Source organism: Mustelus asterias, chromosome 18 (genome assembly GCF_964213995.1).
Source record: "Mustelus asterias chromosome 18, sMusAst1.hap1.1, whole genome shotgun sequence".
In the NCBI taxonomy this organism is placed as follows: Eukaryota; Metazoa; Chordata; class Chondrichthyes; order Carcharhiniformes; family Triakidae; genus Mustelus; species Mustelus asterias.
The window spans coordinates 23,175,367-23,463,724 of record NC_135818.1 but is presented as its reverse complement, the minus strand read 5'-3'; the positions used below and the strand labels follow the sequence as shown (position 1 = coordinate 23,463,724).

Here is a 288,358-nt window from a genome sequence, read left to right as displayed (position 1 = left end):
TTTGTGAACACAACTCCCACTCACCTGATGAAGGGGAGGTGCTCCGAAAGATTGTGCTGCCAAATAAACCTGTTGGACTTTAACCTGGTGTTGTGCGACTTCTTACAGTGCTTACCCCAGGCCAACGCCAGCATCTCCACATCATAACTAACAGGAAACAGGGAGTCGGTATAAAGGGTTATTTCCAGGTTGTTAAATTGTAACTATCAACCTGGAGATGGACATCCCTGGCTAGGCCAGCATTTATCGCCCATTCCTAATTGTTCCTGAGAAAGCAGTTGTGAGCCGCCTTCTTGAATCACAGCATTTCACGTGATGTAGGTGCAGCCAGAGTGCTGTTAGGTACCTAATGCATTGCTGCACAGGTCAGTGCTGGTGCCTCTACTATTTATGATCTATGTTAACGACTTGATGGATCAGCTGCATTGTAGCCAAATTTGTTGGTGATAGAAAGGAAAGCAAATTGTGAGGAGGATATAAAGAGACTTCAAAGCAATATAGATTATTTAATTGAGTGGATGGAAATTGGGCAGATGGAGTATAATGTGGGAGAATGTGAGGTTGTCCACTTGGCAGAAAGAATCGAAAAACAGTGTTTAAATGGAGAGAGACTGCTGAGTACTGCAGTACAGAGGGATCTAGGCATCCTTGTACATGAATCATAAAATGTCAGCATGCAGGTACAGCAAGTAATTTGGAAGGCAAATGGAATGTTGGCCTTTATTGTAAGGGAGCTTGTCTATAAAAGAACAAAATTTCACTGCAACTGTACAGGGCATTGGGAGACCACACCTAGAGTACTGTGTATAGTTTTGGTCACTTTACTTAATGAAGGAAATACTAACACTTGAAACAGTTCAGAGAATGTTCACTAAACTGATTCCTTGCATGATGGTTGGGGGTTATGAGGAAAGGTTCAGCACTTTGGGTCCACACTTGTAGTTTAGGGTTAGTAGTTTAGAAGAATTATAGTTCAGAAGAATGTGTGGTGATTGTATAGAAAAAGATATATAATTATATATAATAACAGATATATAATGAGAAGATTGACAGGGCAAATGCTGGGAGAATGTTTCCCTTTTATGGAGGAATCCAGAACTATGGGGTACAGTTTCAAAATAAGGGGGTCTTCCATTTCAGCCAGTGATGAGGAGGAATTTCTTGTCTCAGAGGTCAGTTAGCATTTGGAAATCTCGGCCGCGATTCTCCCAAAAGTGTTGAATTGGTGGGAAAACGGCTGTAAATCCTGACTGTTCTGTCAGTTCAGCTTCTCACCTGAATCTCCGCACGCTGTGCACTGAAGAAGTCCCAGTTGGGAATCTCATTAAAAACCCGGGGGGGCGGGGCCTATTCACGCCGGAGTTTGACAGTTCTGGAGCTCTGCATCCGTAGTGGCCCCAAATTATCAACTTCCATTTTGCTGGAATCACTGACCAGCCCAGGACCACTGCAGTGCTGCCCCTCCAGCGCCCCCCCCCCCCCCCCCAACGGCCCTATCGTGGCCCCGACAGCAATTCCCGGGCCAGCCCTGACCCTCACACCCATCCCGGAATGCCCAAACATACAGGCCCCACTCCCCCAGCAGTGGTGATCCCCCCAGCCCCTCTCACACCGACAGACCCCCCCCCCTCCCACTGAACCCCCCCCCCCCCGGCAGGGTCAGACCCCCCAGAGGCAGATCCCCCGGCAGAACAATCCCCCTAGCCAACCCCAATCATTGCCCTCCCTCCAACCCAGACCGGTCCTGTCTGCAGAGTGGCCGCAGGACCCCCCACCCCCACCGATCACCCTTGGGCCCTGCCCACAATAGGCCCCACCCCCTTGGCACTACCCAATGCCCAATGGGCAGTGCCAAGGTGCCCCCTGGGCATGTGCACTTTGCCCCTTGGGCAGTGTCAGGGGGCACAGGCTGGCACTGCCAGGGTAGCCATGCCCAGGGGGCACCACCCCCCTGCCACCTGACACCCTGGGGAGCCCCAAATGCCCCCCCTTCATTCCAATGGGGTCTCCCGCTAGTTCCCTAAACATGGGGAGCTAGTCTGAAACCTGCCAGAATGAAGTACTCCTGGCGGGGTGGGAGATTCGATCCCATAATTACTTAATATGCATATTTAAAACAGATTAAAAATAGATTTAAATGACTTCCCACTGGTTTTCATGTTCCATCCCAGGCAACAGCCTGGTGAAATTCCTCTGCATACATTCCAGTGCAATCACATCCTTCCGATAATGTGGTGACCAGAACTGCACATAGCACTCTAGCTGTAGCCTAACCAAAGTTCTATACAACTTCAACATGACTTCCCTGCTTTTGTAATCTATGCCTCGATTGATAATGGCAAGTGTCTCATATGCCCTTTTCACCACCCTACTGATGTGCCTTTCAATTTGCAGAGATCTGTGGACAAACACGCCACGGTCCCTTTGTTCCACAGAACTTCCTATCATTCATTGAGTACTTTATTGTCAAATTACTCCATCCAAAGGAGTAACTCACACTTTTCATGGTTAAATTCCATCTGCCACTTTTTTGCCCATTTATCCATTCCGTCTGTATCTTCTTGTAGCCCAAGACACTCCACTTCACTGTTAACCACCCGTCCAATCTTTGTGTCATCCGCAAACTTCCTAATCCTACCCCCCACCTAATTATCAATGTCCATTTATATAAATGATGAATAATAGGGGGCCCAACAGAGATCATTTTGGTATGCCACTGGACACTGGCTTCCAGTTACTAGACCAGCCTTCTGTCATCACCCACTGTCTCCTACTGAGCAAATGTTGAATCCACTTTATCAAATTACCTTGTATCCCATGTGAAGTTACCTTCTTCACAAGTGTCCCATGTGGGACCTTGTCAAAGGCTTTGGTGAAATCCATATAAACTACATGACTACACTGGTCACCTCCTCAAAAAATTCAATCAAATTTGTTAGGCATGACCTCCCTCTGACAAAGCCATGCTGGCTATCCCTGATGAAGCTTTGCCTGTCCAAGTGGAGATAGATGCTCTCCTTCAGAAATTTATCTAATAGTTTCCCTACCACTGATGTCATACTCACTGGTCTGTAGTCCCCTAGTTTATCTCTATAACCCTTCTTAAATAGTGGAACCACATTAGCTTTTCTCCAGGTCTGGCATTTCCCCTGCTCAGTAAGAAGTCTCACAACACCAGGTTAACCGAAAGCTTATGGTATTTGCTACCAAATAAACCTGTTGGGCTTTAACCTGGTGTTGTGAGACTTCTTACTGTGCTTACCCCAGTCCAACGCCGGCATCTCCACATCATTTCCCCTGCTGCCAGAGTGGAATTGAAAATTTGAGTCAGAATGTGTGCAATCTCTTCCTTTGCTGGCCACAGCAACCTAGGGCACAATTCATCTGGACCTGGATACTTATCCACTTTTAAGGCTTCCAAGACCTCCAATACCTTGTCCTTCCCTATGTTAATTTGCTCAAGAACCTCACAATCTCGCCCCCTGAATTTCATACCATCATCCTCATTCTCTTGGGTGAAGATGGATGAGAAGTATTCATTCAACACTCTACCAATGTCCTCTGGTTTCACCCACAGATTGCCCCCTTGGTCCCCAATGGACTTTAATCTTTCACTGGTTATCTTCTTTCCATTGATATATTTATAGAATATCTTGGGATTTTCCCTACTTTTACCAGTCAGAGCTTTCTTTGCATTCCTAGTTGCTTTCTTAAGCTCAATCTTGCACTTTCTATACCCCACTAACACCTCAACTGATTTGTTCCTCTTGTACTTTTTAAAAACTTTTCTTTTCCTTCTCATTGTATCCTGAATATCTCTGGTCACCTATGGTTCTATCCGCTTGTTATTCTCAGCTATCACCTTAGAGGGAACATGTTGGGCTTGCACCCTCCCCATTTCTTTTTTGAATGCCCCCCACTGCTCTTCTGCAGACTTTCTCAGTCTACCTTGACCAGATCCTGTCTTATTTTACTAAAAGCTGCTCTCCCCCAATCCAAAACTTTTTTTTTACAGCTTGCCTATTCCATTGTCAATAACAAGCTTAAATTATACCATGATGTGAATGTTATCAGTAAAATGCTCCCCACCACCACGTCAACCACCTGTCTGGCTTCATTCCCCAGAATCAGGTCCAGCATAACTCCCTTGTTGGACGCTCCACATGTTGATTTAAAAAGTTCTCCTGTACGCATTTCAAGAAATCCATTCCATCCAAGCCTTTAACACAATGTATATCCCAGTTAATGTTGGGAAAGTTGAAATAACCAAATATAATAACCATATTGTTATTGTTTTTACATAGCTCCACAAACTGAGCACGTATTGGCTGCTCAGAATCCCTTTGACTATCTGCGGGTCTATAAGGAACACTTAACAATGTAACTACTGATTTTGTATCCCTAAGTTCTATCCACAAAGCTTCATTTGATGCCCCCTTCAAGATATCATTTCTCCTTATTATAGGAACTAACTTCTTAACTAATAATGCAACGCCTCTTCCTCTTTTACCTCCTCCCCTGTTTCGCCTGAAGATTCTATATCCCGGAAAGTGGAGTAGCCAATCGTGTCCTTCTTTCAACCATGTCTCTGTGATGGCTGCTATATCACACTTCTACATGTCAATCATTGCCCTCAACTCATCTGTTTTACCTGCAACACTTCTGGCATTAAAGTATAGGGCATCCAGCCTGGCCTTATTCCCTTGAAACTTAATACAGCTGCACTCCCTCTGACCTGTTTGTTTTGCTGTATGATTCAGTGCCCTTATTCTGCTAACAGTATGTGTCCCCTCCCTCCTGCCAAATTAGTTTAAACTCCTCACAACAGCACGAGCAAAATATCCCGCAAAGATGTTAGTCCTATTCTGGTTCAGATGTAGACTGCCCCGTGTGTACAGGTCGCACCTTCCCCAGAAATGGTCCCAGTGATCCAAGAATCTAAAACCCTCCCTCCTGCATCAACTCTTAAGCAATACATTCATCTGCACTATCCTCCTATTTCTGTGCTTGCGAGTACGTGGCACTGGGAATAACCCCAAGATTACAACCTGAGAGGTCTTGTTCTTTAGTCTATTGCCTATCTCCTTGAATTCTTGATTCAAGACCTCATCCCTTTTTCTATCTATGTCATTGGTACCAACATATACCATGACCTCTGCCTTATCACCCTCCCCCTTCAAGAATGCCCTGCAGCCATTCAGTGGCATCCTGGACCCGAGCACCAGGGAGGCAACATACCATCCTGGAGTCACATTGACAACCACATTAGCGCCTATCTGTACCGCTGACTATAGAATCCCCTCTTAATATTGCCCTGCCTCTCTCCCCCATCCCGTCCCCCTTCTCCTGTACAGACATGCTACTTGTGCTGCCAGAAGCTTAGCTCCGTCTGCACTCCCGAGAGGACCCAGCGCCCTCATCAGCTTCCAAATTAGAATACCGATTTGTGAGTGAGACCCCAGGGAACTCCTGAACTACCTGCCAACATCTCTTATTCTGCCTGGTGGTCATCCTTTCCCTTCCATCTTCAAGTCCCTTCAGCTGCAATGTGACGACCTCCCTAAATGTGTTATACACAATGCTCTCAGACTTGGGATGCTCCACAGTGTCCCCAGCCACCATTCCAGCTCCGAAACCTGAGTTTCCAGTAGCTGCAGCTAGAAACACTTCCTGTACACATGCAGGCCCTGGGCACTGGAAAGGTGGCCGGCCTCCCACATGGTTCAAGAAGAGCAATCCACAGCTTTGAGCTTTCCTGCCATGACTCGACACTTTAAGTTTTAAAACTTTATAAAAAAAAGAAATAGAGAAAATAATTCCCCACCTTTGCCTAAACAATGAGTTTCAATTTAATATGGTTTGGAAATGCTGACCAGGACTTACTCAACAATCAGCTGCATCCATTGGTCTTACATCACTTTCTGACCTGTAATATCTGTGCCCTTTTTTTTGGTAACAGTTTTAACAACACCAGGTTAAAGTCCAACAGGTTTATTTGGTAGCAAATACCATTAGCTTTCGGAGCGCTGCTTCTTTGTCAGATGGAGTGGAAATCTGCTCTCAAACAGGGAACAGAGACACAAAATCAAGTTACAGAATACTGATTAGAATGCAAATCTCTACAGCCAACCAGGTCTTAAAGATACAGACAATGTGAGTGGAGGGAGCATTAAGCACAGGTTAAAGAGATGTGTATTGTCTCCAGACCAGACAGCCAGTGAGATTCTGCAAGTCCAGGAGGCAAGCTGTGGGGGTTACTGATAGTGTGACATAAACCCAACATCCCGGTGCGGAACTTGGCTATCAGTTTCTGCTCAGCGACTCTGCGCTGTCGTGTGTCATGAAGGCCACCTTGGAGAACGCTTACCCGAAGATCAGAGGCTGAATGCCTGTGACCGCTGAAGTGCTCCCCCACAGGAAGAGAACAGTCTTGCCTGGTGATTGTCGAGCGGTGTTCATTCATCTGTTGTCGTAGCGTCTGCATGGTCTCCCCAATGTACCATGCCTCGGGACATCCTTTCCTGCAGCGTATTTGGTAGACAACGTTGGCCGAGTTGCAAGAGTAGGTACCGTGTACCTGGTAGATGGTGTTCTCATGTGAGATGATCCGTGTCGATGATCCGGCATGTCTTGCAGAGGTTGCTGTGGCAGGGTTGTGTGGTGTCGTGGTCACTGTTCTCCTGAAGGCTGGGTAGTTTGCTGCGGACAATGGTCTGTTTGAGGTTGTGCGGTTGTTTGAAGGCAAGAAGTGAGGGTGTGGGGATGGCCTTGGTGAGATGTTCGTCTTCATCAATGACATGTTGAAGGCTCCAGAGGAGATGCCATAGCTTCTCCCGCTCTGGAGAAGTACTGGACGACGAAGGTGTCTGTTGCGATCCTCCTCATCCGAGCAGATCGTGTGTATACGGAGGGCTTGTCCGTAGTGGATGGCTTCTTTAACATGCTTAGGGTGGAAGCTGGAGAAGTGGAGCATCGTGAGGACATCCAGATGCTGAAAGATGCACTCAAAAGAACAGGATATGGCGCTCGACTCATCGATCGACAGTTCCGACGCGCCACAGCGAAAAACCGCAACGACCTCCTCAGAAGACAAACACAGGACACGGTGGACAGAGTACCTTTCGTCGTCCAGTACTTCCCCAGAGCGGAGAAGCTACGGCATCTCCTCCGGAGCCTTCAACATGTCATTGATAAAGACGAACATCTCGCCAAAGCCATCCCCACACCCCCACTTCATGCCTTCAAACAATCATGCAACCTCAAACAGACCATTGTCCGCAGCAAACTATCCGCCTTCAGGAGAATAGTGACTACGACACCACACAACCCTGCCACATCAACCTCTGCAAGACATGCCGGATCATCGACATGGATGCCATCATCTCACGTGAGAACACCATCCACCAGGTATACGGTACCTACTCTTGCAACTCGGCCAACGTTGTCTACCTGATACGTTGCAGGAAAGGATGTCCCGAGGCATGGTACATTAGGGAAACCATGCAGACACTACGACAACGGATGAATGAACACCGCTCGACAATCACCAGGCAAGACTGTTCTCTTCCTGTGGGGGAGCACTTCAGCGGTCACAGGCATTCAGCCTCTGATCTTCAGGTAAGCGTTCTCCAAGGCGGCCTTCACGACACACGACAGCGCAGAGTCGCTGAGCAGAAACTGATAGCCAAGTTCCGCACACATGAGGACGGCCTAAACTGGGATGTTGGGTTTATGTCACACTATCAGTAACCCCCACAGCTTGCCTCCTGGACTTGCAGAATCTCACTGGCTGTCCTGTCTGGAGACAATACACATCTCTTTAACCTGTGCTCAATGCTCCCTCCACTCACATTGACTGTATCTTTAAGACCTGGTTGGCTGTAGAGATTCGCATTCTAATCAGTATTCTGTAACTTGATTTTGTGTCTCTGTGCCCTGTTTGAGAGCAGATTTCCACTCCATCTGATGAAGGAGCAGCGCTCCGAAAGCTAATGGCATTTGCTACCAAATGAACCTGTTGGACTTTAACCTGGTGTTGTTAAAATTCTTACTGTGTTTACCCCAGTCCAACGCCGGCACCTCCACATCATGACTACCTCCTTTTTTTTGGTCAGAGGAGGAGGGAGGGAAACACTAATGTAGCGTTTCAGGCTTAACCGCTACTTGACACTGGTTCTTCCACTTCCCACTTTTCAATAGCTGTGACTGTTCTGACTTCTCCCAGAATTCTCCACAGTGAAATCTCTCTGTCACGTCTGCTGGATGCTCTTCATCCTGTTTATCAATGGAGAGTTCTTTCACTTCCTACTTTTCAGTAGATGTGACTGTGCTGACCTCTCCCAGAATGCTCCTCAGTCACTCTGCTGTTTCTGCTGGATCTTTTGATTGACAAGAGAATCAACCATTATGGAGGGCAGGCAGGAAAATGGATCAGCCAAGATCTTACTGAATAGCAGAGCAGGCTCGAGGATGAATGACCAACTCCTGCTCCTATTTCTTATGTTCCAATGTCTGTACCCCCCTATGCCACCACCTCTGGTGGGTCTGTTCCGCCAATGGGACAGTGCATACTCAGAGATGACAATAAAATGTCTGGATCATTAGATGCAAGCTCTAATTCATTGACTATGAGCATTTCAGGATATTGCTTGGGTAATCGCTGCAGCAGCTCTCTCAAAGTTGGCAAAAGTGCCCAGTTGAAAGTGAGGAGGAGTTTGCATGGTCGACCAGGCAACATATGCATTTATTGTTTCCAATGTCCAGACCAATGCCTGTTGGTTTCTCTTCTTCAATTTTTCTGTTATGGCTTGATGGAACTGAATGGCTTGGCTAGGTCATTTCACAAGGCAGTTAAGACTCAGTCACATTTTGGTTGGTCTGGTATCACATGTAGACCAGGCCATGTAATGATGACAGTGGAAGACATGCCCCTGTCGACATTAACAGGGATGAAGTGGAAATGGTTGAGAGCTTCAAGTTTCTAAGTGTGCAGATCACCAACAAACTGTCCTTGTCCCTCCACACCAATACCTCTACTTCCTCAGAAGGCTATGGATATTTGGCATGCCTGTTTTGACTCTCACCAACTTTTATAGATGCACCATAGAAAATATCTTTTCTGGATGTATCACAGCTTGGTATGGCTCATGCTCTAACCAAGACTGCAAGAAACTACAAGTTTTTTTTAAAGCATTGTGAACGTAGCTCAGGCCATCATGCAAACCAGCCTCCCATCCATTGACTCTGTCGACACTTCCTGCTGTCTCAGAAAGGCAACCAGCATAATCAAGGACCCACGCACCCTGAACACACTCTCTTCCACCTTCTTCAGTCACAGAGTCATAGAGCCAAGGAGGTTTACAGCATGCAAACAGGCCCTTTGGCCCAACTTGTCCATGCTGCCCTTTTTTTTAAACCCCTAAGCTAATCCCAATTGCCTGCATTTGACCCATAAGCCTCTATACCCATCTTACCCATGTAAATGTCTAAATGCTTTTTAAAAGACAAAATTGTACCTGCTTTACTACTACCTCTGGCAGCTTGTTCCAGACACTCATCATGCTCTGTGTGAAAAAAATTGCCCCTCTGGACACTTTTGTATTTCTCCCCCCTCACCTTAAACCTATGCCGTCTAGTTTTAGACTCTCCTACCTTTGGGAAAAGATATTGACTATCTAGCTGATCTGTGCCCCTCATTATTTTATGGACCTCTATAAGATCACCCCTCAGCCTTCTATGCTCCAGAGAAAAAAGTCCCAGTCTATCCAACCTCTCCTGATAACTCAAACCATCAAGTCCCGGTAGCATCCTAGCAAATCATTTCTGCACTCTTTCTAGTTTAATAACATCCTTTCTATAATAGGGTGACCAGAACTGTACACAGTTGACCAGAACTGTACACAATGAGGCAAAAATCTGGAAAAAAGTCAGGAAAAAGATACAAAAGTCTGACTCAACCGACTCAAGAACAGCTTCTTCCCTGCTGCCATCAAACGTTTGAATGGACCTACCTTATATTAAGTTGATCTTTCTCTACACCCTAGCTATGACTGCAACACTATATTTTGTACTCTCTCCTTTCCTTCTCCCCTGTGTACTCTATGAATGGTGTGTTTCATCTGTATAGCACACAAGAAACAATACTTTCCACTGTATACAATTACATGTGACAGTAATAAATCAAATCAAAACTAACTTACATGGATGTTGTAACTTAACTAATTTGATCAATGCTAATTTGAATTTACAGCCATACCACACTCTAGCAGTGGCACAGACTGCATGTGCTCCCACGCTTCTCCTGCACTGAGTGCTGGGTTACTAAATGAATGGAAGAACACACACTCCAAATGAATCATCTAACCTCCACATTTTAAAAAAATGGAAAAATACCCATGCGGTTTCCAGCAACAATTACTTGCACTTGTAGGCAGTGTAGGCAGCAAACTGTTTTTAGGTAAAAAGAAAAATTTATCTCACTTGAGGTTATCTCATCACATTTTTCTTTAGAAGAAACTGGTTACTTATTAGTGTTCGGAAGACTACGATGTTGGGAATATAACTGACCATCAATCTGATCATTCACAACACTTGGTGCAAGAGTATTCAGCAAGACCGAGGGACTCCTCCGAAATTCATCTCCAAATGCTGTGGCCTGGGCCTCGGCTCCTCCCTCTGTGATTGGATCTTGAACTTCCTAACCCACAGACCACAATCAGTAAAGATAGGCCACAACAACTCCTCCACGATCATCCTGAGCATCGGTGCCCCACAAAGGCTGTGCCCTCAGACTCCATTATACTCCTTATATACCTATTCCCCATCAATTCAATTTTTAAGTTTGCTGATGACACCACCTTAGTGGGTCGGATCTCAAACAATGACAAGACAGAGTACAGGAATGCGATAGAGAATCTGATAAACTGATACAATGACCATAATCTCTCCCTCAATGTCAACAAAATGAAGGAGATGGTCATCAACTTCAGCAAGCATAGTGTAGAACATGTCCCTGTCTACTTCAATGAGGACGAAGTAGAAATGATCGAGAGCTTCAAGCTTTTTGATGTCCAGTTCTCCAACAACCTGTCCTGGTCCCCCCATGCAGACACTATTGTTAAGAAAGCCCACCAGCGTCTCTACTTTCTCAGAAGACTAAGGAAATTTGGCATGTCAGCGACGACTCTCAACAACTTTTACAGATGCACCATAGAAAGCATTCTTTCTGGTTGTATCACAGCTTGGTATGACTCCTGCTCTGCCCAAGACCACAAAAAAACTATAAAGGGTCATGAATGTAGCCCAGTCCATCACACAAACCAGCGTCCCATCCATTGACTTTGTCTACACTTCCCGCTGCCTCGAAAAAACAGCCAGCATAATTAAGGGCCCCAAGCACCCTGGACATACTCTCTTCCACCTTCTTCCATCAGGAAAAAGATGCACAAGTCTGAGGTCACATACCGACCGACTCAAGAACAACTTCTTTTCTGCTGCCATCAGACTTTTGAGTGGACCTACCACGCACTAAGTTGATCTTTCTCCACACCTTAGCTATGACTGTAATGCTACACTCTGTATCTCCTCCTTTCCTTCTCTATAAATGGTATACTTTGTCTGTATAGCATGCAAGAATCAATACTTTTCATGGTATACTAATACACGTGACAATGATAAATCAAATCAAACCTTCAGCCTTGCAGAATTAACTTTTGAAAATTAATGGAGTAAAATGGTGCCAAGAATTTTTTGTCATCAGTCACACTCTCACACAAACGCTAGAAATGATCTAGTTCGCAGTTTGTTGTTATACATGATCCTCCCTCACTCCATCCTCCCACTGGATGCCACTCACTAGATTCCCACCTTTCACCCACACCACCATAAGATCACCCAGGAGTTTTCTGGTCGACCCCGAGGTACTTTTCTGTAGCCAGTAATTTTGTTACAAAAACAGAAACTGCTGGAAAATCTCAGCTGGTCTGACAGCATCTGAAAGGGGAAACTCTAATATGGTAGGAAGATTTTTAAAACATTACGCATTAAAACACTGACAGAACTCCAGCATTAAGTTAAACAGCTTTTAAAACAAATTTATGAGCTAACAAGAAAGCAGTTTGCACATATAAGATGCAGTATGAGATTTAAGCAAGTGATTATGATTTTAAAACACATGCTGATATTTTGAATGTATTAATGTATTGTTTAAGATATATTGTTCATTTTAGCCAACAACAACTTGCTGCAAAGCAGCATGGTAAAAAGGCATTAAGCTTCGTCATACTCCAAGAGAATATTTAGACTTGGGGATATGCAAGATTTAGCAGTAAAGTTTCGGATGGAAAGAACATCTAGAACACTTAATCACATTTCATGAATAGAGTTTATTCATTACCCAGACAAGATGGATTCATGCCCAGACATGGAGTCATGTGTTAATCTGGTTTGGCAGTGACATTTGAGGGAACCCATGAAAGTATTCATTTGAACTTTGGGCTGGCACCTGAGGTCACTAGGCAACATGGAAAATGGGGTCACCCAAGACAGGAGTTAGCTTCTGATTTCTATGTACTAATAAAATGCCATTATGTCAGAGAGTAAGATGCAGTTGGCTAAGATACATGACAGGAATTATTGTTGATTTGTGTATTTTGAAGATGATTGATTGTAAGCTAATGAAAGGTTGGAGTTATTGATAAGAAAACCTATAATTGATCCATTCTGAATTGTATGCATCAGATTTCATCAGAGAAGTTTGGCAGCTCTATCTCAGAACTATCCTGGTCCTTTGATGGTCTCCCGGCAGCTGCTGGTTAAATAAAGTTATGTCTTTAACACAGAGACACTGGCATCATTAGTTTTGTATTGTCTGAACTTTGGTCACCTCAGGTACCTCACCAACAGCATCTGTGGAGAGAGAATAGAGCCAAAGTTTTGAGTCTGGATGACCCTTCGTCAGACCTGATTACTACTGTGTCTGCCGTCAAGGCAATGCAGCCGTCTACACAGGCAGGCTGATCAACCAGCACCTGGGTTGTGTTCAGAAAAGAGAAACTGTCATTGGTGGATCAGTAAGAAGTTTAACAACACCAGGTTAAAGTCCAACAGGTTTATTTGGTAGCAAAAGCCACACAAGCTTTCGAGGCTCTGAGCCCCTTCTTCAGGTGAGTGGGAATTCTGTTCACAAACAGAACTTATAAGACACAGACTCAATTTACATGAATAATGGTTGGAATGCGAATACTTACAACTAATCCAGTCTTTAAGAAACAAAACAAGAGTTTCACTGGCTGTCTTGTCTGGAGACAATACACATCTTTTTAGCCTGTCTTGATGCTCTCTCCACTCCCATTGTTTTGTTTCTTAAAGACTGGATTAGTTGTAAGTATTCGCATTCCAACCATTATTCATGTAAATTGAGTCTGTGTCTTATAAGTTCTGTTTGTGAACAGAATTCCCACTCACCTGAAGAAGGGGCTCAGAGCCTCGAAAGCTTGTGTGGCTTTTGCTACCAAATAAACCTGTTGGACTTTAACCTGGTGTTGTTAAACTTCTTACTGTGTTTACCCCAGTCCAACGCCGGCATCTCCACATCATTGGTGGATCAGCCAGCCCAGAAGGGAGGGGAGTTTTGATTGGTGGATCAACCAGCACGGAGAAAGATTTTGATTGGTGGCATAGCCAGCACGAGAAAGGCTTTGATTGGTGAATCAGGCAGCAAGTAGATGAATGGGAAGTTTTGATTGGTGGATTCACCAGCACAGAGATGTTGAGATTATTTTCCTTGACAGTCGGGCAAAGTTTTAAAGTTAAAGGCAGAATACGGCGGATGCTGGAATCTGAAACAAAAACAGAAAATGCTGGAAAACCTCAGCAGGTCCGACAGCACTTCAGTAGAGAGGATGGAACCAACGTTCCGAGTCTGGATGACCCTTCGTCAGAGCTATTTTAAAGTTCATTTATTAGTGTCACAAGTAGGCTTACATTAACACTGTAATGATGTTACAATGAAAATCCCCCAGTCACCACACTCCAGCGCCTGTTTGGGTACACTGAAGGAAAATTTAGCATAGCCAATGCACTTAACCAGCATGTCTTTCTGACTGTGAGAGGAAACCGGAGCGCCCAGAAGAAACCCACGCAGACATAAGGAGAACTTGCAGTCTCTGCACAGACACTGACCCAAGCCAGAATCGAACACAGGTCTCTGGTGCTGTGCGGCAGCAGTGCTAACCACTGCACCACCATGCCATCCACTTTGCACTTTGTGCATTCAAATCATCATCAGCCAGCATTGAGGGTGGCCTGTTTTTATTTCTTCCTCGTTCCGAAGTGGGTCGGTCAGATAAGAGCTGCTTCAGAAGATTTCCCTGCTTTGGATTCATCAGTGGAAATGGGCACTCATGGAAAGTAGTTTATATCATTTTAAAGTTCTATGTCATTTCAGTTCTGTATTTTCTTTGCCTAGTTGTTGCACTGACCCTGACAGAAATCTGCATTTCATAGATTCACAGATCCATGATATACATAAGCAGGGAATTTCGCCCATCGAATCTATGTCTGCTCTCTGTAGACCAATCTTATCAGTCCCATTCCACCAATATATTGTTATAGCCCTGCAAATTTGTTTCCCTCAAGTGTCTATACACCACCCTTACATGCAAAGAGTTTCAGGTCATTATCACTTTGAGTGAAAAAAACATCTTCTTCCTCACTATCAGTCCTGCAAATCTCTTGCCAAGAGCTTTATAGCTGCATCCTGAATGATTGTACCATCAACTAATAAGAACAGCCTTTCTTTGTTAACCTTAGCTTTACCTGCGATAACTGTGTTCACTTTGACACGATCTTCTCTCAATATCCTTTGCTGCAAGAACTTCAGCATTCTCCAACCACAGCTTGTTGCTAAAATTCTCACTTCCATGAACCATTTTAGTAAACCCGCCTTTGCACTGTATCAATGACCTTCACATCCTTCTTAAAGTTTAGGAACCAGAACTGAACACAATATTATAGTGTTGCCTAACTCGAAATTTATAAAGGTTCAGCGCAACGTCCTTGATTTTGTACTGAATGTCTCTCTTTATGAAACTCAAGATTGTATTTGTTTTTCTAGTTCATCTCTCAGAATGTCCTGCTACCGTCAAAGAAGTGGGCACATGCATCTTCTGGTCCCTTCGGCCCTTTACTCTCTTTAGAATTGTGCTTTGAAGTCTACATTGCATATCTTTATTCGTTCTGCCAAATTGAATAATCTCACGGTTCCTTGTATTAAATTCCATTTGCCACTTTTCTACCCATTCTACTTGCCTATGTATGGCCTGTTGCAGTCAATTTGTATCACTCACATTGTTTTCCACAACTTCCTGTTTGATTTCATTGGCAAATTGTGAAATTTCACTCGCTATTCCAAGGTCCAAGTCTATTAAAGGAAGCAATGATCTGAGCGCTGACACTTGGGGAACACCATCATGTACCATCCAACAACTTGAAAGAAAGAAAACAATCATTTACTGGGAGTGGCTGTTTTCCATCCATACATTATTTTTTAATCCAAGCTGATAGTGACCCTCCGATTCCATGAGCCTCATGTTTATGCACCAGTCCTTTAAGTGGTTCTTTTTGATATGTTTTATTAAAATTCACAAAGACACCATTCATTGTTCTCACTTCATCACCCTTCCCTACTCCTTCATCAAAAATTTCGAGTGGATTAATCAAGAACAAATCTTTTTTCTGGGTATTGGCTACCTCAGATTATATTTTATTCTATAAGTGTAGCCATCATTTGTGTTAAACTGATCAGCCTGATTTGCTAAGAATATTCTTACAGCCTTTCCTGAATAAAGGTGCTGTATTTGCCGATGTCAAAACATCTGGCACCTCTCCCATGTCTTGTAAATATTGGAAGAGTAGAATCCTATAGTATAGAAGGAGGCCATTCGGCCCATCGAGCCTGCACTGACCACTATCCCACCCAGGCCCCATACCCCCATGCATTTGCCCTAGCTCGTCCCCCTGACACTAAGGGGCAATTTAGCATGACCAATCTACCTAACCTGCACATCTTTGGAGAGGAAACCGGAGCACCCGAAGGAAACACAGGGAGAATGTGCAAACTCCACACAGACAGTGACCCAAGCCAGGAATCAAACCCGGGTCCCTGGCGCTTTGAGGCAGCAGTGGTAACCACTGTGACATTGTACCACCTGAGTATGGCAAGCCCAACAATTATCTTCGCCATTCCAAACCCCCGCAAACTCCTCCCACCCCCCACAATTCACCCAACTCACTTTAGTAAGCTGGAATGAGTGCCAAGTAGACCAGGCAACCAATGCACTTAAAATAGAGTGAGGCTTTCCAGTACATCCTGCCTATCAATTTGCACCTCATCCATTACTTCTTCAGTCTCCCCTTCTACCGATATTATGTAAGTATCCTCTGCATTCAAGGCTTGCCCTGTGCCTCTAATGATATATCATCTTCTTTGTCCCTAAATGGTCCTAAACTACCTCTCCTACCCACTTACTAATTACATGCCACATACAGGAAGACCTGCTTTAAGCCATGCATTGATTTCCGATCTACCTATCTTTACTCTTGATAGTGTCGGGAATAATCCAGATATTATTGCCTTCAAGGCACTATGTTTTTCTCCCTGGCTGCTAGAATTCTGACCATCGGATCTCAACATCTGCTCTCTATATGTCTTTGGTAAGAAGTGCACCACACTCCTGGCTTACTTGCTTCCCCCAAAAAATATTCTGCAGCCTCTCAATAGTGTATTTTATCCAGACACCAAGCAAGGAAAACATCATGTGGGTTAGTGTGGAGGGAGCGTTCCTCAGTATCTAACGCATGCTGTACCTGCGCTGGGAATGTTTCATGGGGCCTAGAAAAATTGGTATGTCTGCTACGACTCTCACCATTTTTCAAAAATGCACAACAATAGAAAGCATCCTTTCTGGATGCATCACAGCTAGGTATGATTCCTGCTCTGTCCAAGACTGCAAGAAACTACAAAGGGTTGTGAAGGTAGCCCAGTCCATCACGCAAACCAGCTTCCCATCCATTGACTCCATCTACACTTTCTACAGCCTCGGAAAAGACGCCAACATTATCAAGGATTCTATGCACCCGGACATACTCTCTTCCACCTTCTTCCGTCGGGAAGAAGAGACAAAAGTCTCAGATCAGGTACCAACTGACTCAGAACAGGCTCTTCCCTGCTGCCATCAGACTTTTGAATAGACCTACCATACATTAAGCTGATCTTTCTCTACACCCTAGCTGTGACGTTAACACTATAATCTGCACTCTCTCCTTTCCTTCTCCCCTATGTACTCTATGAACAGTGTGCTTTGTCTGCATAGCGCAATAAAAATACTTTTCACTGTATCCCAATACATGTGACAATAATAAATCAAATCAAACAAAATCAAAAAAGGTTTCCTCAGGATCTATCCCATGTTGTACCTACCCTGGAAGTGCTTAATTGGACATTGCAAAGTGAGCTTTATTCTATACCTGACCCATGCTTGAACAGCCCTGACAGTGATAGAGCCATAGAGGTTTGCAGCATTGAAACAGGCCCTTCGACCCAACTTGCCATGGACGCCCTTTTTTTTCACCACTAAGCTAGTCCCAATTGCCCGCATTTGGCCCATATCCCTCTATACCCATCTTATCCATGTAATTGTCGAAATACTTCTTAAAAGACAAAATGGTACCTACCTCTACTACTACCTCTGGCAGTTTGTTCCAGATACTCACCACCCTCTATGTGAAAAAAATTGCCCCTCTCGACCATTTTGTATCTCTCCCCTCTCACCTTAAACCTATGCCCTCTAGTTTTAGACTCCCCTACCCTTGGGAAAAGATATTAACTATCTAGCTGATCTATGTCCCTCATTATTTTATAGACCTCTAAAAGTTCACCCCTAAGCCTCGTATGCTCCAGAGAAAAAAGTCATAGTCTATCCAGCCTCTCCTTCTAACTCAAACCATCAAGTCCTGATAGCATCCTAGTCAATCTTTTCTGCACTCTTTCTAGTTTAATAATATCCTTTCTATAATAGGGTGACCAGAACTGCACACAGTATTCCAAGTGTGGCCTTAACAATGTCTTGCACGACTTCAACAAGACGTCCCAACTCCTGTATTCAATGTCCTGACCAATGAAACCAAGCATGTCGAATGCCTTCTTCACTACCCTGTCCACCTGTAACTCCACTTTCAATGAGCTAAGAACATGTACCCCTAGATCACTTTGTTCTAAACTCTCCCCACCGCCCGACCATTAACTGAATAAGTCCGGCCTGCGTTCGATCTACCAAAATGCATCGCCTCGCATTTATCTAAATTAACGTCCATCTGCCATTAGTCAGCCCACAGGCCCAATTGATCACAATCCCGTTGCAATCCGAGATAACCTTCTTCACTGTCCACTATGCCACCAATCTTGGTGTCATCTGCAAACTTACTAACCACGCCTCCTAAATTCTCATCCAAATCATTAATATAAATGACAAATGCTGTGTGGACAGTGTAGTGTGGAGAATGATGCGTGAGCAGTAGGATACTGACATTGGGCAGTGAGGTGTGGGCAGCGGTATGTAAATAGTGAACTGAGGAGAGAGATGTGTGGACAGTGCAGTATGGACAGTGCGCTGCCAAAATTCGGATGCGGGGAGTGGGGTGTGAGCAGTGAGCCGTGGGCTGTGTGGTGAGTGCGGACTGTGTGTTCATAGAACATAGAACATAGAACATAGAACATAGAACATAGAAAGTCACAGCACAAACAGGCCCTTCGGCCCACAAGTTGCGCCGATCACATCCCCACCTCTAGGCCTATCTATAGCCCTCAATCCCATTAAATCCCATGTACTCATCCAGAAGTCTCTTAAAAGACCCCAACGAGTTTGCCTCCACCACCACCGACGTCAGCCGATTCCACTCACCCACCACCCTCTGAGTGAAAAACTTACCCCTGACATCCCCCCTGTACCTACCCCCCAGCACCTTAAACCTGTGTCCTCTCGTAGCAACCATTTCAGCCCTTGGAAATAGCCTCTGAGAGTCCACCCTATCCAGACCCCTCAACATCTTGTAAACCTCTATCAGGTCACCTCTCATCCTTCGTCTCTCCAGGGAGAAGAGACCAAGCTCCCTCAACCTATCCTCATAAGGCATGCCCCCCAATCCAGGCAACATCCTTGTAAATCTCCTCTGCACCCTTTCAATGGCTTCAACATCTTTCCTGTAATGAGGTGACCAGAACTGCGCGCAGTACTCCAAGTGGGGTCTAACCAGGGTCCTATAAAGCTGCAGCATTATCTCCCGACTCCTAAACTCAATCCCTCGATTAATGAAGGCTAGTACGCCATACGCCTTCTTGACCGCATCCTCCACCTGCGAGGCCGATTTAAGAGTCCTATGGACCCGGACCCCAAGGTCCTTCTGATCCTCTACACTGCTAAGAATGGTACCCTTCATTTTATACTGCTGCTCCATCCCATTGGATCTGCCAAAATGGATCACTACACACTTATCCGGGTTGAAGTCCATCTGCCACTTCTCCGCCCAGTCTTGCATTCTATCTATGTCTCGCTGCAACTTCTGACATCCCTCCAAACTATCCACAACACCACCTACCTTGGTGTCGTCAGCAAACTTACCAACCCATCCCTCCACTTCCTCATCCAGGTCATTTATGAAAATGACAAACAGCAAGGGTCCCAGAACAGATCCCTGGGGCACTCCACTGGTCACTGACCTCCATGCAGAGAAAGACCCCTCCACAGCCACTCTCTGCCTTCTGCAGGCAAGCCAGTTCTGGATCCACAAGGCAACAGCCCCTTGGATCCCATGCCCTCTCACTTTCTCAAGAAGTCTTGCATGGGGGACCTTATCGAACGCTTTGCTGAAGTCCATATAGACCACATCCACCGCTCTTCCTTCGTCAATGTGCTTGGTCACATTTTCAAAGAACTCAACCAGGCTCGTAAGGCACGACCTGCCCCTGACAAAGCCGTGCTGACTACTTTTGATCATACTAAACTTCTCTAGATGATCATAAATCCTGTCTCTCAGGATCCTCTCCATCAACTTACCAACCACTGAGGTTAGACTCACCGGTCGGTAATTTCCCGGGCTGTCCCTGTTCCCTTTCTTGAATATAGGGACCACATCCGCAATCCTCCAATCCTCCGGAACCTCTCCCGTCTCCATCGACGATGCAAAGATCATCGCCAAAGGCTCCGCAATCTCCTCCCTCGCCTCCCACAGTAACCTGGGGTACATCCCATCCGGTCCCGGCGACTTACCAACCTTGATGCCATTCAATAGTTCCAACACATCCTCTTTCTTTATGTCCACATGCTCGATCCTTTCTGTCCTCCGCAATCCAGCAGTACAACCACCCAGATCCCTTTCCACCGTGAATACCGAGGTAAAGTATTCATTAAGCAGCTCCGCCATTTCTAACGGTTCCGCACAAACTTTTCCCCCTTCACCTTTTAAGGGTCCTATGCCTTCACATCTCATCCTTTTACTCTTGACATATTTGTAGAAAGCCTTGGGATTCTCCTTAATCTTACCCGCCAAGGTCTTCTCATGACCCCTTCTCGCTCTCCTAATTTCCTTCTTAAGCTCCTTCCTACATCGCGTATACTCCTCTAAATCCTTAACACCTCCTAGCTCTCTGAACCTTCTGTACGCCTCTCTTTTCTTATTCACCAGGTTCATCACAACCTTCGTGCACCACGGTTCCCGTACCCTACCAACACCCCCCTGTCTCATCGGAACGTTGTCATGCAGAGCTCCAGACAAACATTCCTTGAAAATCCTCCACTTTCCTTCGGTACTTTTCCCCAAGAATGCCTCCTTCCAATTTACCCGTCTAATTTCCTCCCTGATGACACCGTATTTCCCTTTACTCCAGAGAAACACTTTCCTAGCCTGCCTGACCCTATCTCTTTCCAATGCTATCGTGAAGGAGATAGAATTATGATCGCTATCAGGACAGTGAGAGTGAATAATGAGCAGTTGAACAGTAAGGTGTGAGCAGTTGGATGTCAGCTGCAGTGTGGACGGCGAGTTGTGCCAGGAAGCAGTATAAAACGGAATGGTGATAGTAGGTTGTGCCAGTGTGCTGTGAAAATTTGTCTCTGGAGAATTAGAAAAAACGATTCAGATCAAAAGACCCAAAGCCCACTCAGAAACACGTCCAAACATGGCGTTGTCATGCAGTAGAATATTTGAAGAGTTATTCTCTGTTCTTAAAGTGAACACCAACGGGTCAGGACGCGGTTTACTCAATCACATATATTTCATTTATTTCAAACCACCCACGCATTCATTCGCCAATGAAATCGTCAAAAACAGAACAATAAAATGTGTTATCAGAATCACAGTGACATGGTATTGATTGGATGTAACACAACAGCACAAATTAATATGAACTGATCTGCGGGTGGTGTTACTACACTAAATGTTCTTGAATACTGGAGCGGTTAGCTGGTTTCAATCTCACATCGGATAATGTGGTTTGAGAAGTTAACATCTCATTCGCAAAAGCTCATGGGACGTGGTTGAATGGACGTTCGCTGGACCGCTGTATACAGGTCTCAGCAAGTAACGGCGCTTATTTCAATGCCGTTCAGCGTAACTCCGTGACAAGGCAGGGCAATGGCTATCGTTAAAACGTTTTAGCCACATGTATTAATTTTAACCCCAAAAAAGCAAATAGAATGCTTTGCGTACACCAGCACAATACAGAAAATGCGCTTCACGTGTGTATATTAAATGACCGGCAGGCGCCACACCACAATTCAGTGGTCAAGAATATCAAGCACTGGCAATTATCCAAAACAATCGCACTGTGCTATTTTATCAGATATTTGAATTATCTCAGTAATTTCATCTCTCCAATGCATCCCACACCTGCATTTAATGGAAGAAAGTTATGTTTAATCGTTAATAAACTGTCTGAAGTATTTAAGAGTCCAACATTCGTGGATGGTGAGACAAAGTGACACCATCACTTTGTTTGCTGTCCAGTATTCCACTCAGTTTTGAGTTTGGTACTTTGAAAATAAAGATAAAGTTGCCATAGTCCCGGATAGCCATTGGCTGAGTGGTGGCTATTTTAACCGGAGGATCACCACACTTCAGGCGGCGGTCAAAATTGAGAAGGAGAAGTTGAAGATGATGTTTCATTCATAACCTCAGCCGGTATGGGAATTGAACCCACGCTGTTGGCATCGCTCCAGCCAGCCAACCGAGCTAACCAAGGCACCCGCTTACCTTCCCTATCATTATTACATAAACAGGGCACATGCTTTATAAAATTGTAGCGGTTGCAAAATAAGCTTTAACGATAGGATGCAAACTACTTGAAAAAGTAAAAACAAATTGATGCGAACGCACAACAGAATTTGCAGCATCTGTGGAGACAGCAAGAAGTCTCACAACACCAGGTTAAAATCCAACGAGTTTATTTGGTAGCACGAGCTTTCGGAGCGCCGCTCCTTCATCCATAGAACCATAGAACCATAGAAAATTACAGCTCAGAAACAGGCCTTTTGGCCCTTCTTGTCTTTGCCGAACCATTTTTTGCCTAGTCCCACTGACCTGCACTTGGACCATATCCCTCCACACCCCTCTCATCCATGAACCCGTCCAAGTTTTTCATAAATGTTAAAAGTGACCCCGCATTTTCCACTTTATCCGGCAGCTCATTCCACACTCCCACCACTCTCTGCGTGAAGAAGCCCCCCCTAATATTCCCTTTAATCAGGTGAGTGGACGTTCCGAAAGCTCGTGCTGTCAAATAGCCCACTCACCTGATGAAGGACCTGCGCTCCAAAAGCTCGTGCTTCCAAATAAACCTGTTGGGCTTTAACCTGGTGTTGTGAGACTTCTTACTGTGCCTACCCCAGACCAACACCGGCATCTCCACATCATCTGTGGAGAGAGAAATATAGACAATTGTTCAGGTTATGACCTTTCATCAGAACCCTACGATAGAAGGCCACATCCTTAGAACAGATGCAATATAGACAGAGAAACTGGAAAAATACAGTGGAATCCTTATTAAGTGTAGGATGCGATTCAGTGTAAGAGGTAGCCGTGTCTATGGACTTCTAATGAATATTTATTAATAGCCTATACTCAAATTGAGACGGAGAAGCCAGGCAGGGAAGGGACGTTTCCGAGATGGACTTTGTGAACCTGAGTAGGGTGGAAATGAATACAAAGTTAATGGAGCTTTCCAATTCATGGTAAGAGCAGGAAACGGGATACAGTCATCAAGCCACCCAAAAACAGAGTTGAGAGATGATGCCTAGTTATGATTGGAAAATGAAGTGTTCCACATGTCACATAAATACAGGCATAACTCGAACCTAAAGTTAAAACAAGTTACTGTGGATGCTGAAATCAAAAACAGAAGATGTTGATATCGTCCAGCGTTTTCTGTTTTTATAACTGGAACCTATGTGGGTACCCAAAGCAACATATTTTACTTTGGAGGAAGTGAAAGTTGAAAGACAAGCTGTTCAGGCTCAACTTCAGCTAGTCGGAGAAGGGGAACTGTTCGGGCTTCCATTCAAGGGAGAAACTATACTTTTGGAGAATCGCAATTCATGACATCCATGGTGAAGAAGAAATGGAGAAGAAACTGTTCAAATGATAGAGAGTATCAGATGATGCGTGCATGTGATGAGGAAAGATTGCAAGAATGTCGACAACATAAATTCAAGATAGGAAAGAATCAGTTCAGTGGGGTGGGAGCAGACTGAAACAAAACGTTTACCAGGGAAGCCCTGTTTGTGCCTCTTGGGAAGGAGATAGGAGCAAGCCATTCAGGTTCAGTGTCAATGAGATGAGATGTCACGGAGGGAAGATCTTCAGAGGAGATTGGGGGGTAGTGTGTTAAAGTGGATTGGGGACTGGCTATCCGACAGGAAGCAAAGAGTCGGAATAAATGGGTGTTTTTCCGGTTGGAGGAAGGTAACTAGTGGCGTGCCGCAGGGATCGGTACTCGGGCCGCAACTATTTACCATTTATATAGATGATCTGGAGGAGGGGACGGAGTGTAGGGTAACGAAGTTTGCAGACGACACAAAGATAAGTGGAAAAGTGAATCGTGTGGAGGACGGAGAAGATCTGCAGAGAGATGTGGACAGGCTGAGTGAGTGGGCGAGGATATGGCAAATGGAGTATAACGTTGAGAAATGCGAGGTTATACACTTTGGAGGAAATAATAACAAATGAGATTACTATCTCAATGGAAACAAATTAAAACATGCTACCGTGCAAAGGGACCTGGGGGTCCTTGTGCATGAGACGCAAAAGCCCAGTCTGCAGGTACAACAGGTGATCAAGAAGGCAAATGGGATGTTGGCCTATATTGCGAGGGGGATAGAATATAAAAGCAGGGATGTCTTGATGCACCTGTACAGGGCATTGGTGAGGCCGCAGCTGGAATACTGTGTGCAGTATTGGTCCCCTTATATGAGGAAGGATATATTGGCATTGGAGGGAGTGCAGAGAAGGTTCACCAGGTTGATACCGGAGATGAGGGGTTTGGATTATGAGGAGAGGCTGAGGAGATTGGGTTTGTACTCGTTGGAGTTTAGAAGGATGAGGGGGGATCTTATGGAGACTTATAAGATAATGCGGGGGCTGGATAGGGTGGAGGCGGAGAGATTCTTTCCACTTAGTAAGGAAGTTAAAACTAGAGGACACAGCCTCAAAATAAAGGGGGGTCGGTTTAAGACAGAGTTGAGGAGGAACTTCTTCTCCCAGAGGGTGGTGAATCTCTGGAATTCTCTGCCCACTGAGGTGGTGGAGGCTACCTCGCTGAATATGTTTAAAGTGCGGATGGATGGATTCCTGATCGGTAAGGGAATTAAGGGTTATGGGGATCAGGCGGGTAAGTGGTACTGATCCACGTCAGATCAGCCATGATCTTATTGAATGGCGGGGCATGCTCGAGGGGCTAGATGGCCTACTCCTGCTCCTATTTCTTATGTTCTTATGTTCTTATGAAATGAGACAGTCCTGGAAGCAATTGTTTTATGTTCAGAGGTGGGTTCATGGTCTAGGTATAGGTGGAAGAGTGTGTCGGAGAGTTGGCGCTTAGAACCAGCTGGGCACAGGCCGGTTTGCCAGAGAACACCAGCACCATCTTTGTAACCTGAAGGAACAGAGTGCAGCACGTTCAAAGGGGGACATTGTAGAGTGCATGAGGGGAACAGATGAACCGTGACGGCAGATATCACACCAACAGTTCTCAATGAAAAGATCAGAAGATACCAGAGGGAGAGGTCCAGTGAAGGGAGAACACTGGAGATGGGTGAAAAAGTCTGTTGGGCGGGGGTGGGGAAGGACTCCTGGCCAGATGCTTGGGTGTAGGAATGAAGGCGACAGAAGTTTCACTCAGGTGGGGAGAGGGGAGCATATGGGGAGAAATCCTTTGCGAAGCACAGAGCATTCGGCCTCTGAAAGGGGGCGTTTGTGGGACTTGGTGAATTCTGGGCAAAAAGTGAGTTTAGAAGAAGGGATGGGATGAGAGGGAAGCGAAGAGGCAGAGTAGTCTGGAAGGACATTGGTACCTCTGCATTGCTCGAACTTGCTATAATTAACACCTGAAAGAAAGATGAACGATTTTTTTGTTAAAACCTTGGATGGGACAAAGGATGAAATGAAACTGCGGAGCAAAATAACGTTCTGCTGAAAGGTCACAGGCCTGGAAGGCCGAAACTTATTTCTCTCTTCACTGATTCCGCCAGAGCTGCTGAGTATGTTCAGCGTTTTCTGTTTTTATTTTCGTCAAACTACTTGGTCCGTTACTCCACGAATAGGAGACAGGTGAGAAAATATGCGATGGTTGTTATATATCGTCTTCATGTATGGTTTTTCTGACTTTTAAAGACCAAGGAACACTTCAAATTAATTGATCAAATGGTTTCAAATAAAGAGCTGACCCATTTAATAGCCCAATTGGTCAATGCAGCATCTAGTGCAATGCTCCCCAGGCAGATCGGGAAGGCGATGTGCTCAACATGTCGTTTTATTTTTGTAGAAGGAACCGAACCCAGCACCGAAGACCATGGAAATAACACAATGCTATTCACTTGTGAGATGTGGAGCAACTCAGGCTTTTCTGACACACTGAGTAGTATCCCCGGAATGCAAGGTCCAAACTAACGGTAAAGAGTCGCACACATTTGTACTGCTGGTGACCAGAAGAGGTTAAAGGTTAAGTGCGGATATGTTAAAATTCGAATATGTGACTGCACCTATCAGCTTTCATCAGTATTTTATTGGTTTGGTTTCAGCCCACCAATATCCAAACTGAAGTGAAACCCATAATGTGTCGTGCTGGAATATGAAGTGAAGACCCGTGAGCTGTTAACTTAATATCATTGCTTTCTGAGAACATAGTCATTAGATTTGCCAACCTGATAACCTTTACAGAGCAAAGACGCATTAGTCGATTGATCAGGAGGTATTCGGGAACCGGGAAGGAATGTCACAGAGTACAAAGGGACAAATCGGATTTGGGCATAAACTAAAACCGAGGATTGAATAATGATTGAAACTTTTGAAAAGCTGGTGATAGGGAGGTTCTTCCAGTCCCGGCATTGGGTTCATCGGCTGGCAGATTTCATTCTTTGCTTGGGAGAGGATCTTCCTCTGACGTTGTAGCAATTTTGGTCATTTTGTACACAACGACATCTTTGCCCTCTATCCTGTCAACCACCTGACAGTTAAAGTAGTGAGGTAAGAGATTGTTGTGGAAATCGGGCGAACCATTACTCTTTCGCAATTCAGAAGACAGATAAATTGTAGCCCCTTGGTCCGCGAGATAGCGCAATGTTTCTATGAGTGCCGGGTAGACCACTGAGCTGTACACAATGTCCGAACCTAATATGAAATCGTAGGCAGGATTAAAATTTGTGTGGTTTTCCCCCCACATCAGGGGACGAATGTTGACACGATGTCGGCAGACACTAGGGATGTTGATCGAGACATTGGTTTCAATTTGCTTCAGGACTTTCGGTTTATCTGTCATGGTAACATATCCTCCTGAAGAGAGAAAAAAGGAAACCCACTTACAATTTGGTTTATCTTCAACCGACGCCCCTCTTTTGTGATCCTGTGACTCCAAAACAAAGACAACTGTCACCAAGTAATGCCCACAGCTTGCCAGACAGTGTTGTGCCACATTATGTTGCTCCCCTGGCGGGATCAGTGGCAACAAGAATCACTTTGTGGCGATGCGGGTAGGTTACAGCAAAAGTTGAGACCTTGCTCAGGGGGATGTGTGCAACCTGGATAAGTGCATATGAATAGAAATCATGGGACAAGATGTAGGCCACATGGCCCCCATAGCCTCCTCCTCCATTCAATAAGATCATGGCTGAACCTCTACCTCAATTCCACCCTCCCACACAAATTTCTGTCGACCACATATTGTCAAGGAATTCCAAGCGTTCACAATCGTTTGAGTGAATGATTATTTCCACATCTCAGTCTGAAATGCTCTACACCTTATCCCGAGAAAATATCCTGAGCTGGACACACTCTACGGGGGGACACAATGGTATTTCAGCTGGCTGATGTGTGTACCGTTATTTCTACAATGTATGGATGTATGTCACTCGATACCACTTAACTCCTTAGAACTTAATTACAATTGCTAGTTGCTGACTGAAAACCAAAGCAACATTTGCTTTTATTTACGGTCAGATTCAGGGCTTTGCTCCTTTATTTGTTGTCCAATCGAATGGTAGAAAGAAATCATAGAAAGAAATCATGGTAGATTGCTGATTGGCTGGACTTAGAGTGGGCTTCGATGCCAGTAATTTCTCATTTATTTATTGCCAAATAGCACATTTTTCGTGTCCGATTCGCACATCATAAATTCAAACAAAGAAATACGGGATAAATGAATAGGTAATCTGTTTTGGATCGTATTGGCTGAGGGATTAATGTTGGCCGGGACACCAGGAGAAGTCCCCTGCTATTCTTCTAACAGCGTCATCAGATCATTGCCGGCCACCGGAGGGGACAGAATAGCATCTATATGGGAGAGACATGTCATTTGGAGAGATTATAGGACTAATGATGTATGTAAGAGGAGATAGCAGGGCATCTGGATAGAAATGGTTCGATCAATCAGACACAGCATGGATTCATGAGGGGAAAGTCGTGCTTGACGAACATGTTGGATTTTTATGAAGATGTGACTAGGGCGGTTGATGGAGGAGAACCGGTGGATGCGGTGTTTTTGGATTTCCAAAAGGCGTTTGATAAGGTGCCCCATAAAAGGCTGCTGAAGAAGATTAGGGCACACGGAGTTGGGGGTAGTGTGTTAAAGTGGATTGGGGACTGGCTATCTGACAGGAAGCAAAGAGTCGGAATAAATGGGTGTTTTTCCGGTTGGAGGAAGGTAACTAGTGGCGTGCCGCAGGGATCGGTACTCGAGCCGCAACTGTTTACCATTTATATAGATGATCTGGAGGAGGGGACGGAGTGTAGGGTAACGAAGTTTGCAGACGACACAAAGATAAGTGGAAAAGTGAATCGTGTGGAGGACGGAGAAGATCTGCAGAGAGATTTGGACAGGCTGAGTGAGTGGGCGAGGATATGGCAAATGGAGTATAACGTTGAGAAATGCGAGGTTATACACTTTGGAGGAAATAATAACAAATGGGATTACTATCTCAATGGAAACAAATTAAAACATGCTACCGTGCAAAGGGACCTGGGGGTCCTTGTGCATGAGATGCAAAAGCCCAGTCTGCAGGTACAACAGGTGATCAAGAAGGCAAATGGGATGTTGGCCTATATTGCGAGGGGGATAGAATATGAAAACAGGGATGTCTTGATGCACCTGTACAGGGCATTGGTGAGGCCGCAGCTGGAATACTGTGTGCAGTATTGGTCCCCTTATATGAGGAAGGATATATTGGCATTGGAGGGAGTGCAGAGAAGGTTCACCAGGTTGATACCGGAGATGAGGGGTTTGGATTATGAGGAGAGGCTGAGGAGATTGGGTTTGTACTCGTTGGAGTTTAGAAGGATGAGGGGGGATCTTATGGAGACTTATAAGATAATGCGGGGGCTGGACAGGGTGGAGGCGGAGAGATTCTTTCCACTTAGTAAGGAAGTTAAAACTAGAGGACACAGCCTCAAAATAAAGGGGGGTCGGTTTAAGACAGAGTTGAGGAGGAACTTCTTCTCCCAGAGGGTGGTGAATCTCTGGAATTCTCTGCCCACTGAGGTGGTGGAGGCTACCTCGCTGAATATGTTTAAAGCGCGGATGGATGGATTCCTGATCGGTAAGGGAATTAAGGGTTATGGGGATCAGGCGGGTAAGTGGTACTGATCCACGTCAGATCAGCCATGATCTTATTGAATGGCGGGGCAGGCTCGAGGGGCTAGATGGCCTACTCCTGCTCCTATTTCTTATGTTCTTATGTTCTTATTATGTTTTACGACGAAAATATAAAAAAAGAAATAGCCGGGAAGGAAGGCGGTGGCATAGTGGTATTGTTACTGGACTAGTAATCCAGAGACAAAACAGAAAATGCTGGAAAATCTCAGCAAGTCTGACAGCATCTGTGGAGAGAGAATAGAGCCAACGTTTCAAGTCTGGGTGACCCTACGTCAGAGTAGTCCAGAGACCCTGGGGACTTCTGGGGATCCACGTTCGAATCGGCAGATGGGGGAATTTACTATTCAATAAAAAATCTGAAACTAAGAGTATGATGATGGCCATGAAACCATTGTTGTCAAAACCCATTTGGTTCACTAATGTCCTGTAGGGAACGAAATCTATCATCCTTACTTGGTTTGGCCTGCACATGTGGTTGACTCTTAAATGTTCTCTGAAATGGCCTAGCAAGCCACACATTTCAAGAGCAATTGGGGATGGAAAATAAATGTTGGTGGCATTCCACGAAAGAATTTAAAAAATTTCATTCCAATGCATGCTTACAAATGGCAAGGAAGATTGATCAAGCTCATGTCTCATTCTTTCACTGGTAACCCTGTTATGCTGACGTTGACAAATGGTATCAGTGTCATAGAAACCCTATAGTACAGAAAGAGGCCATTCGGCCCATCGAGTCTGCACCAACCACAATCCCACCCAAGCCCCACATATTTTACCCGCTAATCCACGCATCCCAGGACACTAAGGGGCAATTTTAGCATGGCCAATCAACCTAACCCACACATCTTTGGACTGTGGGAGGAAACCTGAGCACCCGGAGGAAACCCGTGCAGACACGAGGAGAATGTGCAAACTCCACACAGTGACCCAAGCCGGGAATCGAACCCAGGTCCCTGGAGCTATGAAACAGCAGTGCTAACCACTGTGCGACTGTGCCGCCCTATTCCTGTGTTCTCCATATTCCTTTTTGGTATCAACAAAATAATGCGGTTAAGAATATTTACCTCACTTACCCAGTAAGGCTGCTAAAATCCCTACGATTCCCGTCCCGGATCCCAGCTCAATGACTTTCTTCCCAGTAAAATTGATCTTCTCTTTCTCAAAGTACCGGCAAAGAGCAACCCCCTAAAATATAGAGAGAAAAAAGAACTCATTCAGAGAGTGACCTTTGCGGCTGATCTCAGGGTGAAAAATTCCCCACAGAGATTGAATATGACAGCTGAGGGCTGCTGTCGGTCTGGAAAACTGACTGGCCTCCCTGGGGTTCTCCCTGACCGCAGTGCCTGCGAGTCGTACGAATTTCATTATCCAACTATTCGGAACGCAGTCACAGACGCACCTAAAGCTCCATAGGACGATGCATCAGTGGTGCTGGATGTCAAAGAAATGAAAAACTCCAATTTGCACTCCTGGCCTACACTGCGTTTAGCACCCTCGTGAATATCAGCCCAAGAACTTTACTTGAAGTAACCCAGTGTGCCTCTGTGGACGTTTCTCTTCATTCGGGTCAGGCAGGCTAAATGGGTTATGGCGCAGCACAAGTCAGCATCTTAAAAGCACCATAGAATTATACAGTGCAGAAGAGGTCCTTCGGCCCATCGAGTCTGCATCGACACATGTGAAACACCTGCCCTTTCACCTAATCCCATTTACCAGCACTTGGCCCATAGCCTTGAATGTTGTGATGTGCCAAGTGCTCATCCGGGTACTTTTTAAAGGATATAAGACATCCCGCCCCTTGCACCCTCCCAGGCAGCACATTCCAGTCTGTCACCACCCTCTGGGTAAAAAATGTTTTTCCTCACATCCCCTTAAACCTCTTACCCCTCACTTTGAACTTGAGTCCCCTCTTGACTGACCCTTCAACTAAAGGGAACACTGCTCCTCATCCACTCTGTCCATGCCCCTCATAATCTTGTACACCTCGATCAGGTCACCCATCAGTCTTCTCTGCTCCAACGAAAACAACCCAAGCCTATCCTCCAACCTCTCTACATAACTTATGTGTTCCATCCCAGGCAACATCCAGGTGAATCTCCTCTGCACCGCTCCAGAAGGGAAGGGAAATTGGAAGATGAAAGTATGAAACACCCTGTCGAGATCAATGAGTACAGCTTAATTATCTAGCTTCATGCAGCCTTCATCTCTTATTAAAAGCAAGGATTGAGAGCAGAAAATGCATCATTCCGTTTCAAGTGTGTGTGAGAAGTGCACGGTCCAATTAGATACATAACGAACTGTGAACAAAAAGTGCCAGGTCATTGATAGATTCCCGCAATCCAGATTCTTGTTTCAAAAGGAAAGGACATTTCAAACTCACTGTAACTAGAACAGAAACATTGTAAAAGAGGCTGCAATTCTTTTGGTAAACACAAACTGTGACAAACCATGTTTGCCTCTATTCCATTAATCCAATTGACTTACAGCGTCCCACACATGAGCAGAAAACCCCAGATTAGCATTGATGAATCGAGAGATTTTTAAATTGTATCTGCAGAATTCGTATTTATTCTCATGTATGATGATTTCGGGTCCCCTTCGGACATCTTCTTCGGAACTCTCCAGCACCCTGACTGTAGTCGTCATATTTAAGCTTCCTCTCGAATACTTCTGATGAATCCTTTGTGAGCGGCAGTGGGATTCACTCCAGCAGCAAGGGTGTAGCAAGGTGAAAATATCCAGAAAAAGTGGAATTTTCATTTATATAGCGCCGCTACAGACCTTGAAACTCCCCTAACATCCTCACAGCCAATGAAATTCAACTACTCAATGACGAATATTGCAAACAGCAAGTGTTCTCAAATGAGAATGGAATACGTGCTGGTTTTAGGGTGTTTGACTGGTATCAATTGACAGAAAAAAGAACGTTGGTTGAGACGCTTTACTATCTCTTATCCAAATAGTAGCATTAATTATTTTACATGCATCGAAACCATAGTGGAACTGATAAGAAAATCGTCAGTTTCAAACTCTCCTTGCCCAAGGTCAAGACATGGTTTACTTGTCAGGTCATAGAATCGTAGCATCATAGAATCCCTACAGTGCAGAAGGAGGCCATTCTGTCCATGGAGCCTGCACAGACCACAGTCCCACCCAGGCCTTATTCCCGTAACCCCACATATTATTTACCCTGCTAATGCCCCTGATGCTCGACTCAATTTAGCGTTACCAATCAACCTAACCCGCACATCTTTGGACTGTGGGAGGAAACCAGAGCACCTGGAGGAAACACACGCGGACACGGGGAGAATGTGGAAACTCCACACAGACAGTGACCCGAGACCGGAATTGAACCAGGGTCCCTGACACCGTGAGGCAGCAGTGCTAACCACTGTGCCACAGTGCCACCCTTCTTGATATCTTGATATCAAACGTTTGCACGTTGAGGTCCAGTGGGTATGTTTTCTGATATCAAGCGATGGCTAAAGGCACTGGATACTGCAGAGGCTACGTATGGGCCCTGACAACATTCCAACAATAGGACAGAAGACTAATGCTCCAGACTATGCTTTAGTATAATGACTTATACTAAAACAGCTTGGTCATGCCGCTAACCAAGCTGTTTTAGTATAACCGCAATACTGGAATGCACCCAGCAATGTGGAAAATTGCCCAGTTATCTCATGTACAGAAAAAGCAGAACAAATAACACACAGCCCCATCAGCCTGCTCCCCATCATCAGTAAAGTGATGGAAATGGTCATTAACAGTTGTATCAAGAGGCACTTCCTTAGTAATGTTCTGTTCACCGATGCTCAGATTGCATTCTACAGGGCCGCTGAGCTCCTTACTTATTACAGCCTTGATTCAAACATGAACAAAAATGATGAGCCCTAGAGGTAAGCTGAGAGTTACTGCCCTTCACTTCAAGGCAACGTTTGACCAAGTGTAGCATCAAGAAGCCAATGTTCATCACCATCGGGACTCCTCAGATACTGAAGCAGTGCATGTCCGAATGCATCAAGACTTGGACAATATTCAGCCTCGGGTTGACAAGTGGCAAGTAACATTCAACACAAGTGTCAGTCAAAGACCACCTCCAGCAAAAGATACTCTAACCGTCACCACTTGTCGTTCAATGGCACTACCATCGCTGAATTCCCACTATCAACATCCTGGGGGTTACGATTGACCAGAAACTGAACTGGAATAACTATATAAATACAATGCTGACAAGAGCAGATCCGAAGCCCAGAATCCTGCGGTGAGTAGCTCACTTTCTGACTCCCCAAAGTCTATCTACAATATTCCAAACCCAGGATCACGACTAACTAGAAGGACTAATACAGCAGTTACATGCCGACATTACCATCCGGAGGTTTCCCTCCAAATCACTAACCGTCCTGAATTCAAATATATCGCGGTTCCTTCACTGTAATTGAGGCAAAATCCTAGAACTCCCTCTCTAATAGCCCTATGGATGTACCTCCACCAGATTGGCGGCAGCGCTTCAAGAAGGCGGCTTTACACCAGCTTCTCATGGATAATTAAGCGAACAGGCCGAGCCAACGAGGCCCAAGTCCCGTGAAAGAACAACATAAAATCTCACTGCGGAGAACAATAATCGGAATGTCATGTAAATAAGTTAAAAGACAAGCAAAATTATTGGGAAGACCATGTGAGACAGCCGAATGCAGTCCAATTTCCAGGAAGCATTACGAATTGCAATGGGATTAATGTGTACTGTTCTCTCGCAAAGTTGGTAAATGTTTATTGTAGCTCCTAAATTGAGATCGGATCTTCAGATATGATTATTTTCTCCTCTTGAAGCTAGATATACTCAGGCCCTAATCATGAATCCGTGCTAGGTAGGAGACATGGTTATTCACGTGAGGCTGTGGGGAAGACGGGGAGTGGGACCTTGACTTGTGTCTTTGCGTCTGAAATGTCAGAGAGACACTTTGTCGCTTGATGCGGGTTGTAGCCATTGAAGTGTGAAGGCCAATAGCCGCAACAGTTTGCACTTCATGCCCTGTACGTTAAATCCATGACTAAATTGATAAAACATAAAACATTTTTGTGCTGCACTGTTCAGGATTTGACCGAAAAGATGGAAGACTAGTACCCTTGAAACCGGCGGAGGTTGGGGCTAGGGACTTGTCTGACATGTAATTAAAATCGTTTTTGTTGCATTTGTATTGATGCTGGCAAAGGAAAGTACAGAACACTGTGTCTTTAAATAAGCCATGACAATTCAATGCTAAATTTGGCCAGCCTTTCTGCTACAAGCGACAGGAAACGGAGAGTAGTAATAAACAATTGGTTTTCGGACGACATATTAGCATCGTAAAGTTGCCATGGTCCCGGATGACCATAGGCATGGCTGGTGGTGATTTAATCTGAGGATCACCACACCTCAGGCAAGGGACAAAATTGAGAAGGCAGGCCATCACAAATAGCCTCAGCCAGTATGGGAATTGAATCACTGCACCCCAAAACCAGCTTTCCAGCCAACTGAATGAACCACATTACTGTGAAACTGAAGTCACGTGTAGGCCGGACCAGGATGGCAGGTTTCCTTCCCTAAAGGACATTTGTGAAGGTGATAGGTTGATATGATAATCCACAATAGTTTCATGGTCGCGACTACCAAGACCAGCTTTTAATTCCCGATCTTACTACTTGATTTTGATTTGAATCCATACCCCAGAGCGTTACTCAGGCCCTCGGGATTGCTCGCGCACTATTACTACAACTACACTCAGAAACCGACAACGTGATTAAAAGTGTATTCCAGATCCAGGGCTTATAAATAGAGACATGAAGTACCAAGGAAATTATGTTATGATCAACCTTCATGAAACGACAATTCGACCTCAGCTGGAGTATTGTGTCCAGTTCTGGGAAGGACTTGAAGTCTTTAGAAAGGGTCTGAAACAGATCTTAGTTCCAAGGATGAAGTATTCCATTAAGTGATAGATTGGAGACGATGGGTTGTCCTCCTTACGGACGAGAGGTTGAGAGAAGATTTGATGGAGATGTTCAAAATCACCAGCAAATCAATACAAATCGTTCCTACTATCGGAAGGGTAGAGAACCAGTAGACAGCGCTAAAAGATAAATGAGAAAATACCAACAGCGACAGGAGGAAAATATTGTTCCTGCAGTCAGTGGTTAGGGTTTGGAGCACACTGCCTGAGAGTGTGGTGAGGCCTGTTGAATCGGGACTTTGAAAGGGTGAGGGTTGCTGAAACATCTGCAGAGTAAACAAATATAGGGCTCGCTAAGGGGGAACGGCCAATCAGAAAACTGGCATGGACACCATTAGACGAATAACCTCCATCTCTGCGGTAATAATGCTATGATTTTATCTGTGTTGATTATTCCTCACTTTACCACTCAGTTGATGAAACTAAAAATCGGGCACTGATCTCTTTACTGAGTGGATCACTGGTGTCCCGACTCTGATAAACTGCAGACTACACAACTCAATTGATAACAAATTATTGGTGTTCCTTCTGGCTGTACTTTCTACTTTCCATGTATTCCACCCCCTATTTTGTGACATTTCAGCAAGGCTTCTGTTGGCATAAAGGCCAAATAGAATATCCTCCTGCTGAGTACTGGATCCCACGCGACGACCCTCGTCTCCCACTGTTAAAAGTCGGCAGTATAAGAGATTCAGTTCTTTTGATGGCTATCGGAATTCTGTTGATGTGTGCGGTGAAAACATGAATTATCGATTCGATACATCTATCATATCGACGGCACTCACTGCTGACTCACAGCGCTAGGGACCCGGGTTCAATTCCAACCTCGGGTCATTGTCTGTGTGGAGTTTGCACATTCTCCCCGTGCCTGCCTGGGTTTCCTCCGGGTGCTCCGGTTTCCTCCCACAGTCCAAAGATGTGCGGGTTAGGTTGATTGGGCATGCTAAATTGACACTTAGTGTCAGGGGGCTTATCAGGGTAAATACATGGGGTTACAGGGATAGGACCTGGGTAGGATTGTCGTCGGTGCAGTCTCGATGGGCCGAATCGCTTCCTTCTGCACTGTAGGGATTCTATGATTCTATGACCCAACAGTCATCGAAACTGTCGACATAGGCTTAGGAAAAGCTTCTGCACAATAACCATTCCTCCCAAATTTCCTGAATCTCATGAAGCCAAATGTCAAGCGGCAAGAGAGATGTCCCAGTGATTTTGTCAATGAATATTTGAATAGCTATTGCAATGTTAGTTGGTTTAATTGAGGCACACAAGCCCCGGTGTAGCCAATAGAAACATTCGCTTTATTAAGATGACCTGCTCGTCACTCCTATTGTTGATGCCCTTGTTCACTTGTGTTGACAATTTACCCATATTACCTCGGTACCTCCCAATGGGCCAAAATACTTCATCGGCTGACAGTCTGGGAAAAGATAGAGAGTGACATTGGACGGATAGCAATGGCAAAAAGGCAAGTGAGGCACGCCGGCTTGTTTGGCAATTCATTTAGCAGCAGGACAATTCCAAAATTAAACTGAACTGCATCGGTGGCGCAATTTGAACCAATCCGTGATTAGCTGCCCCGGTCGCGAGAATGAGAGTGGATCTGCACCAACCTGAACCACTCAAGTTGCACCATGTTCAAGTTGTTAAGCATATGTTAACCATCAGGTCAGATTACCAAGCCCTGTGCTGCCGGGAGCGTGGAAGACGGGGAAGGTAAGCAACGCTACTGATGATCTTCTGCCATAACCACATTCTCCAATGGTCTCATGATGATGGCCACTCTGTTCAGATTCACAGACCTGCTAAGCTAACGAAGTCTTAAAGTACTGTTCTCCCCAATTCAGGGAAGGGTGTGGGGAGGTGGGGCAGACTGGGAAAGAAAAGCAACCTGCAATACAACTTGCGTTCTAGCTCTTGCCAGGTCAGCAGACCTGGCTGGTCATTAGTTACTATGGTCAAAGCATAAAGCAAATTCGAACTAAACAGGCAACTAATTACCAGACAACTCTCGATTTGTGGAACGTTAAACACTTCGAGAGAACAACATAAGGCCAGAAGGTAGAACAACTCTCATGGCAGAACTCTGGGCAGTTACAATATTGACAAACCCGCTCCAAGTGAAACAATCGAATATTGCCTTTGCCATTCAATCTGAATTGGCATGGAAGCTTGACTCACTTCTCAAGGGTATCAATGACAGACCCATGGCATTTCTAATAGACTAATAAGTATGCAACACCAATCAGGGCCTATGCACCAACAATTATGTACACAGAGGAGGTAAACAAAAGCATACTACGATTATCTCAGTTCGATCATCAGAGATGTATCACTCCAGGATGAACTCATGATCCTTGATCAGTCCAAAGGGAGAGGTCTTAGTATATGTAGAGGACTACTGTAATGCCAGAGCATTCCAAGGGTTGGCTTCTCCCTTCCTGGTACAACGAATCTGGCTTTACCACGACAAACACAATCTTCCAACTAACTAATAAGTTTGTTGGCACATGCTAGACTACATGACTATACTACTGCGAAACTCTGGATCGTGTTCTCTATCTACTGACTGAGCGGTGCTGAATGATGATCAGATCACCGGTTGGTCAGAATATCATGTCTTTGAAGATAACACCTAAACTTCTGAGCAGAGTCATTCCACGAATTGAGCTTAATAACCTAATTATCAAAAATATCTCAGTCGAGGCAGAAACTGGAACAAAAATGATTTGCAGAGCTTGCTGGTATCCCACACAAACATTGAAGATTCTTGGAGGAAACAAAGGAGATCATTGATAAGAAAATATCTGAGATATTTGGATTGATCAAACAAGCATCATAGAATTATAGAATCTCTACAGTGCAGAACAGAAGAAGGCCATTCGGCCCATCAAGTCTGAACTGACAACAATCCCACCCAGGACCTATCCCCGTTACCCCATGCATTTAAACTCTTAGTCCCCATGTCACTAAGGGCATTTTTACATGGCCAATTAGCCTATCCACATCTTTGGACTGTGGGAATGATGTGGGAAATTTCTAACCAGTTAATGAGTTTTTTAAACAGAATGAATTAGGACACTGACAGGACTACCAATAAAGAGTTAAATGATTCTTGAAACAGGTTAATAAGCTAATGAGAGAATAGTTTACACATATTTCATTTGATTTGATTCATTATTGTCACATCTATTAACATACAGTGAAAAGTATTGTTTCTTGCGCGCTATACAGACAAAACATACCGTTCACAAAGAAGGAAACGAGAGAGTGCAGAATGTAATGTTACAGTCACAGCTAGAATGTAGAGAAAGATCAACTTAATGCAAGGTAAGTCCATTCAAAAGTCTGACAGCAACAGGGAAGAAACTGTTCTTGAGTCGGTTGGTACTTGACCTCAGATTTTTGTATCTTTTTCCTGATGGAAGAAGATGGAAGAGAGAATGTCCGGGGTGCGTGGGTCCTTAATTATGCTGGCTGCTTTGCCAAGGCAGCGGGAAGTTTAAACAGAGTCAATGGATGGGAAGCTGGGTTTGCGTGATGGATTGGGCTACATTCACGACTTTTGTAGTTCCTTGCGGTCTTGGGCAGATCAGGAGCCATACCAAGCTGTGATACAACCAGAAAGAATGTTTTCTATGGTGCATCTGTAAAAGTTGGTGAGAGTCGTAGCTGACATGCCAAATTTCCTTAGTCTTCTGAGAAAGGAGAGACGTTGGAATGCAGTAAGAGAATTAATCAAGTAATTATGATTTTAAATCATATATACTTATATTTTATTTTAAATATTGTATGAATCATTGCTCACTTCAGCCGAAAGCAGATTACTGCAAGGGATGATGGTAAAGGCTAATAGTCCAGAGCCAAAGGCGTAGGACCTCTGTAGTTAGCGAAATTCAAACCAGAAGGTTTCTTATGCGAGGACACATATTGTAACATTAATGAATAAGTATGAACAGCGTGGTTTTGTTAGCGAGGTTTAGCTAGTGGGGTATGAACACTGTGGTACGGTTAGTGAAGTTTTGGCAGTGTGGTATGAACAGTGTGGCGTTGATAGTGATATATGTGTGATGTGGTTAGTGGAATATAGGCAGCGTGGTATTAACAGTTTGATGAGGTTAGAGAAGTTTGGGCAGTGTGGTATGAACAGTATGGCGTATGTGTGGCGCGGTTCGTGCAAGTTAGGCAGTGTGGTATGAACAGTATGATGTGCTTAGCGAAGTTTGGACAGTGAGATGTGGTTAGTAGAGTTTGGAAAGTGCAGTATGGATAATGGAGTTTGAGCAGTGGGGCATAAACAAAATTACCAGAATAATGTTGTGTGATTAATGGATTTCAGAGGCTGTGATCCGTAGAATCCCATTCACCCATGGGGTCTTCTCTGAAACCGGAGCACCTGGAGGAAACCCACGCAAACTCCACACACAGTCACCCAAGGCCGTAATTGAACCTGGATCCCTAGAACTGTGAGGCAACACTGCTAACGCTGCCCCATACAAAGACCAACATCTCAACCTCCTTAACATCATCTGCCTCAGTTCACCTGCTGCTGAAATCCTCATCCGTTGTTACTTCTCGACGTGACTGTTCTAATTTTCTCCTCACTGGCTTGCAATCATTCATCCTCCATAAATTTGAACTCGCCCAAAATGTTGCTGCCTGCGTTCTAACTTATAACTATTATCCCTGAACTCACTGACTTGCATTGACTCCTTGACGAGTAACGCTTTGATTTTAATATTCTTGTCCTCATTTTCAAAATGTGAAGATGCCGGCGTTGGACTGGGGTAAACACAGTAAAAAGTTTAACAACACCAGGTTAAAGTCCAACAGGTTCTCCATTCCACCTGACGAAGGGGCAGCGCTCCGAAAGCTAGTGGCATTTGCTACCAAATAAACCTGTTCGACTTTAACCTGGTGTTAAACTTCTTACTCATTTTCAAATCCCACCATGGCCTCGCCGTTCCCTGCCTTTGCAATCTCCTTCAGACCCACAGTCCTCCAAGATGATCCATTCCTCTGTCACCTTGAGCGCTTCACCCCCATCCCAGGGCATCTTCCCGTGCAATTCTAGGGCATGTAATTCCTGTGTTTAACCACCTCCCTCTTCACCATCTAAGGCCCCAAGCACTTCTTCCAGATGAAGCAGCAATTTCCTTGCACATCTTTCAATTTGATACATTGCATTCACTGCCCGCAATGTGGCCTCTTTCTGTATCGAGAAAACTAAATGCAGACTGGGTGCCCATTTTATGGAACACCTTCACTGGGTCCAGGAACATTACTCGGACCTTTCTGTTCACCATCTTGCTCTCATGCTCACATTTCTGTCCTTGGCCTGCTGCAATGTTCCAGTGAAGCCAAACACAAAGTGGAGGAAAAACACCGCATCTTCCGATTGGGCATTTTGCAGCCTTTTGGGCTTAACATTGAGGTCAACAACATCAGACCATGAATTCTGTCCTCTTTTTTGAATTACCCCATCTCCCTATGCCTGCCTGCATCTTCTTTCTCTGAGATTTGCTTTCAGAGAGCGTTACTCTTTTTCTGCTATCAACACGCTCTGTTACTTTCCTTTCAGACAACGCTGTCCTTTATTCTGCTATTAACACTTGTTTTGGATCAAAGATTGAGTTTTTAATAGCATCGGTACCATTGCCTTTGTTTTTTGTCCCATGATATATTTGTAATTCAATCTCTTCAGCTGTTCAATCCATCCCCAATCTTCTATTTTGCTCCATCTGCCCACACCCTCACTCATTCCCATTTTCATTCAACAGCATGAATTCCTCAGCATTCTTATCGCTGTATTTCCATGGAATATTGGACTTTATTGAAACATTAACTCTGTTTCTTTCCCCAGAGATTCTGCCAGACCTGTTGCGATTTGTCTGCTTTGTAACTTTAGTTGGTTCTAACAATGGTGTGGAAGTAGGCTGTCTTCGTGACGGTGCAGCGTCGGGAGGTGAATCCACATCACTTTACTTCGTCCTTAACTCAGCTCATCCGAGCCTTTGTTACTTCTAGCTTGGCTATAGAGTTCCTTCCGCCTCACTGCCTTTCTCTCTTCAATGACTACATCCATGCCCGGGTCACTTCAGAAGGAGCACGCAATTGTCCGCAGACACACGTGAGATATTCTATGACTAGTGGGTGCCAAAGGGATTGGATTGCTATATTACTCAAGGAATATAATTTTGCCTTGATTTCTTAGGTATCCTCTAAAGTTATATACTTTGTATTAGATTTTTAAAACCTTTAAGAAATTGATATTTATCACCTATTTCATTAATGAAGATATGTGACCAGTTAGAAATGAAATGGGCCTTATTATACCAATGCAACCTCTGTCCAGCCCCCTAGCTTTCACTGCCCATAAACTTCAGCGCACCCAAAACTCTGTTCCATATATATTAATTCAAAACAATAGCACACATGGTGGTCCATATAGTATAACATCAAGGAGAATAAAGCAGATTCATAACTTTTGATATTTTGACTATGCGCTTGAGACAGGTATCTCAGGGTGCCGGGCTTTGTCGCTTCCGGCGCTTTGTCATGCTTTATTGGGTCCTGGAGTAGCCACACGCACTGACTGAAATCGAGGGAAGCAAGAACTGCGGGGATGTACCTACGAGCAAAATGCAGCATTACAATAACATTTGCGACTTAAAAGCTTTCATCTATGTTCTCACTTTAATTGAAACATGTACTAGAGAAGACGCAGTTTACTCTGTTATATACAATTGCTTTATTTCATTCCATATCACCATTCATTTCAATATTACAACTTGTGGGGCCAGTCCAATGTAGTCAACATTTCACAATTGGTTTCATCAGCATATGCTGGACAGAGTTAGCGTTTGCAGTCAATGCTGTAACAATGTAATATTGTACTAATGTTTAATATTAGTAGAAGTCAGCGGGAGGTGGTTGATTGAACAATAAATAATCTGCTGTGCACAAGCCAATCACCATTGGAACATAAGGAACACAAGTTTTCTCTTCCGCTTAGCGAGGCTTTGCACTCTAGAAAAGGGTAACACTCAAAGTACGTTAAATGGTGACGGGACTGAGGTCCCCCCATTTGGATATATTATTTGAATTCAATAGCTTAGGGCGATAGATGAGGCATGCTTGTATTCAGTAAACATACCGCGAGGTTATTTGCCAGGAGATTATTATGATCCACAGAGTTTGGAATCATTTGTATACTCCTGAAGTGAGTGTAGAGTTACGGCACATCTTCAAAGTCGAGAAGCTCTGAACATCGTGAGGCTTCGTTGCATCACTATTGAATGGGCCACGCTTAATGATCCAGACGTTTAATTGGGTCGAGTTCGGATGTTCGTGCGCGAGGAAACGCCCAGCTTGAGCTCAGGGAGAGCTGCTCGTTGTCCGTAACAGTTTGCGTTCGGTAACAGATAGATATACAGAAGCAGCTAATGGAAATTTACAAGGGACGTAGCTCATTGAACACCTTGAGGCATTATTAAGATAGGTTGTTGTCCCACTTCAAATACTCTCGGTCATACAGTTCCGGGGGGCTGGAGTTCGGGAAGGGTAGGCAGTGATGAGTGGTTTGTGGTCAGTGGACATTGGTAAGTGACATTTGCGGTTTTCTAGTGAATTTGAGCAAAAAGATGTGAACAGTGAGCTATTGTCGATGGTGTGTGAACAATAGCGGGTGGATAGTGGCCTGTGCGGTGTTTGCAGTTCCATGCAGACGTGTAGCATGGACAGTGTGTTATGGATGCTACCGTGTAGTCAGTGGGTTGTGGAGAGTGACTTCCCAGTCCAGTCCACTAGGTGCGAAATTTGCGATGCCGAGAATGAAATGCAGTCAGCTGTAGTCATTGTGTTGTTGGCTGTAAAGCTTGGGAAATGCGGTGTGGAGCTTCAAATGTGGTCAACGGGGTATGCAAATTAATTAGTTAATTAATTAATTCATGAATTAATTCATGAATTAATTCATGAATTAATTCATTCATGGACATCGGACTGTGCGATGTTCATTGTCGATTGTGGCCAGTGGGGTTGGTCACTGTGGTGTGGACTGTTCGATGTACACAACGGGGTCAGGATATGAAGGTATAGTTAGTGTAGTTGTATTTGGGTCTCGGCAATATGATGTGAGGAATGGATTGTTGACAGTGGAGGCAGTGCGCTGTTTACAATGGGATGCACACATTGGGAAATATGCAATGGCATGAGGAACTAGGCGTGCGGGCATTTGTGCGGACAGTGCCAACTCGATCGTGGGGCGTATGTAACGGTCTCTGAAAGGTAACCATCATGGTCAAGAGATTGCAATGCGTTCTTCATAGCATTGTCTTCTTCACCAGGTTCATTGAAGGCCTTAACTTTCTGGTAGCATCTTGAATCCATATTTGGTTGTTCTTCACATTTCCCCACTTTAAAGACAGTTTTCATGACGTGTGTACAACAAAAGTGTAACTGTGGTACAGGGCCAACTTCTAAACCAAAGATAAATATTTTAATTACCAAAACTAATTTCTTAAAACGCGAGTCAATCTGTAACTCCTCGTCAATTAACTCCGTGCATATAATTGAAGCATGTTATATGCAACAGTGAATATAACTATATTAATAAATGGAACGAAGAGTTCATACATTCTTTGATGATAAGCGGAAATGCCACAATGTGTTTTTGCACACTGTATCAGGTCCAGTGTATTGGAAACATAGTAATTGCATGAAATATCAACATCGAATCCTTCTAGAGCGTATGGAGCAAGTGATCATTGATCTTGCCAATAGAACACCGGTATATAAATAGAGATCATAGATCACACAATCCCTACAGTGCAGAAGGAGGCCGTTTGGCCCATCGAGCCTGCAACGGCAATAATTCCATCCAGGCCCTATCCCCGTAATCCCACTTATTTACCCGAGTAATACCTCTGACATTAAGGGGCAATTTAGCAAGGCCAATCAACCTAACCCGCACATCTTTTGGACTGTGGAAGAAGTTCCTCCTCAACTCTGTCCTAAACTGACTCCCCCTTATTTTGAGGCTGTGTCCTCGAGTTCACCTGGTGAACCTTCTCCGTACTCCCTCCAAGGCCAATATATCCTTCCGCAAATAAGGGGACCAAAATTGCACACAGTACTCTAGTTGCGGCCTCACCAGTACCTTGTACAATTGCAGCAAGACCTCCCTGCTTTTATACTCCATCCCCTTCGCGATAAAGGCCAATGTTCCATTTGCCTTCTTGATCACCTGCTGCACCTGCAAACTGAGTTTTTGCGATTCATGCACAAGGACCCCCAGGTCCCTCTGCACAGTAGCATGTTGTAATTTTTCACCATTTAAATAATAGTCCATTTTACTATTATTCCTTCCAAAGTGGATAACCTCACACTTGTCAACGTTATACTCCATCTGCCAGATCCTCGCCCACTCACTTAGCCTATCCAAATCTCTCTGCACACTTTCCGCATCCTCCATGCAATTCGCTTTCCCACTCATCTTTGCGTCATCTGCAAACTTTGTTACCCTACACTCAGTCCCCTCCTCCAGATCATCTGTGTATATGGTAAACAGTTGAGGCCCCAGCACCGATCCCTGCGGCACACCACTAGTCACCAACTGCCAACCAGAAAAGCACCCATTTATTCCAACTCTCTGCTTCCTGTTAGATAGCCAATCCTCAATCCACGCTAACACTTTACCCCCAACTCCATGTACCTTAATCTTCTGCAGCAACCGTTTGTGAGGCACCTTATCGAACGCCTTTTGGAAATCCAAAAACACCACATCCACCGGTTCCCCTCTGTCAACCGCACTCGTTACATCTTCATAAAAATCCAGTAAGTTCGTCAAACATGACTTTCCCTTCATGAATCCATGCTGCGTCTGCTTGATCGAACCATTTTTTTCCAGGTGTCCTGCTATTTCTTCTTTAATGATGGATTCCAGCAATTTCCCAACTACGGACATTAAGCTAACCGGCCTGTAGTTACCCGCCTTTTGTCTACCTCCTTTTTTCAACAGTGGCATAACATTAGCTGTCCAATCAGCCGACACTTCCCCAGAGTTCAGCGAATTTTGATAATTTACAACCAACACATCTGCTATTACTTCTGCCATTTCTTTCAGTACCCTGGGATGCATTCCATCTGGGCCCAGGGACTTGTCTACCTTTAGTCCCATTAGCCTACCAAGCACTACCTCTTTAGTAATAGTAATCGCTTTAAGGACCTCACCCCCTACAGTCCCATGACTGTCAATTTCCGGTAAGCTATTTGTGTCCTCTACCGTGAAGACCGACACAAAAAACTTGTTTAAGGCCTATATTCAAATGCAACTTTTATTTATTCTTCCATTTGATGTGGACATCGAAAAGGGCAGCATTTGTTGCGTATTCCTAATTGCCCTTGTACTGAGCGAGTTACTAGGCATTTTCAGAGTGGAGTCACATTGCTGTGGAGTCACATGATGGGCAGACCAGTTAACGATGGCAAGGGCATTCGTGATCAACTTCAGGGGTATTGGCGAACAATTTTACGTCAATGTGGTTCGCATTGTCACCATTACCGAGATATTTTTTCTATGTTTATACTGATTTATTGACGGAATTTAAATTCTACTCGCTGCCATGGCGGAATTTGAAGCTATTTCTCCAGAGCATTTGCCTGTGTTTCTGCATTACTGACCCAGTGACTTTACCACTATGCCAACATCGCCTTGGGTCAAGGACAATGCCCTGACGAACCCCTGCAGTGATTTCCTGGGTTGAGATGGTTCACCTTCAACAGCCACAACGATCTTCCTTCATCCCAGCTATGATTCCAACCAGTGGAGAGCTTTCACCCTGATTAATTTTGTCTTCAGTTTTGCCAGGCCACCTTAATGTCACACTTGGTTAAATGCTGTGTTGATATCAAGGACCGCCACTCAGACTTCACCTTTGAAATTCGAAACTTTTGTCCATGTTTCGATTAAGGTTGCAAGGAGCTCCAGGGGCGACTGTTCCTGGTGGAACAGAAGTTGAGCATTGTTGAGCAGGTTAATAACTTCAATTGGCTGGATTGGAACTGCCCCACTCTTTTCTAGAAGGGACATATTTGAATAACTTTGCACTAGGTCGGGTACAGTGTTGTATCGTATTTGTATACAGTTTTGTATAATTGATCGTCTAGATCAGTGGTTGCCAAACTTTTTTCACTGGGCCGCACTTTCGGAATAAAAATTTGCTCACGCCACACCGAATTTTCTAGTCATAAGAAATACATTCAAAAACAAAAAAAAACAACTCCTAGCAGTGCTTGATTCATAACATAGAACACAACTACTTTATAATATGATCATGGGACATCCAGAAAGTATAAAACAAAGCAGCTACATAAAAACATCTATCCATTATTAAATGTTTCTTTGATTGTCCTTGAATCTTCCTGCCACACTTGCCATCCTCTCTCGCCGCACCAGTGTGGCACGCTGCACCCTTTGGGAATCACTGGTCCAGCTCCTACCAATTACAAGGTTGGAAATAAATCGGATGGAATCTTTTTCCTTAGCTCATCCCTATGGGGCCCGAACGTTCTCATCAACAAGCTAATGCGGAATTTAATGTCTTTCTTTCAAGGACTTCCAGCCTACATGCGAATAATTGAGAATCACTGATGAATCAAACATTCATATAATCATTAGGTCTAATAATATGTTACTAGTTCATTGGAGTATTTCATGTAACAATTCTCATCCCTGTGTTCTCCATGGCCTCGCCACTCACGATATTTGCAAATTACTCCAGCTATGTCACTCCCCAGAATTCTGTGTCCCTTCAGCTCGAAGACAGTTCAACTGGTCATGTGCTAACGCTGAATTTCCGTCCCTAAATCTCTCACATTCTCTGCCTCCTCCTTTAAGATACTTTTTTAGTCTCACGTCTATGACAAAACTTCTTGTCGCCTATCCCAATTTCTGCCTCTTTGAATCTGTTCAAACGTTTGACGGATTGTGCTCTGGTGAAATACCTGTCATGGTTCACCAGCATAGGCACCACATAAATGCAAGTTGATGTTGTTGCATTTCATTTACAATTGTCACACGCCTAGCTTTGCATTCACAGATTTAAAAACACAACGATTCTTCCTTCCCTGATACAATTCTCATATCATTTTGCATAGATGTCTCTACCAGATACCTCTTAAATGCCACGTACTTACTGAAGGGTCAGCTGCTGCATTCTGACAGAGAACTAAAAGAAAGCTCATCTTTATTTGTGAGCAAGCTCAAGGCTTGGCTGCTTTGCTGGCTGTATAATCGGGTGTTGTTGGTTGGATTTAACGATAAGTCAACTTTTACAGCACGTCCAATTTGCCTTTAAAGAGTTTACTATTTAAACAAACGTTCACTTACTCCACCGCCGACGCACGGTGGCAGCAGTGTGTACCATCGACAAGATGTACTGCAGCAACTTCCAAACCCACGATGGCGACCATCGAGAAGGGCAAGGGCAGCAGATATCTGGAAACACCATGAACTGGGAATACCCCCCTCCCCCCACCCCACGAACAAGCCACTCAGTATCATGACTAGAAATATATTGCTGATCCTTCACCGTGTCTCGGTCGAAATCCTGGAACTGCTTCCCTAACAGCACAGTATGTGTGCCTACACCACGTGGACTGCAACGTTTCAAGAAGGCAGCTCACCACCACCTTCTCAAGGGCAACTGTGGATGGGCAAAACCCAGCAACACTGAAATCCCTTACGTGAATAAAAAAAATAAATGTGCAAGAAGCTTGCAAAAGCATCAATCAACTAAGTTTAACATTGACTTACATCGAAGAGTCATATTTAAGACCAAAAATTTTTTTGATTTGATTTATTATTGTCACATGTACTGGGATACAGTGAACAGTGTTGTTTCTTGCGCGCTAAAGAGGCAAGGCGTACCGCTCACAGAGTACATTGGGGAGAAGGAAAGAAGAGGGTGCAGAATATACTGCTACAGTGAAAGCTAGGCTGTAGAGAAAGATCAAGTTGATATGAGGTAGGTCCATTCAAAAGTCTGATGGCAGCAGGGAAGAAGCTATTCTTGAGTGGGTTGGTACATGATCTCAGAGTTTTGTATCCTTTTCCCAACAGAAGAAGGTGGAAGAGAAAATGACCGGCGTGCGTGAGGTCTTGATTATGCTGGCTACTTTTCCGAGGCAGCGGGAAGTGTAGACGGAGTCAACGGATAGGACGGTGGTTTGCATGATGGACTGGGCTTCGTTCACGACCCTTTGTAGTTTCTTGCGGTCTTGGTCAGAGCAGGAACCATACCGAGCTAAGATACATCCGGAAAGAATGCTTTCGATTGCGCATCGTAGCGTGAATGCCGAATTTCCTTAGCCTTATGTGATGAGATTGGTAGGTTTTAAGTAGTAACTTGAAGTAACAAAAAAAGATCGAAGACAGAATAGGTGAAGTAGGGAATTCTATAGCTACCTATCTATTTTTAAACCAGTTGGATTAGCCTAGGCTAAATAATCACTGCTAGATGCATTATTTTTGCTTAAAAATGTGTTTCTAGAATTATCGGAAAATCACCAGGTACCAGCCTCCAGTGTTAAACGTAGGGGGCCTATTTTTTGATGTTGGTTAAGTGATAGACATTAACCAGATCCCAAGGAGGACGGGTCTATTCTTAGCATAACAACCCGGGATCTTTTCCATTCAGGCTTGGTTAGGCGAAAATTAGCAGCAGCAAGACCAATAACTTATGATGCATACATATGCTTCACAAGATCTTTCCTGGATATTATGTGATACGGAGTCATTTACCAGAAACATAACGGGACTTGCCATGAAAATACCGTGGCTAAAAGGACAAGTCAAAACCTAGAAATCCTGTGGTGAGTAACTCAGCTTCTGACTCGCCAAAACCTGTCCAGTAACTGCAAGACGTAAGTCGGGAGTGTGGTTGCTACGAACAGTCACTCCCCTCCATCACCAATGAACAGTGGTAGCAGTATGTATCATCTGCAAGATGCACTGCAGATACTCACCAAGGCCCCTTAGACAGCACCTTTCAAACCCACAACCACTAACATCTAGAAGGACAAGGTTGGCAGACACAAGGGAAAACCACCAACTGGATGTTCCTCTCCAAGCCACTTACGATCCTGACTTCAGAACTATATCATCATTCCTTCACTGTCGCTGGGTCAGAATCCTGAAAATCCCTCCCTAACAGCACTATGGTTGTACCTACACCATGTGGACAACTGATGTTCAAGAAAGAAGCTCAGCAGCACCTTCTGAAGGGCAGTTAGGGATGGGCAATAAATGCTGGCCTAGCGACTGACACCCACATCGCATGAATAAATACAAAGGCAAAAGGTCATTGAGGTCTCAAACAACATCTTAAATAAGGAGAGGGAAAAGAGGCGCTCATAGAAAATTCTCTATCTTAGGTCGTGGCCGCTGAAAGTACAATGATTAATTCAAAAAGATTCAAGCGGTCAGATTTGGAGCAGTGCAGGGTTGAAGGTGATTCCAGAGCCACTGAGAGGAGAGGCTATTTAGGAATTTGGAAGCCAGAAAGATAATTTTAAAATAGAGAGGGTGCTTATCCGAGATGCAATGCAAGCCAGTGAGATTTACATGTGAGCGTTAGAAATATTTCATAAAATACGTACAGTTAAAAGGAGGCCATTCAGCCCATCGAGTTCTCCCCGACTCTCTGACCGAGCATCACACACAGGCCCTATGCCGAAGTCCCACATACTTACCCCACTAACTCTCCCTAACACATCTTGGGACACTAACGGGCTAAATTGCCAATTGGTCAATCCACTAACCTGCACCTCTTTAGACTGTGGGTGGAAACCCGGAGCACCCGGAGGAAACCCACGCAGAAGGGGAGATGTGCAAACACAGCCAGTCACCCAAGACGGCGCTGTGAGGCAACAGTACTAACCACTGCCGCCATTTCTACTCCATTTCTATTCTCTTTGGCGTTGAGGACCAAATGTCCACATCATCTGAATCCTCCAAATACACGTTTCCCAGCGGCGACGGAAATTAATCCACATCATCCAATTGTGTCCTTCTGGCAATACGCATTTCCCGATAGAAACACGCCCTCTCATTGTTATTCTTGTCTCTTAATATGAGCAAGGTGATGTGTTGCATTTCGCTTATGAAATTTTGACTTACCAAGTCGGGTTGTTAAAATCCCCACGATTCTAGTGCCTGATCCGGCGAAATCACCTTCTTCCCAGTAAAACTGATGTTCTCTTTCTCAAAGTAATTGCAAAGAAAATCTTCTGGAAAGCTGGAACATCGACGTTATGATGAACTAATTCAGAATGTTACGCAAATCCCTTGGATACCAATGCTATGAAGTGTAGGCACTGAGAAGGATAATGGAAACCTCCAGCGACCTGTTATCAGTCGGACACTCTCACCATCTACCAATGGGCTCAGATCAGCAACTGGCGCGTCCGAGCTTCGGAAGGTCATTTTGTTCTCTCCCGGTGATGTAAGGGTCCAAGAAATGATCTGACGTGGAAGTCCAGCACTTCAACACAGGTAACATTTCAAACTCCTCATGCAAATGTAGGAGCACAAATCAAAGCTGTATCAATGACTCAAGGTGAAGATGTAACACGTGTTGTGGTCTAAAACGCACAGGAAGGTTGTACATAAGAACATAAGAAATAGGAGCAGGAGTAGGCCATCTAGCCCCTCGAGCATGCCCCGCCATTCAATAGGATCATGGCTGATCTGACGTGGATCAGTACCACTTACCCGCCTGATCCCCATAACCCTTAATTCCCTTACCGATCAGGAATCCATCCATCCGCGCTTTAAACATATTCAGCGAGGTAGCCTCCACCACCTCAGTGGGCAGAGAATTCCAGAGATTCACCACCCTCTGGGAGAAGAAGTTCCTCCTCAACTCTGTCTTAAACCGACCCCCCTTTATTTTGAGGCTGTGTCCTCTAGTGTTAACTTCCTTACTAAGTGGAAAGAATATCTCCGCCTCCACCCTATCCAGCCCCCGCATTATCTTATAAGTCTCCATAAGTTCCCCCCTCATCCTTCTAAACTCCAACGAGTACAAACCCAATCTCCTCAGCCTTGTAGTTTGCAATGTTTTCGCCATGCCCGTGAAGTTGATTAATTACGTTGCTCCATTGTGCGTCCTCTGCCAAAATGTCCATGGGTTCTATTTCAAATGGAAGTGGGAAATCCACGTTTCAACCAGTTATACATACATATATGCGCACATACAAACATACGTACATACGTATATACGGACAGACACTCGAGTTAGGAGCAAGTGTAGTCCAGTCGGCCCCTCGAGTCTGCCCCGCCATTTCATAAGATCATGGCTCATCTGATTGTGGTATCACTTCTACTTTCCTAATCAACCCCAGTATCGTTCACTCCCTTGTTAACGAAGATTCTATCTAAGCCTTAAAAATATCAATGACCCTGCGTCCATTGCATTTTTCAGGTCTTTCAAGTATTATACGTATATAATATATAAATATTATATATTAGTATGCTAAGTGTAACTGGTCGGTTTTGATTCTATCCGAATAATCCAGGTCACTTACTGATTCCCAGACATTTTAGCATTGATGACTCGTGCGACCCTGAATTGATAGCCACAGAATTCATATATGATCTCCAAAATGACCGTACTTGAATCGGTACGCTTCTCATTTTCGGCATCGTCGCTGGATATACCTAACCAATGATTGTCCTCATCCTTTCCAACCTTCATCTGAAACTCCCCTGTTGGATATTCTGTCAGCTGTGGTGCCTTCCGTTCCAGGACTGAAACAGAAGTGAAGTTCCTGGAAATGGTCGAACATGGATTTATATCATGCTCCTTGAGACCTCGGGACGGTCCACCTTCAGTACAGCCAATTCAGTATCGTCTCTCCCGTTCTGAAAGCACACTCGACTACTAACGATGAGAGCAGCAACGTTGCTTAAAGGGCAGAAAGATAGGTAACCAGTTAGCATGTTTAAGAAGTGTTAGTTGAGGGATGAATGTTTGCCAGGACAGCAGGAAAACATTACTGCAATCAATGTCCAGTTTAATTTCTTAGTTTAGCATTTTGAAATCAACTTAGAACTTTAAAACAAGTCAATTAACATTTAACAAAAACTGCCTGATTCTGGCAGGTAAATGTCAGAGTTTTAACAACACCAGGTTAAAGTCGAACAGGTTTATTTGGTACCAAATAAATCTGTTGGACTTTAACCTGGTGTTGTTAAAACTCTCACTGCGTTCACCCCAGTCCAATTCCGGCATCTCCACATCAGGTAAATGTCAATCAGAGATGAGTGATTGCCTGAGTAGATGCAACTGTTGTGCAGAGGATGCTAAGCCAGCAGTTGTAACTTGGTTGTGACTCAGAGAGGTCTAGAGAAGAATGGTCGTAGAACAGGGTGCATTTCAAACAGAGCTTAGGAGCTGGAAACTTTGTACACATGGGAGTTCAATGCTGAGGTGGGAACAAATGCTTAATTTTGCCTCCAATGCCTGTAATTCATGACGGTTACAGGTAAACATATAATTTAATTTACCTATTACTTCAATTATAGGCAATTGCTTTTTGTTCAATTGTAGGTAGTGCAATTTACTAATTGCATGAGTAAAACAAACTAAAAGCTAGACGCTAAATTGAAAAAAGAGGTCAAGTATAGAGCATGAACTTCAGCAGAGGTGGCAGTATGTATTTGACAACATCAAAAGCAACAAAGATAACAGCAACAAAAATCAAGCAATGTTGAAAGAAGTGGAGGTCAGCTAACATTTTACTGTTGATTAAAAGAGATAAATTATGGGTGTTAGATAAATTACTGCCAGATAAGGTGCAATTTAACCTGGAACAGTCGGCACGGATTTGTTAAGAGGGGAAAGTATTGTTTGGCTAACTCGATTGCATTATTATGAGTGTTAATGAGGATAGCGCTTTTCATGTACTCCACGGCAGAGTGGTGAGAAAAGTAAAAGCCCATGAGATCCATTGTTTAATCCCAAACTGTCTCAGAGGCAGGAAGCAAAGGATATTGACAGATGGATATTTTTTCCTGACTAGAATGTTTTCTCCCAGTGATATTCCACAGGGATCAGTATATATGAATGATTTAGACTTAAACATATGAGACTTGATTAAGAGAATTGCACTTCACCTTACAGTGAGAAATAAAAGCTCTGAACTCAGGAGGAGGCCGATGGACTTCTAGGGTGGACAAAAGAAATAGAATTCAGTTTGGAGAGCTGTGAGCTGGAAAGCACTTGGAGAGGGGAAACGAGGTAATTGGGTGCACGATAAACGGTAACCTTATCGGCACCTGTCTTCCCTACACTGCATAAGGTTTAGAATACTCCAATAAGAACACACCTGTTGCAATGCCTCCGGTCCTCCAACCATCCCGACAGTTGTCACTTTTACTTTTGAACACCAAAGCGACCACAGTAGATTTCACTTCCCGCCTTTATAAAGATTTTAGCTGATATCTAATTTATAGTGCAATAATAAACAAAGTGCCTCAAAACTGAACTGGAAAAAATAGAGCCATGAAAACGCGAACTTGTTGCAGTAGTACTGTGTTATTTCTACTGTCTAATAAATTGCATTGCCTCTTGGTGCGGGCTTTTCCAAACTTTGCTGGTGGTTTCTGTAAAACAGGAAGAACTTCCATTTTTATCAGATGTAAAGAGGCATATAAATGGTTCAGTTACTTAATCTGCGCCTATTCAACATGTTTCTATTTACTTGTGTACATGCCAATCAACGTTTCACAATCAGTTAAGTAGCTGATTCACTCATGTGGTGACACTTTAACTGAAACGTACGCAGAAAGCTAGAAACTTGGGTGTGAACAACAGGGCCATAGTCTTCCAATTAGTTGGTTCCAGGCAGGAAATGTGTTATCCCTTCACATTTCGCATACTAGCCCATCAAATTATTTATCTTTCATTTATGATAAAATTACCCCCCCCCCCCCAACCCTTAGATCCATTGGAAGGCCAATCAATCTGCTCATCGCCTTGGTATGAGACACTCAGACCTAACCTGCCTTTCAACGCTTCTCTTCCAATTATGCCATTTATCATTGTGAATCTATGAATATGTTCAACGTATCTCTGTTTTTACTATTCTGTGAAGGGCGGTAGCGGCGTACTGGTATTGTGGCCAGCCTAGTAATCTGGAGACCTAAGGGTAATGCTGTGGGGGACTCAGGTTCGAATCCTACCAAGGCAGGTGGTGAAATTTGAATGTAATGAAAAATAAAAGTTTAATGATAACCATTGTCGATTGTAGTTAAGAACCCACCTGGTTCGCTAATATCATTTAGGGAAGGAAATCCTTACCTGGTCTCCAGATCCACAGCAATGTGTTTGACCCTGAAAAAATCCTCAGGGATGGGCAATAAATGCTGGTCCTGCCAGCGACGCCCACATGCCATGAACAAATAAAAAAAAGGAGGATGCTATGTATTCAGACGAGATAACCCGCAATCTCTTCAATCTCCACTTTTGTATTTAATTGGTCACACCGGATTCCACTTCCGTGCCCTTCTCATGTTTTAGCAGATATCTGTTTAGTTTGGACAGCGAAATTTCAACTTGGAAACAAAGCAGAAATATAAGCGAAGCGGCTTTTAAGAGAAACGTTTAATCAGATATTCATCAATTATTATGATTTATCTATGGAATAACAACGTGGTGGGATTAACGTTCCCTGGCATTTTGCACTGTTGATAATGCATATTGTACCTGCGAAGTAATTAAGATGTACCCAGATAAGAAAACGCAAGATGTTTATTTATTTTCTCTATAAACTTTAATCCAAGGACACGAATCAACACATCGTGGTCAACAAGAGACATATTTGGCCAGATAGGACTGAGTTTGGGTGGGGTTGAGGGGAAGGGGGGAGGGGGATCTTGTCTGTTCTTGGGAATAGAGAGGTCAGAGGGGCTCGTTTTCACCCTGTGCCAATTGTAACGATTATAACAGTCCCTCAAAGGCGCTGCATTTACATTTATTATGGCAAAGAAAAGCACAGGACTCTGTGTTATTAAATAAACGAATATGTTTGACTGTAGTACAGTATTTCCACAACCTTCTCGTCTGTAAAGCCCCTCCCTTTTCTACTCAGTTGATGAAGCATGTAGCTAATCACTGATCATGTGCGACTTAACTGGTCGAAAAGTTTGTTTCAGGGCTCTGGAACACTGCAGGGCCCACACTCCATTGACAACAACATTTCACTTTCCAACTGCGTCTGGCCGCCGTCACTGTGAGTTTGATGCATTCTAAAGACTACTTTCGATACCGGGAGGTAGCGTGCGAAGGGTTCAGGCTCTGAAGGTCGAGCTGGAGGATTTAAAATTGGGCATATGAGGAAGAATAGGCACATTTGTAAATGCAAGATATTTGATTAATGACAAAAACAACGGAACTCAAGAGAATATTAAAAGCAGGCTCGCAACTTGCAGCACTGGGTTACCGACTCAAAATGGCGACAGAAAAATTTTGAATAAGAGTATATTGAAGGAAATAACTTACATTCCTTTAGCAACGTTGTCTCAAACATCTTTACAACAGATTACATGAATTTAAAGTTTAAAGTTTATTTAGTAATGCCACAAGTAGGCTTACATCAACACTGCAATGAAGTTACTGTGAAAACCCCCTAATCGCCACACACCGGCGCCTGTCCCGATACACCTCGGGAGCGTTAAACATGGCCACTGCACCTAACTAGTACGCTCTGTTCACTGTGGGAGGGAACTGGAGCACCCAAAGGAAACTCACGCAGACACGGGGAGAATGTGCAGACTCCACACAGACAGTGACCCAAGCCAGGAATGGAACATGGGTCCTTGACACTGTGCCACCCTGCCACCCAAAGCATTGAACGTCATCATTCTAATAAAAGAAATGCATCTGCCAATTTGCGCATAGTATATCTCAGCAAAAGCAACCAGATAACTAATAAGATAATCGAATTGCGTGTTGGGTGGGCAGCACGGTGGCACAGTGGTTAGCACTGCTGCCTCACAGCATCAGGGATCTGCATTCGATTCCCGGCTTGGGTCACTGTCGTGTGGCGTTTGTGCATTCTCCCCGTGTCGGCGAGGGTTTTCTTCGGGTGCTCCGGTTTCCTCCCACAGTCCGAAAGACTTGCTGGTTAGGTGCATTGGTGATGCTTAAATTCTCCCACCGTGCACCCGAACAGCACCGGAGTGTGGCGACTGGAGGATGTTCACAATAACTTTATTGCAGTGTTAATGTAAGCCTATTTGTGACACTAATAAATAAACTTGAAATCAACTTTGGACAGGGCACCAGACCTCCTGTTGCAGTCACCCAATTGTACAATGGAAGATCTTACATCCATCTCAGGCTGCCGTCTTCAGTTTGACATACGTCACATTGCTGTGTCAAACTTGGCTGTGTGTTGATGTCCCTGGATTGAGTTTTTAAACATGTGACTTGCTAACGCAGAAATGCGAGCCCCACCGCCGCGCCTTGGTTAACACCTGCATAAAAGCAAACATTTAACAATAGACGGTAAAATAAATGTAGCTGGCGTTTAGCAAATTAGCAGCAGAAGAGAGAATTGGGTCAGAGTTTAAGGTTCTATCACTTCCCTGGTGCAGACATGAAGCAAAGAAACAGTTAGGCAGAGACGAAATGGTTTCAGTTGAAAGAGAAAGAGAAACAGATTAGTGAGAGAATGAAGGATAATTGTTCTACTCTCGAACCAAAAGGTATCCAGGTATTCTAAACAAGGACAGAAAACACAACACCGACTGCATGAGTAAATCAAAGCTGATACCAAATTTTCCGAGCATACAATATTATAGGTTCCCTTTGAACATTCCCGATTGTTAATCGGTCACGAGAGTGAGAGAAACATGCATTGGATAGCCGACCGACGACTTCCTGAGTCAGAAATGTGCTGCATTTCCTTATTTGGCTCTTTCCACGATAGGCTTGGAAATGTTGACTTCGCATTTTCACCCTGTCATGATGAATTGGGCACATGCGTTTTGGGCGTGGGGGCGGTGGGGAGGGGTGGATGAGCGTTGGTATGTGGGCGTTGGGCGTGGGAGGGGGCAGTGGTAGGCGGGGGAAGAGAACGTGTCCATTTTCGACACTAGTCGAACATAATAGTGAACAACGAAGTATGAGCATTAAAATTAACGGAAACGAATCCAGATTCAGAACATTCAATGATCAAAGAATTCGAGTTTGACTGAAAAATTTTGGTTCAGCAAGAAATCTAGAATTTATACTTTATTCAACCTTTCTATCGGCGACATAATTGGCCTTAACCTTCTATTGAATGGCATATGGATGTTTGTTTTCAGAAGAATAAATGATGGCAGGACACCTCGCTTTTTACTGTAAGTAGCTCTTATTGGAGTTACATAAAGCCTATAATTTCACAATCACAAGAAATTCAAGTGACTGAGGCAATTTTAAGTAGAGAGCTTCTCAGGCCAACTACGAGCAGCATAAAGCAGTTCCATTTGCCAGCAGCAGGAATTTCATAATCGAAGCGTTATACAAGCTGAGGAGGGATGGATAAGGTATATCTGGCCCACAGATCAAAGAAAGACAATGAGAAAATCGTCACTTACATCATAAATTGAATAAAAAGATTCAATTTCTTGGGAGAACGTGCCAAGTTCCATGCTGAAAGGAAAACAGAAAATGCTGGATAAACTCTGCAGATCTGGCGGCATCTGTGGAGAGACAGGAGTTCTTCATTCGGATTCGAAAACTTAACTCTGCTACTCTCTCCACAGATGCTGCCAGACCGGCTGAGATTTTCCAGCATTTTCTGTTTTTATTTCAGTATGATGCACCTCTCAGCTCGGTGTTCAGCTTTCTTTGACCATGAATCGCATGAGCATGCGGAAGCAGCCGGTGGGAGGACGGAAATATGTCACAGCGCCACCATCCAGACACAAAATTGGAGGACTGGGTAACTGACTTGCAAAGGGTTCTTGCTAACATGGAATAGAGATGCCAGGCACAGGAGTGGCACTCAGAAAGCCTGTGGGCTTTAATACTCTAGAATGATCGGCAGTCGCGGTGGATTAGGTAGTTAGTGTAACCAATCGCTGCGAAAGGACTTGCACCTCATTCTTCGATCCTATCATCGCGTCTAAATATAGAACATGCAACGAGGCAAATACTTAATACGAACTATAGGGAATTGCCATTGGTTGTTGCTGTCAGATTATCTGTGGGTTTAAAGTATCCCACCGATTTTATCTCCCCTCGTACGGCAGGCCCACCATCCCAGGAATCAGTCTGGTAAACCTTCTCCGCACTCCTTCTATAGCAAGAACATCCTTCCTCGGATAAGGAGACCAAAACTGCACACAATATTCTAGGCGTGGCCTCAGCAAGACCCTGTATAATTGCAGCAAGACATCCCTGCTCCTATACTCGAATCCTTTCACTATGACGGCCAACATACAATTTACTTCTTTGCCGCCTGCTGCACCTGCATGCTTACCTTCAGCGGCTTCTGTACCCGGATACCCAGTTCTCCGGATGCCCAGTTCTCGTTGCACATTCTCCTATCTTAATTTATAGCCATTCAGATAATAATCTGTCTTCTTGCTTTTGCTACCAAAGTGGACAACCTCACTTGTATCCACATTTTCCTGCATCTGCCATGCATTTGTCCACTCAGGCAACTGGTCCAAATCACACTGATATCCACTTCCATTTCCATAACGTTACTGTCTCTATCACTGCTCCAGTCCCATCCGCTGCTGAAAACCATAGTGTAGATGCAGGAAATCTGAAATAAATCACAAAATGTTGGAAATACTCAGCAGGTCAGGCAGCATCCGTGGAGAGAAAAAAAACAATTCCGAATTTATTTGGCTGTGGTTTCTTGTCCATTTTCCAGTCCAGACAATTGGTGTCTGTGTCATCAGCCATCTAAACTCTGAACGACTGAATTATCTGTGAAAGCAGTTGGATTTCTCCGCGTCTCCCGCTCACTTAAGGGGCCTTTAAAATCCTATCTCTTGGAATGTTTTTTTTACCAGTCTCGATAATATGTCCCTCTTCATTACAGTGTCAGTTTGAAGCGTCATTAAGCTGTATTGAGTATTTTCTCCATAGATCTTCCGTCTCATACATGAGTGAATGCCTGCTGTTTATACTATGGAATAGGTAACTTCCTTGCAGGCGACAAAGAGTGGACCTCAGGACGAATGTCAGACATGCCGATTAGGAAAGCAAACTGAGTTGAGATGCAATTCGATATGATCTAATTGAATGTTTGAAATAACTCAACGGGCATAATAGCCTACTTCAGGTCCTATTTCCCCGTGTTCCTTATAGTGGGGTTCGGACGCTGAAGCAGCACAGTAGCCTGGTCAGCCATACTTTCGTGCAGCAATTCTCTGCTGAAACATTACTATAATAAGATGACGCTGACGAGTATACTCTTCTGCTAGCAATCATATTACTAGTCAGTACATAAAACCAGATGAGCAATTCATGTGAGCGATACATACAACTAAGGATGATAATATTACATGCTTCCATGTATATTACATTACTATCCTTTTTTCCCACCATCCGTAATCCACCTGGTAGAATAAACCAAAACGAGAAATGAGATGATGGAGATTGAGAATAGTCCAGGAAGTTTAAAGAGCGGTCGACTGTTAGAAAGTGATAGCAGAACGTGAGAACAGAGGCACTATTTATACTTTTCAGCAATCCAGAGGTAAAATCAATCAACGCTTTACACTGGATCTAACAATTCACTCTATTGACATTAATACACAACAATTTTACAGATAGAGATATTTACATTCTAATCAATAAAACAAAAATGTCCAAATCCTTCTGCATCGGGTTAATTCTTCTTTAACGCATCCTACTTGGTGTTATTTTGAACTGTGTCTGGTCAACATTAATAAAATGCCTGCTTGTATACTCTTCTCGCTGGTATCAATCGTAATTTTTCATTGTCTGATTCTCGTGTTTTAAATAAACTGTTGCTACAAAAACAGTTCACGGGTTTCCAAATCCCGTTTAGAAGCCGTCTTGTCATTAACCCAGCGGTTATTTCTGGCAAAGGCTTTCATTTCATAAGTCTCTATTTGGCGACAGCAATAGTGATAATTACCTTGCGAACTTGGTGGAGCTTCGCACCCCTGTAAACTCACTACTGTTAATGCGTTACCCAAATATGGCTCGTTGGGTAATCCAGGCTTTCTAGTCAATCCTTGTCACCATAATTAAAAATCCAAATGTCTTCAAACGGAGCAGGGATTTTAAACAATAAAATAAGCTAACCCCACTTGGGTGAGGTTCATTCTGTCCTGTAACTGTAGTTGGCTGCAAACGCATCTCTGCCGACACATTCTGCAGTGAGAGTTTCACGCTCCGGTCTTCTGATTGGAATTCTCACTGCGTGTAGTGATCATTAATAAACGGTCCCCAGCTCAGCTACAGTTACACTCACGATTCGCGGGACTGTTGGCATCAGCAATTCTTCACATGCTGTAAATTCACAGCTAGAGGCCGGAACGGAAACAGCTCCTATCAACTCACAGGTTACTAATCCGGCCTGAATAACGCACATGCTCCAATGACTCACGGTATGATCACGAAAATAATGATTTCCAGCAGTTGTCACAAATGGTGGAAACATTGAAACCTAAAAAAAAACTTGAGGTCCAGTTACATTACACCCAGATAAGATGAACTGGTGCAAGAAATAATAACAAAACAACTATTGGAATGCAAACGTTTATATCTAGACTACTAGAATACCAAGGGGATAATATTCATGCCACATTATATAAAGTTTTGATTAGAACATACATGGCCTATTGGAAGTAGTGCCGGGTACCGCTCTTTTTCAAGGATACATTGTTCATGGAGGGAGTGCAGCGCAGATTTACCAGAATGATTCCTCAGCAATAAGATTCCATTAGGAGAATAGATTACACAATTGTATCAAGTGGAATTCATATTATGGGGTGCAGATGGAGTTTTTCAATATATTAAGGGAACTAATTGTGTAAATAGAGAAATTGCTGTTTGAGAACTCAGGCTGGCGGGGTGGGGTGGGGGGGGGGGGTGGGAGATGGATGGTCATACTTTGGAAACTGAAGTCAGACCTCGGATGAAAGTTTTTAAAAAGGCAATTATTCCTGCTCGGGACTTCAGCAGTTTGGAACTCCCTTCCCCTAACAGCAATGCTACAACATCAATCAATTTTAATTCTGAGTTTGATCAAACTTCGTTAGCCAAAGCTACTAAGTCATTTGGGGTTAGCTCACTGATCAGCAATGACTTTAATGAATTGTATACCTAACATGTGCGACTACATAGTCTACGTCTGTTCCTACAGTATCATAGAATTACCACACCGAAATCCAAGGCTATTTGACCCAACGTTTTCGTGCAGATCTTTGCATCAGGCCCACCTGGTCCTTCCTATTATCCCTGCATTTTGTTTTTCTTCAGATGAATATCCTATTGAAAGCCACGATTGAATCTGCCTCCATCAAACACTAGGCAGTGTATTCCAGACCCTCGCCACTCACAGCTTTTTCTCTGGCCGCCATTGCTTCTTTTGCCAATGATTTTAAATTGGTGACTTTTGTTCTTGCTACTTCTACCAATGAAACTTATCCCGACATTCTCTGTCTAGCCTGCTCATCTATTTGAACACCTCAATCAAGTTTCCCCTTGGCTTTTCCTTCTCCATTGAGAATCGTTCCAATTTTTCCACTCTATCGACATAATGCAAGGGGTGACAAGATGGCACAGTGGTTAGCATTGCTGCCTCACAGCGCCAGGGACCTGAGTTTGATTCCCAGCTTGGGTCACTGACTATGTGGAGCATGTTCTCCCTGTGTCTGCGTGGGTTTCCTCCGGATGCTCCTGTTTCCTCCCACAGTCTGAAAGACGTGCTGGTTAGGTGCATTGGCCCGAACAGGCGCCGAAGTGTGGCGACTTGGGGAATTTCACAGCAACTTAATTGCAGTGTTAATATAAGTCTTATCTGTGACTAATAAGTTCCCCATCTTGTAACCATTCTCGTGAATCTTTCCTGCACTCTCTCTAATGTCTTCACATATTTCTTAAAGTGTCGTGCCATGAGCTGGACAAAAGATTGCTGTTGAGGTTGGAGCAATGTTTTGGATAGGTATATCACAATGTATTTGCTTTTGTCCAGCATGTCTCTGCATATAATGTTCAGGATTTCGAAGCTTTATTCACAACATTCTCAACCTGTCCTGCCACCGTCAAAGACATTGGCACATATATTCTCAGGTCCCACTGTTCCTCTGGACCCTCTTTAAAACTGCATCCATTACCTTATAATGTCCCTCCCTGTTCTTCCTAATAACACAAATCACTTCACACATCTTTGTATTAAATTTCATCTGCCACTTATCTGCCCATTTCGCCAGCCTATCAATGTCCTCTTGAAGATTATCGCTATGCTCTCCACAGTTTACATTACTTCCAAGTATCGAGTCATCCAGAAATTTTGAAGTTTTGCCCTGTACACCTAACTCTAGATCATTAATCTGAATCAGAAAATACAATGGCCTCACTAGTGACCACTGTTTACCTTCCTCCTGTCCGAAAAACCAGCTTTCACTACTAATCTGTTACTAATCCTGCCAGTCGGCCAATTTTGTTTCCATGCTGCTGCTGATATTTTTATTCCATGCGCTTAAACGTTGCTGGCTATCCTGTTATGTGTTATTTTAGCAAATGCCTTTGGAATTTCAACTCATCAACTGCAGTGCCCTGAACAACCCTTTCTGTTACCTCATGAAAAAAACTCAAACAAATTTGTTAAATACGAGTTACTCTCAATGAATAAGTGAGGTCTTTCCCTAATTGAAATACATTTGTCCAAGTGACTGTTAATTTTGTCCTTAATTATCATTTCTATTTTTCCCAACACTGGGGATAAATTGACAATCCTGTAGTTGCCGGGCATAATCTTATATCTCATTTTGAACAGGGCTGTTATATTTGCAATTGTCCTGTCTCCCCACACCAGCAAAATATGATTGGAAGATTTTGGCCAGTGCTTCCATAACTTTGATCTGTACTTGCCTCAATATCATTGGATGTAAACCACCCAGTCACGGCCACATATCAACTTCAAGTATAGACAGCCTATTTAATACCCCTTCTTTATCAGTATTAAGCCCATCTAGTATCTCAACTACCCTACCCTTCACAATGACTTGGGCAGCATTTTCTTTCTGTGTAAAAGCAGCTGGAATGCATTCATTTAGTATCTTAATGATGGCCTTCCCTGCCATATGAAAATCTCCTTTAGGTCCGTTATAGGCCTCACTCTTCCTCTTACCACCCTCTTACTGATTATATGCCCATAAAATACATTTTGAAATCTGTTTTATCTTAACTGCCAGTCTTCTCTCATACTCTCTCTTTACATATATTGTTTTTTTCATGCATCATTTTGGAACTTCTATATACAGGCTAGATCTCAATAGAATTATCCACCATTATCTGTATCCTTTTCTGCTTCATCTTACGCTCTATCTCTTTCATCATCCAGAGAGCTCTGGATTTGTTAGCCCTACCTTCCCTTTCCTTAGAGTGTATCTCAACTGTATCCGCGCTATTTCTTCTTTAAAGGCAGTATGTTGTTCTGTCATTGTTTGCTTGTCAATCCTTGATTACCTGGACCAGATTCGCTCTAACCCTATTGAAGTTTGCCCTCTCCAAGTTAATTAGTTTTACATTTGTTATCCTTTTTCACAACCAACCAAAAACTTATGATAGTATGATCATTGGCCCCGAAATATTTCTCTGCTGACACTTGATTGATTTGACCCACCTCATTCCCCAAAATTTGATTCAACAATGCCTCTCTCCTCGTTGGTTTGGAACTATATACTGATGTAGAAAATTCCCCTGAACACATGCTAGAACCTCTTGCGCCTCTCTGCTCTTCACACGATCAGTGTTGAAGTCTATATTAGGATAATTTTCATCCCCCATTACAACTGCTGCATGATTTTTGCGTCTCTCTGCAATTTCGTCATATTTTAAACTCAGGGAGCCACCAATTAAACATATGGCTTAAAAATCTTCAAATGCTTGCATTTGAATTCAGTGATTTGACTCCTAGTGGAAACAATTTAACAAGTTCAAGATTTTTGGGATCAACTGTGCCATTTTTTTTCAGTTAAGTACAAATCCACTGAGGATTTGTCGACTAATCCAGTTGGGAATGCTTTTACTATGATTATTTTAACCTCAATTTACAAAGTCACTGCGTAACCGGGGTTACAAATGAAGGGAATTATTCACTCATGTCCACTGAATCTCTGTAGAATATTTAGCATCTGTGCTGCCTGTTGTATATCATCAGTTTGGATGGTTACTTTGGATGAATCAGGTGGATGCGGTGACTGGGAAGACAATTTGATCCATTCACTGTCAATCAGAGCGAGAATGAGTATCATTAATGTTTGCCTTTTCAATTCATGTTGCTATTTTCAATAGTTTTGCATTGAGACAGACGTTGCTTTGGAGTTCTGTTAATCCCTTCCTGTGCCTTAATGATGCTTCAGTTTAGTCGCAATGATGTATGAACTGGTGTCCTCAGTCCCTCAAAACGAGGATGACATCTGCCTGGCTTTAGGAATCGTTTGTCCTCAAGTAGTGAATCCTGGAGCCACAGATCTTTGGGCAGATATTTGTGCTGAGGAAGGAGGTTTGTCAAGCCAGGGCCCTGCTCTCTCTCTTTCCCCTTTAATCGCTTCTTTGCAGCAGAGTTTATGCGATTAGTTTCCAATTGTGGTGCGGCTTGTTGCCACATGGTACAGTTTGTGACAAGTTGTGCCCATGGCCAATGCCAATGTTTCTTTTCAATGAGATTTTCCGAGTGTCCTTAAAATGGTTTCTCTGTCCTCATTGAGATCGGCTGCCATCCTTAAAGTTGTGAAAAGAGGGTTGGCTTTGGGAGAGATTATTTAGCATACTGATGCAGTGTTCAGACCAGGGGAATTGATTGACAATGATTATGGTAGCCACACTAGAGGAATTAACTGAAATGACCCAGAGTACAGGAATGAAATAGAGAACCTGGTGAACTGGTGCGGCAACAATAATCTCTCCCTCAATGTCAACAAAATGAAGGAGATTGTCATCGACTTCAGGAAGCGTAAAGGGGAACATGCCCCTGTCCACATCAACAGGGACAAAGTAGAAAGAGTCAAAAGCTTCAAGGTTTTAGGTGTCCAGATCAGCAACAACCTGTCCTGGTCCCCCCATGCTGACACAATAGTTAAGAAAACCCACCAACGCCTCTACTTTCTCAGAAGATTAAGGAAATTTGGCATGTCAGCTATTACTCTCACCAACATTTACAGATGCACCACAGAAAGCATTCTTTCTGGTTGTATCACAGCTTGGTATGGCTCCTGTTCTGCCCAAGACCGCAAGGAACTATGAAAGGTTATGAATGTAGCCTAATCCATCATGCAAACTAGCCTCCCATCCATTGACTCTGCTTACACTTCCCACTGCCTCGGCAAAGCAGCCAGCATAATTAAGGACCCCATGCACCCCAGACATTCTCTCTACCACCTTCTTCTGTTGGGAAAAAGATACAAAAGTCTGAGGTCACGTACCAACCGACTCAAGAACTGCTTCTTACCTGCTTCTGTCAGACTTTTGAATGGACTTATCTTGCATTAAGTTGATCTTTCTCTACACCCGAGCTATGACTGTAACACTACATTCTGTATTCTCTCATTTCCTTCTCTATGAACAGTATGTTTTGTCTGTATAGTGCGCAAGAAACAATACTTTTCATTGTATGTTAATATATGTAAAAGTAATAAATCAAATCAAACCAGATATCAGTATTTGCAAACCACATCACTGCAATATTATTTCTAATTCAATTGTTACTTTCAAGGTTAACAGGTACTGGACACTGCAGCATTTACTCTGCTGCTTATAGTTATTTTACAGTTACTTATTTCAAGTTCATTGCAATTTAAAGCTTCACTGTTCCAAATAAACCAGCTACTGTATTAGAAATGTTCCAATTCAGCAGCATTGGCTGGATTTGATCTTGCCATGCTGTACGTTCTTGATAATGTTGATATGGCACCGTATACTTGACTAATAATGCAGTAGTTGGATTATTAAATGGTAATTTAGGTGGGATTCGTGGAATCTCATTTAATTGTTAGTAAACCTTTCTTAATAATTTAAGTCCCTAGATATTTTGATCGTGGGAGAAAAATGTGAAATCCCGCCCTTATCTGATTTATGGTATTTCATATATAACATAGTTGAGTTAATTTCATATACCAACCTGCCTGCGTAGCAATGTCGCATGAGCCATTCATTTAGCAGACATGCAATAGATCCTATCATATTTTATCGAGCTCGGCTTGACAATTTACGTGAAGGAAACGCCTTTATTTCTTACTGAAACAACCAATAGGAAACTGTCAGCATCTGTATGGGCCTCTCTGGAAGCACTGAAGAAAATGCAAACTGATTTTGAAAAGATAACAAGATCATTAAGAAGGTACATCATGTATTAGGAAATATTGGAAACGCTGGGCTCTTTTCTCTGCAAAGAGAAGATTGCAAGGTGTCCTAAAAGGGTTATTTGAAAATATGAAGGGGTTCAAAAAGGAAAATAGAAAAGATTGTTCCACTTGCAAGGGAATCCAAACCAACAGGGCCATAAACATAAGATAGCCATTAATAAATTCACAGAATCATATAGCTGTTAGAGAGCAGAAGAAGGTGCTTTGATCTATCATGTGTGCACCGACTCTCTGAATGTGCGAACTATTCTCCTGCCTTCTCCCAATAGCTCTGCAAATTGTTTTTTTTCTCAAATAATCATCTAATTCCCTCTTGAATGCCTCAATTGGACTTGTCTCCACCACACTCTCAGGCAGTGCATTCCAAACCCCAACCATTCCCTTCGTGAACATTTAGTTTTTCATATCGCTTTTGATTCTTTTTCCAATTATCTTTAATCTGAGTCCTCTGGTTCTTGATCCTTCTGCCAAGGGACAACTTCTCCCTATGTATCCTGTCTCGGCCTTTCATGAATTTAAATACTTCTATCAAATCTCCTCTCAGCCTTATTTTTCTGAGGAAAAGAGTCTCAACTTCTCCAATCTATCTTCATAACTGGAGTTTCTCATCACTGGAATCATTCTCAAAAAAGTTCTTCTGCACGCTGTCAAATGTCTTCACATCCTTCCTAAAATAGTGTGCCCCAAACTACATGCAGTACTTCAGCACAGTGTCTCACACAAACTCAACATAACCTCCTTTTTCTTGCACTTTATGCACCTATGAACAGAAGGTTATTTTCAAAATTCCTTGCATCCTTTTCATTATTTCTCGAATGTGGCCAACCTTAATTTCCCTGAGGCGATGCAGGTGGAATATTTTATTTGAACCGCTCCTTCAATGCTGCTAAATGGGTAGCAATATTCTTTATAGTGGGTTGATGCGAATCATAGAGTAGAATCCCCACAGTGCAGAAGGAGGCCACTTGGTCCATTGAGTCTGCGCTGACCACAATCCCACCCAAGCCCTATTCCTGTAACCCCACTATTTACCCTGCTAATCCCCTGACATTAGGATCAATTTAGCATGGCCAATCAACCTAACCCGCACATCTTTGGACTGTGGGAGGAAACCGGAGCACCCGGAGGAAACCCACACAGATATGGGGAGAATGTGCAAACTCCACACAGACAGTGACCTGAGGCCAGAATTGAACCCTGGTCCCTGGCATTGTGAGGCAGTAGCGCTAACCACTGTGCTACTTTTCTGCCCTATTGATGGGACTTGCTGCACCACTTTCAACAGCGTTGAGACCGTTGCATGATGCTGTAACCATACTAACCTTGGACCTAACCCAAGCGTGGGAGGCACGGCGGCAAAATGATTGGCACTGCTGCCTCAGAGCACTAGCGACCCGGGTTCAATTTCGGCCTTGGGTGACTGTGTGGAGTTTGGACATTCTCAAAATGTTTACATGGGTTTCCTCCCACAGTTCAATGGTGTGCAGGCTAGGTTGATTGGCTGTGATAAATTGCCACTTAGTGTTGGGGTAAATACGTGGGGTTACGGGGATAGGGCCTGGGTGGGATTGTTGTCGATACAGGCTCAATGGTTCCAATGGCCTCCTTCTGCACTGACAACCAGCGCACATGGAAAACATTCCTGGAACGGTCCCTGCACTTCTTACTAATTTGAATTTCACAACATTGCAACAGTCCCAGATATTAAGCTACAATTCCAAGATAGAGATAAACCAATTAAACAGTGGTTTATTGGACAGGAGTGGGTATTTCTCATCTCCTTTGTTTTCAAAGATTCCCTATCGACTGATGCACTATTACACTGGACAGGACCAAGGTCAATATATTCCCAACATTACCTTTATTATTTCCCTGCTGAGAAAGGTCTCAGCTTCCAGTAACAGGATTAGTGAAAAAGTATCGCCTAATCCCTCCAGCGAATTTGTTTTCATCACCTTGTTCTCTGCCAGACTAGCCTGACTTTAGTTGCAGCAATGATCTCCATTCTGTATTTATAAAGTTACAACCCTATTTAGCTGCCTTCCCTTTCAATTTGCAAAACTTGGACCAGCAGAGTCATGCCAGATTGCTCATCCCATTATATTTGGCATCATTCTGACTCATCTGTTTAAATATGTGCAACAATGTTTTTGTTTAGTTCTGACCGAAGATATTGTTCTCAACCGATTTAACCAACGCGTTAAAAAGTCCTATAATAATCTCTGTAGCCTTGTACTCTACTGAACGGACTATGGTACAAATTCTGTTATTTCACCCCATTTTGTAGATATTACAGTGAAAGGCGATTAGTAAATATGTATACATTATAAGTCTCCCCTTTCAGTTGTATGTTATTCATTGTATGATTATTAGCCGCATCAATGGACCTATAGGCAAAAACTTTACAAACATTAACATTAAGTATCCTTTGTTAGTTGTCTGCCTAATTGTATTGTCAAAAATTCCAGAATAGTTACATATTTGATTCCCAGTGGTCTATCTGTGTTAGTCAAGACAATTTTGCCATAATCCCAAATGACCATAGGTTATTTGCCTTCTCAAAGTTCTGGGGGGTGGGGTGGGGGGGGGGGGGGGGGGTGTTAACCTGAGAATCACCGAATCACCACACCTCAGGTGAGGGGCAAGGTTGAGAAGGTTGAGTAACTTCAGCAGGTACGGGAATTGAGCCTATGCTATTGGCGTTGGTTTCTCATCCTCGAACCATTCTTATATTTCTTTTTTGCGCCCTCCCTAATGCATCCTTCCTAAAGAATTGCACAACATACTCCTGTTGAGGTTGAACAATTATTTTATCGAGATTCACCATAGCTTTTTTTCTGGTGTACTAGACAAAACCCAGGATTCTTTATGCTTTATGAACCATTTTCTCAAGCCTTGTCATCTTCAACAATTTATGCACATATACCCCCAAGTCCCTCTGCTCCTGCATCCTATAAGGCATCCATAGTGACATCAGCAAGCATATATGCGGCCATTGTATCTTTCACTCCTTGGGCTCCAGCATTGCTGGACGGCTTTTTATCACATGCCGTCCTGAAGTCCAGATACACCATATCAACCACTTTATCCTTATCAATGCTTTCTATTACTTCATCGAAAAACTCAATCAAATTAGGGAAGCACTCTTAGTGAAATCTTTTGTGTGGAACTCAGTGAAAAATGTTGTACAGGGTCTAAATAAAATATGTCCTGAGGGTTCCATTATGTTTGGTTTCTGCGCTGAACAAAATGTGATATTCTGGTGCTCCAGTGTTATAAGCAGACTATTCAATTTCTTCTTTCATGGGATATGGGTGTCGCTGGCTGGGCCCAGCGACACCCATCCCTGATGGTATTTAAGAGTCAACCACATTGCTGTGGGTCTGGAGTCACATGTAGGCCAGACCAGGTGAGGATGGAAGATTTTGTTCCCTAAAGGACATCAGTGAACCAGATGGGTTTTTCCTGACAATCAGCAATGGTTTCATGGTCATCATTAAACTTCCAATTCCAGATTTTTATTGAATTCATCTGCTATTGTGGGGTTTGAACCCAGGTCCCCAGAGCATTACCATGGGTCTCTAGATTACTAGTCCAGTGATAACTCCACTATGCCACCGCCTCCCTAAACCTGGATTAACAAGATCTTTGTTTCATATTAATTGTAATGTTCAAGTTCAGAAAGACATTGCCCATTATTTTGACATTGTAATTGCTCATTCTAAAAGTTGATACTGAGGGGGCGATTTTACCATGGTGTTGCGACCATTTTCAGGTGCAAAAACTTGATAACGTTGGGCATGAGGTGAGTAGCACGATCCCCGCCCGCCTCCACGCCGTTCCCACTTTATCAAGGCCCAAAAATGGCCGCAATCGGGAATGCGCCCATCACTGGTGTGACAGTATTTGCATGGATTTCAATCCACTTAACGAGCTGCATGCCCCACTTTACCGGCACGTCGGCCTTTAACACCGCGTTCGCCAATCTGGAATTGGCCTGAAACAGACATGCTCTATAAAAGCCCAATTCGGGCACTCCATCAGTGAGGATCAGTGAGGAGGTAAGTGCCTAGTGTTCAATAGCTCCGTGCTTCTTATGCCGGGGGGAGGGGGAGGGGTGCGGGGGGGGGGGGGGGGGGTGACCATTTCGTTTTTCGGGTTGGAGAGGCTCTGTGATTGTGTTGGGGGGGGGGGGGGGGGTGGGGGGTGGTGGGGGGATGTTGCTCAGCAGGGTGTATAAAGTCAGATTTGTAGCATGGACCTGGGGCTCAGCACAGACCTCGGGTCTTGTGAATGCTGCTGAGTCCTAGTGCACTCAGCACTTTTCCGGCTGAAGAGTGTACACAAAGCCCTTGGAAACTGCACTGCTGCAGCCTCAGAATTTTTCAAGGAGCAGTGTTGCAGGGCGGCATGTGAGTGGGGAATGGGGTGAGTGTGTTGCTGTGGAACATAGGTGGGGAATGGAAGGTCTGTGTTGCTGGGGAGCGTGTGGGCGGGGAATGGGGAGGCTGTGTTGCTGGGGGGCAGGTGGGTGGGAGAATGGGCAGTATTGGCGGTATGTGTTCTTGGGCGAGGGGCAAGCAGTGTTCCTTAACCTCTCCATGTGTTTCTCTCCTTCTATAACTCCCCCGCCCCCTCCCCTTCACCCCTTCAAAGTGACGAGGTGGCTTTTGCGATGCAACCAATTGATCTTGCTGTTCTTTTGGTTGCTGCTGGAGCTGAGGAGGAGGAGCAGGAGAAAGAATTGCAGGCACAGGAGGCCCAAGCTTTACCACTCGCAAGAGTACAGGGAGATGGCTATCAGAGGCAGGAAGTGGCTACCATTCACCTAGAAGGGGGATGCAGGAGAAGGAGGGAGTGGAGACCCCAGTAATTCCGCACAAGTGTCACTTGAACAGATGTCAGACATTGCATGCAGCCGATGGCTCCACCTTCCAAAGGAGACAGTGCAACACATGTGTCACCTGTTGCAGGACCTAGCACCTTGAGACGGGGGGCGGTTGGGGGGTGGGGGGGGCACCCACTCTTGTTGGCTGTCAAATTGATGGCTGCTCTGAACTTCTATGCCACTTCCTCCTTCCAGTCCCCCAGTGGAGATGTATGTGGAATTTCACAGTCAGCTGTCCGCACCTGTGTCAAGCAGGTTCTGGAAGCCCTATATGCCCAGGCTGGGCAGTACATCAAATTTCACCTGGACCAGTCCCAGCAGGAAGCCTGGGCTGCAGGATTCACGGGCATTGTGGGGATGCCTAATGTGCACCCACATCTCCCTCAAGGCTGGAGAATCCACAAAGATTCACCAACAGAAAGAGGTTCCAATCCCTAAATGTCCACTGGTTTGTGACTACAATATGAACATTATGCACGTCTGCGCGAGACACTCCGCAGTATGCATGACAGCTTCATTCTGAGGAGCACTGACATACCGGAGACCTTTGAGGAGGAGCCCAGGCGGCTCGTGTGTGACATGGATTACATGCTTCAGACCTGGCTGATGACGCCTGTGCGGAGGCCTGAGACTGAGGTGGAGACCGCGTATAATGAGACCCATGTAGTCACCTGCTCCATGACACCCTCTTCATCCCACTGCCCCAGGGATGCCCCGGTGTCAGGAAGGGGGGGAGTCAGAAGTGCAGCCACAACCACAGTCTCCTGACTGGAAGGCCCCAGAATAAGCTCAAGCCCTTCCTCCTAGCTTGGGGTTCCTGTGGGCTCCTGGGTCACTCCATGGGACGGTGGTGCTTCTACAGTGAGTTCCAGAAGCTCCAGCGTCACCTGGCTCTGCCAGTCCTGCAGAACCACTTGGGTCCGACATGGTGGTCGAGCCCTTAGCGATGGCCACCTGAGTCAGGGGTCACCTGTCAATGAGACTGGGCCATGCTCTGCAGCCCCTCAGCAATGGTCCTCTGTTACTGGGCCATGTTCTCAAAGGCTGCTGCCATAGCTCACTGTGTCTCAGAGCTGTCCTGCTGGGTCTCGTGCAAGCTCTTGAGCCTCTCAGCATGCACCATAGAATCTCGAGAAGCATGTTGAGTCCCTCAGCTGTGGCCCACTGTGACTCAGCTGTGGCCCTCTGGGACTTCGCTGTGGTCCGCTGTGACCCGGCCATCGTTTGGAGCCTGCCACTCATGGTGAGGATCTCCTGCCCCAGGTTCTCCACTGCAGATGCCACCCTTGCAGTGTTGGCCTGGGAACCACACAAGACAGACAATAGCTTGAACATCTGAAAGTTTTGGGACTCCTCCCAACAGCCTCACAGTTGGTCCAGTGTGGCCGTCAGCACCTCCTGCATTCCTTGGCTCTGTTGCTGCATCTCCAGCAGCTGAGGGAGAAGTGATCTCAAAGGCCCAGCATGTAGCTTGGGGCCAGCTGAGTCCTCACCTCCAGCAGTCCCCACATGTCAGAGGCCTTGGACATTCCCTCCTCCACCCGATGTACATTAGCAGATGTGTCGTGCTCACCAGAGAGTGACCCAGAAGCCTCAGCACTAACTGGACCCACCGACGTGTCAGTATCTGGGATGGTGAACTGCGAGGTGGAAGCTGATGCCAAAAATGTCACTCTGGGAGGTCCCTTCACCCATATCCTCTGAAGGCTCGTCCGAGCTGTCTGGGGCAGGATGAGCGGGAGCTGCAGTGGGAGCCATGATGCCAGAAGACCCTGGGGCATCCTGATCTGTCCCTGCAACACAACATACAAGGTTAAGTGCAAGGGTGGGAGAGGAATCAGGGATGCAAAACACTTGATTCACATTTCTCCAATGAACATAGAACAAAGCACAAAGAAGATTACATCACAGGAACAGGCCCTTTGGCCCTCCAAGCCTGCAGCAACCAGGCTGCCCATATGAATTGTAACCCCCTACCCTTCCGGGGACCATATGTCTCTATTCCCATCCCATTCATGTATCCGTAAAGTTGCGCCTTAAAGGTCACTCTCGTATCTGCCTCCAAACCTCCCCTGGCTGTGAGTTCCAGGCACCCACCACCCTCTCTGTGTAAATAAACATGCCTGATACATCTCCTTTAAACCTTGTCCCTCGCACCCGAAAACCAGCACCAATCATGCTAAGTGCTTTACGCCCCACTTTACCATCGCATCGCACCCGAAAATGGGTGCTACGTGATGGTAAAATTGCTCCCATAGTTATTGATTGTGATATTGCTTTGTGATTAAAACATGGTCGATCTAATATAAATAATTCAGTTTGCAGCAGTTTAATTTCACCACTAACAATGCCTAAAATTCACGTTGCTTATATAGTGAAACCCTGTACTGCAATACGATGCAAAGGCAAGGCCACATCATTTGTTCGAATCTGAATGTTGGCTGCGTATGCCACAGATAATAGCAACGTATCTGATGGACAGTGATAAATTTGGATATGCGTATTTAATGTCTTGTGTAAAGAATGTTTCTGCAGGGGATTGAATCTCATTCTTATTGCATATTAGTTAGCCCAATGTCCGGTGGGCAGTGCTTCCTTCTCTATGTTTCATGGATTTTCTTTATTTTCACGTTCTACTATGTGATTTGAAATTACACTCTTCACTATTGTTGCTCTTTTAAGGTGTCAGGTAACCTAATGCAAGGTGAAACAAGACCATTGGCCAAGTGCTGGAAAATGAGATTAGAATAGTTAGATGGTTGTCTTTGACTGGCACAGATGTGATGGGCTGAGTATCTTTTTTTCTGTGCCTCTATGACATTTAGTGGTGTGTTAAACAAAAGACTTGTTTTGAGGGTTTCCGCAGGCTTTTTGATTTGATTTTGACTTGATTTGATTTGGTTTATTATTGTCACATGTATTAACATACAGTGAAAAGTATTGTTTCTTGCGTGCTATACAGACAAAGCATACCATTCATAGAGAAGGAAATGAGAGAGTGTAGAATGTAGTGTTACATTCATAGCTAGGGTGTAGAGAAAGATCAACTTAATGCAAGGTAAGTCCATTCAAAATTCTGACAGCAGCAGGGAAGAAGCTGTTCTTGAGTCGGTTGGTACATGACCTCAGACTTTTGTATCTTTTTCCCAATGGAAGAAGGTGAAAGAGAGAATGTCCGGGGTGTGTGGGGTCCTTAATTATGCTGGCTGCTTTGCCGAGGCAGAGCGCAGTGTGGACAGAGTCAATGGATGGGAGGCTGGTTTGCGTGATGGATTGGACTACATTCATGACCTTTCGTAGTTCTTTGCAGAGCAGGAGCCATACCAAGCTGTGATATAACCAGAAAAAATGCTTTCTATGGTGCATCTGTAAAAATTGGTGAGAGTCGTAGCTGACATGCCAAAGTTCCTTAGTCTTCTGAGAAAGTAGAGGCGTTGGTGGTCATCTCCTGCTACATTCTTTAGCAGAACATTGCATGTTCCTTCAAGTACTTCGAGGACAATTTGAATTGTGGGGAACAAACGTTATATTTTAATAAATCAAACTCCAGGAGAATGAGCTCCAGTTAATTCCTGCCATTGAAAATCTGAATTCTATGGACAATTTTGGAGTGTAAGTTCGCAAAGTAAATTGGTAAAATTGGCAGATAATACCAAATTAAGAACAACGGTCATATATGTAATGCATTTATTGTCCTCCCAAAGCGGCTCACGGAGACCTAATGGAGACTTTTCAACACTGCTTTCAAGTGGAAGCGAATGTGGAGAAGTTCAGGGAGGGGGGTTCAAAGGAATCGAATCATTGTGACCGAACAATGCAACGATTGATGAAGCATTGAAAAGGGGGAATGCTCAAGAAGCCAAAGTCAGAGGAAATGAATGTTTATGGATAATAGCAGCACTGGAAGACATTCAATAAATTGGTATGGTGGGAGCTATAAAATGAATAAAATGCAAAAATTCACAGTTTAAATTTGAGTGACGTTATGATTGAGAACTTATGAATGTCACGAGGACGGATGTAGTGAATGAACTTGGTGTTGCTCTGAGACAGAATGACGGAGGATAGGGAAATGACCAACAGAGAATAGCACCTGGTGGTGACAAAAATATGAATGAGATTTGATGCAACTGATGGTGTGAACTGAGTTGAGGCAGGTCAGGCTACTAGTGGAAATAGATAGCTTTTACATTGAATAAGATATGTGGTAGAATTGCAGGGTAGTCTCACATTATAACAGACTAGTTAATCCCAGGAGAGTGTTTGGCAAGAGGATGGAATCAGTGGCAAAGGAGCAATGTTTGCGCTGAATGTAAAAAATTATGTCTTAAGCTAATGTTTAGCTGGTGACCAGATACCCCAAGACATATTATGAAGCCAGACTACACTCCAACAATTTTTCTATTTGGCTTCAATGTGAGGAAAGAATGTTTCAATCGAGGCGCAATTGTATTGACAAACCAGGGAGCTTTTATCAAAACAAGTTTTTTTAGCAATACAGTTTAACTATAACAAATGAATTCACTTAACTTTTAACAATTGAACAATATTTAAACATGACAAGATGAAATTCTTAACTGCTAACCTCTCTGTATGAGTTCCATTCAAGCAACATTTATCTAATAGACTTAAACCTCTCTTTATAATTAGTTTGCAAAACACAGGCATACTTGCTTGTGACTGAGGTTAACAATCTTGGAGCTTTGCAAAAACCTCTGGCGAGAGAAACAGACAGAGATCTGCTTCTTCTAGCAGGTCCAGCCAGCAACTCTTTATATTTTAAAAATGAAAATTAAACTGGCTTTCCTGCAAGCGTAGCTCCTCTCATTAATCACGTGACTCTGTAATTGTCAATCAACTAATCAAAATTCACAGGACTCTGCATACCTTGTCTAAAATCCCAGGAGAATTTAAATAAGCAAATGCTCAATTAATTATACAAAGTAATACAATCCTAGCTAAAATCAATTATTAACCTGAATGTTTACCAGACAAATCAACTCCTGTAACAAAACACTGCCTCTTAAAGCAACCCTGCCTTTCACATAAAATATATCAGAATAGCACAACATTGTCACATTTGTTGAATCTATAATACATCCAAGAACGTTCAGATAAGCAATGCAACAACAGAAGCAATGATGGGGTCATGAGTTGTGGTTGAGATGTAGAGCCGGATATCACCAATTTACATGTGGAAACAGTCCATAGCTGAATAATGTTTTGAAAGGGCAGCCTGTACATAATATAATTGATAGAACAAAGGATAGATACTTGAATGCCCCAGTAGATGATGCAGCAGTTGGAAAAGGAGCTTTCACTCGATGTACACTGATTATGGTGGAATAGCCAAAAGTGAAAGTAAACATTTCTTGCTGGTGCATGTTGAAGGAGAGAACTTGGAGTAAGAGCATGTTGTTGGGCATAAACTGTGTCAGAAGCATCATGAAAAATGAAGAACAATACTGTATAATGTTTAAAATGATTGAGAATTACATGTATTACTTTGGTTAAACTTGTTTGGATGATGCAGAATGAATGGAAACCCAATTGGAAGGAGTGAAATAAGAAATTGTGGCAAAGTTGAGTTTTAATCTGGAAGCCAAAACATGCAGTTACAATGGAAAGGAACAGGAGATTGGAGGTGATAAACTAGCTGGTGATGATAAAAGGTCAAGAATTGTTTGTGGAAGGCCTGATGATGGTGGTTTAAAAGAGCTGCACTTTCTTTCTGTCTCTTTCAACATTCTTGCTCAGATGGCTGATCTTGTTGATTGTAACTTCTTGACACCATTTTTGATGATGGATTGCCATTTTGGTTGGGGTCGGGTATCTGTTTTTCTTGTTTTGGAGCAAACCTTCATGGAGGTTTTGAGATTGTCTTTGAAACACTTCTTTTGTTGCCCTTATAAACAGACTTCCCAGTGTAGCTTTGGGTAGAGCACCTATTTGGGAAGTCTTGAGTCAGACATTCTGACATATCCCATCCAGCTCAGCTGATGTGCGATTATCATGGCCTCTTGAATTTGAATGCCTGTGACTTGTAGAGTGCTCATTGTTATTCTTTTGTTCTCCCACCTGATTCTCAAGATCATTCCAAGATAGGGCAGCATGGTGGCACAGTGGCTAGCATTGGTCAGAAACCTCCAAGTTTCTCGAAACCAGTCATGGCTGTCGGTTCGTTTTGGGTACTGCCTTAAGTGTTACTGCCAGGTGAATGAGTCAGTGGTTTGTCCATCATTTGATACGCATGCAATGTGTACACCTTTCTCAATGCTTGATCATATCTAGAAGGCAGTCTCCAGTATAATTGTTAAAACAAAATCCAATCAGTTCACCCATAACTTTCTTCAAATAAAGTTAGTCTGATCTACCAGGTTATGCGGTTAGAGTCATGGAGGTTGATAGCACAAAAGGGCCCTTCAGCCCATCATGTCTGAGCTGGTCAAACCACCCATCTAATTTACTTCCATTTTCCAACACTTGGCCCATAGCCTTGTATACCCTGGCATCGTAACTGCACATTTAAATACTTCTTAAATGTTATGAAGCCTACACCTCTGCCTCCACCACCTTTTCAGACTACCATCACCCTTTGTGTGAAAACAAATTTCCTCACATCTCCTCTTAAACCTTCTGCCCCTTATGTTAAATCTATGTCTCCTGGTCATTGAACCCTCCACAGAGGGGAAGTGTTTCTGCCTATCTGCTCCATCGATGACCCTCATAGTTTTATATATCTCAATCATGTCTCCCCTCATTCTCCTCTGTTTTGAGGAAAACAACCCCAGTGTATCCAATCTCTTTTCATAACTAAAACTTACCACCCCAGGCAAAACCTGATAAATCTCTACACCTTTTCCAGTGCTATCACATCCCTCCTCAGCTTCAGGGACCTGGGTTCAATTCCGTGGGTGACAGTCTGTCTGGCGATTGCACATTCTCCGCATGTCTGTGTGTGCCGGTTAGATGAATTGGCCATGCTAAATTGCCCATTAGTGTCCAAGGATGTGTAGGTTAGGTGGATTAGCCATGGCAAATGTATGGGTTACAGGGCTAGGGCAGGGGGACAGGACATGGGTAAGATACTCTGTCAGATTGTTGGTGCAGACTCGATGGGCAAAATGGCCTCATTTGCACTGAAGGAATCCTATGATTTTATGATTCTTATAATGTGGATTCCAGAACTGCACACAATGGGGGCGATTCTTCCATCCCGACCCGCAACTTTTCTGGCAGGTTGGAGTGGGAGATGTGCATCGCCAGCCTTGTTCCGGGATTTGCGTATGCGCCAGGAACGTGTGCGCATCTCCCAGAGCTGGAGAACAGTCAGAGACCAGACCACGCTGGAAACTGGCGGGAAGACAGGTAAGTCATTTGAATCTTTTTTTAATGTATCTTAAATGTATTTTAAATGTCATTATTGGGAACTTGCCGGTCCCGATTGAATCTCCCACCCCACCAGGAATACTTCATTCCAGCGGGGTTCAGAGTAGCTCTCCATGTTCGGGGAACTAGTGGGAGACCCTGCTGGAATGAAGAGGGGGCAATTGGAGCCCCCAGGGGGTTGGGTGGTGGGGGGTGATGCTCCCTGGGCATGGGCACCCTGGCAGTGCCAACCTGTGCCCCCTGACACTGCCCAATGGGAAAAGTGCCCATGCCCAGGGGGCACCTTGGCACTGCCCACCGGACATCGGGCAGTGCCAAGGGGGTGGGCCCTATTGTGGGTGGGGCCTAGGGGCAATCTGTGGGGGCAATCAGTCTGGGATGGGGAGGGCAGCGATTGGGGTAGGCTGGGGGGGTGGTCTGCCGACGGGGTGCCTGCCTCCCGGTCGGGGTCTGACCCCAGGAGGAGTCAGCGGGGCTGGGTCTGCTGGGGTGAGGGGGAGTGGGGGGATCACTACTGCTGCGTGCAGGGTGCTGGACATCAGGGCGCTGCGGAATGGGGGGGTCAGGGCTGGCCTGGGAATTGTTGTGGGGGCTGCAATCTGGCCATGTGGGGGGGTGGTGGTTGGAGGGGCAGCACTGCAGGGGCCCAGGGCTGGCCAGTGATTGAGCTGGCCAGCAAACCGGGAGACTAACTGATCGGGACCACTGTTCATGCGCAGAGTTCCAGAACCGTCAGACTCTGGTGTGAATAGGCCCCGCCCTCTGGGTTTTTAATGAGGTTCACAATTGGAACCTCTGCAGTGCACAGAATGGGGAGATTCGAGTATGAAGTTGAACTGAGAAAACTCATGATCGAGAACAGTTTTCCCAGCAATTTGGCACTTTTGGGAGAATCGCCCAAACCAACATTTTATATAGTTCTCGCATAACCTCCCTGCTCTGAAACTCTATGCCTCAGCTAACAAAGGCAAGTATCCCATATGCCTTCTTAACTACTTTATCCACCTTAAGGGACCGGTGTATATGAGCACCAAGATCCCTCTGATCCTCGGTACTTCCCAGAATCCTGCCATTCACCATGTATTTCCTTGTATTGTTTGTCCTGCCCAAGTGCATCCCTCACACTTATCCAGATTGAATTCCATCTGCCACTGATCAGCCCATCTGACCAGCCTGTCTATTACCTCCTAATCTAAGGCTATCCTCCTCATGATTTACTACCCTACCAATTTTCATATCATCCACAAACTTACTGATCAACCACCGACATTCAAGTCAAAATCATTTATATAAACTACAAGCAGCAAGGACACCAACACTGATCCCTGTGAGATCCCACTGGATACAGACTTCCAGTCTGACAAGCACACCCGGGACCCCTGCAGTGCTGCCCCTCCAGCCCACCCCCCTCCCTCTCACATGGCCCGATTGCAGCCCCCACAACAATTCTCAGGCCAGCCCTGACCCCCCCCCCCCCCCCATCCCGTAGCACCCCGATGTTCAGCCCCCTGCACGCAGCAGTGGTGATCCCCCCACCCCTCACCCCGGCAGACCCCCACCCCGTTGGACTCCTCCTGGGATCAGACCCCCCCTGGGAGGCAAGCACCCTGTCGGCTGACCACCCCCCCCAGCCTGCCCCAATCGCTGCCCTCCCCCATCCCAGACCGATTGCCCCCACAGATTTCCCCACCCACAATAGGGCCCACCCTCTTGGCACTGCCCGATGTCCGATGGGCAGTGCCATTACAGTCTCCTTCCTGCCACTCACCCAATTCTGGATCTAATGTGCCAAATTTTCTTGGATCGCATGATCTCTTATTTTTGCTGTCAGTCTCCCATGTGAGACCTTGTCAAAAGCATTGCTGAAGTCCAAGAAGGCTGTATCAAATGCATTGCCCTCATTAACCTTGTGACACCTTGTCACCTCTTCAAAAAAATCAATCAGATTAATCTGACGTAACCTCCCCTTAACAAAACCACATTGACTGTTGTTGATTAATCAGTGCCTCTCTAAATGCAGAATAATTCTGTTTCTCAGAATTGCTTCCAATAGTTTCCCCATCACTGAGGTTAGGCTGATTGGCCTGTAGTTTCCTAGTTTATTCTTTCCTCCCTTCTTAAATAATGGTCCACATTGGCTATCTTCCAGTCCTCCAGCACCTCTCCTGTGGCCAGAGAGGAATTACTGCCAGTGCCTCTACTATTTCCTCTCTTGCCTCACTCAACTGCTTGGGATACATTTCATACGGCCCTGGAGATTTATCTCCTTTTAAGCCTGCCAGACTAGTCAGAAACTCTTCTCTGTCTATGTAATTTCTTTAATAGCATCACAGTCCTTCTTCCTGATTTCTATACCCACATTGTCTCTCTCACTGGTGAACACTGACACAACAAGAGTGATTTTTCTAAAAAGAAACTAAGTGCCCAATGGGCAGGAAGATTTTCTCACCCATTTTTTGGACATACTTAGTCAGATGAATTTCCATCGCTCTGTGCTTCACAAAGTCCGCCGGGGGATTCACACCAGTAAGGGCAGGACGACACCTAATCCCACCCAAGAGGCTGGCATCAATATGCTGAGCGAGCCACTGTGCATGTGCTGGTCTGTCAGTAGGGAGATAGATGCATGTGCACTGTTCTCCCGATCGCTGGCCTCCTGATATCTTCCCCAACCTTCCCCCCCAATCTCCGGTCATCCCAAACCCCCGAGGGCCAGTTCTGATCGCCGGGTGGGCAGTACCAGGGTGTCCAGTGGGCAGTGTCAGGATGCCTGGTGGGCAGTGCCAGGATGTCAGGCTGGAAGTGCCAGGCTGGCATCACCCAAGGGGCATACCCCCTTCCCCCAACCTCAATGGCCTCTGCCCACACCAGAAAAGTCATCATGCCTGGTCTTCATTGATAGGGACCAGCTTTAATCCCCGCTGGTGGAACCCTCTCCCTGCAGGGGCAGGAATCTTAGTGAGCCCAGACGATAATTCCTGGGCTCATTAATGGAACTGAAATTGGAATTTCAGTATGGTCATCAGCCTTGCACTGTTTTCTTGTGCAAGGTTGATTGCGCCACAGGAAATTGCCCGGGAAAGTCACGACCAGCGTTACGGCTGAACCCCCTCCCCCCCCCCCCCCCGCTGATATTTCCTGGTCTGCTCTGTTACTCGAGCAGCACAGCTGGATGGGATAATCACACCCAACATATTCATTTAGAACCCTAACTATGTCCTCCGGCTCCAAATTACCGCCAGTCATCCTTAATGGGCCCTACTCTTTCCTTAATTTTTCTCATAAAACAACTTGCGATTTTCCTTTATTCTACCTGCCAGTATCCTGTCATGTCCCCTTTTTGCTCTCCTAATTTCCTTTTTAAGTTCCCACTTGCACATTCTATACTCCTCTAGGGTTCTGCTGTTTTGAGCTCTCAATGTCTGCCTTAAGCATCCCTTTTCCCTTTTCATCCAATGCTCTATATCCTTCAATATCTAGAGTTCACAGGATTTGTTGATCCCTCCTTTTTTCTTTATTGGAACATGTTGGCCCTGTACTCCCCCTATTTCCTTCTTCACTGTGCCCCACTATTCCATCACATATTTACCTAAAAGTGCTTTCTCCCAGTCCACTCTGCCCAGATGATATCTGGTCTTAATAAAATGAGCCTTCCTACAGTTTAGAACATTGATTCTGGCACATCCTGTCCTTTTAAAAAATAATCTTGAATCTAATGGAGTCATGATCGCTGTCTCAAAACACTTCCCCATTGATACTTCAACCACTTGCCCACCTTTGTTACCTAAAATTAAATACAGGACTTCCCCTCTCTGTTAGGACCTTCGACGTACTGACTTAAAAAGTTCTCATGGACACATATTAAGAATTCAACTCCTTCTAAACCTTTCACACTATGACTAGCCCAGCTAATGTTGGGGAAGTTGAAACCCCCGACTATCACTACCCTGTTACTTTTACTCTTCTCTGAAATTTACCTACATATTTGCTCTTTTATTTCCGTGGACTGTTTGGGAGCCTATATAAAACTCCTCGCAGTGTGATTGCTCCTTTTTGGTTTTTAAGCTCTACCCATACAGCTTTATTAGAAGAGCCTGCTAAGATGTCATCCCTCCTTACTGTTGTAATTGATTAAGTTGACACTTAAAGCTCTACAAACTTGGGAGATCCCTGCATGACTCCAATTCAGGTCCCTTGCACATCCTTAATTTTTCATTGCTCCCATGCAAGCAACCCTGCCTTCAGCTTCCAATACTCTAAAATCCAGAGTTGCCTTCATAAATCTCTACTTCTCTATCAACCCTCTAAGTCACTCACTGAGGCATACTTCTTTGATCATATTTTGGTCAACTGTCCAGCTATGTATTTATGTGACTCAATTTCATTGTGAACTGCTTGGGGCCTTTTTACAGCACCAAAGGTATGAGAAAAATGCAAACTAATTTTGTTACAGTAACTCAGGATGTGTAAGACATACTGTTTACATCCCACATACAGGTCTCTCAAAAAATGATATATTTTTAATACTTTGCCTCACAAATCTCTATGTTGAAACAAAATCAGTTAAGATAGTGACATTTTATTAGATGTCATATGAAAGGATAATCTAGGCAATAGTGATCATAACATGACGGAATTTCATTCACAGTGAAACTGGTATCTTAAATTTAATTAAAGGCTCTGATAAGCTTATGAAGACAGAGTTGGCTAAAGTAATGAAAAGTGGGAAAATAGATTAATAGATAATACAATAGAGAAGCAGACATTTAATGGGATATTTTAAGACTGTCAAAAATAGATTCTGTTGAGAAAGGATGACTCCACAAGGATAATGCAACAACTAAGGAAGTTGAGGGTGGTATTGAATTGAAAGAAAAGCACACACTCGCGGCAAAGATTATTTGTAAGCCAGAAGACTGGGTTGACAAAAATACAGTGAGAGAATATGAGAATAAACTAGCATGAAATATTAAAAATAGACAGTAAAGTCTTCAACAAATGTATAAAATAGAAAAGCAACACAAAAATAAACTTTCATTCCTTAGATCATGGGATGGAGAGTTAATAATATTAAGAAAGGAATTGTCTGATGATACTGTGCCTTTAAGAAGTGTATTTTAATCATGTTTCTCTACAGTTTTTTTTTCAAACAGGCCCTGGTATTTTGTTTTGGGCACGAAAATGTCTGTAAGCAGTGACCTCTAATTGTTACTCAAGCAATATAGTGGACTTCTTGTTTATTTTTAATCTGGGCTAACACAGTGTCCTGGTGTTTCTAATGATCCCTTGGGATTGCTGACTGGGGCTTGATTTGGGGATGATTGACCAGTCAGGTGATGCCTAGGGCATAGTTTTTTTTTCTTACAGCAAAGTCCAAGGTTTTAGTTTTGGTTTTAGATGCTGTTTCGATTTGAGACAGAAAGCAGTGTTTCTTACTTTCCCCTCTCTCTCTGGAGTTGAAAATTCTGCTGTCTGTGAGTTGCTGCTAGAAGCTACTGGAAGAAGGCAGTGTGTTTCTGTTTCTCTTTCTCCAGGGGCATGCTGAAAGTTCCAGGACTGGGAAGCCTCAGAGTTTAATTCAACATCCAAAGGACCAACTCAAAGCAGGTGTTAAAAAGCTGCAAACTCCAGCATCATGTGAGCCTACTTGTTTTTTTGTGCCACATCTAGAAATGGGTGTATGTTTGGGTGTTGGTTGATTTGGAACATCATATTTAGCTGGGGAGATTTATGCCATGTCATGGTTGTTTCATGATGTGGAGATTCCGGTGTTGTACTGGGATCGACAGGGTGAGAGGTCACATGGCACCAGGTTATAGTCTAACAGGTTAATTTGAAATCACAAGGTTTCAGAGCGCTGCTCCTTCATCAGGTGACAAAGCTGGTGGTTTCCAGCTTGTGATTTCAAATAAACCTGTTTGACTATAACCTGGTGTCATGTGACCTCTCATCATGGTTGTTTCTTGTGATTGGTAAAAAGTTATGCTGATTTTTCTTATTATATTTTAAATGTGTTCTTAAATAAACTTTGATAAAAGCTTCCGAGTGGGTCACTTGAATCATACTTGGGGTGAAACACCTTATGCCAAATTCAAAGGTAAAAACTTAGGGTCGAGGCTATCTTCACAAAACATCTTGGAGTCTCTAGCTTGGATCATAACAAATCGAAGAGACTTTGAGCAAGAATGTTCTGCCTTCATATTGGAAGACACAAAATGCTTCCCAAAAATATTTGAAAACCAAGGGAACAAAGGGAGGGAGGAACATTAGAGAAAACATGCTGGGATAACTAATGATGCTAATGGCTGACAAGTACCTTGGATATGGCCTGCATCCTCAGGTTTATAAACGTGACTATAGAGATAGTGAATGCATTGAGGTTGTAATCTCCCATAATTTCCTAAATTCTGGAAACAAATCACAGATTTGAAAACCACAAATGTAGCATATCTATTCAAGAAACGGGGGAGACATAAAGAAGGAAGTTATTAGCCAGTTAGCCTAGCAGCTAACATTAGGAAAATACTTAAATCCAATAATAAGAAAGTAGTAGCAAAATATTTAGACAATCAAAATGCAATCAAGCAACATCAGCATTGTTTTGTGAGAGGGAAATCATGTTTGTAAATTATTAGAATTCTTTGACAAAAAGGATGAATAAAGAGGAACCAGTAGCTTTAGTGTATTTGGATTTCCAAAAGGCATTTGATAAGGTGCCAATAAGATCAGAGTTCATGGTATTGATTCCATGGATAGAGGAGCAATTTTCAGGTGCAAAAGTTGTAACTATTGGAGTGCTGAGTGATCAGTACTGGGGCCTGAACTATTTAGCTTCTATCTTAATGACTTGGATGAAGGGAGTGAATATATTGTATCCAAATTTGCTGAGGATACAAAGATACGTTGGAAAGAAAGTTGCAAGGGGGTTACATTGTGCTTCAAAGGGATATAAATAAGTTAAATGAGTGAGCAAAAATTTGGAAGATGCAGCATAATGTAGGAAAATGTGAGGTGTTCTACTTTGTGCTGAGAGTAGAAAAGTGGAATATATTTTAAATGGAAAGAGACTGGACAATGCTACTGTACAGAGGGATCTGGGTGTCCTTGTGTATAAATCACAAAAGTTAACATGGAGAAGCTGCAATTAATTAAGAAGGCAAATTGAATGTTGGCCTCTATTGTGAGGGGGTGGAGTATAAAAGTAGTTAAGTTTTGCAACAGCTGAATATGACATTGGTGAGACTACATGAACAGTATGGTGTTCGTTATTTGTCTCCTTCTTTAAGGAAGTATACAATTGCTTTAGCGGCAGTTCAGGAAAGGCTCACCAGATTCATTCCTGGAATTAAGATATTGTCTTACGAACAAATGGTGAATAAATTGTGTCTATATTTAGCAGAGTTTAGGACCATGAAAGATGATCTTACTGAAACATAAAATATTGAAGGGGCTTATTTTGGTAAATGCTGAGAGGATGTTTCTGTTTGTGGAGTAATCCAGAACTAGGCGATACTGTCTCAACATGTAGGACATGTAGGAGGGGTCACAACTAAGTTGTAAGGGCACAAATATCCTGGCTGGGAGCTTTGCTAGTGCAGTTCGGGGGGGGTTTAAACTAGTATGGCAGGGGGGTGGGGATCAAACTATTAGGTCTATAAGTGTGGTGGCTGGGGACGAGCTTGGGGCTGGGACAAGGCTGGCAAAGAAGAAGAGCACTCTGGGGGAGGACGACCTCACTGAGCCTGGGGGTCTGGAGTGCTTATACTTCAATGCAAGGAGCGTAGCAGGTAAGACAGACGAACTTGGGGCCTTAATGCGCACGAGGAATTTGGATGTGGTTGCGGTGACAGAGACTTGGTTGAAAGAGGGACAGGACTGGCAGCTGAATATTCCAGGGTACAAGTGTTTTAGGCGAGACAGAGGAGGGGCCAAAAGAGGTGGGGGAGTAGCGGTATTAGTTGGAGAGCGTATTACAGCGGTGCAGAGGGAGGACAATTCAGAAGAGTCGTGTAACGAGTCACTCTGGGTGGAGCTTAGAAACAGGAAAGGCGCAGTCACTATGTTGGGGGTGTACTACAGGCCCCCCAACAGCCCAAGGGAAGTGGAAGAATGGATATGTCAGGAGATACTGGATAGGTGCAGGAGATATAGGGTTGTTGTAGTGGGAGACTTCAATTTCCCTGGTATAGACTGGAAATCGCTGAGGGCAGGGACTCTGGATGGGGAGGAATTTGTAAAATGCATACAGGAGGGTTCGTTGGAACAATATGTGGACAGCCCGACTAGAGAGGGGGCTATACTGGACCTGGTACTGGGGAATGAGCCCGGTCAGGTCTTCAAAGTTTTGGTTGGGGAACATGTGGCAAATAGTGACCACAATTCTGTTAGCTTTAGGATAGTGATGGAAAAGGATGAGTGGTGTCCCAAGGGTAAGGTGTTGGATTGGGGGAAGGCTAACTTTAGTGGGATCAGGCAGAAATTGGCAGCTCTTGATTGGGAGAGGCTGTTTGAGGGTAAATCCACATCTGGTATGTGGCAGTCTTTTAAGGAACGGTTGTTAGGGCTACAGGACACGCATGTGCCTGTAAAAAAGAAGGATAGGAAGGGTAGGATTAGAGAACCGTGGATAACCAGGGAAATTGAGGGACTGGTCAAAAAGAAAAGAGAGGCGTATGTTAGGTCCAAGCAGCTAAAAACGGAGGGAGCTCTGGAGGAGTACAATGAAAGTAGGAAAGTACTCAAACGGGGAATTAGAAGAGCAAAAAGGGGTCACGAAATGTTCTTGGCAGACAGGATTAAGGAGAATCCCAAGGCATTTTATTCATACGTTAGGAACAAAAGGGTTGTTAGGGAAAAAATCGGACCTCTCAGGGACAAAAGTGGGGACTTATGCTTGGAGCCCAAAGAAGTAGGGGAGATCCTAAATGAATACTTTGCGTTGGTATTCACAAAGGAGAGGGATGTGATGACTGGGAGTGTCTCTGAGGGGAGTGTTGAACCGTTGGAGAAAATCTCCATTACAAAGGAGGAAGTGTTAGGTTTGTTAGAGAATATAAAGACTGACAAATCCCCAGGGCCTGATGGAATCTATCCAAGGCTGCTCAGGGAGACGAGAGGTGAAATCGTTGGGCCTCTGACGCAAATCTTTGTCTCGTCACTGGACACAGGTGAGGTCCCAGAGGATTGGAGGATAGCCAATGTGGTCCCGTTATTTAAGAAGGGTAGGAAGGATAATCCGGGTAATTATAGGCCGGTGAGCTTGACGTCCGTGGTGGGGAAGTTGTTGGAGAAGATTCTTAGAGATAGGATGTATGCGCATTTAGAAAGGAATAAACTCATTAACGATAGTCAGCATGGTTTTGTGAGAGGGAGGTCATGCCTCACTAACCTGGTGGTGTTTTTTGAAGAAGTGACCAAAATGGTTGATGAAGGAAGGGCCGTGGATGTTGTCTATATGGACTTTAGTAAAGCGTTTGAGAAAGGCCCTCATGGTAGGCTAGTGAAAAAGGTTGGATCCCATGGGATAAAGGGGGAGGTGGCGAGATGGGTGGAGTACTGGCTTGGTCATAGAAGACAGAGGGTGGTAGTGGAAGGGTCTTTTTCCGGCTGGAGGCCTGTGACTAGTGGTGTACCGCAGGGCTCTGTATTGGGACCTCTGCTGTTTGTGATTTATATAAATGATCTGGAAGAAGGAGTAACTGGGGTGATCAGTAAGTTTGCGGACGACACAAAACTGGCAGGACTTGCAGATAGTGAGGAACATTGTCAGAGGCTACAGAAGGATATAGATAGGCTGGAAATTTGGGCAAGGAAATGGCAGATGGAGTTCAATCCTGATAAATGCGAAGTGATGCATTTTGGTGGGAATAATGTAGGGAGGAGCTACACGATAAATGGAAGAACCATAAAGGGTGTAGAGACGCAGAGGGACCTGGGTGTGCAAGTCCACAGATCTTTGAAGGTGACGTCACAGGTGGAGAAGGTGGTGAAGAAGGCAGATGGCATGCTTGCCTTTATAGGATGGGGCATAGAGTATAAGAGTTGGGGTCTGATGTTGCAGATGTATAGAACGTTGGTTCGGCCGCATTTGGAATACTGCGTCCAGTTCTGGTCGCCACACTACCAGAAGGACGTGGAGGCTTTGGAGAGAGTACAGAGGAGGTTGACCAGGATGTTGCCTGGTATGGAGGGGCTTGGTTATGAGGAGAGATTGGGGAAACTGGGGTTGTTCTCCTTGGAAAGACGGAGGATGAGGGGAGACTTAATAGAGGTGTATAAAATTATGAAAGGCATAGATAGGGTGAACGGTGGGAAGCTTTTCCCCGGGCCGGTGGTGACGTTCACGAGGGGTCATAGGTTCAAGGTGAAGAGGGGGAGGTTTAACACAGATATCAGAAGGACATATTTTACACAGAGGGTCGTGGGGGCCTGGAATGTGTTGCCGGGCAAGGTGGTGGAGGCGGACACACTGGGAACGTTTAAGACTTATCTAGACAGCTATATGAATGGAGTGGGAATGGAGGGATACAAAAGAGTGGTCTAGTTTGGACCAGGGAGCAGCGCGGGCTAATTGTTCCTTGTTTCTTGTTTCAAGGCTTCATTCTATGATCATCTTGCTGGTGCCAGTACAGAGCGAGACTGCGGATAGTTGGGAACCTGTCTCGGGGGCAGGGAATTCATATGGTGTTTGTGGAAGTGGAAATGACTAGGGTTGGGAAGCATTTTCCGATCAGGGCCAGTGTGATCTCCTGGACTCGTTTCGATCGCCTCAGGGGGTCGGAGAGGAATTTCCCAGATTTTTTTTTCCCCATATTGGCCCTGGGGTTTTCACTCTGGGTTTTCGCCTCTCCCTGGAGATCACATGGTCTGGAATGGGGGGGTGGGGGTGAGTTAATAGGTTGTGATGAACAAAGCATCGTAGCTGTGAGGGACAGCTCGGTGGATAGGATATTGGTATGTAGATAGGCTGGAAAATTGGGCGGGGATCCTGGATTCAGGATTCAATCCTGGACCGGGGAGCGGCGCGGGCTTGGAGGGCCGAAGGGCCTGTTCCTGTGCTGTATTGTTCTTTGTTCTTTGTTGTTCTTTGACATCCCATTTAAGACAGAGATGGAGAGGAATTTCTTTTCCCAGTGGATCGTTAATCTTTGGAATTTCATCTTGCATAAACCTACATCCCTCCAAAACACTGCAATTCATATTCTAACATGCATCAAGTTTCATCCATTCAGCTCCCTTATTTACTTGGGCTCTGGAACAGCAATGCCTTGATTTCGAACTTCTCATTATTGTGATCTAATTCATACCTTGCTTTGCCACTCTCCATCTTTGTAATGTCTTCCAACTTCTCAACTTCTTTGATTTTTGATTTGATTTGATTTACTATTGTCACATGTATTAGTATACAGTGAAAAGTATTGTTTCTTACGTGCTATACAGACAAAACATAGCGAAGGAGAAAGTTCAGAATGTAGTGTTACAATCATAGCTTTGGTGATCAACTTAATGTGAGGTAGGTCCATTCAAAAGTTTGATGGCAGCAGGGAAGAAGTTGCTTTTGAGTTGGTTGGTGCATGACCTCAGACTTTTGTATCTTTTTCCCAACGGAAGAAAGTGGAAGAGAATATGTCCGGGCTGTGAGGGGTCCTTAGTTACGCTGGTTGCTTTTCTGAGTTAGCAGGAAGTTGAGACAGAGTCAATGGATGGGAGGCTGGTTTGCGTGATGGATTGGGCTACATTCATGACCTTTTGTAGTTTCTTGCGCTCTTGGACAGAGCTGGAGCCATACCAAGTTGTGATACAACCAGAAAGAATGCTTTCGCTGGTACATCTGTACTTTTTGGTGAGAGTCGTAGTGGACATGCCAAATTTCCTTAGCTTCCTGAGAAAGTAGAGGCATTCGTGGCTTTCTTAACTACAGATTGGTGTGGAGGTACCAGGATAGGTTGTTGGTGATCTGGACACCTAGAAACCTGAAGCCCCCGACCACCTGAAGCCCTCGACCATTTCTACTTCATCTCCATTGATGTAGACAGGGGCATGTTCTCCGCTATGCTTCCTGAAGTTGATGATAATCTCCTTCATTTTGTTGACATTGAGGGAGAGATTATTGTCACCACACCAGTTCACCAGATTCTCTCTCTCATTCCTCTACTCTGTCTTGTCATTGTTTGAGATCCGACCCAATACGGTGGTGTCATTGGCGAACTTGAAAATTGAGTTGGAGGGGAATTTGGCCAGTCATAGGTGTATAAGGAGTATAGTAGGGGGCTTAGGACACAGCCTTGTGGGGCACTGTTGTTGAAGATGATCATGGAGGAGGTGTCGTTGCGTATCTTTCCTGATTGTGGTCTGTGATAGGAAGTTCAGGATCCAGTCACAGAAGGAGGAGCTGAAGGCCAGGCCACGGAGTTTGGAGATGCGTTTTGTGGGAATGATGGTGCTGAAGGCTGAGCCACAGTCAATAAATAGGAGTCTGACATATGTGTCTTTGTTATCCAGGTGTTCCAGGGTTGAGTGGAGGGCCAGGGAAATGGCCCCAGCTGTGGATCTGTTGCAGCAGTAGGCGGACTGTAGTGGATCCAAGCAATCCAGGAGATCTCTGAGATCTCTGCATTACTGCACAACCAGCCTCTTAAGCATTCTCATTTTAATCACTTCACCTATGTGTTCTGCTGCTGAGTAATTAAGCTCCACAGTCCCCTTTGTAAAACTTTCTATGATTCTACCGCCCTCTGCATATTTTAGGTGTTCCTCAAAATCTACCTTCTTGAGCATTCATTTGGTCCTCGGTCCTAATATCCCTTTAAGTGGCAAGCTGCCTTACAACAACGTCATGGAGCCTTTGTGTTATTTTAATACTTTAAATGTGCTATATAACAAGCAATTGTTATTGTTTGAAATCCAACCACATATTTCAAGAGTTGAGCAAAAGCTTTAGCCATCTAGATAAAGTGGACACCTTTGTATGAAGTATATTCTGACAATCACCTCACTCTGATTTTAAGTTCATTCCAACTCCAGTGGAAATACTGGGCCCTCTTTTACCATTTTGATTCTAGGTGCTGGGCAGACTTGAAACTGGGAGTGTTTCAGATCCGACTTTTAGACCTGTTCTCAGGCGCCCCCAAATGCACTCTGCCTGAAAAAATATCAGCAATTCCAAATCGCACTGCAGAAGCCTGTGGGCGGGGCTTAACGCGCCCGAAATCCTGCAGCTCCGATTGGCGCCTCCAACTGCGCATGCACAGAAAAAAAAGATAGAATGCGGCTCCCCTGCCACATCGCTCCCGACTCCCACAGACATTGCCCCACTCCCAAAACATTACTGACACTCTTATCCCCCCACCCACTCTGCCACCCAGACCGATTGCGGGCCCCTTCCCCCACCCCCCCACCGATCTCAGGCAGAGTGGCAGCAGACCCCCCATTCCCCCTCACTGATCCCAGACAGAGTGGCAGTGGACCCATCTTCCCTCTCACTGATCTCAGGCAGAGTGGCAACGGACCCGCCCCCCCCTTCATTCCCCCCCCCCCTGCACCGATCTCAAGCAGTGAGCCGTCAGACCCACCTTCACCACCAACCATCTCAAGTAGAGAACCGTCGGATGCTCCACACTTACCTCCTCAAAAACTGGCGTGCCCGAATCGGTCTTTTGTGGAGCATGTCTGTTTTGCGCCGATTCTGGATGGGCGAACGTGGTGATAAAGGGGGAAGTGCCGGTAAGGTTGGGCGTGCAGCACATTAAGTCAATGTAAATGCATGAAAATGTATTTTAATGGTCGTCGCACCCATTTCGGGTGCGGTCCCAATCGCAGCCATTTCAGGCCTTGGTAAAGGGCGAATCGGCACGGAGGTGGCTGCAGACCGCGCTACTCACACCCGACTTTACCAAATTTTTGGGCCCGAAAACAAGCACATCACAATGGTAAAAATCAGGCCCACAGTCTCTCATCTACCCTATTCAATCATTTAATAATCTTAAAATCCTTTATGCACCCATTAATCTTCTCCAACCAAGGGAAAGCAACACCAATGCAACATTTGATCGTAATTTAAATATTTTCATCCCATATCCTGTGGAGAATTTGCACTGGATTCCCTCTGAGACCAATATTTCCATCCCATGTAGGGTGTCCAGTTCATCAGATGTGATGCAACCAGAAGTTTATACATCTCTTGCATTACATCCATTCCTTTGGATACCAGACTGATTGAGATTAAGTGGAATATTCCATTAGCCATTTTTAATTTTGATTTAAACTTGTCCAATTGTTCTAAGTGATTTGTTCATGGACTCTAAATCTCTGCTCCACAATAATTGCTAGATTTCCTGCCCCTACTACATTCCAAAATCATGGGAACTAAGGGTATAGAGTGATTGAGTAATGAGGAACAGAAGTAATTCAGTATTAGTAGACAAATAGTTCTGGAGAAATTAATGGAACTAAGTGGCAACAAAACCCCTTGACCTGAAGACCTGTATCCTGGAGACGTTTTTGAAGAGTTAGCTTAGCAATAGTGGATGGACTGGGTTTGATCTTTCAGAATTTAATTGTTTGGTAGTACAGAACTTGAATATTGCTGAAAAGAGCCATGCTGATTAAGTTTGTTTCCTTGCACTCATCTGGACAAACACAGGAATGCCAAATTTCAAATGATCACAACAGACCAATAAGTGGACCATCACTTTTGGAAATGAAAAATGTATCTGGTCTATCTCAAATTACCCTGGAAAGGCAAAGCATCCTAAACTGTTGACTAACAGGTTTAGGAAGCAGTTTCATGTTGCTATTATGCAGTGGCCACATGAGCAGTACTTTCCATTAAGAGGATGTTGCCTACAGATCAAACAATTGCTGCCTACCACACAATTGAGCAACATTTCTAAAATGAATTTCAGTGTAGGTGCAATGCCAGGTATGTGGAGTGTATATTCCAAGGATTGATTGTTTAAATCAAACAGTATGCTTCTTCTGTTGTTCATAATAGGCAATGTACAGACCATTATCAACAAGATAGTGCTTACAAAACCAAAATAAAAGTCTATTGTTAGATGTGATTCCATGGTTGGCAGCACTTGCTGAATGATCCTGAGTGTGTCAATAGCTGCACTATCACTTTAAGATAATCAGTCAAGTTCATCATGGAGCTCACTTATGCTCACCAGAAGTGACATACATTCATTCGCAGTGACTAGTTCTCTGCAAACAAAAGGAATATGTTCAAGCCTTGCACCTTTCTTAAATTTGAAAAGAGCTTTCTCCATGGTGATGCCGCAGCCAATCGGAGTTGACCTGTTACCCAATCAGTGCCTATCCTCTTGTAGTGTAAATGGTCATGATTGTTTGAAATTTGGCATTTTTGCAGTTATCCTGATGAGTGCAAGATAACAAGCTTTGACCAACATGTCTTTCGGAATTCCTTAGATTCTAAACAGTTCCCAACAATTGAAAGGTAGCAAATATAGCCCATTAAGAAAGGAATAAGAGGTGAAACAAGGAACTATAGGTCAGTTAGTATAACATAAGTTGAGGACAAGATACTAGAATCTATTATTAGGGTCATACTACACAAAATTCAGACTTATTAGCAGGCATTGAAGATTGGTTTATGTGTAGAAAGCAGAGGTGATGAACAAACAAGACATTTTTGAGTTGGTAGGCTATAACTAGTCTCAATGCTTAAGCCTCAGTTATAGAACATAGAACAGTACAGCACAGAACAGGCCCTTCGGTCCATGATGTTGTGCCGAGCTTTATCTGAAACCAAGATCAAGCTATCCCACTCCCTATCATCCTGGTGTGCTCCATGTGCCTATCCAATAACCGCTTAAATGTTCCTAAAGTGTCTGACTCCACTATCACTGCAGGCAGTCCATACCACAACCCAACCACTCTCTGCGTAAAGAACCTACCTCTGATATCCTTTCTATATCTCCCACCATGAACCCTATAGTTATGCCCCCTTGTAATAGCTCCATCCACCCGAGGAAATAGTCTTTGAACGTTCACTCTATCTATCCCCTTCATCATTTTATAAACCTCTATTAAGTCTCCCCTCAGCCTCCTCCGCTCCAGAGAGAACAGCCCCAGCTCCCTCAACCTTTCCTCATAAGGCCTACCCTCCAAACCAGGCAGCATTCTGGTAAATCTCCTCTGCACTCTTTCCAGCGCTTCCACATGCTTCTTATAGTGAGGTGACCAGAACTGCACACAATATTCCAAATGTGGTCTCACCAAGGTCCTGTACAGTTGCAGCATAATCCCACGACTCTTAAACTCCAACTCCCTGTTAATAAAAGCTAACACACTATAGACCTTCTTCACAGCTCTATCCACTTGAGTGGCAACCTTTAGAGATCTGTGGATATGGACCCCAAGATCTTTCTGTTCCTCCACAGTCTTCAGAACCCTACCTTTGACCCTGTAATCCACATTTAAATTAGTCCTACCAAAATGAATCACCTCACATTTATCCGGGTTAAACTCCATTTGCCATTTTTCAGCCCAGCTTTGCATCCTATCTATGTCTCTTTGCAGCCTACAACAGCCCTCCACCTCATCCACTACTCCACCAATCTTGGTGTCATCAGCAAATTTACTGATCCACCCTTCAGCCCCCTCCTCTAAGTCATTAATAAAAGTTCTTTGTAATCTATATTAATTACTTTAGTGAGGGGGCTGAGTATAACATATCAAGTTGCCATTGAAAGTAGGTTGGGTAGGTAAGTACCTAGGAGGATGCAAAGAGACTGCTCAGAAACTGCTGGCCTTGGGTGACTGTCTATGTGAAGTGTTCATCATTTTATAAACCTCTATTAAGTCTCCCCTGAGCCTCCTCCGCTCCAGAGAGAACAGCCCTAGCTCCCTCAACCTTTCCCCATAAGACCTACCCTCCAAACCAGGCAGCATCCTGGTAAATCTCCTCTGCACTCTTTCCAGCGTGGATGTCCTGTGGGTGCTCCGGTTTCCTCCCACAGTCCAAAGATGTACTGGGGTAGCCTGCATCCATGCGCACATGTCTGTCCTTGGCTTGCTGCAATGTTCCAGTGAAGCTCAATGCAAACTGGAGGAACAGCATCTCATCTTCAGGTTAAGCATATTACAGTCTTCTGGTCTCAACATCGAATTCAACAACTTCAGATGATGAGCTCTACCTCACCTCAACCCCTTTGTTTTCATTTAATTTAATTTTTAACTGTTCTCTACCTTTTATTTCTTTATTGTCTTTCTTTATTTTTCTTCCCACCATTCTTTCCCCTGTCTCCCCCCTTTCCTTATCTTTTCTCCCCCTTTGCTTCCCTTTTTCCTTGATTTTACCTCTCTCCCACCCATTCCCTCTCCCCCCAACATCTTCATCTGTCACAGCTTACCCGCTGATTTCAGCTTCTCTGCCTTTTGGCCATTGACATCTTTTATTCCCTCCATGGACTGCCATTTGCAGTCTTTCCCCTTGTTTTTGTGGGTATGACTCATCTTTCATTCCCTCACACCACAATATAAAGATCTCCCACTCTCTATGCCTTTTGGCTTTGACAAAGGGGCATCTGGGCTCAAAACATCAGCTCTTTTCTCTCCTTACAGATGCTTTAACAAGTCTCACAACACCAGGTTAAAGTCCAACAGGTTTATTTGGTAGCAAAAGCCACTAGCTTTCGGCGCACTGCCCCTTCATCAGGTAAGTGGGAGTTCTGTTCACAAACAGGGCATATATAGACACAAACTCAATTTATAAGATAATGGTTGGAATGTGAGTCTTTACAGGTAATCAAGTCTTAAAGGTACAGAAAATGTGAGTGGAGAGAGGGTTAAGCACAGGTTAAAGGGATGTGTATTGTCTACAGCCAGGACAGTTAGTGAGATTTTGCAAGCCCAGGCAAGTCGTGGGGGTTACAGATAGTAAGACGTGAACCCAAGATCCCGGTTGAGGCCATCCTCATGTATGCGGAACTTGGCTATCGGTCTCTGCTCAGCGATTCTGGGTTGTCGTGTGCCGTGAAGGCTGCCTTGGAGAAAGCTTACCCGAAGATCAGAGGCTGAAAAAAGCCATCCCCTATGGACAAGCCCTCCATATACATAGGATCTGCTCAGATGAGGAGGATCGCAACAGACAATTCCAGATGCTGAAAGATGCCCTCATAAGAACAGGATATAGCGCTCGACTCATCGATCGATAGTTCTGACGTGCCACAGCGAAAAACCGCACCGACCAACTCAGAAGACAAACACGGGACACAGCGGACAGAGTACTCTTCGTCGTCCAGTACTTCCCTGGAGCAGAGAAGCTACGACATCTTCTGCGGAGCCTTCAACATGTCATCGATGAAGACGAACATCTCACCAAGGCCATCTCCATACCCCCACTTCTTTCCTTCAAACAACCGCACAACTTCAAACAGACTATTGTCCGCAGCAAACTACCCAGCCTTCAGGAGAATTTTGGGCATTTAAAATTCGCTGACCCATTCAGGTGATTATTTTTTTTTACATAGTTAAGACCCATTCAAAATTCCTGAGCCACATTTTTATTTCTAAGAGGGACCACCATGACCAATGCAGCCAAATGAACCATGAATATATCTATGTAGTAAAATGTAATCAGCTCCACTAACAATGAGGTCAGTAAGATGGCCATAATACAAAAGGATAATTAAAAATATTGCTTGATTTCAGGAGAACAGTGACCACAACACCACACAACCCTGTCATAGCAACCACTGCAAGACGTGCTGGATCATCGACACAGCTGCCATCATCTCACATGAGAACGCCATCCACCAGGTACACGGGACATACTCTTGCAACTTGGCCAATGTTGGCTACCTGATACACTGCAGGAAAGGATGTCCCGAGGCATGGTACATTGGGGAGACCATGCCGATGCTATGACAACAGATGAATGAACACCGTTCGACAATCACCAGGCAGGAGTGTTCTCTTTCTGTAGGGGAACACTTCAGAGCATTCAGTCTCTGATCTTCGGGTAAGCGTTCTCCAAGCGTTCTCCAAGGCGGCCTTCACGACACACGACAACCCAGAATCGCTGAGCAGAAATGGATAGCCAAGTTCCGCACACATGAGGACGGCCTCAACCGGGATCTTGGGTCATGTCACACTATCTGTAACCCCCACAACTTGCCTGGGCTTGCAAAGTCTCACGAACTGTCCTGGCTGGAGACAATACACATCTCTTTAACCTGTGCTTAACCCTCTCTCCACTCACATTGTCTGTACCTTTAAGACGTGATTACCTGTGAAGACTCGCATTCCAACCATTATCTTGTAAATTGACTTTGTGTCTATATATACCCTGTTTGTGAACAGAACTCCCACTCACCTGATGAAGGGGCAGTGCTCCAAAAGCTTGTGGCTTGTGCTGCCAAATGAACCTGTTGGAGTTTAACCTGGTATTGTGAGACTTCTTACTGTGCTTTCCCCTGTCCAACGGCGGCATCTCCACATCATGGCTTACAGATGCTGCCAGACCTGCTGAAATTTCCGAGCATTTTCTCTTTTGGTTTTAGATTCCCGCATCCGGGGTTATTTGCTCTTGTGCAGGCTATGGATTGGCCATGGTAAATTGTCCCTTCGTATTCCAAGATGTGTAGGTTAGGGAGATGAGTGGGGTAAATACGTGGGGCTATGAGGATAGGGCCTGGGTGGGACTGTTGTCAGAGATTCAGTGCAGGCTCAATGGGCCAAATGGCCTCCTTCTGCACTGTAGGCATTCTATGATTCTATGAATACTGACAGTTTGGCTGAGTAGCAGATTTTTTTTTCTTCATATTCATTCTTGGGATTTGAGCATTGCTGGCAAAGCCAGCGTTTGTTGTCCATCCTTAATTGACTTGAGCTGAGAGTAGCTGAGAGATGGATCTCACACGTAGGCCAGACACCCCCAGATGGGGGTGGGGCCTGGGTGGGATTGTGGTCGGTGCAGACTCGATGGGCCGAATGGCCTCTTTCTGTACTGTAGGGTTTCTATGATTTCTATGAGTACTAACAACAATCAATGATAGTTTCATGGTCACCATGACTGAGCCTAGCTTTCACTTCCAGATTTACCAACTGAATTGATCAATCAAATTAAATCAAATTCCACCAGCTGCTATGATGGGATTTGAATCAACATTGCCTGAGCATTAATCTAGTCCAGTGACATTGCCACTACCTCCCCTTAGATACAATGTAGCAAAGTGTGAAATTATTCACTTTACTGGGAAAAAATAAATATTAAATAGTTTCTGAATGATGACAGACTGGAAAATGGGACAAACTTGATTGTCTTTGTACATGATTCAGGAAAGTTAACATACAGGTGCAGATTGCAATTGGAAAATCAAATAGTCATTTAGCTCTTGTAACAAATGCATTGGAATATAGAATCATAGAATCCTTACAGTGCAGAAGGAGGCCATTTGGCCCACTGAGCTGCAATGACAACAATTCCACCTAGGCCCTATCCCCACAACCCCACATATTTACCCTACTAGTCTCCCTGACACTAAGGAACAAATTAGCATGGCCAATCAACCTAACCTGCAGATCTTTGGACTGTGGGAGGAAACCAGAGCACCCGGAGGAAACCCACGCAGACATGGGAGAATGTGCAAACTCCACACAGATAGTTACCCAGGCTGGAATTAAGCCTGTGTCCCTGATGCTGTGAGGCAGCAGTCCTAACCATTGTACCACTGTGCAGAGGTCATACCACAATTATGCATTGATTGGTGAGACCACACCAGGAATACCGTGTGAAATTTTAGTCTCCATATCTATGGAGAATATGTTTGCTGAACAGGAGGTACTATTCAGTTTCACTAAACCTGCTGCTGGGATGAGGGATCATTCCTTCAAGGAAAGATTGAATAATCTATGCCCATATTCCCTTCAGTTTAGAAGAACAAGAGATAGTCTAATGAAACATTAAATTCTTCAGAGATTTGACAAGGTAGACGCTGTTTTTTCCCCCATTGGCTGGGGAATCTGCAACACAGGGCAAAGACTCAGACTAAGCAATTTAGGGCTGAGATGGGAAGAAATTTTTATGATTGCTACAAAACACCTGAATCCTATCTGGATTATTGGCATCCATCAGAGAAGGCAATGTATCAGATTACTTTGCCAAGCGAGAGTAATGGAAGGAGCTGTGATTCCGGAGTTGGGAGAAAGAGATGAAGCAACTGAATGAGGAAGTGACTGATGATCCTCAGAGTGAGGCGTGTAAGGAGGTGAACTTCCTCCCTTGTGGAGAAACACTGGGGGCGATTCTCCCATAAGTGCTGAATTGGCGGGAAAACTGTACTAGATTGCGACTGTTCTGACAGTCCAGCTTCTCACCTGAATCTCCGCACTCTGTGCAATGCAGAGAGCCCAGTTGTGAATACCATTAAACGCTCAGGGGGCGGGGCCAAAGAGCCTGAAATCAGTGGGATGAGCAGGAACCCGCGCATGCGCACATCGCTGGGAGATCGCGGAAAAGACCTCCCAGCATCCAGATCACTGCCATCCAACCCCCACACACATCGCTGGCCTCATCACTGGCCCCCATAACCCCCCTCACACATTGTTGGCCTCATCGCAGGGGCTCCCACAACACCCCCACCACACACATCGCTGGCCTCATTGCTGGCCATTACAAACCCACCCTCGCCCCACACACAGACATGGCTGCCCGCTCACCTCATGCCCCCATGGATCCGGATAATGCAAGCCCTCCATTCCTTGAACATACTGTCCTCACTGCTGCCCTGCAAAGAACTAGCGTTATGCTGACATGCACATCCCCACCTTTTGATCATTCCCTCTCATGAATGGGAGCCTTGAGTATTGCACCCCCCCCCCCTCGCCCCCACTGCCCCCCCCGCCCCGGGCACAGCAGCTAATCGATTAAGAGCCCTGAATATTGCACCCCCCTGGACACAGCAGCCTATTGAATGGCAGCCAATCATCCCTGAGGAATGAATGACACTCAACTGAATGCAGCCTTCAAAATCTCTCACGAGTATTTGTTGGTAAAGAGCCCTTGATTGGCTACACTCACTGCACCTGCACTCCCCTAATAAGCCAGAGCTGTATATAAGCTGCAGGAATGGACACACTGCCAGTCACGCCACAAAGATGGCTGCTCGTAAACCGGCTCCCAAATTTTCGGAGGCCGACCAGAAGCACCTGCTCGATGCCGTGGAGGAGAAGCGTCATCGTCTGTTCCCTGGCCAGGGCCCTAACCCAAGGGGTGCATCTGCCACGGCATTGTGGGAGGAGGTGGCAGAAGTGGTGAATGGCAGGAGCCTGACACCGCACTCTGGCGGGCAGTGCCGCAAAAAAATGACGACCTTCTGCGAGCAGCAAGGGTGAGGGAGCATCCCTCTTGGAACCCCGCACATGCTTGGCATGGATCTCCATCCCTGCTTAGACACCTGAAGGGCATGCAACAAGTGACCCTTCCCCCAGGAACAGAATCTAACCCCTTCCCCTCACCCCTCAACGAGCACCGTTCAATGGTGACCACTTTCCCCAAAACTATCAGCACAACACCCGAGGCACAGGCACGCATAGCGCATCATGCACTGCAATATCTTAATGCTTGCTATCCACCTTATGTTCCCACAGGAAAAGAAAAGAGACGACACAGACTGGTGGTGATGTGCCTGACCTGCGGCAGCTGAGTAGCATGGAGGAGCGTGTCATGGAGCTGGCAGGGGGTGATGGGCCATCCCGAATGGTCACCAACAGCCAGGTCGGCGTACAGCATGCAAGTGAGTAGAAGTGCAGCCTCAACCTTGGTCCTCCTCCAAGTAAGTGCGATGCTGCATGGAACGTTTTGCCTCTCTCCTCCTAATGTGTGTTATTTTTTCCAGCTCTGGATCCAGAGGAACCCGGCCCTTCGGGTGTTACCGCCGTCCCCGCTGCTCTGGAGCAAACTGCCCACGACCCGCTGGGTGACACCTCGGAGGGAAGCACTGAGGAATCCTCCGAGGACGGCACCACTAAACCGTCACTGGCATGTATCACACAACCTACCAATACAGAGACAATCACCACAGTGGGTACCTTTAGTGTTAAGGGTTCTGGGTCACGATCTGGTGAACACATCACAGCCGCTGATGCACATCGGGTGGAGGCGGGCATATCCGAGGGCTCGGGCACATGGAGGTCTGCCGGAGGCCAGGATTCAGCTGTCCCCAGCCAGCTGCTGGACCTCTGGGTTTGTTCCTCCCAAGGCTGGTAGAAATGCATCAGGAAATCTTGGGAGTTGTGGAAAGGCTGCCAGCAACCAGGCTGCATCTGCAAGACTGTTTAGGGGAGTCAAACAGAATGCTGTTGCAGGAGGTGGTGCCGACACAGCGTGAGACCCAGGCCAACACTGCAAGGGTGGCGACTGCAGTGGAAAGTCTGGCTCAGGGGTCTGTCCTCATGCGTGAGAGGATCCAGGCCATCCTGGAGACACTACGGGCCACAGGCGAGTGTGTTTCCAGCATCCAGCAGGCATAGCTGGCCATGGCTGGGACTCTCGTTGGCATTCTGGAGACTCAGCAGGCCGTGGCTGTGAGCCTCGACAACTTAGCCCAGACTCAGAGGACTACTATGCTGAGGGGCTCCAGAGCCTGGCTTGCTCACAGAATACTGCAGCGGAGGGACTCCAGAACTTGGCAGAGTCTCAGAGGGCCAGGACCGAGGGATCACACATCATGGGGCAGACGCATCTCGGCCTCCAGGACTGGCAGAGCTTCTGGAGCACAGTCCAGCTACCCTGGCATCCCATGGAGTGCCCCCAGGGCCTCTGGGCACCCCAAGGGAGGAGGAAGGGCTTGAGACCATGCCGGGGTCTTCCATCCAGGAGATCCCGGATGTCCAGAGACCTTCCGATTCCCCCCTTCCTTACACCCGGGCATCTCAGGGCCAGCGAGATGAACAGGGTGGCACTGAAACAGTACCATCCACAAGTCAGCCAGGGCCTTCCAGGTCCCGACCACTCAGGGGATGTCCACCAAGGGCATAACAAGCAACGGGGCTGGACACCTCCACCTCCGATGTGCACCCTGGGGTAACACTTAGAAGAAGCAGTCGACAGCAAAAAGTTAGAAAGTTGTAGTTCACTAGAGGGCACGGGTGAAGGTCACCATTAGTCAGGGTTTGGTACTCATTTATGTTAAGAGTACAATAACTAGACATCACGCTGTGACTAATGTGTCTCTGATTCTCTTCCCCCCCTCCCCACAGCTCAGTGTTCCCGACTCCCAGACATAGAGGTGCTGTATGTTGAGCCTTGCAGATTCAGCCCATGTTTCCGAGTGCCTGCCCTACCTCCCACAACATCCACCAGACCCTTGGTGCAAGTGCGCACCCCCACCCCGGCCAAAAATCATGTGTCCCCAACCCTTACAGCTACGTGAGCCAGGGTGGCAATGTGCATTCGGAATACAGGTAGGAGTCAGATTTGGATTGCAAGGAGCTGGGTCCCAGTGTGCATAACAGTAAGTCGTCATCATCCTCCAGCTTTCAAACAAGACTCGCAACCATTGCAAGTCCAGGCACATTAATAGGGTCAGATGTTTCTGGGGGAAAGGATGGTGGGATGACAGGAGCAGGGGAAGGATGATGTGGTGGTTTGAGAGCCCAGATTGATTTGGAGGGGGAATAGCGGTTGTAATTGCTCCTGGGGTATGGTGGATGTGTGTTGGTTGCACCCCCCTTGCTACACAGCATTAGCTAGGTGAAGCGGGCTGCAATCAAGGCATCCCTCGCTGCCCTTCCTTGCCGGACACCTGCCATCGCCGCCCGCCGTCTTTCCTCCAGCTCTTCATATGGTGGGGCGCCCACCTCGCCCCCTCGCTGCTCCTTCTCCTCCTCCTCCTGCTCCAGCTGGTCTCCCCGCTGCTGGGCAATGTTGTGCAGAGCATAGCAAACGATGATGATGCGTGAAGCACGCACAGGTTCATACTAGAGGGGCCCCCCCAGAGCAGTCCAAGCAGCGGAATCGCATCTTCAGCAGGCTGATGCACCACTCAACAATGGACCTGGTGGTTGCATGGGCCTCATTGTAGGGGATCTCTGCCTTGGTCTGGGGCCTCCCCGCAGGCGTCATCGGCTATGACCTTAGCGGATAACCCTGGTCACCCAGTAGCCATCCTGGGAGCCTGGGCTGGTCTTCAAAGTAGCCCAGGGATGTCCGACTGCCGGATCACTAAGCTGTCATGGATACTCCCTGGGTGGCATGCATCGACCTGTATGATCTTGAGCCGATGGTCGCAGATGATTTGAACGTTCAGGGAGTGGAATCCCTTCTGGTTCACAAATCGCTGCGGCCCTGAATGGGGGGCCTCCTCCTCCACCCCTGCTGCCACCAATATGGCCAGCTCCAGATCCAGCAAACCGAGATCCATCTGCACAGTGGGGTTGGGAAAGAGCATAGAATGATGGATTATTATCATTGGCTGCATAGACCCAGCATCACTCCAATCCCTCACTTGGGTCTGCATCCCCAGTTGTGGGAGCTGGCAACCCCACACAATCCATGGTGCCATGCATGGCCCAATTAGTGTTGTGTGAGATTCCCACCATGACAAGTGCTGGCACAGATTATGCAGGTCAGTGTGGAGACGTGGGCAATGTGCATCCTTGAGCCATTGCTATGTGTGCAACTGCAGCATCTGTTACAGGCATATGTTGCTGGTCCATGTCACAGGGCAGGGACAGACTGCAAAGCAGCACCAGATGTGTGCCCAGTGACAGCAGATTCCATGCAGACCATGTCTGAACCTCTGCACCCGGCCTGGAGCAGCTGCTTCATCTGGAGGGAGGGTAGCGGGTGGGGGAGGAGTGGGGGCCCTCGAGGCTGCTTGCCACTGTCAGCTTCAGTGCTGTCTGGAAGGGGGGTGAGAGAGGGGTGTGGAGAGCAGGACTTCCTGACAGAACCTCACCCAGGGAGTTGTGGGGAAATGGAAGCCCCCCAACCCTTCCCCCCAGAGATGTCACTCGTCAATGGGCCAAAACCTGAAGGCAGCAGGAGGAAGGCCACTAGGCATCTCCAGAGCCTATCTGCAACATCCCCCGTGCTCCGCTAGCAGCACTTATCTCGTCACGCCAGTTCAAGGCTGCCACCGCCAAGTTGTGACTTTTAAATACCTGTTCTGATTCGCGCCAAAATTACATCGCGCCAAAGAGATGGGAGACACAGACGTGGGCGGAGATTGCCGTGTGGATTCCAATAATGTCATGCAAAAGTATGTAAACTCATGCTAAACGGTGGTCTGCCGATTTTCAGCGGGTTTCCAGCGGCTCCATTTTTCTCTGGCTGGGAGATGCGCGCAGATCGAGAAAACTCGGGGAACCCACGAAATGGCCAACACATGCATCTCCTGGCCAGACCCGCCAGAAAAGTGGTGGGCCGCAATGGGAGAATCACAGCCATTGTCACAACAGCCCGTGAATGCCTAACATAAGAGACAGGATAGAAAAAGATGATGATTCCGGTGTTGTCAATAGCATATTATTTATCAAGAGCGTTGATGTCTACATTGTCTTCAAATGTTTTTGTAAACATAATGAAGTCTAGCTGAAAACAAAAAAAAAGAGTTGTAAATCTTTGCAACACCCTGCCTCAGAGACACATATTTGCTCAGTCATTAAGTATTTTGAAGACAGGGGTGGAAAGATCTTTGAGAAATAAGGGATATTGGGATATTTCGTGAGGGTGGAGTTGAGGTAGATCAGTCCTGATCTTGTTGAATGGCTGATTCAACTCCAGCTACTCCAGCTCAAATTTCTTACCTTCTCATGTTTTGATAACACTGCATTTCATGGATTCAGCACTCAAACACGTGACAGATATATCACCAGAAATTTGCATAGAATCCAACAACAGTGCAGAAGGAGACCATTCTGCCCATTGAGCCTGCACAGACCACAATCCCACCCAGGCCCTATCCCCATAACTCCATGCATTTACCCTAGCTAGCCCCTCTGACACTAAGGGGCAATTTAGCATAGCCATTCCCCCTAACCCGCACATCATTGGTCTTTGGGAATAAACCGGAGCTCCCGGAGGAAACCCATTCAGACATGGGGAGAACGTGCAAACTCCTCACAGACAGTGACCCGAGCTGGGAATCGAACCCGGGTCCCTGGCGCTGAGAGGCAGCAATGCTAACCACTGTGCCACCATGCCACCATGCATAGCAGCCTTTGAATTCCTTAACATGCTGGAAGATGTGTACATGCAATGGAGAGTCTGTTTATTGTATTTCCATTAACCCCAATGATTGCTGCTGTCATGAATTTCACATCTGCAAAACGCTGTGCTATTAACCAACCGCAAACTGCAGGCGAGACCTCGGTGCTGTCAAAATGCTAAACAACATACTTAGTTGGCAATCAATAGTTGGCCGAAACCCAAGAAAAGACACTGACGTACCGGGAGGGATTATTTTCAACTTCGAATGCTTGTTGAATAACCCAGCTTAGCCTGGCGACCTCTCTCCAATGTGACAACGCGGGATAAATTACATGATGTTGATACGAAGCTGGAGAATTAAGAAGAGAAGAATGCCTGGATGAACATTTCGCTAGCTTCTCACCAGCCTAATAAGACCTACAAGCTGGCGACTTTCGACTCCATTCGCAAAAGCGGCCCACATATAAAATCGAATGCAGATTATTATTGGTCAGTGCGAATCCCTAAACATATCTGACTGATAGGCCGATGAGTGAATGGATTTCTAATACCCTGTGACAGTCCGTGATAATATGAACAGGCTCGAATGTCTGGTCCCAAATCAGAATGAGCGAGTCAGCCAACTCAAATCGTGTGATAGTAAACCAGAGGGTAACTCAAATCATAGAATCCCTACAGTGCAGAAGGCCATTCAGCCCATCGAGCCTGCACCGACAACAATCCCACCCAGTCCCTGTTCCCGTAACCCCACGTATTTACCCTGCCAGTCCCCATGACACTAAGGGGTAATTTATTGGCCAATCAACACATCTTTGGACTGGACTATCGTGTGATAGTAAACCAGAGGGTAATTGAAATCTGCTCTCTTTTTTTCATCTGCTATGTCCATCGTGGCCGTAGGGATAACCTCCCCAACCCAAGCAGAGGTATAATTAAATCGCATGGACCTCTGCACCTCCCCGGATATTCGGAGAATATCTAACCCGTTGTATTGTAATAGCATATTGCATTGAATGGGGGGAGAGACCGTTTCAGTACGGTTCTGGGTAACTATTTTTTAAATTCTTTTATGGGATATAGCTGTCGCTGCCCATCCCTAGTTGCCCTTGAGCTGTGCCGCGTGCCAGTTGAGAGGGGAGTTCAGAACCAACAACGTCGGTCTGGGTCCAGATCAGGTAAGAACGGCAAATTTCCTTCTCTGAAGGACATCAGTGAAGCAGATGTTTTTTTTGTTCGTGGTTACCATTACTGAGAATTGATTTTACTAACTGAATTTAAATTCCACTGGCCGTGCTGGGATTTGAACCCAGATGATTAGCCTGGGCCTCCTGGATTGCTATTCGGGTGACATTACCACTACACCACCGTCTTCCCTAAAATGATAAAATGTAGGATCCGCTAATTAATAACGCCCGGATCGTTAATGGTAACTCTTGTGCTGACTGCGCCACTCGCCGAATTTTGAATCGAGAGCACTCACTCTATTCTATTTTTGGTGCAGCTGGCAGAACTATAAATTTAACCTGCTGCCAATCCCGTTTGCATCATTAACCCATTTAAAATAAACAGATTAATGACCGAATTAAAATAGCCATGGTTGGAATTTAGCTCGAAGGCATTAACCCCTTGCACTAAAAATAGCAGAGAGGGACTTCAACTCCATTAATGGCAGCATGGTGCAGAGCTGAGTCCAGCAAGCAAGCAGAGGGACACTGAGGGGGACGCGCTGTTGTATAATTTATCTTGAGAATCTTCAGAAAACGTGAATATCTGGACACACAAAAGTCAGCATCACTGTGATTCGGGATAACTTTAAAGACACTACAGCTGATTTAAACTCGCGTGTAGCAGGATGAGGTAAAAGAGCCATAGTGCGGAGAGAAGCGCGTTGCACTTTCCCTCCCATTCACCCAGTGAACTTGGCTGCATTTTCATTATGTGCTACAGCAGGCTTGAAACTGAGCTGCGTAAAATGTGGCGACTGAAAGCTAAACATGTATAACATTCCTTCATGGGCGATTGTACCGAATGCTTAAGCTCACTTAAAATACATGAATGGGGGGAAATTAGTGAGGGCTCTTCGAGGTCGAGATGTCCTCCAGTCTGCCTGGAACCGTGTACATCTAACGCAGCGGATTCCACTCCCAACACCTGAGTCAGGTTAGGCCACCGTTATTACCCAGTGCAACAGCTAAAAAATGACCCAAAGGTTCCCCTCTTTATCAGGGTTTTGAATAGCGGATATATCAATTCTTGCCACTCGGTTCCAGCTAATCTTACAGCCCAGTGCATTTTGAGACAAGATGAATCTGGCTGGAGGAAGCAGCGAAACTTCTGCCCGTTTGCTAAACTGCCAAGCTCTTAATCTTGCCCATACCGCAGTCCCTGTACTTTGGAGCATAACAGCATGCGCCCATTGGGCTTATCCACATGTGTGTTCCCCTGGGGTTAAAATGTGTGCAGCATATGGGACAAATCAAACCTTTACTAGTGTCGATTCACATGAATCTGAGTCGGTAAGTAAGGCGACTTTACCCGCGAAAATCAGACACCAACCTTAGCCGAAAGCTTGAGGTGAGCCTTTCGTCAGTAAGATGTGTTTGCACATGTGTGTAGCGTCTGATTTTACTGCCACTTTCCTTACCACTCCCGCTTCATAGTAAGAATCAGTTCTCTAGCGAGCAAGGATTCTATAATCCTCCCCCTTCCCAAGTGCTCAATCCCATGCCTTAATTCAGTATGGTCAATGCAATTTGACCTAAGGGAGTTGACAGAACTTAGCCTATAGTTGAAGTCTATTATTGCCACCCCAGGCAATCCAGCAAAATAAATCAAAGCTCGGATGGAATCAGGGATATTCTTTTTCTGGTTTGATGGACATCAGAGCGGGGTTATATATGGCTGTATTATACGGAGCCATTAGCAAATTTATCTTGCCGCCATGGTGAATAAGAACATATTCAAAGAAATGAATTGTGTGGCCAATTATGAAATGTCATTATGCGGTGTTTGGCAGACGGTGGTTTGTAATCTGGTTTTGTAATATAGTTTGTAATAAGTCTGAAATATAGCGCATGAAATCTTTGTAACATCTGCGCATGTAAACATCTGTCCACGTAAAACTATTTCTCGGCCTCAGTCTTTCGTTGTTGTATGTGCCAGAAAAAACACAATCCGCTGTTGAATTATCTCCTTGTGTGTGGCACGTAAACCAGACGCAATCAGCAGGAAAGCCAAACTAATCAGTCAAACAGTGGCCCATGATATATGAAGCATATACCCGCTGGCAAATGTTGCTTTATAGTGACAATATAGTAGTCACAACTGGGATCGAACCCTTGACAACAGCGATATAATACCGCGCTCTAAGCGACTGTATCAACCAGTGTAACTCACTTTTTCGAGTCTATTTTCACCTTGAAAGACACGTCGTATTATTGTTGTTTTGCGAGGACTGTATAAATCTAAAAACTTTAAGTTAACTGAGACTTAACCTTTCCCATTTGACAGGCCTATTGACAACAGAAACTATTGTAACCCATAGCTCCACACAAATACACCCCCTCACAACATTTTCCTTCATCTGTCGCTTTCTCTCTGAGTCAGAGTTGCCATCACACAATTCTTACTCAGTGATAATGGGGTAACCAGGCATCCACGTGGGAAAATCAACAAACATTTAATTTGAAATGATTGGGCTACAACTACGACTGGAAATTAGTCACAAACGCCTTTGGATTCTAAATAATGGAATTAATGACAAATGCTGATAACAACTGTGGAAATTCTTAATAAATGACTGGAACACAAAGGTCTGTAAGCTAATTATTACTAATTGTGGTAATATTATTTAGTCATTTTAATTTGTAATACCTGATCAATAAATATGTGCTTTGGCATGAGGCACAGGGTTTGCTTCGTTTGAATTATAAATGATGTTTCTGGTAAATAAAATGTCATGGTTCCACGGTGTTATTGATTACGATAAATAAGAAACACACATGCGTTCAACTGCCTCTACCAGTTCCCTCAGCCGTTTGGGACAAACTTCCCCCAAAACCTCTCTGCGCCTCCAGTCCTAAACTCGTATCTTTCGTTAGATTCCATCCCATCTAGTGAAATGCACCCCCACTCCCCGACTTTATCTTGCCCAAGAAATGCATCATGAGTACCTTTGATCTTTTCCCAACCAAATTGTTGACCACAAACTTACTGGCCCCAGCACGACGCTCTCCTCAGGTACCCTTCCCTGTCCCCTTATCACCCCACTCCTCACAAACTACTTTTCCTTTCCAAAGTCCTTCAAATTCGTGCTTCTCAAAATCGTGCCATTCTTTCCCACAATTCCAAGTTCCATTCCTCCCTTCAATCAGATTTCCAGCCTGGCCACAATAATGAAACGACCTTTGTTAAAGGATAAATTACATTCTTCATTTCCTATGAGCATAATAAACTATCCCCTCCCATGATTCTCAACCTGTCCGCCTTGCAACACGACATGTCCCCCTCCAATGCCCTTGCCCCATTGTCCAGTTGGGTGGAACTGCCCTAACTTTGTTATATTCCTATTCACCCACAATCTAAAAATCGCCTGCAAAGGCCCCATAAACCTTCGAAGTCTCTGCACTCCTCCCAGTTCTGGTGCACTGTGCATCCCCGATTTTAATTGCTTCATCACTTTTCTCCGCCGTGCTTTTGTCCCAAGTTTTGAATTCCTTCCCTCAATCCCTCAACCTCTCTTTCCTCTTCTAAGAAGCTTCTAAAAAGATATATTCCTTTGAGCAAGCTTTTGGTCATCGTTCTTGATTTCTTCTATTATGCCTCGGTGTCAGGAATTGTTAAAATATGGATTCCGAATGGCTATTGTTAAAGTGCATTGGAACATTTTAAAGCATCGTTTAAATGTAAGTTAAATGCGTTTTATAAATGTAAGTGACAGTTGTTATTCGAACACTGCACGAAATGGAATCCATCTGAGTCTATGAATATGCCTCGCACCTGCTCCGCCTGGTCATCAAAGTTATTGAGTCAGTTATCTTTAGCTTATTATTTAGGACTTTATTGCTTGTGGGCACGCTTAGCAGAATTACATTTTTGCTCACGGACTCAATAGCCTTTCACAAAGGTTATTATATTCGGTGCAACTACAAGATAACCCACAAAACACATAAGCTGCCACAGAAATGGAATCCCGCCTTCAAGCTGGGTCACACTATTGTAACGTGAATGAAGGTAAACTTTAAACAGACCAAAACACTCTGGCACACTAACGGTGATGTGCATTCTCTAATCACCTGCAACTCCGCAACCCACGCCCGTGACCCTCACTGCCGTCTCGAGTCTGTTATTGCAACCCCCTTTCCGGTACAACTGATGGGCATTGTTCAGCCAACGAAGCTCTAAACTCTGGGATAAGAGGGTGGAACTCTCACCAATCAGACAAAAGATTCAATACAGGGCCCACCACTGAGGTATGAGCATAAAAACTTAGCAACAAATACATTCCTAGAGGAAATCTGAACTGTCCGAGGTGCTGTCACTCTGGTGAGACTTTAAACTGTCACTGCACAAATTATCACGTTTGATTTTTTAGCGAGGGGGCGGGCGTGGGCTGGCTGCCCGCTAATTCATTTCTGCATCTCCTACATTACAACAGGAACTATACTTTAACTTCATGGGCTATGAAACACTTTGGCATGTCTTTTTGAAGGCGGAAGGCACTATTCAAGCGCAAGTTGTTATTGATTCCTTTAAAGAGTTCCCCATCTCCGCGGCTGCTGTAAAACCCACCACTTTGACAAAGTTGATGGTTAGCTTTCCAATATTTCCTTAATTGGTCCATTTTTGTAAATTTCGCTTCTGTAACAGAACGTGGAATGTTTTAAGACCATGAGATCATAAGATATAGAAGCAAAATTAGGCCATTTGGTCCATCGAGTCTGCTCCACCATTCAATCATGGCTGATATGATTCTTATCCCAATTCTCCTGCCTTCCCCTCGTAACCCTTGAGCCCCCCCCCCCTCCTCTTATTGATCGAGGACCTATCTATTTCTGTCTTAAAGACACTCAATGACCTGGCCTCCACAGCCCTCTGTGGCAATGAGTTCCAGGTAAAGGTAATTCAGATGGCTGTAATTACCTTTGTAAGCAAAATTAAATAACCAGAGGGGATGTTAGTTTTTACATCAGAAGGAAAATAAATATACTGTCAACTTTCCTTGGACTGAGATGATTCATTCAATCTCTTGAGGGCGGTGGATTACAGGGTATCTCTAAATATGAAGAATGTCCGCATAATCCGCTGCTAATGTGAGAAGCAGGGTATGTATTGAGGGATACACCTTTCTCAATAACCTTTTACTGAGGCAGGAAGCAGCCACTGATAAGCGTCCATGATACTGGGATACAATATTCAAACTCATTAAAAGACCCATTATATAATCCCTTGGAATCTCATTCCATTGAGTCCCCACCCACTTACTGTACCTCCCCACTCAGTGGACTCTACAGCCGAGAGTGATTCTGTGGGTAAAATTCCATGTACCAAATGATCAATTTACAGTCAACATCAAGAATTTAGGAAGAGGTGGGAAATGCTAAAGATCTCAGCATCTCCACTATTGGTCAGGCTTGGGGAAAGCCCTTAGCTAATCATAGAAGGGATGGAAATATCAAAGCAGAACCCAACCCAAAAAAGCTGAAAATTTGACTTCTGACTCTTAAAAATGTAATTAGATCGAAACTTCAGAGCTACTGTTGTCGTAACGGCTGGCAGGAAAGTAGACAAATGTACATCTGGTACATAATCATATTCTCATCATAACAGCTGTATTTTAAACCTGTTAATTATTTCAGTGTAACCATTATTCAGAGGAGATATCCGCATCAATATTGCATATGGAGGAAATAACCCGTTGAGTCAAGGTTTATCCATTCAAGAGCTTACTTTGTAGGAACAACACTGACTGGTTCAGAGGACATTCAACACAATGCTGAGAATACGCATTGAGTTAAAATCTGGAGCAAGATTGTCAAATAGGGTCTTTCTTCGCCATACCCACCATGCGCCCCCAACCCATCTCCCAGAGAACAAGATCTCAGCAACATATTGTAGAATCTACAGAAGAAACACAAACAGAAACTTGTTTTTGGATTAACAGTCACAAGATGGCGAGGCACACTGGATGAAAGTGTAGCACAGACCTATGAAGATATGCTGTGAGATTTACCCTGAAAAATTGGAGTGATGAATCAAACCCACTTGTTCACAGAATTTAGGGAACACAAATGGATTGGCAAATTGTAGAAGGCAGAGAGGAGTGCAACAATGAAGAGACAGAGCGTAGCTTGTTTAAGCAGAGTACTCGAACCTTGGGGTTGGATGTGCAGAAGCTACTGAATCAATGATTGGCAAATATGCTATAGTTAAGAAATCCCACCTCTACTTTCTCAGGAGGATAAGGAAATTTGGTATGTCCTCTATGACTCTCACCAACTTTTACAAATGCACCATAGAAAGCATCCTTTCTGGTTGTATCACTGCTTGGTATAGCTCCTGTTCTGACCAAAACCCCAAAAAGAGACAAAGGAAGCCCAGTCCATCAGGCAAAACAGCCTCCCATCCATTGACTCCATCTACACTTCCGCTACCTCGGAAAAGCAGCCAGCATAATCAAAGACCCTGCAGAACTCGAACATACTCTCTTCCACCTTCTTCCATTGGGAAAAAGATACAAAAGTCTGAAATCACATACCAACCAATTCAAGAACAGATTCTTCCCTGCTGCCATCAGATTTTTGAATGGACCTACCTTATATTAAGTTGATCTTTCTCTAGCTATCTAGGACTATAACACTACATTCTGCATCCTCTCCTTTCCTTCCCTATGTACAGTATGCTTTGCCTGTATAGCGTGCAAGAAACATTACTTTTCACTGTTTACTAGTACATGTGACAATAATAAATCAAATCAAACCAAGTTGAAACTTCACCAGAATAAACACAACTGCTACATTCTCCCACCACCCTTTCAGTTTTCTTATCCAATAAGTGGGATCCACTATCCAAATAACCTCTTCATCAGTTTGGATGATGTTGAAGAGAATAAAATAGTGAACCATTATCAAGTTACAGAGCAACAGAGGACATAGAAGCAAGATTAAGCCGTGCAGCCCTTCAAACCTGCTAGGCCACTTTGCCATTTGCTTCCCCTAGCCTGTGACTCCCTTTGCCGATCAAAAATCTATCTTTACCTTATAAATTCAATGATCCAGCTTCGACTGCTTTCTGGAGGAGAGAATTCCAAACACTAATAACCCTTTGAGTGAGAAAGATTCTCTTTAGCTCCGTTTTAATGGCAGATCATTTATTCTTTAACTGTGTCTGCTTGTTCTAGTCTGCCCCACAAGTAGAACCCCCTGGTTTCTACCCAATCAAGTCCCTTCAGAATCTTAAATGTTTCCATTAGACCACCTCTTATTCTTCTAAACTCCAATGAATGCAGGCCTAACCTGTTCATCCTTTCCTCATCAGATAATTCCTTCTTCTCAGGAATCAAGTGAATGAACCTTCTCTGAACAATTTCTATTATATCCTTTCTTAAGTAGGGAGACCAAAACTGTAGGTAGTACTTCAGATATGGTCTCATCAATGCCCTGCACAATCTAGTCATGATGTGGAGATGCCGGCGTTGGACTGGGGTAAACGCAGTAAGAAGTTTAACAACACCAGGTTAAAGTCCAACAGGTTTATTTGGTAGCAAAAGCCACACAAGCTTTCGAGGCTCTAAGCCCCTTCTTCAGGTGAGTGGGAATTCTGTTCACAAACAGAACTTATAAAGACACAGACTCAATTTACATGAATAATGGTTGGAATGCGAATACTTACAACTAATCCAGTCTTTAAGAAACAAAACAATGGGAGTGGAGAGAGCATCAAGACAGGCTAAAAAGATGTGTATTGTCTCCAGACAAGACAGCCAGTGAAACTCTGCAGGTCCACGCAACTGTGGGAGTTACAAATAGTGTGACATGAACCCAATATCCCGGTTGAGGACACAGTGGACAGAGTACCCTTCGTTGTCCAGTACTTCCCCGGAGCGGAGAAGCTACGGCATCTCCTCCGGAGCCTTCAACATGTCATTGATGAAGACGAGCATCTCGCCAAGGCCATCCCCACACCCCCACTCCTTGCCTTCAAACAACCGCACAACCTCAAACAGACCATTGTCCGCAGCAAACTACCCAGCCTTCAGGAGAACAGTGACCAAGACACCACACAACCCTGCCACAGCAACCTCTGCAAGACGTGCCGGATCATCGACACAGATGCCATCATCTCACGTGAGAACACCATCCACCAGGTACACGGTACATACTCTTGCAACTCGGCCAACGTTGTCTACCTGATACGCTGCAAGAAAGGATGTCCCGAGGCATGGTACATTGGGGAAACTATGCAGACGCTGCGACAACGGATGAATGAACACCGCTCGACAATCACCAGGCAAGACTGTTCTCTTCCTGTTGGGGAGCACTTCAGCGGTCACGGGCATTCAGCCTCTGATATTCGGGTAAGCGTTCTCCAAGGCGGCCTTCGCGACACACGACAGCGCAGAGTCGCTGAGCAGAAACTGATAGCCAAGTTCCGCACACACAAGGACGGCCTCAACCGGGATATTGGGTTCATGTCACACTATTTGTAACTCCCACAGTTGCGTGGACCTGCAGAGTTTCACTGGCTGTCTTGTCTGGAGACAATACACATCTTTTTAGCCTGTCTTGATGCTCTCTCCACTCCCATTGTTTTGTTTCTTAAAGACTGGATTAGTTGTAAGTATTCGCATTCCAACCATTATTCATGTAAATTGAGTCTGTGTCTTTATAAGTTCTGTTTGTGAACAGAATTCCCACTCACCTGAAGAAGGGGCTTAGAGCCTCGAAAGCTTGTGTGGCTTTTGCTACCAAATAAACCTGTTGGACTTTAACCTGGTGTTGTTAAACTTCTTACTGCACAATCTATCCATTTTTATACTCAATTTCCATTACAATAAAGTACAACATCCATTTGCCTTCCTAAACACTTCCTGTACTGTACACTAACTTCTTGAGTTCACGTACCAGGATATCTAAATTTCTCTGTACCACATTCTGCAACCTCTCTCCATTTAAATAATGTACCATTTTTCTATTCTTCCTGTCAAAGTGGAAAAGTTTGCACTTTCCCACAATATATTCAATCTGCCAAATTCTTGCCCTCTTACATAATCTACCTATATCCCTTTGGTGACCGCTTATGTCCTCTTGACAACTTACTTTCCTACACATTTTAGTGTCAACAGCAACTATACTTTAGGTCCCTTCATCCAAGTCATTGATTAGGCTGTATGTAGTTAAGGCCCCAGCACAATTCCCTCTGACATGCCATTACTTACAGCTTGCCAACACAAAACTGCTCGATTTATTCCCCATTCTCTGCTTCATGTCAGCTGACCAATTCTCTGAAGATGCTGATATGTTACCCGCTAACCATGAACTCTTATTGTATGGTACCTTTTCATGCGACACTTTATCAAATTCATTTTGGAAATCAAAGACTCCACATCTACAGATTACCCTTTATCCACATTGCTTGTTATTTCCTCAAAAATACCTAATAAATTAGATGGGCATGATTTTCTTTCACAAGCCTATGTTGACTCTGCCTGATCAAATCATGATTTTCCAAGTATCCTGCTATAACCTCCTTAATGATCGATTCTAGCAATTTCCCTATGACAGATGTTAAGCCAACAGGTCTGTAGTTTCCTGCTTTCTGTCTCCCTTTTTCTTGTATAAAGGTTCTACATTAGCTTTTTTCCAAAGCACCGAGATGCTTCCAGAATCTAAGGGGTTTTGGAAGATTATAACGAATACATCTGCTACATCTGCAGCCACTTCCTTTTCACTGTAGGATGCAGACCATCTGGTCCTGGGGACTTGTTAGTCTTTAGGTATAATAATTTTCTCATGACCTTCTCCCTTGTCATCATCATTGTTTTAATTTATTCCCTCTTGCTGACCTCTTGATTTTGAACCATCTTTGGGAAGTTTTCTAAACCTTCTGCAGTGCAGACAAACACAAAATACCTGTCTAATGTCTCTGCCATTTCCTTGCTCTCCATGATCAATTCTCAGATCCAATCTCTAGAGGACTATCACTAGCTTTATCTCTTTGCCTATTTAAATTCTTGCAATAACTCTTGCAATCTATTTTTCCTGCTCCCTGGCTGGTTATGGGATGCACTGCTCTAAGAAATTGTCCCTAAAACACTCCATGAATTAATTTTCAAGGCTATTTTTGCCAACCTAATTCACCCAATCTACATGTGGGTTAAAGTCACCCATTAATATTGCAGTGCCTTACTTGCTTGCCTCATTTATTTCTTCCTATATGCCCTGCCCAAACATACCTACTGTTAAGGGGGCATATTAATTATTCCCAAAAATGAACTCTTACTTTTATTATTTCTTATTTCTACGCAAACTGATTCTACATTGTACCCTTTCAAGCTAAGGTCATCTCTCACTACTGCCTAATGACATCCTTACACTCAAGAGGCTCAACACCATCCAAGACAAAGCAGCCTGCTTGACTGACATCCCACCCACTACCTCCAACATCCACTCCCTCCGCTACCGATACACAGTGACATCCAGGTTTATCGTTCACAAGATGCACTACAGCAACTTCCAAACCTGGAAACTCTACCACCTAGAAGAACATGGGAACAACACCACTTTCAAGTTCCCCTCCAAACCACACACCATCCTGACTTGCCTCAGCTCATCCAAGTCATAGAATCATAGAACATACAGTGCAAAAGGAGGCCATTCAGCCCATCGAGTCTGCACCAACCACAATCCCACCCATAACCCCATGCATTTACCCGACCTAGCCCCCCCTGACACTAAAGAGCAATTTTAGCATGGCCAATCCACCTAACCCACCCATCTTTGGACTGTGGGAGGAAACCAAAGCACCCAGAGGAAACCCACGCAGACACGGGGAGAATGTGCAAACTCCACACAGCCACTGACCCAAGCCGGGAATCGAACCCGGGTCCCTGAAGCTGTGAGACAGCAGTGCTAACCACTGTGCCACCGTGCTGCCCTGTTTTGAATTATGCCACTATCATCCTCACAGCTCACAATACTTAAAAGTTTTCTCTAGCATGTGCAGATTTTGAAACTGTAACCTACATGTGCAAGTTGAGGTAATTAATATAGATTGGAAAAAGCAGTGGTCCTAATATTAACCTTTGAATTATCTACTCTCATCAAAAGAACATGTTCACCACCACCCTGTTTTCTGTCAATCAACCAAATTTATATTCATCTACCTCTGACCCTTTTATTCTATGGACTTTAGCTTTGCTTACGCACCTGTTATGAGGCACTTCATAAAATGGTATTTTGTACATGTACACCAACTGCACCATCCTCATCAACATTTTCTGTCATCTCATCAAAACTTGCCAAGTTCGCTAAACATGATTTGCCTTTAACAAATTCTTGTTGTCTTTCCTTAGTTAATCCACATTTGTTCGAGTAACTGTTAATGTTGTCCATCTTTATCATTTCTAAATATTGTCCACCACTGAGGTTAAATTAGCTGACTACGTTGGTGGGTTTATCCTTAAATCCTTTTTTTAAAAATGGTATGACATTAACAATTGTCCAGTCCTCTGGCAGCAGCACTGTATCTCAACATAATTTGAAGATTATGGCCAGCGCTTTTGCAATTTCTATCCTTGCTTTCCCCTGGCATCCTCAGATGCACCTGCTCTAGCCCTGTTGACTTATCAACTTTAAGTACAGACAGCCTTTCTAACACCTTCTTGCCATCAATGTTTAGCTCATCCAGTGCCTCAAACACATCCTCTTTCACAATGACTTGGGAAACATCTTCTTCCTTTGTAGAGATGGATGCAAAGTATTTATTTAGTAATGACAACTCTAACCAGCCAATAACACTTAATGCACATGTCGTTGCCAGGACACAAGCAGTGGCCTTGAGTTCCCACATTGAACAGGATGGGCATTTCATGAGACTGTGGTGTCCTACCATGTCTCTATTTATTAAACTATTAACTGACTGAACAGTAATAAACTTCTAGCTTAAATAAGTAACAAGATGATTAATGTTTCTTTGTGAACTTCAAGAATCTATCTCCAAAATCCCAAATATAGAATGCTAGCTTATGACTTTCACGTCCAGTGGATGAAAAGATTGATCAAGAAAGTTACTGGGTGTAATTTTACAGTAAGGGTATGTGTTACCGTCCAAAATGGTCACTGGTGCACTTGTTAGGCAGATAATTTTCCTACATCAGCATTATAGACAAATCGGCAAGTAATCTTCGTTTTTCTGCACTGTGACAACAACAACTTATAATTGTATGAGGCCACAGCTGGAGTACTGTGTGCAGTTCTGATCACCACATTGTAGGAAGGATGTGATTCGACTGGAGGGGTAGCTGAGGACAGTCACCAGGATGTTGGCTGGGATGGAGCATTTAAGTTATTAGATGGACTTGAATTGTTTTGTTGGAGCAGAGAAGGCCGAGGGGTGACCTGATCGAGGTGTACAAGATTAAGAGGGGCATGGACAGGGTGGATAGGGAGCAGCTGTTCCCCTTAGTTGAAGGGTCAATCACAAGGGGACACAAGTTCAAGGTGAGGGGCAGGACATGGGATTAGATAGGTAGGTTAGGTGTTTCTCTCATATTGGTGCTGACTCGAGGGCCGAAGGGCCTCTTCTGCCCTGTGTGATTTGGTGATATGGATTATCTTCAACATAATAAAACTTTCCTTGCAGTTCCAAAGGACATTATAAAACAAATTATGGAATGAAGTCACATAAGGAGATATGAGAGCGGATGGTTGAATACGTCGCCAAAGAATTATGTTCTAAAGCATGTCTCGAATGAGGAAGGCAAGGTAAAAAGGCAAGAAGATTAGGCAGTTGAACACACAGTCACCGATGGTGGAGGGCTTAAAATTGGAGATGCATAAGCAGACAGAATTAGAGGAATTTGGATGTCTCAGCGTGTTGTGTTGCTGGAGGAGATTACAGAGATAGGGAGGGGCGTTTCCATGGAGACGGTTGAAAGCAAGGATGAGCAGTTAGTTCACTTAACTAGGCATCACGAAGAGCAGTGAGAACAGGAGAGATAGATTAAGCGGATGTTATATTAAGTAGGGCATGGCCAGCAGAGTTTCAAACGACATCAAGTTTATGAAACATTGAACTTAGGGGCTGGCAAGGTGTTGGAATAGTCAAGTTTGTGGCAAAAAATGCATGAATGAGGGGTTCAGAAGTAGATGAGCTGAGGCTGGGGGGCAATGTTACAGAGATGGAAATAGACAGACTTAGTGATTGCGTTGATATGTGTTTGCAAGCTCATCTCGGGGTCAAAGGTGACACTAGGAGTGTGAATAATCAGGTTCAGCCAGTGAGAGCGACAGAGTTGGTGACTAGGGATTAGAGATTGTTGTGAGAGCAGAAGACAATGTTTAGTTTATCTATTTTTTAGTGTCACAAGTAGGCTTACATTGCAATGAAGTTACCGTGAAAATCCCCTTGTCGCCACATTCTGGCGCCTGAATTTAGCATGCCCAATGCATCTAACCAGCATGTCGTTTGGACCGTGGGAGGAAATCAGAGCACCCAGAGGAAAGCCACACAGACACAGGGAGAATGTACAGACTCCGCACAGACAGTGACCCAAGCTGGGAATCAAACACAGGTCCCTAGCACTGTGGGACCGCAGTGCAAACCACTGTGCCACCATACCACCCGGTTTCACTGTTCCTAATATTTAGTTTTAATAAATATCTGCTCATCAATTGCTGGAAGTCAGACAAGCAGTCTAACTATTTCAAGACAATAGGGAGTGGTTTCCCCACCCACTGAAAAGGAATCTATAATTCAAACCTTCAATCAAGTTAAAGACACATATATTTCTGCAGTAGATAATTCAATGATAAGAAAAGTTCCACAGATAATTGAAAGTTCAACTTTGGGTGGAAAATCAATGGGGTCTTTGGAGAAACTAAAACTGATTCAAATGCTCTATGTATCCCAGCGGTATTCCACTAACCAATGTGTTATTACAGATTCCTTTGAAACAAACACAAATAAAATGTAATGTGGTATGATGGACAGTTAGAATTTTAAGTCATTTTACGAAAACATCGATCTATGGTTCTCTTGTCCATTGGTGCTTTTAACAGAATCTGCAACTTTTTGAAAATAGATAATAGTTAATTCTCTTCCACTCATTTTTGGTATCTCTTTATTATACAATTCTGTTACTCGTAATTTTTCAATATATATACTTATTCTCTCTCTGACATTTTTAGCAGTCCCACCTGTATATCCTTTGGGCCCTCTTATTCATATTTTGCTTTTGCCACTTAGGGGATTTTCATAGTAAACTTTAAACTTGTCCATTTAATTCCCCTTCTTTTGGGCACTCTGGATGTAATTTTAAATCTGTGCGTAAGTGGATTTTGAGTGAATTAAAATCTTACCCTTTGTTTCTTCGTTAGCCACATTTGACTCATCTGAGGCCCCTTAATTGTCTTTTCCCTGCCTTTGATGCTGCCATTGCAGCCTCTGGCTCTCGATTTTCTCCCTCTATATCTTCCATTACTATTTCTACCTCTCCCTTTTGATGCCTCTTGTTCCCTTTATGGACCCTATTCTTCTCCTTTTAATCCCTTTGAGTCTCCTTTTGCTGCTCCTGATTTCTGCTTTTTCTGTCTCTGATTCTCCTCTTTGAACCTTTGTTTCTTCTTTTGTTTTTTCTGTTTGTCTGCTTAATATATCTTCTCCTTTTGCTGCTTCTAACTCTCTTTCTGCTGCCCCTGATTCTCTTTATGGCTTTTGCTTTGCTGCTTCTGAATTTATTTTTCCTGCCTCTCATCTCTCTGATTCTAATTTTGCTGCTTCTAAATTTTGTTTCCTGCCTCTTGAATGTCCTTTTGAATCCTCCTATTCAGATTTTGCACTATTGTTTTTGTTTCTTTTCTGATTCTTCTTTTCAAGTCCTTGTTTTTCCTCTTCTGCTGTTAATTATCTTCTTTACAAGCCTCTTTTTTTAACCCTTTTTTGGACCTCTAATTCTCCAATTGAACATCCTGATTGCCTTTTGAATCTTTCAATTTATCTTTTACAAATCCTCATTCTCCTTGTGTTGCTACTTTACTGTCATTGGACCCTCTAATTTTCCTTTAGGATCCTTAGATTTTCACTCTTTGTCCCTTTAGTTCTCCCTTTGATCTCGGGTGCGATTTTACAGTTTTGGGATGAGCGAGGCTATTAAATCCCTCCCACTAAGTCTGTCTATTTCCATCTCTGTAACCTTGCCCATCCACCACCGCCCCCACCCTCCCAGCTTCAGCTCATCTTCTCCTGAACCCCTCATCCATGCATTTGTTGTCACAAACTTGGCTATTCCAACACCCTCCCAGCCAGCCACCTAAGTTCTATGCTTCATAAACGTGATGTCATTTGAAACTCTGGCTTCTCTCTTATCTCGCTCAGTCACATTGAAGTATACGACTTTATCTTCAGTTCTGAGCAACCTAGAAATCTAATTGTTTGTAATGGTATTTACTCCATGAATAAAGGCTCAGTCAGCAGGGTGACACAGTGGTTAGCACTGCTGCCTCACAGCGTCAGGGACCTGGGTACAATTCCATCCTTGAGTGACTATCTGTGTGGAGTTTGCATGTTCTCCCCATGTCTGTGTGGGTTTCCTCCCACAATCCAAGGATGTGCAGGTTAGGTGGACAGGCCATGGTAAATTGTCCCTTAATGTCCAAAGATGTCTGGGTTTGGAGAATTAGCAGGGTAAATACATGGGGCGATGGGAATAGAGCCCAGGTAAAATGTTCTGTCGGAGAGTTGGTGCAGATGTGATGGGCCAAATGGCCTCCTTCTGCACTGTAGGGATTTTATGAAACTCAATATTTCATTACCCAGCCAGCAGCTTTAGCTCAGCACTTAACCATTATTCTCATTGTATACCTAATAATCTGGTTTCTTCCAGATAATGTAACATGACCGCACTACAAATAAGACTCTTCAGCTACCTCTTGTAAAATTAATCTTATTTATCCATAAATAGAGTATTTTTAGTTAAAAAATATATTTCTTCTGATAATAAAATGTATAATTTCCAACTAATGCTTACGCTTTAATGGGAAAAATTGCAGAGACTGTAAATCTAAGTACCACTTATCTTTATTCGGTTTCAAGGCTGCCAGCAAATTCCAAGGTTCTTTTTATAAATAATTATCTTCATAAATAACTGTAACTATAACTGTGTGAAAAGATTGCCCCTCTGGACCCTTTTGTACCTCTCTCCTCTCACCTTAAACCTATGCCCTCTCGTTTTAGACTCCCCTATCTTTGGGAAAAGATGTTGATTATCTAGCTGATCTATGCCCCTCATTATTTTACAGACCTCTACAAGATCAGCCCTCAGTCTTCGACACTCCAGAGAAAAAAGTCCCAGTCTATCCAACCTCTCCTTATAACTCAAACCATCAAGTCCAGTACCATCGTAATAAATCTCTCCTGCACTCTTTCTAGTTTAATAATATCCTTTCTATAATAGGGTGACCAGAACTGTACACACTATTTCAAGTCTGGCGTTACCAATGTCTTGTACAACTTCAACAAGACGTCCCAACTCCTGTATTCAATGTTCTGACAAATGAAACCAAGCATGTTGAATGCCTTCTTCACCACTCTTAATTATGTTAATTAAGCACAATGCGCATTCTGCCGTGAGTCTTAACCGAGACATTATACAATCTTAAAACAAAGTAAACTCGAAGCTGTTAAGATGCAGAGGAACAGAATCAAATGCAAAAGATTTACTTGTTATTGGGGAGTGAGCCATACATTGGCAAATGGCAGATACTTTCAATGAGCATATTGTTGGACATGTTAATAGAAGACGTGTTATTGTTTTTAGGGAATATCACTGAAAGAGAGAAAAAAGATCTTGGCGTTATTGTACACAGATCACTCATGATCAAAATAGGAAATGTATAACAAAGTATTTGGTTATATCAATTGAACCTTGTAGTATAAATGAAATAACACAATTTTTTCATTACTTTGATTAGTCTTGGTGGCATAATGGCCTTGACTTAGAGGAGAACTACAGGAATGATTCCCATCTTAAAAAAACCTTAGCTTGTCAGATAGGTGCAATGAATTTGATCTATTTACTACAAAAGTGGAGTGGCATGGTGGCACAGTGGTTAGCACTGCTGCCTCACAGCACCAGGGACCCAGGTTTGATTCCTGGCTTTGGTCACTGTCTGTGCGGAGTCTGCACATTCTGTCTGTGCCTGCGTGGGTTTCCTCCGGGTGCTCTGGTTTCCTTCCACAATCTGACTGGTTAGGTGCATTGGCCATGCTAATTCTCCCTCAGTGTACCCGAACAGGTGCCAGAATGTGGCGACTAGGGGATTTTCACAGTAACTTCATTGCAGTGTTAATGTAAGCCTACTTGTGACACTAATAAATAAACTTTAAACTTTAAAAGGAACTGCCTGTCTTGATAGAGGCCCATAAAATCATTAACAAACTTGATATCATGTCTATTAATAGATTATTTCTATAGGCGAGATCAGTTTGAACTACATAAGAGTGGGAATACACAGAGCATTAGATGTTTTTCTTTTTGCTATTGAGACTGGTGTGGTGGGTATTGACTTATTTTGTGCCTTCAGGGGAAGGTGGTCTTATTCTTAACTGGGGTAGGGAACTCTTCATATTGAAGTTAAATTAAGCTGTCTATAGATAACACTTGCCCTAAGAAATCTTTTGAACTGATTTTCATCATTGGGAAGAGGGGGTGGGGGGGTAGAGGTAGAGAAATTTTTCCAGGATATTTGTCTGTTATTTGGCCTGATTATTTCTCTGATTTTTGCTTCTCCAAGGAGATACAAGCCACAGGTAGAAGGGGTTATGGTGGGCCCCTGTGGTAGGATGTGATTGACCATGATGCACTACACATCATCAATGGGGGGCAGGTTTGATGAACAGGGTGGTATTTTCCTGCTGACCAATCTTGTATGTAAACAGTTCATAATTTTTCACTCAGACAAGCTCGTACAAGCGGAACTCCAACTGATCCAGAGCAGAATCAGGCAGCAGGCCAGAATCTCTCCACTGATCAGAAAAGAACCAACAGCAATCAGGAACATTTCAGGAAGAAACTGGCAAAGATGGAGAGCTTCCAGCACAAGGAGAATTTGGGTAACTCATCCGCCACAATTGACTGGCTTGTTCCACATCCCCATATATGCGAAAAGCAGTTCGAATTCTGCGGATACCCTCTAAACATCGCTCGATACTTTGGCGGCAATTTGGGATTCTCCGCTTCTATCTGGGAATCTGTAAGTCACTTGACCTCGATCTCAGTCCATTGATTGGGCAGGAAAATTATTCTGCCATGATTCACATGTCAATAAGAATAGTTTATTTTGGTGGATCATCTTGCTGTGTGTTTCTACATTCGACTATTGCAATAGATTTGTTATCTAGTGTGGTAAAGAGCTGGGGCCTGGAATTATTTACACAGTATACAGGGGACAAACAAGCTCTTGCTTAGAGCTTGCCTTGTGTTCTTGTTATATTCAAATGTGTGTCGGGGATTGTACATGCACTGCAGCTGATTTACTCCTTTCCATCCCTGATTATGTTAAGGGGACATAGGAACATAAGTAGATGATTCAATCAGTCAAACATCTATCTTTGTGCTATTAGATTGTAGCTGATCCAATACTTTAACTCCATTTACTCCACTTTTCTCCAAATCTCGTGATATCCTCACTTCACAAAGAATTTCAATAAACACTTCTAGGGGAACAGTTACAAATATCCACGACATTTTATGCACATGAAACCATAGAATCCTTACAGTGCAGAAGGAGGCCATTCGACCCATCGAGCCTACACTGACAGCAATCCCACCCAGGCCCTATTTCCGTAACTCTGCGTATTTACCCTATTAATCCCCCTGACACTAAGAGGCAATTTAGCATGGCCAATCAACCTAAATCACGCAGTATGGGAAGAAACTGGAGCACCCGGAGGAAACACATGCAGACATATGGAGAATGTGCAAATTCCACACAGACAGTCATCCGAGGCTGGAAATGAACCCAGGTCTCTGGGGCTGTGAGGCGGCAGCGCTACCCACTGTGCCACCATGCCACCCATGTTTCCTGATTTCAGACATAACTGACCAAGCTCATTCTCAGACTAACATTATGCTTATAATGCTTAACTATGGGAGACCTGACCGATTTTCCTTTCATCAGGCAAGGGGGTGCTTAGGAGAAATGTATCACTCTTGGTGTCACTACTCCTGAGATAATGCAATTTGATACAAACCAAGAATGGAACCTATGGTCTTTTGTGATGGTGAAAATGGATCTCTTGAAGCATCATCTCTCTACCTATCAAAACAACCGCAATTGCTACAATTCTAAAAAAAAAGGCTTTTCTTTCTCCAGCTAAACAGTGGGAAGATAATTACTGACACGTCATCAGTAACTGGACCAACCAATTCCCAACTTCTATGTCATTGAGCTGGATTTTTGACCACACTCTCTCAATCACAAAGATTGCTTAGTTACGCATAAAACCTCACCCACCTTCCACCCTTTCCTCATACTTACCTTCATCACCTTCAGATTCAATTACTTTCCTTGCACATCTCTGATCCTCCAGAACTCCCAACTCATGTACAACTTTGCTTACAACTCTGTCATAACTTATTCATGCATCCTTCCCATCTATATTGATGACAGATGCAACCAACACATCTTCACCCCAACATCTGCCCCACCAATCACCATCATCATGGCCTCTCGGTCCTTGTATATAAATCCCATAATCACAGCAGCTGTCCACAACCATTGTGACCCTAAAACTACCCCATGAACTTCTGTGACCTACTGACATTCTCCTCCTGTGCATTGCTCCCTTCCACCTTTCAGTCCAGCAATGCCATGGTTTCTTCTGTTGGCTTGACTACGTGTTGCTCTCAATCCACTAGGAAGTGCAAGAGTTTGATAGGGTAAGAACAGCTGCCACCCAAGCTTCCAACATTTCCACCAACCCACCCTCCTTCCCCCCACACGTGGCTAAAAAAATAAAAGCCCATAGGAACTGGGAAATAGCAACCTGGATACAAAATTGGTTCAGTGGCATAAAACAAAGTGTAATTGTTTACAGTTACTTTTGCAATTGGAAGGCTGTTTCCAGTGGGGTTCTGCAGGGCTCAGGAACAGGTCCCCTACTTTTTGTGATACATATTAACAATTTGGATGTAAGTTCATGATCAAGAAGTTTTCAGACAACACAAAAATTGGCCATATGTTTGATAACGAGGAGGATAGTTATTGACTGCAGAAGGATATAACTGGACTGGTCAGGTGGACAGGAAAGTGGCAAACATATTTCAACTTAGAGAATTGTGAGGTCATGCATTTGGGGAAGTTAAACAAGGCAAAATAATACATAATTAATGGGAGAATGTAGAGAGGTGTAGAGGAAGTGAGGGACCTTGAAGGTAATGTTCACAAATCCCTGAAGGTGGCAGGACAGGTTGATAAGATGGTTAAGAAGGCAAATGGAATCCTTTCCTTTATTAGCTGATGTTTAGAATGTAAGAGAAGGGAGGTTTCTGCTCGAACTGTATAAACCATTAGTTAGGCCACAACTTGAATATTTGTGTGCTGTTCTGATCACCTCCTTACAGAGAGGATGTAATTGCACTAGAGATGGTCCATAGCAGATTTATGAGGATGTTGCATGGACTGGAAAAATGCAGCTATGGGAAACGATTGGATGGGCTGGGGTTGTTTACAAGAAGAGGCTGAGGGGAGATTTGATTGAGATGTACAAAGTGGTCAGGGGCCTGGATATAGTGGATGGGAAGGGCCTATTTACCTCATACGATGAAGAGAGATCAATGAGTAGGAGCATGAATTTGAAGTGATTGGTAGAAAGATTAAAGGGGAGATGAGCCAAAATGTTTTCACCCAGAGGATTGTGGGGGTCTGGAACTCTGCCTGAAAGGGGAATAGGGAGAGAAACCCTCAACTCATTTAAAAGGTGTTTGGATATGCACCTGGAGTGCTGTAACCTGTAGGGCTTCAGACCCAATGATGCTAAGTGGGATTGGACTGGATGGCTCATTTTTCGGCCAACATAGACATGATGGGCCAAGTGGCCTTTTTCCGTGATGTAAACTTTCTACGATTCTTCACTTAGCCTATCAACTATTATTACAATGCTTTTCATCATGTATCTCAATTAATTAATTCTAACGTGAGAGTTTGACCTTTTTTTCCAGGCGCTTGTTCTTTGCCAATACTTTGAACAGGAGAAGATAAATTTTTCTGGGAGGAAAGTGATTGAACTTGGGTCTGGAACCGGAATCGTGGGGATTCTAGCTGTTCTACTGGGTGAGTTAAAGGGTGACTGTGAATTTATGTTGTTCATGTGAAAAAATAATATGTGCTCTGCTGAAGGAGGTCTTATAACATATATATCTACACATATGTGTACACATATACACACACCAATATAGGCTTTACTGATGATTGGTGTGACTCAAAATACCAGCCCTGCATGTTTTGAAAGGTAATCCTTCTACTTATGCGTAATAGTTGCTATGTCAGCTGTCCGTGTAAGACAAGGATGTATCGTGTTTCCAGAAAGGGACAGTCATCACCATTCAAGTAAGATCAGTAGAATACAACTTTCCTGCACTCAGGGATCACACTCACTATCATTCACAACATTACACTCAGTGTCATATTCGATGGGTAGAATTTTCCCTTTTATTTCAAAGTGTCAGTCTCTGACTAAAAACCGACATGTCTCCCTCTAGCTGCATAGCCCAGCCCAGTTTTCATTCCACATCTTGAGCCTCTCAGAGAAAAAGAAAGTCAGTGGGGATGGTTTATGCCATCAGTCAGGGGCCTGATAGAAGCAGCAAGGTTGGCTCCACAGAGATCAGAGTGCCATCTTTAAAAGGCAGCCTGAACAGCCCTTAAAAGAATCAGGGGCTCCCCCCACCTCCCTCCCACCAAAGCACAAGGGATGGGGCTCTCACCCCGCGCCCCTGAAAATAACAACATCGGGGCACCCCCTCACCTTTGCTGGCATTAGGATGGCCCTCTCTCACCCCCATCCCTCCTTGCAGACATCAGGACAACCATTCCCCTCCCCCCATCCACCACCATTGCAGTCTCAGGGGACTCCCCCCCTCCTCACAGGCATCAGCCCTTCACAACAAACATAAGGGAAACCCCTCGCATGGGGCTGCCCAGTCGGCCTACCCTTGGCACTGCCCCTGGCACAGGTTAGTGCTGCCAGGTTGGCAGTGCCAATCTAGCGATGCCTTCCTGTCAGTGCCAATTTGTGCCAGGGGTCAGTGTCAGGACACTTCCCTGGCTTGTCTCTCTCCACCCATGGGCTATACTTACCTTTGTGCCCCCCAGGGGAAACCCTTAATTGAATCTTGTTTTTCAAAACCTGTTGTAAACCTTGGCAGCATGGCATTACATCAGCGAGGTTTGAATATTCATTGAGGGATGATCATGTGGCGGGTGGATGCTGGCTCATGATTTTTCTTTAGCGAATGCAAAGTTCCTAAGCCAAGCAGTTTCTTCCGGTCCTGCTGTGTTGAGAGTGGATAAGCCTCAGCTGAGTCTGTGGATTGGACATTCTACTATGATGTGGTGCATAGTTTGCTCTCTCCCACAGGCACATAGGGAGCTGGCACCATGCCCCATCTGTGGAGGATGTGGTCAGTCCTGAGCCTGTTGAGGATGGACCACTCTTTCCATTGAAGGTTGAAACTAGGCAGTTGTTTAGTTGGGTTTAAGACCAGGTACTTGTTTGTCATGTCCAATGATTCCCATTCATTTATCCAGGTGGAATTTGCATTGAAGTCCTGTGTGGGATGGTTTTTCCAGATCAGCCTTCTTGATGGGAGTCGTACATTAGTAGCTGAATAGATCAGATGAAGTAGCAGATGGGGGGCATTGCAAACTTTTTCTATCATTTTGTGGGTTTTTGCAAGTTGACAGATATGTCAAGGAGTGATGTTTGCTAGAACAGGATGCTAAGGGAGTAGTGTTGAGCATAATGCTCCAGTAGTAATACACATGGTAACATTCAACTGGGTGTCAGCTGTGTGTGTGTGTGTGTGTGCGTGCGTGTGTGTACATGTGCGTCTGTGTGTGTTTTTGTTTATTTGTGTCTGTGTGTTTTTTTATTCAGTCTAACATGCTGGCTCCAACCAAAGGATCCACATGACTATTCACTCAATCTCTGGAATTCCACTGAGATATTTACCCTTTAGTTCCCACACAACAGGCTGCCTGTTTTCACATTCCATTTAAATAACTTTTGACCATTTGGTTCCTTTTAAAACCTTCAGGATGAAGAAAAACACAACAGGTCATATTGTAAACAGAGTTAAAATATAGCTCAGTACAAACACTAGCATATCAAAACTCTACTTTGCAATGTTTTGGAAGTCTTTTAAAAAGACCGAGGATTCCAAAGTCACATAAAATGCAATATAGTGTACAATCAGTCACTCATTAGTATGTATGTTAGTTCTTATTAGTTGGCAAAAAATATATAGGGATTCCCTAGGATTTTTACAATACTCACACATAAACAAAATGACCAGAAACTTACCTACACACATGCAGACATACATATGCACACACATTAAAATACACAAATATGCAAACACATATAAACATATAAACACAGATATATGCACATGCATAAGCATACACACATGTCCTTAAATGCACATATACATGCATACACACACATACATAGATACACATATATGTATGCACCAAGTACAGTTTAAAATAAATCACTGGCTGCCGGTGTGAGAATATAAGCTCCTTTTATTTGCGAAAGAAATTGATTTGAACAAACCCTTTACTGCTTTGAACAGTTTATATGTTTTTGGCTCTGTCTTGAATCCAGCTTTACAGGAATGTTCTTTCAGTAGATATTAATAACACCTGCAGTAATGCTACACTGCAACCTATTTAAAAATATAGTGTGACAAGGACAGCTGGTGACAGAATATCAGTACTTAAGTAAATTGTTTTCCATGCTCTTTTAATGCAACACCAAGATCATGGAATTTGATCATGAGAGTCTTAATGGACCTGCATTAAGTTCCTAAATGTGTGAATATTTGAATTGTTGTCTCCATAACACCACAAAATGCTGAATTCTAAAGAATGCATTTGAGTGCCTGAGTTCTTCAAGGACAAGTACAGGAACAGATTCCTTCCTGGTTAATTTTACCTTGTATTTTTGAACAAGGTAATTCGATACTTCCAAAATAAAAACATCCTGTGGTTTTAAAGGCTTTTGCCACGTTATCACTTGCAGACAGGGTACAGTGATGCACTCGGGCAAAAATATTGCAGCAATAAATGAACACTGCCATCAGAGGATAATTTCTGCAAGATTTATTTTGATAGCAGAAAGCAAGAAATATAATGTAACAGCACTAGCCTGATCCTTTGACAAAGATCTTTCTGAGACTGGAGAGAATCATAAAATAGACAAGTGCTTTACAGAAAGAAGCAATTCGGCTCACTACAGCTGTGCTGACTCTTTGAATGGTGAATCAGTCAACCTAATTTGCCTCTTCTTTAGTAATGATAATGCATTTCCCTTCCCTATTTGATTGATATAACCAATATCGTATGGAGGATTGTGTCAACACAAATTGTTCTGATGTTAAGCATATGATGAGAAAGATAATTTGTTTTATTCATTTATAGAATGTGGGCGTCACTGGCTAGGCCAGCATTTATTGCCCATCCCTAGTTTCCCTTCACAAGGTGATGGTGAGCTGCCTTCTTGAACTGCTGCAGTCCCTGAGGTGTAAGTACACTGATCTGCTCAGATGAGGAGGATCGCAACAGACACCTCCAGACGCTGAAAGAACAGGATATGGTGCTCGACTCATCGATCGACAGTTCCGACGCACCACAGCGAAAAACCGCACCGACCTCCTCAGAAGACAAACACGGGACACGACGGACAGAGTACACTTCATCGTCCAGTACTTCCCCTGAGTGGAGAAGCTACGACATCATCTCCGGAGCCTTCAACATGTCATTGATGAAGATGAACATCTCACCAAGGCCATCCCCACACCCCCACTTCTTGCCTTCAAACAACCGCACAACCTCAAACAGACCATTGTCCGCAGCAAACTACCCAGCCTTCAGGAGAACAGTGATCACGACACCACACAACTCTGCCACAGCAACCTCTGCAAGACGTGTCGGATCATCGACATGGATGCCATCATCTCACATGAGAACACCATCCACCAGGTACACGGTACATACTCTTGCAACTTGGCCAACATTGTCTACCTGATACGCTGCAGGAAAGGATGTCCCGAGGCATGGTACATTGGGGAGACCATGCAGACGCTACGACAATGGATGAATGAACACCGCTCGACAATCACCAGGCAAGAGTGTTCTCTTCCTGTTGGGGAACACTTCAGCGATCACGAGCATTCGGCCTCTGATCTTCGGGTAAGTGTTCTCCAAGGCGGCCTTCACGACACACAAGAACGCAGAATCGCTGAGCAGAGACTGATAGCCAAGTTCTTCACACATGAGGACGGCTTCAACTGGGATCTTGGGATCATGTCACACTATCTGTAACCCCACGACTTGCCTGGGTTTGCAAAATCCCACTAACTGTCCTGGCTGGAGACAATACACATCTCTTTAACCTGTGCTTAACGCTCTCTCCACTCACATTGTCTGTACCTTTAAGACTTGGTTACCTGTAAAGACTCGCATTCCAACCATTATTTTGTAAATTGAGTTTGTGTCTTTATATGCCCTGTTTGTGAATAGAACTCCCACTCACCTGACGAAGGAGCAGTGCTCCGAAAGCTAGTGGCTTTTGCTGCCAAATAAACCTGTTGGACTTTAACCTGGTATGGTGAGACTTCTTACTGTGTAAGTACACTCGTAGTGCTATAAGAGAGGGAATTCTGGATTTTGGCCCAGCGATAGTGAAGCAACAGTGATGCATTTCCAAATCAGGATGATGAATGACTTGGAGGGAAATCCCCTGGTGGTGGTGTTCCCAGGTACCTGCTGCTCTTGTCCTTCTAGATAGTAGAGGTTGTGGGTTTGGAAGGTGCTGCCAAAGGAACTTTAGTGAGTTCCTGCAGTGCACAGCTAAATATTATAGACTGGTTAACTTTTGCCACACTAACATAGATTTTGTTTGGATAAATCATATTCCACTTGGTTCAGTTGCAAAGCTGGGTTACCGCCAGCCTCCATGGCAAAAGTATGATGGCTTGATTTCAGCACATTTTAGTCATTCTGACAGATCAGAGTGCCAGCCTGGGACAGACTCTCTGCTTCAGAATCCTATGTACAATCGGCTTTGTGTGCCTGTCTGAGTGAAATCAATGTAAAGTGCCACTCTGCTATGTAGTATCTACATCCTTTTTATCTTTGCGACCACGATCGAGGATCAGGTTTGGAATTGACTTGTCACCTAAATGGGCTTCGATAATATCTTTTCATTCTTTTTGTCAGGTGGTGATGTTACAATGACAGACAAAGAGAACGTGTTGAGTCAAATAGAACACAATGTCTCCACCAACATCCCCTCTACCTTTAGACATCGTTCAAAGGTCTGTGCCCTTTCCTGGGGTAAGGACCACACAAACTTTCCTACCGACTATGATTTCATCCTGGGTTCAGATATCGTGTATACTTCCCTCACTTACCCCTTGCTGCTAAAGACTCTGCTACATCTGTCCAAAGATCCAACCATCATTTACCTCTCTTCCAAGTTACGTACAGGGAACCAGTCGGCTATTTTTCATGAGGAGCTTTTACCTCAGCACTTCAATTGCCAGCTTGTTCTCAGAGTCGAGGATAAAAATATTAACGTGTACAAGATTAGCAAATTGAGTTCAAGGAGAAGAGATGATCTGCTGATGTAGAATCATAAGGACTGCCAGGAAGAAGCTATTTGGCACATCTTGCCTATGCCAGCTTTCACAAAGTTAGCCGCACTCTACTGCAATAAGGAAGATGGATCTTTGTTTTATGTGGACTTTATTCATAGAAAAACATTTCTCTGATGACTTTCCTTGCAAAAATTCATTGATAAAATATTTAACATGTTTGTTTCAACTTGCTTTTCTTCAATTTTCTTCCTTGCTCTCTGGAAGTTGGTACCCTAACCACAACTGTTAACTAAGGGCAATGCTTTCTTTGACTGTGATCCTGAAGAACATCCTCAGGTTGTAAGAGGTCCTATATGAAATGAAATCTTTCTTTTCTTTTGCTGAGATTCTGAAACTACTTTTTAACTCCTGTTAATATCGCAATATTGAACTGTGTTCATGCTAAACTGCATTGAATCCAGTTAATGCTTTGCCATTGTGACTTTGGTGTGAAATTTTATTTCTGTCTCATGATTATGTTAAAATATGTATCACACTTTTGACTAGGAGTGAAATAAAATAACTGTTAAGCAATGCGATTACGCTGGCTGTCTTCTGTTTAGTTGTTAATATCCCAAAGTGAGTGCAATTGTAATCTAACCAGCTCTGCACTTGGCTGATTCTCGAGGCAGCATCTCTCTGCTTGTTACTTATGTTTGCCATTTCACTCTCGAAATAATGAAGGGAAACAGTCCTTGTGTAAATCTTTTCACACAGGTATCGGGAAATTGTGGACAGTGTAGTAGTGCTCTCATCTCCCATTCAGAAGACCAGAGGCGCGATCTTTCCAGCCATTCACACCATGCTCCCGCTGCAGCAAAGTTGGAGAATTTGGCGGCCAACCAAATCTCCGTTCACTGGGGCAGGATGGGAAAATCCCACCGCCGTGAATGGTGACAAGACTCTGGCCCAGGGGTTCACATCCCACTCCAGGACTTGAGCACAAAATCTGAGTATTACTTGCAGGCAGTCCCTTGGAGTTGAGCATGACTGGCTTCCACACTAAAAATGAGTTCTCTGGTGACTGAGGGATCTAATTCGTGACTTATAGTCTCTGTCACAGGTGGGCCGGACAGTGTTTGGAGGATTGGGTGGGTGTGGTGCCTAGGTAACCATGCACTCCTTTCACTGTCTTGACTTGCTCTCAATGATTAAACTCACAGTGTTAAGCTCCTGCCTGGATGCTTTTTCTCCAGTTCAGGCACTCATGGGCCAAGGATTCCCAAATCTCAGTGGGATTGTTGCACTTTTTCAAGGAGGCTTTAAGCGTGCCCTTGAAGTATTTCCTCTGCCCTCCTGGGACTCACTTGCTGTGTTGAATCTCCGAGTAGAGCGTTTGTTTCAGGAGTCTCATGTCAGTCATGCAGACAATATGGTCCACTCAGCAGAGCTGATCAAGTGTGGTCAATGCTTCAATGCTGGAGATGTTGAACTGAGCAAGAACACTGACATTGGTGGCAGTGGATTTGCAGGATATTTCAGAGGCAGTGCTAGTGGTACTTCTCCAGGATTTTGAGGTGCCAGCTGTACATAGTCCACATCTCAGAGCCATAGAGGAGAGTGGGTATCACTATTGCTCTCAAGATCATGAGCTTGATGCCAGATCTGAGGTTCTGGTCTTCAAACGCTTCTTCCTGAGGAGACTGAAGGTTGATCTGGCACACTGGAGGTGAACCTTGTTGTCAATGTCTGCCCTTGCTGAGAGTAGGCTCCCAGGATATGGAAAGTTGTCCACATTGGCCAGGTTCTTGTTGTGGATGTTGATAACGGGGGGCAGTGCTGTGTGGCGGGAGCAAGGTTTGCAGAGGCACTTTGTCTTACTGATGTTGAGCATAAGGCCCACGCTCTCATGTACCTTGGTGAGGACACTGACAATGGCTTGGCGCTTGGCCTCTGAGTGTGCACAGATGGAAGGATTGTCTCTATACTGTCATTCAATGACAGGGGCAAGATTTTCCCAGAAATTTTCAAAGGCTAATGGCAGGCAGGAAAAGCAGAATTGAAGCCGCTGACAGCGATGGTGGCTTTCTTGACCGTATAATCAGGAACTTTGAATAAAAACCTTCAACAATCGGGTCCCATGACACATCACTAGCAGGCAGGCCTCTGGTTCACCGGCCCTGCCAGCAACTTAGACAGCCAAGAATCAGGGCACCAATTCTAATGGCTGCTCCAGCAAAGTGAGAACAAAGCAATTCACCCTGGAAACACTGGCACCCCCTGGCGCCGGCCCCGGAAGCCCTGGCACTGTCCCTTGGCACTACACAGGTATTGCCCCTGGTATTGCCGGGGCATGACCCTCTTATTTCTGCATTCACCTGAGCTTCCCTGGGGGTCTGCTCATCAGGTGCTTGCCCTGGACGACCAGTCGTGATTCACACCATTCTGCCATCACACCGCCATTGATGGATTTTCCAACTAGTTGGAGGGGCGGGGGTGGTGATGATTCAAGCATAGAGGCCTCATAATGCTGTGGTAATGTATTGAAATGATGTTCCCAATGTTGAACATCAGGAAATATAGAAACATATGGAAATTAGAAGCAGGAGTAGCAGCCCTTCAAAATGTGCCCCATCATTGATGGGGGGAACAGACAATCATGTCACACTTTACTGAAGTAAAGTACAACTTTGCAACGCTCGCGATATTTTCCACTCCCATTGCCGAACCTGCCCGACATGAACAGGAGTGGGAAATCGAAGCCTGAGGATGGGACAATCTTGGATCTGCCTGCAGGCAGTAGAGATTGAATACATTCCCGTTTGTTCTGTAGTTTAGATCCACTCCAGCGGGGAGTTTGCTGAGGGTGAGATGGAGTGTTGTTGCAATGACACAACTTTACCTGACCCCAGTCTGAACCTAAACTGGGTCTGTGGTGGATCCATTGGTCAGGATTAGATGTCATCGTGGAGCAGACGGAGGATGGTGACAAATATCTGGGGGCAGCCAGAATGGAGGAAGACGCTCCATAATCCCTCATGGTTGGCAGTATCGAAGGCCTTTATGAGGTCAAAGTAGGCCATGTCCAAGGGTTGGCGATGTTCTTTGCATTTCTCCTGTAGTTGCAGTTGCTGCACGATGAAGGTCATGTCCGTTGTGCCCTTTAATGGATGAAACCTGCATTGGGATTCTGGGAGGAGCTCCCAGATACAGGACGAAGGTGATAAAGAAGAACTTTTGTGATGGCCTTCCCTGTGACCAACAGCAGGGAAAATCCTCTGTGGTTACTGCAGTGGGACCTTTCTTGAAGATGGCCACAATTACAGCATCTCTGAGATCTCCTGGCATGTTCTCCACATTCTGAGTTATCTTAGTTATCGGAGCAATTTTTCATTTCGTTGACCACAGTTAGTTTGCATTGACCCAATGAGTTTTTCACAGAAAATTTGATTGCTGTGAGTCTTTGGCCGGAATTCTCTGACCACAGCTGAGATTTTCTGTTCCTGCTGCAGTGAATGGAGATTTGGCTGAGCGCCAAATTCTCAGTTCTCACTGGCAGTGGTGGCAAGCTATACGACATTGGAGAATTCTAGCGTTAGAATGCCCTTCCTCAAAAGGCAGTCTTTGAAAAATTTTAAGGCAGAGCTCGATTAATTTTTGATAGGCAAGGTGTGAGAGGTTATTGGAGTAGATGTGAATATAGAGCTGAGGTTACAATCAGACCAATTGTGATCGTTTTAAATGATGGAGCAGACTCAAGGGGCCGAATGGCCTATCAGTGCTCCTAATTCATGTGACATCACAAGATTGCCTGGAACACACTCCAGAAACATTATTAATGCCTCCTAACAAGCTGAATGCAGGGAAATCTCAGCAGAATTGCAAAATAATCTCTTGCCCTTCAATGATTCCTCTCTTGCATCCATTGCCCAGAATCATAAGCCGGGACGTTCCGGCCATTCATGCTGGCGGGTTTTTCCAGTCCCGCCTGACACTGCACCCCTGCTGTGGGTTTCACCACGGTGAGGGGTGCATTCAATGGGAATCCCTTTGACAACGGGGGGACTGAAAGATCCCACAGCCAGTCAATGGTGGGTCACATCCCTTGCATGATAAATACTGCCCATTGAGTCATACAACACAGAAGCTGACCATTCAGCCCACGAAACCTGTGCCAGCTCTTTACTAGAGCTGTCCAGTTAGTTCCACTCCCCCACTCTGTCCCCATTTCCCAACATTTTTTTAAATTTCCGCTTCCACTATTTATCCAATTCCCTTTGGAAAGTTAATATTGAATCTGCTTCCATCACCCCTTCCGGGACAGCATTCCAGATCATGAAACTTACTGTATAAATATACTTTTCCTGGTCGAATAAGTGAATCACAGGGAAGAATCTCAGGGGAGTATAAAATTGAATGGACGGGATTCCCCCTTGGAATTTGCCTGCCTAAACCCAGACACAATTTCATGCTTGGGCGAACAGGCCTCAGGCGAGAAACCCACCCCTTCACCTAGTAAGGCCCTTAAGTGACCACTTAATGGCTACCTAAGGGTCTTATCCTGTGTCTTTATATGCCTTGTTTGTGAACAGAACTCCCACTCACCTGATGAAGGGGCAGTGTTCCGAACGCTTGTGGCTTTTGCTACCAAATAAACCTGTTGGACTTTAACCTGGTGTTGTGAGACTTCTTACTGTGCGTACCACATCTGGCCATTGCAGTGCTGTGCCTGGCCAGGTTGAAGATTGACTGACAGCTCTCATAGGCAGGATATCCTTCCAAGGGCAGCTGGAAGTCCTGCCCACTGCCAATCAGTGCTCTCGTGAGCATTAAATGGTAGTGGGAGTTCAAGAATTGAGAGCTGATCGCGCACCTTCCTTAAGATTCTGCCCATAGAATTGTAGAATGGTTACCGCACAGAAATCATCTGGCCCATCATGTCCCTGCCAGCTTTCTTCAAGGACAACTCAGTTAGTCCCCCTCCCTCACATATTTTCCTTTGCCCTGCAAACATTTTTTTCTTCAGATAATTGTCTAATTTCATTTGGAAGTCGTGGTTAACTCCAGATTCTCAGTAAGTGCATTCCAGATTCTAAACACACATTCCGTGAAATCAATTGTTCTTATGTTGCTTTGGCCCTTTTGCTGTTCACCTCAAATTAGTGCCTCCTGGTTCTCGACATTTCTGCCAATGGAAACAGTTCGCCTTATCCGCTCTGTCTTACCTCCTCATGACTTTGAACACATTTATCAAATCTCCTCTCAACTTCCTCTCCCCTAAGGAGATCAGCTCAAGCTTCTTCAATCTATCCACATACCTTTAGTCCCTCAACCCTGGAAGCATTCCAGCAATTTTTTTCTGCACTGTCTGTCTCTAATGCCCTCACATCCTTCCTAAAGCGTGGTGTTCAGGGTTGGACACGTGACTCCAGCTGAAGCTGAATCAGTGTTGCTCACTATAACTCCCTTGCTTTTTGTAAGGATGCATGCCACAGACTTCATCAAGAACACAAAAGGTATTTACTTAATGATGCGCGATTAAATCACTCGGGAGGATAGATTGTACCCGGGAAATAAAGGCTGTTATTACTAACAAGAATGGAGCACACTATATACAATACAATCCCAGACTAAAGGGTCACCAGGCAGTGTAGTGACCTTTATACTCCTCCAGGTAGGCGGAGCCAACTGGAGTGTACCACAGAACAATATCAACAGGTAGAACAGCCCAACCCTAACCCCAACAGTGACAACAGTAACATATCTACAAACACCCACAGTGCTGACCATCCATGGCTCAGCACTCATAGTGGTAACCAACTATGGTTCACCACATTCACCCCTCCTTTAAAACAAAGGCTGGCGGGGCAAAAAAAAACAGAACAACTGTTCATATATTCACAAGTTCAGTCGTATTGGAGGACTGCACTGTCTCTGCGACCTCCTCAACACTGGCGGTAATGCCGGTTCTGGTAACCGTGGTGACCTTCTCTCCAAGGCGGTGTCCAGTGACTCCTCCAGTTCCTCACGGACAGGTGGACCACGAGGTGGCGACAATCTGCTGGACTCGAGCACGCCTCGAGGTGGTGACAATCTCCTGGACTCAGGCAAGCTGTACACGGGAGTAAGAGGATTAAGTGGTGGTCCCGATACTGCCCGCGCCGTGTCAGGAGGGAGATAAGGGTCGGGGGGTCCCTAACTAGGGGTGTGGGAGCGACTGGGGTTTCCAAGTCCCCTGCAAGCGCCAGATCTCTAATAGAGACCGCGTCCTCTCGCCCGTCAGGATATGCCACATAGGCATATTGAGGGGTGGCGTGGAGGAGATGGACCTGTTCAACCAAAGAGTCGGACTTGTGGGTCCTAACATGCCGCCGCAGGAGGACAGGTCCTGAGTACGTCAACCAAGACGGTAATGAGGTCCCAGAGGAAGACTTCCGAGGGAAGGAAAACATCCTCTCATGTGGAGTAGCGTTGGTTGCCGTACACAGGAGTGAGTGGATAGAATGGAGCGCATCAGAGAGTGCCTCTTGCCAACGGGAGACTGGAAGACCTTTAGACCTCAACGCCAGTAAGTCAGCCTTCCAGACTGTAGCATTTTCTCGTTCAACCTGTCCGTTACCCCTAGGGTTGTAACTCGTAGTTCTACTTGAGGCAATCCCTTTTGAGAGCAGGTATTGCCTCAAGTCGTCACCCATGAATGACGAGCCCCTATCACTGTGGATATAGCTGGGGTAACCGAACAGGGTGAAAAGATCCTGTAATGCTTTGATAACCGTGGCAGCGGTCATATCAGAACAGGGAATGACAAAAGGGAATCGTGAGTACTCGTCAATCACATTGAGGAAGTACACGTTCCGATCTGTCGAGGGAAGGGGGCTCTTGAAGTCCACACTCAGTCTTTCAAAAGGGCGAGTGGCCTTAATGAGGTGTGCCCTGTCAGGTCGGTAGAAGTGCGGTTTGCATTCAGCACATACCTGGCAGCTTCGGGTTATGGACCTGACATCCTCCACTGAGTAGGGTAGATTCCGGGCCTTTATGAAATGGAAGAGCCGAGTGACCCCCGGATGGCAGAGATCATTGTGGGGGGCCTGTAATCGATTCTCCTGCACACTTGCACACGTTCCACGCGACAGGGCATCTGAGGGCTCATTGAGCTTCCCTGGACGGTACATGATATCATAGTTGTAGGTGGAGAGTTCGATTCTCCACCTCAAGATTTTATCATTTTTGATCTTACCCCGTAACGTGTTGTTGAACATGAACGCCACGGACCGCTGGTCCGTGAGCAGGGTGAATCGTTTTCCCGCCAAGTAATGGCGCCAATACCAAACGGCCTCCACAATGGCCTGGGCCTCTTTTTCCACCGCAGAGTGCCGAATTTCAGGGCCTTGGAGGGTGCGAGAGAAAAAGGCGACGGGCCTGCCCGCCTGGTTAAGTGTGGCGGCCAGGGCAAAATCAGATGCATCACTCTCCACCTGAAAGGGGATGGACTCATCAACAGCGTGCATCGTAGCTTTCGCGATGTCGGCTTTTATCCCTTCAAAGGCTAAGCGAGCCTCTGTTGCTAGGGGAAAGGAGGTAGACTTGATGAGCGGACGGGCTTTGTCCGCATAATTGGGAACCTACTGTGCATAGTATGAAAAGAAGCCTAAGCATCTTCTCAGTGCTTTGATGCTAGTGGGCAGGGGAAGTTCAAGGAGGGGACGCATACGGTCTGGATCAGGGCCAAGGACCCCGTTTTCCACCACGTATCCGAGAATTGCTCGGCGGCGCTTGCGAAATACACACTTCTCCCTGTTGTAGGTCAGATTCAGGCGAGACGCAGTGCGTAAAAATCTAAGGAGGTTGGCATCGTGGTCCTGCTGGTCATGGCCGCAGATAGTGACGTTATCCAGGTATGGGAAGGTAGCCCGCAGCCCGTTCTGGTCCACCATTCGGTCCATTGCACGCTGGAAGACCGAGACCCCATTCGTGACGCCAAAGGGAACCCTTAAAAAGTGATAAAGACGACCATCCGCCTCAAAGGCCGTGTATTTTCGGTCCTCTGGGCGAATGGGGAGCTGGTGGTAAGCTGACTTCAAGTCAATGGTGGAGAACACCCGGTACTGCGCAATCTGATTGACCATGTCAGATATGCACGGGAGAGGATACGCATCCAGCTGCGTATATCTATTAATGGTCTGACTATAGTCTATGACCATCCGGGGTTTGTTTCCAGTTTTAACCACCACTACTTGCGCTCTCCATGGACTAGAGCTAGGTTGGATGATCCCTTCCCTGAGGAGCCGCTGAACTTCAGATCGAATGAAGATCCGATCTTCAGCACTGTAATGCCTGCTCTTGGTTGTGATGGGCTTGCAGCCTGGCACGAGATTCTCGAATAAAGATGGTGGGGTGATTCTGAGTGTCGAGTGGCTACACGTGGAGCGCGCTGGGCAATTTGGAGGCTGCTGTGCTCCCACTGAAAGTGGAGGGAGTGGCCCATCGTACTGTAGGGTTACACTCCTCAGGTGGACCATAAAGTCTAGTCCCAGGAGTATCGGAGCGCAAAGGTGCGGTAACACAAGGAGCCTGAAGTTCTCGTAAACTGTGCCCCGCACCGTTAGGTTGACCACGCAGCTCCCTAGCACGGTAACAGACCGGGACCTCGACGCCATCGAAATTGTCTGTCTGACAGTCCGTACTTGGAGACCGCACCGTTTCACGGTGTCAGGGTGAATGAAGCTCTCCGTGCTCCCGCTGTCAAACAAACAATGAATTAGGCGTCCATTTACCTCTATGCCCATCATGGACTTGTCGAGTCTGTGAGGCTTGGCCTGGTCCAGGATGATTGACGCCACCGTTGGGTCTTGGGTGCAACTGCAGGCAGCTGAGATGGTTGATGATGATGACCCCTGCTGGTCGTCTGCGGTCGGTGCCGATCAAAATGGCTGCGCCCATGGATCGCACGTGGTCGGTGGCGCTAAAAGTGGCGGCCCCTGCAGGTCGCACGTGTCTTGCGTCTCCGTCGTCAGGAATGGCGGCGCTCTGGAATCGCACGTGGTGGAGGACCTCGAAGACGCTGGAGACAAGGAGACAGGCTCTGGAGAATCACACGCCACGCTGCTATGTTTGGAGGGTGGTTTGGTCCTGCAGACTTTGGCATAATGCCCTTTCTTTCCACACGCGGAGCACAATACCGTTCTAGCTGGACATCGCTGCCGAGGGTGTTTCGCCAATCCACAGAAGTAACACCGCGGGCCTCCTGGAGCTGCCGCCGTCATCAGGTCCGAGGTTGGAAACACAATCGCGCAGTTTCTCGGAGCCGCTGAATAAAGTTGAGTCGGTGGCTGTACTTGCCACGATGTTCCCACGTGGTCGGTGGGGTACATTTCTAGACTTCTGGAGGCCGTTTCCACAGCGTCAGCCAATTCTACTGTCTTAGCGAGGTCTAGATTACCTTGCTCTAGCAGCCGAAGGCGAATATATGACGAGCCGATTCCCGCCACGAACGCATCTCGGATCAAGTCGTTTGTATACTGGGCCGCCGACACTGGCTTGCAGTTGCAGGCTCTGGCTAGCTGCTGAAGTTCACACAGGTACTGTTCTGTCGTTTCGCCGGGCTGCCGCCGTCGAGTGGCTAGAAGGTGTCGAGCATGGATCTCGTTTGGCAGTTTGTTGTACCGTTTCTTAAGTAGTTCGATGGCCCCTATGTAGTCTTGGGCATCGCGGATTGATAAGTATACAGTGTCGCTTACCCTCGCGTGGAGGACCCGCAGTCTATCGGCGTTGTTTTGAACGGCTGTTGAGGCATCGATGTAGTCTTGAAAACACTTTAACCAATGGTCGAAAGTGTTCGACGCTCCTGCCGCACGTGGATCTAAAGTAAGCCGCTCGGGTTTCAACATTTGCTCCATGGTTTTTTTTCAAAATTTTGTGCGTAATAAAATTGATGCGCGATTAAATCACTCGGGGGGCTAGATTGTACCCGGGAAATAAAGGCTTTTATTACTAACAAGAATGGAGCACACTATATACAATACAATCCCAGACTAAAGGGTCACCAGGCAGTGCAGTGACCTTTATACTTCCCCAGGTAGGCGGAGCCAACTGGAGTGTACCACAGAACAATATCAACAGGCAGAACAGCCCAACCCTAACCCCAACAGTGACAACAGTAACATATGTACAAACACCCATAGTGCTGACCATCCATGGCTCAGCACTCATAGTGGTAACCAACCATGGTTCACCACACTTAATAAGGAAAAGCTGTACAAAGGATGTGGAGATGCCGCCATTGGACTGAGGTAGGCACAGTAAGTAGTCTCACAAAACCAGGTTAAAGTCCAACAGGTTTATTTGGTAGGACGAGCTTTCGGAGCATTGCTCCTTCATCAGGTGAGTGAAGAGTTGGGTTCCCAAACAGGACTTATGTAGACACAAACTCAATTACAGGATAATGGTTGGAATGCGAGTCTTAACAGGTAATCAGGTCTTTACAGGTGCAGACTATGCTAGTGGAGAGAGGGTTAAGCATAGGTTAAAGAGATGTAAATGGTTTCAAGCCAGGGCAGTTAGTGAGATTTTGCAAGCCCAGGCAAGTCATGGGGGTTACAGACAGTGCGTCATGAACCCAAGATCCCGGTTGAGGCCATTCTCATGTGTGCGGAACTTGGCTATCAGTTTTTGCTCGGCGATTCTGCGCTGTCGTGTGTCGTGAAGGCCGAATTGGAGAACGCTTACACGAAGATCAGAGGCTGAATGTCCTTGACTGCTGAAGTGTTCCCCTATAGGAAGGGGGCACTCCTGCCTGGTGATTGTCGAATGGTGTCCATTCATCTGTTGTCGTAGCATGGTCTCGCCTTGGGACTTCCTTTCCTGCAGCGTATCAGGTAGACGTTGCATTCCAACCATTATCTTGTAAATTGAGTCTGTGCCTATATACGCCCTGTTTGTGAACCCAACTCTTCACTCACCTGATGAAGGAGCAGTGCTCCGAAAGCTTGTGCTACCAAATAAACCTGTTGGACTTTAACCTGGTGTTGTGAGGCTACTAACTGTACAAAGAATGGCAGCTCATTTGCTATCCTGGAGCAGCCCACCGGCTGCCCCAGTCCCTACATGTCTTCAGACTGTATTCTGCCTCAGAGAAAGCTCCACCTCTTGGGATAATTACCCACTCTCAACCTAATTTGTCCCCCAAGCCAGGTGACCCTCTTCTGCTGTGTTACCCTTAAAGGGGCAATCTCTACGTTCACCACACTTTAGTACCCTGAAATGCATAGAATTGAGTCTCAGTGGGCTGCTGGCCTTCCGAAATTGCAGATTTTCAAAGTGATCCTGCAGCCTCAGGAACCCACCCGCTATACTTCACTGGATGGGGCTCCTGGAGGCAGCCTCCTACCTGGCTGCCGCTGGGAAAATTAGCAGCAGATTGCAGAGTTACAGGCTTGGGTAGTTGAAAGCAAGTTCATCAATGGTGGAGCAATTAAAATCTGAGATAGTTAAGAAAGCAGAGATCAGAGAAGGCTGTAGGCAATGTTCCCTTTAAATTGCATTGTTGTGTGGTATCTTTGAATGTTTGCACAGGGAACATTGCCTGCACCGACTTTTTGCTCTGTTGTGTGACCAAAGATGCATGCAGCTTTGTGGCAACATTGATTGTAGGGTTGGAGGGAGTTACAGAGAACAGGAGGAGTGAGGCCATGGAGGGATTTAATAAAGCTAATCACTTTAAGGTGTTATTGAACTGGGAGCCAATGTAAGGATAATGGTTGAATGGAATATGGCACAAGTTAGGATAAGGATAGCAGAGTTTTGGAAGAGCTCAGGTTTATGGTGGTGTGGGGTGGAGGGGTGGGGAGTGGAGATGGGAGTCCAGCCAAGAAAGCATTGGAGTATTCAAGTCTAGAGGTAAGTAAAGCATAGTTCAGGGTTTCAGCAGCAGATGAGTTGTGACAGGATCGGCATCAGGAAAGAAAGAAACGTTTCTGTGTGATAGTAAGTATTGTGGATGATATACATGTCAGGGCACTTTAATGCCCTAATCAAGGACAGCACGTGGCACAGCGGTTAGCACTGCTGCTTCACAGCGCCAGGAACCCATGTTCAATTCCGGCCTTGGGTGACTGTGTGGAGTTTGCACATTCTCCACATCTCTGCATGGGTTTCCTCTAGGTGCTCCAGTTTCCTTCCACAGTCCAAAAATATATGGGTTAGGTTGATTGGCCATGCTAAATTGCCCATTAATGTCAGGGGGAATTAGTAGGGTAAATAGGTGAGGTTATGGGGATAGGGCTGGGTGGGACTGTTGTTAGTGCAGTTTCAATGGGTCAAAATGGCCTCCTTCTGCACTGTAGGAATTATATGATTCTAGTGTTGCTAGTGTGCACAAGACTGCAGTTGTGTGACAGTGAAAGGAATAATATAAAGGAATGTATCTGGTGTTGAGTGGTGCTGTAAAAGATTGAAAGAAGCAGAGTGAAGTATGCTGTAGTGATTTTTGAAAACCGCTTGCAGTCTGGAAGGGAGGGTTATGAGTGCTGTGGCAACAGACAGTGCAAGGTTTATCATAGAGCAATGATGGGCTTACCCTAGCTATGTACATAATATCGTTGAACACTAGCTATTTCTTGCACTGAATAATCGTGAATTGATCCTCATGACAGTTTCAAGCATTTGTGTTGGTTCCAGTTTGTATTAACAACAAGAACAACATGAAATTATATAGCTCCTTTCACACCCTATAAATTAGGGCCCCCGATTTTGTGGTCAGTGACAAATCAATGGTTATGAAATTACCTAACACGATGGTGAGGATGAGAATTTAACTTGATGGAAAGAAGGAAAATCTTCATAGTGTGGGCCTCAGTGTGGAACTGCAGCGTCCTCTAGTGTGAGTGTCAAGCATTGCTTACAGGACGTGGTGGTAAGAGTCAGGCCCACGCAATTTGTTAGAAGTAACCTGTCGTAATAGATTCATATTACAAAGTCATTGGGAATAAATGATTAAGAAGGATCAATTTGATCAGAATCATTAAAAAAATTATGGATTGAAATGGTTTAAAAAGCACATTAAAAAGTGACAATAAGTAGTCTCACAACATCAGGTTAAAGTCCAGCAGGTTCATCTGGTAGCACGAGCTACCAAAGCTATTTATTGTGCCTACCCCAGTCCGACGCCAGCAACCCCACATTATAAAAAGTGAATTACAGTTAAATATTTAAAAGGTCTGATGAATGTGGTTAAACAGTCATTTAAATGTTAACATTTGAAAATCTGAGAAATCATTCAAAATTGTGAAAAACTGTCAGAAAAACCTTAGAGTCAGAGAGATAGATGGCACGGAAACATGGCCCTTCGGCCCAACTCATCCATGCCAACCATGTTTCCTAAACTGAACTAGTCCTATTTCCCTGTGTTAGATTCATATCGCTCTAAACCTTTCCTATCCGTGTACCTGTCCAAATGTCTTTTAAATGTTGTAATTGTACCCGCCACTACCAGCTCCTCTGGCAGCTCATTCCATACACGCACCATCCTCTGTCTGAAAAGGTTGTCCTTCAGGTCCCTTTAAAATTTTTCCCCTCTCACCTTAAACCTATTATTGGATTCCCCTACCCTGGGGAAAATACCTTGGCTATTCACCTTATCTATACCCCTCATAATTTTAGAAATCTCTATAAGGACACCCCTCATCTGCCTACGCTCCAGGGCAAAATGTCCCAGCCTATGCAACCTCTCCTTATAATTCAAACCTTCCAGTCCTGGTCACATCATTGTAAATCTTTTTTGCACCCTTTCCAGTTTAATAACATTCTTCCTGTTGAAAAAGATTTTTAAAATCTGATAAATTTGAGAAGAGGTGAAACTTCAGATTTTCATTTTGAAAGTTGAGTCATCCTTCCATTTCTGGTCAGATATAACTACGCAATTATCCCAAATCTCTTAATTTCCTCCATTTAATCCAATTGCCTGTGGACCAGGAACAAGTGCTCTGGAGTAGCACAGAATGGACCACAGCAATTTAGGAATTCCTTTTCCACTCATCAGAAGTTATGGGGGAAAAAGCAGGATTAGGCTATTGAGTTGGATGATCAGCCATGATCGTAATGAATGGCAGAGCAGGCTCGAAGGGCCAAATGGCCTTCTGCTCCTATCTTCTATGTTTCTATGTTTCATATTTGTGTCATCACCATCTATTTCCACCTTCCTGACACTCCCTGACTTTGCTCCCAACTCAGCTTCTCACCTGTTGAAACCCATATCAGGGTCAGCGCAACCACGAGGCAAACTAGTCGGTCAACTAGAGTGGCAAACTTTGAGGGACAGCAGAAAATGGAATGAACTATTCATGGAACTACAGAAATAAAGAAACAGGCTTCAGCTTTGGGAATGAAACATCTAGATTCACTGCTATGCATCCACATATACTCAGTAAGAAGTCTCACAACACCAGGTTAAAGTCCAACAGGTTTATTTGGTAGCAAATACCATAAGCTTTCGGAGCGATGCCCCTTCGTCAGATGGAGTAGTTATCTGTTCTCCAACAGTACACAGACACAGAAATCAAGTTACAGAATACTAATTAGAATGCAAATCTCTGCAGCCAGACAGGTCTTAAAAGGTACAGATAATATGGGTGGAGGGAACATTAAACACAGGTTAAAGAGATGTGTATTGTCTGCAGACAGAACAGCTAGTGAGATTATGCAAGATCAGGGGGAAAGCTGTGGCGAGCTGTGGGGGTTACTGATAATGTGAAATAAATCCAACATCCCGGTTTAGGCCATCCTCATGTGTGCGGAACTTGGCTATCAGTTTCTGCTCAGCGACTCTGCGCTGTCGTGTGTTGTGAAGGCCGCCTTGGAGAATGCTTATCTGAAGATCCAAGGCTGAATGCCCATATACTGACATATACATAGATTTCTATGTTATTTACTTTGCAGTCTCTTCCAAAATGTCATATTATATCCCTCATTCTTTTCATGGCCCAGTTTTACAAATTGGTACATCTGCCTGACTTCCAAAATTGAAAACGAGTAAATAATGTCAACAAAATAATTTAATCTAGCCTACCCTGCTGTACTGATTACTGAGTGCATAAATTGTGCATAAAATCACTTTATAGCTGTTGCAGTAACACAGGGCATCCCACCATGTGAGCCATATTGTACATTATAATGTGCATTCCTTCCAATACGTATCCTGTGAAGTGAGAATGTATGATCGGTATCATAATATTCTCCTTTTTCATGTAAAATAAATCTACAATTAAAAATGCAGGATTTTTATTCATAATCATGAATAACATTCAATTTTTGAAAGTGAATTGTGAGAAGGCTGAATGTTTTCCTAGGGCACCTAACAGCCTTACCTAGGCTGTGGCCCACGTTTGTGCCTTCTTTATCTCTAGACCCAATGACTCAAACACACTTCTGGCTAGTCTCCTATAGTCTATCTTCCTTGAACTTCAGATAATTCAAAAGTCTGGTGCCTATGTGTTTACCCAAAGCAAGTCCCATTCCCCTATCAATCCTGTGCTTGTCGACCTACACAGGCTCCAGGTCAAACTACTTGATTTTTACACTTGAATCCTTGCTTCCAGATCTCTCCACGACCTCTCCATTGTCCTCTTTATCTCTGTAATCTCTTCCTGCCCCACAACCCTCTGAGATATCAGCAGTCCTCAAATTCTTGCGATTTGTGTACCCCCAATTTTAGTTGCTCCACCATTGGTGGCCATGCTTTCAGTTGCCTAGTCCACAACTTCCAGAATATCATCCACTACATCTCTGCCTTTGTACCTCACTTTCCTGCTTTAAGACACTCCTTAAAATCTACCTTGTTGCCCAACCTTTTGGGCATCTGACCTCATATCCCTTCAAGTGGTTCGGTGTCATTCTTTGTTTTATAATGCTCCTGTGAAGCACCTTGAGACAGTTGAGATGTATCATTGCATTGAATATGAGATAATTAGAAATTGTTGTTGCTGTTGTAGAGTTTGTGCATACTCAAGGTGCTGGGTCGCTCACATTGAGCAATTTCATTGAACACTGACAGTTTTGCCACTTTTAACAGGGCTCAGGTGTCATAGATAAATTCTAGTACTACTGAATCATCAGTCAGTCGGTAGTTTTCTTATCTCTGAGACAGCAGATTGTGGATTTAAGTTACTTTCCAGAGACTTGAACACTGAATCAAGGTTGACATTCCAACGTACCATGAAGAAAGGACTGCACTTTCAAAGATGCCATCTTTCAGATGAAGCATTGATCAGCTGCATTTTCAGATGGATGTAAAAGGTCCCATGACACTATAATGAAGGGCTCTCTAAAGTGTCTTGGCCAATATTTATCCCTTAATCAACAACATTACTAGCCATTATCAGATTGCCATTTGCAGAACCTTGAGCTGTGTGCAAATTGGCTACTGCAAATCCTACCTCATATGAGTGACCAAACATCAAAGTATACATGTTTTTGCTGACCTGGGATGTTTTCTTGCTTTTGCTTTCAATCAGAGCTGATCTTTATTCTGCCATTAATACCTACCCTAGACCAATGCTTTGCTTCTCTATTACAACTATCATCACTTCCTTCACCTTTTGTCCCATGACATCTTTGTTAATTAATCTCCCCTGCACTCTAACCTATTCCCACTTTCAACAGCATAAAGTCTATCACATTCCTACCTTCCTTCACTTCCAAGGTAGTGATTTAATTTGAAATGTTAACGATATTTCTCACTGCACAAATGCTACTAGACCTATTGCACATATTCTGTTTTTCTTTCATATTTCCAGCACCCAGAATATTTTGCTTTTCTTCAAAAGTATTTTACTGATTGGAAACTGTTTTATCATGTCCCAAGATTGTTATAGTTGATATATAACTCCAAGACTTCCTGTCTTTCTGAAAATATCCCAAGGCAGTCTGCAGGAATGTTAATAAACAAAATTTGACACCAAGCATTGTAAAAAGATATTAAGACAGGTGATGAAAAGCTTGGACAAAGAGGTAGGTTTTTAAGGACTGACTTAAACGAGAAAGACACAATAGCCCAAATTTTCCCAGCCCCATGAAAATGGCTTTGAAACAGGAAGCAGAGAACTTCTGAAAGGGAAGCTTCATGCTGACTTCTCGATGGCATTCTCACTTACGTTCCTTTTTTACCGGAGGCAGTGGGAAGCCAATTGAGGTAATTAGCTGTACAATAGCTCCCATTTCACCATGGTGAACATTTCTGAATGGTACCCAGGACCCACAAAGTGTCAAGAGTTTGACAGCTCAGAGGAGATAAAATCGCAGCAGGGAGTCATCATTGTCTGCAGCTGACAGGCATTCAGGTCAACAAAACAGAAAACCGGCAAGGCTCAGGGCAGGGCAAAATGATTTAATAAATTACAATTTTCTCTTGCGGGAGAATCTAGAAGTGGGGGGCACAATTTAAAAATAAGGGGGGTTTCTCATTTAAGACTGATGAGAATAAATTTATTCTCTCAGCGGATCATTAACCTTTGGAATTCTCTTCCCTAGAAAGCAGTGGAGACTGGGTCATTGAATATATTCAAGACTAAGTTAGATAGATTCTTCATCGACAAGGGAGTCAAGAGTTATGAGAATGCAGACAGGAAAGTGGAATTAAGGCCACTATCAGATGAACCATGACCTCATTGAATAATGGAGCATGCTCAAGAGGCCAAATGGCCTACTTCAGCTCCTATTTCTGAGGGTGGGAATCCTGCAGTGAGCAACTCAACACTTGAATCCCTAAATTGATAAGGCACAAGTCAGGAGTGTAATAGAATACTCTCCACTTGCCTGGGTGAGAGCAGTTCCAACAACACTCCAGAAGCTCAGCCCACTGCTTCGAGTCTGCGGACTGGTCAATATTTAAGAACTCAGCGACCAACCAGAACGAGTACGCCACTGCAGTAACTGACTTCATTAGTAAGTGTGTCGAAGACTGTGGGCCCGATTTTACCATTTGGAGCCTAATGGGCCGGATCCGGGCGTAATAGAGATCCGAGCCCGGAATCCTCTTTGCAGCGCGCCCATACGCTTTTTGCCGGCTCCAATCCGATCCGCGCTGTGGGCGGGGCTTAGCGCTGCCGGAACGATCGGAGCTCTGAACTGCTCATGCGCAGTTCGAAAAAAAATCTGAAGCAGCGCACCCGGGTGGGAAAGAAAAAAACAGCAGAGAGAGCAGAGAGGGGGGGAGGATGGACTTGGGAGAGTCTTGCAAACTGAAAATAATGTAGCATCTTCTTTGTGCTGCCTAATTATCTATGGGAAAGGTAATTAAACTAGTGTCCTAGTGAGCAATTAATGACCTGTATAATACATTTGTGATCTGTAACTGGATTGTTGATGTACCTGTAGCCATGAGCCAGGTGCTCAAATGTTCAGACTCATGTGGTGAACTTGGAAGAATTGTCCCCGTGGTGGAACTTGGTTGGAAATAAGATTCAAGGAGATTACTAAATCTGGGAAATCAACCATAGTGAAAAGAAGTTTGTATTGGCAACTCTTCTCTCACATTCCATGGTAGATGTGCCCCTACTTATGAATGTGATTTGCATGGGCAACGTTGGGTGCAGCTAATCTGCCTCTGGAGTAGCCTTGGATCCTTTCTGTCATCTTGTTTTCATCTGAACATTGCACAGAATTAGAGGAATTCCCTTTGGAAGATAATGTCAAAATTATAATCGCAGGAACTAAAATATATATCCCCCATCCATATTTTGAAATATTTTCCCAAATTTTTGACTGTCAGGTTTTTAGTTCCTGCGATTATAATTTTGACATCATCTTCCAAAGGGAATTCCGCTAATTCTGTGCAATGTTCAGATGAAAACAAGATGCACCCAATGTTGCCCATGCAAATCACATTCATAAGTAGGGGCACATCTGCCATGGAATGTGAGAGAAGAGTTGCCAATACAAACTTATTTTCACTATGGTTGATTTCCCAGATTTAGTAATCTCCTTGAATCTTACTTCCAACCAAGTTCCACCACGGGGACAATTCTTCCAAGTTCACGACATGACTGTGAGCATTTGAGCACCTGGCTCATGGCTACAGGTACATCAACAATCCAATTACAGATCACAAATGTATTATACAGGTCACTAATTGCTCATTAGGACACTGTAGTTTAATTATCTTTCCCATAGATAATTAGGCAGCACAAAGAAGATGCTACATTATTTTCAGTTTGCAAGACTCTTCCAAGTCCATCCTCCCCCCCCCCCAAACCAGAGATCCATCTGAGCCCGCCCCCCTCCTCCGGCGGACGCCAGCGGAAGGCCAGGAAGGTGCTGCAGGCTCTCGAAGGACTGCAGGTCGGAAGGATAGTGGAGGGAAACCAGTGATCGAGGTAGGTTGGGGGTGTGCGCTGCCTAGGGGGGCCTGCCTCCCAGGGGGTCCGATCCCAGGGTGGGGGAGGGTCTGCCGAGGGGGCTGCCTCCCAGGGGGGTCCGATCCTGGGGAGGGGGGGGTCTGCCGGGGTGGTTAGCGGGGGGGTCTGCGAAGGATGGTCGAGGAGGATGGTGACTTCACAAGGGCAGAGAGAGCTTCGGAGATTCCCCCGCAGAATAGAAATCCGCTTTGGATTTTTATTCGGCAGGTCGCTAAAAGCGCGGATCCAGAACGGGCCAGAAGATGGTAAAGTGGGATTTGGCGGTACAGTTGGGCGCGCAGTTCATTAAGTTGGTTTAAATGCATGCCAATGCATTTAAATCGTCGGGCCACCCGATTCGGGCGCGGGCTGGACCCGCGCCCGAATCGGATGTCGGTAAAGCCGTGATCTGCTCGGAATTGGGTGCAGATCGCGGTATAGGCCCGATGCCCAACTTTTCCGTGATTTCGTGCCCGAAAACGGGCGCAAAGCTTTAGTAAAATCAGGCCCTGTGTGTCAAAGAGGCAAAGCCGTGTTTCCATTGCTTGCTGAAGTCCAAGTCTGAGGCGTTCAGGTCAGGCGACCCTACCTATACAAGAAATCCAGATATGATCTACGGAAATCCATCAAAGATACGAAAAGACAGTACCAGACCAAGCTAGAGTCCCAGGCTAGCCACATGGACTCCCACCAACAATGGCAAGGTCATAACAGGCTACAAGATGAAGGAATGTAGAATTGCCTGCTCCAATGCATCCCTCCCCAACGAGTTCAATGCATTCTATGCCCGTTTTGAGCAAGAGGTCAGCGACAGCAGCCCTTCCACCCTGGAAGCCTCGGCTGAACCCATGTCTGAGGTCACCATCATAGACCTTAGACAGCCTTCTCGACAGTCAATCCATGGAAAGCTACTGGTCCGGATGGAATACCCGGACGAGCACTCAGATCCTGCATGGGCCGGCTGGCTTGGGTATTCACAGACATCTTCAACCTCTCTTTACACCAATCTGAGGTCCCTATCTGCTTCAAGAAGACTACCATCAGCCCTGCACCAAAGAAAATCCAGGCAGCGTGTCTTAATTATTACCGTCCAGTGTCTCTGACATCCATCATTATGAAGTGCTTCATGGCACGAATCAATTCTGTCCTCCCAGATTGCCTGGATCAACTGCAATTTGCCTATCGCCGCAACAGGTCCACAACAGACGCCATCTCCCTGGATCTACACTCAACACTGGAACACCTGGATAACAAAGACACCTATGTCAGACTCCTCTTTATAGACTACAGCTCAGCCTTCAACACCATTATCCCCACAAAACTCATCTCCAAACTCCGTGGCCTGGGGCTCAGCTCCTCCCTCTGCAACTGGATCCTAGACTTCCTAATCCACAGACTGCAATCAGTAAGGATATGCAACAACACTTCCTCCACGATCATCCTCAACACTCGTACCCAGCAAAGTTGTATCCTCAGCCCCTTACTCTTATACACCTATGATTGTGTGGTCAAATTCCCCTCCAACTCGATTTTCAAGTGCTGATGATACCACCACAGTGGGTCAGATCTCAAACAATGATAAGACGGAGTTCAGGAAAGAGATAGAGAATCTGTGAACTGGTGCAACAACAATAATCTCTCCCTTAATGTCAAAAAAACAAAGGAGATAGTCATTGACTTCAGGAAGCGTAGTGGAGAACATACCCATCTACATCAATGGGGATGAAGTGGAAATGGTTGACAGCTTCAGGTTTCTAGGTGTCTAGATCACCAACAACCTGTCCTGGTCCCTCCATGCCGATGCTACACTTAAGAAAGCCCACCAATGCCTCTACTTTCTCAGGAGGCTAAGGAAATTTGTCATGTCCCCAATAATTCTCACCAACATTTATAGATGCACCATAGAAAACATTATTTCTGGTTGTATGGCTCCTGCTCTGTCCAAAACTGCAAGAAACTATAAAGGGTCATGAATGAAGCCCAGTCCATCATGCAAACCAGCCACCCATCCATTGAGTCTGTCTACATTTTCCGCTGCCTTGGAAAAGCAACCAGCATAATCAAGGACCCCACACATCCCAGTCATATGCTCTTCCACCTTCTTCCGTCGGGAAAAAGATACAAAAGTCTGAGGTCACGTACCAACCGACTCAAGAACAGCTTCTTCCTTGCTGCCATTAGACCTTTGAATGGACCTACCTCATATTATGGTGATCTTTCTCTACAACCCTAGCTATGACTGTAACACTACATTCTGCATTCTCTCCTTTCCTTCTCTGTGAACGGTATGCTTTGTCTGTATAGCACGCAAGGAACAATACTTTTCACTGTATACAAATGCATGTGACAATAATAAATCAAATCAAATCAAACTTGATTGGCACCCCATCCACAAACATTCATTTCCTCTGCCACTGACAAACAGTGGCAGCATTGTGTACCATCTAAAAGATGCATTACAGGAACTCACCAAGGCTCCTCAGGCAGAACGCTGTAAACCCACAAACATTATCATTTATAAGGACAAATGACAACAGGAACTTGAGAACACCACCCAACTTCCCCTCTAATCATCCACCATCTTGACTTGAAAATATATTGCCGTTCCTTTACTGTCGCTGGGTCAAAATCCTGGAACTCCCTTCCTAACAGCACTTTGGATGGACTTACACCATAGAGACTGTAGCGGTTCAAGAAGGCAACTCACCACCACCTTCTGAAGGGCAATTCGGGATGGGCAATAAATGTTGGCATAGTCAGCAACGCCCACATCCCATAAATGAGTTAAAAATAAGATTTTGTACTCCAAACTAAATAAGAAGGGAAAATAACATATATAAATCCTATAGAGAGAAAGGTGAAGTGGTTCAGTGCAATGAATATAAAACAAAAAGATGAACAGAGGATCAATGAAGAACTTGGAAAAGCAATAACTAGAGATATAAAGCCTAATAGTAAATGAGTATGTTAGTACAGTCAGAAGTCTCACAACACCAGGTTAAAATCCAGCAGGTTTATTTGGTATCAGGAGATTTCGGAGCGCTGCCCCTTCATCGGGTGAGTGAAGAGTTGGGTTCACAAACAAGGCATATATAGACACAAACTCAATTGGAAGATAATGGTTGGAATGCGAGTCTTTACAGGTAATCAAGTCTTTACAGGTGCAGACAATGCGAGTGAAGAGAGGGATAAGCACAGGTTAAAGAGGTGTGAATTGTCCCCAGCCAGGACAGTTAGTAAGATTTTGTAAGCCCAGGCCAAATGGTGGGGGTTACACGTAGTGTGACATGAACTCAAGATCCTGGTTGAGGCCGTCCTCATGTGCGCAGAACTTGGCTATCAGCTTCTGCTTGGTGATTCTGCGTTGTCGTGTCTTGAAGGCCACCTTGGAGAATGCTTACCCGAAGATCGAGGCTGAATGCCCTTGCCTGTTGAAGTGTTCCCCAACAGGAAGGGAACACCCCTGCCTGGTTTGTTGAGCAGTATCCGTTCATCCATTGTCGTAGCATCTTCATGGTCTTGCCGAAGTACCATGCCTCGGGACATCCTTTGCTGCAGCGTATCAGGTAGACAACATTGGCCGAGTCGCATGAGTGTGTACCGTGTTCCTGGTGGATGGTGTTCTCACGTGTGGTGATGGCATCCATGTCGATGATCTGGCACACCTTGCAGAGGTTGCTGTGGCAGGGTTGTGTGGTGTCGTGGTAGCTGTCCTCCTGAAGACTGGGTAGTTTGCTGCGAACAATGGTCTGTTTGAGGTTGCGTGGTTGTTTGAAGGCAAGTGATGGGGGTGTGGGACTGGCCTTGGCGAGATGTTCGTCTTAATCGATGACATGTTGAAGGTTCTGAAAAAGATGTTGTAGCTTCTCCGCTCCGGGGAAGTAATGGACGACGAAGGATACTCTGTCAGCCGTGTTTGTCTTCTGAGGAGGTTGGTGCGGTTTTTGTTAGTACTATGTTAGTAGTGTAGCAATGAGAAGATGGGTGCACAGATCTAAACTAAATAGAATCCAAGATTGAGCTTGCATATTTCGCACAATAAATGATTCCTTTCCTACTGAAGACTGGGAAAAAATAAGGAGCGCCATGCTCTCTCTCAGACATGATATTCTATGTAGAACAAATTTCACATGAATCTGCAGGAAGTTAAAAGCAAATTAAAAGGCCACAAAATGAATGATGCTCTGTGACTATTACAGTACTGAAAGAATCAAAGAAGCAGATATCTGAAGCATTCATGGCCTTTTTGATGGAATCAAATATCACTGGGGGCAGAGCTACACTGTACAAACTAGTAATGATCTTTTACATATAGAGCTCTCGATTGTACTGCCAATCCAGTCTCCTACCCACCACCGCTAAGTAGATGGCAAACAAGGAGATGGCTTGATACTTGGCCTTCTCCTGTAAAATAGTGCCGGAGGCAAACAACTCAGAGGAATGGGGTCAGGGTCAAGAAATGGAGCATTTCTTGACAGGGCCAATGGGTAATTGAGACATGGCACAAGTCAGAATATGGGCAGCAGGATTTTGGATGACTGAAATTCATAAAAGGTGAAATTGGGATGTTGGCCAGTAAAGCTTTGGAATAGTGAAATCTAGAGGTTACAGAGGAGTGATCTTCTCACAAAAAGTGACAATACCCAACAACTCAGACGACGTCTGAGGAATATTCCCACAATAAATTATTGTCTATTACAACCAGTGTTGTGATCCATGTTCACTGGTTTCCTCCCACAGTTCAAAGATGTGCAGGTTAGGTGGATTGGCCATGGTAAATTGACCCTTAGTGTTTCTTCAAAATGCAGCAAATGAAATAACAACAAAACTTACTCCAACTTATAAATCAAAGAAAGGGTTTAATAAAGAAACATCATTACTCCAAGCTTGGGGCCTCGCCAATTGAATCAGTTGGTCAGCAGACTATTACATCACTCTGTGATTGGTTCTACGTTTTACTGGGTCAGCTGACCCTTACATATTGTTCACATTGGTCACATTACATCCATCACAAATTTACCATTGGTTATATTTTAACACTTAGTGTCCCAAGATGTGTAGGTTAGATGGATTAGGCATGGGAAATGTGTGGGCTTATGGCATAGGGCAGGGGAGAGGGCCTGGGTAAGATACCCTCTCAGAGCATCAGTGCAGACTCGATGGGCCGAATGGTCTCTTCTGCACTGTAGGGAATCTATGATATGAAGAGCAGCAGATACCTGGGAACACCACCATTTGGAGCTTCCCCTCCAAGTCACTCACCATCCTGACTTAGAAATATATCACCATTCCTTCACTGTTGCCAAGTCAAAATCCTGAAATTCCCTTCCTAACAGCACTGTGGGTGCATCTACACCTTACGGACTGTTGTGGTTCAAGAAGTTAGCTCACCACTACCTTTTGAAGGGCAGCTAGGGATGGGCAATAAATGCTGACCTAGCCAGTGACGCCCAGCTCCCGTAAAATAATTTTTTAAAAACTAGCCTTCAGTTACATTCATAGATCTCGACCTCCCTTTCTATAAGGCTTTCTGATGGTAGGGCAGCTATATTCATAGGACAATGAGACCTTTGCTGTTGAATGGTTGCAACATGTTCTATTCAAAGGCCAAGAATAATAGATACTATTTTCGTATACAGTGGAAGAATTGCTGCAGCTCCCCTGAGGGCCACTGAGAAGTCTGAGCTATTTTTATATTATTTTTAATACAGCAAAAAGATCAATAAGTTAAACAAAGATGAGAAGTGGTGACAGCCCCTGGTGAGGCACCGTACCTAAAACAAAACATCAAAGGAAACTTAACTAACGAATCCAAAATGTCATTCCTGGGGGTGATGTTCCAGCCCAGCCCTTGCGGTGCCCACTGGTCGCAGAAGGCCTGAACGTACTTGCACTATGTGCTCCCTCTCCAAGGCCACCTGACTGTGAACAGAACCATTGTAGAGCGACAGTCAGTCAGTCAGACAACCCCCTCCCTGGACTTGTTGCTAGCCAGCAGGTTTACGGGGAGGTCCGCTTCCCTCCATGTCACCTCTGCACCGGATCAGGACCATGGGGCTGAAGTGTATTCAAATATTGAGGAGCAGCCCCTTCAAATAACTACAAAGAGGCTGCAACCTTGGACAATGTAAATACAAACGGAATATGGATTCCCCTTGGTTGCAGAAAACACATGTGAACCACCTTAGTCTATAGTTGCATGGATTGCTGCATGCTACACCCTCCAAGCCAGGTCACTGGTGGAAAAATGGGGGATTGCCATGTAGAAAGCCCTCCACTGGGGACTTCCCCTGAGACAGATAGTAGAACAGAATGGCATAGCATGTCCTGACCGTGGAGGAAGGTAAGGAAGTGGAGAGTATGAAGCAGCAGGCCATCCAGGAAAACCCTCCATGCTGAATAGAAAGGCATGAAGGGAATTTCCACAAGATGGCTCAAATTGTGGGGTTGAGGCTCCTGGGGGAGGTTCTTGCAACATCATCCACCCCATTTCTCTGCCCTCCAGTATGTCCCCAACTCTGGTCACCCCAGTAGCCCAAGCACTCTTTTCCGTCAGCCCTCGGAATCGATCTTGATGGAGGTGTGGATTCCTGAGCAACGGCTGACTGTTGACAGCTTCTACTTAACGGGAGAGAACTCCAGCATGAGACAACCATGTTCTAGACATTAATTAGCTCTCTATAAACGACAAGTGCAAAGTGGCATGGAGACCTCACAGGCCCAGAAACTGGACAACAGGTCACAGTCGAGGCCAAGCCTGGTGGAAGAAATACGTCACCAGGGCACCCCATCAGGGAGGGGCTCAACGTAAAGGTATCATTTCAGGGTTGGAGACAGAAAGTCACCACTTGGATGTGAAGACACAGCAGTGGCTGATCACCGTCCCTAATAGGGAGAGACAGAACCTCGGCAATGACCCTGTTTTGTCCTTTTGTTGAATGGTGGGGGCTCAGTAGCACAGTTACCCAGGAGTTGGAAACTGATTTAATTCTAACTTCCTGGCTAACTATTTTGGTAAAACAATTGGAATATCAAAGTTTGCAATTTAATTCAGTGCATTGGATGGCTTCCAGCACAGGGTACTTTGGTTAGCTCAGTTGGTTGGATGGCTAGTTTGTGATGCAGTGATGCCAACAGTGTGCGATCAATTTCTGTATTGGCTGAGGTTATTCATGAAAGCCCCACCTTCTTGACCCTCTCATCTGAGATGTGGTGATTCTTAGGTTAAATCACTACCAGTCAGCTCTCCCCCTGAGAAGAGAAAGCAGTCTATGGTCATCTGGGAAAATGGTAACTCTACCTTTGACTTCCTGGGAAATTGCCATGCAATCCTTACATTGGGATTTTTGGGGTGTCCCTGAGTGCATCATTGGGGTACCCCACAAGTACGACACTCTGGAGGTCAGAACATATCGACCTGCTGAGATTTTCCAACATTTTCTGTTTTTGTTTCAGATTCCAACATCCGCAGTATTTTCCTTTCAGCGTGGTTCAATATATTGCATTACCGAATTCAAACTCTGAAGTGTAACCTTATAGAGGTACCACAGTAACAAAAGTAAATCACCAGACCATGAGAACAAATTTGAAGGATCCTTGATAAACTAAATGTGGGGTGGCATGGTGGCACAGTGGTTAGCACTGCCACCTCTCAGTGCCAGGGACCCAGGTTCAATTCTGGCCTTGGGTATCTGTATGAAGTCTGCATGTTCTCCCCGTGTCTGCTTGGGTTTCCTCTGGGTGCATCAGTTTGAAAGAAATCATAGAAACCCTACAGTACAGAAAGAGGCCATTCGGCCCATCGAGTCTGCACCGAGCACAATCCCACCCAGACCCTACTCCCATATCCCTACATATTTTATCCACTAATCCCTCTAACCTACGCCTCTCAGGACACTAAGGGGCAATTTTAACATGGCCAATCAACCTAACCCGCACATCTTTGGACTGTGGGAGGAAACCAGAGCACCCGGGGAAAACCCACGCAGACATGAGGAGAATGTGCAAACTCCACACAGACAGTGACCCAAGCTGGGAATCGAACCCAGGTCCCTGGAGCTGTGAAGCAGCAGTGCTAACCACTGTGCTACCGTGCCACCCTATGCAGAAGTGCTGGTTAGGTGCATTGGCCATGCTGAATTCTCCATCAGTGTAACCCAATAGACGCTGGAGTGTGGGGATGAGGTGATTTTCACAGTAACTTCATTGCAGTGTTAATGTAAGCCTACTTGTGACACTAATAAATTTTTAAAAACTTTAAAACACCGGAAAACCACCACCTGCCCAATTGATTGATAACATAGGTGCTTGCTGGAGTGTACTCTGCTTGTCAGTGGTAATTATTATTTAATATTTGCCAATCTGTTGGAGTGTACATTTCAATAAATAGAGCTGATTGCACACCAGAAATTGATTTGGGATTTTTTTGTTTTATTGGATTAATTTCTACTGAATTATTGAAGCAATGGAATCGATTACATCCAGGAGTTCTTAAGAGATACAGTGCAATGGCCACCAGGTTACCAGTTAGTTTGCATCATATCTTAAGAAGACTTCAGAACTTAACAGTGACAACACTTCGAAAAATACTGCATTGGCTGCAAAGTCCTGGGGCTATGAAATGAGCTTTATAAATCCAAATTCTGTATTTTTTCTTTTTACACAGCATGCCAATATAATAAAGCTGGTTTACCTTAGAAATAAATATAATATTAAATGTCAGCCCAGATTTAATAGTTATTTAGCTCAAAATAAATAAGCCTCACAGCCGTGACAAGGTTCAATCCTGACCACAATTCACAGCAATAATTGCAGCCAAGCGTGAATGAAAGCAAAATACTGCGGATGCTGAGAATCTGAAATAAAAACAGAAAATGCTGCAAAGGTTCAGCAGGTCCGGCAGCATCTGTGGAGAGAGAAGCAGAGTTCTAGTCTGGATGATTGTTTTGTAGAGGCAGATGTGAACGTGTCCCTGGCTCATCAGGGAGGATTAGTGAGCAAAACCTTTTTCACAGGCCAATCATTTAAATGGACTTTCCCCAGTGTGAATCCACTCATGTGTCAGAAAGTGGGTCAGTGAACATGTATGCCCCAGAAGGGAAAAAAACTGTAAAGCTTAGAAATGAATGGTACTGGTCCAAACTGGAGTTCCATTTCAGGTATACAAGACCAGTCTGGACCAGTACCAGTCACTTCTCAAGTTTTACTACGTTCTCTCTTGGGAACCTGTCTCCAATGTGAATACACTGGTGTGTCAGCAGGAAGGATGTCTGAAATAACCCCTTTCCTTAAACAGCTTCACTCCTGTGTGAATGCGCTATTGAATGAGCAGATTGGATGGCTGTGTAAACCTCCTTCCACATTCAGTACAGGAAAACTGTCTCTCACCAGTGTGTGTGTGCACTGGTGATTTAGCCAGTGTGTTGAACGGGTAAATTCCTTTCTAAACACAGAACATTTCAAAATTCACTCTTCAGCTGGTGAACCAGTTTCTCTGAACTTTTAAAGACTATGCTGCAGTCTGAGCACTTAACTGTTTTCTGGTCAGTGGAAATACTCTGAAGTTTTCACACGATGCGCAACTGAATCACTTCCCACGTAAATGACAGGTAAATGGTCATTGCCCAGTGGGATCATGTCAGTGGAGTTCCGGCGACTATGGGTAACTGACTGCCTCCCTGCAGTTTCTACATTTGCTCAGTTGAATCCTGGAGGCAGATTGCACGATCGGCCAAATGGTGGGCCGCACATGGAAAATTTCACTGCTACGGTTGCTGTTCTTTCCTTCCATAGGATATTCAGGACGTTTCAAACAATTCTACAGCCCCTGTTAGCTCAGTATCCAAACTTCTCCACTCCAAATCTTCCACTACTAATACTGCGTAAAACAGGTACTCAAAAATCATTGCCGTCTCATCTGAACAAGGGCAAGTGTGAGTCGGATGTTCAAGCACAACTGACACCATAGTCTCATGTTCTCCTGTTCCTATTTGACCTCCACAGAAACATTTTCAGCCAGGGTTACCAGAAAATGACAAACAGCAGGAACAGATTCTCATCCATATTTAGTCCAGGGACATTGAGGTCACTGATGCTGTCCAGTCTGAGTCCTGTTTGCAATAAACCTGCCATGTTCCTGGTCCATAATAGGAAGAGCGATAAGGTTTAGTGCACGCTATTTATAAATAAAGGTTTCGAAATGATGCCTTAATGCAATATACTGACGTGTTTGGGAGTAAACATGACATTGATGTTGATTTCAATCCGACAAAGTAAAGGGATATTCACCACTTAAATGGATAGTCACCACCTGCTGGTGATTGATGTTACAGCTGTTAAGAGGGATGTGAAACACGTCGGGACACTTTCTGGGACACTTTGCCAACACTTGGTCAACATTTATTCCAGAAATTCTATGGGGAGTTCTCCTAAAAGAGTAAATGCCATGCTTCTCTAGCTTAACATGCACCTTTTATGAGTCACCAGGAGAATGGGCAGACTTGGTCACAAGCATCTTGCCAAGGGTCCCCTTTGGTCTGGATGAGGAATTGAAGGAGGATATGAGGTGAAGCAGAGCCACATCAGCTGCTGTGAGACAGAGGGATAGGGGGTGTGGGGCAAAGGGGTAATGTGGTATCCTCGCCCTGTGTGGCACAGGACATCCCTCTGCCTCTGGACCTCCACCACCCAGACTTCCGAGTACATGTGTATCCTCTTTCTCAGACCCTGAGAATCCTGCAACGTGCTGCTGCGTGCCAAGCAGATTCCACATCTTCACTGGATGTGAGTGCAAGGAATCCACATATACTGTTCCACAAAAAATGCATCTAATCAGCTGAGTGTTAACTTTGCAAGTTTCTATTTTCTTTGAATTTGTTCATTGCTGGTGGTGCCAGCGTTTATTGCCCATCTCTGAGGGCATTTAAGAGTCAACCACATTGTTGTGGAGCTGGATTCACATGTAGGCCAGACTAGGTAAAGACGGCAGATTTCCTTCCTTAAAGGACATTAGTGAACTAAATGGATTTCTACGACAATCAACAGCAATTTCATGGTTGTCATTAGACTTTTAATTTCAGATGTTTATTAAATTCAAATTTTACCGTCTGCTGTGGTGGCATGTGAACCCAAGTCCCCAGAGCACTACCCTGGGTTTCTGGATTACTAGTCCAGCGACAATACAAGTTAGCACCTCTAGGATAGTTTACATTATGGTAATCACCGTTAGGACAACAAAATTCTGTGCTAACCCCAACACTTTCAAACAGACATGCCTGCTTGTATCTATTTGAAACCTGTTTTACCTTTTGACCAAAAATCAAATTAAGTCTAATTACATTGTGGTGAAGTTATGTTAAAGGCACGATACAAGCGCAAGTTACCATCGTTGTATATTTTGCCCTAAATGCAAGAGAGTGTATCCAACCAAAAGTCAGGAGATGCATGCAACTCTTCAGTGTAAATACCTTTACGACTTTACGTGAATGTCGTCTATATGGATTTTAGTAAAGTGTTTGACAAGGTCCCTCATGGCAGGCTGGTGCAAAAGGTTAAATCTCACGGGATAAAAGGTGAGCTAGCTAGATGGATGGAGAACTGGCTGAGCCATAGAAGACAGTGGGTAACAGTGGAGGGGTCTTTTTCCGGTTGGAGGTCTGTGACTAGTGGTGTTCCGCAGGGCTCTGTACTGGGACATCTGCTGTTTGTGATATATATAAATAATTTGGAGGAAGATGTAGCTGGTGTGATCAGTAAGTTTGTGGACGACACAAAGATTGCTGGAGTTGCAGATAGTGATGAACATTGTCAGAGAATACAGCAGGATATAGATAGGCTGGAACATTGGGCGGAGAAATGGCAGATGGAATTTAATTCAGATAAATGCGAAGTGATGCATTTCGGTAGATCTAATGTAAGGGGGAGCTATACAATAAATGGCAGAACCATCAGGAGTATAGACACGCAGAGGGACCTGGGAGTACAAGTCCACAGATCCTTAAAGGTGGCAGCACAGGTGGAGAGGGTGGTCAAGAAGGCATATGGCATGCTTGCCTTTATTGGACGGGGCATAGAATATAAAAGTTGGCATATGATGTTGCAGCTGTATAGAACGTTGGTTAGGCCACATTTGGAATACTGCGTCCAGGTCTGGTCGCCACACTACCAGAAGGACATGGAGGCTTTGGAAAGAGTACAGAAAAGGTTTACCAGGATGTTGCCTGGTATGGAGGGTCTAAGCTATGAGGAGAGATTGGGTAAACTGGGGTTGTTCTCCCTGGAAAGACGGAGGATGAGGGGCGACCTAATAGAGGTGTATAAAATTAAGAAGGGCATAGATAGGGTGAACAGTGGGAAGCTTTTTCCCAGGTCGGAGGTGACGAACGCAAGGAGTCACGGGTTCAAGGTGAGGGGGGCAAGGTTCAACACAGATGTCAGGGGGGCGTATTTTACACAGAGGGTGGTGGGGGCCTGGAATGCGGACACGCAGGGATCGTTTAAGACTTATCTAGATAGCCACATGAACAGACTGGGAATAGAGGGATACAAACGAATGGTCTAGTTGGGCACATGAGCGGCGCAGGCTTGGAGGGCCGAAGGGCCCGTTCCTGTGCTGTATTGTTCTTTGTTCTTTGTTTTTTTGCACTGAATGAGCATCTTTGACATGCTGGAGCCATTTGGTACAGGATCAAAGGCTTGGAACTCTGGGTGAATTCTTACCAAAAAATGGCACAGTGTTGTTTCCGGCAAGAAAACAGTGGCCAGAATCTTACCGCCCTGCCCACGAGAATTGGAGCGGGTGAGGGGCGGACAGTGGAAAGGTTTGTTTACCTCAGGTGGAGTTTTATGGTTTCAGGATGAGCAGGGCCGTAATATCCCACCCAGTGTGTTTCTCTCCAGAGAAACTGGTCACTTTTCTCTCCTTTCCATACAACACTCTGCCAAAAAAAAATCAAGGAGGCGTTTCATGCCATCATCAGCAAAACCCTGCTGCTCAGACATCGGGGTGCCATCTTTAAAGGGCACCCCGAACAGAACCTGAGTATACCTCCCCAGCACACCACAAATGTTTCAGGGGCCCAACCCCGATTGGACATGGTATCTCTATGAGCGGCACGGTGGCACTGTGGTTAGCACCACTGCGTCACAGTGCCAGGGACCCAGGTTCAATTCCGGCCTTGGGTCACTGTCTGTGTGGAGTTTGCACATTTTCCCCGTGTCTGCATGGGTTTCTTCCGGGTGCTCCAGTTTCCTCTCATACTCCAAAGATGTGCAGGTTATATGGATTGACCATGTTAACTTGACCCTTAGTGTCAAATGACCAGCATACTAAATAAGTGAGGTTATGGGGATAGGGCCTGGGTGGGATCATTGTCAATGCAGGCTCAATGGGCCAAATGGCTGCCTTCTGTAGTGTAGCGATTCTATGATTTCTATGAACCTCTACCCCCCTCCCCCCGCGACCATTGGCTCCTTCTCACCCCACCATCTATTAGCTCCTTCTCCCCCCAATTCCCTTAGTGACCATCAGCCCCTTCCCACCTTCTCCCCGCTTCCCGCCCCCCCCCACCCCCATGCACAGTCTGAGCTGGCACCCACTGAATATCCATTGAAGGGGGGGAGTCCTGGAGAGAGTGTTCACGACATGCTAATGTATTAAAATGAGCTTTCTGCAGTCCCACGGCATGTTTCACTCCACTCCACCGGCAAGGGCCTGGGAAGGTTGGAATTCGGAAACTCGCCAGCCTGAATCGGGCTCTCAGATTTTGGGCATGCACGGCCATTCCCGCAGACGGACCGTGTGAGCTCAAAATTGCCCCCTCTGTTACTAACTAACAACAAGAAGAGAAAATGAGGGAGATTCTCCCACCCCGCCAGGCTACTTTTCTAGTGCAGCGGGATGGGAGAATCTCGCGCCTGGATTGCGCGGAATTCATGCATCCGTTCCCGCCACGCGCATCTTCCAGATAAGTTATTTACATTTATTTTTAATGTCATTAAAAGCCTCTCCCACCCTGCCAGAGTATTTCACTCGAGTGGGGTTTACAGTAGCTCCCCAATTTCGGGGAACTATCAGGATGACCCCGCTGGAGTGAAGGGGGGGCAATCAGGGCTCCCAGGAGGTAGGGAGCTTGGGGGGTGCCCCCTGGGCATTGGCACCCTGGCAGTGCCATCCTGTGTCCCCTGGCACTACCCAAGGGACAAAGTGCCCATGCCTAGGGGGCATCTAGGCACTGCCCACCAGGCATGGGGGCAGTCTAAGGGGGCAGGGCCTGGTGTGGGCAGGGGTAAGGGGGCGATCAGTGGGGATGGGGGGGTCCCGCTGCAACTCTGCATGGAGACCGATGGAGGCAGGAGGGAGGCCAAGGTGGGCTGGGAGTGGGGGGGGGATCAGCTGGGACAGGGGCGGTCAGTCGGGGGATTGGGGGAATGGGTGGTCAGCCGGGTGGAGGGGTCTGCCTGCAGTGGGGAGGGGGGGGGGCGGGTGCTGGAGATCGGGGCAGGCCAAGATCAGTGGGGTGGTGGGGGGGGGGGGGGGGTCGGGGCTGGGCCTGGGCCTGGGCCTGGGCCTGGGCCTGGGCCTGGGCCTGGGACTGGTTGCGATCGGGCCATGGAGTGCTTGGAGAGGCTGCACTGTGGGGGTCCAGGGCTTGCCAGCGATCAAGCTGGCCAGTAAAAACGGAGGCTGTCAGTTCAGGGCCATTGCGCATGCACAGAGGCCCGCTCGTTTCAGCCTCCTGGGTGGGAATAGGCCCTGACCCCTGAAATCTAATGATATTCACACTGGTGGCCTCTGCATTGCACAGAGTGTGGGAGATTCCACTGTGAACTCGTACTGAACAAAGCAACGTGAATTACTCCAATTTTCCTGCAAATTCAGCACTTCGAATTGTTTTGGGAGGAACGCCCCCCAATCTCCTTTCGAAGGGTTCCTCCCAATATGCTCGCTGAGAATGTTGATCCACATTCTGATTACAAATCCACGGGTTGCCAACCTTCTTTCCAAGAGCTCATTTTACAGGTGGGATCCAGAAAAACAACAACTTGAATTGACTTCCTCAAAATGAATGAAAATGAATGTTCTACTGACAAACAAAAGCAAATTACGATATCTATCAATAGTAACATCGCACCTTAAACGTAGAAATATATCCCAAAACTCTTCACTGAATCAAAGTCAGACATAAACACTGAGCCAAAGGAGGGCAGAGTGGGAGTGAAGTCTATATCAACAAGGCCAATGACTGGGTAAATGGATTTCAGGATCCACATTGGGTTGCCAAATCTGGTTGGGCCTATTCCTGGAGGTTCAGTCACATACCATTTAATGCAGTTCGCAAATGTTAATTAACTTATTTAACTGCTTGATTTCGATCTCACTCAAAGACGCCTCATATAAGACTTCTCATATAAGTCCATCAAGGTTGGAAATTCTAAATAAATCACTTTTAGTGGTGTACATTCATCAGTGCTACAATTACACCAAGATAGCAACTGCCAAATAAGTTACTAGCTCAGCACCGATGAATGCACTAAAGTGCTTTATTTAGATTTATTGCAACACATAACAGATGGCCACTTTTACAAGATCTAATTTCTTAGACCCCACTTTGCCAAACTTCAAACATTTGTAAATCACAGAACAGCGGACCGTCAACATTCCTGGACTGGAACCCCAGAAATTTCCACATCACAAGTTGGCATCAAACACTGGAGATCCAAACTAACAGGAGCTATTCACTGTATAAAGTAGCAAATGCGTTAATCAGCTGCTGCACATTGATAAATATATATAGATTGCTCTGTTAATTCTCAGATACTTTTGACCAGTTTGCTTACTCCTAGGTTTTACCCCGGTGCCCTTATTTGCAAGATGGACAAAGGACAAACACAAGTAAAGGTTCAACAAGTTTATTAATAACAACACTATTAACCCTTAAATTACCCACATAAAGCAAGAGGATACCCCAGATTCAAGTATACTACCTGCAAGATGGTTTGGTTAAACTGCAGGCTTGATTCTCTGAGTCCCTCTGGTCCGTTGTCACGAAGGTGAGTCTCGATGGCAGCTTCTTCCTTCCTTCTTTCTCTGGTCAGTCTTCCGAATGGTCACGGTCATCTCCCCTGTCGAGTCTTCACTGCTCGTCTGTCTGAAAATGTGTTCCTTTATCCCCCTGGCTGCTTGCCTTTCCAGAAACTTCTCTGGCTTCCGGCCAATGAGGTCCCAGGAGGGGGTTCCAATACCCAGTGGGTTTCTTGATGTCTGCCTGACAGGACACCAGGGTCCGCCCCCCCAGGTGTCCATCTCCATGTTGTTGCTTACATGTAACTGCAGGAGCTTTCGGTGACAGAAAGTCTGGCCTGACCTGGGCTCCTAACAATAGGCTGGTGCATTTCAATGCTAAGTATCAGTAGAGTGCAACGACCTTTGATGGGTGGTTGATGGGTCAGGCCCAGACATGTTTGTGTATTTGTACAATTGGCCTGCCTGAGGTATGACTGTGTTTGACTTTAATATACCCAATTCTTTAACTTAGGATATCCAATTTTATCAGCCTTAAAACTAGGCCCTGTTTATACCACCACATTCCCTCCTCTTGATCCAATGAGCGTCAGCGAACCGGATCACACAATTCTTACCAAACCATCTCAACAAGCAAGTACCCCGAATTTGGGGTTGACAGTATCATCCCTAACCCACAATAGTACCAACAAACTTAAATGAAGTAAAATAATTTTTAAAAAAACAATAAGAAACAATACATCAATCGGGTATATACAAAACAAAGCAATAAACAGTACAAAATGACAAGTGACCGTACATATTAAATATAGATGGGAGAGTATCAAGGCTCTTGATTGTAGAGCCTCTCCCGATGTCGGATGGCCCTTGCCGAGTCCAAGTTTTGCAGAGATTCCTTAACTACATATATCTGGGGTAGCGTAGGCTGATCTGCTAGTCTTCGGTTGGTGTGGTGTCTGTGGTTCGGTCTGAGACGAGGAGTCCCAGATAGCAGAGAAGTATGTAGTTCATTCTGGGGAAGATCAAGGTAGCACCTGTTAATTCTTATTTAATACCTGATTCTCTTTTCCTTTTCTTTACAACAATGTCGTATGACTCCCCTCTTTTTTTAAAAAAAGAAAGACAAAGAAATAAGTAAATGAATAATAAAGGCCCAATAATGTGATATGAAGGGTTGGTCGGCAATCAGTGTTTAATGGGATTGAGTGGGGTAAGGGGTTTGCAGAGTGTGAAAATAAAATGTTGGGCATGTGGCAGCTGTCCTTGTTGTTGGAGGACTATGGCACAGTATAACAATAGATTCTTCATCCCACAACCAAACTGTGGTGTGCCGGAAGATTATGGCGCAGTCTAATGTGGGCAGATAAGAAGCCCTTTTCAATTGGGTGATGCGTGGAGTGGACGGATAAAGCTATTTACAATCTGGACTGTGATGTCCTGATTCTTTCTTAATGGAGGGAACCTATGTGGGCGGGCTTTGGCTGCCAGATACCCACTGCGTTACCACCTCTGGTAGTGAGCGCCAGGTCAAACGGTTCTGGGAGTCCTGGTACCAGGGGCGCCATAGCGGGTAAGGTTTGTGGGTTCCCCATCCTTTTTGTCGGGGTCCCCTGGTCCGGGGTTTCATTCCTGAAGCCCTGTAGATTGGGACAAGAACCGAGGGTGGATGTGCTGGTCCTGGGGATACTGGGTGGGGGTTGATAACCTGGGGTACAGGTTGTGGACTGTGGTTTAGGTCCGGTGCTATGGGGTGAGGATTGGGGCTTCCTTGTGACTCAAAGACTCCTTCCAGGGTGACATGGTATTGGTGAAAATTTTGCTGGGAGCCGAATGCCTTCATTTGGTTCACATGATACCACCCGGCTTTCTTGTGGTCTACCATGACCTTGTATACCGAGGGGCTGGCCTTATCTACCACTGGATAGGGTCCAGCATATTTGGGGGACAAGAACGTTCTCAGCTGGAAGACTCTGAGCATTATCTGTTGCCCAATCTCATATTCAATGGGTTTTATCTTACCATCAAAATAGACCTTACATTGATGCTTCCGTTTGCCTATCTTAACGGCTGCAGCCTGTTGTGCGGCCTGTATGTTTTCTAGAATGGCTCTCACGGCATTTCCGTGGGTGAGGGCCGTGACTTCGGGCCGGACAGATCCAGCCCGAGTAAAGGTTCAATTCCTCGCATAGGTCGCCCAGTCATGAGGACATGGGGGGTGAATCCGGTGGAACTAGATACGGAATTGCGCACTATCATTAATATGAAGGGAAGGACTTTGTTCCAGGAGTTGTTCTGTTGAACGGTCTTACGGATCATATCTTTGAGGGTACGGTTCATCCTCTCGACTACACCGCTAGATTGGGGGTGGTAAGCAATGTGGAATTGTTGCTTTATCCCGAACAATTCCATTACGCGTTGCATTACCTGGGCAGTGAAGTGAGTGCCCTGGTCCGAGTCGATGCTGCGGGGAGGCCCCACCCAGTGAATATGTGCTGCACTAGGATGTCAGCCGTGACCTTGGCTGTGTTAGTGTGGGTTGGAAAAGCTTCCACCCATTTACTGAAAGTGTCTACGATGACCAGGATGTATTTGTAACCTCCCACTCCGGGCGGTAGGGGACCAATATAGTCAATCTGGAGATTTGTCCAGGGAGCTTCCACAGGGCGAGTATGCCTCAGTTCCCCTTTGTGGGCATATTTATCAGGATTGTTCTATGCACAGATGATACAATTATCGACGTAATGCCGCACATCTTGTTCTAGTTTTGGCCACCAGCACAATCCTTTGATTCGCTCACTTGTGGTTCCTGCCCCTTGATGGCCCTGTAGATCGTGGGTTTGGAAAATGATTTGGTTACGGTCCTTGGTTGGGACCACATACAGGCCGTCCTTAAGGACAAGCCCATCCTGTACCGATGTTGCGTCCCGCCATTTTTCAAAGGAGGCGGGGTTTGCCCCTTCCTGAATTTGTTTCAGGTCCTGGTCACTGCTCTGGGCTTGTTTTAGGTCTTCAACCTTAGTCTAGCTAACAGTCACAGCTTCAATTCGCTCTGTAACTATTGGTTGCCAAAATTCTCCCTCTCAAGCACCCTGTTTGGCTAATTCATCTGCCCTTATGTTCCCAAGTGAGGAGGTGCGGTGGTGGGCCTTTACTTTAATTATGCCATACTCCCGGTCTTGGGCAGCCTGGAAAATAAATCTTAACAGTGGGGCTGATGGTAGAGGTTTCCCATCTGCAGATATGAATCCCCTTGTTTCCCATAGGGGCATGAAGTCTGTTAAACTGTTGCAGACATATATGCTATCGGAGTGTATGTCCGCGGGTGTGGGGAACAGGTCAGGATGGCTGACTACGTATGCTATTGCTGCCAGTTCTGCAGCTTGTGCACTCATGTGTGCTGGAAGTTTTAAGGCTATCTCCCTCAGGGGCTTGCCTTCTTGGTCTTCCACGTATATCCCACATCCTGTCCTCCTGTTTCCCTCTTCCACTATGGATGACCCATCTACAAAATTTTTAAAACTGTCCTGAACCTGGGTTTGGCTGATTCCCCTGGCTCCTCCCCCGTTTTGTTTTGGCAAAAATAGCCCCTTGGGGTCTTTTATTGCCGGAACCTGGCATTCATGGGGCTCCCCGCCGTAGGTTAGGTTGTCTGCCAGGAATGTGGGGACCCGGGTGTGTTTGACCCGCAATGTCTCGACCCTGTAACATGAGTGTCCACCGTGCAATACGGTTTTGACTAACCGTCCCATCTTTAATTTGGCCGTTCAGCAGTAGTTGTATGGGGTGTGTTCTGTAAGTATAGTGAGAGGGTTCAAGCCGACTGTGTAGTTAAAGCGGTGCACTGCCCAGAAAACTGATAATAAGTGGGTTTCGCACACCGAAAAACTTTGTTCAACCGGAGTTAGTATGCGGGAAGCATAAGCAATTGGGCCGAGTCATTCGTGCCGTTCTTGGAGGAGCACGGCAGCTAGTGTGCTGTCAGTGGCCACTACTTCAAGGACAAAGGGGAGTTCAGGGTTGAGTACCTGTAAGGCAGGGGCTTGTGCAAGGGATTGTTTGAGGTCTGAGACTGCTTGTGTGTGTCGCGCAGTCCAGACCCACGGGGTGGTTTTTCATAAAAGTTCGGACAGGGGAGCGGCTTTAGTGGCGAAACCATCTATGTGGTTGCGGCAGTACCCCACTAAGCCCAGAAAGGAGCGCAGGGAGCTCACGTCCTTTGGTAAGGGAAGGCGTGTTACAGATTCGATTCGCTTCCCTTCTATCTCATGCTTTCCCTCAGTCACTACTGTACCCAAGTAAGAGACCTGTGGTCTCATGATCTGGGCTTTCTTGGGATTTACCTTTAACCCTAATGTAGTGAGGAGGTTCAGCAGTTCATCCAATAACTTTAGATGTTCCCCTCTTGTTTCAGTCTGTAAGAGGAGATCATCTACGTATTGTACCAAACATTCTGGTTTGGAGAATCCCTCCAAGCCTTTTGCTAAGCACTGGTGAAATATGGAGGAGGAGTTATGAAAACCTTGTGGTAAACACCAGGTGTACTGTTGTCCCTGGAACGTGAAGACAAATTTGTATTGACAGTGGGGATCTAAGGGAATTGACCAGAAGCCATTACTGATGTCCAACACTGTGAAAAGTTTTGCGTGCGGGGCCTGTTTCATCATGGCTTCTGGGCTAGTCGCCACTGTGGGAGCTGTGATGGGGGTGGTCTGATTTAGGGCTCGATAATCAATTGTGAGCCTCCAGGAACCTTCCAGTTTCCTTACCGGCCTTATGGGGGAGTTGTTAGTGGGGCGCAGGACTCCTTGTTTTAATAAACTGCTAATCACCTTGGCCACTTCCCCTTCGGCTTCGGCTTGCTTAGGGAAGCCGTACTGTCTTTGGGGTTTAGGGTCAGGACCTTCTTTGATTACCTCCCCTGTTATTTGGCCGCAGTCATGCTTGTGACTGGTGAATACCTGTGTGTTTGGCTAATCCACCCTGTGCTTCAGGGTCCTCCGCCATTTCTGTGGGCCTGATCTACAATTCTCCAAAAGTAGAGATTCGGTCTACGTATCTGCCGGTGGCCACCTCAAAGAACAAAGAACAAAGAACAGTACAGCACAGGAAACAGGCCCTTCGGCCCTCCAAGCCTGTGCCGCTCCTTGGTCCAACTAGATCAATCGTTTGTATCCCTCCATTCCCAGGCTGCTCATGTGACTATCCAGGTAAGTCTTAAACGATGTCAGCGTGCCTGCCTCCACCACCCTACTTGGCAGCGCATTCCAGGCCCCCACCACCCTCTGTGTAAAAAACGTCCCTCTGATGTCTGAGTTATACTTCGCCCCTCTCAGCTTGAGCCCGTGACCCCTCGTGATCGTCACCTCCGACCTGGGAAAAAGCTTCCCACTGTTCACCCTATCTATACCCTTCATAATCTTGTACACCTCTATTAGATCTCCCCTCATTCTCCGTCTTTCCAAGGAGAACAACCCCAGTCTACCCAATCTCTCCTCATAGCTAAGACCCTCCATACCAGGCAACATCCTGGTAAACCTTCTCTGCACTCTCTCCAATGCCTCCACGTCCTTCTGGTAGTGCGGCGACCAGAACTGGACGCAGTACTCCAAATGTGGCCTAACCAGCGTTCTATACAGCTGCATCATCAGACTCCAGCTTTTATACTCTATACCCCGTCCTATAAAGGCAAGCATACCATATGCCTTCTTCACCACCTTCTCCACCTGTGTTGCCACCTTCAAGGATTTGTGGACTTGCACACCGAGGTCCCTCTGTGTTTCTATACTCCTGATGACTCTGCCATTTATTGTATAACTCCTCCCTACATTATTTCTTCCAAAATGCATCACTTCGCATTTATCCGGATTAAATTCCATCTGCCACCTCTCCGCCCAATTTTCCAGCCTATCTATATCCTGCTGTATTGCCCGACAATGCTCTTCGCTATCCGCAATTCCAGCCATCTTCGTGTCATCCGCAAACTTGCTGATTACACCAGTTACACCTTCTTCCAAATCATTTATATATATCACAAATAGCAGAGGTCCCAGTACAGAGCCCTGCGGAACACCACTGGTCACAGACCTCCAGCCGGAAAAAGACCCTTCGACCACTACCCTCTGTCTCCTATGGCCAAGCCAGTTCTCCACCCATCGAGCCACTTCTCCTTGTATCCCATGAGCCTTAACCTTCTTAACCAACCTGCCATGTGGGACTTTGTCAAATGCCTTACTGAAATCCATATAGACAACATCCACGGCCCTTCCTTCATCAACCGTTTTTGTCACTTCCTCAAAAAACTCCACCAAATTTGTAAGGCACGACCTCCCTCTTACAAAACCATGCTGTCTGTCACTAATGAGATTGTTCCGTTCTAAATGCACATACATCCTGTCTCTAAGAATCCTCTCCAACAACTTCCCTACCACGGACGTCAAGCTCACCGGCCTATAATTTCCTGGGTTATCCCTGCTACCCTTCTTAAACAACGGGACCACATTCGCTATCCTCCAATCCTCAGGGACCTCACCCGTGTCCAAAGAAGCGACAAAGATTTCCGTCAGAGGCCCAGCAATTTCACCTCTCGTCTCCCTGAGCAGTCGAGGATAGATGCCATCAGGCCCTGGGGCTTTGTCAGTTTTAATGTTCCCTAAAAAACCTAACACTTCCTCTCTTGTAATGGAGATTTTCTCTAACGGGTCAACACCTCCCTCCGAGACACTCCCGGTTAACACGCCCCTCTCCTTCGTGAACCTCGACTGGGGATTGACAGGTGGTTGGCATTAGCCAAATGCACCAATTAGCGGAGTCAAACGATAGGTTACATTTCCTCATCAGATCGGACCCTAGAATGTGCTCTGCGTCTGGGTGGAGTTTAACCAAGATAGCTGGGTGATGACATATTATATTACCCAGTCGAAATTCTAATTGGTCTGTTTCTAAGCCTTCCTGTAAATGTCCCGTTAAGCCACTTAACATTATTGTTTTCCTGGTAGGCCAAGTGCAGCTGAGGTCACGGGATGTGTTAAGAGTGGTACGGGATCCCCCTGTGTCCCATAGGAACTCAATAGGGCAGCCTCCTACTTTGCCTTTTACAAGAGGCCTCCCTACACTATCCCATTCGGTGTTGCAAACCCAAGTTGGGGAGGTCTGACACAGTCATGCTTCCAGTCAGGAGTCTAATTGGGGGTACAGGCTGAAAGGGGCGTCGGAGGCATCCACCGGGGTTGTGATGTATTGTCTGGCAGGTCCTTCCAATGACATAGGTCGGGGTTCTCCTCTGTGAAATCGTTGGGGCGGTCGTGAGGTCTGGCTGGGCAGGGCTCTACATTCCCTAGCAAAATGGCCGATCTGGCCACAGTTGTAACACTGCGCTTGTGGGGGTAGATATCTGGAAGTAGCTTTCTCTTGTTCCCTGTACCTGGGGTTGGGAATATATCGGGGTTCTGCGCGGGGCTGCGGTTTTCTGTATCGATGATTGGCAGGGGTATATGGGGGTGGGTGCCCTGAGTTTCACTGTCCCCTGTTTCCATCTCCCCCTTCGTTACGCCAAACCGGGGCTGGGTCTGTGTGGATCGGGTTCATCTTTCCGTGTTTTGTGGGCTTGGGGGTGTCTGTTTGTCTGACTTCCCGTTCCCACACACGAGTCATTTTGCGGATGGCCCAGGCTTCTGTGTGTGTATTATCATCGGGATCAAAATTCTCACAGGCTTTCCGACTCCCCTCGGTGGCGTGTGCTATCAGGGTCTGGATCCATGTGGGCCGGTGGTGTGCATTTAGTTGGACTTGATTTAATTGGCCGAAAACCGCAACAAATTGGTTCCATAGTCAGCCAGCATAGGCTGTCGGGTGTTCCCCTCTCTTTCGTTGGCAGTTGTTTAAGCCTTGTACCAGGTCATCCCTATTGTAGCCTATGGCGGCCAGAACGGCTGCCTTCATTTCTGGTAGGGTTCCCCCGGCCACGTTCTGGGGTTCGGGTAGGGCAGCACGGATGGCAGGACTTAAGCATAACAGAATAAGTTTAACCTCTTCTGCCTCGTCTTGGCCGTTTAAAACACGATATTGGGTGACCTGGTTCAAATACTCCAATCACTTTAGCTATGTCAATGAGCTGGGTCATGGTGTATGGAGTTACTTAAGTCACATTGTGGTTCTGTCCGTCCTGTCGTTGGGTGGTGACCGGATTCATCGGTACAGGAACCGGATTAGTGACTGGGCTTATTGGGATGGTAATTGGATTAGGGGCTGAGACTGAGTTTTCTAGGATGGGGGCCGGATTAGGTGGTGCCGTTGGTTCCATCACCGGGAACGGAGGAGGGGGTCCCCAGCCGGCAGTGACACTAGCTGTTGCATAATGGCAGGCATCCTCTTCTAAATCCCCCCACTCTACCCCTGGGTCACTATCCCCTGTTTCGGTCGTGTATGCACTCGTTATACCCTTTTTTATGGCTCGTTGTGATTTTAAATCTGCAATCTCGCGCAGGCATTTGGAGTGGACTGTTGCGCGGGCTGTATTTGCTTTTCCTGCTCGGTGCAAAACTTTTACTGCAGCCTGCAGGTCGCTGCATTTACGTTTAACTTCCTCTACCTGTTGCAGCGCAGCCTCTCTCACGGACAGCACGCTGTGCCTTTTGGCAGGCTTTATCACATTGAGCCTGGAATTGGCTCATGTGTATCATATTGATTTGGTTCCTTTCCTCTCGTGTGTCTACCTCCGCTTCCAATTGTTATATGCGCGCAGTAGCACTCATTAAGTCCTGGTTTAGTTGGGTTACCTGGGCCTCTCTGTCCCGTTTAACCCGGATAATCTCCGCTTCTCTACCAAGGAGCTGTTCTAGACAACTAGCAATCGCAATCGCCTTCCTAAGCTTGGGAGCCCTTTTACCCATTTCCTTATGGACATGATTCCAACAATTCTCTCCCTCGGATCCCAGATCCGGTTTTGGGGCGTCACCCCACTGTACCCATTTGGGCCACTTATGGTTCAAATATAAACGGAGAACTTCCTCCCATTCAGCATGACTGGCCATAATTATTTCCTTTTCGGATTTGCCACTTGAGTATAGGCAAAGGATCGGGGTAGGGGTCCGGTTTTCACTAAATTCCCTCCCGTAGATTTTACCCAAATTCCCTAGACTGTTCTAGTTCTAACTACACAGTTTGTCCACCTTGTGTTACAGACACCGGGTTTATGGCCCAATTTACTGGTCGAATCTGTATTAGTCCTTCACTCACTTAAGACTGGCCGTCACGTGGGGCAGCTGCCCTCTTAATTCAGGCTCAGACGGAGTGTTGGAGAATACCGGGTTGAAGGTTCGACTTCGGAGCAACGTATCCTGGTTATTGGGCTTATTGGGATGGTAATTGGATTAGGGGCTGAGACTGAGTTTTCTAGGATGGGGGCCAGATTAGGTGGTCCCATCTGGGGTGCCAATGTTGTACCTGTTAATTCTCAGATACTTTCGACCAGTTTGCTTACTCCAAGGTTTTACCCCGGTGCCCTTATTTGCAAGATGGACAAAGGACAAACACAAGTAAAGGTTCAACAAGTGTATTAATAACAACACTATTAACCCTTAAATTACCCACATAAAACAAGAGGATACCCCAGATTCAAGTATACTACCCGCAAGATGGTTTGGTTAAACTGCAGGCCCGATTCTCTGAGTCCCTCTGGTCCGTCGTCACAAAGGTGAGTCTCGTTGGCAGCTTCTTCCTTCCTTCCTTCTCTGGTCAGTCTTCCGAATGGTCACGGTCATCTCCCCTGTAAAGTCTTCATTGCTCGTCTGTCTGGAAATGTGTTCCTTTATCCCCCTGGCTGCTTGCCTTTCCAGAAACTTCTCTGGCTTCCGGCCAATGAGGTCCCAGGAGGGGGTTCCAATACCCAGTGGGTTTCTTGATGTCTGCCTGACAGGACACCAGGGTCCGCCCCCCAGGTGTCCATCTCCATGTTGTTGCTCACATGTAACTGCAGGAGCTTTCGGTGACAGAAAGTCTGGCCTGATCTGGGCTTCTAACAATAGGCCGGTGCATTTCAATGAGGTGCAATGATCTCCTGCTAAGTATCAGTAGAGTGCAATGACCTTTGATGGGTGGTTGATGGGTCAGGCCCAGACATATTTGTGTATTTGTACAATTGGCCTGTCTGAGGTTTGACTGTGTTTGATTTTAATATACCCAATTCTTTAATTTAGGATATCCAATTTTATCAGCCTTAAAACTAGGCCCTGTTTATATCACCACAAAAGGGTCTAGAGGAGATTCACCAGGATGTTGCCTGGGGTTGTTTTCCTTGGAACAGAAAACATTAAGGAGGTACCTGATTGAGGTGTACAAAATTATGAGGGACATAGGACATAGGTAGATAGGAAGAAACTTTTCCCCTTAGTAGAAGGATCAATAACCAGGAGGCACAGATTTACATTAAGAGAATTATTTAGATTTGGAGGCAATTTGAAGAAAAACATTTTCACTCAGAGGGTGGTGTGAATTTGGAACTCACTGCCTGTAAGGGTCATAAAGGTGGGAACCCTCATAACATTTAAGGAGCATTTGGATGAGCACTTGAAATGCCATGGCATACAAGGCTACAGACCTAGCAGCCTTGTACATAGGTAGGACCAGAGCAGGTGCTTGATGGCCAGCGCAGACATGATAGGCCGGAGTGTCTCTTTCCGTACTGTAATGGCTCTATAAATGACAAAAAAGATTTGTTTTTAAAGTTGTAACATTTCCAAGTTATATTCACTTGCAAAACTAATAAAACATTCTTACTGGGGTACGATTACAAATTCACCAGCTGGCTAGAAGACAGACTTTTTGTTTGCGGCTGGGATTCTCCAGTGATGCTGAATGTGAGTGGAGTTTTGGCTGGTATGCCAAATTCTTCCTTCTCACTTGGGGTGGCACAGTGGGGTGGTATGGTGGCACAGTAGAATGGCACGGTGGCACAGTGGAGCAACACAGTGACTCAGTGGAGCAGAACAGTGGCACAGTGGCGAGCACTGTTGCCTCACAGCCCCAGGGACTCGGGTTCAATTATGGCTTGGGTCACCCTCTGTGTGGAGTTTGCACATTCTCCCTGTGTCTGCATGGGTTTCCATTGGGTGCTCCAGTTTCATGCCACATTCCAAAGATGTGCAGGTTAGGTGGCAGCTGTTGAGCGGAGCAGCGGGGTGACTTGACCAAGCCATCGGGTAGGCTAAAAGGCAATGAACCGAGGTTGAGGTGAGGAAGCCAAGCAGGCAAGACAGCCAGTGAGTGAGCGAGCAAATTTCCTGAGGTAAGTGTCAAGTAGAGGTGAGTTGTCAGAAAGGCAGCCTGTGAGCGGGTAGAAGCAACTTGAATCCCAGCCAGGGCTGAGGAGGAATGGGAACTGAAGGTGAGGCCAAGGCCATACCATTGCCAGGCAGCCAGTTAGCCAGCACCACAGCGAGAAGTCGAGTGAGCAGAGGCAGCTTGAACTCTCGGGCTGAGGAGGGCAAACAAAGCCTGCTCTTTCAGAAAATTCATTCATTAGGATCAAGAAAGATCAGTCAACATGATCTGAAAAGAAGTAAAGCTATCTAAATTGCCATGGATTGCAGACAACCGATGAAGCAAGAACATCTTAAAAATGTCTTCTTCCATATTCTCTTGCTAAAATCCTGTTTTTTAAGCAGGACCACTATTTACTGGTCTGGTATCATGGCTGTCACATGCAGACAGTAGTAACTGGTGAGTCACCACCATTCCCTCATCGCTCTCAATATTGGCCTTCAGAAAGTCTCTTTTGGACATAGAATGGAATCCTGCCAGACACTTGCCAGCAAAGCCACTGGTATTGGACGTGGACTCACTGGGCTCCATTTGATTAGAGTACCTGCTCCTGCACTGAACATTTTCTGGCTGATTCTGTCCTGCACTGGCCTGTGCTGAGCTACAGTCACAATGCTCATCGGTCAGTTCCATGTTTGCTCGCGTCAGGACACGGAGATCGCAATATTGGCCATCTCCACCCCCATGCTGACAACAGGTAGGCTTAGATTCAATTACCCCAATTACAGATTCGTTTTCATAAGTTAAAAGGCACAAAAACAGTTAAGCAGTGATTTGACATTTGTGTATTATTTTGTATTTTCGAGGCAAGCATTGTGGATTTGAATTTGAATTAATCAATTATGGGCTTGTTTTCATCAGTTACAAAGCACTGATGCAGTAAGCAATAATTTGTGTACTTGTACTATTTTGAGTTATAGGATCATAGAATCTACAGAGCGGAAGGAGGCCATTTGGCCCATCAAGCCTGCATCGACAACAATCCCACCTAGGTCCTAGCTCCGTAACCCCACATATATTTATCCTCCTAATTCCCCTGACACCAAGGGACAATTTAACATGGCCAATCAACCTAACCCGCACATCTTTGGATTGTGGGAGGAAACTGGAACAGCTGGAGGAAACTCACACAGACATGGGGAGAATGTGCAAACTCTGCACAGACAGTAACCCAAGGCCGGAATTGAACCTGTGTCCCTGGCACTGTGAGGCAGCAGTACTAATTGCAGTGTCACAGTGCCGCCCTGTGGCTTGCATTATGGATGTGAATTAATCAATTACAGGCTTGCTTTCATCAGTTAAAAAGCACGGAGGCAGTGATTTGTTTACTTTTTTGTACTTTTGTGGCTTCCATTGTGTGAGCTGAGGGTGGGTGTGGTCAGGAGGCGAATAGTGTCACCTGGGGTGGGGCTTACCTCATTTGATGTCATTTAGTATGGGGCTTGAAATCACTGATGGGCGGGTCTTGATGTCACTAGGGGTGGAACACCATGTCACCAGGCTGGTGGGGGGAGGGGGGGGTGATGCACGGAGGCAGAGTGCAGAGCCCCCAAAAGTGTATGTCCACCTCTGCCCTCAGTGCTAAGTCAGATGTCTTCCAATGAATGTGCAGTCAGCATCAACATTTCATAATGGAACAAACCATATCTGCCAAACAACTGTGCCCAAAACTACTTTCTCCAAAAAGTTCTTGCTCAGCTTATTGAGTAAAATTTATTATTTTATTAAATAAAATATTGGATTAAAACAAATCATCACCCAAGATGGGATTCAAGACCATGACGGTGGAATTAAGAGACCCATGAACTACCAACAGAGCTAGTTAAGATGTGCAGGAATTTGCTCCACTAAACCTGCGTGGCAGTTCCACTGCCTGAAACTTTTGGACACAGTAATTTCCACAATAATTCTGTGTGGTCGCCAGCATTTTTAAACAACATTTTAAAACTTCACTTCACCAATGGTCCTGCTGGTTGGGAAGTCGTTAGGTGGTGTGGACCGAGTGCACTTATGCAACTGTTCCCCATTTCCTTTTCATCAGTGGTAAGGGTTACAGTGTTTCAAAATGCAGGGTAAAACCACGATCACCTGCCAGAGGTGCACGTCTCAACCTTTTGGCTAAGTCAATCATCAGATCAAGTCCGAGACGGGGTGCAATGCCTTTTCTTGTCAGCTTGGACCTTGTATGCCTCTCTTGTGGAGACCATGAATTGGATTCAATTAGAATTTGGTTTTTGTAGCAAGGAAGGAGATGGATTCGGATTTGCTGGTCCATTCTACGCATAGGCTTTGTAATGTTAAGAATGGAATAAAAATGTTAAAAATACTGTCCGTTCGTCACCCAGATACAGCTTCAAGTCCAGGGTAAGAGGGGCTTGAAGTGGCTTGAAGTGCTACTGCAGATTTAGAACAAGATCGACACAGAGTGCTCCACAGTCTCAGGGTCTCAGGTGCTGCCTTTTGGATAGGTCATGCAGCTAACGCTTTGCATGTCCTCTCAGCGGGATATTAAAGATGCCAGGGAGGTTTGCTCAATGGCTTGGCCAATATTTATCCTTCAACCAACATCACTAAGAATAGTTTCCCTGTCCGTGATCTTAATGTTCTTCGCTCTGCACACATTGTTGCCGCGTTCCCAGCATTATAACAGTGAATTCACTTCAAATTCACTTCATTTATTGTAAATTGCTATGGGCATGCCCCAGGCTTGTGAAAGGCACTATACAAATTCATGTCTTTCTCTTTACTCTAGAGTGGCACGGGGCACAGTGGTTAGCCCTGCTGCCTCACAGCGCCAGGGACCCGGGTTCAATTCTGGCCTCGGGTGACTGTGTGGAGTTTGCACTTTCTTCTCTTGTCTGCATGAGTTTCCTTTGGATGCTCCAGTTTCCTCCCGCACTTCAAAGATGTGCAGGTTATGTTGATTGGCCATGATAAATTGCCCCTTAGTGTCAGGGGGATTAGCAGGGTAAATATGTGGGCTTACGGGAATAGGGCCCGGATGGGATTGTTGTCGGTGCAGACTCGATGGGCCAAATGGCCTCCTTCTGTATTGTAGGGATTCAGATGTGTTAGATTTTGTCTTCTTACCTCCAAGAACAAAATTCTAATCAGTTCAGAACATGGGCAATTATAACAGTCTTCTTCTTAGCCTTTTCACTCCTTGATGGAGCATAGGCCATGGAGAAATTATTTTCATCTAATCCTGTTTTGGGCCAAGCTCTCCAGTTATATCCATGTATAGCCCCCGGCTCCCAACTCTTTTTCCGTACATATAATAACAGTGCATATTATAACAATTCTATCAAGATGCCGTCCATTCACCACTGAAACTTGGCTAAAACTGTGCAGGAGAACTGAGTGTGACAATGAATTACACATTGTTCTTTCAGGTCTGGCAGACAGGTTCAAAATTCATCCCCGAGGGTTCTATTGTAACAATGGTTCGGATGCTGTCTCTTCATGAATGGGACCTGGTTTCCAAATTGGCATGGGCAAAGTAGGCAGCACTGTAAATTAAACCAAGTTACTTTCAATGAGAAACTGGTGCACCAGATGTACGGATAATCTGGGGATATTCAAACTCACTTCCGCCTGCTCAAATATCTTTCAAATCACCAACACTAATGGGTAGGTTTTAGCTTTCAGAAGGCTGACTGGCAGAATGTGGTGACTGGCTGGCGGCACCTGTCAGCTGCCCACTCTGCCACCATGAAGCTTGCTTCAATCTGAATGATCACTATCCATTGATATCTCGCCAGCCAGGTGCATGCCCCGATAGGCGTTCCTGCTGCAGCTTACCAGAGCCAGGTCCAGTGAATATCGGGTGGTGTGAAGGTTGTCAGACCGAAGTGGGGAGGAACAGGGATGAGGAGTCCAACTGTAGAGGAGCAGGGAGGGGTATCAGGGACAGCAGCAACCTACCGTCATCTCTCTGGATCTAAAGCGAAAATCCTTTCCTCCTGTGCCCCACAATAATAATTCCAGACCTGTCGTTTTGGGACCTTCTGTACCAAGTGTAACCAGACAGAGCAAGCACAGCACACAGTCCATATTGAAACTGGGGTCCGATGTGTGATTTGTGCCTGTGGGTGAGCTGCAAAATCACCCATTCTCACCACAATAACTGAGCTTCCAAAAACAACAGCACCAAATCAGTACTTACGGTAAGCTAGACATTTCTTGCTGAAACTGGTCACAACCGGTCACAAACCAAGCTGGTTATGTTTTTAATATATTATTAAATATAGCCACTGCCTTATTTTTAATAAAATCTCAAACAGATTTTCAGCAGTAGCCAATATTTTCATTATTATCATTGAACAATAGAAACTTTACAACTCAGAAAGGGACCACTTTACACGTTGTTTCTGTGTTGGCAAAAAAACAAGCGACCCAGCCTAATCCCACTTTCCAGCAATTGGTTTGAAGCCCTGCAGGTTACAGCAATTGAGGTCCATATCCAGACACACTTTAAATGAGTTGAGTGTTTCTGTCTCTACTTTGACAGTGAGTTCCAGAACACCACAACCCTCTGGGTGAAACCAGTTTTCCTCATCTCCCATCTAAACTTCCTATCAATCACTTTAAATCCACGCTCCCTAGTCACTGACCTCTCTGCTAAAGTAGACAGGCCCGTTCCATCCACTCTATCCAGGCCACCGCCCCCCCTAGTTTTGTACATCTCAATCAAATCTCCTCTCACCTGCCTTTGTTCCAAGGAGAATAACCCCAGCCTATCCATTCTTTCCACATAGCTGCAACTTCCCAGTCCAGTTACTTGTCAATCTTCTCTGTCCTTCTCTATTCAATTACAACCTTTCTGCAGTGAGGTGACCAGAACTGCACACAAGTACTCCAGTTATGGCCTGACTAATGATTTATACAGTTCCAGCATAGTCTCTGTGCTCTTAGCATATTGGTATATTAGACACAGTGCTTGTACGTCAGGGATTGCCTTCAAGACTATCCATTGGAATTCCAGTTGTCTTCCTACATTGTCCCCCAATTTTCCGATGCTTCAATTTTAAAATTGTGATCTTTTTTTGCAATAATTCCATAGCCTCCCTCTTCCCTATCACTGTAAACTCCCCCCACCCATATCCCTGTAACCTCCCCCCGCCCATATCCCTGTAACCTCCCCACTCCCTACCACTGTAAACTCCTCACTCCCTATCACTGTAACCTCCCTCCTCCCTATCCCTGTAACATCCCCCCTCACTATCATTGTAACCTCTTGCCTCCCTGGGCCCATAACCTCCCTTCTCATTATCCCTGTAACCTGTCCCATCCCTATTAGTGTAACCTCTCATCCCCCTATCCCTGTAACCTCCCATCTCATTATCACTGTAATCTCTTGCCTCACTATTCCTGTAACATCCCCCTCCCTCCCCCTCCCTCTCCCAGTAACCTCCCTCGCTATCCCTGTAACCTCCCCGTCCCTATCACTGTAACCTCCCCACTCCCCATCACTGTAACCTCCCCACTCCCTATCACTGTAAACTCTCCCCTCCCTATCACTGTAATTTCCCCTCTCCCTATCACTGTAACCTCCCTCTGCTCTATGACGCTCCAAGATCCGTGTATTCCAATTTTCTGACTTGGAGACCATTGAGGCAATCAGTTAGCCACTTGAGAGGTGGGAACAACAGTGAGACAACAAGGGTGTGGACCCTATTTAAACAAACCCTTAGTGCCATTAATTGCTTTATTACATTAATCACTTTATTGCATTACCTGATACTGAACAGATGTCTCAGGAGATACAAGGACCTGGAACATTGGGCAGGGCAACCCCTCAATACAGGATGTGGACAGAGTTGCCCTTTTTGAGGCCATGAGAGAGGCGCGAGGCATACTTTTTCAGGAGTGTGGCAGATGGAGCTCTCCTCCCAGTCTAAGCAGGTTTAAGATTGAGGCAATGGAGACAGTGAGCAGAAATGAGGCCTACAGAACAGGCTCCAGTACAGAAAGAGATTCACTGACTTTATTTCCCATGGCAAGGTAGGCACAAAACTCACTCCTCAGGAAAGGCCTCTGGGTACTGCCCCTCCAGCAGACACAGCAACTGAGGAGCCCCAGGGCCCTCCCGAATCTGTGAGGAGTGTGTGCCTAGACCACTTACTGAACCCTCAAAAGGGGTCAGAGCACTTTGTTACTGAGGACCTGCCATCACCAGAACATGCAGATTCTCACCAACAGGATCAGCCGACATTGGTCATTGAGGTAGCAGGGCCTGTTCTTGCTCTCTTGTATCCTTGCAGGAAAATAGGGCTCATAACACATGGGAGGGTGCCCAGAAGGAAGGAGGGACTATCTACGATCACTACCATGGAGCGGGAAGCTACAGACATCTTCAGGATCATCTTCATGAGAAAGTTGAGCAAAGCCAGATGGGCAAAGACTGTAATACATTCATTATGACGGTGTATCGCACTCCAGCCCTTATAGCATGCCAAAAACAGCTACACTGGGAAGCCTCAGCATTGCAGAGGCCTGTGCTCCACAAAGCTAGTTTCCCTAATGTCTTCTCACCATTTCCAACATCAAGGTAATTGAATTAACTCCTTCAGCATCACCATGCCAAGTACTCCCACAGCAGAGCTCCAACCAAACACTGTCAAACCTTACACACAAACTTTCCAGCAGCACAGATAAAGTCACCTTGGCAGGTACCCTTACGCAGTTCTATAGGGTGGCACTGAGTAATGGGTATGTCACTAGTGTGCCAGAGGCAGTGCCCAAGGCCAAGGAAACTGTGGGCAGTCCCCCTCCGAAAGCAGAGAGCGGACACAACCTTGCTCAGCTGCTCACAGATACAAGGAGCCAGGAGTCACAAGAAAGGCCATAAGTAACATCCGTGATCCCACATGTCGGAGTTCTCTGAAGTAGTGCACAGTCATGGACTAAGAATGGAAAAGTCCTTCTGGATCATGTGCATTACCGGGGCTCAGAGCTTTGCGTGTCTAAGTTCCCCCATTGAGAAAGCGATTAATCTCAAGGAGAGCCAAATGTGCCTGCAAATGGAGTGCTTGCAGGACCCGCACACTGACTTTCACAGGAGGCACCTGGCACTATATAACCTTCATCAGTCAATGGCACTGATGGCATACGAATGTCTGGAAGGGATGACAGTTACGCATCAGCTGATCTGAATCTAGCTCTGGAATCTAGATTGCAAAGGAAACAGGTAAGGAGAATGAAGGGAAATTAGTTTTTTTAATCCAATTCAATCAAATCAAGTCCAATTCAGAGTCTCAACAAGTGAGACATTCCCGATCCAAGCTGACAAGACAGGGCTCTCACCTCCTGTCTTGGGCTTGATCTGCATGATCCAAGCTGATTGGAGTAGGCATTGCACCTCCTCCAAGGCTTGACCTCATTTGCATCTTAGCCAAAAGGCCAAGATGCCACTTTTAAAAATTGCTTCAAATGAAGCTAAAATGTAACCTAATGACTTCAACCAAGTACAGCATGTCGATACTACACTTGATCTTTGCCAAAAGGCCGAGAAGTTAAACTAAGATTCTTTCAATTAATACCAGTGCACCTGCCACTAACCCGAGGGTATTCAATTGTACATCCTCCTTCTCATGTAGCTTGGCAATCAACTCTGCTTGTGTCTCTGATAAAACCAAGAAATTAGTCATCAAGTTGTTGCTCACTGAATGCTGAAATCTGATATATCCTTCCTCTTATCCTAATGTGTCTCAGTTTCGTCTCCTCTCCTGACTTATGTAGAATATGTTTTTTTTAACTACCCACTTCCTGGATCTAAATCCAAATATCCATTAATCAGGTATGAGACTGCACTCCAGTGTGATTGCTGCTCATCTGTCCTTCTCAAACTTCTATGTTATTAGATAACAAGCAAACAAACACTAATATGTGATTATCTCAAAACACATAATTCAGTATGTGATTATTTAAAGCTAAAATTATCTAAATGTCTCCCAAAGCCTGTCCATCTACAAGTCAGGAACATGATGGAATACACTTGCTTCAATGTGTACAGTTCTAACAATATTCAAGATGCTTGGAACCCATGCAGAACAAAGCAACCCACTTGACCAGTGCCTTTTCCACCACCTTCAGATACTGAAGCAGTCCATGTTCATATGCAAAAAGACCTGGACAATATCCAGGCTTGGGCTGACAAGTGGCAAGTAACATTCGCGCCACACAAATGCCAGGCAATGACCATCACCAATAAGAGACACTCTAACCACCGCCTCTTGACATTCAATGGTGTAACCATCACTGAATCCCCCACTGACAGCATCCTTGTGGTTACCATTGACAAGGAACTCAACTGGATGCATCACATAAACACAGTGGCTACAAGAGCAGGTTAGAGGCTAGGAATACTGCGCCGAGTAACTCACTTCCTGACACCCCAAAGCCTGTCCACTATCTACAAGGCACAAGTCAGCAGTGTGATGGAATACTCCCCACTTTCCTGGATGGGTGCAGCTCCAACAACACTCAAGAAGCTTGACACTATCCATGACAGAAAAGCTCACTTGATTGGCAGCACATTCACAAACATCCACTTCCTCCACCACTGACGCTCAGTAAGGGCAGTGTGTCCTATCTACAGATGCATTGCAGCAATTCACCAAAGATCCTTAGACAGCACCTTCCAAACCCATGGCCACTTCCATCTAGAAGGACAAGTGTAGCAGATACTTGGGAACACCACCACCACCAGCAAGTTCCCCTCCAAGCCACTCACGATTCTTACTTGGAAATATATCGCCGTTCCTTTGCAGTCACTGGGTCAAAATCCTGGAATTTCCTCCCTAACTGCATTGTGAGTCAACCCACAACACGTGAACTGCAGTGATTCAGGAAGACAGTTCACCACCAACTTCTCAATGGCAACTAGGGATGGGCAATAAATGCTGGCCAGCCAGTGACGCCCATGTCACAGGAATGAATTTAAAAAAAAGGTCCTTCACTGCCACTGGTTGAGAAACCTGAAACTCCCTCCTTAACAGCACTCGAGATGTACCTACACCATATCAATTGCAATAGTAAAGTAAAAGTAAAGTTTATTTATTAGTCACAGTAAGGCTTACATTGACGCTGCAATGAAGTTACTGTGAAATTAGTTCAAGAAAGCCACAAACTTTGCTCGGGCAATTAAGATCGGGCAATGAATGCTGGCGTCATCAGCCATAATCTTGGCAGGTAATCCTTGCCCCCACTAGTCATTAGGGCAGCTTGGGGGTGTCCTCGAAGAGCTCGGGGATATCCGAACTCTGCAGGATGTAGCTCTCGTGCACCATCCCAGGTGGCATGCACACGCTTGCATGATGTTCAGTAGGTGGTCACACACTATTTGAATATTCAGGGAGTGGAAACCCTCGCGGTGAATTCAAGTCACTCCCTGATTCCACAGGGCCCACAGGGCAACGTGTGTGCCATTGATAGCTCCCTACAAATGGGGTGTCCTGCTAATGGTAGAGAAACCTGCAGCCCAGGCTTCACGTTGGGCCTGTCCCACAGCAAAGTGAATGTAATGGCCTGCCCGGGTATACAGGGCACTGGTCACCTCACGGATGCACTGTGTGGTGATGACTGGGAAATGTTGCAGAAGTCACCACTCGAGCCCTGGAAAGATATGGCAGCATAAAAACTGAGGCTGGCATGACCCTCACGGCCATCAAGGGTGGGTGTCCTCCTGCCGCACGAAGTGCCAGCTCCATGAGGACGTGGCACAGGTGCTGCACTGTCCTCCTGCTGAGACACAGTCTGCAGCGGCACACAGTATTCGGCGGCCCGTCAAAGGACACTATTGAACCTGGGTCTCCGTCTCCGCTATTCTCTGACCGCCACGCCCTCCCTCTCGGGCTGATGGGTGGTTGTATGCTGCTCCTTACCAGTGGCACCCTGACCTCCTGCTGTAGCCTCAAGCCAGGGTTAGCCTTGTCCATCAGCCGCCACAGCTGCAATGAGTATGACTGCCAGATCTACTGGCTCCTTCCCAAAATCTATCGGTGCTGGGGGTGGGGGGGAGCGGGGGCATTGTGGGGCGGAAGGTAAGAGAGAGAAACCGTCAGTAAGGTTATCCATCTGGGGCCCCTCAATCCCTCCCAGCAATCCGTGGGGGTCCACATGACTCTTGACGTTGCCAACCGGGCACCATTCCCTTGTCATTCTCCACCTCAATGGGCTGCTGACCACTGCCACATCATTGCCACAGTGACCACTGCCCATGCCCCCTCTTAGTCGCCAATGGCCTCTTGCACAGGTGTACCCTCCCTTCAAATGGTGCAGCAGAATTCATTCTGCACCCCCAGTGTAGTTGTGTGGTCGCTGGTGTGTGGTGTGAGCCTGTCCCTCCAAATGACCAGTGCCATTCCCCCCCCTTCCCCTACATTCGGACCCCCAATACCACAGGCCATTGTTAGCAGCATGTGGCAGACTGGGCTCCATGCACTGGCGCTCACATAGAGCATAAGGGTGGCTATGAGGAGGTGCCCATTGGGAACCCTTGAAGCATTAACCTGCTGGCACCCTTGTGACTGTCAGGAGATGGGTTCCCATCAAAGGGAACACAGCAGTGTCCATGCAGTATGAAGAGTCATGTTAACACCTGCAGAGCTCCCTTGATTGGGGCGACAGCTTGTTAGCGTTAGTGGGTGTAGCCTGGGATGGAATGTCAGCAGTCAGCCACAGAGCCTGTCCAGCAGACAGATGGCAGGGTAACCATAGCGACATTAGCAAGGTTGGAACTTGACCTGGTATGAAACCCCTTGGGGATCATTCAGTGACCAAGGGTAATGGATGCTCCACAAGCCCCAAGCCAGCAGCGACTCCCCAACCTATGGAACCCCAGACAAGCCTGGGCCTGATCAACCCCCCGCACCATGGCAACGGCTGCCCCCACCAACCCCACCGCCTGCACCCCAGAGGTTGGTGCTCAGTGGTATACACCTCCTAGCTCGCCTTCACTACTGCTGCATCTGAGCCACACTTTTAAAGACCTGTACTAATTGACAGCAGCGTAATGTCACGCGGAAAGGTGGGAAGCCTCCGGGAGTGGGAACAATTGTGTGCCGAGCTCGCTCATGATATTAAAATCCAGTCAATCCCACACCAATAAGCCTTGCGCCTATTCTGATCGTCAAGCAGGTTCTGCTACTCAAAAGGGGCCAGGAGGATCATAAACCATCTGGCGCTGGGCAGGAATCCGATTTGTAGCTATTTTCCCGGCTCGCTGCCAGGCGCAGTGAGGTGGTAAAATTCCACTTCATAATTCAGTGAGGGAGCTTCAACATGGTTTCGTGAAAGAGAAATTGTTTTTGACAAATTTATTGGAGTTTTTTGAGGATGTAACAAGCAGCATGACTAAAGACATACCAGTAGCTGTAGTATAATTGGATTTTCAAAAGGCATTTGATAAGGTGCCACATAAACATTTACTACATAGGATAATCTCTTGTGGAGTTGGGGGTGTTACTTTAGCATGGAAAATGGATTGGCTAACTAACAGGAAATAAAGAGTCAGGATAAATGGGTCAATTTCAGGTTGGCAAACTTTAACTAGTGTTTTGATGTTGTTGCCAAACCTTAGTGAAGTCCTACTGTCACCACATCTTCTTGTCTTACCATCCTTTGATGAGGTTTTGCTTCTCCTATAACAGACTTGAGATAGTCAGTCTAGTTTAACGTGAGAACTATTTACAAAGACCTTAGGGTGATCACATGGAATTAAGGACACAGAGGGCCCGATTTTACCATCAAGTTGCGCACATTTTGCGAAAACTTGGTAAAAGTCGGGCGAGAGGCGAGAAGTGCGATCCGCGCCTGCCTCCGCGCCGGTTCCCCCTTTACCAAGGTCCTAAAATGAACGCAATCGGGACTGCACCCGAAACGGGCGCGACGGGTATTTAAATGTATTTGCATGCATTTAAATTGACTTAATGAGCTGCACGCCCAACTTTACCAGCATTTCCCCCTTTACTACCAAATTCACCAATCCGGATCGACACAAAACAGACAAGCTCCATAAAAGTCTGATTCGGGGGCTCCATCAGTGAGGGTTTGTGAAGAGGTAAGTGCTAAGCGTCCGACGGCTCTCACTGTTCATGGGTGTCCTTCCATTGCGGCCATTTTCTTTCTCGGGTCAGTGACGGCTCTGCGAGCGTGTGGGAGGCTGTTACTCAGCAGGGTCTCCGATGTCCGACTTGCAGCACGGACCCGGGTCTCAGCACTGACCTCAGGTCTTGTGGTGCTGCTGGGTCCTAGTGCACTCAGCTCACTTCCAGCTGAAGGATGTGCACAGAGCCCTTGCAAATTGCACTGCTGCAGCCTCTCAACTTTGCAAGGAGCTGTGATGTTGGGGAGCATGTGGCTGAGGGATTTGGGGGATATGGACAGTGACTGTTGATGGGCTAGGTGCAAGCAGCGTTCCTTAACCTCTACATGTGTTCCTCTCCATCTCCCCCCACCTCCCCCCCACCTCCTTAAGAGTGACGAGATGGCTTTTGCGATGCAACCGTTCGATCTTACTGTTCTTTTGGTTGCTGCTGAAGGAGGAGGAGCTGGAGGAAGAATTGCGGACACAGACCTGACCACTTGCAGGAGTAGAGGGAAATGACCACCAGAGGCAGGAGGTGGCTGCCATTCACCCCGAGAGGGGGAGCAGTAGAAAGAGGGAGCAGAGTCCCCAGCAATTCCATGTACGAGTGTCATTTGAACAGATGTCGGACACCATCTGCCTCTGAAAGGAGACAGTGGAACACCTGTGCAACCTGTTGCAGGACCAGGCGCCTAGGGGCGGGGGGTGGGGGTGGGGGGGGCACCCACTCTCGGTGGCTGTCAAATTGACAGTCGCTCTGAACTTTTATGCGACTGGCTCCTTCCAGACCCTGAGCGGAAATGTATGTGGCATTTCCCAGTCAGATGTGCACACATGTGTCAAGCAGGTCACAGAAGCCCTGTATGCCCAGGCTGGGCAGTACATCAAATTTAACCTGGACCAGGCCCATCAGGAAGTCAGGACTGCTGGGTTCACAGCTATTGCCGGGATGCATAACATACAGGGGCCATCGATTGCACCCACATCACCCTCAAGGCCCCTCTACAAAATCCACGAAGATTCATCAGCAGAAAGGGGTTCCACTCCCTGAATGTTCAACTCTGTGCGACCATAATACGACCTTCATGCACATCTCCACAAGACACCCAGGCAGCGTGCATGCCAGTTTCATTGTCAGGAGCTCTGACATCCCAGAGGCATTTGAGGAGGACCCCAGGCTGCAGGGGTGGTTTGTGCATGATCTGGGTTACCCGCTTCAGACATCGCTGATGGCGCCTGTGCGGAGGCCTGTGACTGAGGCAGAGACCTGCTATAATGAGACCCATGTAGCCACCCACACAATAGTGGAGAGGTGCATTGGGCTCCTCAAAGTGCGATTCCGGTGCCCAGACTGCTCTGGCGGCGCCCCCCAATACAGCCCAGTGATCTCTTTCCGCATTGCGATCGGGTGCTGTGCCTTGCACAACCTGGCTCTGCAGAGAGGTGACCTATTGGAGAAGGAGGAGGATGTGGAGGCTGACCAGCCGGGCGCCACTGGGGAGGATGACCAGCAGGAGGAGGAGGAAGAGGAGGAGGAGGAGGAGGAGGAAGAACATGCCTTGGAACTCCACTCAAGCCCTGGAGGGCTGGCAACTCGAATGAGGCACACAAGGGCAGCTAGGGAGGCCCTGATCACCAGGCGGTTCAGTCGCTAGGGGCTTGTGTCTTTGGGTTCGATCCCCCCAGCCGCCCCCAAAATTCCTTTTATCTCCTGCAACATTATCACGCCAAAGTGGTGGGCCGGGGTACACTGTGTTAGCAAGTTTTTTGGCAGGCAGGAGGGTGATGACAACTCACTAAGCACCATTTTGACGATTCCCTGGTACAAACTAGTCTGACTCCATCTGAGCTCTGCATGCACGCTGGCACTTGGGCCCACGTCTTTGTAGTGGGTAAAGGATCTGAAACGCCCATACAGGGCCCTGGGGTGGGTGGGGTGGGGGACGGGAGGGAATCGCTTGTGGGTTCTGGGGAACCAATGGCTTCCTTTTCTCAGTGACCCAGCATTGAGGGGCCTCCCCAGCTGACATCAACATGAAGCATCCCTCCCGACGATCATCAATGGAAAAGGATTTCTATTTGAGGCAAATCTGAGACAAACGAGTCACAGATTGGTGGAGAAAAAACATTTAATAATTGCAATAAAGGTGTTTAAATAATATGTTCTAACATAAAAAATTGTGAACAGAAAACGTTAAAGTGCTTAAATATCTTTCTAACTAGTGCAGCCCTTTGCCCGACCCATCTCAGTGCAACGAAAACTTCCTCACCTTACGTGGCCTACCACTGCATCTCAGTGACTCTCCAGAATGTACATCGGAGGTGGAGGGGGCCAGCTGCCTACCTCGCCCTTTTGCTTGTGATACGCATGGCGGGCGTCCTCTGGAGGCCCTGGATCTTGAGGGCCCTGGCTGGCTTCCAGGTGTCTGGGACATTTCCATGACACCCTCTTCACCCCGTTGTCCCTCGATGCCCCGGTGTCAGGAAGGGGGGAGTCAGAAGGTGTAGCCACAATGACAGTCTCCTGGCTGGAAGGCCCTGGAATGGGTTCAAGCCCTTCCTCCTCCCTTGGGGTTCCTGTGGGTCCCTGGGTCACTGCATGGAATGGTGGTGCTTCTGCAGTGAGCTCCAGAAGCCCGGCATCACATGGCCCTGCCAGTCCTGGAGGACCGCCTGCGTCCTAACCATGGTGGTCGAGCCCTCTGCGATGGCCACCTGAGTCAGGAGCCACCTGTCAATGGCCACAGCAAGTGCTCTCTGAGACTGGGTCATGCTTTGCAGCCCCTCAGCCATGACTCTCTGTGACTGAGCCATGTTCTCATCGGCTGCAGCCATAACTCACTGTGTCTCAGCACTGTCCCGCTGGGCCTCCTGCAGGCTCTCGAGCCTCTCAGCCATAGGCCGCAGAATGCCTCAGCTGTAGTCCACTGTGACTCGGCTGTGGCCCTCTGGGACTCGGCTGTGGCCTGCTGTGACTCAGCCATCGTTTGGAGCCTGCCACTCATGGTGAGGATCCACTGCCCCCCCTGCAGTGTTGGCCTGGGAACCACACAAGGCAGGCAATAGGTGGCCCACCTGAAAACTTTGGGACTCCTTCCAGCAGCCTTGCAGTTGGTCCAGTGTGGCCGTCAGCCCCTCCTGCATTCCCTGGCTCTGTTGCTGCAGCTCCAGCAGCTGAGGGAGAAGTGATCTCAAAGGCCCAGCATGTAGCCTGGGGCTGGCTGAGTCCTCACCTCTGGCAGGTCCCCGCATCCCAGAGGCCTTGGACATTCCCTCCTCCACCCGATGTACATTATCAGATGTGTTGTGCTCACCAGAGAGTGACCCAGAAGCCTCACCACTAACTGGACCCACCGACATCTCAGTATCTGGGATGGTGAGTTGTGAGGTGGAAGCTGATGCCGAAACGGTTCTCCCTCAGAGGTCCTTTCACCCATACCCTCCGAGGATTTGTCCGAGCTGTTCTGAACAGGATTGGCAGGAGCTGCATCAGGGGCCTGCAGTGTGAGCCACGATGGCAGAAGGTCCTGGGGCTTCCGGTTCTGTCCCTGCAACACAGGATACAAGGTTAAGTGCAAGGGAGAGAGAGAAATCTGGGATGCAAAACACGTGATTCACATTTCTCCATTGAACATAGAAGAAAGCGCAAAGAAAATTACATCACGGGAACCGGCCCTTTGGTCTTCCAAGCCTGTAGCGACCAGGCTGCCCATCTGACTTGTAACCCCTACGCTTCCAGGACCATATGCCTCTATTTGCATCCAATTTAAGTAGCTGTAAAGACGCTCCTTGAAAGGTCACTATCGTATCTGCCTCCGCGACCTCCCCCGGCGGGCAGTTGCAGGCACCCACTACCCTCTCTGTGCAAATAAGCATGCCTCATACCTTTAAACCTTGGCCCTCATACCCGAAACTCGTGCCCCTGAGAAGTTGCCTCAAAGTGAGTGGAGTAATGACAGGTACTCACGTCCTGATGGCAGCCTGACCATGCTGTCACTGACAGCCCGCGTCTCCCCTTTCCTTGAAAGCTCCAACTCAAAGAGGGTGAGGACCCGGAGGTCTGGCTCACCAGCCCATGTCTTCGCCCTCTCATGGGTGTTATGGTCGGTCTTCTCCCATGGAGACAGAAGGAGCCATGAAAGAAATGATGGCGTGACTACTGCAGAGTATCAGGTGGTGGCCCTTAGAGGGCAAGCGCAGTGGGGCCCTTAGGAGGAATAGGAAGGAGGTGCTTGGTGGTCAGGAGCTGGGAGAATGCAGAGGGCTGGGGTTGGGAGGATCTGGGGGCGATTTGGGGGAAGATGCAAGATGGGGTTCAGCGCTCACCCTTGCTGCCGAAATGAGGTCATTGACCTTTTTCTAGCACTGCTTCCCGGTTCAGGGGGCCAGTGGCACTGACCGAGGCGGCAACTGCCTCCCAGGCCACATTGCCCTCAGAACCCCTGAGTCTGCGTCCTCCTGGGGAAGAGAGGGCATCCAGTAGCCTGCCCAGATCATCCTCAGAAAAATGGGGGGCTGGTCATGCGCACATTGTCCTGTACTGTCTGCCTGTCTATTCCTGAGTTTTTAATGGAGCTGCCCCTCGTTAGGGCAGATCAGCTGCAGGCAGTTTGGCAGAGCATTCCAGCAAGTTACATGCAGTTTACTTGTTAGCCTTTTGTGGAAGGCAAGTGAGCACTTGCGGGTGTGCTGATGGGAGGAGTGGATCAGTGCCTCAATGATTGGGGACAGGGGAGAAAGAGGGAGGTGTCACACAGCCATCGGAGTGCAGGGAAGATGGGGCCTTGTGCGGGAGGGTCCGGGATGGAAGTGAGGGGGATCCCTCTGCCTGATTTCTGTAGGATGGAGGGGGGAGGGTGGATCTCTCTGCCTGAGATCAAAAGGGGGGAAGAGGGGTCTGCTGCTCTCTGCCTGAGATCGGTGGAGGGAAGGGGGGGGAGGGGCCCGTGATCGGTCAGAGTGGCGGGGAGTGGGGGGGATAAGGCAGTCAGTAATGTTGTGAGGGGTGGGGCAATGTCTGTGGGGGCCGGGGGAGGCATTATCCAGCCCAGGAGGGATGTGGCAGGGAAGCGTTATTCTTTGATTTTTGTTCTGCGTATGCGCAGTTGGAGGCGCAATCGGAGCTGCAGGATTTTGGGAGCCCTATCCACAGACTTATGCACTGTGATTCAGACTCGCTGATATTTTTTCAGGCAGAGTGTGTATGGGGCGCCTGAGAACGGGTTTAAAAGTCGGATCTGAAATAATCCCAGTTTCAAGTCTGCCCAGCACTTAGAATCAGAAGGTAAAATAGGGCCCAGACTGTGCCTGGTTCTCATGGAACTTCCTGGTCATCTGACTTCTGATGTCACTCTTACATCATTAATATCATCATGGTCATAACCATTATCCGATTCCTCAAGGGGGGTGATTCTCCCACCTGCCGTGTTAATTTTCCAGTGCAGCAGGATGGGAGAATCTCGTGGCTGGGCATGTGTGGGATACGCACAAGCGATCCTGCCGCGGGTGCATCTCCCAGTGCCGGGTTTCTGGCACTGTCAGATCTGCGCTGGAAACCAGTGGGAAGTCCAGGTAAGTCACTTTAATCTTATTGTAATGTATTTTAAATGTAATTAGCAGGTCCAGGACTGAATTCTCCGGGCCTGCTCGCCTCTCCCCCGCCAGGTTGCTTCACTCGAGCGGGGTTTACAGTAGGTCCCCACTTTTGGGGAACTATCGGGACGACCCTGCTGGAGTGAAGGGAGAGCAATTGGAGTCACCCAGGGGATCGGCTTTCAAGCAAAGAGATTTCCAGAGATCACAGAGTGCTTGCTGCTATACCTCTTTGCATCAGCTCTTGTCCATCGAGTCTGTGGGGGGTTACAGTGCCCCCAGGGCATGGGAACCCTGGCAGTGCCAACCTGTGCCCTGGCACTGCCCAAGGGGCGCATGCCAATGGCCAGGGACCATATGGGATGGGGTATTTGGGGGGCAGGGATTAGGGGCACGGCCCATGGGACAGGACCGAGCGGTGATTGGTGGGGGTGGGGCATCCTGCTGCCACTCTGCAGTCGGGATCAGTTGGGGCAGGAGGGAGGCCAGCGATCGGGCAGGCTGGCGGGGGAGGCGGGGGTCAGCCAGTGGGAGGGTTCAGCTGGGTGAGTCTGCCGGAGAGGGGTGTCAGCGGGGTGTGGGTCCGCTGGGGTGTATCTGCCGGGGTGGGGGGGGGGGTGTCTGCCACCCGGGGGGTCTACGGGGGGGGGAATCGTCACAGGGGGGTGGGGCAGGAGATGGGGTGGGCTGGGGGTGGGTCTGCTTACTTGGGGGTCGGCACTGCTGGAGATCGGGGCAGTCTGGGATGGAGGGTGGGTCGAGGCTGGCCGGGAACAGTTGGGGGGGCCGCTATCGAGCCATGGGGGGGTTGGGGGGAACAGCATTGCAGGGGTGGTGAGTGATCGAGCTGACCAGCAAACGGGAGGCTGACAGTTCGGGGCCACTGCACATGCACAGAGGCCTGCTGGTTTCAACCTCCTGTGCAAGAATAGGCTCCGCCCCCTGAAATCTAATAATATTCATGCTGGTGGCCTCTGCATTGCACACTGGGATATTCCAGTGTGAACTCCCACTGAAAAAAACGTGAATTACTCCAGTTTTCCCACAAATTTGACGCTTAGAATTTTTTGGGGGAGAATTCCAGCTAAGATCTCCTTCAAGTATAATTTCAAACTGTTCTCAAACTGCATTTTTCTGTTAAACTATTTACATTACATTTTCCAATGTTTGAGGACCTCAGGTGTGCTTTATAGTTTCTATCCAATTCCAATCCTTCCCACCCCCTACAAGTCACTGTCACCTGAGTCTTCAATCTCCAACAGTGTCCTCAGCTCTCTTGATGGATGTTGTGGGTGCATGTGTTCCTTTTCCTTTTCCTGGAAGGCAAACATATTGGTGGAGTGGTAAAGCCAAAATACTGTGAATGCTGGAATCTGAGCCAAAACCAGAAAATGCTGGAAAACCTCAGCAGGTCTGCCAGCATCTGTGGAGAGAGAATGGAGCCAACGTTTTGAGTCAGGATGACTCGTCGTCAGAGCTCCTGACTTGAAACATTGGCTCTGTTTTCTCTCCACAGACAGACCTGTCGAGATTTTCCAGCATTTTCTGATATTGGTGGAGTGGGTTAGTAGTTTGTGGTGACTGCTGATACTTGGGGCAGTGATTATTGCAATAGTTCGAATGCAAAGGTATGAAACCTATTCAATGAAAGACTGATTCAAGAGAGAAAACTTTAGGACCTGAAGTTTTCCCTTAACTCTCTTATCTTGTACTATGTTACAAACCTCTTCCTGCATTTTGAGTTTGTGCAAAATAACCCTCTGATTTTACTCTATCTCAAGTTTGCTGTGAGGTTATTAATAGAGGATTGGATCATTCTAGAACTCCAAGCACTCTCTTGAATAAGAAAAGGACAAACTAATAGTCTCTCTGGAATCTTCCGCTCCTGCTTTGCACACTGGGGAAAGGCCTGAGAAGATGAAGCATATTCAACTTTGACAAAACATTTCACAGCTGCATCATTCACAGCTGCACTGATGCCAAAAGAAGCATTCAATACCTGCGATTTGAATGAATCTGGTAGATCAGAAGAAGATTAACAAACATGCTGAAGACATTGTGAGATACGAAGAAGACAAAGAATACACCATTGGACTTTTTGATTCTGTACTCTGGATTTACATTAAACAATAATTCTTATTTTGTTTGTGGTCTTTGCCCTGAACCTTTTTCTTTCCCTTATCCCTCTTCTATTGTACCGGGGGTTATTTACAAACCCCTTCCTGCATTTTGAGTTTGTGGAAAATAAGCTGACCCTTTGATTTTACTCTATCTCAAGTTTGCTGTGAGGTTATTAATAGAGGATTGGATCACTCCAAAACTCAAGAGGGAATCCAAAAATCAGAAAGCACTCTTTTGTTTACGGATGGGTGATAAGAGGAGAATCAGGGCTATTTTAAATTAAATCCCCTCCTGTCCATAACAGCTTGTTACCTTTCTCTTTTTTTATTCATTCATGGGACATGGGCGTCACTGGCTAGGCCAGCATCTATTGCTCAACCCTAGTTCCCCTTGACAAGATGGTAGTGAGCCACCTTCTTGAAACGTTGCAAACCACGTGCTGTGGGTTGACCCACAATGCCATTAGGGAGGGAATTCCAGGATTTTGACTCAGCAATTGCAAAGGAACAGTGATAAATTTCCAAGTCAGGATGGTGAGTGGCATTCATAATGTTTTTTGCTGCACTCCTGTCACTGTTCTTGCTGCGGAGCATTGATATGTGGAAAGGGTTCAGTGGCCATTTACTTCATGCACCTCTCAATGTCCCCTCACCCTGTAATTTTAGCTTCTGATCTTTGTCACTGCAAAGTCAATTTGTTCATTGGACATCCTTGGTGGGTCACCAATCTGTGGCCTCAGTTTGCTACTCAGTGGCCTCCAGCACTGCTACCATGCTACCATGCTTTTGCCAAGCTTGTGTGAGGTACGACTGTCTTCTCGTCTTACCATACTTAACAACAATTAACCCATTACTCTACAACTTTTGGAATTGAGAGAGACCTCAGAATGCTGCAGTACAGAGAGATTGAATGTCCTTGTAGATAAATCACAAACAGAATATAGATGCCATATGTAATTCAGAAGGCAAATGAAATGTAGCTCTTGATTGCGAGGGGGATGGAATGTAAACGTCAGGAAGATTTGCTGCAACTGTACCGAGCACTGGTAAGATTAGACATTAGAGTACAGTGTACAATTTTGGTCTTCTTAAGGATGGATATACTAGCATTGGAAGTGGCTCAGAGAAGGTTCACTGGGTTGATTTCTGGGATGAAAGAGTTGTCTTATGACGAAAGGTTGAGCAAGGTGAGTCCAAAATCATTGGAGTTTAGAAAAATGAGAGCTGATCTTATTGAAAGATATTAAATTCTGAGAGGGTTTGACAAGGTAGATGCTGAAATTATACTTGCTATTGTGGTGGAAAGGAGAACCTCGGATGCAGTTTATAAAAAGGAAGGGACCTCCCATTTAAAATGGAGATGCGGAGGAATTTCTTCTCTCTGAGTTTTGTTAGGCTTTGGAATCTTCCTTCACAGAGAGCAGTGGAAGCTGGGCCAATGAGTGTATTCAAAGCTGAGTTCAACAGATTTTGGAAGTCAAGAGAAAGCAGGAATGTGGTGCTGAGGCTGCAATCAGATCAGCCATGATCTTATTGAAAGGCAGACCAGGCTCAGTGGGCTTAATACTTGGTTCCTATTTATTATGATCTTATAAGACCATAAGACCATAAGATATAGGAGCATAATTAGGCCATTCGGCCCATCAAGTCTGCTCTGCCATTCATTCATGGCTGATAAGTTTCTCAACTCGATTCTCCTGCTGTTTCCCTGTAACCTTTGCTCCTCTTACCAGTCAAGAACCTAGCTATCTCTGTCTCAAGTACACTCAGTAACCTGGCCTCCACAGCCTTCTGTGGCAATGAATTCCATAGGTTCACCTCCCTCTGGCTGAAGAAATTCCTCCACATCTCAGTTCCAAAGTGTCGTCCCTTTACTCTGAGGCTGTGCCCTCGGATCCTGGTCTCTGTTACTAATGGAAACATCTTTCCCACATCCACTCTATCAAGGTCTTTCAATATTTTGTAAGTTTCAATGAGATCCCTTTCATCCTTCTAAATTCCCTCGAGTACAGACCCAGAGGGTGGAATTTTACCTCCTCACCCACCCCAGAATTGGGGCGTGCGAGGCTCACAGAACGGAATTTTTTGTTGGCCTCAGATGGGATTTTACGAGTCTCACCCCCCGAGCGAGGTCGTAAAATCCCACATAGAGTCTTCAAATATTCCTCATCCTTATGAACGTATATCTGCGTAACTACTGGTCCTGATTGTAATGAGGTTCACAAGGCCAAAATCTTCCCTGTGAACACAACATGAGGAGTTTACAGCTCCGCTGCTCACCACTGCCAATATTAATAGTTTTCAGTCAAGGCAGTTCTTTCACACTGATAGTACGGCAAATAGAAGACAAAAAATGAGTTATGCAGTCTGGGGAGCTCAATCAGTAACTCCAAGATTCCATAGGTCTTACTCTGACTACAGGCACTGCTGTAATATCTACCTTCATGAAGCATTTTACCAGGGTAAGAATAACGGCACCAGATGAACCAGTGATCAATTGTCCATTCATTATCCAGTAGGAAGTTTCCCTAAATTAGGTCTCTTAACCCTTCAGCTTTCTTGTCTGAACATTTCTCAGAAATATACATAACACCACCACTTTAGTGTTCTGATTCCCTGGTCGAATATAATTTTGTTTTTTTTCCCCAGCATGCACAAACTCCTATTTTAATGAAGGGCAAGAGACTCCTGGATCCCTTGTTGATCCCAGGTCATTCAGAATGCTTAGTTATTTTGGTTTGTAATCTCTTCAGATGTCCTCTCGGCCTCCAGGGAAGTTAATATCTGACTTTCTAGCTGTTAAAGGCTGGTATTAAAACAGATGCCCACGCCAATCTATCAGCAATAAATCTGAATCATTGTGTGCATGCAACTCAGATCTCATCTTATCCTTCCTTCCAAGGTCTGATATTGGCTGAGCAATACCTTAATTTTATAATTTTCATCCTTGTTTTCATCCCTTCAAGGCCTCATCCCTTCCTATAACCTTCCGGCGATTTTCTCCAGCTGCACAATGCTGCCAAATGTCTGTGTTCCTGCAATTCTAGTCTCTCACATATTCCCAATTTTAATCACTCCATCATTAGTATCTGTGTCTTCAGCTCCCCAGGCCCTAAACTGGGGAATTTGCTCCCAAAACTCTCCACCTCACTATTTCTCTTTCCTCCAATAGGATGGTCCTTAATTCTTACCTGTGTGATCAAACTTTTGAACATCTATTCTAATATCTTGCGTGACTCGCTGTCAAGTTTTGCTTATAACTTTCCAATGAAATAACTTGGGATATTTTACAATCTTACAGGTGCTATATGAATGCAAGTTGTCATTGTTATTGTCTTCCTTTAGTTTAGCATGTGGAACCCATCGGACATCTGGGTCAATATGGTGTGAACCCACTTTATTTCTATCTCTTATCCTTCTTTAAGACCATCCTTACAATCCAACTCTTGACCCAATCTTCTGGTTATCAATCATACTTCTCCCTTGCTTGGCACCCGACCCGCTTTTCTATAAATGCTTTTGTGAAGTTCCTTAGGACATTTTTCTGTGATAAAGGCTCCATATAAATACAGATTGCTTTTATTTTTGTACCCAGTATGAAAATCAGGTCAAACAATTTCAGGCTTGGATTACAGAGTTAAGAAACGGATCTCTTTTGTCCCAGATTTCCTATTGATTATTTCAGGATACCTGCAGTACAATGAACTGGTGTCAATTTTCGGAAATCCATCTTTTATTTCTCTATTGTTAGATCGAGGGGGCGTTCACTTGATTATGCAGTATAATAGTCCTATCATGTCTGTTTCATAGTTGCATTTGTCGTCAAGTTGTTGAGACAGGTAGGAAGTTTCTGAAGTTGGGCATCTGGAAAAGATCAATCTGTTTGAATTCAGAGTGGGAGTGTTAACTGTCGATAGTCATGTACGAGTAATTGAAAGTTTGTCCCAAGTATTGGAACTTTGAAAAGGTGGTGTTTTGTGAATTTTAATGGCCCAGGTTTTGTTGTCAATTTGCTGCTGCTATTTATGCACAAACCCCACATGAACGTCCGGCGAAGTTAAACTCAGAAGTCAAAAAGTTGCTGCCAACAGTGCTGCTTCATTATTAACTTCCTAAACCTTGCTGTCTGGCTCCACTTTTAATTGCATTGAGTGATATTAATTTTCTATAATGTGAATTCAAAATAAATTTGACACTGGCAGTTAAGCCATTTTAAGTTGAAGTACCCTATTGACAGTGAGGTAAGTGTTAGTCAGTCAACCTCTTGGGCACAAGTCTGGAGTTTTATTCTTTCATGTTATGGATCTGTAATTTCTGTGGTTTATAGTTTGTAAAGATTATATTCAGTTGTAACGAGCAGCAGGAAAGAAGGGCCCGAGAGAATTGGATATAATCGGAAACATCTTTCAAAAGTTTAATTAAAAGGGACAAGACATGACAGGAGAGCTCCAAGCCGTGGTTTGCTCCTCTTGCTCCATGTGGCAGGCTGGGGATAGTTCCAGTCCCCTGGGTCAGCATGTGTGCAGGAAGTGTCTCCAGCTACAGCTCCTGGAAGCTCGAGTTTCAGAGCTGGAGCGGCAGCTGGAGACACTATGGAGCATCTGCGAGTCAGAGAGTATCGTGGATTAGCACATATCGAGAGGTGGTCACACCGCAGGCTCAGACTGCACAGGCAGGAAGGGAATGGGTGACCACCAGACAGGGCAAGAGAGATAGGCAGGTAGTGCAGGAATCTCCTGTGGCCATTCCCCTGCAAAACAGATATACCGCTTTGGATACTGTTGAGGGGCATAACCTCTCTGGGGAAAGAAGCAGCAGCCAAACTCATTGCATCATGGTTGGTTCTGTTGCAGAGGGGAAGAGTACAAAGTGTGCCAGAACAATAGTTATAGGGGATTCAATTGTAACTTGAATAGACAGACATTTCTGTGGCTGCAAATGAGACTCTAGGGTGGTATGTTGTCTCCCTGGTGCTCGGGACAAGGATGTCTCGGAGCGGGCACAGGACATTCTGGAGGGGGAGGGTGAACAGCCAGTGGTTGTGGTACAAATCGGTACAAATGACATAGGTTAAAAAAAGGGATGAGGTCCTAAAAGTAGAATACAGGGAGCTAGGAAGAAAGTTAGGAAATTGGAGCTCAAAGGTAGTGATCTCAGGATTACTACTGGTGCCAGTGCTAGTCAGAGTAGAAATGACAGGATATATCGGATAAATACATGGCTGAAGAGATGGTGTTGGGGAGGGTTTCAGATTCCTGGGGCATTGGGACCGGTTTTGGGGGGGGATGGGACCTGTACAAATTGGATGGGTTACACCTGGGCAGGACTGGGACTGATGTCCTAGGGTCAATATTCAAAAATGGAGGTAGAGAAAAAACAGGGAATTATAGACCAGTAAGCTTAACATCGATAGTGAGGACCATTCTCAAATCCATTATCAAGGACTTTATAGCAGAGCATTTAGAAAGCAGTGGCAGGATCAGACAGAGTCAGCATGGATTTATGAAGGGGAAATCATGCTTTACAAATCTGTTGGAATTCTTTGAAGATGTAACGAGTGGAGTTGACAAGGGGGAATCTTGTGGTATATTTGGACTTCCAGAAAGCGTTCGACAAAGTCCTGCATAAGAGATTATCGTGCAAGATTAAAGCGCATGGGGTTGGGGATAGTGTATGGAGGTGGATAGAAAATTGGTTGGTAGAGAGGAAACAAAGAATAGAATTAATGGGTGCTTTTCAAATTGGCAGCAGTAACTAGTGGAGTGCCACAGGGATCGGTGCTGGGACCCCAGCTATTCATCATATATATTAATGATTTGGATGAGGGAACAGAATGTAACATCTCAAAGTTTGCAGATGATATCAAATTGGATGGGAGGGTGAACTGTGACGAGGATGCAGAGATCCTTCAGAATGATCTGGACAGGTTAGGTGAATGGGCTAATCAATGGTAGATTTGGATAAGTGTGAGGTCATTCACTTTGGAAGGCAGATTACTACCTGAATGGCTGTAAATTGGGAGAGGGGTGTGTGCAGCATGACCTGGGTGTCCTTGTGCATCAGTCACTGAAGGTAAGCATGCAGGTGCAGCAGGCAGTAAATAAGGCAAATGGCATGTTGGCCTTCATTGCAAGAGGTTTCGAGTACAGGAGCAGGGATGTGTTGTTGCAACTATACAGGGCCTTGGTGAGGCCACACCTAGAGTATTGTGTGCAGTTTTGGTCTCCTTTTCTGAGGAAGAATGTTCTTGCTCTCAACAGAGTGTGGCAAAGGTTTGCCAGGCTGATTCCGAGGATGGTGGGACTGATGAATGAGGAGGCATTGACTAGGTTAGGATTGCTTTCGCTCGAGTTCAGACGAATGAGAGGAGGTCTCATAGAGACTTATAAAATTCTAACAGGACAAGGCAGGGTAGTTGCAGGGAGGATATTCCCAATGGTGAGGGAGTCCAGAACCAGGGCTCACAATCTGAGGATTCAGGGTGGACCATTTAGGACGGAGGTGAGGAGACATTTCTTCACCCAAAGAGTGGTGAGCCTGTGGAATTCATTACCACAAGAAGTGGTTGATGCCAAAACATTGAATTTATTCAAGAGACTGCTAGATATAGCACTTGGCGTGAATGGGATCAAAGGTTATGGGGGAAAAGGCAGGATTAGGCTATTGAGTTGGATGATCAGCCATGATCGTAATGAATGGCGGAACAGGCTCGAAAGGCAAAATGACCTCCTCCTGCTCCTATCTTCTATGTTTCTATGTTGCTTGGATACGTATATTTAAAAAAATATTTTATTTTTATTTCTCTCTCTTAACCCAATATTTCCTTTCCTCTATATTTCTTTCTATAACTGACTTGACAGTGAATCCTTTCTTTTATCCTTTTTCATGGGATGGGAGCGTCTCTGGCATTTGTTGCTCATCATTAATTGCCCCTAAGAAGGTGGTGATGAGCTGCTTTCTTGAACCATTGGATCCACAGTGCTGTTAGGACGGGAAGTCTAGATTTTCCACCCAGAAGCAATGACAAAACAGCAATATATTTCCAAGTTAGGATGGTGTGTGACTCAGAAAAAGACTTGCAGGTAGAGGTGTTTCTGTATGTCTGCTGCGCTTGTCCTTCAAGATGGTAGAGGTTGCAGGTTGGAAGATGCCGTTGGTGCTTTGGCAAGTTGTTGCAGTGTATCTTATAAATGGTGCACAGTGCTACCACTGTGCATTGATGGTGAGGGGAAGTGATTGTTTAAGCGGGTGCATGGAGTGTTGGTCAAGCAGGCTGCTTTGTCTTGGATGCTATCAAGATTCTTGAGTGTTGTTGATAGCTGCACTAATCCAGACTGTCTTCGATCACACTCCTGACTTACGCCTTGTAGACAGGAACTGGGAAGTTAGTAGCTGGGTTTTGTTGCTGCAGAATTCACAGTATGACTTAAATTCCCAATGTTTCCTTGAGTATTTTATATAATAGTGCAGGAACTGACTGGATTATGCCAACAAAAAGAATTAATGGGTTAATACAATATTCAAAATGTTAGTGGAGATAATATACTTTTTATATCAGGCCTTCTTATCTTGTTGGTTTACCTTCCCAGAGTTATAGCTAGCCACAGAAAAGCCGTTGTGAAGACATGAAGGCCGTCCTCCTCCTCCTTGTCATCACCAATATTCAACAATCCCCTGCTCATGGTGTAGAAGGTGAGTGACGATTCTATCACATCTTAACCCTTTGTTTAATTTGCTTTATGAATTTAAACTGGGATACCTTCGGTAGTGATTACACTGTACAGTTCAGGTTGAATCGAAGGTTTTCCATTTGATCCTTTCTTAGTCTGGGTGCCCTTGTGCCCCAGAGCTCGGGAAGGACATCCAATCCAGAGTTCATGTTCCTCCAGAAATTCTCGTTGGATGTTCATTTAAATGTCACTGGATGAGGAGAGTATTGGCTCTCCAGAGATAATCTGTGTGGTATTCACATCTGAAGTACAATCATTTTTTCAAATTTGTTGATTGAATGTGGGCATTTCTGGCTCGGCCAGCATTTATTGCCCATCCTTGAGGGCATTTCAAAGTCAACCACATTGCTGTGGTTCTGGCGTTACATGTAAGCCAGACCAGTAAGGACAGCAGATTTCCTTCACTAAAGGGCATTAATGAACTCGATGGGTTTTTACAACAATGGCTTCTGGTCATCATTAGACTTTTAATTCCAGATTTTTATTGAATTCCAATTTCACCATCTGCCATGATGGGATTCAAACCCAAGTTCCCAGAGCATTACAATAGATGACTAATCTAGTGACAATATCACTATGTCACTGCGTCAGTAATGTGCCAGAGGACAAGTTGTGTCTCTGAACTGCATCATGACATAAATCTCTGCCTCGATTTTCCCTTTGTTTCATCCCTCTGCCTGTGTGGTTCTGTTTTTCTCTTTTTTGTCCTACTCCATCTGCACGTAGAACCATAGAACCATAGAAAATTACAGCTCAGAAACAGGCCTTTTGGCCCTTCTTGTCTGTGCCGAACCATTTTATGCCTAGTCCCACTGACCTGCACTTGAACCATATCCCTCCACACCCCTCTCATCCATGAACCCGTCCAAGTTTTTCTTAAATGTTAAAAGTGACCCCGCATTTACCACTTTATCCGGCAGCACATTCCACACTCCACCACTCTCTGCGTGAAGAAGCCCCCCCTAATATTCCCTTTAAACTTTTCTCCTTTCACCCTTAACCCATGCCCTCTGGTTTTTTTCTCCCCTAGCCTCAGCGGAAAAAGCCTGCTTGCATTCACTCTATCTATACCCATCAAAATCTTATACACCTCTATCAAATCTCCCCTCAATCTTCTACGCTCCAGGGAATAAAGTCCCAACCTATTCAATCTCTCTCTGTAACTCAGCTTCTCAAGTCCCGGCAACATCCTTGTGAACCTTCTCTGCACTCTTTCAATCTTATTTACATCCTTCCTGTGACTAGGTGACCAAAACTGTACACAATACTCCAAATTCGGCCTCACCAAGGCCTTATATAACCTTACCATAACACTCCAACTTTTATACTCGATACTCCGATTTATAAAGGCCAATGTACCAAAGGCACTCTTTACGACCCTATCCACCTGTGACGTCACTTTTAGGGAATTCTGTACCTGTATTCCCAGATCCCTCTGTTCAACTGCACTCTTCAGAGTCCTACCATTTACCCTGTACGTTCTTCTTTGGTTTGTCCTTCCAAAGTGCAATATCTCACACTTGTCTGCGTTAAATTCCATTTGCCATTTTTCTAGTTGGTCCAAATCCCTCTGCAAGCTTTGAAAACCTTCCTCACTGTCCACTACACCTCCAATCTTTGTATCATCAGCAAACTTGCTGATCCAATTTACCACATTATCATCCAGATCATTGATATAGATGACAAACAACAATGGACCCAACACCGATCCCTGCGGCACACCACGAGTCACAGGCCTCCACTCAGAGAATCAATCCTCCACAACCACTCTCTGGCTTCTTCCATTGAGCCAATGTCTTATCCAATTTACTACCTCCCCATGTATACCTAGCGACTGAACCTTCCTATCTAACCTCCCATGAGGGACCTTGTCAAAGGCCTTGCTGAAATCCAGGTAGACAACATCCACCGCCTTCCCTTCATCCACTTTCCTGGTAACCTCCTCGAAAAACTCTAATAGATTGGTCAAACATGACCTACCACGCACAAAGCCATGTTGACTCTCCCTAATAAGTCCCTGTCTATCCAAATATTTGTAGATCCTGTCCCTTATCACACCTTCCAATAACTCTCTATCCATTTCCTCTCCCCTCTGTGTGTCCCTGGCATCTCTTTCTTTCAAGTCCTGTGCCTCTGTCAGTGTCTATCTTTTCCTCTGTTTACTTATTGTCCTGTTTATCTTGTCTCTCTATCTCACGTCGCTTTTTTTGCCTCCTTGTCTCTGTCTCCTTCCCTCTGCATCTTCATCCATTGTCTGTAGCAATGACCCTCTCTGCTCCTCTGTCCCATTGTCTGTGTCTCTCTGTAACACCCCTCGCCAATCTTGCAACGTTTTTCTCTCTTTTGTTCAGTATCAACTGATACAGAACGTATCTTTTCTTTTGGTTTAAGATGAAGCTAACGTTGGAAATCCTGACATTGCAATTGTAAACGTACTTGGCAACATTGAGCTAACGAACAGTGGCTGCGCAGATAAACCCAATCAGCAGTACAACCTTACAAGAAGCTGCAAAGAGCTCAAAGAGAAGTATCACGTCACCCAAGGTAAATGGTTTTCAAGAACAACTGAAATTGCTTCATGATGTTAACAGTCTTGATACAAACTCCACCTCACATCCCATGACAGGGGAAGATGGTCAGGGCAGAATTTAAAGAGTCAAATACATTGAACACAATCTTAACATACTGCACCAACTCTCTCAGTGACACGTGTCATTGTGGAGAAGCACGACACTTAATGAATTTGTTTGAATCAAGGCAATTGGGAAGCCAGATTAAAAATTATTCCCTCCCAATTTCAGGAAATTGGAAGGAAGGAAGGAGCCAGGGCCAGGAGGAACAGATCTGCCCCTCCCCCAGCTAGAAAAAGAAGCCTTTAGCCACTCCTCTCTGCATTACAGAAGACCCTGTGCTCCTCCCAATCCTGGACTTTCCCAGCAACTTTTGCCTCGCCCACTTCCAATCACAACTTTTCAACAATTTGCCAATACCTCCCCTACCTCAGATAATAGGTGTCTTCCTCACTCCCACCAGATGCTCCCATGTTCTGATTACGGGTCTTTCCACCCTCCCAACCACAAGCCTTCAGCTCCTTCTGATCACAAGTACCTACCCCTTCCAATTGTAACCTTCTCCCACTTCCAATTGTAACCTTTTCCCCCTTCCAATTGTGGGTTTCTCCCCATCTCGATCTTGGGCCTCTCACCCCTACCAATCATTCCACCTCTTCCTGCCATTCCTTTCCCTTCTCCATTTCACAAGCCTCTCAGTCCCCTCAAACACAGATTCCATCTCGCCTCCTGGTCTCTGTTAAGATCCCCATCCCAATTGTAACCTCTAATTTTCAGCCATGAGTCTCTTTCCACCCACTCCCAATCTCAGCCTCTTCCCCACCATCCCAATTGTTTAACCAATCCACCTGTCACTTCTCAGCCTCTTGCGATCAGGGATCGCCCTCCTTCTCATCATAGTATTCCACCCACACTTCATTCATGGATCTCCCTGGCCTCCTGATAGGTTAGGTAGATTAGCCATGGTAAATAAATGGGGTTACGGGCACGGGGGATGGGCCTAGGTAAGGTGCTTTTCTGGAGAGTTGGCGCAGACCTGAAGGGCCAAATGGCCTCCTTCTGCACTGTAGGGTTTCTATGGTTCCATGGTTTCCAAGAGCTCTGTCTATGACCAACAGGTTGCTTTTTCTCCTGCAACATCCAGGCTTCTGGGCAGAAATTGAAACTGAAAATGAAGGTTATGCTATGAAGATCGGAAGGCCTCCACATCCTTGGGTTTCCCGCCTGTTTGGCCAGTTAGACCCTCATTCATACTCATACTTGCTGTAACCATTGGGACAATATCTCTGTCAATACAAAATTCACTCAGAATTACACTGAAGTGTCCATTGAAATGTCTCCAAATCCTTAGATCAAATCATAGACATTACCTGCATCATTTTCTTCAACATAGAATTAAATTTAGAAAACTGAAGCAAGGAAAAGTGCAAAGGGTAATATAACATGAAGTCCAGTTCACTGTAGTTTTGCTAGACAGAATGAACGCTAAGCTCAGGGAATTTGGTGACCGAGGGAATTTGGCACAGTGAGGGAGGAGGTGCTCATCTGATAGAACCAGTGCAGAAGAAGGCCATTTGGCCTATTGTGTCTGCACCTACTCTCTGACAGAGTACCTTACCCAGGCCCTTTCCCCCACCCTATCCCTGTAACCCCACACATTTACCATGGCCAATCCAAGAAACCCACACATCTTGGGTCACTAAGGGACAATTTAGCATGGCCAATCCAGCTAACCTGCACATCTTTGGACTGTGGAAGGAACCCGGAGCATCCGGAGGAAACCCATGCAGACACAGGGAGAATGTGCAAACTCCACTCAGACAGTGACCCAAGACTGGAATTGAACCCAGGTACCTGGGAGTGCTAACCACTGTGCCACGGTGCTGCCCATCTTTGATAGAATGAGGCCTGAGAGAGGAAGCTGGAGATCTGGAGTGGAATTCAACCATCCTGCCCACCATGGGATGGATGGTTGGGCAGGATGGTTGAATTCCGAGGGGTGGAGCATGGGAAGGTCCGTTGACCTCAGGCGGGATTGGGACATGCGAGACTGTAAAATCCTGCCCCTCAAGTTCAGAGGCATTAATTAGGTAAGCTGGTAGGTGATTGATCAGCAAGTTTAAATGTTTCTTTGCTCTCTAACCAGTGCAGCAGTGTAAACTGGAACTGGGTAAGTATAATACTGTGTTAAATTTACAGCTTAACTGGCTAATCCATTCCATGTAACTACAAACATTTTTGAATAAAGACTACAAATAAATAAAGTCTATGCAGAGATATGGCAGAATAAATTGTGTGTCTGAACTGCAGAGTGTGGAAGTTTTTAGAAGGTGAGATTAATGGGAGCAAACATGTTTCCAGCAGGCGTCTCCATCTTGGATCTCTCTGGCTCAGAGTCATTGAGTTGGGGAGTGAGTTTGGGATACACTTGACACATAAAGGAAGGAAGAGGTTCTGTACAGTTTTATCCAGATTTTAGTTACATCCCAATGGAAAATACATGTTCAGGAAAGGGAGGGTGTGATTTATAGGAAGCCAGATAGCGAGCTTTCAGGAGAGGTTGAGAAGGAGGGTCCTCGGACACTGTCACTCTCAAACATACAATGTGAGGACAAGGTGAAAACCTGCAGAGCCTACAGCCACAATACACCAAGGCACCCTGGCTCAGAAAGCTGTCCAAGGTGGGGAAGAGCAGAATGGAAATGTGGTAGTTAAAGGAGACTTCATATTTAGTTGGATAGATAACATTCTCTGCAACAAAAATGAGAATCTCAAATGGTGTGCTGTCAATGTGGTGCCAGGGTTAGGGACATGTTACAGCTGAGATGAACATGGAAAGGGAGAGTTCCGTCATTGTGGTCCATGTTGGAATAAATGGAACAGGGAGGAGGTCCCGCTGATAGCGAATACCAGGAGTCTGGCTCAGAATTCAAAAGCACAACCTTGAAACCAATAATCTCTGGATTATTGTCTGGTCCACCTGCAAATTGGCAAAGGAGCAGGCACATCGGGGGAATTAACATGTGGATAAAGGGTTGGTGTGGGAAAGAGGGGTTCCTTTTTTTGGATATTGGCATCATTTCTGGGCCAAGAATGCATTGTAACAATGGAATGGGCTCCATCTGAACCGTGATGGGACCATATATTAGTAAAGAATAAATGGGAGGTTTGGGGAGTCGGTTAACTGGACAGCTAGTTCATGATGCAAAGCGATGCCAACATTGTGGGTTCAATTCCTGCACTGGTTAAGGTTATTCATGAAGGCCTACCTCTCAATCTCGTCTCTTAGCCGAAGCATAGCGATCCTCAGGTTTGATTCACCACCACCTCAAAGGGGAGAGCAGCCTATGGTTGTCTGGGACTATGGCACTTTAACTTTTAAATGGGGAGGTGGAAAAGGTGCTCCAGTTTCCTTCCACAGTCCAAAAGATGTGCGGTTTAGGTGTATTGGCCATGGTAGCATGTTCCCTCAGTGTACCCTAACAGGAAGCAGAGAGTGGCGAAAAGGGGATTTTCACAGCAACTTCATTACAGTGTTAATGTAAGCCTACTTTTGACATTATTAAATAAACTTTAAAACTTTAAACTAGTAAGGGGGCAAGAGAGATCTACTAGAAACATAAACAGGTTTGATCTGATTTATTATTGTCACATGTATTAGTATACAGTGAAAAGTATTGTTTCTTGAGCGCTATACAGACAAAGCATATCATACATAGAGAAGGAAAGGAAAGAGTGCAGAATGTAGTGTTACAGTCATAGCTAGGGTAGAGAGAACAATCAACTTAATGCAAGGTAGGTCCATTCAAAAGTCTGATGGCAGCAGGGAAGAAGCTGTTTTTGAGTCGGTTGGTGCATGATTTCAGATTTTTGTATCTTTTTCCCGGTGGAAGAAGGTGGAAGAGAGAATGTCCGGGATGCGTGGGTTCCTTAATTATGCTGGTTGCTTTTCCGAGGCAGCGGGAAGTGTAAACAATGTCCTAAGGATTGCCAAATCTGTAAGAGATTGAATTAAAGCATTGTTAGAGAGTTTAAAAGAGTTAGAATAAAGTTTTAGAAACATAGAATGAAAGTAAACATAGAATTAGAAGGTTTGCTGGGCACAGCTTGCAAGAAGTCACCACACTCCAGCGCCATCTTGGATCTTGAATGTAAAAAAAGGCTGAATGTTAACAAAACATGAGTGCAGGACAACATAGGGAAGAATAAATTAAAGGAGAACATTGATGGGAACAGAATAAGTAGTTACAGAACAGGAGTCGAAAAGATATTTGAACATGAAGTTGATGAAATCCTTTTAAATTAGTTAAAATCTTGACACAGCAATATACAGTGTCTGTAACAAAGCTGGAGGACAGAAAGCGATCATGTTTTGGGAAGCGCTAAACATAGGCACCTGGATTTCTTGAATTAGCTGGGTACAATACAGAGGGAAATTGGACACGGACAATCAATACCTTTATATAATTGTTTCTTGCACTTACATTAACTGAAGTGATTTGGGGCATTCTAGAATTGTAAAAGTTACTTTATACATGTAAGTTCTTTCTTTTGAGGGCATCTCTGCCTGATTTTTAAAAATTTATTTAATATGAAATTACTATTGTCAAATTGTCAGGAAATCGTGGAAAATCAAGGAGATTCAGTCATTTTGAATGTGTTCTGCTGGGTGCTTTCCTGAAAAACTATTCAAAATGGGAAACTGTGCAGTGGTTGAGTCAGTTTGGCTAGATTGATGGAACTCGAGCTTTTGATATGTTGATGAGCCTAGTAACCCTGTAAACAAATGTTTACCTAAGGCAAGTTGGTAAAAATGGAGAATTGAACGTCAAGGGTTTGAGTAAATTTGAGAGGTTCAAAGGAAGATATGAGTTGTGAATGTTACAATTACATTCTAAAAGGTGGACTCACGAAATGGAGGTAATTAAGAGTGACATCTGAGGAGGTTAATTCAGATAAGGGAAGATCAAAAGGGAAACACTACATCAGGAACAATTTCAACTTATGCAGGTTAACTGTTTTTGACCTCAGCTCATAGCAGGACACTCTGCCTGAACCCCTAGCAAGCTATGACTGTAGAAAAGCCTGCTTGAATAACCAGTTGTTATGCCCTACATCAGAAACAGCTCCAGAAGATATAAGTGCCTGGTGTGGTAACGATTACTGGATTTTGCCAACAGTTTTATAAACCGATAGGGTGTTTGGGGAGATTAGCTCTGAAATTAGGCAAATAATTTGGGAGCTGGGTGAATTTAAGAATATTGTGTATATCCACTGGGGGGAATTTTCCTATCCCTCCTGCCATGAGAATTGTAGCAAGCGGGGGTGGACCATGCAAAGGTTTGTTGACCTCGGGCGGGATTCTCCGATTTTGAGGCGAGCGTGGCTGGAAAATCCCGTCCATTGAGTTAATTATGTGTATTTCTATTAATTATTAACTATTTCTGGTTGACTTTCTTGTGTATTTCATTGTTAATAAACATTTGTTGAATTTAAAATCAGCACAAGGACACCCTTCTTTGTTTTTTGCATATTTCATCACATTATATTAAATTACATAAAACACAATTGAGAACAGTTTCCCTTCTGGGATTTGGAGGACCATTTAACATCAGCTGTGCTCTGAACAATCTGCACTCAGTCCTCTCCACCTGATTTTTCTGTGTGTGATTCAATACTTACAGGTGCAATTACAGCAAAATCTCTTCCAACAGGTTCTCCCCGTTGTCGATGGTAGTTCCAACCATATACCGTGCAGAGCCATTTCTGCTCTCCAACACTCTGATTTTATTTATTTGCCTAATCTTAAATTTTCACCATAGATGGTATTCAACTCTTGATAAGCAGCGGTGGTGAACTCTACCAGGCCTATTGTGACATGACCAGCAATGGAGGTGGTTGGACTCTTGTTGCAAGCATCCATGAGAACAACATATATGGGAAATGCACCACTGGGGATCGCTGGTCCAGCCAACAAGGGAATAAAGCTAATAATCCAGCAGGAGACAAGTCATGGTCCAACTACGTGACGTTTGGTTCTCCAGAAGGAGCAACAAGTGATGACTTAAAGGTGATGAGGTTTTGTGAAATTTCTTTGCTTAAAAAAATCCATGGTTCAGAATGGCTGATATTAATGGAACAGAGTAGAAGCAGAGTAGACAGAGTGGAAAGAATGGGAAGTCTAACTGGAGGAGTTGAGGGTGACTTGTAATTAAAGAGAAAGTTTGAAGTTCCCCATTCAATTTCACAGCCCAATGAGGAAATATGTTGGGGCATATTCCAATTGCTTCTTGTAGTCTGGTTGATTCACTCATGACTGCCTCTTAGGAAGAGAGTTTATGCAGAAAAGTCCCTCCTATTTGACTCCTGAGATGACAATGTGGATGGCGAATGCTGCCCCCAACTCACTGTCTACTAAAGGTTGTTATTTAAATATAAACTCCTTATGTTGTAACACAGGCTTCAAGGTATTCTGAAGAAGTAAATAGCTCCAAAATTACTTAATTAAAACAATTTGTATTTTTATCACATGAAACAGAAAGGAAATTGAAACCTTCCTGGGGGTTAGAAATAAGTAGTTTCACCAGGATTAGTTCTGTTCATGCTATTAACAAGTTGAAGGGGGAAAGTCATCCTTGTACCAATGTGTAGCTTCCTGATGACATTGAACAATATGACCAAGAGGTAGTCCAAGTGAAATTGATAATTAAATGGATCCACTGAGGAAGAGCAGATGGCTTTTCTGCTCTTCCTTAGTGCAGAAGGAACCTTAGTGCAGAAGGTTCTAGAAATTGGAAAGATAAGTACAGAGTACCTGAAAGGTAAAAGGAAATGAATTACTAAAGAAGAAAAGATGATCCCAATATGTAAGTACCGATCTCTGACTGAAACAATTTTGCATGGACTGGACCAGATTTCACTGGAAAGTGCAAAAGGTTTTTTAAGCAGTGTAGATCATGAGATTATACACATGAACACTTCCTTAAAAATACATTGAAGTGCTGGAGAGCATTAGGGCAGAATTTCTGTAATGATTCTGGAATTCAGGAATTCAGTATCACAAGATTCATCAAAATTGATTTGTTTCCACGGGACAAAAGAAGGTGGTGTTGGAATAAAACTGTTCAAATGTTCAGTGGAAATCAGCTAACTTGGATTAGGGCAGCATGGTGGTGGCAGGATGGCACTATGGTACAATGCTTAGCTTTGCTGCCTCATAGCACCCGGACCCGAGTTCAATTCTAGGTTTGGATGATTGTGTGAAGTTTGCACGTTCTCGTTGTGTCTACTGGACTTCCTCCGAGTGCTCCAGTTTCATCCCACATCCAAAGATGCACACGTTAGGTGGATTGGCCACGCGACATTGCCCCTTAGTGTCCTGGGATGTGTAGATTAGGGGGATTAGTCACAGTAGTGCACAGGATTACGGGACTAGGAGAGTGAGTGGGGCCTGGGTAAAATGGTCTTTCGGAGAGTCAGTGCAAACTTGATGGGCTGAGTGGCCTCCTTCTGCACTGTAGGGATTCTATGGTATACAGGACCTGGGCAAAATGAGTAAGCCTGGAGGATAGAGAAGAGCAAATAATGGAAGTGCAAAAGCACAATACTGCAGATGCTGAGAGGCAACAGTGCTAAGCACTCTGCTACCGTACCACCCCACTCAGGGGTGGGTGTAGTCAGAGCCCCCTCCCAAACTTCTGGCCATTGGCAGCCCGGGGGGGGGGGGGGGGGGGGCATTGTAACATTTCAGTGTAACCCAAATCAACTTTTCATTCAATTGCTTAGAACACTATTGATGCACTTAAACTATATTCTAGCTGCCTCCTCTTGTTTGCTGTAAATGTGTGTTTTTAGTGAGTCCAAGGTGCTCTTGGGTTGCGTTATCAAACACCTAGTGGGCACTCTGTAAACCTCATCAACCCATAATGTATCAGGTCGACACACAATAAGCAGAATTGCTACTGGCAACAAAAGTCTTTCAAGAGGATGCAGAAAAGGTTTACAAGAATGAGAAACTTTGGTTGAAAGGTCTAATTGTGAAGCTAGGGTTGTTATCCTTGGAGAAGAGAAGGTGGGAAGGAGATTTGATGGGGATGTTGAAAATCATGAGTCTCTGGTCAGAGTAGATAGGGAGAAACTGTTCCCATTGGCAGAAGGAGTAAGAACCAGGAGACACCAACTTGAGGTGATTGGCAACAGAAGCAACACGAGGAAAGCTTTGTTCTGTTTGAAACTGGAATACGCTGCCAGGGAGTGTGATGGAGGTAGATTTGATTGTGGCTTTCAGAAGGGCAGTACAGTGGCACAATGGTTAACACTGCTGCCTCACAATGCTAGGGACACAGGTTCAATTCCAGCTTCGGTTTGTGTGGCGTTTGCATGTTCTCCCTGTGTCAGTGTGACTTTCTTCCGGGCGCTCCGGCTTCCTCCCACAGTCCAAAGATGTGCAGGTTAGGTGATTGGCCATGCTAAATTTCCCCGAGTGTCAAAAGATGTGTAGGTTAGGTGGGTTAACCATGGTAAAAGCGTGGGGTTATGAAGATAGAGGAGTGGGCCTAGATAAGACGCGCTTTCAAAGAGTCGGTGCAGACTTGAATGGTCTCCTGCTGCATTGTAAGGATCCTATGGAATTGGTTAAACACCTGAAGAGAATAAATATGATGGCCTCTGGTTAAGGGGTGGTGGGAGGGGCCAAGCTGATTTCTTCTTGCAGAGAGATGGCATGTATATGATGGGCTGATTGGCCTCATTCTGTGCTGTAATCATCCTATGATTGTACTCTCAACTCCATATTGTGCAGCAATATATGATTTCTAAAGAGGTTGCTCTTAGTTACCCATGTTTTTTGATGCTCCTGAACTTGGCTTACATTCGTGCTGACTAACTGTGTCTGTTTCCAAACAGAACCCAGGTTACTACGACATAACATCTTCAGACATATCTGTTTGGCACGTGCCCAATGACACTCCCGTAAAGAACTGGAAAGATGCAGCAATTCTCCGCTATCACACTGAAACTAATTTCCTACAACGCCACGGGGGAAATTTGCAGCAGCTTTTCAGAGTAAGTGCTTCAGCAATGCTTCAATTTCATTGAAAAACATTTGAAAAAGAAATGGGGTTTTGCCATGGGTGAAATTGGCAAATTGATCTGGTTAGACTGGTTAGTTCAAATAGCCAATAACATTTATTTGCATTAACTCAAACTTAACAATCTTCCACAAACTTGAGCAAATGGACATCTTAAAACAGTAAGATTTTTTCCCATTAAAAATATTCCTTGATGTATTTAAGTGTGGTAACCTATGGTAGTTTATTAATACAGTTGAACGTGTTTTAATTTTTAAAATTAGTATCACAAATAACAGGATCTTGATCAATTGGGCCAGTGGGCTGATGAATGGCAGATGGAGTTTAACTTAGATAAACGCGTGGTGATGCATTTTGGTAGATTGAACCAGGACTTAGTCAGTTAATGATAGGGCATCGGGGAGAGTTGTAGAACAAAGAGATCTAAGGGTACAAGTTCATAGCTCTTTGAAAGTGGAGTCATAGCTGGACAGGTTGGTGAAGAAGGCATTCGGCATGCTTGATTTCATTGATCAGAACATTGAATACAGGAGTTGGGAGGTCTTGCTGAAGTTATAGAAGACATTGCTAAGGCCACATTTGGAATACTGTGTACAGTTCTGGTCACCCTATAGAAAGGATGTAATTAAACTAGAAAAAGTGCCGAAAAGATTTACTAGGATGCTACCGGGACTTGATGAGTTGAGTTAAAAGGAGAGGCTGGATAGACTGGGGTTTTTTTCCCTGGAGCGTAGGAGACTTAGGGGTGAACTTATAGAGGTTTATAAAATAATGAAGGTACATATATAAGGTAGACAGTCAATATCATTTCCTAATGGTAGGGGAGTCTAAAACTAGAGGGAATAGGTTTAAGGTGAGAGGGGAGTGATTCAAAAGGGTCCAGAGGGGCATTTTTTACACAGAGGGTTGTGAGTGTCTGGAATGAGTTGCCAGAGGTGGTAGTAGAGGCGGGTACAATTTTGTCTTTTAAAAAGCATTTAGACAATTACAAGGGTAAGATTGGTATAAAGAAATATGTGCTAAATGTGAGCAGTTGGGACTAGCTTAATGGTAAAAACTGGGCAGCATGGACAAGTTGGGCCAAAAGGCCTGTTTCCCTGCTATAAATCTCTATGACTCTAAGTAGATTAACACTGCAATGTGGTTACTGTGAAAATCCCCTAGTCACCACACTCCAACGCATGTTCGGGTGCACTGATGGAGAATTTAGCAAAGCCAATGCACCTACACAGCATGTCTTTCGGACTGTGGGAGGATACTGGAGCACCCGGAGGAAACCCATGCAGACATGGGTGGAATGTGCAAATTTCACACAGACAATCACCCAAGGCTGGAATCAAATCCAGATCTGTGCTGTGAGGCAGCAGTGCTAACCACTGTGCCACTGTGAGTATCCATTTCTTCTTCTGCAGGTAACAGAGAAAATCACTTTTAAACATGGGAACGGAGTTAGGTGCAGTCCATTCGGGTCTTTGAGCCTGCTCCATCATTCAATCAGATTGTGGCTGATCTGGCCATGGTCTCAACTCCACTTTCCAGTCTGCCCCATAACTCTTGTCTATCAAAAGTCTATTCAACATAGCCTTGGATAAATTTACTGACTCATGCAAGATCCAGTGCTCCATGGGGAAGAAAATTCCACATTCTAATGACTCTCTTTGGAGGAAGAAATTCTTCTGATCTCCATCTGAAGAGGTAGACCCCTTATTTTTAAACTGTGCTTCCCTCATTCTAGTTGCTCCCACAAAATGAATCATCCTCCGGGATTCCAACCAATCACTCCCCCCTGGATCTGATATAATTCTAAACTCCAATGGGTATAGACCTAACCCGTTCAACCACTCTTCAAAAGATAAGCCCTTCATCCCAGGAATAAGTTGAATGAACCCTATTTGAACTGCTTCAAACGCATTTATATCCTTATTCAAATAACAGGACCAAAACTGCACACACTACTCTAGGCATGGTCTCACCAAGGTCCTGTACAGTTGCAATAGGAAGAGTTGTTTGACTGGGGGAGAATTGCAAAGTTAGGAGAAAGATGGAGAAGTGGGCACAGGAAGAGGAGGGTCATAGGCGGCAGGACAAGTGTATCATGGTGGTCTTTCAATCTGTGAACAATATGCTCCATTTCAGCAATACCCTGTAGAATACAACAGAGGGAAATGCCCAGATGATAACGGACCTTCAAGTCCCATCAGTTATGACTTCGGCAATGCGGACAAGATAAGAAGATTTTATGGGCCTAATACACACGGTAAGTGCAAAGTGCTCTCTTTACTCTAGCATTAAAAGTGCACTGCCTTTAAAACGATTCCCTACTGCTCAGCAAAACATTTGAATAAAGCAAAGTGGTTCTGTTATCTTCAGAGGATCAGCCACACAATCTATGTAAAAGTCACAGGGCGAGTAAATAACTTTCAATCGGCCCATTACAAAATTTGCCAAAGAGAATTTAACAAGATTGACATTTGGCACATTGGCCACAATTCTCCCATCACGTCCCGCAACTTTTCTGGCAGGTCGGGGTGGGAGATGCGCGTCGCCGGCCTTGTTCTGGGATTTGTGCATGCGCCGGGAAAGCATGCACATCTCCCCGAGCCGGCGAACAGTCGCAGACCAGACCACACCAGAAACTGGCGGGAACGCAGGTAAGTAAATTGAATCTTTTTTTAATATGTTCTAAATGTCATTTGAATCTAATTATCAGGAACCTACCGGTCCCAATTGAATCTCCCATCCCGCCAGGAGTACTTCATTCTGGTGGGGTAGAATAGCTCCCCACATTCAGGGAACTAGTGGGAAACCCCACTGGAAGGAAGGGGGGCAATCGGGGCCCCCCAGGGGCCTGTGCCCCCAGCACTGCCCAAGGGGCAAAATGCCCGTGCCCAGGGTGCACCATTGGCCTATTGTAGGCAGGGCCTAGGGATGATCGGTGGGGTTGAGGGGGGGGTCCTCTGCAGACAGGATTGGTCTGGGATGGAGGGAGGGCAGCGATTGGGGTGGGCTGGGGGGTTTCATCTGCTGGGGCGGACCTGCCTCCTGGAGGTTCTGACCCCGGGGGGGGGGGGGGGGGGGGGTCAGAGGGTGGGGAGGCGTGTCTGCTGGCGTGAGGTGGGTGGGGTGACCGCCACTGCTGTAGGGGGGGGGTCTGGATATCGGGGCGCTCTGGGGCGGGAGGGTTCAGGGCTGAGACCGCAATCAGGCCCTTGGGGGAGGGGGGGTGGGGTGGGGGGCGGGGGGTGTGGGGCTGGATGGGCAACACTGCGGGGGTTCCGGGCTGGCTAGCGATTGAGCTGGCCAGCAAACGGGGAGTCTGACAGAGCGGGGGCCACTGCACATACACAGAGTTCCAGAACTGTCAGATTCCGGTGTGAATAGAGGTAGGGATATGATCGGCGCAACTTGTGGGCCGAAGGGCCTGTTTGTGCTGTGGCTTTCTATGTTCTATGAATAGGCCCCGCCCCCTGGGTTTTTAACGATATTCACAACTGGGACCTCTGTAGTGTACAGAGTGGGGAGATTCAGGTGAGAAGCTGAACTGACAAAATAGTCGGGATCTAGAACAGTTTTCCCGCCAGTTCAGTGCTTTGGGGAGAATCGTGGCCATTGATTGCAAATGCAGTTCCTTATAGAGAAATCCAAGATTGGACATGGTATCCCGTACCACAGAATCACCAATCCAATTGCTCTTACTCTCTTGATCTTACCCCATAGTCTTGCAATTTTAACTTTTCCAGTGTACATCAGTTTCCTTTTGGAAGTTATCATTGAATCTGCTTCCAACAATCTCCGGATGTGCTCAAGATCATATTTGAGGAAAAGGTAAATGTGTACTCTATGAGTTCTGGTTACAGTCTCAACTCCATTTTCCAGTCTGCTCCCATAACTCTCGATTTCCTTATCTATCAAAAATCCATTCAACATTGCCTTGAGCTGGAATTCTCTGGTCTCGCTCACCCCGCTACCACTGCCAGTGAGAACAGAGAATTTGGCTCTGAGCCAAATCTCTATTTACAGCAGCGGGACCGGAGAATTTCAGCCACTAACAAGGTCGGAGAATCCCAGCCTTGGATATATTTAATGACTCTTCAAATTTAATGATTGGGATTTGTCGAGCACTTCAGTCATTACCCGGATATCTTAAAGTGACTTTAAAACCAATAAAGCACTTTTTGAATTGTCATCACTGTTGTAATGTAGGACACGCAACAACCAATTTGCACACAGCAAACTCCCACGGACAGCGATGTGATAATGAGGAGGTGATCTGTCTTTGTGATGTTAAGTGAGGAATAAACATCAGCCAGAACATCAAGATGAACTCCGCTGCTTGAGATATTCTAAGTCCATCTGAGATGCCAGACAATGGCTCAGTTTAACATCTCATCTAAAAGACAGTACTGCTGACAGTGCAACACTCCCCTGGTACTGCACCGGACTGTCAGTTTTGGTGCTTTTCTGCTCAAATCCTGAGTGAGACTTGAACCTGAAACTTCGTGACTTTAAAGCATGACAGGCCATGTGGGCAGCACAATGGTTAGCACTGCTGCCTCACAGCGCGAGGGACCCGGGTTCAATTCCTGAGTCAGGTGACTGTGTGGAGTTTACATGTTCTCCCTGTATCTGTGTTGGTTTCCTCCAGGTGCTCTGGTTTCCTCCCACACTCTAAAGATGTACAGGTTAGGTTGATTGGCCATGTTAAATTGCCCCTTAGTCTCAGGGGTATTAGCACGGTAAATACATGGAGTTACAGAGATAGGGCCTGGGTGCAATTGTTGTCATTGTAGCTCAATGGGCTGAATGGCCTCCTTCTGTACTGAAGGGATTCTATGATTCTCTATGATTCTATGAGTGTCACCAACTGAGTTATGTCACCACAACTGAAGTTTAAAGCAGATTTCCACAAAACATCTGCTGAAATCCTGGTGACTGACTGGAAAAAACCACCGGATGGAATTCCCAGTGGGAAAGACAAAATCAGCTGATAAAAAATCTAGTAGATCGCCCGGGTACTGTATTTGTGTTAACCTTCCAACATTATACCTTTGGAGTATTTCTGACAACAGATGTCCTTATTTTAATTCATTTGTAGATCAATCAGACAGTGGGGTAATCATACCGACTGGTCATGCCAGTTGATGAGCGGGGCGAACCGGTAAGGTTGCGTGAGAGACGAAAATTTGGTTCGTACCCAATTTCCCGCCTCTAACGATCTTACTGGCCCTGGATTTCCGGCGTGATCAGCCTTATACCCTTCCCAGGCGTGAGGCTGATTATAATATTTAAATCAATTCAAATCACGAATTAAATGTTATTCGTGAGTCACGGCCTCGCCGGTGAAAGTCCTCACTGGTGACGATGATGTATGATCCTCATCAATGGGGATTTGATGTGATGGCCTCACCAGCAGAACCAGAGCCATTGAGGCCCACTAAGTGGTCGGGGCAAGGTTAGGCAGTACCCCTTGGGTCGTGCCAGCTTGGCATTGCCAGCCTGGGAGCCTTGCACTGCCCACTGGGTACCGGGCTATGCCAAGGGGGCAGGACCTGAGGGGCGGGGCCTAAGTGGAGGGGCAGGGCCATCATGAGGCAAGGTCTAATGGGGGATGCAGGGAGCTGCGCACTCTGCAATCAACGATTGGCCACGGCAGTGATCGATCAAGCTGGGGGTCGGGGGTACAGGCGACGATCGACTGGGCCATGGTTCGGAGGGAAGTTTCGGGTGGCAATCCACCAGGCCGGGCTTGTGTGTTGATCCATTGGGCTGGGGAGGGAGGATGTTTCAGGCAGCAATTGGCCAGGGAGGCCAACAATCGGGGGGGGCATGTGATATCCGGGGGGTGGGGGTGGGGAAGGATGGTGGTTCCTGGCAGATCTCTTTCTGGCCTGGAGTTGGGGGTTTCGGGTGGTGATTGACTGGGCTGGGGGTGGGGGCTTGATGCGACGATCTACAATGGAGGCCAGTGATTCGGGGGGGTGCGTGATATTCGGGGGTGACCTAACTGACCACTCTCTGTTCTGGGGCTTAGGCCCCACCCCCACCCCCTACTGGTGTGCTATAAGATAGCATTTTCAAAGCCGCCCAAAAAATGGATCTGAACCTCTCCCGTTTTCACGCTTATTCTGCGGTTTTGGTAAGAACCACCCCCCCTCCCCCACCCCCCACCCTGTGTAATTGGAATTTTTTTTGCAATGGGAAAATCCAGATGATAGGTTCATGGACCAGGTTTTATGCTTGTCCAATGACATTTCTCTTTACCTTGGCTGATTTCCGAGGGATTGGCCATATAACAGTTATCCAAGACGCTTCCCACGAGTAATCCAAGGTGATGATGCATTGGGAGCAGTGGGTGAAGGAAAATTGCAGCAATATTTGTTTACTCCCATTTCTTCCAAATCACTTTAGCCAATACAATTAATATCCATACATTTCATTGCAAACGTTAAAGAAGGTTCTGGAATGTTAAATTCCCTCACTTCCATAATAAGCTTGGATGCCAGGAAAGCTATAGAATTCTTATAGCCCAGTGCAGCTTTGATGCAAAAGATGTATCTTTATCATTTCCATCAGGGCGGCACGGTAGCACAGTGGTTAGCACTGCTGCTTCACAGCTCCAGGGACCTGGGTTCGATTCTCGGCTTGGGTCACTGTCTGTGTGGAGTTTGCACGTTCTCCTCGTGTCTGCGTGGGTCTCCTCCGGGTGCTCAGGTTTCCTCCCACAGTCCAAAGATGTGCGGGTTAGGTTGATTGGCCATGCTAAAATTGCCCTTAGGTCCTGAGATGCATGGGTTGGTGGGTAAATGTGTAGGGATGTGGGGTTAGGGCCTGGGTGGGATTGTGTTCGGTGCAGACTCGATGGGCCGAATGGCCTCTTTCTGTGCTGTAGGGTTTCTATTTCTATGACAATCTCTTTTGAACTTGCTCGCCTGTATGGGGATCATTATAAGTCCCCTATCAGTTCCAGTGAATGTGTCCTGAAGAGTGAAGATAGGGATGGTGTATAAAGAGCTAATGGTCATTTCTGGAATTTACTTTCCACTGCTGCTCTCAGAAGTTACGCAAGAGCAAATCCTTACATTTTCCATCTTAAACTTTAAGGAAAGTGATCAGTTATCATTCTAATTCAATCCCAGGGACTATCTGAAGATTACAATAACCTCTTTAGTGTCAAAACATAATTATTGTTACGCATTATGCACAAAACTGGACTGCAGGAATTCAGTAATGTTCAAAGAGCAAAAGCTGAATAATAAAACCACGCAGAGCTGTTAATAGTGGGAATATCATGCACGATATTGTGTTTAGATTGATTTGTTTCTTTTCTTTTAAAATTGGCTGAGTTTCCATCGTATCATGTTGGTTGAATGATAATGCTCTTGTATCTGGGGGACATTTGTGATTTTGATTTTGTTGTGGGAGATTCTTTTAGGTGGCCTGATTAATTTAAAGACTAAATCTTTTCAGTAAGCTTTTCATTTCCCAAATGCAAAAAAAGTTCATTCAGTTCAATGAAATTCTTCAATTAAAACTAATTTTATTAAAACATTGAAATGTTAGAATGAAAAACATGACAAATTCAGACAAACATACAATTAAGACAAGACAAATCTCATTTTGGCCCAAAACAGGAGACCTATGGTTCCACCTACACAGCTGATGCGCTAGCAGGCTTTTCACAAAGATCTCAGATTTCATGCCAAAAAAGTAGAATAGTTATACTTTTTTATCAGATTAATCAGCCCAGCACTTAATTAACAGCAATTTCATTCATTCACTGATCTGTCAATCTACTGAAGGCATGTCCTTCAATCAATAATTCCTTGACACCTTCAAATATAAATATGTCATTAGCCTGTCTGTTTTACAGATGTTCTCTCCCAAAAAATGGCTTCTTATGATTCAGCACTTCTCTAACCAATTTAAATCAGTTCTATTGAAGGCACCTTCATCTATTGGACTTATTTTCCCCGGCATACAAATGCATTGGTAATTTACTTTGTTGCATTATTTTTGCCTGACTTGTGCTGATATTTTTCATGAATACTTCTTTCATTTTACTGGCCTGTTACAAATTCATTTCTTAACAAGACACATCTCATTTCTTAGAGAACATTATTAATAGGTTACTTAAATATTTTGTATTATTCTCAAAACACATATTAAAACATTAGCTGCTAATTATTCTCAAGTTGGGTATATAGAATTAATCAGAATTCTCAACTACAAGTTCAGTTTCCTTAACTGGTTTTCTTGTCTCTGATATTGACCTACTGTCTGGCTTTTGTCCCAGAATATTTCATACTTTATGTTTCAGTTTCTGAATCAAAAAGTCCATTGTGTTTCTACATATTTCATTTCAGTTTGAATTTATCTTGCACATTGACCTGGAATGAATATTCAACATTAATTTTTCAGAAAAGTTTAATGTAGTTCAATTATTCCTAAAACGAATTCCTAATTTACCTAGTCCTTTCCACTGTTAATTCCCATCTACAATGCTCCCGTGTCGGCCATATTGGTCACACCAATGTTAAGCCAAACTTATTAGCCTCTATTATTTCCTATAATCAATGTATTATTGCATCTATATTAATTCTTGATGATGCCCATAAAGTATTAATTGGTTTTAGTTAATAAAGAAAGTTATTGTTTTTAAAAGGATTCTCTAGTGTATTCGTTCTCATAAATTGGAGCACCTATAGAAGTTGAAGTCATTGGTATTTCTTCCTTCTCTTCCTTGATTAATGCTACTCTTGCCACAATCTGGCTTGTGGTAGAACTACAACGCCCGAGTTGCATTATAATCACAATAATCAGCAGTAAATAAACACAAAGATATGTAGTTCCGATTAATATGTTCTTTCCCAAATTTCCAATCCATCCTGTTGTCCATTTTTTTTTCAGAGAGAATGGCTCTGGTTTTTCTAACTTCTTGACCCCCTTCCGAATATGAGTTACCAGATTGGTGATATTCTCCAAAATATCTGATATGTAGGTGCAGCATTTCGATCCAATGCACTTTTAAAAGTGCATGTTCCTCCTCTTGCTGCAAGAATGAAGTCCAACGTCATCCGATTCTGTAATAGAACTATACGCATTGTTCCCATTGCATCATTGATTTGTGATAAAGCAGTAGCTGTGTCATTAGCGACCCTTTCTAAGATATAAGCAATATTTTCCAATTCCATTACCAGTCTTACATGTGAATATCCTGGCACCATTATTCCAAAGAAATAGTTTATGCCCACTGCAGTACGTCGACATCTGGTAGTTTCCTCTGGTAATTGATCAGTGTGGTAAAATTGTGGAACTACATATTCTAAGTAACAAACTCCTTTCCAACCTTTGGGCAGCCATGGGTAAGCTCTGTTTACACAAATCCAATAAGTTCCATTAAGTGTTGGGTATACTGAATGTTGTACATGTGATCATCCTCCAGGGGGCTTAAGCAAATCCTGCTCCTGACGTCTATGGTGTCGATTTAATTTACTAATTCCAATATCTATGATTCCCTGATCACCTTGATGCATAAGATTCCTTGTTCCTCTAATCCTGTATCAATTAGAATCAAATTGGGTGCTCGTTTGGCTGTATTGAATACAGGTGAGTATCTATTCAAGTAAAAAATCTACACTTTCACACTCCTTTGTAAATCCCACTGTCCTTCCTCTAGGTTTCCTGAACAATTTGGTTAATTGATCCCATATTATTAATTCCTCCCACTTTAAAGGGATTGTCCGCAAAGGAAACCTCTTCCCCGCATGAACTGGTATATGAGTACATACCTAACATTTAGATACATCAGCTGTTCTAGCATAAGTGTACGCCAAATACAGATAAGTGTTTCTGTTAAACGCCTGATAATCTACTTGCACTATACAAAACATACATATTATTACAAGATGTAATGTAATCATTTTTTTATCATTTGTTATTACTCAGATTGTGTTTATGTCAATAACAGTAATGTACTTATTTTAACCACGCTCTGTTTTTGTTCCTTGTCCAAAGATTGCTATAGATTGTTATTCACTGATGTTTTCTTTCTTCAATGGATGGTTGATTTTTCCTCATATATATAATTCTGCAATTTTACACACAATATGGCCCTAAGGCTTCACAATTAGAATCAATAATCATAAATTTAATATTTTATTATAAACATTTTCTAGATTGCTTTACTATACCATCTGATTGGACTAAAAAGTCTAAAACATTTTTATACAAATTTAACCAGTTTCTTTTTACTAATTGAATCCTTTGGGTAAGGTTTTAGCTGTGTCCAGTGTCTCCATCTAGGACCATGTTTTTCATCAACCAAAGCACATGTTTCTGCTGCAATGATTATTTCAAATGGCCCCTCCCATCTGGTGCTTAATCCGTTTTGTCAGACATTAATTGTACCATAACCCTATATTCTGCAGTTGGTAAATTTGGATTTTCTTTCTCAGCTAATTTCATCCAATCTATATATTGTTGTTGAATGACTACTTATTTTTTTTAAAGAATTTAATCAGGAATTAAATCGCTCATACATTGATAGATTGCTTCTTTTCCATTTATTAACTCCCCTCCCCCTGTGATAACATCTTCTGCTCTACCTGTCATCAGTTCAAATGGGTTTAATCCTATTCCACGAGATGAAGTGGATCTTTGTCTTACTAGAATTGCAGGTAAAGCCTTCACCCAATTATTTCCTCCTTCTAATATGGCTTGAGCCAAACTGTTTTTCAATGTTCTGTTCATTCGTTCTACCATCCCTGAGTTCTGTGGATGATATGGTAAGTTAAATTTCTGTTTGATGCCTAACATTCTACATACTTCTCTCAAAACTCACCCAGTGAAGTGAGTTCACTGATCTGAGTCCAATTGTAATTGCATTCCCCATTGGGGTATGATTTCATTGGCTAATACCAAAGCCACAGTTTTGGCTGTTGCATCTTTACATGGGAATGCTTCTACCCATTGAGTGAATTGATCAGTAATCACTAAACAATACCAAAGTCCATTTGTAAGTTTTTTCATGATCCTTTGGGTCTGGATTCAGTTCCCATTTTTATTTTGCAATATCGTTCTAGTTCTATTTGAGCACACTGAATACATTTTTGCAGAACTTGGTGATCATTTCTCCATACCTTTCCACCAGCAGCAATTCTTAATTAAAGTGGTTATTTTATCTCTGCGAGTGCGTGCTATTCAATGATATAAATTCATCAGTGTTTGGTGTATTGCTTCTAGAGCTATTATTTTCTTATTTTTCCTCCATATTCCATCCCATTCTTTCTTTCCTCCTAATTCTTTCCATCTGTTTTTCTCTTCTTCTGAGACCTGTTCTTGAATCTATTTTATGAATACTTCCGTGTCATCTTTGCTTTGTATTGCAGCGATATCAGTTAATTGGGTTTCCTCTAATTTTTGTTCTAATAATCTTTTAGCTGCTAAATCTGCTTTGTCATTCCCTTCTTGGTCCTTTCTAGTGGTTCGTTTGTGTGCTTGAACTTTGATCACAGCTACATGTATTTCATCACCTTCTTGGCAAAAAATGTGAAATGATTTACTGAGATTTGGTAATCCTAAAGCTGGAGCCTTAGCTGATTTTATGTCAGTAAAAGCCTCTATTTCCTTGTCTTTCCAATCTATTTTTTTCTCTACTAAGCCTTCCTCCGTTGATTGAATCTTGCAGTAGTTTTGCTAGTATTGCATAATCTTTCACAAAATTCCTGCAATAATTGAACAATCCTAACACTTGTCTCACTCCTTTCACTGTGTGTGGTTGTCGTACACATAATATAGTCTTCTTTCGACCTTCTGGAATTTCTTTCCTGCCTTGTGAAGCAACCAAAACATCATCTACATATTATAGAATGGTGGTTCCTGCACATTTAATAGGCTCGATTATTTGCGCCATGTGTTTGTGAAATATAGTTGGACTATTCTGAAACCTTTGTGGTAGAGAGTCCAAGTGTATTGCTGATTTCCCACAGTGATGGCAAATTTGTACTGATGTTCTTTTGCTATTGGAATCGGCCAAAATCCATTGGCTACATCTAATGCAGTAAAAATCGTTTGATCTGTCCCAATTGTGTTTAGATCGCTAGCTGGATTTACAAATATTGAGTGTGCCCATGTTGCATATCTGTTTAGAAATGCGTAATCCACAATTAACCTATAACTGGTTTTTTTTTAATCGGCCATATAAGTGAATTAGTGAAACACTGTCTTTGTCACTACTCCTTGTTTTTCCAACTGCGTGATAATGCATCTAACAGCTTGAACTTCTTCCTGAATCTTTTCTGGTGGGACATTTAAACTTCCACAATCTTGTTTATTTCTAGCTCAAATTTGAGGGTATTGTGCAGCCATTTTTTTTCCAGATTGATCTCTTTTCCCCATCTGTTTGAAATGCTGCTACCCTAGAAATGCTACAACGTTTCCTTTTTCCCTATTTACTCTGTTTGAACATGTGGTGCCATTTGATGTTTCCTACTCTGACATCAATTATCGCCCCTAACTAGACAGGAACTCTATCCCCACAATGCTTCCTTCTTGATTTTGACACATTCAGATTTGAACATGTTTTTTTAAATTGTTGGTATACTGAGAAGTGCGACTTTAACTCTCCCAGTAATTCTATGTTATTCTATTATTTGATCAATGGTTGGTAAATTCAAGTCTGTTAGTGATATAGTTGTCCTCGTATCAATTAACTTGATACAATTCAGTCCTTCTAGCACTGTCTCTATATACATCCGGAAACTAATATCACCATCAGACTCTAGGGGAGCAGTTAATAATTTACGAAGTTTCTCTGCTGTGAAACTGACTTCTATTACATAATAAAATCTTTGAAACAGAAATCAAACCTTTCAATTTGATTCCAGGTAGTAACTTATTTTGATTATTCATTCTTCATCTCAAATAACATTGTTGTATTAAAGTAGCTTGCTTGAACACATTCTTCCTATGTTAGTGATATGGGCTTTCTAATGTCAATTAATCACCCTGTTTACTTCCTTCAATATTTATTTAGTCTGCTGAATTAATTCTCTTTTGAGCCCACCTTATATCTGTTGTAATTTTCAACTTTCCTATATTTAAAATTTATATCTAAATGTACTCTGTGTTTTGGACTACTGATCTCATTCTCATGATTAGTTTGCTGATTTTAAACTTCCACTCCTCACAATCTAATCAAAATGCTGTTAGGTCACTCACAAAATATCCAACAGGAGCAAATGTAAACTTCACACATCTCTACCCACTCAATCATATTTTGATTTGAATTAACAATTCTTATTAATTGCTGCAAACTTAAAACACAAGGATTCATCCTGTTTAGGACTAAATGGGTTAACTTTCTGCTTTCTGTCTCAAACTTGCTTGTTTACAGAAGTCTTTAGCAATTTGCCCTTTTTACACAGAAAGCATTTTTTGACCTTGGAGCTGTATCTTTTTAAACCCATTTTTTAAAAAAAAGACTTTTTAGTTATAATCTTTTTACAAGTTCTGCATTGTTAAATTACCATTTAACTCTTAATCTCTATTTCTTTAAGTTGTATCTTCTACATTTTACAACTTATCCATCTTTTGACTCCCATTTAATTCTCCAGTACTTTTAAATGGTCTGTTTTAACTAATAAGAGCGCGGCATTGTTGCATCGCTGTCGCAGCGAAACTAACTCCCTTTATCTCTGATTCCTGTTTTACACACCCTTCACTAGTTCTAAATAATCAGCGCGTTCTTGCAGAACCTGCTGTGTGTGGCTAAGTTGCTATTCCTACCCACACTTTTGCACCGATACTCTTTAAAAACTCTATATAATCAGCGTGCCCTTGTGGAACCTGCTGTCGGTGGGTAAGTTGCTATCCCTACACCCCCCCCCACCCCCACCCCACCCCTCTCCTTTTGCACCGATACTCGTTTTTTAAAAACAATTATTATTTTTTTGCTTTTGTGACCCACAAGGGGTCCAGATATCTGATGGGTCCGGTGATTCAGAGTGCTTCCCCCTCTACTAAAAAAGGTGAGCAATATAAAGTACGTACTCACCTTTCCAGGGGAAGTGTTCACCAGACCATCAGCTCCAAGATCATCCCGTATAGTGGCCAAATTGTTGTGGGAGGGTTTTTTTAGTTCGCCTGATTAATTTAAAGACTTTTCATTAAACATTTCATTTCACAAAGGCAAAAAAATTCATTCAGTTCAATGAAATTCTTCAATTAAACTAATTTTATTAAAACATTGAAATGTTAGAATCAAAAACATGACAAATTCAGACAAACATACAATTAAGACAAGACATATCTCATTCTGGCCCAAAACAGGAGACCTATGGTTCCACCTACACAGCTGATGCGCTAGCAGGCTTTTCACAAAGATCTCAGATTTCATGCCAAAAAAGTAGAATAGTTATACTTTTTTATCAGATTAATCAGCCCAGCATTTAATTAACAGCAATTTCATTCATTCACTGATCTGTCAATCTACTGATGACATGTCCTTCAATCAATAATTCTTTGACACCTTCAAATATAAATATGTCATTAGCCTGTCTGTTTTACAGAAGTTCTCTCCCAAAAAATGGCTTCTTATGACTCAGCACTTCTCTAATTTAAATCAGTTCTATTGAAGGCACCTTCATCTATTGGACTTATTTTCCCCGGCTTACAAATGCATTGGCAATTTACTTTGTTGCATTATTTGTGCCTGACTTGTGCTGATATTTTTCATGAATACTTAGACCATAAGACCATAAGACATAGGAGCGGAAGTAAGGCCATTCGGCCCATCGAGTCCATCGAGTACTTCTTTCATTTTACTGGCTTGTTACAAATTCATTTCTTAACAAGACGCATCTCATTTCTTAGAGAACATTATTAATATGTTACTTAAATATTTTGTATTATTCTCAAAACACATATTAAAACATTAGCTGCTAATTATTCTCAAGTTGGGTATATAGAATTAATCAGAATTCTCAACTACAAATTCAGTTTCCTTAACTGGTTTTCTTGTCTCTGATATTGACCTACTGTCTGGCTTTTGTCCCAGAATATTTCATACTTTATGTTTCAGTTTCTGAATCAAAAAGTCCATTGTGTTTCTACATATTTCATTTCAGTTTGAATTTATCTTGCACATTGACCAGGAATGAATATTCAACATTAATTTTTCAGAAAAGTTTAATGTAGTTCAATTATTCCTAAAATGAATTCCTAATTTACCTAGTCCTTTCTACTGTTACTTTTTTTGGTGGGACCAGAAGATCCTGCTGGAGGGGACAGTTAATCGAAACTGACAATTAGGTGAAATGCTGAAGGTGTATTACTCTTGGGGAGGTGCGATCTTCTGGATGAGACATTAATCCATTAGTCCAATGGATGCAAGAGATCCCACGGCACTAAGCAAAGTTTTGATTTGATTTATTATTGTTACATGAATGGGGTACAGTGAAAAGTATTGTTTCTTACGCTCTATAGAGGCAAAACATACCATTGATAGAATACATAGGCTAGAAGGAAAGAAGAGAGTGCAGAATATAGTATTACACTCATAGCTGGGGGTGTAGAGAAAGCTCAACTTAATATAAGGTAAGTTCATTCAAAAGTCTGATAGAACATAGAACATTACAGCGCAGTACAGGCCCTTCGGCCCTCGATGTTGCGGCGACCAGTAGAACCAATCGAAAGCCCCTCTAACCTACACTATTCCAATATCATCCATATGTTTATCCAATAGCCATTTGAATGCTCTTAATGTTGACGAGTCCACTACTGCTGCAGGCAGGGCATTCCACGCCCTTACTACTCCCTGAGTAAAGAACCTACCTCTAACATCTGTCCTATATCTCTCACCCCTCAATTTAAAGCTATGTCCCCTCGTGCTAGTCATCACCATCCGAGGAAAAATGCTCTCACTATCCACCCTATCTAATCCTCTGATCATCTTGTATGCCTCTATTAAGTCACCTCTTAACCTTCTTCTCTCTAACGAAAACCACCTCAAGCCCCTCAGCCTTTCCTCATACGATTTTCCCACCATACCAGGCAGCATTCTGGTAAATTTCCTCTGCACCCTTTCCAACACTTCCATATCTTTCCTATAATACGGCGACCAGAACTGTATGCAATACTCCAAATTTTGTAGAGTTTTGTACAGCTGCAGCATGACCTCCTGGCTCCGAAACTCAATCCCTCTACCAATAAAAGCTAACACACTGTACGCCTTCTTAACAACCCTATCAGCCTGGGTGCCAACTTTCAGATCCTCTGTTCATCCACACTACCAAATATCTTACCATTAGCCCAGTACTCTGTATTCCTGTTACTCCTTCCAAAGTGAATAATCTCACACTTTTCCACATTAAACTCTATTTGCCACCTCTCAGCCCAGCTCTGCAGCTTATCTATGTCCCTCTGTAACCTGCCACTTCCCTCCGCACTGTCTACAACTCCACCGACTTTAGTGTCATCCGCAATTTTATCAATCCATCCTTCCACGCCCTCATCCAGGTCATTAATAAAAATGACAAACAGCAGTGGCCCCAAAATAGATCCTTGCAGTACACCACTAGTAACTGAACTCCAGGATGAATATTTCCCATCAACCACCACCCTCTGTTTTCTTACAGCTAGCCAATTCCTGATCCAAACCACTTAATCACCCTCAATCCCATGTGTCCGTATTTTCTGCAAAAGCTTACCATGGGGAACCTTATCAAACGCTTTGCTGAAATCCATATACACCACATCAACCACTTTACCCTCATCCACCTCTTTGGTCACCTTCTCAAAGAACTCAATAAGGTTTGTGAGGCACGACCTACCCTTCACAAAACCGTGCTGACTATCCCTAATCAAATTATTCCTTTCTAGGTGATTATAAATCCTATCTCTTATGATCCTTTCCAATACTTTGCCCACAACAGAAGTAAGGCTCACCGGTCTATAATTACCAGGGTTGTCCCTACTCCCCTTCTTGAACAAGGGGACAACATTTGCTATCCTCCAGTCTTCTGGCACTGTTCCTGTAGACAATGATGACACAAAGATCAAAGCCAAAGGCTCTGCAATCTCCTCTCTAGCCTCCCAGAGAATACTAGGATAAATCCCATCCAGCCCAGGGGACTTATCTATTTTTACCCTTTCCAGAATTGCTAACACCTCCTCCTTATAAACCTCAATCCCATCCAGTCCAACAGCCTGCTTCTCAGTACTCCCCTCGACAACACTGTCCCTCTCCAGTGTGAATACCGACGAAAAATATTCATTTAGTGCCTCTCCTATCTCTTCAGACTCCACACACAACTTCCCACTACTGTCCTTGACTGGCCCTAATCTTACCCGAGTCATTCTTTTACTCCTGACATACCTATAGAAAGCTTTAGGGTTTTCCTTGATCCTACCTGCCAAAGACTTCTCATGTCCCCTCCTGGCTCTTCTTAACTCTTTCTTTAGGCCCTTCCTGGCTAACTTGTAACTCTCAAGCGCCCTAACTGAGCCTTCATGTCTCACCTTAACATAAGTCCCCTTCTTCCTCTTCACAAGAGACTCAACCTCCTTAGTAAACCACGGTTCCCTCACACGTCTGCTTCCTCCCTGCCTGACAGGTACATATTTATCAAGGACGCGTAGTAGCTGTTCCTTGAACAAGTTCCACATTACAATTGTGCCCATCCCCTGCAGTTTCCTTCCCCAACCTATGCCAGCTAAATCTTGCCTAATCACATCATAATTTCCTTTCCCCCAGCTCTAACTCTTGCCCTTTGGTATATACCTATCCTTTTCCATTGCTAAGGTAAATGTAATCGAATTGTGGTCACTGTCACCAAAGTGCTCACTTACCTCCAAATCTAACACCTGGCCTGGTTCATTACCCAGTATCAAATCCAATGTGGCCTCGCCTCTTGTTGGTCTATCTACATACTGCGTCAGGAAACCTTCCTGCACACATTGGACAAAAACTGACCCCTCTAAAGTACTCGAACTATAGCTTTTCCAGTCAATATTTGTAAAGTTAAAGTCCCCCAGTACAACTACCCTGTTACTTTCGCTCCTATCCAGAATCATCTTTGCAATCTTTTCCTCTACATCTCTGGAACTTTTCGGAGGTCTATAAAAAACTCCCAACAGGGTGACCTCTCCTTTCCTGTTTCTAACCTCAGCCCAAACTACCTCAGTAGACGAGTCCTCATCAAATGTCCTTTCTGCCACCGTAATACTGTCCTTGACTAACAATGCCACGCCTCCCCCTCTTTTACCACCTTCCCTGCACTTACTGAAACATCTAAACCCCGGAACCTGCAACAACCATTCCTGTGTCTGCTCTATCCATGTCTCCGAGATGGCCACAACATCGAAATCCCAGGTACCAACCCATGCTGCAAGCTCACCCACCTTATTCCGGATGCTCCTGGCGTTGAGGTATACACACTTCAAACTGCCTTCCTGCCTGCCAGTACACTCCTGCGACTCTGAAACCTCATTCATGACCTCACTACTCTCAACCTCCTGTACACCGGAGCTACAATTCAGGTACCCCCCCCCCCCCCCCCCCCCCGCTGAATTAGTTTAAACCCTCCCGAAGAGCATTAGCAAATTTCCCCCCCAAGATATTGGTACCCTTCTGGTTCAAGTGCAGACCATCCCGTTTGTAGAGGTCCCACCTACCCCAGAAAGAGCCCCAGTTGTCCAGGTATCTGAATCCCTCCCTCCTGCACCATCTCTGTAACCACGTGTTCAACTGCTCTCTCTCCCTATTCCTCTCCTCACTATCACGTGGCACGGGTAACAAACCAGAGATAACAACTTTGTTTGTTCTCGCCCTAAGCTTCCACCCTAACTCCCTGAATTTCTGCCTTACATCCCCATCCCTTTTCCTACCTATGTCTTGAGTGCCTATGTGAAACACAACTTGGGGCTGGTCCCCCTCCCCCTTAAGGATATCGAAAACACGATCCGAGACATCGTGGACTCTGGCTCCTGGGAGGCAACACACTAACTGCGAGTCTCTCTCGTTCCCGGAGAATCTCCTATCCGTCCCTTTAATTATGGAGTCCCCAATGACTAATCCTCTACTCCTCTCCCCCCTTCCCTTCTGAGCCACAAGGACAGACTCTGAGCCAGTGACCTGTACACCATGGCTTACCCCTGCTAAGTCGTCCCCCCCAACAGCATCCAAAAGTGTACTATCCCCAATTTCTACTACATTTTTTGTTTCTCCCCCCACTTGGATGGCTCCCTGTACCTCGGTGTTGTGGTCAGTTTGCTCATCCTCTCTTTCCCTACCCTTCTGAGCTGCAAAGTTGGCAGCAGAGAGGAAGTTATTCTTGAGTCGGTTGGTACGTGATCTCAGACTTTTGTATCTTTTTCCCAATGGAAGAAGGTGGGGGAGCGGATGTCTGGAATGCGTGGGGTCCTTGATTGTGCTGGCTGCTTTTCTGAGGTGGTGGGAAGAAGAGTAGAGAAGATATCCTTTGTGCTGTGGCTAACATTTATACCTCCCCCTGCATCACTGGAAAGAAAAACTATCTCATTAAATATCATTAACAATGAAAGCAGAAAACAGTGGAAATTCTCAGCAGGCTATGGCAGCATCGGTGGTGAGATCAATGTTCTTTCAGGCCTGTGACCTTTCATCAGAATATCTGCTTCTTTGGAAAAAGAAATATCCGACTGGGCTCATTGGCTGGGGTTTTCTACACCTCCAGTGGTGTGTTTCATGGCAGAGGCAGCCTGCCATTGGCTGACACCGGGAATGTCTGGTCCTGCCACGGTCAGTGGAGTTACTCCTCCTATCACCGGGATACCCGAGGCAGGTGTTCGCCATTGGTGGGACCAGAAGATCCTGCTGGAGGGGACAGGCAGAAGATTGCAACCAATGTTTCTCTCTCCACAGATGCTGACATACCTGCTGAGTTTTTCCAGCACTTTCTGGTTTGTCATATTCCAGGTCTCCAACAAACACAGTTCTCTGCTTTCATTTTACTGTTTTACTGTGAACAAGAATTGTTCTTCAAATCCATTGAACCCCGTGTGGAAAATGTTAAAGAGGCATATCCTGGATTCAAATGTGCAGCTGGTAGAAAATCCTAGTTCTCAAAGTCCTCAGTCGTTGCAACTCCATTCCTCAAAGGCAGTGGAAACAGATTCTTGATAAGCAAGGGGGTGAAAGGTTATGTCGGGGTAGACAGGAATGTCTCAGCCATTCTTCTTGAATGGTGGAACAGGCTCGAGGGGCTGAGTGGCCTCCTGCTGCTCCTAATGGGTATGTTTGTACATAAGTCCAATAAGAGCAGAAATTATATTACCGAAAATTATTTCTAAAAATTGATATTATCCATTTTTTCCAATTGTGATCCTTTGAAGCGTGACCTTCAAAGTTGTAGATGCCCACGTTTTATATCGAAATAATTTTTGGATTTTTTTGTGTCTTTGCAGATGAATTTGTACCTGGCTTTGTGCAATTCAGAGTGTTCAACAATGAAAAGGCAGCTCTAGCCATGTGTTCTGGAGTGAAATACACTGCATGCAATCCAGAACATGTAAGTAAGGGGACTGCAGCAGAGAGTGGATGTTAAAAGAGTGAATGCAAGTGGATGCATTGGTGAGCAAATAGAGAATAAGAAAAGTCAGTGGACAATCCACACATAGACGTTCCGGCAAAAATCACTATCCAATGGCCAGGAGATGATCCAGGCTAATTTTCCCCTTTCTAACCCAACAGTGCTCCAACCCAAATGGGATTAACAAACTCGTCCTCCTTGTGCCTGCAGCTTTCTTGATCAGCTCAGTTCAGCCTATGCCCCAGTAGTACAGTAATTGGGTGCCATTGCCCATTGGGATATTACTGGACTTGAGTGTTAAAATATTTCCAATTATTTACATCTAGGTCTGTTTTGGAGGTGGAGGATTCTTTCCTGAGAGTTCGCCAAGGCAGTGTGGAGATTTTACAGCGTTTGACTGGAATGGCCATGGCACGGGAGATGGTTGGAGTGCAACCAGGGTGATGACAGAAGCAGCTGTCCTGATCTTCTACCGTTAACACAAGCCACGTCGTAATGGGTGTCTCTTTCTTGTACACTGACAATTGAATGCAATGTGACAACATTTAGCATTTAAAATATTTTTTTTAAATTGGCTTGTTGTAATGTTCCTCTTACTTCTACAATCAGAAATTCACATAATCCCAACATTCAATGAAGGGGCTAATTGTACAACATTTAACGCTTGGTGTTAGGGCAATATTATTCATCACTGATCATGCCAGGGACTTTTGACAATCATCTTTTCTTAATGTTAAATTCCTTAATGACTTTCATCACATTCCTGACAGGTTCTCAATAAACTGGAATTGCAAATGTTACCCGTGTGAGTTTGTTTTAAAATATTACAGCGTTATTCAAGTTATAATATTTAATGACTTGGTACAAGAAGTCCTCTCGGCAATGCTTTCAGCGGATTGGCTGGTGTATTTTCCAGTAAGAAGTCTCACAATACCAGATTAAAGTCCAACAGGTTTATTTGGTAGCAAAAGCCACTAGCTTTCGGAGCGTTGCTCCTTCATCAGGTGAGTGGGATTTCAATTCACAAACAGGGCATATAAAGACACGAACTCAATTCACAAAATAATGGTTGGAATGCGAGTCTTTACAGGTAATCAAGTCTTCAAGGTACAGACAATGTGAGTGGAGAGGGGGTTAAGCACAGGTTAAAGAGATGTGTATTGTCTCCAGCCAGGACAGTTAGTGAGATTTTTGCAAGTCCAGACAAGTCGTGGGGGTCACAGATAGTGTGACATGAACCCAAGATCCCGGTTAAGGCCGTCCTGATGTGTGCGGAACTTGGTTATCAGTCTCTGCTCAGCGACTCTGCGTTGTCGTGTGTCGTGAAGGCCGCCTTGGAGAACGCTTACCCGAAGATCAGAGACCAAATGCCCATGACCGCTGAAGTATTCCCCAACAGGAAGAGAACACTCTTGCCTGGTGATTGTCGAGCGGTGTTCATTCATCCGTTGTGGTAGCGTCTGCATGGTCTCCCCAATGTACCATGCCTCGGGACATCCTTTCCTGCAGGGTATCAGGTAGACAACGTTGGCCGAGTTGCAAGTGTATGTACCGTGTACCTGGTGGATGGTGTTCTCACGTGAGATGATGGCATCCGTGTCGATGAACCGGCACGTCTTGCAGAGGTTACTGTGGCAGGGTTGTGTGGTGTTGTGGTCACTGTTCTCCTGAAGGCTGGGTAGTTTGCTGCGAATAATGGTCTGTTTGAGGTTGTGCGGTTGTTTGAAGGCAAGAAGTGGGGGTGTGGGGATGGCCTTGGCAAGATGTTCGTCTTCATCAATGACATGCTGAATGCTCCGGAGAAGATGTCGTAGCTTCTCCGCTCTGGGGAAGTACTGGACGACGAAGTGTACTCTGTCCGTCGTGTCCCGTGTTTGTCTTCTGAGGAGGTCTGTGCGGTTTTTCTCTGTGGCACGTCGGAACTGTCGATCGATGAGTCGAGCGCCATATCCTGTTCTTATGAGGGCGTCTTTCAGCGTCTGGAGGTGTCTGTTGCGAACCTCCTCATCCGAGCAGATCTTGTGTATTCGGAGGGCTTGTCTGTAGGGAATGGCTTCTTTAACGTGTTTAGGGTGGAAGCTGGAGAAGTGGAGCATCGTGAGGTTATTCGTGGGCTTGCGGTACAGTGAAGTGCTGAGGTGACCGTCCTTGATAGAAATGCGTGTGTCCAAGAATGCAACCGATTCCGGAGAGTAGTCCATGGTGAGTCTGATGGTGGGATGGAACTTGTTGATGTCATCATATAGTTGTTTCAGTGATTGTTCACCATGAGTCCAAAGGAAGAAAATGTCATCGATGTATCTAATGTATAGCACTGGTTGAAGGTCCTGAGCGGTGAAGAGGTCTTGTTCGAACCTGTGCATGAAGATGTTGGCATATTGAAGTGCGAATTTGGTCCCAATGGCTGTTCCGTGTGTCTGGATGAAGAACTAGTTGTTGAAGGTGAAGACGTTGTGGTCCAGGATGAAGCAGATGAGTTGAAAAATTGCATCTGGATATTGGCAGTTGTCGACATTGAGTACTGAGGCAGTTGCAGCAATGCCATCGTCGTGGGGGATGCTGGTGTACAGTGCCGAGACATCCATTGTAATGAGGAGTGCTCCTGGTTCAACTGCTCCATGTGTGCTGAGTTTCTGTAGGAAGTCCGTAGCGTCGCGACAAAAGCTGGGCTTGCAAAATCTCACTAACTGTCCTGGCTGGAGACAATACACATCTCTTTAACCTGTGCTTAACCCTCTCTCCACTCACATTGTCTGTACCTTTAAGACTTGATTACCTGTAAAGACTCGCATTCCAACCATTATTTTGTAAATTGAGTTTGTGTCTTTATATGCCCTGTTTGTGAATTGAGATCCCACTCACCTGATGAAGGAGCAGCGCTCCGAAAGCTAGAGGCTTGTGCTACCAAATAAACCTGTTGGACTTGAACCTGGTGTTGTGAGACTTCTAACTGTGTTTACCCCAGTCCAACGCCGGCATCTCCACATCACGTATTTTCCAGTGGCAGGGGTGGCTCGCCATTGGTCAGCGGCAGGATATTCCAGTCCCGCAGGTGTCTCCTGGGTTTTGCATACCCCGCAGCCTCTGCTGCCGGGGAACACTCTGCCATTGGCGAGGCCGGAAGATCTTCACTTCTTTATCCTCTACCTGCCTGCCCGTAAGCAGGGGTGTTTTTGAATGATTTTTAAAGGAGGCTGTGGCGTGTTTCCCCAAACCCTAAGACCCAATTTACTAATAATTCTCAACAAACTCGCTTTATGTATTTTTTTATTCATTCTTGGAACATGGGCATCGCTAGCTGGCCAGCATTTATTGCCCACCCCTAGCTGCCCTTGAAACTGAGTGGCTTGAAAGGCCATTTCAAAGCAAAGGGCAGTTGAGGGTCAATCACATTCCTGTGGGTTGGAGTCACATGTAGGCCAGACCGGGCAAGGACAGCAGATTTCCTTCCCTAAAGGGCATTAGTGAACCAGATGGGTTTTTCCAACTAATTCAAAAGATTAGTTTATTCACATTCAAACCTGGGGAGGGGGAGTGTTCACAAACTCACACACATATAAAGTCAGGAGGAATATAAAAGAAGAAGATTTACATCTATGGGCAACAACATTCCAAGGACCACAGAAATGAATATTTGTTCACGTGATTTCCAAAGTCTGAGAAGTAAAAGTTTAGAGGGTGTTTGTGATGAAATTCAGTCCCAATATGTTCCTGGTTGGAGACAACATAAAAAAGCCCTTGAAATGAACTGCAGCAGAATGGGCTTTCTATTTTTAAACTGCTCAGCAGACATTAAAAATCAAACAGGCTTCAAGAAGTTGAGAGATTGTGACCAATTGCTTGGTTAGCTAGGCTGCTGAAGTTCCTTCTCGTTGGTATTAAAATGGCAGTTTGAGGGTTTCTCAGTTCTCAAAGGAATAAAGAAATTTCAATATAGTCACTCAAGTCAAGTGACCATTTTTTCTCCACAGTGATGCCACAAGGGATGTTTATCTATTGTCTCGAAATGGCTTTTGGTTGCAGGACATATAGGCCAGAACTTTCAGCCGTTTAAGTCAGCAGGATTCTCTGGTCCCGCTGCAGTGAACGGAGATTTGGCATCAAATTCTTCATCCTCACTTGCAGCAGTGGCTGGGGAATGAACAGCCAGAAAATTCCTCCCATAATGTCCCAACCATTGACTTTTGAAATAATTAACATCCATATTGAGGTGGTTCTCGTATGGAAGGATATTGGATGGAATTTTCTGTCCATGCACGCCCCAAGACCAGAAATTCCCTCCCAAGCTCAACAGACCTTTATATGGTCTGCTGAATTTTCAGTCTCACCCACTACGATTCCCATGGTGGGTGAGGGGAAATTTTTGCCCAATGTCTAGGTAGACCCTCTGACTTTGCTACAGGGGTGAGCTTATCTAGATGCAAATGATGTACGTTGTCCCCTTAATACTTCCTTTCGAAATGGACCTGACGGTCCAGGGGTGAGATGGATCTGTTAACCAGTCTGCAGGCATAGTGAGTTTTGATTTGCGAGTCTCCTGGTTTTGTGATTATAAGGCTGGGGTTTTCCAGCCCTGGCCATTGCTGAAATCTTCTGGTCCAGCCAAAGGTCAAATGGACTTTGGCTGGCCCTCTGAATCCCTCAGAACGGTTCCCACGACGCTGGGGTTGGAAAGGCCTGGCCAATGTTCTTACAATTAGGTGTGAGATTCCACAATGATAAAAGATTATTTTTCTTTTGTTACTTCTGTTGGTAGCTTCCAGAACTAAGGGAAATCCTATGGTTTTGCGACTTGTAACAGTCATTTTGTGATTCGACAGAAGTCCATTTTAAAACAGCAAAACATAAAAAAGTTTTGATACATACGGTTTTGATTGCTTTTCATATCATATTGACACAATACTTTCAATGCTGAAAATCCCAAAGTTTATTCATTTTTTATCATACCTCGGGCTTCTTTAAGGTTTTCTTTGAATGTTCTCCAGTATTATAATCTCTCCTTGACACCTTAATATACAGAACATAAAACACCAGTGTTGTTTCAATGGGGGAACTTTAATTTTCACATTGATTGGGATGAGGATTGTAGCTCATGCTTGGCTGTGAATTTCTTGTGCATTTAAGGTAATTTTTGGACCAACATGTTCTGGAGCCAACAAGACTATATTAGATTTATCAATGTCTCATGGGCTAGACTTAGTTAGTTGTCTAACAGTAATGGGGCATTCAACTATTGGTGATCATAATATGAATTTCAAGGTTAGGTTTGAAAAGGAGTAACACAACACAGTCACTAAGATTCTAGATCCTGATAAACTTTAATAGGATGGGACAGTTACTAGGCTGTTACGATAGTTTTCATGCTGTATTTAAAACTATCGTTCCCCTCAAGTAGCCAGACAAAGTCACAGAGTAGTTTAAGATGATTTATTAATGAAGAATATAGCTATAGGACTCTAAATGAAGTCATTCAGACCAGAGTGAAAAATTCAGAAATACATAGGCAATTAAAGTCCCAACTTTGATTACAAGTAATAAGCATGTACCAATAAAAAGAAAAGGAGTTATCTCCATCCAATCATAGTTATTAATTAAGGTTACACCATTTAAAAATACAGTTTTTAAAACCAATCACAATCACCCTACACTTGCTTAATTATAATATCCAATTGGCGTAAGGTTTTTACTTGCCTAAATTGAGTATTGTTTTCCCCTATCTTTGAGGCATTCCAGTGTCTGGATATTAGAACATGGATCACTCCCTTGTCCAATGCATGATTTAAAGGCCTTTATCCAGAATCGTATCTTTCCCTCTTCCTTACCTAAAGGTCAGCGGTGCAATTCTCCCAAAAAAATTCTAGGTATTGAATTTGCGGGAAAACTGGAGGAATTCACACTGGTTTTATCAGTGTGAGCCCACACTAGAATCATGTCTTTACCTTGGCATGGAAATGTTTTGGGCATCTCACCAGATTTTCCACTCCCATCGCCGGTTCCACCCAATGATAACAGCAGCACATCATCCACCACCCCACATCCCCGAACCCCATGAATCTATGACATGTCAGTCATGATCTAGTTGAATGGCAGGACAAACTCAGGGATGGCGATGGTGGTGTCCAGCTCATTATCTGTAAGCTTTGATTCCGTGAGTATGACTAGCCAGGCTGATTCTTGACTAGTCTGTGGGACAGCTCTCACAATTTCGTGGTGGTCCCCCAGATGTTAGTAAGGAGGTCGTTGCATGGCCGACAGTGCTGAATTATCGATGTCACTTCCTCTGCCAAAATTGATGCTGAGTGGCTCCAGTGGTTCCATTCTTTCTTGACTTTATAGCAGTTTGACAAACCCGATCACTGCAGAGGGTATATAAGAGTCAACCAAATGCTGGATCTGGAGTCTCGTGTAGGCCAGACCAGGTGAGGATGGCAGATTTCCTTCCCTTTGGAACATTAGAGAACCAGATGCAGATCAAATCCAATGCAAAGAAGTATGATGTGATGTATTTTGGTGGAAAGGAAATAGACTTGATGGTGCAATTCTAAAGAACGTTCAGCGGAATCGGGTGTGCATCAATGATGCATGTGCATCAATCTTTGAAGAAGGCAGGATATATATTGAACGTGGTTAGGAACGCATAAAGGTCAATGGGTTGGCCAAATTCTGAAGGACATAGCTGCTAGACTGGACCTGATGCAGGTGTTGAGGGAACGAAGAGGTAAAAACATATTTAACCTCATCCTCGCCAATCTGCCTGCCCCAGATGCATCTGTCCATCAGGTATTGAGTGCAAAGGCGGGAAAGTTATGTTGAACCTTTATAATACTTTACTTGGGCCCCAAATAGAGTTTTGCAACCAGTTTTGATGACGTGCTTTAAGAAAGATGTGAAAATCCTTGAGAGGGTGCAGAAAATGTTTTCCAGAATAGTTCCTGGTATGGGAGGGGTTTTCGTTCCAGGGTTATGTTGCAGAGGCTGTGTTTGTTTTCCTTGGAGCAAAGGAGATTGAAGGGAAATTTGCTAGAAGTGTACACAATTATGATAGGTTCAGATAAGGAAATAGGGAAAACCCTTCCCATTAGCTAATACTGGAAGGACGAGTGGATACAGATTTAAGCTTTTGGGGAAGGGAAACAGGAGGAATGTGAGGAAGGATTTTTTTTTACACAGCAAGTGGTAATGACCAAGAACTTGTTGCCCATGAGAGTGGAGGAAGCAGAAACAATCAACAATATCAAAAGGAAATTGGTTGGGCACCTAATAAAATAAACATGGAGTGCTACAGGGATAGAGTGGGAGAGATTGGATCACTCTGTAGGGAGCTGGCTGGAACTGGATTGGCAAAAGATACCCCCTTTTGTGCTGCAAATGATCCAGTGGCTTATGGGTAGAGTTGTCTGTAAACTATGACAGTGCCACAACAGGCAGGAAATCAGCATTCCAACAACTTACTTCACCACATTGTTCACATTAGAATCATAGAATCTCTACAGTGCAGAAGGACACTATCCGGCCCATTGAGTCTGCACTGACCACAATCCCACCAAGGCCCTATTCTTGTAACCCTGCATATCTACCCTGCTAATCGCCTGACACTAGGGTCAATTTAGCATGGCCAATTACCTAACCCACACATCTTTGGACTATGGGAGGAAACCGGAGCACCCGGAGGAAACCCACGCAGACACGTGGAGAATGTGCAAACTCCACACAGACAGTGACCAGAAGCCTGAATTGAACCCGGGTCCCTGGCGCTGTGAGGCAGTAGTGCCAACCAAATGCCACTGTGCCGCTCCACGGTGGCACAGTGGTTTGACTAATTACAAAGGGTAGGCCCGATAACATCACGCTGGCAGGGCGGGCTCTGATTGAGCCTATGCTGCAAGCAACCTTCTTTAAAGGCCAAACCAAATCAAAAAATTAAAAAGAGAACACCATTCCCCCGATTACATAGAGGCCGATAATGAGATGCTCATTCATGTAATGGGCTTCCCTACATTGAAACATTGAACATCAGAATTCCTGTTATGTCACTGGTGGGGGACAATCACATCTTTACGTTGGTATGAAGTGCGTTTTGGGCATCTCAATGGGATTTTCTGCTCCCGTCACCAATTCCCCGGCAATGAAAACAGTAGCAGTTCTCCCCCGCCGCTCCCCCCCACTGCAACTCCCCAAGCCCCACGAAACTATGACAGATCAATCATGAGCGATTTGAATGGCAGAACAAGCTCCTTTTTTTTCTGTAAATAATCCAGTGACTCTGTGGGCAAAATTTCTTCTAAAATATGAGAGTGTCACAACAGGCAGCAAATCAGCAATCCGAGAACTTACTCCACCACATTGTTTGGCCACATTGTTTGGCTGTCAATGTGCCACGGTGGCAGTTCCAAGGTGCAACTGGAGTGGGTCAAGCTGATAAAATTCAGTTCCACAGTATAAGAGTCCTCCATTCTGTTGCGTGGTTGCATTTGTCGTCAAGTTGTTGAGGCAGGTAGGAAATTTCTGAAATTGGGCATCTGGAATAAATCACCTCTTTTTGATTCCACAAAATCTGTTTGAATTTGGAGTGTGAGTGTTAAATATCGATGTTCATGGAGGTGTAATTGAAAGTACTGCAACTTTGAAAAGGTGGTGTTTTGTGAATTTTAATGGCCCAGGTTTTGTTGTCAATTTGCTGCTGCTATTTATGCACAAACCCCACATGAACGTCCAGCGAGGTTAAACTCAGAAGTCAAAATGTTGCTGACGGAGTCATGCCACTTCACTATTAACTTCTTGAACCTCACTGTCTGGCTCCGCCTTTAATTGTATTGAGTGATATTAATTTTCTATAATGTGAATTCAAAATAAATTTGACATTGGCAGTTAAGCCATTTTAAGTGGAAGTATCCTATTGACAATGAGGTAAGTGTTAGTCAGTCAACCTCTTGGGCACAAGTCTGGAGTTTTATTCTTCCGTGTTATGGATCTGTAATTTCTGTGGTTTATAGTTTGTAAAGGTTATACTCAGTGGTAACGAGCAGCAGGAAAGAAGGGCTCGAGAGCATTGGATGTAATCGGAAACAAAACATCTTTCATAAGTTTAATTAAAAGGGATAAGACATGACAGGAGAGCTCCAAGCCGTGGAGACAGGAGAGCTCCAAGCCGTGGTTTGCTCCTCTTGCTCCATGTGGCAGGCTGGGGACAGTTCCAGTCCCCTGGGTCAGCACGTGTGCAGGAAGTGTCTCCAGCTACAGCTCCTGGAAGCTCGGGTTTCAGAGCTGGAGCGGCGGCTGGAGACACTATGGACCATCTGCGAGTCAGAGTATCGTGGATAACACATATCGAGAGGTGGTCACACTGCAGGCTCAGACTCCACAGGCAGGAAGGGGATGGGTGACCACCAGACAGAGCAAGAGAGAGAGGCAGGTAGTGTAGGAATCTCCTGTGGCCATTCCCCTGCAAAACAGATATACCGCTTTGAATACTGTTGAGCGGAATAACCTCTCTGGGGAAAGAAGCAGCTGCCAAACTCATTGCACCACGGTTGGTTCTGTTGCAGAGGGGAGGGGTACAAAGTGTGCCAGAGCAATAGTTATAAGGGGTTCAATTGTAAGGGGAATAGCCAGACATTTCTGTGGTTGCAAACAAGACTCCAGGGTGGTATGTTGTCTCCCTGATGCTAGTGACAAGGATGTCTCGGAGCAGGTACAGGACATTCTGGACGGGGAGGTTCAACAGCCAGTGGTCGTGGTACAAATCGGTACAAATGACATAGGTAAAAAAGGGATGAGGTCCTAAAAGCAGAATACAGGGCGCTAGGAAGAAAGTTAGGAAATCGTAGTTCAAAGGTTGTGATCTCAGGATTACTACTGGTGCCACGTGTTAGTCAGAGTAGAAATGACAGGATATATCAGATAAATACATGGCTGAAGAGATGGTGTTGGGGGAGGGTTTCAGATTCCTGGGGCATTGGAACCGGTTTTGGGGGGGATGGGACGTGTACAAATTGGACAGGTTACACCTGGGCAGGACTGGGACTGATGTCCGAGGGTCAATATTCAAAAATGGAGGTAGAGAGAAAACAGGGAATTATAAACCAGTAAGCTTAACGTCGATAGTGAGGAAAATTCTCAAATCCATTATCAAGGACTTTATAGCAGAGCATTTAGAAAGCAGTGGCAGGATCAGACAGGGTCAGCATGGATTTATGAAGGGGAAATCATGCTTGACAAAACTGTTGGAATTCTTTGAAGATGCAACTAGTAGAGTTGACAAGGGGGAATCTTGTGGTATATTTGGACTTCCAGAAAGCGTTTGACCAAAGTCCCGCACAAGAGATTATCGTGCAAGGTTAAAGCGCATTGGGTTGGGGATAGTGTATGGAGGTGGATAGAAAATTGGTTGGCAGGGAGGAAACAAAGAGTAGGAATTAATGGGTGCTTTTCAAATTGGCAGCAGTAACTAGTGGAGTGCCACAGGGATCGGTGCTGGGACCCCAGCTATTCATCATATATATTAATGATTTGGATGAGGGAACAGAATGTAACATCTCAAAGTTTGGAGATGATATCAAGTTGGGTGGGAGGGTGAACTGTGACAAGGATGCAGAGATCCTTCAGAATGATCTGAACAGATTGGGTGAGTGGGCTAATCAATGGCAGATTTGGATAAGTGTGAGGTTATTCACTTTGGAACAAAAACAAGAAGGCAGATTACGACCTGAATGGTTGTAAATTGGGAGAGGGGAGTGCGCAGCGGGACTTGGGTGTCCTTGTGCACCAGTCACTGAAGGTAAGCATGCAGGTACAGCAGGTGGTAAATAAGGTAAATGGCATGTTGGTCTTCATTGTGAGAGATTGAGTACAGGAGCAGGGATGTGTTGTTGCAATTATACAGGGCCTTGGTAAGGCCACACCTAGAATATTGTGTGCAGTTTTGGTCTCCTTTTCTGAGGAAAGATGTTCTTGCTCTCAACAGAGTGCAGCGAAGGTTTACCAGGCTGATTCCGGGGATGGTGGGACTGATGTATGAGGAGACATTGACTAGGTTAGGATGGCTTTCGCTCAAGTTCAGATGAATGAGGAGAGATCTCACAGAGACTTGTAAAATTCTAACAGGACAAGGCAGGGTAGTTGCAGGGAAGATATTCCCAATGGTGAGGGAGTCCAGAACCAGGGGTCACAGTCTGAGGATTCGGGGTAGACCATTTAGGACGGAGGTGAGGAGACATTTCTTCACCCAAAGAGTGGTGAGCCTGTGGAATTCATTACCACAAGAAGTGGTTGATACCAAAACATTGAATTTATTTAAGAGGCTGCTAGATATAGCACTTGGCGTGAATGGGATCAAAGGTTATGGGGAAAAAGCAAGATGAGGCTATTGGGTTGGATGATCAGCCATGATCGTAATGATTGGCGGAACAGGCTTGAAAGACAAAATGGCCTCCTCCTGCTCCTATCTTCTATGTTTCTATGTTGTTTGGATACCTATATTTAAAAAAAATATTTTATTTTTATTTCTCTCTCTTAACCCAATATTTCCTTTCCTCTATATGTCTTTTTATACCTGACTTGACAGTGAATCCTTTCTTTTATCCTTTTTCATGGGATGGGAGCGTCTCTGGCATTTGTTGCTCATCATTAATTGCCTCTAAGAAGGTGGTGATGAGCTGCTTTCTTGAACCATTGGATCCACAGTGCTGTTCGGACGGGAAGTCTAGCTTTTCCACCCAGAAGCAATGACAAAACAGCAATATATTTCCAAGTTAGGATGGTGTGTGACTCGGAAAAAGACTTGCAGGTAGTGGTGTTTCTGTATGTCTGCTGTGCTTGTCCTGCAAGATGGTAGATTTTGCAGGTTGGAAGATGCCGTTGGTGCTTTGGCAAGTTGTTGCAGTGTATCTTATAAATGGTGCACAGTGCTACCACTGTGCATTGATGGTGAGGGGAAGTGATTGTTTAAGCGGGTGCATGGAGTGTTGGTCAAGCAGGCTGCTTTTTCTTGGATGCTATCAAGATTCTTGAGTGTTGTTGATAGTTGCACTAATCCAGACTGTCTTCGATCACACCCCTGACTTACGCCTTGTAGACAGGAACTGGGAAGTTAGCAGCTGGGTTTATTGCTGCAGAATTCACAGTATGACTTAAATTCCCAATGTTATCCTTGAGTATTTTATACAATAGTGCAGGAACTGACTGGATTGTGCCAACAAAAATAATTAATGGGTTAATACAATATTCAAAATGTTAGTGGTGTTGTGTGAAAATTGCCACCGGAGTCAGACTGGAGGGACAACAATACAATTTTATTTAACGAAGCTTCGTGGAGAAAGGCACTGGCACTCCGCAGTAATTTAGGCAGCTACCTTCCCTCAATGATACATTAGGAGTGGTTCATTTTTATACTTTTCAGACAATGGATAGTCTGGACATTAGCCATTCAACACATCGTTACAGTTGAGTAGGGTCGATAGTTAACACATCGTTACAGCCAGACATATACAGACATTGGTTTTTGAAATCGCATTGTTTCATAGAATGGATACATTTCCTCTTTCAGTGATTTATCAATGACTTAGTTTCGGTCCATACATACAGTCATTGGATTTCCTGCATTTATGTATTCCCGTTCCCATTTGTGGCTAATCACTTTATCAGACCCTGTTGTCCTTATCTTAAAGTGCCTCAAGCCCTGGCTGGCTTCCTGCAGTATCTGATTCCTGCATGTTTAACTTTAAATGACTGTCTGTCCTGTATGTTTTAATTTCAAGTAGCTGTCTGCACTAAAAGTCAGTGCCTGTTTAATGTCTCTTTCCCAGGTGACTTTTTATGTGCCAGGCAGCCATTTTATGTGTTATGTACACATCTTTATGTTTTTCCCCACTTCACTCCCCACTTGTGGTCTGGCTTATGACTTTAATAATCCCCAGTCCAACAATTATACATTCACATATATAAGTCAATCTTCTTTCCTCCTTCGTTTCTTCTGATGTCTTCGGGGATCTTCATCATGGGTTCTTCCTCGATGGATACACTGGCTCCTGGCACAATTCTTGTCACCATAACCTTGCAGCAGACTTTTAGGCATCCAACAATTAGACAGCAGACAATTACAACTGAAATGAGTATGACCAATCCCTGTGATAAGTAAGATTCCCAGGACCCCCCTACTAGCCATTCCAGCCAGTTACTTCCTTTCTTGGGTCCCTGTCTGGAGCTATCAAGTTGTTCTCTGATGTTGTTGATGACTTGTGTAATGTTATAAGACTCGTCTGTGACATGGGTTATGCATTTATTGCCTATAATTGTAACACTCCCCCTTGTTGTGCGAACTGGTAGTCCACTGCGTATCGTGTCTGCTGTGCATATAGTCTGTTCAGCCATTTCTTGGTTAACAGCCTCCAGTGCTTTTGAAGTGCTGTTTCCTAGGACTGTTAGTCCACAAACAATATGATTTCTATTCTTTGCACTAATCACTCCTGCTGCCCCTCCCAGGGATAGGGCTCCAAGGAACCCATATCCCAGTGAGGATCCCACTGTGCCCGGGGCTTCCCAATCAGCACAGAACTCTTTGCTGATAGCCCGAGTTACTATTCTCCTCTGAATATGCCCCTTCCGAGGGCATGGAACAGTCAGTGGTCCGATTGTTCCTACTGCAAAACGGTTTGGGAGGTTTGGTGTTTCTGTCGTGTAAGTACCATTGAAGAGGAACATATATCCCTTCTTAGCCCGGTAACATTTAATGTCTTGATTATGAGTTTGTTCATATTGCCAATTGTTCGGTTTACTTGACCCCCCGTTTGATCCCACCACCTGGTAAGTATCAAATGGGTATGTCCATCTGGCTGAGCTTACGTGAGTTCCATTGCATTGTCCACAAATGAGCTGTCTTCCCGTGGTTATATTCAGACATTTCTGTTCATCACAAGTGCAAGTAAACTGTCCCTTATTAACCCAACAATGTTGACGGACACACTGCATCTGTACGCAGGAATCATTCTTCAGGACCAAGACATAGGCACATCCCCATCCCTGCCCCGTAAAACAAAGCGGATAGCTTGCAGTATCTGAACAAGCTTTTCCTCCCACCTGTTGGAACCCCCTGCACACAGGATCTGTGGGGTTTACAAGTCCCACACATCTCCCCTGTATACCTCTTTTATATTTGTCAATTTGTCCCTTACAGGGTGTATCTGATATATCTACAGTATATAAGTCATGAGGGATCCATCCAGGGGTGACTACAAATAGGGCTTCAACCGATTGTGCTAACGGGTAACATACAGTTCAATTCCCGTGTAATTCTATGTGAGCTTTGTAAAACAGATTATCCTCCACTCCAGTTAAATCTACAGTCGCGACAATGCAAAGTAGTAGTTACATACGCGATTACATACATATTCACAACGATCAAATATCAAACCTAACACTATAATTCATATAATCTTCAAAAGTTATATTATCTATTAACCAGCGCGCGCCAGTTGTTCTTGCTTGCAGTCTTTGCCTGTGTTGAGGAAAGCAGTTCTGTTAGTTCATTAATTCAGTTACTCATTTGTTCCCTGTGTAATTTTAGCTGGGCCCAATGTTTCCATATACCTTTCCCTCTTATGTCTATACAGGCACAGGTGTCTCCATGAATTATAACTTCATATGGCTCATTCCATTTTGGTGCAAACCCTGGTTTGTCAGGTAGTGTTTTCACTCGGACACGACTTCCCGCTGTTGGGACATCAGGGAGCATTTCAAGCTCTCTCTCTGAGTCTTTTATTTCCTGATTGTCTTTTACCAATGTGTGCATCCCTTTGAGTTGGGTGCTTAGTTCCAAAACATATCTCCTGATTTTATCTTTTAGTGGACCTACATCGGTCAAACCTGTTATGATGCTTTCTGGTAATTGCATCGCCCGTCCTGTCATTAGCTCATAAGGGGTTAATCCGGTTGTCCGGTTTGTGGTAGCCCTTAATCTCATTAGTATAGTGGGCAATACCTCTGTCCACATTTTTCCCGATGTTTGTATGGCTTTAGCTAATGCATTTTTAAGTGTTCTATTCATACGTTCCACCATTCCAGAACTCCGTGGGTGGTAAGGGATGTGAAATTTTTGTTTTATCCCCATTAATTGGCATACTGTTTTTACCACCTTTCCAGTGAAGTGCGTCCCTTGGTCCGAATCGATTTCTGGGGTACACCCCAACTAGGGATTACCTCTTCTGCCAATATCCTAGCCACCGTGGTAGCAGTACAATTTGTAGTAGGGAACGCTTCGACCCACCTGGTGAACTGGTCTATATGTTTTGCCATGGGATTGTGGTAGTGGCCCTGTGAAATCTATTTGCAGATGTTCCCAGGGTCCCTTTGGTCTCGGCTGGTGTCCCATTTTAATTTTTATGGGTCTACCAGGGTTGTATTTCGTGCACATCACGCATTGGTGACAGTGTCGGGCTATATCTCTTCCCATTCCTTTCCACCACCATTCCTTTCCTATACTAGTTATCATGGCCTCTCTACCCACATGTGAGAGTCCATGGTGTAGTTCCAATAGGGTGTTTTGTATGCACTCTGGTGCTATTACCTTATCTTCCCATCTCCACATGTTATCAGTCCCTTTGACTGCTTCCTGTGCTTCCCATTTCTCCTTTTCCTCTTTTGAGGTATCCTCATGTAAGTCCCAAATATCTATTTCGTCTCCTGTCTGTTCTGTTGCTGCTATTGGCAGCTCGCCAATTGTCTCCTGTCCTAAGGCTAACTGTGCTGCCCTGTCTGCGGCTTGGTTCCCTTTGAAAGTTAACCAGTCTGGGTTATCTCTTCCTGGTTCTTTCTGGTGCGCTTTAATTTTGATTACTGCGGTTTCTCTCGGTTTCTCGCTAGCTCTCAACAGTGCCTCAATTCTTTGCTGGTGCTTAATAAAACCTCCCATGGTTATGAACCTTCTTCTTCCCCATGCTGTCATGTAGTCATGTATGACTCCAAATGCATAGCGACTATCTGTATAGATGTTCACCGTTTTATCTTCAGATAACTCTAGTGCCTGTGTGAGTGCCACTAATTCTGCCACTTGCGCGGATAGACCTCCGTCAATCCTTCCTGACCTTACTGTCTCTAATTTGTCATTCACTACTGCCCACCCTGTTCGGGGTTATCCTTCCACATATTTGCATGACCCATCCACAAAAAGGGTCTCCTCAGCTGTTATTAAGGGTATATCCTTTATCCAACCCTCTTCTTCGTCCCTATCTATATCCTCACAATTGTGTGGCTCTCCTTCGTCTAAAATCCCTTCTGCTGGGTTATTCCCTGTATCCCTTATTATTATCATGGACTTGCTTGGAGGTAGGACAGCTTCCCACTTAGCCCTTCTCATGTTTGAGACTGACCTTAGTTTTCCCGTGTTCAACATTTCCACCAAGGTGTGTTTGGTGTGAAGGATTATATTCCTTGTCATGATTACTGGCTCGCTAACCTTTACAGCCCAGGCGGTGGAATCCAAGGCGGCTATGCACCTTGGCAGTCCAGTGACTACCGGTCCTTCTGCGGTGGAATAATACCCTATGGGTCTCTTTCTGTCGCCATGGTCCTGTGTTAGCACTGCGGAATAGAACGCTCCCTCATTGCTACAATGGATATGGAAGTCCTTATTAGAATCGGGTAATCCTAGTCCAGGGCTGATATCAGTTCTGTTTTTCGTTTATTGTAAGCCTCTTCCTGCTCGGGTCCCCATTCTATGGGATCTAAAGCTGGTTTTCCCCCTTTGACTAGTCTGCTAATTTTGCGAACCCTGGGATGAAACTCCGGCTATAGTTGAATAGCCCTCGCACCTTTCTGACCCCTCTTACGGTGACGGGTCGCGGCATTTGATGTACCACCTTCTTTCGGTCCGTTGGTGTGGTATGCCTGGACATGCCCCTGCCGGCCCTGCCTGAGACTCCCCCCCACTGATCCAGGTATAAAGGTGACTGCTCCCAACCCCCCTGCCTCAGTCGCTGGACCAGTTCATCAGCGTGGGTGTGCTCCAAGTCTTTTGCGAATAAAAGCCTATTTGTTCTTGCATACAAACTAGTCTTTGCTTGATTGATAGTGCATCAATTTTATTCGCAAGAAGTTTTGGGATGGAGCAGATACTAAAACCCGATAGATTAGAATTGGATCCTCAAGCCGTAGGAGCCTCCAACAGCTTCGATCACTGGCTGCGATGTTTCGAAACTTTCCTCACCGCCTTTGCCTCCGTTATCCGGACCGAAACCGACAAGCTACACGTACTCCACGTCCGGGTAAGCGATCAAGTATTCTCGATGATTAGAGACGCTGAAACTTACGAGGATGCGATCGAACTTTTAAAAGGCCAGTACAACAAACAGTCTAATGAAATCTACGCCAGACATCTTCTGGCTACTCGCAGACAACAGCCAGGAAAATCGGGCGACCAATTCCTGCGTGCGTTGCGAGCACTTGGCAGGGCCTGCAACTGCAAGGCCGTAACAGCCGCCCAAAACACTGAGGACTTAATCAGAGATGCCTATGTCACGGGTATCAGGTCAAACTATATCCGACAACGACTGCTGGAACAGGGTGGGCTGGATCTACAAAAGACTGTCACGCTTGCCGACTCGTTAGAGGTGGCCTTCCATAATCTCGAGGCCTAAACCCCCGACCACAGGGGCGCATCGTGGACGCCGCAGTCGCCGCCACCTCTGTACTCGGGAGGGCCGCAGGCCTACGCCACACCACGTCCCACCAATGACCCGACTGCTGCGGCAGTCTCTGGAGGCCCAAAGTGCTACTTCTGCGGCCTGGGGAAGCACCCAGGACAACGCTGCCCTTCGAAGATGCGATCTGCTCCGGGTGTGGAAAGAAGGGCCATTACGCGAAGGTATGCAGGGCGAAGTTGACCTCCAAGCCCAGTAGCGCCACGTGTGACCCGCGGGGGCTGCCATCTTGGGCACCGGGAGCCGCGTGTGAGCCGTGCGGGCTGCCATCTTGGAGGCCGTCAGCCGCGTCGCAAAATCCAAGGCTGGACCAATAAAGGCCTCACCAACTCGCCAGGTCCATGATGAACATCGAGGTAAACGGTCGCACGACAAACTGTTTATTTGACTGTGGGAGTATGGAGAGCTTTATTCACCCTAACACAGTGAGTCGCTATGCCCTTTCAGTACTGCCAGTGAAGCAAACGATCTCCATGGCTTCAAAGTCCCACTCGGTGGATGTCCTCGGGTACTGCGTGGCGTCCCTGTCTGTACGGGGCACAGTGTACAAAAACTTCAGGCTCCTCGTGCTGCCACAACTCTGCGCTGCCGTACTCCTGGGGCTAGATTTCCTGTGTCACCTTAAGAGCATCACCATGGAGTATAATGGGCCTTTTCCCCCGCTCTCTGTTTGCAATCACCAGTTCTTAGATCGCCCACCGCGCACCACCTGCAGCCTCTCGACCCTTAAAGTCGCCCCTCCCTCACTGTTTGAAAATCTCACCCGTGACTGCAAGCCCATCGCCACCAAGAGCAGACGGTACAGTGCTGGAGACAGGGCTTTTATCAGGTCCGAAGTACAACGGCTCCAAGGGGAGGGGATCACTGAGGCCAGTACCAGCCCCTGGAGAGCCCAAGTAGTAGTTGTTAAAACTGGAGAGAAACATCGCATGGTCATTGACTACAGTCAGACCATTAACCGATACACGCAGCTGGACGCGTACCCCCTTCCCCGCATATCTGACATGGTTAATCAGATTGCGCAATATCGAGTGTTCTCCACCATCGACTTAAAATCTGCATATCACCAGCACCCTATCCGCCCGGAAGACCGCCAATATACTGCCTTCGAGGCGGATGGCTGCCTCTATCACTTCCTTAGGGTCCCCTTCGGCGTCACCAACGGGGTCTCTGTTTTCCAGCGTGAGATGGACCGAATGGTAGACCAGAACAGGCTGCGGGCCACCTTCCCGTACCTGGATAACGTCACCATCTGCAGCCATGATCAGCAGGACCACGACGCCAACCTCCACAAATTCCTCCACACCGCCACACTCCTAAATCTGACCTATAATAAGGAGAAGTGCGTATTCTGCACACGCTGCCTCGCCATCCTTGGTTGTGTTGTGGAAAACGGGGTCATCGGTCCCGATCCCGACTGCATGCGTCCCCTCCTGGAACTTACCCTCCCCACCAGCCTCAAAGCACTGAGGAGATGCCTGGGCTTCTTCTCATATTACGCCCAGTGAGTCCCCAATTATGCGGATAAAGCCCATCCGCTCATCAAATTCACCTCTTTTCCCCTGACGGCAGAGGCCTGCCTGGCCTTTGACTGCATCAAAGCAGACATCGCGAAGGCCACGATGCACGCCGTAGACGAATCCATCCCGTTCCAGGTGGAGAGCGAAGCACCTGACTTCGCCCTAGCCGCCACCCTTAACCAGGCGGGCAGACCCATGGCCTTGTTCTCACGAACCCTCCGAGGCCTGAAATTCGACACTCCTCAGTCGAAAAGGAGGCCCAAGCCATAGTGGAAGCTGTACGGCACTGGCGCCACTACTTAGCTGGTAAACGATTCACCCTACTCACGGACCAACAGTCAGTTGCATTCATGTTTAATAACACGCAGCGGGGCAAGATCAAAAATGATAAAATATTGAGGTGAAGAATCGAGCTTTCCACCTACAATTACGACATCTTATACCGGCCCGGGAAGCTCAATGAGCCCCCAGACGCCCTGTCCCGGGGAATATGTGCCAGCGCACAAATAGACCAATTGCACACTCTCCACAACGACCTCTGCCACCCGGGGGTCACCAGGTTTTTTCACTTCATTAAAGCCCGTAACCTGCCCTACTCCATTGAGGAAGGCAGGTCTATAACCAGACACTGTCAGGTCTGCGCAGAGAGCAAGCCGCACTTCTATCGGCCAGACAGAGCACACCTCATAAAGGCCACCCGCCCTTTTGAACGCCTAAGCGTTGACTTCAAAGGCCCCCTCCCCTCTTCTGACCGCAACATATACTTCCTCAACGTCATTGACGAATATTCACGTACCCCCTTCGCTATTCCCTGCCCGGATATGACCTCGGCCACGGTCGTCAGGGCCCTGCACAGCCTCTTCACCCTGCTCGGTTTCCCTAGCTATATCCATTGCGACCGGGGATCCTCCTTTATGAGTGATGAGCTGCGACAGCACCTGCTCTCCAAAGGCATAGCCTCGAGTAGGACCAGCAGCTACAACCCCAGGGGGAACGGACAGGTAGAAAGGGAGAACGTGACAGTCTGGAAGGCCATTTTACTAGCTCTGAGGTCTAAATGTCTTCCAGTCACCCACTGGCAAGAGGTCCTCCCTAATGCACTACACTCGATTAGATCACTCCTTTGCACAGCTACCAATGCTACCCCTCACGAAAGGATGTTTGTTTTCCCCAGAAAGTCCTCCTCGGGGACCTCACTGCTGTCATGGCTGATGTCCCCAGGCCCTGTCCTGCTCCGGAAGCACATGAGGACCCATAAGTCGGACCCCCTGGTCGAAAGGGTCCAGCTCCTCCACGCCAACCTCCAATATGCCTATGTGGCGTACCCCGACGGGCGGGAGGACATGGTCTCCATTCGAGACCTGGCACCCGCAGGTGCCCCAGGGACCACGATGACCCACAACCCCACACCCCAACCCCCGGATACAGCACGCCTGAGCCCCAGGAGCCGCCACCACGCACCCGACAATCAGAAGGGACTACAGACGACTCGAGTAACTATGGCCTGGCGCCCGAACCAACACCGCGGCCACCGGAACCGACACCACAACCGGCACTACGGTGGTCGCAGCGGCAGATCAAGCCCCCAGAGAGACTGAATTTGTAAATTTGTAATTCTGTAAATATCATTCCACCTACCTCACCCCCGCCGGACTCTTTTTTAAAAGCAGGGGGTGAATGTGGTAAACCACTGTTAGCTTATTGCCTGTGTGTATGAGCCCTGCCTGAGACTCCTCCCCCCCTGGTCCAGGTATAAAGGTGACTGCTCCCAACCCCCCCCCTGCCTCAGTCGCCGGACTAGTTCATCAGCATGGGTGTGCTCCAAGTCTTTTGCGAATAAAAGCCTATTTGTTCTTGCATACAAACTAGTCTTTGCTTGATTGATAGTGCATCAGTTGGCATTTCTTTAAGTCCTTGGGATGTAAGGTGTCCCAGGTATAGGACCTGTGTTTTCCCAATTTATGCCTTTTTGGGGCTCACCTTTAACCCTGCTGTTTTTAATTCATTCAGTACTAAATATAAGGCTTCTTGATGTCTTGACTTGGACTCTGAAGCTATCAGGATATTGTCTACATATTGTAGTACCGTACTACCCTCTGGCAGTTCTACCCTGTTCAGGATGTCACTCATTGCTCAATGGAATATAGCGGAGCTGTTGTGGAATCCCTGTGGTAAACGAGTCCAAGTGTACTCTCTGTCTCCCACTGTAAAGGCGAATTTGTCTTGGGATTCGGGATCCAATGGTAAGGACCAGAATCCGTTGGCTATGTCCAATACTGTGAATATTTTATGCTCCTGTGACAGTCCATTCAGGATTGTCGAAGGGCTTGCTACAATGGGGTGCAATTTGGACGTGACTTTATTGAGTCCGGTGTAATCTATCGTGAGCCTATGCCTTCCGTCAGGCTTGCTCACTGGCCATGTTGGGGAGTTAGTGGTGCTTGTGGTTTCTCTCAGAATCCCCCCCCGCTCTCCACTAACCCTTTAACTATCTCCACTACAGCTTTCTCTGCCTCTGGTTTTATTGGGTATTGTCGGTATGGCTTATGCTCCGGTCCCGGTACCTTTATTGGGTCCGTTTTAGTCAAACCAGTATATAGCTTTGTTTTAGCCCATACTCCGGGGACGGAAGCACAGATGGCTCTGAACCCTCCTGTCTCTAATTCCCAATTTCTGGTGGTGACTGTGGCCACCTTAATGGTTTCGAGGTGACTTGTAAGTTTCCCTATTCTAGTTTTCTGACCGTCCTGTCTTGGCCAGATTAATTCTCCCTTTCCACAGTCTATCAGAATCTCATATTCTTTCATCAAATCATTTCCCATTATTGTACCCTCGTTATTTTTGCACACATAAAACCTCATTGGTATATACAGATTATTTATCTCTACTAACATGGTCTCGCTCAGGTAGGCGGGTGTTTTGTTCCCTCCTATCCCGGTCAGGTAAATCATTTTATTTGTAGTGGGTAAGGGTAGGTCGGTGACAGATATGGATGCTCCTGTGTCCACTAGCATCTCACATTCCCTGCCCCCTACTAGTGCTGACACGTAAATCCTTCCCTCCTTCTTAGCCTTGTGAATGGGGGCTGCAGACCGTCAATCTTGCTGACCCCAGAAGTCCTGTCGTTCCTCCGGTTCTGCTTTGGTCATGGATGGGGTCGGGGGTCTCCCATGCTTATTCCAACACATTGCTTCTGTGTGTCCGTATTTATTACAGTGGCTGCAATGTTTCCAACTGTTCCCAAATCTGTTCCCTTTCCATGGAGTCCCGCAATCCCTCGCAAAGTGTCCTTGCCGGCCACAATTGTGGCAAGTCAGTTTCCACTTTGTTCCATTCCCATTACTGTAGGCTGCTACTCTTTCTAGCCTTGTTCTTGCCTGGGATTTCTCTTCTCCCGGTACGCCGCAAACCCACTCTACCAACTCATCATAATCTTGGGACATAATCACTCCCATTTTTAGGATGGTCTGGTGAGCACTAGAGAGTCCATCCTTAAAAGCCTGGATGAACGCTCGATCTCCTTGACCTGGGTTTCCTTGTCCTGAGCACTCTTAGAACATAGAACATTACAGCGCAGTACAGGCCCTTCAGCCCTCAATGTTGCGCCGACCAGTGAAACCAATCTAAAGCCCATCTAACCTACACTATTCCAATATCATCCATATGTTTATCCAATTACCATTTAAATGCCCTTAATGGTTGGCGAGTCCACTACTGCTGCAGGCAGGGCATTCCACGCCCTTACTACTCTCTGAGTGAAGAACCTACCTCTGACATCTGTCCTATATCTATCACCCCTCAATTTAAAGCTATGTCCCCTCATGCTAGCTATCACCATCCAAGGAAAAAGGCTCTCACTATCCACCCTATCTAATCCTCTGATCATCTTGTATGCCTCTATTAAGTCACCTCTTAACCTTCTTCTCTCTAACGAAAACAATCTAAAGTCCCTCAGCCTTTCCTCATAAGACCTTCCCACCATACCAGGCAACATCCTAGTAAATCTCCTCTGCACCCTTTCCAATGCTTCCACACCCTTCCTATAATGTGGTGACCAGAACTGTACACAATACTCCAAGTGCAGCCGCACCAGAGTTTTGTACAGCTGCAACATGACCTCCTGGCTCCGAAACTCAATCCCTCTACCAATAAAAGCTAACACTCCGTACGCCTTCTGAACAACCCTATCAACCTGGGTGCCAACTTTCAGGGATCTATGCACATGGACACCGAGATCTCTCTGTTCATCCACACTACCAAGTATCTTACCATTAGCCCAGTACTCTGTAATCCTGTTACTCCTTCCAAAGTGAATCACCTCACACTTTTCCGCATTGAACTCCATTTGCCACCTCTCAGCCCAGCACTGCAGCTTATCTATGTCCCTCTGTAACCTGCAACAACCTTCTGCACTGTCTACAACTCCACCGACTTCAGTGTCATCCGCAAATTTACTAACCCATCCTTCTATGCCTTCATCCAGGTCATTTATAAAAATGGCAAACAGCAGTAGCCCCAAAACAGATCCTTGCGGTACACCACTAGTAACTGAACTCCAGGATGAACATTTCCCATCAACCACCAGCCTCTGTTTTCTTACAGCTAGCCAATTCCTGATCCAAACCACTAAATCACCCTCAATCCCATGTGTCCGTATCTTCTGCAATAGCTTACCATGGGGAACTTTATCAACCACGTAACTGAAATCCATATACACCATATCAACTGCTTTACCCTCATCCACCTCTTTGGCCACCTTCTCAAAGAACTCAATAAGGTTTATGAAGCACGACCTACCCTTCACAAAACCGTGTTGACTATCCCTAATCAAATTATTCTTTTCTCGATGATTGTAAATCCTATCTCTTATAATCCTTTCCAAAACTTTGCCCACAACAGAAGTAAGGCTCACTGGTCTATAATTACCAGGGTTGTCCCTACTCCCCTTCTTGAACAAGGGGACAACATTTGCTATCCTCCAGTCTTCTGGCACTATTCCTGTAGACAATGACGACATAAAGATCAAAGCCAAAGGCTCTGCAATCTCCTCACTAGCCTCCCAGAGAATCCTGGGATAAATCCCATCCAGCCCAGACTTATCTATTTTCACACTTTCCAGAATTGCTAACACCTCCACCTTATTAACCTCAATCCCATCTAGTCCAATATTCTGAATCTCAGTACTCTTCTCAACAACATTGTCTTTTTCCTGCGTGAATACTGATGAAAAATATTCATTTAGCGCCTCTCCTATTTCGTCAGGCTCCACACACAACTTCCCACTACTGTCCTTGACTGGCCCTAATTTTACCCGAGTCATTCTTTTACTCCTGACATACCTATAGAAGGCTTTAGGGTTTTCCTTGATCCTACCTGCCAAAGACTTCTCATGTCCCCTCCTGGCTCTTCTTAACTCTCTCTTTAGGTCCTTCCTGGCTAACTTGTAACTCTCAAGCGCCTTAACTGAGCCTTCACGTCTCATCTTTACATAAGTCTCCTTCTTCCTCTTCACAAGAGATTCAACTTCTTTAGTAAACCATGGTTCCCTCACTCGACCATTTCCTCCCTGCCTGATAGGTACATACTTATCAAGGACACCTAGTAGCTGTTCCTTGAACAAGTTCCACATTTCAATTGTGCCCATCTCCTGCAGTTTCCTTCCCCAACCTATGCATCCTAAATCTCGCCTAATCGCCTCATAATTTCCTTTCCCCCAGCTATAACTCTTGCCCTTCGGTATATACCTATTCCTTTCCATCGCTAAAGTAAACGTAACCGAATTGTGGTCACCATCACCAAAGTGCTCCCCTACCTCCAAATCTAACACCTGATCTGGTTCATTAACCAGTACCAAATCCAATGTGGCCTCGCCTCTTGTTGGCCTATCTACATACTGTGTCAGGAAACCCTCCTACACACATTAGACAAAAACTGACCCATCTAAAGAACTCGAACTATAGCTTTTCCAGTCAATATTTGCAAAGTTAAAGTCCTCCATAACAACTACCCTGTTACTTTCGCTCCTATCCAGAATCATCTTTGCAATCCTTTCCTCTACATCTCTGGAACTTTTCGGAGGCCTATAGAAAACTCCCAACAGGGTGACCGCTCCTTTCCTGTTTCAACCTCAACCCATACTACCTCAGTAGACAAGTCCTCATCAGACGTCCTTTCTGCCACCGTAATACTGTCCTTGACTAACAATGCCACACCTCCACCTCTTTTACCACCTTCCCTGCTCTTACTGAAACATCTAAACCCGGAACCTGCAACAACCATTCTTGTCTCTGCTCTATCCCTGTCTCCGAGATGGCCATAACATCGAAGTCCCAGGTGCCAGCCCATGCTGCAAGCTCACCCACCTTATTCCGGATGCTCCTGGCATTGAAGTATACACACTTCAAACCACCTTCCTGCCTGCCAGTAACTCCTGCGACGCTGAAACCTTATCCATGACCTCACTACTCTCAACCTCCTGTACACTGGATCTACAATTCAGGTTCCCATCCCCCTGCTGAATTAGTTTAAACCCTCCCGAAGAGCATTAGCAAATTTCCTCCCCAGGATATTGGTACCCCTCTGGTTCAGGTGTAAACCATCCCATTTGTAGAGGTCCCACCTACCCCAGAATGAGCCCCAATTGTCCAGGTATCTGAATCCCTCCCTCCTGCACCATCCCTGTAACCACGTATTCAACTGCTCTCTCTCCCTATTCCTCTCCTCACTATCACGTGGCACGGGTAACAAACCAGAGATAACAACTCTATTTGTTCTAGCCCTAAGCTTCTCCCCTAACTCCCTGAATTTCTGCCTTACATCCCCATCCCTTTTCCTACCTATGTCTTGAGTGCCTATGTGAAACACAACTTGGGGCTGGTCCCCCTCTCCCTTAAGGATTTCAAAAACACGATCTGAGACATCGTGGACTCTGGCTCCTGGGAGGCAACACACCAACCGCGAGTCTCTCTCGTTCCCGGAGAACCTCCTATCCGTCCCTTTAATTATGGAGCCCCCAATGACTAATCCTCTACTCCTCTCCCAGCTTCCCTTCTGCACCACAAGGACAGATTCTGAGCCAGTTACCTGTACACCATGGCTTACCCCTGCTAAGTCCCCCCCCAACAGTATCCAAAACGGAATACTTGTTATACAGAGGAACAGGGGATCCAGGGGATCGCTGCTCTGACTGCTTCTTACCCCTTCGAGCCGTCACCTATGTATCATCATTTCTAGGAGTAGCTACCTCCCTGTAGCTTCTATCGATAGCTGTCTCTGCCTCCCGAATGATCCTGAGTTCATCTTGATATACTTGGAACAACCGTTCCCCGTATTCCGAAGCTCCTTCCCCTTTTAACGATTTTGTTGTGGTAATTCTGCTCCTGTTAGTTGGAGCATTCCCTAATACCCTCTGAATCTCTGCTTTAAACTGGGTGAAGGGTGCCTGTTGGGCATCTATCTCCGATGTTAGGGCGACTGCATGTGTCCACTGTCCCCCATTATAATCCTGTGCTGGAGGAGCGGCGGGTCCACCTGCTACCTGCCTCCACTTATCCACTGGACAGGCTGCCCTGACCAGCTGGTGTACGTCTCTCAGGTGTAATTGGTGTCCTACCCAGATTGTGTCTAATTCTTCCCAGAATTTAGTGTTTGCGCTTCTAGGTTGTAATTTAACCAGGGAAGCTATTGTCTGCTTTCTCTCACCTGGGGTGAAGGGTTTATAATTTGCCTTTGGCTATGCATCTGTTCCCCCTCGGGTTACTGGCGCTAAGTTGTGTTCTAGCGCTTCCCACTCCTCTGGTGGAGCAGTTGGTCCCTGCTGTGTGGACTCATAAGGAGGTAGAGGAACAGTTTCCCCTCTCCATTGCTTTTCTTCTAAAACTTGGTTTTGTTTCTCCAGTTCCTTCACTTGGGATTCTAATTCTCTAATCTTTTCTTTATCTTCACTCCACTTCTTAGTAGAGGCGACTACTTGCTCAATTAGATCAGCTAACTGATGTATTAACAATACTCCTATCTTCTTTGTCTTGTTTCTCTTTTCTTTATCTATCCACTTTCTCTGCTGCTCTAAGGTGTGAGAAGTATCCCAGCCATCCTTTTGCATCCTCTTTATTAATGCTTGCCTGTTTGTCAAGTACACTTCAATGAGAGAACCTGCAGAACCCCTCTTTACTTCATTATCTGCCATTTCGCAGACTTCACTACCCCCGGTCACTATTGCCACCTTGGCAACGTGTTTTAGGCACCGTACAGCCACAATTACTCCCAAGTAAAGTGTGCTCTCTACAGTAGGGACTTCACTACCCCCGGCCACTATTACTACTCTAGCACCATGTTTCACTACCATCTCAGGGTTTCAATTTATACTCACGGCTTCCACTATTACCACCTCGGCAATGTGCTTCTCCACCGGAGTCCGGTTTAGGTCAGAGTTGATCAGCTCCTTTTCCGCCCCGCTTTTACAACATTGACAGTCCAGTTCCCAACTTTACAAACTTTCATGCAATCAGATGGCAGCTCTGCGTTTGTTCGCCATGACAGAGTTTGATGTTAACCGACCTCTGCCACTTGTGCTACACAATCCTAAGTGCCCTTGGTGTCTCTTTGCCCACTTCAATTCCTGACCATCGCGTGGGGGATTTCCCCTCTTAACAACCGGTCTAAGGCTGGGTGTTTGAGACAAGCACTAACTTGTCCTCTTGTCAGTCAGCACAAGCAACAGTTACTTATCACTATCAGCAGTTAGTACTTATCACTATATCATATACAACAATACTTATTACTACAAATGCCCCTTAAGTTTAACCTCTTTCAAACTGTATTCTTGAACTTGTCTGACTCCCACAGATTCAATTATCTCTATCCCGGCTTTCTGATTGTGGCCAATCAATCGGAGCTTACCAGCTTACCAGTAATAGGATCCTAGCCGACTACGCCAATTGTTGTGGGAAAATTGCCACCGGAGTCAGACTGGAGGTTCAACAATACAGTTTTATTTAACGAAGCTTCGTGGAGAAAAGGCGCTGGCACTCCGCAGTAATTTAGGCAGCTCCCTTCCCTCAATGATACAATAGGAGTGGTTCATTTTTATACTTTTCAGACAATGGATAGTCGGGACATTAGCCATTTAACACATCGTTACAGTTGAGTAGGATCGATAGTTAACACATCGTTACAGCCAGACATATACAGACATTGGCTTTTGACATCACATTGTTTCATAGAATGGATACATTTCCTCTTTCAGTGATTTATCAATGTCTTAGTTTCGGTCCATACATACAGTAATTGGTTTTCCTGCATTTATGTATTCCCATTCCCATTTGTGGCTAATCTCTTTATCAGACCCTATTGTCCTTATCTTAAAGTGCCTCAAGCCCTGGCTGGCTTCCTGCAGTATCTGATTCCTGCATGTTTAACTTTAAATGACTGTCCGTCCTGCATGTTTTAATTTCAAGTAGCTGTCTGCACTAAAAGTCAGTGCCTGTTTAATGTCTCTTTCCCAGGTGACTTTTTATGTGCCAGGCAACCATTTTATGTGTTATGTACCCATCTTTACGTTTCTCCCCACTTCAGTGGAGATAATATACTTTTTATATCAGGCCTTCTTATCTTGTTGATTTACCTTCCCAGAGTTATAGCTGGCCACAGAAAAGCTGTTGTGAAGATATGAAGGCCGTCCTCCTCCTCCTTGTCATCACCAATATTCAACAATCCCCTGCTCATGGTGTAGAAGGTGAGTGACAATTCTATCACATCTTAATACTTTGTTTAATTTGCTTTATGAATTTAAACTGGAATACCTTAGGTAGTGATTACACTGTACAGTTCAGGTTGAATCGATGGTCTTACCATTTGATCCTTTCTTAGTCTGGGTGCCCTTGTGCCCCAGAGCTCGGGAAGGCCATCCAATCCAGAGTTCATGTTCCTCCAGAAATTCTTGTTGGATGTTCATTTATCTGTCATTGGATGAGGAGAGTATTGGCTCTCCAGAGATAATCTGTGTGGTATTCACACCTGAAGAACAATCATTTTTTCAAATGTGTTCATGGAATGTGGGCATTTCTGGCGAGGCTAGCATTTATTGCCCATCCTCGAGGGCATTTCAAAGTCAACCACATTGCTGTGGTTCTGGCATTACATGTAAGCCAGACCAGTAAGGACAGCAGATTCCCTTCACTAAAAGGCATTAATGAACTCGATGAGTTTTTACAACAATGGCTTCTGGTCATCATTAGACTTTAATTCCAGATTTTTATTGAATTCAAATTTCACCATCTGCCATGGTGGGATTCAAACCCAAGTTCCCGGAGCATTACACTAGATTACGAATCTGGTGACAATACTTTTATGTCACTGTGTCAGTAATGTGCCAGAGGACAAGTTGTGTCTCCGAACTGCATCACGACATAAATCTCTGCCTCGATTTTCCCTTTGTTTCATCTCTCTGCCTGTGTGGTTCTGCTTTTCTCTTTTTTGTCCTACTCCATCTGCACGTGTGGTTCTTTCAGTCTAGAATTTTTTCCATTCTCTTATCCACTCCCTTTCTCCTTCGCCCTCGATACATCTGTTTCTTCCCTGCCGCACTGTGCATCGATCTTTGTCATACGATCTCTCTCTATCCATTTCCTCTCCCCTTTGTGTGTCCCTGGCATCTCTTTCTTTCAGGTTCTGTGTCTCTGTCAGTATCTATCTTTTCCTCTGTTCACTTATTGTCCTGTTTATCTTGTCTCTCTATCTCGTGTCGCTTTTTTGCCTCCTTGTCTCTGTCTCCTTCCCTCTGCACCTTCATCCATTGTCTGTAGCAATGACCCTCTCTGCTCCTCTGTCCCATTGTCTGTGTCTCTCTGTTACACCCCTCGTCAACCTTGCAACATTCTTCTCTCTTTTGTTCAGTATCAACTGATACAGAACGTATCTTTTCTTTTGGTTTAAGATGAAGCTGGCATTGGAAAACCTGACATTGCAATTGTAAACGTACTTGGCAACATTGAGTTAACGAACAGTGGCTGTGCAGATAAACCCAATCAGCAGTACAACTTTACAAGAAGCTGCAAAGAGCTCAAAGAGAAGTATCCCGTCACCCAAGGTAAATGGTTTTCAAGAACAACTGAAATTGCTTCATGATGTTAACAGTCTTGATACAAACTCCACCTCACATCCCATGACAGGGGAAGATGGTCAGGGCAGAATTTAAAGAGTCAAATACATTGAACACAACCTTAACATACTGCACCAACTCTCTCAGTGACACGTGTCATTGTGGAGAAGCACGACACTTAATGAATTTGTTTGAATCAAGGCAATTGGGAAGCCAGATTAAAAATTATTCCCTCCCAATTTCAGGAAATTGGAAGGAAGGAAGGAGCCAGGGCCAGGAGGAACAGATCTGCCCCTCCCCCAGCTAGAAAAAGAAGCCTTTAGCCACTCCTCTCTGCATTATGGAGCTCTCTGCACTTCTCCCAATCCTGGACTTTCCTACCAACTCTTGCCTTGCCCACTTCCAATCACGGCCTTTCAACAATTTGCCAATGCCTCTCCTATTTCAGATAATAGCTGTCTCCCTCACTCCCACCAGACGCTCCCATTGTCCTGATTATGAGTCTCTCCACCCTCCCGATCACAAGCCTTCCCCCCTTCTGATCACAAGTACCTACCCTCTTCCAATTGTAACCTCTCTTCCTTCCAATTGTAACCTTTTCGCCTTCCAATTGTAGATTTCTCCCCACCTTGATCTTGGGGCCTCTCACCCCTACCAATCATTCCACCCCTTCCTACCCTTCCTTTTCCTTCTCCATTTCACATGTCTCTCAGTCCCCCCAAACACAGATTCCATCTCCCCTCCTGGTCTCTGTTAAGATCCCCATCCCAATTGTGACCTCTAATCATTTTCAGCTACAAAGTTCTTTCTACCCACTCCCAATCTCAGCCTCCCACCCCCCACCCCAATTGCTTGATACTTTCCACCATTCCTGATCTCTGTCCCCTCTCGATAATGGGCTTCCCTCGACAAACATTGGCCACCTGTTACTGCTCCCCTCTTTCGATCAGGAATCACCCTCCTTCTGATCACAGACTTTCTAGCCACATTTCATTCATGGATCTCCCTGGCCTCCTGATAGGATAGGTAGATTAGCCATGGTAAATGATTGGGGTTGTTGGCATGGGGAGATGGCCTAGGTAAGATGCTCTTCTGGAGAGTTGGCGCAGATTGAAGGGCCGAATGGCCTCCTTCTGCACTGTAGGGTTTCTATGGTTCTATGGTTTCCAAGAACCATAGGTCTGTGACCAACAGATTGTGTTTCCTCCTGCACCATCCAGACTCCTGGGCAGGAATTGAAACTGAAAACTGAGGTTGTGCTATGAAGATCAGAAGGCCTTCACATCCTTGGGTTGTTTGCCTGTTTGGCCAGTTGGACTCTCACTCATACCTTCCACCTCACTGTAACCACTGGGACAATATCTCTGTCAATACAAAATTCACTCAGAATTACACTGAAGTATCAGTTGAAATGTCTCCAAATCCATGTATCAAATCATAAACATTACCTGCATCAATTATTTGAACATAGAATTAAATTTAAAAATCTGAAGCAAGGAAAAGTGCAAAGGGTAATATAACATGGAGTCCAGTTCACTGCGAGACAGAATAAACAACAAACTTTAGGAATTTGGTGACTGAGAGAATTTGGCACAGTGAGGGAAGAGGTGCTCTTCTCATAGAATCCCTGCAGTGCAGAGGGAGGCCATTTGACCCATTGAGTTTGCACCGACTCTCTGACAGAATACCTTACCCAGGCCCGTTCCCCCACTCTATCTCTGTAATCCCACACATTTAGCATGGCCAATTCATCTCACCGACACATCTTGGGACACTAAGGGACAATTTAGCATGGCCAATCCACCTAATCTGCACATCTTTGGTCTGTAGGAGGAAGCCGGAACACTCTGAGGAAACCTATGCAGACACAGGGAGAATGTGCAAACCCCACTCAGACAGTGACCCAAGACATGAATTGAACCTGGGTACCTGGAAGTGTGAGACAGCAGTGCTAACCACTGTGCCACGGTGCTGCCCATCTTTGACAGAACCAGGAGTGGTCCGAGAGAGGAGGCTGGAAATTTGGGCTGGAATTTAACTGCCGTGCCCGCCCGGGAATCTCAGCAGGTGAGAGGCAGAGCATGGGAAGGTCCGTTGACATTGGGCGGGATTTTACGGCATTGGGATGAGCGAGACTGTAAAATCCTGCCCCTGAAGTTCAGAGGCATTAATTAGGTAAGCTGGTAGGTGATTGGTCAGTAAGCTTAAATGTTTCTTTGCTCTCTAACCAGGGCAGTAGTTTAAGCTGGAACTGGGTCAGTATAATACTGTGCTAAATTTACAGCTTAACTGGCTAATCCATTCCATGTAACGACAAATAATTGTTGAATAAAGACTATAAATAAATAAATAAAGTCTATGCAGAGATGTGGCAGAATAAATTGTGTGTCTGGACTGCAGAGTGTGGAAGTTTGTAGAAGGTGAGATTAATGGGAGCAAACATGTTTCCAGTAGGTGTCTCCATCTTGGATCTCTCTGGCTCACACTCATTGAGTTGGGGAGTGAGTTCGGGATACACTTGACACATAAAGGAGGGGAAGAGCTTCTGTACAGTTTTATCCAGACGTTAGTCACATCCCAATGGAAAATACATGTTCAGGAAAGGGAGGGTGTGATTTATAGGAAGCCAGGTAGCGAGCATTCAGGAGGGGTTGAGAAAGACGCCCTCAGGCACCGTCACTCTCAAACATCCAATGTGCTCACTGCCTGCGAGCACAAGGTGAAAACCTACAGAGCCTACAACCACAATCCACCAAGGCAACCTGGCTCAGAAAGCTGTCCAAGGTGGGGAAGAGCAGAATGGAAATGTGGTAGTTAAAGGAGACTTCATATTTAGTTGGACAGATAACATCCTCTGCAGCAAAAATGAGAATCTCAAATGGTGCCAGGGTTAGGGACACATTACAGCTGAGATGAACATGGAAAGGGAGAGTTCAGTCATTGTGGTCCATGTTGGAATAAATGGGACAGGGAGGAGGTCCCGCTGATAGCGAATGCCAGGAGTCTGGCTCAGAATTCAATAGCACAACCTTGAAAGAAATAATGTCTGGATTATTGCCTGGTCCACATGCAAATTGGCAAAGGAGCAGGCACATCGGGGGAATTAACATGTGGATAAAGGGTTGGTGTGGGAAAGAGGATTTTTTTTGGATATTGGCACCATTTCTGGGCCAAGAAGGCATTGTACCAATGGAATGGGCTCCATTGGTACAATGGCGGCACGGTAGCACAGTGGTTAGCACTGCTGCTTCACAGCTCCAGGGTCCCAGGTTCGATTCCCGGCTCGGGTCACTGTCTGTGTGGAGTTTGCACATTCTCCTCGTGTCTGCGTGGGTTTCCTCCGGGTGCTCCGGTTTCCTCCCACAGTCCAAAGATGTGCGGGTTAGGTTGATTGGCCAGGTTAAAAATTGCCCCTTAGAGTCCTGGGATGTGTAGGTTAGAGGGATTAGCGGGTAAATATGTGGGGGTAGGGCCTGGGTGGGATTGTGGTCGGTGCAGACTCGATGGGCCGAATGGCCTCCTTCTGCACTGTAGGGTTTCTATGATTCTATGATCTGAACCGTGATGGGACCCGTATCTTAGTAAAGGATAAATGGGAGGTTTGGGGAGTTGGTTAACTGGACAGCTGGTTTGTGATGCAAAGCATGCCAACAGTGTGGGTTCAATTCCTGTACCAGTTGTGGTTATTTATGAAGGCCCCGCCATCTCAACCTTGCCCCTTGCCCGAAGCATGGTGATCCTCAGGTTTAAATCACCACCATCTCAATGGGGAGAGCAGCCTATGGTTGTCTGGGACTATGGCACTTTAACTATGGGGAGGTGGAAAATGTCTGGGTTTCCTCCAGGTGTTCCAGTTTCCTTCCACAGTCCAAGAGATGTGCGTTTAGGTGCATAAGCCATGGTAAAATGTTCCCTCAGCGTACCCCAACAGGAAGCAGAGAGCGGCGAATAGATTTTTCACAGTAACTTCATTGCAGTGTTAATGTAAGCCTACTTTTGACATTATTAAATAAACTTTAAAATTTTAAACTAGTAAGGGGGCAAGAGCGATCTACTAGAAACAAACGGGCTGAATGTAAACAAGACATGAGCACAGGAGAACATAGGGAAGAATAAATTAAAGGAGAATATTGATGGGAACAGAATAAGTTGTTCTGGAACAGGAATCTCAAAGATATTTGAACATGAAGTTGATTAAATCCTTTTAAATTAGTTACAATGTTGACACAGCAATGTACAGTGTCTGTAACAAAACTGGAGGACAGAAAGCGATCATGTTTTGGGAAGCGTTAAACATAGGCACCTGGATTTATTGAATTAGCTGGGTACAATACGGAGGGAAATTGGACACGGACAATCATATATAATGGTGTCTTACACTAACATTAACTGAAGTGATTTGGGCCATTCTAGGATTGTAAAAATTACTTTATGCATGTAAGTTCTTTCTTATGAAGGCACCTCTGCCTGATTTTTTAAAACTTATTTAATATGTAATTACCATTGTCGTCTTGTCAGGAAATCGTGAAAACATGGAAAATCAAGGAGATTCAGTCATTTTGAATGTGTTCTGCTGGGTATGTTTTTTTTTCTGTAAAACTATTTAAAAAAGGAAACTGCAGTGGTCAAGACAATTTGAGTAGGTTGATGGAACTAGTGCTTTTGATATGTTGATGAGCCTCGCAACCCTGTAAACAAATGTTTACCTGAGGCAAGTTGGTAAAAATGGAGAATTGAACGTCAAGGGTTTGAGTAAATTTTAGAGGTTCAAAGGAAGATATGAGTTGTGAATGTTACAATTACATTCTAAAAGCTGGACTCACGAAATAAAGGTAATTAAGAGTGACATCTGAGGAGGCTAATTCAAATAAGGGAAGATCAAAAGGGAAACACTACATCAGGAACAATTTCAATCTATGCAGGTTAACTGTTTTGTGATCTCAGCCCTCAGCAAGACAAGCTGTCTGAACCCCGAGCAACCTGTGATTGTAGAAAAGCCTGCTTGAATAACCAATTGTTCTGCCCTACATCGGAAGCAACTCCAAAAGATATAAGTGCCTGGTGTGGTAACGATTACTGGATTTTGCCTACAGTTTTATAAACCGATCGGGTGTTTGGGGGGATTAGCTCTGAAGTTAGGGAAATAAATTGGGAGCTGGGTGAATTTAAGAATATTGTGTATATCCACTGGGGGGAATTTTCCTGTCCCGCCCACCATGAGAATCGTAGCAAGCGGGGCTGGACCATGCAAAGGTTTGTTGACCTCGGGCGGGATTTTCCGGTTTTGAGGTGAGCGTGGCTGGGAAATCCCACCATTGAGTTAATTATGTGTATTTCTATTAATTATTAACTATTTCTGGTTGACTTTCTTGTGTATTTCATTGTTAATAAACATTTTTTGTATTTAAAATCAGCACAAGGACACCCTTCTTTGTTTTTTGCATATTTCATCACATTATATTAAATTACATAAAACACAATTGAGAACAGTTTCCCTTCTGGGATTTGGAGGACCATTTAACATCAGCTGTGCTCTGAACAATCTGCACTCAGTCCTCTCCACCTGATTTTTCTATGTGTGATTCAATACTTACAGGTGCAATTACAGCAAAATCTCTTCCAACAGGTTCTCCCCGTTGTCGATGGTAGTTCCAACCATATAACGTGCAGAGCCATTTCTGCTCTCCAACACTGTGATTTTATTTATTTGTCTAATCTTACATTTTCACCATAGATGGTGTTCAACTCTTGATAAGCAGCAGTGGCGAACTCTACCAGGCCTATTGTGACATGACCAGCAATGGAGGTGGTTGGACTCTTGTTGCAAGCATCCATGAGAACAACATATATGGGAAATGCACCACTGGGGATCGCTGGTCCAGCCAACAAGGGAATAACGCTAATAATCCAGCAGGAGACAAGTCATGGTCCAACTATGTGACATTTGGTTCTCCAGAAGGAGCAACAAGTGATGACTTAAAGGTGATGAGGTTTTGTGAAATCTCTTTGCTTAAAAAAAATCCATGGTTCAGAATGGCTGATGTTAATGGAACAGAGTAGAAGCAGAGCCGACAGAGTGGAAAGAATGGGAAATCTAACTGGAAGAGTTAAGGGTGGCTTGTATAATTAAAGAGGAAGCTTGAAGTTCCCCATTCAATTTCACAGCCCAATGAGGAAATATGTTGGGGCATATTCCAATTGCTTCTTGTAGTCTGGTTGATTCACTCATGACTGTCTCTTAGGAAGAGAGTTTGTGCAGAAAAGTCCCTCCTATTTGACTCCTGAGATGACAATGTGGATGGGAGTGCTGCCCCAAACTCACTGTCTACTAAAGGTTGTGATTCAAATAGAAGCTCCTTACATTGTAACGCAGGCTTCAAGGTATTCTGAAGAAGAAAAAGGCTCCAAAATTACTTATTTAAAACAAATTGTATTTTTATCACATGAAATAGATAGGGAATTGAAGCCTTCCTGGGTGCTAGAAATAAGTAAAGTTTCACCAGGATCACTTCTGTTCATGCTATTAACAAGTTGAAGGGGGAAAGTTATCCTTGGACCAAAGTGTAACATCCTGATGACATTGAACAGTATGACCAAGAGTCAGCACAAGTGCAATTGATAATTAATTGGATGGACTAAGGGAGGGCAGATGGCTTTTAATGTGGATGTAAGGTTCTAGAAACTGGAAAGGTAAGTACAGAGTACCTGAAAGGTAAAAGGAAGTGAATTAATAAAGAAGAAAAGATGATCCCGATATGTAAGTACTGATCTCTGACTGAAACAATCTTGCATGGACTGGACCAGATTTCACTGTAAAGTGCAAAAGGTTTTTTAAGCAGTGTAGACCATGAGATTATACACATGAACACTTCCTTAAAAAGACATTGAGGTGCTGGAGAGCATTAGGGCAGAATTTCTGTGATGACTCAGGAATTCAGTAACATGAGATTCACCAAAATTGATTTGTTCCACGGGACAAAAGAAGGTGACGCTGGAATAAAACTGTTAAAATGTTCAGTGGAATGCAGAAATTGGATGTTCAGCTAACTTGCATTAGGGGCAGCATGGTGGCGGCAGGGTGGCACTGTGGCACAATGTTTTGCACTGCTGCATCATGGCACCGGGAACCCGGGTTCAATTGTACTCTTGGGTGACTAAGTGGAGTTTGCACATTCTCCATGTGTCTATGTGTGTTTCCTCCGAGTGCTCCAGTTTCCTGCCACACCCAAAGATGTGCAGTCCAGGTGGATTGGCCACACTAAATTGCCCATAGTGTCCCGAGATGTGTATGTTAGGGGGATTACGGGTGTAGGCTCGGGGAGTGAGGCCTGAATAGGATGTTCTTTCGGAGAGTCAGTGCAGACTTGATGGGCTGAATGGTCTCGTTCTACACTGCAGGGATTCTACGGTATACAGGACCTGGGCAAAATAAACAAGACTGGAGTGTAGAGAAGAGCAAATAATAGAAGTGCAAAAGTACAATACTGCAGATGCTGGAAATCTGAGATTAAAAATGAAACAGAAAAATACTGGATAAACACCACAGGTCAGGTAGCGTCAGTGGAGAGAGAAACAGCGGTAATTTTCCCTGTGGTGGCAGGTTTGGAGGTTGGACTGTTGGGAAATAAGGGGAGTTGCATCCGGAAGGATTCCTGATGCAGTCACACTGGCGGAGATCTTTGCCAGGAAAGTCTGGGAATCAGCTGTCCACTCCACAATGGTGGGCAGCCAAATGATATCATTAAGTCTGCAATTAAGAATGCTTTTGCAGCCTTGCTGGCACTTCAACACATCCATATATCATTCGCTCAATGGAGCCAGCAACCATGTTGCGTTTAAGTCACAGGTGGTCTGCCTCAATAAGTTTTTCCCCATGTGCTTTGATGGGCCCATTCACTGTGACCCAGATAACTTTTTGTATACTTCCAGACCACAGAATCCCTACAGAGCTAAAGGAGGCCACTTGGTCCATCAAGTCTGCACCAACTCTCAAAAGAGAACCTTACCCATCCACCCCCTTCCCGTAATCCCGTGCATTTACCATGACCAATCCACCTAACCTGCACACCTTGGGATTCTAAGGGGCAATATACCGCTCTTCTGAAAGCCACAATCAAATTTACTTCCATTACACTCTCTGGTAGCGTATTCCAGCTTCTAACCAATTGTTGCGGAAAAAAGCTTTTCTTCATGTTGCCTCTGCTGCCAATCACCTGAAATTGGTGTCCTCTGGTTCTTACTCATTCTGCCAATGGGAACAGTTTCTCCCTATCTACTCTGACCACAGGCCTCAGGGTTTTCAACATCCCCATCAAATCTCCTTACCACCTTCTCCCAGGATAACAACCCAAGCAGTCTTGTAAATTTCCTCTGCACCCTTTCTAAAGACTTTTGTTGCCAGTAGCAATTCTGCCTATTGTATATAGACCTGATACATTATGGGATGATGAGATCTACAGAGTGCCCCTTAACTGTTTGATAATGCAAGCCTCGAGCTCATTAAAAACACAAATTTTACTGCAAATGAGAGGAGGCAGCTAGAATATAGTTTATGCACTCCAATAGTGTTCCAAGCAGTTGTATGAAAAGGTGAGTTGGGTTACACTGAAATGTCGCAATGCCACCACCACCTCCACCACCCACCCTGCTCCCACATGTAAAGGAGTGAACGAATAAATGAATAGGAAATGAGAAGTTCAAATCAGAAATGATGGCCTGAAGTTTGGGAGAGGACTCTGACCACACCCACCTCTGAACAGGGTTGCACAGTAATAGAGTGGTTAGCACTGCTGCCTCTCAGTGCCAAGGTGACTGTATGGAGTTTGCATGTTCTCCCCATGTCCTTGTGGGTTCCCTCCAGGTGCTCCAGTTTCCTCCCATAGTCCAAATATGTGCAGGTTAGGTGGAATGGCCATGCTAAATTGTCCCTTACTGGCCAAAGATGTGTAGGTTAGATGGACTAACCATGGCAAATGCAAGTGGTTACAGGGATAGAGTGGAAAGGGGGGGGGGGGGGGGGGAGGAGGAGTCAAATTAGGCTTGGTGGAAAAATGGCCTCCAGCACTGTCAGCATTCGATGGAATTGGGTAAACACCTGAAGAGAATAAATATGATGGAGTCTGGTTAAGTGTTGGTGGAAGGGTGCGAGCTGATTTGTTCTTGCAGAGAGATGGCATGTATATGATGGGCTGACTGGCCTCTTTCTGTGATGTAATCATCTTATGATTGTACTCTCAACTCTATAGTGTGCAGCAATATATGATTTCTAAAGAAGTTGCTCTTAGTTACCCATGTTTTTGATGCTCCTGAACTCAGCTTACAGTCGCGTTGACTAACTGTGTCTGTTTCCAAACAGAACCCAGGTTACTACGACATAGCAGCTTCAGACCTATCCGTTTGGCACGTGCCCAATGACACTCCCATAAAGAACTGGAAAGATGCAGCAATTCTCCGCTATCACACTGAAACTAACTTCCTAAAACACCACGGGGGAAATTTGCTTCAGCTTTTCAAAGTAAGTGCTTCAGCAATTCTTCAATTTCATTGCAACATTTGAAAAAGAAATTGAGTTTTCGCCATGGGTGACATTGGCAAATTGATCTGGTTAGACTGGTTAGTTCAAATTGCCAATAACATTTATTTGCATTAACTCAAACTTAACAACCTTCCACAAACTTGGGCAATTGGGCATCTTAAATCAGTAAGATTTTTTTTCCATGAAAGATATTCCTTGACATATTTAAGAATGGTAACGTATAGTAGTTTATTAATACAGTTGAACAGGTTTTAAGTTTATTTATTAGTGTCACAAGTAGGCTTACATTAACACTGCAGTGAAGTTACTGTGAAAATCCCCAAGTCGCCACACTCCGACACCTGTTCGGGTACACTGAGGGAGAATTTAGCACGGCCAATGCACCTAACCAGCACGTCTTTCAGATTGTGGGAGGAAACCGGAGCACCCAGAGAAAACCCACGCAGACATGGGGAGAATGTGCAGATTTCACACAGACAGTCACCAAAGGCTGGAATCGAACCCGAGTCCCTGGCGTTGTGAGGCAGCAGTGCTAACCATTGTGCCATCTAAGCATTTTAATATGAGTATTCATTTCTCCCTCTGTGGGTAAATTTTAAACACGGGAACGGAATTTGGTGTAGGCTATTCGGGTCTTTGAGCCTGCTCCGCCATTCAATAAGATCGTGGCTGATCTGGCCATGGTCTCAACTCCACTTTCCTGTCTGCTCCCCATAACTCTTGTCTCTCAAAAATCCGTTCAACACAGCCTCAGATAAATTTACTGACTCATGCAGCATCCAGTGCTTCATGGGGAAGAAAATTCCACAGTCTACCGACTCTCCCAAAAGGAAGAAATTCTCCTCATCTTCATCTTAAGAAGGAGACCCCTTATTTTTAAAATGTGTCCCCCTCATTCTAGTCACCCCCACAAGAGGAATCATCCTCCAAAAATCCACCATATCAGTCCCTTCTGGATCTTATATGATTTAATAAGATCACCTCTCATTCTTGTAAACTCCAACAGGTATAGATGTAACCTGTTCAACCATTCTTCAAAAGCCCTTCGCCCCAGGAATGAATTGAGTGAGCCCTATTTGAATTGCTTCAAACACATTTATATCCTTATTCAAATAACAGGACCAAAACTGCACACAGCACCCTAGATGTGATCTCACCAAGGTCCTGTACAGTTGCAATAGGAAGAGTTGTTTGACTGGGGGAGAATTGCAAAGTTAGGGGAAAGATGGAGAAGTGGGCACAGGAAGAGGAGGGTCATAGGAGGCAGGACAAGTCTATCATGGTGGTCTTTCAATCTGTGAACAATATGCTCCATTTCAGCGATACCCTCTGGAACACAACAATGGGAGATGTCCAAATGATAACGGACCTTCAAGTCCCATTAATTATGACTTTGGCAATGTGGACAAGACAAAAAGATTTTATGGGCCTCATACACACGGTAAGTGCAAAGTGCTCTCTTTACTCTCGCATTAAAGTGCACTGCCTTTAAAAGGACTGCCTACAGCTCAGCAAAACATTTGAAAAAAGCAAAGCGATTCTGTTATCTTCAAAGGTTCAGCCACACAATCTATGTAAAAGTCACAGATGGCGTAAATGACTTTCAATTGGCCCATTACAAAATTTGCCAAAGAGAATTTAATAAGATTGGCTTTTGGGCATACTGATTACAAATGCAGTTCCTTATAGAAAAATATTAGATTGGACAAGGTACCCCTCACCACAGAATGATCTATCCAATTGCTCCTGCTCTCCTGATCTGACCACGTCGTCTTGCCATTTTAACTTTTCCAGTGCACATCAGTTTCCCTTTTAGAAGTTATTACTGAATCTGCTTCCAACAATCTTCGGATGTGCTCAAGATCATATCTGAGGAAAAGATAAGAGATGTGTACACTATGACTGGGAGGGAAGAAGGAAACATTTAAGGATATCATTGTATATTACATACAATCAGTGTGAAACAGTAAGAAACAAAGCAAATGAAATGTTAGATTTTGCAGCTAAAGTAATTACATTCAAACCCACACAGGTTATACTGAAGCTGGCCTCTGGGGCAGCCGATGTCCAAAGTACCATTGACAGTTCCAATCTAACTTGATGAAAGTAGGATAAAACTGTATCCAAGATTACCACTGACGGAAAGATAGGTAGCATTGTAAGGAATGTAGGTGGATAAAATTATGACGAGATATTCACAGATTAAATAATTGGGCAAAGCTCTATCAAATGCATTTCGATGTAGGAAAATGTCAGGTCATCCAATTTGGAACGAAAAGGAATAAAACAGAGTAATTCTAAAACATGTAAAGCACGAACTGGTTATGGCCCAATGAGACTTGGGTAGAGGGGATGGAAAAATTAGTTTAACTGCAAAAACTAAGCATTTTAATATGGGTATTCATTTATCTCCCTGTAGTAACATTATGGAAAATCACTGGAAATCACTTTTGAACATAGGAACAGATTTGAGTATAAGCCTTTCAGCTCAAAATGCCCACTTTGCCATTCAATGAGATCTTGGCGATCTGGTTGCGGTCTCAACTCCACTTTTCAGTCTGCTCCCATAACTCTCAACTTCCTTATCTATCAAAAATTCATTCAACATTGCCTTGAGCTGGAATTTTCTGGTCTCGCACACTAGCTACCACTACCAGTGAGAACAGAGAATTTGGTGCTCAGCCAAATCATTTACAGCAGCGGGACCGGAGAATTCCAGCCAGAAACAAGGTCAGAGAATCCCAGCCTTAGGTATATTTAATGACTGTTCAAATTTAATGATTGGCATTTGTAGAGCACTTCGGTCATTACCAGATATCTCAAAGTGACTGAACCAATAAAGCACTTTTTGAATTGTGGTAATGTAGGACACGCAACAACCAACTTGCACACAGCAAACTCCCACGGACAGCGATGTGATAATGAGGAGGTGATCTGTCTTTGTGATGTTAAGTGAGGAATAAACATCAGCCAGAACAAGGTGAACTCTGCTGCTTGAGATTCTAAGTCCATCTGAGACGCCAGACAATGGCTCAGTTTAACAGCTCTTCTAAAAGACAGTACTGCTGACAGTGCAACACTCCCCTGGTTCTGCACCGGACTGTCAGTCTTGATGCTTTTCTGCTCAAATCCTGAAGTGGAACTTGAACCTGAAACCTTGTGATTCTCAGGCACAAGTGCCACCAACTGAGTTATGTAAGCAGCGCTGTGCAAAGCCCTAGTTAGACCCAACTTGGAGTATTGTCAGCACTAGATCTAAACAGTTTAGGAAGGATGTATTGATGCTGAAGAGTGCAGGTAGTGCAGATTTACCAGAACAATACCAAAACTCCACAGATTAAATTACAAGGAGAAATGCATAAACTGCGGCTGTATTTTCTAAAATTTAAAAAGTGAAGGGAGATTTATTTGTAGTTTTCAAGATATTAAGGGAAACTTATAGGATAGATAGAAACTATGTCTGCTGGCTTTAGAGTACGGGCTTAGGCTGCATAGTCCAAACATTACAGCCAGACCTTTCAAATTCTTATTGATACATAATTATCTTTAATGCATTCTGTACTAACTCTTCACCAGTAACTAAGCTGCCCTGGAGGAAGAGTTCAGTAATGTTCTAAAAGCAAAAGCTGAATAATAAAACTGCCCTGAGATGTTAATAGGTGTGAATATCAGGCACAATATTGTGTTCAAATTGATTTGGCTTTTTTAAAAATTAGCTGAGTTTCCATGGTGTCATCTTGGTTGAATGATAATGCTCTTGCATCGGGTGGACATTTGTGATTTTGACTCCCAGTTCAGAGGGCAATTAATCTAAACTGACAATTCGGTGATATGCTAAAGGTGTATTACACTGAGGGAGGTGCAATCTTCAGGATGAGACATAATCCAAAGCCCTGTCTACTGGATGCAAGAGATCCCTAATCAACGAAGAGTAGGGAAGGTATCTTTGGTGCTCTGGCCAACATTGATACCTCCCCCTGCATCAATAGAATAGAATAGAATAGAATTCCTACAGTGCAGAAGGAGACCATTCAGCCCATTGTGTCTGCACCGACCACAATCCCACACAGGCCCTATTCCTGTAACGCCACATATTTACATTGCCAATCCCACTGACACTAAGGGGTAATCTAGACTGACCATTCAACTAACCTGCACATCTTTAGCATGGCCAATGCACCTAACTAGCACATCTTTCGGACTGTGGGAGGAAACTGGAGCACCCGGAGGAAACCCACGCAGACACGGGGAGAATGTGCAAACTCCACACAGACAGTGACCTGAGGCTGTGTCACCACTGTGCCACCGTGCTCATCACCGGAAAGAAAAGCGATCTTGTCTAATATCATTCACAATGAAAGGAGAAAATGGTGGAAATTCTCAGCAGGCGATGGCAGCATCGGTGGTGAGATCAACGTTCTTTCAGGCCGGTGACCTTTCATCAGAAAATCTGTTTCTTCTTCGGAAAAGGAAATTTCATGTCGAACTCAATGACGGGATTTTCTGCGCATCTGGTGCTGTGTTTCATGGCAGAGGCAGTCTGCCATTGGCTGACACCGGGATCATCTGGTCCTGTCACGGTCAATAGAGTTACCCCCTCTATCACCGGGATACCCAAGGCGGTTATTCGCCATTGGTGGGACCAGAAGATCCCGCCGGCGGGAATGGCCAGAAGATTGCAGCCAGTGTTTCTCTCTCCACAGATGCTGACATACCTGCTGAGTTTTTCCAACACTTACTGTTTTTTAAAAATTTCAGATCTCCAACAAAGTCTTTTGCTTTCATTTTACTGTTTGACTGTAAACAGGACGTGTTCTTTAAGTCCACTGAACCCCGTGTGGAAATGATTAAATAGGCACATCCTGGACTCAAATATGTAGCTTGGAGAAAATCCTAGTCCTCAAAATACTCAGTCATTGAATCTCTCTTCCTGAAAAGGCAGTGGAAGCAGAGTCTTTGAATATTTTTAAGGCAGAGATGAATAGATTATTGATGAGCAAGAGAGTGAAAGGTTATTTGGGACAGGCACGGATAGACAGGAATAGCTGAGGTTACAATCAGATCAGCCATTCTTATTGAATAGTGGAACAGGTTCGAGGGGCCGAGTGGCCTCCTGCTGCTCTTAGTGCGTATGTTTGTCCGTAAGTCCAATAAAAACAGAAATGATATTATCCAAAATAATATTGAAAAATTGATGCAATCCTTTTTTTTCCAAACGTAATCTTTTGAAGTGTGACATACGACATGCTCACTTTTTATATCTAAATACGTTTGTGATTTTTTTTGTGTCTTTGCAGATGAATTTGTACCTGGCTTTGTGCAATTCAGAGTGTTCAACAATGAAAAAGCAGCTCTCGCCATGTGTTCTGGAGTGAAATACACTGCATGCAATCCAGAACATGTAAGTAAGGGGACTGCAGCAGAGAGTGGATGTTAAAAGAATGAATGCGAGTGGATGCAGTGGTGAGCAAATAGAGAATAAGAAAAGTCAGTGGACAACCCACACATAGACGTTCCGGCAAAAATCACTGTCCAACGGCCAGGAGATGATCCAGGCTAATTTTCCCCTTTCTAACCCAACAGTGCTCCAACCCAAATGGGATTAACAAACTCCTCCTGCTTGTGCCTGCAGCTTTCTTGATCAGCTCAGTTCAGCCTATGCCCCAATAATAAAGTAATTGGGTGTCATTGCCCATTGGGATATTGCTGGACTTGAGTGTTAAAATATTTCCCATTATTTTTATATAGGCCTGTATTGGAGGCGGAGGATTCTTTCCTGAGGGTTCGCCAAGGCAGTGTGGAGATTTTACAGCATTTGACTGGGATGGTTATGGCACAGGAAGTGGTTGGAGTGCAACCAAAGTGATGACAGAAGCAGCTGTCCTGATCTTCTACCGTTAACACAAGCCACGTCGTAATGGGTGTCTCTTTCTTGTCCACTGACAATTGAATGCAATGTGCCAACATTTAGCATTTAAATTATTTTTTAAAAATTGGCTTGTTGTAATGTTCCTCTTACTTCTACAATCAGAAATTCACATAATCCCAACATTCAATGAACGGGCTAGTTTAACATTTAACGCTTGGTGTGAGGGCAATATTACTCATCACTGATCATGCCAGGGAATTCTGACAATCATCTTCTCTTAACATTCCTTCATGACTTTCATTACATTCCTGACAGGTTCTCAATAAACTGGAATTGCAAATGTTACCCGTGTGAGTTTGTTTTAAAATATTACAGCATTATACAAGTTATAATATTTAATGACTTGGTACAAGAAGTCCTCTTGGCAATGCTTTCAGCGGATTGGCTAGTGTATTTTCCAGTGGCAAAGGCGGCTCGCCATTGGCCGGCGGCAAAATATTCCAGTCCCACTGGTGTCTCCTGGGTTTTGCATCCCTGATGTGGAGATGCCGTTTCTACTGTGGTACCGGGGGAGGCTTGGTTGCTGCTGGTGGTGATGCCGAGTTTCTCAAGTTTCCTGTTCTTGGTGTGCATGTAGATGGTGTAGTTCCTTTGTCTTGTCTGCTTGGTAGAGTTTCGCAGCTGGTCTGCGTCCTGGGCGCAAGTTGAGAATATGGATTCGATCTTGGTTTCCAGGCTGCGGCGTTTGCTGTAGAGTTGGTGTATGAGGTAGTTGAGGAGTGTGAGTGAGGTGCGACGGCAAAGTCTCTCAGCGTAGTCTGTGTTATAGGTTGACCTGAGTGGGTTCGTGATCTGTAGTCCTTTCGGTATCTTGTCTGCTTTCTTGCATGTTTGTAGAAATTTGATGTCTGTGTCGATATGCGTGATCTTTTTGGAGATCCTCTCCACTTGGATCCGACAGTTTGCAGTGTCGATGGTAGTCATGATGTGGAGATGCCGTACTTTGCAGCCTCTGCTGCCGGGGAACACTCTGCCATTGGCGAGGCCGGAAGATCTTCACTTCTTTATCCTCTACCTGCCTGCCCGTAAGCAGGGGTGTTTTTGAATTGTTTTTAAAGGAGGCTGTGACGTGTTTCCCCAAACCCTCAGACCCAATTTACTAATTTCTCTTAGCAAACTTGTTTTACGATTAATTCAAAAGGTTAGTTTAGTATTAATATCTGACATTTGAGAGAAATTAATAATGTGGTAAGTTTTATGGTCTCCCACCGGTGTATTTGAAGGCAGGGGTGTTGAGCCAACTGAGGCCCTGAAGTAGCCAGTTAATGGTCACTAATGGCCTCATTCTGCCACTGCCACAATTTTACACGGCAGACACACAATGAGCAGCCCAGCAGCTTTCACTGCGTTGTCTCCTGTTGGGTAAAAAGGGGAATACCTACTATAGGGATTTGCTCTGCCAATCAGAGGCACCCCCACTTTGATTGTGGTCCCTTTCTATACCTCCTCTCAGCCTCTAAAACCTGAACCTCTCCTCTACCTCACTGGGGCAGACCTGACCTGACCAAAAACCTTCACTTAGCTGAAGTGTGGGATCCAACA

General features: G+C 45.0%; 4 protein-coding genes, 2 long non-coding RNA genes and 1 other non-coding gene across 21 annotated transcripts; 3 read left to right on the top strand and 4 right to left on the bottom strand.

The window, feature by feature from the left end:
* Positions 1 to 26,674: 26,674 nt before the first annotated feature.
* On the bottom strand, positions 26,675 to 32,056 carry LOC144506891 (EEF1A lysine methyltransferase 3-like). The gene is made up of 3 exons (XM_078233245.1): positions 31,895 to 32,056; positions 30,484 to 30,595; positions 26,675 to 27,096 (listed from the first exon to the last, which is right to left on the bottom strand). Exons 1-3 carry the CDS (start codon positions 32,054 to 32,056, stop codon positions 26,675 to 26,677), a joined length of 696 nt encoding a protein of 231 aa, XP_078089371.1.
* A 22,993-nt stretch (positions 32,057 to 55,049) lies between these two features.
* Positions 55,050 to 111,895, bottom strand: LOC144507004 (uncharacterized). 6 transcript variants are annotated; one of them, XR_013500001.1, is made up of 5 exons: positions 109,042 to 109,179; positions 106,726 to 106,834; positions 85,624 to 85,714; positions 56,794 to 56,941; positions 55,050 to 55,772 (listed from the first exon to the last, which is right to left on the bottom strand). It is a non-coding gene; the product is annotated as an uncharacterized LOC144507004 (long non-coding RNA). The 6 variants fall into 6 exon arrangements; XR_013500002.1 differs by lacking the exons at positions 85,624 to 85,714; positions 109,042 to 109,179 and adding exons at positions 73,492 to 73,711; positions 109,882 to 110,083 and having other exon boundaries at positions 55,057 to 55,772; XR_013499999.1 differs by lacking the exon at positions 85,624 to 85,714 and adding an exon at positions 73,492 to 73,711 and having other exon boundaries at positions 55,057 to 55,772.
* Positions 106,828 to 135,165, top strand: LOC144507003 (EEF1A lysine methyltransferase 3-like). 6 transcript variants are annotated; one of them, XM_078233525.1, is made up of 4 exons: positions 106,828 to 107,660; positions 125,660 to 125,954; positions 128,924 to 129,035; positions 134,208 to 135,165. In XM_078233525.1, the coding sequence occupies exons 2-4, from the start codon at positions 125,784 to 125,786 to the stop codon at positions 134,618 to 134,620; spliced, it is 696 nt and encodes a 231-aa protein (XP_078089651.1). In that variant the 5' UTR covers positions 106,828 to 107,660; positions 125,660 to 125,783; the 3' UTR covers positions 134,621 to 135,165. The 6 variants fall into 6 exon arrangements, with proteins under 6 accessions (XP_078089651.1, XP_078089652.1, XP_078089653.1 ...); XM_078233526.1 differs by lacking the exon at positions 106,828 to 107,660 and adding an exon at positions 108,131 to 108,247; XM_078233527.1 differs by lacking the exon at positions 106,828 to 107,660 and adding an exon at positions 108,137 to 108,269.
* On the top strand, positions 128,924 to 241,844 carry LOC144507002 (intelectin-1a-like). 3 transcript variants are annotated; one of them, XM_078233518.1, is made up of 8 exons: positions 128,924 to 129,035; positions 208,678 to 208,780; positions 211,210 to 211,362; positions 217,211 to 217,458; positions 220,293 to 220,451; positions 222,614 to 222,734; positions 240,920 to 241,023; positions 241,371 to 241,844. In XM_078233518.1, exons 2-8 carry the CDS (start codon positions 208,714 to 208,716, stop codon positions 241,521 to 241,523), a joined length of 1,005 nt encoding a protein of 334 aa, XP_078089644.1. In that variant the 5' UTR covers positions 128,924 to 129,035; positions 208,678 to 208,713; the 3' UTR covers positions 241,524 to 241,844. The 3 variants fall into 3 exon arrangements, with proteins under 3 accessions (XP_078089644.1, XP_078089647.1, XP_078089645.1); XM_078233521.1 differs by lacking the exon at positions 128,924 to 129,035 and adding an exon at positions 146,529 to 146,548; XM_078233519.1 differs by lacking the exon at positions 128,924 to 129,035 and adding an exon at positions 181,811 to 181,985.
* On the bottom strand, positions 188,624 to 188,806 carry LOC144507435 (U2 spliceosomal RNA). The gene has a single exon (XR_013500109.1). It is a non-coding gene; the product is annotated as a U2 spliceosomal RNA (small nuclear RNA).
* LOC144507006 (uncharacterized) lies at positions 227,899 to 238,359 on the bottom strand. Of its 2 annotated transcripts, none has more exons than XR_013500005.1 (3): positions 238,325 to 238,359; positions 234,531 to 234,635; positions 227,899 to 229,557 (listed from the first exon to the last, which is right to left on the bottom strand). It is a non-coding gene; the product is annotated as an uncharacterized LOC144507006 (long non-coding RNA). The 2 variants fall into 2 exon arrangements; XR_013500004.1 differs by having other exon boundaries at positions 234,531 to 234,619.
* Positions 241,845 to 249,445: 7,601 nt separating the features above from the next.
* LOC144507001 (intelectin-1a-like) lies at positions 249,446 to 286,944 on the top strand. 2 transcript variants are annotated; one of them, XM_078233516.1, is made up of 8 exons: positions 249,446 to 249,538; positions 269,885 to 269,987; positions 271,188 to 271,340; positions 277,087 to 277,334; positions 280,708 to 280,866; positions 282,208 to 282,328; positions 286,185 to 286,288; positions 286,636 to 286,944. In XM_078233516.1, exons 2-8 carry the CDS (start codon positions 269,921 to 269,923, stop codon positions 286,786 to 286,788), a joined length of 1,005 nt encoding a protein of 334 aa, XP_078089642.1. In that variant the 5' UTR covers positions 249,446 to 249,538; positions 269,885 to 269,920; the 3' UTR covers positions 286,789 to 286,944. The 2 variants fall into 2 exon arrangements, with proteins under 2 accessions (XP_078089642.1, XP_078089643.1); XM_078233517.1 differs by lacking the exon at positions 249,446 to 249,538 and adding an exon at positions 249,593 to 249,615.
* The last annotated feature ends 1,414 nt before the right edge of the window (positions 286,945 to 288,358 follow it).

What these genes read in the sequence shown, in the direction of transcription:
- LOC144507001 (XM_078233516.1), top strand. Translation starts at nt 269,921, where the DNA reads ATGAAGGCCGTCCTCCTCCTCCTTGTCATCACCAATATTCAACAATCC. An exon ending in CAACAAGTGATGACTTAAAG is followed by an intron (nt 277,335 to 280,707) that starts GTGATGAGGTTT and finishes GTTTCCAAACAG; the next exon opens with AACCCAGGTTACTACGACAT. An exon ending in TTATGGGCCTCATACACACG is followed by an intron (nt 282,329 to 286,184) that starts GTAAGTGCAAAG and finishes GTGTCTTTGCAG; the next exon opens with ATGAATTTGTACCTGGCTTT.
- LOC144507002 (XM_078233518.1), top strand. Translation starts at nt 208,714, where the DNA reads ATGAAGGCCGTCCTCCTCCTCCTTGTCATCACCAATATTCAACAATCC. An exon ending in CCCTGCTCATGGTGTAGAAG is followed by an intron (nt 208,781 to 211,209) that starts GTGAGTGACGAT and finishes TTTTGGTTTAAG; the next exon opens with ATGAAGCTAACGTTGGAAAT. An exon ending in GAAGTATCACGTCACCCAAG is followed by an intron (nt 211,363 to 217,210) that starts GTAAATGGTTTT and finishes TTTTCACCATAG; the next exon opens with ATGGTATTCAACTCTTGATA.
- LOC144506891 (XM_078233245.1), bottom strand. Translation starts at nt 32,056, where the DNA reads ATGACGACTACAGTCAGGGTGCTGGAGAGTTCCGAAGAAGATGTCCGA. An exon ending in CTGCTCATGTGTGGGACGCT is followed by an intron (nt 30,596 to 31,894) that starts GTAAGTCAATTG and finishes TCTATATTTTAG; the next exon opens with GGGGTTGCTCTTTGCCGGTA. An exon ending in GATTTTAGCAGCCTTACTGG is followed by an intron (nt 27,097 to 30,483) that starts GTAAGTGAGGTA and finishes TTCTCTCTTCAG; the next exon opens with GAGGATATGTTACCATGACA.
- LOC144507003 (XM_078233522.1), top strand. An exon ending in CCGCTTCTATCTGGGAATCT is followed by an intron (nt 125,955 to 128,923) that starts GTAAGTCACTTG and finishes CTTTTTTTCCAG; the next exon opens with GCGCTTGTTCTTTGCCAATA. An exon ending in GATTCTAGCTGTTCTACTGG is followed by an intron (nt 129,036 to 134,207) that starts GTGAGTTAAAGG and finishes TCTTTTTGTCAG; the next exon opens with GTGGTGATGTTACAATGACA.